The sequence below is a fragment of the Equus quagga genome, chromosome 8 (genome assembly GCF_021613505.1).
Source record: "Equus quagga isolate Etosha38 chromosome 8, UCLA_HA_Equagga_1.0, whole genome shotgun sequence".
In the NCBI taxonomy this organism is placed as follows: domain Eukaryota; kingdom Metazoa; phylum Chordata; class Mammalia; order Perissodactyla; family Equidae; genus Equus; species Equus quagga.
In genome coordinates this window covers 49,181,653-49,470,010 of record NC_060274.1, presented here as the reverse complement: position 1 = coordinate 49,470,010, position 288,358 = coordinate 49,181,653, and positions in this window count along the sequence as shown.

Here is a 288,358-nt window from a genome sequence, read left to right as displayed (position 1 = left end):
CAGGGAGGGATCTGACTTCCAGAGTTGCCATATTATATTACTTAAAGTATCTAATTTTCAACAAAAAATTATGAGACATGCAATGAAACAGGAAAGCATGTCTCCAAACAAAGTCCAGGACAAGACTCCTTCACTGGTGAATTCTACTGAACATTTAAAGAAGAATTAATACCAATCTTTCTCAATCTCCTCCAAAGAATAGAAAAGGGAACGTTTCCAAACTCATTTTGTGAGGCCAACATTACATTGAAAACCAAAACCAGACAAAGACAACACAAGAAAAAAAAAGTTACAGGCCAATATCCCTGATGAACATAGATGCAAAAATCCTCAACAAAATATTAACAAACCAAATTTAACAAAGCATTAAGAGGATCATACACCATGATCAAGTGGGATTTATTCCAAGGGTGCATGGATGGTTCAGCAGACACAAATGAATAAATGTGATTCACCACATTAACAAAATAAAAGATAAAAATCATATGATCATCTCAATAGCTTCAGGAAAATCATTTGACAAAGTTTAACATCCGTTTATGATAAAACCTCTCAACAAATGGGTATAGAGGGGATGTACCTCAACATAACAAATGCCATATACGACAAGCCCACAGCTAACACCATACTCAACTCTAAGATCAGGAACAAGACAAGGGTGCTCATTTTCACCACTTTTATTCAACATAGTATTGGAAGTCCTCTTCAGAGCAATTAGACAAGAAAAAGAAAGAAAAAGCATCCAAATTGGAAAGGAAGAAGTAAAACTGTCACTATTTTGAGATGACATGATACTATATTTAGAAAATCCTAAAGACTCTGCCAAAAATAGTTAGAACTAATGAATAAATTCAGTAAAGTTACAGGATATGAACACAATACACAAAAATCTATTGAATTTCTATACACTAATAATGAACTATCAGAAAGAGAAATTAAGAAAACCATTCCATTTATAGTTGCATCAAAAAGAATAAAATACCTAGGAATACATTTAACCAAGAAGGTGAAAGACCTATACACTGAAAACTGTAAGACATTAGTGAAATAAATTGAGGAAGACACAAACATATGAAAAGATAGTCTATGCTCATGGATGGAAAGAATTAATATTGTTAAAATGTTCATACTACCCAAAGCAATCTACAGATTCAATGCAATCCCTGTCAAAATTTGAAAAGCATATTTCAAAGAAATAGAACAAATAATACTAAAATTTATATGACACCGCAAAAGACCCCAAATAGCCATGACAATCTTGAGACAGAACAAGGATGGAAGCATCATGCTCCTTGATTTCAAACTATATTACAACGGAAAGTATGGCTCATATATAGGAAAAAAAATCAACAGAAACTGTCCCTAAGAAGCCCAGACATTAAATTTATGAGACAAAAAATTCAAATCAATTATCTTAAATATGTTCAAATAACTAAAAGAAATCATACCCAAAGAACTAAAGGAAAATATCTGAACAGTGTCTCACCAAACAGAAAATATTAATACACAGATATAAATTATAAAAATAAACTGAATAGAAATTCTGGAGTTGAGAATTGTAATAAATAAAATAAAATATTTACTACAGTGGTCAGCAGGAGATGTGAACTGGCAGAAGATTTAGTGAACTTGGAGATAGGTTAATTGCGATGATCCAGTCAAAGAACCACAAACAAAAATGAAGAAAAATCAAAAAGCATCAGACGTCTGTGAGATACCATTGAGCATACCCACGTACAAATTTTGAGAGTTCTAGAAGGACAGGATATAGAGAAAGAATACCTGAGGAAATAATGGCCAAAACTTCCCAAATTTGATGTAAAACTGTTAATCTTCACATTCCAAAAGCTAAAAAAACCTCCAAGTAGACAAATTCAAAGAGAGCCACAGCTGGATACATCATATTCAAACTATGGAGAACCAAAATCAAGTAAAGGATCTTGAAAACAGCAAGAGGGACACAACTCCTAACGTGCAAGAGAATCTGCAATAAGATTAATAGCTGATTTGTCATGAGAAACCATGGAGGGCCGAAGACAATGGGATAGCATGTTTAGAGTGCTGCAAGAAAGCGACTGTCAACAAAAATTCAATACACAGAAAAATTATGTTTCAAAAATGAAGCAGAAATTCAGACTTTCCAGATGAACAAAAACTGAAAGACTTTGTCTCTAGCAGATTTGGTTTACAAGAAACACTAAAGGAGTCCTTCAGGCTGATAATGAAGGACACTAGATAGCAATTCAAACTCATAAAAGAAACAACACCAGCAAATGTCATTTTAAATGGCACTTTAAAGATATTTTTCATTTACAACTTTCTCTTTTCCTTCTTATATAAAAAATAACTAAGACAATAAATATGAAACTGTGTTGATGGACTTATACTGTATAAATATGCAATTTTTATGACAATAACACAAGGTAAAAAGAAGGGAATGGAAGTACATAAGAGCAAAGTATGTGGCTAATATTGAAATTAATTTGGTATTAATTTGAACTAGGTATTTATAAATTAAGGTGTTCATTGTAATTCCCAGGTCAATCAGAAAGAAAATAACTAAAATTATATAGTAGAAGAAATGACAAGAAGAAGTGGTACACTATAAAATATTTATCTAACACAAAAAACGACAGCAATGGAGAAATAGAAGAAGAATAAGACATAAAAAGCAAATAGCAAAATGGCAGACATAAATTCTACCTTATCAGTAATTACATTAAATAATGTAAATTAATTTTTCCAATTGAAAGGCAGACAGATAAAATAATAAACATGACCAAACTACATGATCCCTACAAAGAACACATTTTATATTCAAAGACATAAAGAGGTTAAAAAATGAGAAGATTCAAAAGACACATCATGCAAAGATAAAACAAAAGAAAGCTGGTGTAGTTATACTGAAAAAGACAAAATAGACTTTAAGACACTAATTGTTTCTAGGAGCAAGGAAGGATATTTTATCACTATGAAAACATCAATCAATAAGAAAGAGATAACAGTTATAAATGCATATGAAACTAACAACAGAGGCCCAAATTATATGAAGCAAAAACTGACAGAAATGAAGCGAGAAATAAAAAGCTTAACAATAATAGTTGGAGAATTCAATATCCCACTTTCAACAATGGATAGAACAACTAGACAGAGATCAATAAGGAAGACTTGAACAACTCTATAAACCATTTAGACCTAATAAACATCTATAAAACACTCCACCCCAAATAACAGAATACAAATTCTTCTCAATTGTATAGGGAACATTCCTCAGCATAGAGTATATGTTAGGCCACAAAACAAATACTAATGGGTTTAAAATAATTGAAATCATACAAAGCGTATTTTCTTACCATAATCAAGTAAAACTAGAAATGAAAAACAGAATAAATTTGAGAAATTCAAAATTATGTGGAAATTAAAATTACACTCCCAAATAAACACAGAGTTGAAGAATAATCATGTAGGGAATTAAAAAAATATTTGGAGATGAATGAAAATAAAAGTAAAAAGTAAAGCCAACATGATGCAGCTAAAGCAGTGCTAGGAGAAAAATATAGAACTGCAAAAAACCTATATTTTTAAAAATTAAAAATTAGTAACCTAACATTCTACCTTGAGAAATTGGAAAGAATGGAGCAAACTAAACCCAAAGCAAGCACAAAGAATGCAATAATAAGGATTAGAATGGAAATATATGAAATAGAGAATAGAAAAGCAATGGAGTATGTCAATGAAACCAAAAGTTGGTTCTTGAAAAGACCGACAAAATTGACAAACCTTTAGCTATACTGACCAAGAAAGAAAGTGAGAAGACTCAAATTATTAAAATCAGGACTGAAATATACATTATTTTTGGCCTTACAGAAGGAAAAAAACAGATTAAAATGGATTACTATAAACAATTATATTCCAACAAATTACATAACCTAGATAAAATGGACATATTACTAGAAATACATAAACTACTATGACTTAGTCAAGAGAGAATAGAAAGTCTGAATAGACTGAAAACAAGAAAGAGAGTCAATTAGTAAATAATTTTTAAAAATTTACCAAAAAATAAATTACCAGTTCCAGATGGCATTATAAGTAATTCTATCAAATGTTTAAAAAAGAATTAATATCAATTCTCTATAAAATCTTCCGAAAATTAGAAGAGAAAAGAACACTTTCTAACTCATTCTATGCAGCAGTATTTCTCTAGTAGAAAAGCTTGGCAAAGACATACAGGAAAAGACAACTACATATCAATATCTCTTGTGACTATAGATACAAAATCCTCCCCCCTAAAAAATAGCAAACCAAACCCAGCACTATGTAAACATGATCGCAAATCATTACCCAAGAGAGATTTACACCACAATACAAAATTGTTTCAATAGACAAAAATCAGTCAATGTAATATACCATATTAGCAGAATAAAGAAGAGAAAAACATTATCATCTCAATTAATGCAGAAAAAAGCATTTGTTAAAAACCAAGATGCTTGCATGATATAACACTTTACAAACTAGGAAAAGAGGAGAACTTGCTAAACCTGGTAAAAGGCACCTATAAAAACCACAAAGCTAACATCGTACATAATGATGAAATACTGAATGATTTTCTCCTAAATTCAGGATCAAGACAAGGATGACCACTCTCTCCATTTATAGTCAACGTTAAGCTAGAGGTTTTAGCTAAGGAAATTAGGCAACAAAGAAATAAAAAAACATCAAGATTGGAAAGATAGAAGTAAAATAATCCCGCTTCGCGGACGATCTGATCTGATATAAAATGCTAAACACACCACAAAGACTATTGGAAGTCATATGTCCATCAAAGTTGCAAGATACATTATCAATTTACAAAAATTAATTGTCTTTCTATGCCCTAGCAATGAACAATCCAAAAAGGAAATTAAGAAAACAGTTACATTTACAATAGCATCCAAAAGGACATAAAATACTTAGAAATACATTTATCTTATACACTGAAGACTATGAAACACTGTTGAAAGAAATTAAAGTAGATCTGAATAAATGGAAGGTATCTCATTCATTGATAAAAAGACTGAAAATTATTAAGATAGCAATACTTTCTAAATTGATCTACAGATTCAATGCAATCCCTATCAAAATCTAGATGTCATTCTTGCAGAAATTGATAAACTGATCCTAAAATTCATATGTAAATGCAAGGGCCAAGAATAGTAAAAATAATGTTGAAAAAGAACAATAAAGTTGAGGGATTAATGTTTGTTATTTAAAAATTTACTCGAAAGCTATGATAATCAAGACAGTATATGATACCGGTGTAAAGATAGACATATAGATCAATGGAATAAAATTGAGATTCCAGAAGCAAACTTTTACATTCATGATCATTGATTTGTGTATGTGTGTGTTTTCTTGAGGAAGATTGGCCCTGAGCTAACACCTGTGCCCATCTTCTTCTATTTTTTACGTGGGAGGCCTGCCACAGCACAGATTCATAAGCAGTGCATAGGTCTGTGCTGGGGATCCAATTGCCAACTCTGGGCCACCGAAGTGGAGTGCGCAAACTTAACCAGTAGGCAACCGGGCCAGCCCCTATGATCAACTGATTTTTGACAAAGATGTCTAGGCAATTCAGTTCAGGAAAGAACAATATTTTCCAAAATATGATGTTGGGACAACTATATATCCATGAGAAACAATGAAGACAGACACTTTAAATGACATACAAAAATGAACTCAAAATGAATCATTGACTTAAATGTAAGAACTAAAATTATACAACATTTAGAAGAAAATATAGGAGCAAAACTTTTATCCTTGGATTAGGCAATTTTGTCTTAGATATGACACCAACATCACAAGTGATAAAACAAAAAATAGATAGATCTAACTTCATTAAAATTAAGAATTTTGTGCTTTGGAAAACACCACAATAAAGGGCAAAGACAACCCATGGAATAGGAGGAAATATTTGTAAAGGATATATATCAGATAAGGGACTTGTAATAAGAATACATAAATAACTCTTACAACACAACAAGAAAAAGACAAACAGCTCAGTTTAAAAAATGGACCAAATAGCTGAGTAGACATTTCTCCAATGAATATATATAAAAATCCAATAGTGAATGTGTATTTTAATGAACTCTTTTAGTATGCCTAAAATTACCTTATTAATTTCATTCTTAAATATTTATTTTACTGAGTGTAGATTTCTGAATTTACTGTTAATTTATTCTACTATTTCATATATTATTTCAATAACTTTGAGCTTCTATATTCCCTGAAGAGTTGGATGCTCTCATTGTGATACTTTTTCCTATTTAAGTGGCCTATATTATCTATCTCTCTAGACTTTTAATATTTTTCTTGTGTAGTGTCACTAGATGCATACAGGGATTAATTTGGTTTTAGTTATCTTTTTCAGGATACAGAGTGCTTCATTCTATCTTAGAATACATCTTTCCTCAATTCCAAAAAACTCCAAGTTTCTATTTTCAATATTGTCTCTTCAGATGTCTTGGTTTTGTGAAAGAAAAAACTTGAGTTCTAGCTCCATAATATGCATGGATCATGCAGTTTGAATTACTAATCCTCCACATGGTCATGAGAATCCCCACCAACAAGTTACTTTTGTTTTCCATATACTTCTGAGAAAATGGCTCAATTTCCACTTTTTTTTAATTTCCATTTATGATATATTTTCCTCTTTATCTGATACCTGGAAGGTTGCTTCATTTCTTTGATACTCATATGTTTGTATTTGTGTGTGTATATGAATTATTGCATTTATAATAAATATCTATGTATCTATGTGACTGGTTTGTGAGTGCTGTGGAGAGTAGAGGAATTCCACATGATCTCTGTCCACCACATTGATTTTTTATTGTTTACCCCCCAAGTACTTCTACTCATCCTTCAAGTCTCAGTCTTTGATTTCAACATGATAACCATCTCTGAAGAGACAGTCTGTTGCTGAGGCCCTCCTCTGTGTTCCCATAGGTTACTGTGTGCACCTCTAATAGTATATCATATCAACACAACCATAAATTAGTTTAGCTGATCCGCACTGCCAAGATACATTTTGCTAGGCATTAAAAAGTATTCTTTGATATCCTTACAAACATTATGTTCTCTTTACTACACACAGAGAACACCATCTGATTTATATATATTTTAAGTTTCTAAAATAATTAACACTAAACAAATCATTAACAAGTAGTATTATAGAGATTGTATTGTAGAGAAAAATTAATATGTTAAGATTATAATGTCATATCTCCACAATAATCTTTGTTTTCCTGTAAGTTATCAGTCTCTCAGAGGTACAGGTAAAAGGTTGTTCATTAAGGATGGCCTCAACTTCCAAACCAATTTAACTTCAAAGTTTCTGACATTGGTTATTTCTCAGGTGTTGTGACTTTTTTCTCTGTTGCCGCCACACTTGGTGCAAAGGTAATAATTTCCTGGACAGGAATCCAGTTCTGTAACTGTCTCTGTCAGCATGCTGATTTTGCATTGTACCTATAAGACTCAGTAGGATCCATCAACTAAGCTCAGATAGTCCTACCACAATACTTAAATGTGTTCTTTAACTAAAGCATTAGAAACAAACTTAACAACTGGAAATACCCAAAGTAAATTTGTGAGATAAGCATTTTGAAATTACTGACACAGATAATTGTGTATTTCATGCAGGTTTGCCTCTTATTTTACCTGCCAATATCTCTTCACAAAGAATCGTAAATCTGTCTTCTGCTCTGTTGATATTCTTATTAATTTCATTCCGTTCGTTCTCTAGGCAGAGTACTTCCCTTGGCTCCACGGTCATTAGCAAAGATGAACATAGCACAGTAGGTGATTTGAAAAGAGCTTCCAAGTTTAAGGAGGTGATATATTTGAATACCCATATATAATCTAAGGTAGTGAAAAAAAAGATTAAGTGGTAGAAAAAATTAAGGAGAAAGCTCAGAAAGATATTGTCATTGAAGAAACCTGGCTTGGTCACAAAGACCACCTATGATGAGAGCTCACGTAATTACACACACTCATGGGACACAGAAAATATGAATTCAGTAACTGCATCAATGATATTTAGAGATATTCATTTCCAGAGATGTAAATGCTTTAGTTTCTGTTGACTACATTTCAACCTTGTAACAGCAGGCCATTTCCTGGTGTATCAAAACAGAGAGACTTGGGTGATCTTAAGGAAGCATTTCTAGCACAGGATGGAATGAGATTCTACTTTCTCACATACTGAAGATGGACTTACACATCTTTAAAATGCTCAGGAGGAGTAGAATTTTTTATGCTTTTTTTTACCTTGAAATTATGCCCTCTCCCGATTTCCAGGACAAATATCAATACAGAACACTGCACACAAATATTATTTTTAACATGATTTAAAAAAAATCAAATAAAAACTGAATGTTTTATACTCCTTAGAGATTTATAAGCAAAGGTTTGATTTAAGCTTCTTACAAAATTTTGAAATAAATATGACAGTGACATACTAATTTGATTATTCACATGTCCCTTTTTCTTTTCCTTGCAAAAGCCTAGGGGATACACATTGTGGGTGTATCTGTATTTTGTCAGACACAACAATTCAGGACTTTACTTTTTCAAGCTCAGGAAAAATAGGCCTCCTTTGACTTACGTGTACAATGTATACACTAAGTCTTTAGTTGTGGACACTTTTTTATAGTCTCATAAGCCATGTTTAGATGTTGGGACTGATCATGAATCAAAATAAAAAACTTATATTTTAACTAAGCTAATTCCACTTAGTGACCATTAACGATTTATTAAACCTGAAAGTTGGGGTAATTAAAATTTTACTTCTGGCTGTAAGTATTAATTTGAAGATGAAACACATTTGATCCATATGATAATGTAAACATTAAAAAGAAGCAAATTGACAATTCACTTTCATGATCCGGGTGATCTTCTAATGTATAATGATGTTATGATTCATGAGTTCCTCTCAAATGAGGAGGATGTCAAGTCCAAAGACCCCTTCTTATCATTCTGGAGGTAAAAGTTGTTAATAATATAGCAATTCCCACCTCTAGTTATAAAGGTGATATATGCATTTCTCACATCTTAACATTTCTAAAACTTGACTCAGGTAACTTGACTAAACGGAAGCACACCCACACTGAAAGAGAATATATGTGTAACTTTTTCTCCATTAAAATCCCTTTGAATGGGAAACCTGGAGGAGTCTGAAAGACTTCCTCAGTGAAGGAGACAGAGCTGGGAGTCTAGCAAGACCCAGTTGCTAGAGTTCATGAGACAAGGTATTAGAGAGGAGAGAGCTGCATGGAAGGTTCTCTGGAGATCTGTGGAGGGTCATTCTTGAGTATTATTCACTTAAGTACTGATCAATGCATGAGGAAAGCACTTTCAAGCCTGGAGAAAGACTTCCTGAAAACATGAATGGTAAGACTGCCTAAAGTTCACACAGGGCCCAAAATTGTGTGGGCATCACTGGTGAAGAGTAAAAAACTTTATGTCAGTAGCAGGACGTACACTAGAGCTATACTTATCAATCAAGTCTTTCATTTGTGAGTGTGAATACATATCCAAGAATCACAACTATCTGATAAAAACAAATAGTATGAAAACTAAGGAGAAGATTAAACACACATAATGTGCTAAATGAGCAAATATAAAAAAATTAAAACCAGTAGAATTCATGTCTAGAGAGACAGAGTAAAGTAAATAAAGAGGATATCACATCTATAAAACAAGAATAGGCTGTTATATACAAGAAATAATCACCAATCTTGCAAAAAAAATAAATATAATTGCCCCCCAAATCAGTAAAATAGCTGAATAACATGAGATTTATGTTTGAAGACTGGTAACACAGGAGTAGCATGATGTGAGGAGAGAATATAAAGAGAAATTGAAAAAAAATTTATTGATTGATGTGCATCAAATTCACCTGTTAAAAAATAATGAGAGAGGGGTCACCCCTATGGGGTAGTGGCTAAATTTGTTCCCTTCACTTTGGCAGCCCAGGGTTCGTGGGTTTGGATCATCAAGCCATCCTGTGGCAGCATCTCACATACAAAAAATAGAGGAAGACTGGCACAGATGTTAGCTCAGGTACAATCTTCCTCAAGCAAAAAGAGGAAGATTGGCAACGGACGTTAGCTCAGCATGAATCTCCCTCACCAAAAAAAAATAATAATAATGAGAGATTTCCAGTATAATGACAAAAGCTGTTACTTTCCATCCTTTTTCTTGGGAAGTATTTAAAAAGAAGAAACATAATGTGAAACAAAAATACAAATTCAATAGTTGTCAGAACTAGAAAACATTTAAAATTCCAAACACAAAACATGCAAAGCTGCCAAAAACAGTGGAATTGAGAAAGAAGAACTGTAAAAACAATCAGGAAAAGACATTGTGGCTCCTGCTTTCAGAAACAGCCAGTAAAGAATGCTTCTTGGAGGCAAGGTCCACAGAGATGCAGCATCTAAATTACTTGTTTACGATAACAGAGTGGGGTCCAACAGCTGGCAGTAGAAGCTTCCCTGGACCCGCTTTGGTTACAAAGAGCGTAGAAGGTGGAGATAAACGACTCACAGACAAATTATATTTGCAAAAGACTGTCAGCCAAATGGAAGAATCGATTCACACTGTAAACCTCTGCAGTTGCCCCTCTCCACTGGGCAGATCTGAATACATCCCTTTAATGACTGAGTCTTTTGCATTGACTTGATCTGGGCCACATGAAAATCAAACTTATATTTTACTATTACGAACAGCACGGCCACTTCTTCACTACTTATATCAAGAGCTAACCAGTCCACCAAGAGATGGATCCTTTAGGTTTTTAAGGTATGAAGTTAAAACAAGTCCACTGCGTGTGCCTTGTACCCCTTGTCAAGCTGCATGGGATAAGACATAAGACATATAGTCATTTCTCAGAGTAGTCCCCGTGAGGCCCCTCCCCTTGACTTGAGATATTGAGAAGTGTCTTCATTACTTCCAATTTTCGGAGGGAAGGGGAGTAGAATTTGAAGTACTCCAAAAGATCATTACAGAAAAATATTCCATATAGAGCCTCCTGCAATCTCCAATCTCCTCTCATGCTTGATGACAGGGAGGGGCTTATGAGTTATGAGGAGTGTAACTGATTTTTATTTATCTTCTTTAAGCAAATCCCAAAAGGTGGTCTGTCTCACAACGTACTTGGCTTCTTATACCTATTTTATCTTGGCACCTTTAAAATTTAAATTTAACAATAAAATGCCGGCCCAGTGGCGCAGTGGTTAAGTTCACATGTTCCGCTTCTCAGCGGCCCAGGGTTTGCTGGTTTGGATCCCGGGTGCGGACATGGCACCGCTTGGCATGCCATGCTGTGGTAGGCATCCCACGTATAAAGTAGAGGAAGATGGGCACGATGTTAGCTCAGGGACAGGCTTCCTCAGCAAAAAGAGGAGGACTAGCAGTAGTTTAGTTCAGAGCTAATCTTCCTCAAAAAAAGAAAACACAAAAACAAAATAAATTTAATAATAAAGACTTTTGTGAAATATTCCATAGATAGGATGAAGGACTAGCAGCAGAAAAGTAGGTATTAAGCTACCTAAACATGAGAAAGCATTTACCATAAATTGCCTGTCCTGAGGGAAGTATCAATATTGGACTAAGTATCCAGAAACACAATAGGACATTAGGAGAACATAGAAGTCTTGGTGGCAACCCAGGTGTAGGGGGTAGTGTAACTGCCTCCCTGACATCCATTTAGCAGGATGATTTAGATGGCTTAATCCCATCCCTAGATCCCCTTGCACATCCCCAAGGCACAGTGATTGCATTAGGGCTGAGTGCCCAACCACATCTAAGACCATTGGCATGTAGTCTGCACATCCTGAATGTTTCAGGGTTGGTATACACATTCAGTTGATCTGCAGTAAAGCAAGGGCTTTTGTGCAGGTGTTAAATATATGATCCTAGGAATTGTTAACATTCATCTGTCATTCATTCATCAACTGTTTGCAATGTGAGGGCACTAATCTTAAAATGAAACTGATAATTCAGAAGACAAAACAGAAGGACATAAAGGAGGTGGATCCTGACTGATGTCACTGACCTAATGTATCAAACCCCACCTGTCTGAAATTATAAGAGTCAGAATTTAATTTATTTAGCTTTACATTGGTTTCCTGTTAAGATCAAAAGTATCCTGCGAGAGCAGTTTCCTGGGTGCTAAACTAGCCTAGAGGTTGGTAGGTTCTGGGTCTAACTGGCAGTATAAATCCTAAAACGTAACTTAAAATGATGATTCAATCACTGACGTCTGCATTTCTGAGGGCGATGTGACTTTAAATTACCTCCACTTCTGTCTTCATGCTGGAGGTGAATGTAGAAAGAACACATAAACCAATAATATACTAGCGGCAATATCGGTCAATATTGGTTCAGAACTAAGGTAGTGGACAGCTTGAAAAAGAGAGAGAAAACACCACTACATGATCTTTGAAAAATAGTGAGTATGGTCTTTAGCTTGAGATTATCTCCCTATTCCAAAATGAGGGAATTGAACACTACAGATTTTATTTAAATCTCTCAAGGTCATTTACTAGAAAAGTAGATCAAGGATTCAAATTCATGTCTATCAAACCCATAGATATCACTTTACCTTCTGTATAACGAGTTCCCTAAAACTAGGACTATTAAGGGTCTCACCAGCAAACATATATCAGGGCTGCAGAGAAGAGTTCCTCTCATCAATTACCTACTGATTGTTTTCCAACTGTGAGAATCAATGTTTCTATTTTAGTTTCTAGCATGTTATCAGGCAGGTATCATAGACAGTTTCAACATTGTCCTCTGAAATGACCTGTTGTCATATATTTAATGATTCCTGTCATATTGACTTTGCCAGAATAGAAGGAAAAGATCAGAGTAGGATGGTGTGATCTGTTAAGGAATACTGGTCATTTTGGGGTGCTCTGGTTCTCCTTGACGTCATTGAAATTCACATAAACTGCTCTCAATGGTTTTTTTCTTTGCCTTTTCTTGGATCCTCTATACGTGTCTCTATACACATGTCATTAACACCAGATGTTGTCAAATCTGATTTTTTTTTATTGGTATTTGAGTTCCTCGTTTATTAGAACTGCTGCTAACATAGCAAAATTCAGAGTAATCTTTCAGGTCTGAATTGCCCATATGCAGTTTGGACAGCCTGTGGATTATGCTTAGTGTAGACTGTGACATGAATTTAGTTTCTTTGAAGTTAATTGTCAGCTCTTACAGCTATAGAGACTGCAGAATAGTCAGCAAAATACTGCAATCACCATCATTAAAAAATTTTGAATGACTGCCTTTAGATGCAGCATAAAGCTTATTGATGTGGGGAGAAAAAAAAGATCATATCAGAATACTGATCATTTATCATGGTACTATTGCCAAGTTTCTAATTATATCTTAAGGCATGGTTTTGTGAAGGAAACCACACAGAACTGAATCTACTGTCAAATTCTACTGATGTTGGTAACAAGAACTGACAGAACAGCATCAAGGCTAACGTGCATTCCATCCATTGTTGTTACTAATAATTCAGTAAACTTGATTATTAAGTAACTCACAGATAAATGACTACACAGAGATCAGAGAAATTCTGACTTGCAATAGCCAAGTAGGGAGGAAAGTGTCAGTATCAAGATAAGAGTTCTGTCAGTTAAATAGTGACAACACTGTCTACAGTTAAAACAGTGAGTAGATAAGAGGCTGAACTGAAAACAGGGCTCCTGTCAGCTCTATAGTACCTACTCAGAAATTAGAGCAGTAATTGTGAGGCCAAGTACTAGCAAGAGAACGAGATGAAAATACTATAAGCTTTAAGAATAAAAAACTGTTTTATAAAAACTTCAATTCATAGAGAACCAATTGTACTTTCTTAACTTCTAAATTCTGTCTCTCCAAGAAATTTTGTTTGTGTGTTTGTAGTCAAATATATGATTGATTTGTATCCTGTGATTTGGGACATCTCCTGTCACCTCCCTATAAGCAATATATCCTAAAGCTAGTGGTTGATATTTGTCCATAATTTCCATCTCATCTATATGTACATATTTTGATCTTTTTCCCTTATGACTCAGATTGATACGGTAATGAATTGACAATTTTTGTGTCTATACTTAAATGTTATTTTATAATAACAGCGTTCCATTTTCAGTGCTTATTCAGAGCTTGATAGCACTAAATTATCTCATTTAAATCTCTCAACATACTTGTGAATTAAATGTGTTATCCACCTAGTTGTCACATGAAAAAGCTTACAATCAGTTTAACAATTTATGCAAAGATAAATAACTAATAAGTGGAAGATCTGGAGCTTAAGCCTACATCTGTTAATGCAAATTTCATGACCTGTCCTCAACTCTGCATGTAGCCTCCCAGAAAGATGGCCTTCATTTCCTTCAGAGTATGCCTTCCAGATACTAAAAAATTTATCAGTGCACCGAATTTCAAGGAAGGAGATATACAGAATAGTTTACATGTCTATCATTTCATTTTACTTTGTGAATTAGCTAATAAAATTTCAAGTTTAGTTGTAAAAAATAAGAAATACTAATATCTTCACAAACATAAGAGAAAAAAATCTATAAGCCTGTAATAAACAATTATCTTCTTATTATATCTTTTATCTTTTGACAGAAGTTGATATTTCTCCATTTTAGGAAATGGAGGTTATGAAAGGATGCTACAATTTAAGGGAAAGAGGAATCTGGGCTGAGGCAGAAAAGCTTACTTTTGAAATTACATCTCACAAGGAAAGTATGAGTGAAATTGCAATGCAAGACAGGGTAAAAAATGTGAAGAACAAATCTCAACCTGCGGGAATAAAATCAGCAATATAGTGGACAACTTGAGAAATTCTCAGAATGGGAACTAAAACACGTGGAGAAAGAAACAACAGATCCAGGTTCTGGTTTAAGGCCAAGCCTCCAACCTGCAATCCAGACTCCAAAACCTCTGCCTTCTCGGCGAGTAACTGTTCTCGCTCCATTGACTGCTGGATCCCTCCCACCATCAAGTAAACCTGTGTAAGATTCTCTAATTTAAAATTTAACTAAGTTCTATGAATCTCATCATCAATGTGAGCCATTGACAGATACTTGCCAGCATTGTCTCAGTCACTCTTCAACTCATGACTCCTCTCACATCACTGAAAAGCTTTGCTAAAGGCATTTTTTAACTTGATATCTTTAAATAAATGAGACATTTTCTAAAGTCTGATCATGCTTGGCTCCTCTATGGCACTTGCCATTGTGAGCCATTCAGTCTTTAAAGCATGTGCTTTCCTTGGTCTTCCTGGTGTGCCAGCTACAACAAAAGCTGTTCTCTCTCATTCTCCTTTGGAAGATCTCCTTTCACCTCATCCCGAAAGTTGGAGTTCATCGTGCCTCTGTCACAAGCCTTCTCACCTCATGATACACACATGCCCTGAATTTATCCCATCCATGACCTCAAGTACCAACATATGCTAGTGGCTCATTTATATAGTTATTCAACATGTGCATATTGAAAGTGTACAAAGGACCAGCCCAAACATCATTCCTGAGTTTAGAACTATATGTCCTCCTATGTATACAGATGAATTTCAGCTGCTTCAAATCTCAATGATCAAATTTTATTGTGTTCCCCACTAAGCCTGCTCCTGCTGAGTGTATTGTGTTTCAGAAAACACTATGAAAGTTGAACTGATTACTCCAGGGATTGTTAAATATCACCCATATATCTCTCTAGCCCTCTAGTAGATCTCTCTTCATATCTAATATTCACACCCATACAGTCTACTTTACTGCCTTTTAAAGGAATACTCTTTCATAAATAAAAATCTGGTTATGCAACTACAATTTTAAAAGTCTTCAGTGGTTTCCCATCTATCCTAAAATGAAACTTCCCATTTTTAATATGGCACACAGGCACATATTACAGAGTGTTTGGCCTCCATTTTTTCTTTATCCTGATCTGATTATTTCACACTCCCTCTCCCATTCAGCAATACTGGGTTATTTTATCCATTGAAGGAACCAGGCCAGTCTACAGTAGAATTTCAGTATTTTCACTATATCACTTTGCATTTCCTAAGCCTATTCCTATCAATTTATTTGTTGCTGTTACTATCCTAATTGGAACTCTTTTTCTTCTATTATAATTTCTAACTAGTTTTTGTTTTTATGTAAGAAACACGTATTTCAATGCCATTCGTAGTTTCAGGGAAAGAGAAGAATCCAATCAGTTGTGTTGAGACTGTTTGAGTAATAAATGAAATTTGATCTGGGCCTGAAGAGTGTTCAGGGTTTTAACAGAAGTGAATTGGAGGAGAGGGTACAGTACAGAGAGACAAGATGAAAGAGGCAGGGTGGATAATGTAAAGGAAAGAGTGGGAAGTTACCTTTAGTCTGGGTAAAGCTGATATGAGTGGGGTGAGCTTGAAAAGATGAGGGACTTTGTTAAAGAGCTAGAATTACTTGTCAACGTGCAGATTAGAGAAAGGATGAGTTTGAATTGTTGATAGTTGATACAACTTTTCATTTTTCTCTCCATTAGAAATAATTAGACCTTTTTGAAAATACAATGAATTTTAAAGATTAAATAATAGAAAACTAAGTCTACTCTTGCTGCTCTCTAATGAGAAATGGGACTTTTATTTGAAAATGAGATTATGATATGATATATAATGTTAATATACACAAACACAAAACTTAATCTCTTTCTTAGAAAGATTTTGATATATAGAAGTTGTACAAAATATAAAGGTGACACACAGTCAATTAAATTTACCCAATAATATTGACAACAGAGATTCTTCTCACCTCTCCTTAGTCTTGCCTCCTCCCTGTATTGACCTCCAATAGCCATAGGAGATCATTTTCTCTGCTGTAATTCTCTCTCTTTATAACTTCTTCCCTTGCAGTAGAATGTATTTCTTATTTCTTAGGACTTGTTGAACCTACTAGATGTTGATGAGTTTAAGGTCAAAAGACATATATTGTACTTTAGTCACTATTGTGCAGGACATAGGGCACCTCTCTGCCCATTGCTCTATAATTTTCTCCAGTTACGTCAGACTATGTATTCACTGTTCCCAATTCTCCTGTGCACATTCACGTTTCTGCTTTTAAACTTCTTTCTTATTCCTCATGCTGCTACCAATTTATTCTCTCTTAGAATTCTCACTCAATGTGATAAATATTTATCATGTGACTTTAAAAACCTTCCATAGGAAAAGGAACCCTCATACACTGCTGATGGGAATGCAAACTAGTGCAGCCACTATGGAAAACAGTATGGAGATTCCTCAAAAAACTAAAAATAGAACTACCATACGATCCAGCCATCCCACTACTGGGTATTTATCCAAAGAGCCTGAAGTCAGCAATCCCAAAAGTCCTGTGCACCCCAATGTTTATTGCAGCACTGTTTACAATAGCCAAGACGTGGAAGCAACCTAAGTGCCCATCAACAGACGAATGGATAAAGAAGATGTGGTACATATATACAATGGAATACTACTCAGCTGCAAAACACAACAAAATCATTCCATTTGCAATAACATGGATGGACCTTGAGAGAATTATGTTAAGTGAAATAAGCCAGCAAGAGAAAGATAATCTGTGTATGACTCCACTCATATGAGGAATTTAAAACTATGGACCAAGAACAGTTTAGTGGATACCAGGGGAAAGGTGGGGTGGGGGGTGGGCACAAAGGGTGAAGTGGTGCACCTACAACATGACTGACAAACATTAATGTACAATTGAAATTTCACAAGATTGTAACCTATCAATAACTCAATAAAAAAAAAGAGAAGAATCAAAAAAAAAAAAAACCTTCCATAGGCAAGTGTCTCCAAAATTTTTACCTCCAATTGGAATCAAATTCCAGACTTTATTTCCAACGGCTAATTAATAATTCTGTATATGTGATGACAATTTCAGTTACTTATTGCTGCATAGCAAACTCAAACAAAAATATAGAGACTGAAACTTACCTTGATTATCATTGCAGAATTATTTACATTCCTCTCACATACAAGGTACATTCACCTCCCTAAAACCTCCTGAATTCTCATCCTATATGGCACCATGCTCAGGTTTGAGGTGCAAGATTTCATCATCTAAATCAAGTCCCACTGTAAATGAGGTTCTTTGCGTGCACGTTTTTTCAAGTTCAGAGATCGATCTGCCTTGCTGCCCTTCACTCCCAATACAAAATGGGGTGACAAAAAGGGGATAACTGCACGACACTCCTGTTCAAATAGGAGGTGTTATGGGCTGGATTGTGTGCCCCCAAAATCCATATGCTGAGGTACTAATCCCTAGTACCTCAGAATGTGACCGTATTTGGAGAGAAGGCCTTTAATGAGATGATTAAGTTAAATTGAGGCCATTAGGGTGGACATTAATCCACCTCCCAATACAGGAGGGAAATATGGGAGACACATCACAGCCACTGGATTGCAGTAGTCTGAATCCAGGCAACCACATGCTGCCAATTTCCCCTTTTCAGGGGCAGAGAATGGTCCTTGGTTAGGAATAATTCCGTTTAATGAGAACGCTTCTTTGTGGCTCTTGGCTCCACCATCTGGGCCCTTTGTGTTCCTGTTCCATAAAAAAACAGAGTATGTTTGCAACTGAGTAATTTTCTAAGTCTGTTTCCTGACCATAGATGTTTGGGATCTCAAAGGCATCTTTTCATTTTGAATTGTTTCCGTCACTTTCAGTCCAAGTAAAATACCTCATTTAATAGTGTTTAGACTTCTATTTATCAAATTACAATCCACTCTATAATATTAAAGCAATACCCATATATCTACCAGATAGGCTTCTCTCAATCTTTCTGATATGTCTTATAGCCATATCCTTGACTTAACCTTTACACTAGCAGCTTCCTGGAATTGCTCTTTGCTCTGGAACCATTTCTTACTTGATCAAACTCTGGATAGTGGGAGAAACTGGAGGAAGCATTTTATTTTTCAACTCAGCAAGTCCTGTGTTGGAAATTCCCTAAATTCTCCTTAAAAACTGATGGCTCCTTTTAAGTCCTTTTTTTCTTCGTTTTGGGTCATATACTTTTTTTTTTTTTTACTGAGTTCATAATAGTTTACATCAATGTGAGATTTCTGTTATACATTATTTCTTGTCTGTCACCAAATAAGTGCTCCCTTTCCCTCCCTGTACTCCGCCTACTCCCGTTCCGCTGGTAACCACTGAAGTGTTTTCTTTGTCCATGTAATTTTTTATATTCCACATATGAGTGAAATCATCTGGGATTTGCTTTCTCAGACTGGCTTATTTCGCATAGCACAATTCCCTCTAGGTCCTTCCACGTTATTGCAAGTGGGACGAATTTGTCTTTTTTTCTGGTTGAGTAGTATTCCATTGTGTATATATACCATATCTTCTTTATCCAGTCATTGGTTGATGGGCACTCGGGTTGCTTCCATGTCTTGGCTCATGTGAATAGTGCTGCAATGAACATAGGGGTGCATATGTTAATTTTGATTATTGATTTCAAGTTGTTTGGATAAATATCCAGTCATGGATTACCTGGGTCATTATGGTATTTCTGTTTTTAGTTTTTTGAGGAATCTCCATACTGTTTTCCATAGTGGCTGCACCAGTTTGCATTCCCACCAGCAGTGTGTGAGGGTTCCCTTCTCTCCACACCCTCTCCAACATTTGTTATTTCTGGTTTTAATGATTATAGCCATTTTAACAGGTGTAAGGTGGTGTCTTAGTGTAGTTTGTTGGATTTGCATTTCCCTGATGATTAGTGATGTTGAACATCTTTTCCTGTGTTTATCGGCCATCTGTATATCTTCTTTGGAAAAATCCCTGTTCATCTCCTCTGCCCACTTTTTGATCAGGTTGTTTGCTTTCCTATTGTTCATTTGTATGCGTTCCTTATATATTATGGAGATTAACCCCTTGTCAGATATATGATTTGCAAATATTTTCTCCCAATTGGTGGGTTATCTGTTTTGATCCTAGTTTCTTTTGCATTGCAGAAGCTCTTTAGTCTGATGAATTCCCACTTGTTTATTCTTTCTTTTGTTTCCCTTGTCTGAGAGGACATGGTATTTGAAATGATTCTTTTTAGTTCGATGTCAAAGAGTGTACTACCAATATTATCTTCCAGGAGTTTTATAGTTTCAGGATGTATCTTCAAGTCTTCAACCCATTTTGTGTAAGGTGTGAGAAAATAGCCTACCTTCATTTTTTTGTGTGTGGCTGTCCAGTTTTCCCCACACCATTTGTTGAAGAGATTGTCTTTTCTCCATTGTATGTTCTTGGCACCTTTGTCAACATTAGCTGTCCATAGATGTGTGGTTTTATTTCTGGGCTTTCAGTTTTGTTACATTGATCTGACTGCCTGTTTTTGTACAGTACCATGCCGTTTTGACCACTATGGCTTTGTAGTACATTTTGAAGTCAGGGATTATGATACCTCCAGCTTTGTTATTTTTTCTCAGGATTGCCTTAGCAATTCGGGGTCTTTGATTGCTCCATATGAATTTTAATATTCTTTGCTCTATTTCTGTGAAGAATGCCGTTGAGAATGTGATTGGGATTGCCTTGAATCTGTAGATTGCTTTAGGTAATATGGACATTTTAACTATGTTTATCTTCCAATCCATGAACAAGGAGTCTCTTTCCATCTCTTTAAGTCATTATCAATTTCTCTCAGTAATGTCTTGTAGTTTTCATTGTATAAGTCCTTCACCTCCTTGGTTAAATTTATTCCTAGGTACTTTATTTTTTTAGTTGCAATTGCAAATGGAATTATATTTTGAGTTCTCTTTCTGTAAGTTCATTACTGGAGTATAGAAAAGCAACTGATTTTTGTAAGTTGACTTGGTACTCTGTAATTTTACTGTAGTTGTTAATTATTTCTATTAGTTTCCAAAGGATTTTTTTGGGTTTTCTATGTATAAGATCATGTTATCTGCAAACAGCAAGTGTTTCACTTCTTCACTCCCTATTTAGATTCCATTTATTCACTTCTCTTGCCTAATTGCTCTGGCCAAAACCTCCAGTACTATGATGAATAAGAGTGGTGATAGTGGGCATCCTTGTCTCATTCCTGTTCTTAGGGGCATGGCGCTCAGTTTTTGCCAATTGAGTATGATGTTGGCTGTGGGTTTGTCATATATGGCCTTTATTATGTTGAGGTAATTTCCTTCTATCCCCATTTTGTTAAAAATTTTTATCATAAGTAGCTGTTGGATCTTGTCAAATGCTTTTTCTGCATCTATTGAGATGGTCATGTAGTTTTTATTCCTTAATTTGTTGATGTGGTGTGTCACATTGATTGATTTGCGGATGTTGAACCATACCTGTGTCCTTGGTATGAATCCCACTTGGTCATGATGTACAATCCTTTTGATGTATTGCTGAATTCAGGTTGCCAAAATTTTGTTGAGAATTTTTGCATCTATGTTCATCAGTGACATTAGCCTGTAGTTCTCCTTTTTTATGCTGTCCTTGTCAGGCTTTGGTGTCAGGGTGATGTTGGCCCCATAGAATGTGTTAGGAAGTGTTCCATCCTCCCTAATGTTTTGGAATAGCTTGAAAAGGATAGGTATTAAATCCTCTCTGAAAGTTTGGTAGAATTCCCTAGGAAAGCTGTCTGGTCCTGGGATTTTATTCTTTGGGATGCTTTTGATTGCTGTTTCAATGCCTTTCTTTGTGATGGGTCTATTCAGCTTGTCTGTTTCTTCTTGGCTCAGGTTTGGGAGGTTTTAAGAGTCTAAGAATTTATTCATTTCCTCTAGGTTACCCATTTTGTTGACATATAGGTTTTCATAGTATTCTCTTGTAGTCCGTTGTATTTCTGTGGAGTCTGTTGTTATTTACCCTATTTCATTTCTGATTTTGTTTATTTGAGATTTCTCTCTTTTTTCTGTGTAAGTCCGGTTAGGGGTTTGTAAATTTTATTTATCTTGTCAAAGAACCAGCACTTTGTTTCATTGATCCTTTCTACTGCCTTTTTTGTTTCAATAGCATTTATTTCTGCTTTGATTTTTGTTATTTCTCTCCTTTTGCTGACTTTGGTCTTTGTTTGTTCTTTTTCTAATTCAGCTAGGTATACTTTGAGATTGCTTATTTGAGATTTTTCTTGTTTGTTAAGGGGTGCCTGTATTGTGATGAATTTCCCTCTTAATACAGCTTTTGCTGCATCCCAAATGAGTTGGTATGACATTTTATCATTTTAATTTGTCTCCAGATATTTTTTGATTTCTCCTTTAATTTCTTCCATGATGCATTGCTTGTTCAATAGCATATTGTTTAGTATCCACATCTTTGTGCCTTTCTCAGCTTTTTTCTTATAATTAATTTCCAACTTTATAGCATTATGATCAGAGAAGATGCTTGTTATTACAATTCTTTTAAATTTATAGAGGCTTGCCGTTTTTCCCAACATATGGTCTATCCTTGAGAATGTTGCATGCTCACTTGAGAAGAATGTGTATTCTGCTGTTTTTGGATGGAGTGTTCTATAAATGTGTATTAAGTCCAACTGTTTTAGCTTTTCATTTAATTCCACTGTTTCCCTGTTGATGTTCTGTCTGGATGATCTGTCCAATGATGTGAGTGGGGTGTTGAGGTCCCCTACTATTACTGTGTTATTTTTGATATCTTCTTTTAGGTGTGTTAATAGTTGCTTTATGAACTTTGGTGCTCCTGTGTTGGGTGCATAGATATTTATGTGTTGTTTCTTCTTTATGGAGTGTCCCCTTGATCATTACATATTGCCCCCTTTGTCTCTCTTTACGTGAAGAGTCTATTTTGAAGTCTACTTTGTCAGATATAAGTATTACAAGACCTGTTTTCTTTTGTTTGCCATTAGCTTGGAGGATCGTCTTCCACCCTTTCACTCAGAGCCTGTTTTTGTCAATGGAGCTGAGATATGTTTCCTGGAGGCAACAAATTGTTGGATCTTGTTCTTTAATACATCTTGCCACTCTGTGTCTTTTATTTAGAGAGTTCAATCCTTTTTCATTGAGGGTGATTATTGATGTACGAGGGCTTAATTCTGTCATTATATTACTCGTTTTCCAGTTTTCCTGCATTTCCTTTCTTTCCTGTCCTGTGTGTTTTGATCTACCCATTGAATTATGCAGTCTGTTATACTGTGTTTTTTATTTTTTTCCTATTTATTTTTTTGTGTCTCTATTCTGCTTTTTAGTTTAGTGGCTACCCTGAAGTTTGTATTCAGAATCTTGTGCATAACATAGTCCATTTTCTGATGGCCTCTTATTTCCTTAGTCTAAACTGATTCAGTCCCTTTCCTCCTCCCCTCCTAAGTTATTTTTCTCATATCTTATTCCAACTTGTGTTGTGAGTTTGTGGTTAAGGTGACAAGATTGTCTTTGTTTTTGGTGTTTCTTTCTGTTTAGCCTAATGCTATAGTTGAATATTTGCTATCCTATTCTGATGCTGTCTATGTATTTGTCTCCTTACTCTGTGTTTTGTGACCCCTTTCTCCCTTTTATTTTTTTTTCAGGTACGAGGACCTTCTTGAGCATTTCTTGTAGGAGGGTTCTCCTGGCTATGAAGTCCCTTAGCTTTTGTTTGTGTGGGAAAGATTTAATTTCTCCTCCTATCTGAAGGATATTTTTTCTGGATAGAATATTCTTGGCTGAAGATTTTTATCTTTTAAAGTTTTGAATATATCATTGTATTCTCTCCTAGCTTATAAAGTTCCTGCAGAGAAATCTGCTGAAAGTCTGATAGGGGTTCCTTTGTAGGTTATTTTCTTCTGCCTTGCTGCCCTGAGTATTCTTTCTTTGTCACTCATTTTTTGCCAGTTTTACTGCTATATGTCTTGCAGTACGTCTTTTTACATTGATAAATCTAGGAACTGTGAAATCTTCCTCCACACATATTTCCCTCTCATTCCCTAGATTTGGGAAGTTCTCTGCTATTATTTCTTTGAGCATGCTTTCTGCTCCATTCTCCTTCTCTTCACCTTCTTTCATACCTTAATTCTTATGTTGCATTTCCTCATTGAGTCAGATATTTCTCGGAGACTTTTTTCATTTCTTTTTAGTCTCAGTTCTCTCTCCTCCTCTGTCTGGACCATTTGAAAATGTCTATCTTTGGTTATGCTGATTCGCTACTCTATGGTGTCCACACAAGCATTCAGGGAATACTTCTTTTGTTTTATCTTGTTCATTGTGCCTTTCACCTCTAATATTTATGATTGATTTTTCTTTATCATTTCAATCTCTTTTGTGAAGTAGCTCCTGAGCTCATTGAATTGTTTCTCTATATTCTCTTTTACCTCATTGAGTTTTTTTGATGATAGCTATTTTGAATTATTGCCATTTAGTTTGCTTATTTCCATATCCTCAGGACTGAGTTCTGGGTCTTTATCATTTTCTCTCTGGTCTGGAGATTTGATGAACTGCCTGATGTTGGAAGGACAGGGCTTTCCCACTGTGTTATTATTCAGTTGCAGTTACAGCCTATCACCACAGAATGGTAGTTGAGAGCTGTGTAGTCTCTGCCCTCCACCTTCAGCCAAGATGGTGCAGTGTGCAGGTCAGGGGAGGGGCACTTTATCCTGTGTCCAGTCTGGTGTTTCCTGATTGGTTATCACTATCTGGTCTCCTGGGTCTTCGTTTGATGAGGTCACCCTGCACGAAAGCTTTTGCCCCATTAGAGGGCTTCCCTCTAGGCTTCAAGGCCCCTAGGGAGTCCTGGGTGATCCTGTGAATGTGTGACTGCTTCCTACTCCCTTGCAGAGCCTCCCAAAGAGCCTTTTGCAGCAACGACTGCAGTCTTTAGGGGAGGGAATGAAGATCTGTCTTACTCCATTCCAGCTCCTCCTAGGGGTCTCCAGCCTCTCTGCCCTTCATCATGTGGCTGCCATGACTCTCTGAGGATTTTTGTGCTTTTAGGGTATTTTCTGTCAGAATATGGTTGCTCCTTTGGGTGTATGTTGGAGGGGAGAGAGTCCCACGCAAGTTCACTTTGCCATGATGCTGAAGTCACCTCTCCTCGGGTCATGTACTTTTTCATAGTCAGTTAAAGGAAGCCAGTTGGTGCTTTCAACATTCTGCCTGGAAGTCTCCTTTTTCAGATCCACAAGTTCATTTTAAACATTTTCTTGCTTACATTTACTGCAAGTAACATTTAGCCAGCAGTTATACCATATATAAGTTGTGATTGTCCCTTTTCTGAAGACTTAAATTGCAATTTTATGAGTAAACATCTCACTGCCTTTCTAGCTTTCACAAACACCCTGCTTTAGGCCTGAGGCTTCTGTCTGGTCCCAAAGCCAACTTCACAAGTACCAACTTCTATTTCGATTATATGTTGATGACTAACAAAAGACCCCATCGTTAATGGCTTAAAATTCAATATCTCTCACAATTTTGTAGGTTGACTGGCTGTAGATTCACATTATTCTCCTATAAACATACACACAGCTGCTCCCAATATTCCCAGGTTCTCATTCCACTAGAGCATCAGGTGAGGAAATAGGTGGTGACTGGACTGCAACATCTGAGATGCTGACTCACTGCAGGCAGTCGGTGCTGGTCTCCACTGGGAGTTCAGCTAAAGCTATTGCCAGGGCACCTTGATTTCCTTCTACCTGAACAAGCCATGTGGCTCAGGCTTCTCATTTCAAGACTAGGTTTGAAAAGGGAGCATGCCAAGAAAAGAAAAAGGAACTTGCTTATCTCCTGTCTCTGACTTGGAAGCTACACTGCATCACCTTCACTCTGTCAATTGAAAGAGCACTAATATTTTCAAGATGTATTTTACTTATCCATTCTCTTGGAAGCCTTTCTAATTAATCTATTAGATAATGGTTTTCTTTTCATTTTAATTAAATGATAATGTTCTTCATGCCCAGCATAGTACTTAAATAATATATTTACTTCTATTTTCACTGGGATGCAAGCAAGTTGAGAAAAGGGCTGTGTGTTATTCATGTTTTTTTCACTAAGTGCCAATCACTGTCTTTTATATGAGTCCTCAATAAGTGATTATTGAATATTTGAGGTTTTAAATTACTGATATTTAACCATGACTTAAACATAAGCTTACAAAATTTAGTGAAAGAAACCTTCTTCATAGAAATATATGTTTTAAATCAACATTTTATTTTAAAACATTTTCAGATTAACAGAAAAATTATGAAGATGGTACAGAGAATTCCAATAGTATTAACATCTTACATTAGTATGGTACATTTGTTACAATTAAGAACCAATATTGATGTATTATTAATTCAAGCCCATATTTTATTCAGATTATCTTAGTATTTACCTAATGTCCTATTTTTGTTCCAGGATCCCATCCAAGATAAGACATTATATTTAGTAGTCATATTCCTTAGGCTCCTCTCAGTTATGACAGTTTCTCAAACTATCCTTGTTTTCGATAACCTAGACAGTGTTAGAAATAGTGACCAGGTGTTTGTAGAATGCCCTTCTCTTAGGATTTATCTGTTTGCTTCAAGATTAGACTGGGTTTATGTGTTTTGTTACATTGGTTTGTACATTGTATCAAGGGTACATAATAATGACATGCCTTATCTCTGTTGATGTTAATTTTGATCACCTGGCTAATGCAGTGTTTCTCAGTTTTCTCCACTGAAATCTTTTCCCTCTCTTTCCACACTATACTCCATGGAGGGAAGTCACTACATGCAGCCCACACTTACGGAGTAGAGAGTTGTGCTCCACCTCGTTGAGGTAGAGTATTTACATCAATTATTTTCAATTTTTCTTTACAGGAGGTCTATCTATTCTCTCCAATTTATATATCTATTCAATCGTTTGTATATATCAGTATGGACTCATGGATATTATACTATTTTAATTATTTCTTGCATAAATTGTTCCAGATTTGAGCATTGGGAGCTCTTTCAGGTGTCTCCTGTGTTTCTTTAAAATATCTCTATCATTGTGGATTCTTTGAAGAATCACTTCCTTACTTTCTGCACTACAAGATACTTTAGATTCATCGTGTATATTTTCTGCCTAGTCCTAGAATCAGCCATTTCTCCTGGTTCCTTTTAATGAAGAATGATATAGAAACCAAATCTGAGTGCTAGATGTTGTTACTGGGTTTCATTGCTTCTAGACTTTCTAGCTGATACAGCAAAATGTGTGCATAATAACCCATGTGTACTCATATATCAATAAATATTTCTGTATGCAGTCATATGTACCTATATTAGGCTAAACATGAGTTCACACACATATCTCCAATATTAGTCCATTACCATATGGATCATTGTACCATCCTCTACTTACTTACCCATAATTTCCAAGCCTAACCATTACAAATCTGGCTCCCACCATCTGCTGTTCATTTACTTAATTGTTTGATTCCAGTGCATGTATGTAGTAGTTTCAGCATTGTTAATTTGTACCCTATGGGAAACAATTTTATCAACTAGAGTATAGTGTCATGTATAATTTATTTCACCTTTAATCTAACAGACTACGTTAATTTCCAAAAATACTTAGGTTAGCACCTTATCCCCGTCTCCTTCAATGAGGTTATTTTATACGTTTGTAATGCATTTAGATTATTTTGTCACATTTGCATTCCATCCCAGGATCCCTGACCTCCTAAATGACTTTTTAAAAATTTGCATACGTTATAGTTGATCCTTTTCTTTTAAAGTTCTGAGTTTTTGACAAATATTCAATATGTTGCTTTACCACTACAGTATCAACAGAATAGCTGCACCATCCTAAAAATCTTGTCCTTCACCTGTTCAATCCCTCACCCTGCAAATTTAGCAGAGACTGATCTGACAGATAATTGAAATCACACAGTGTGTAGCCTCTCAGACTGTCTTCTTTAACTTAATAATATGCATTTAAGTTTCATCCACATCTTTGTGTAGTTGGATAGCTCATATCTTTTTATCTCTGAATAATATTCCATTGTATGTTGTGTCACAATTGTTTATCTATTTACTTATGAAGGATAGCTTGATTGCTTCTGGATTTTGGAGATCGTGAATAAAGCTGTTATTAACATTAGCATGCAAGTTTCTATGTGGACATACACTTCAAATCTGTGGGATAAACATTTAGGAGTACAATTGCTGGGTCATATGGTAAGACCAAGTTTTGCTTTGTAAAAAACAGCAAAATTGGGAAGAAAATTTTAATATTTATTTTAACAATATACATTTTTATTACAAATTTTAATAGAAATGGATTATATTAGAAATGAAATAGAAATATACACTATCAATGTAATACAAAATTTAAATAAATCAGATAAATACAAAGAAGAAAATAAAAGTCATTCGTAATCCGTCATTCAGAGATAATCACACAAAATTTTATCATATATTTATTTATACACATTTTTAACTTTTTTCTAAAAGTAACACATATGGCATTTTTGTACCTCAAATTTTGTGTTGACTCACATGACTCTAAGACTTTTCACCAATAACACCTGAAGAACCCCAAATCCTACCATAACCAATATTCAAGGGCTGGATTCAACTCTTCAGTTTAATTTGTAGGACTCAGTAAATTGTTAGAAAATGATTAAGTTTTTGTGTCTTCAGCTTCTTGTAAAATGTGTGTTATGGTAACATTTTACAATTTCCACTTATAAAACTATAATCAAGTTGTGTTAAATTATAGATGCAAAATTTGCTCAAATTCCATGCAAACAATTGAATGCTCTTTTTTGACATCATTTTGATGGGATTTATATTTTTCCACTGTAAAGATTTTTATATTAAATTCAATTTTTACAGTTACTCAGTATTAAACTGGATAACTTGTGTATATGTTGAAGATTATTTTGGATAACTTATAATAAGTGGAATGTCTGGGAAAAATAAAGAGAACATTAATAGTACATGAAAAAATTTAAAATAGAATGCTTACTTGTATTTACAAATGGATTCTCCTTGACAGTTTCATTTTAATAGTCAATTTTCTGTAACATATTTTCTAATGTTATTTGCTTCGTGATGCATTTATGTGAATGTGCAGATGTTTCTTTTCATAATTACGTATAATTTTTTTCTTATTTTTAATTTTTATTTTTTTTGGATGTACGTCATATTTCGAATTCTGTATACATTACATCATGTTCACCACCCGAACACTAATTATAGTGCATCCCCTCACATGTGACCCTAATCACTCCTTTTGCCCTCCTCCCTCCCCCTTTCCCCAATGGTAACCACCAGTCCAATCTCCAATGCTATGTGTGTTTTTTTTGTCGTTTTTATCTTCTACTTACGAGTGAGATCATATGGTATTGACTTTCTCCCTCTGACTTATTTCACTCAGCATAAGACCCTCAAGGTCCATCCATGTTGTCACAAATGGCCGGATTTCGTCATTTCTTATGGTTGAGTAGTAGTCCATCATGTATAAATACCACATCTTCTTCATCCATTCCTCCCTTGATGGGCACCTAGGTTGCTTCCAAGTCTTGGCTATTGTGTCTAATGCCACAATGAACATAGAGGTGCAAGTATCTTTATGCCTTTGTGTTTTCAAGTTCTTTGGATAAATACCTAGCAGTGGTATAGCTGGATCATATGGTAGATCTATCCTTAATTTTCTGAGGATACTCCCAACTGCTTTCCATAGTGGCTGCACCAGTTTCCACTCCCACCAGCAGTGAACAAGGGTTCCCTTCTCTCCACACCCTCTCCAACATTTGTTGTTTCCTGTCTTGTTAATTATAGCCATTCTGACCGGAGTGAGGTGATACCTCATTGTAGTTTTGATTTGCATTTTCCCTGATAGCTAATGATGTTGAGCATCTTTTCATATGCCTGTTGGCTATCTGTATATTTTGTTTGGAGAAATCTCTGTTCAGATCTTTTGCCCATTTTCTAATTGGATCGTTGGTTTTTTGTTGTTGAGCTGTATGAGTTCTTTGTGTATTTTTGATATTAACCCCTTATCTGATCGTGTGGTTTGCAAATATCTTCTCCCAATTGTTAGGTTGACTTTTCGTTTTGTTGATGGTTTCCTTTGCTGTGCAGACACTTTTTAGTTTGATGTAGTCCCATTTGTTCATTTTTTCTTTTGTTTCCCTTGCCTGATCAGACATGGGACTTGAAAATAGGCTGCTCAGACCAATGTCATAGAGCGTACTGCTTATGTTTTGTTCTAGAAGTCTCATGGTTTTGGGTCTTACATTCAAGTCTTTAATTCATTTTGACTTGATTTTTGTGCATGGTGTAAGGGAATGGTCTACTTTCATTCTTTTGCATGTGGCTGTCCAGTTTTCCCAACACCATTTATTGAAGAGACTCTCCTTTCTCCATCGTATGCTCTTGGCTCCCTTGTCAAATATTAGCTGTCCATAAACGTGTGGGTTTACTTCTGGGCTCTCGATTTTGTTCCATTGATCTGTGTGTCTGTTTTTGTGCCAGTACCATGCTGTTTTGGTTACTATGGTTTTGTAGGATAGTTTGAAATTGGGGAGTGTGATACCTCCAGCTTTGTTCTTTTTTTTTTCAGGAATCCTTTGGCTATTCGGGTCTTTTGTTCTTCCATATAAATTTTAGGATTCTTTGTTCTATTTCCAGAAAGAATGTCCTTGGGATTCTGATTGGGATTTCATTGAATCTATAGATTGCTTTAGGAAGTATGGACATTTTAACAATGTTAATTCTTCCAATCCAAGAGCACGGAATATCTTTCCATTTCTTTGTGTCTTCTTCGATTTCTTTCAACAATGTTTTATAGTTTTCGGTGTACAGATCTTTCACCACTTTCGTTAAGTTTATTCCTAGTTATTTTATTCTTTTTGTTGCAATTGTAAATGGGATTGTATTCTTAATTTCTCTTTATGCTACTTCATTGTTAGTGTATAGAAACACAACCAGTTTTTGTGCATTGATTTTGTATCCTGCAACTTGACTCTATTCCTTTATTATTTGTAAAAGTTTTTTAGTGAACTCTTAGGGTTTTCTAGATATAAAATCATGTCGTCTGCAAAGAGTGACAGTTTCACTTCTTCTTTTCCAATGTGGATCCCTTTTATTTCTTTTTCTTGCCTGATTGCTCTAGCTAGGACTTCCAATACTATGTTAAATAAGAGTGGTGACAGTGGGCATCCTTGTCTGGTTAGTGTTCTTAGTGGGATAGCTTTCAGTTTTTCTCCATTGAGAATGATATTTGCTGTGGGTGTGTCATATATGGCCTTTATTATGTTGAGGTATTTTGCTTCAAAACTCATTTTATTTAGAGTTTTTATAGTAAATGGATGCTGTATCTTGTCAAATGCTTTCTCTGCATCTATTGAGATGATCATGTGATTTTTATTCTTCATTTTGTTAATGTTGTGTATCACATTGATAGATTTGCAGATGTTGAACCATCCCTGCATCCCTGGAATGAAACCCAATTGATCATGATGTATGATCTTTTTAAAGTGTTGTTGTATTCGATTTGCTAGTATTTTGTTGAGGATTTTTGCATCAATGTTCATCAGTGATATTGGCCTGTAATTTTCTTTTTTTGTGTTGTCCTTGTCTGGTTTTGGTATCAGGATAATGTTTGCTTTATAGAAGGAGTTAGAAAGACTCCTCTCCTCTTCAATTTTTTGGAAGAGTTTGAGAAGGATAGGTATTAGGTCTTCTTTGAATGTTTGGTAGAATTCATCAGGGAAGCCAGCTGGTCCTGGACTTTTATTTTTTGGGAGGTTTTTAATTGCTGTTTCGATCTCCTTACTGGTGATCAGTCTATTCAAATTTTCTATATCTTGTTGGTCCAGTTTTGGAAGGTTGTATGTTTCTTAGAATTTATCCATTTCTTCTAGTTTATCCAATTTGTTGGCATATAGCTTTTCATAGTATTCTCTTATTATCTTTTGTATTTCTGTGGTGTCCATTGTAATCTCTCCTCATTCATTTCTGATTTTATTGATTTGGGCCTTCTCTCTGTTTTTCTTGGTGAGTCTAGCTAACGGTTTGTCAATTTTGTTTATCTTTTCGAAGAACCAGCTTTTGGTTTCATTAATTTTTTCTATTGTTTTTTTAGTCTCTATTTCATTTATTTCTGCTCTGATTTTTATAATTTCCTTCCTTCTGCTGATTTTGGGCTTTGTTTGTTGTTCTTTTTCCAGTACCTTTAGGTGCACCTTTAGATTGTCTATTTGGGATTTTTCTTCTTTGTTGAGGTAGGCCTGAATTGCTATAAACTTCCCTCGTAAACCTGCTTTTGCTGCATCCCACAGATTTTGGCATGTAGTGTTTTCAATTTCATTTGTCTCCAGGAATTTTTTAAGTTCTTCTTTGATTTCTTCATTGACCCAATCATTGTTCAGTGGCATTTTGTTCAATCTCCACATTTTTGTGGCTTTTCTGGTTTTCTATCTGCAGTTGATTCCCAGTTTCATACCTTTGTGGTCAGAAAAGATGCATGATATTATTTCAATCTTCTTAAATTTATTGAGACTTGTTTTGTGGCCTAATATGTGATCAATCCTGGAGAATCTTCATGGGTATTTGAAAAGAATGTATATCCTGTGGTTTTTGGATGGAATATTCTGTATATATCTACTAAGTCCATCTGGTCTAATGTGTCCTTTAAGGTGAGTGTTTCCTTATTGATCTTCTGTTTGGATGATCTATCCATTGGTGTAAGTGGAGTGTTAAAATCCCCTACTATTATTGTGGTACTGTCTATTTCTCCTCTTATGTCTGTTAATAATTGCTTTATATATTTAGGTACTCCTATGTTGGGTGCATAGATATTTACAAGTGTTATATTTTCTTGTTGGATTGTTCCCTTTATCATTATGTAGTGCCCATCTTTGTCTCTTATTACAGTTTTTGATTTAAAGTCTATTTTGTTTGATATAAGTATTGCTACCCTTGCTTTTCTTTTCTTTGCCATTTGCATGGAATATCTTTTTCCATCCTTTCACTTTCAGTTTGTGAGTGTCTTTAGGTCTGAAGTGTGTCTCTTGTATGCAGCATATACATGGATCTTGTATTTTATCCAGTTGGCCACCCTATGGAATTTGATTAGAGCATTTAGTCCATTGACATTTAAAGTAGCTATTGATAAATATGTATTTATTGCCATTTTGTCATTTTTTCTTTTTGGGGGGTGTTTTAGTAGTTCTTCTCAGTTCCTTTCTTTTTCTCTTGCTCTCTTCACTTGTGGTTTGATGGCTATCTTTAGTAATATGTTTGATTTCTTTTGTCTTACTTTTTTTCCTGCTTGTTATAGGTTTCTGGTTTGTGGTTACCATGAGGATCCTATTTAATATACTATGCATATAACAGTCTATATTGAGTAGATAAACTCTTTAGCTTGACCTCTTTCTAAAAGCTCTACTTTTTCACTCCCCTCCTCCGACATTATATGTTTTTCACATCATATATAGTCTTTTGTTTAGTGTCTATCCATTTACCCTCTTATCATTGAAATAGGTAATTTTAGTACATTTGTCTTTTAACCTTCATATTATCTTCACAGGTAGTTGATCTGCTGCCTTCACTATACTTTTACCTTACAAGTGATTTTATTGCCTGTTTTTTCTTGTTGTTGTTTTGGGTTTTTTTGATAATTTTTTTTCTTTTATCTCTATTTGTGGTCATTGCTTTCCCACTTAAATAAGTCCCTTCAGCATTTCTTGTAGAACTGGTTTCTTGGTGGTAAACTCCTTTAATTTTTGCTTGTCTGGGAAGCTCTTTATCTCTCCTTCCATTCTGAATGACAGCCTTGATGGATAGAGTATTCTTGGTTGTAGGTTTTTTCCTTTTAGCACTTCAAATATGTCGTGCCATTCTCTTCTCACCTGTAGGGTCTTGACTGAGAAGTCCGCTGACAGCCTGATGGGCTTCCCTTTATATGTCACTTGTGGCCATTCTCTTGCTGCTTTTAGGATTCTCTCTTTGTCTTTAATTTTAGACATTTTCATTATAATATGTATTCGTGTGGGCCTCTTTGGGCTTCTCTTGTTTGGAGCTCTCTGTCCTTCCTGAACTTGAATGTCTGTTTCCTTCCTCAGGTGAGGAAAATATTCCTCTATTATTTTAACAAATAAATTTTCTGCCCCTTTGTCTCTCTCTTCTCCTTCTGGGACCCCTATAATCTGAGTGTCAGTGTGCTTGATATTGTCCCAGAGTTCCCTTACACTGTTCTCATTCTATCTAATTCTTTTTTCTCTTTTCTGATGTGCTTGGGTGATTTCCTCTAATCTTTCATCTAGCTCACTGATCCGTTCTTCTGTCTCCTCTACTGTGCTATTGTGTCCCTCTAGTGAATTTCTCATTTTGAGTATTGTATTTTTCATTTCTGTTTGGTTCTTTTTTATATCTTCCAGTTCTTTGCTGATGTGCTCACTGTGTTCATCCATTCTTCTCCACATTATCTGTGAGCATGCTCATTATATTTTATTTGAATGCTTTGTCAAGGAGGTCACTAGTTTCTGTTTCACTTAGTTCTTTTTCTGGTGTTTTGTAGTGTTCCCTTGCTTGGAAAGTATTCCTTTGCCTCCTCATTATGGCTCTTTCTCTGTGCTGTTTTCTTTGACTAGGTGAGTCGGTTATGTCCCCTGATCTTGGAGAAGTGGCCTTATGTATGAGATGCCTTATGAGGCCCAGCAGTATGCTTCCTTCTCATCACCAGACCATAAGAACCAGGAGTGACCCCTTTGTGGGCTACTTGTGTTCTTCTGCTGTGGCAGGGTTGCTCCCACTGCAGGTACCCAGGGAGTCTGATCTTTCCTTCCCTGTCCAGCTGTTTGTAAATCCGGTTTGGGGGGGCCCTCAGCACTGTTGGCTACAAAGTCTATCAGCACACTCTTATTGCAATTATCCTCTTAATTGGGTTGGTACCCAGTGTAGCTGGTTGCTAGGCTCAGGGGCATACAGTTGTGATAGGCCTGAGGCCAACAAGGCTGTTGTCAGTTCTCTTAGGAGTGCAGCTGAGTGGGGCTAGGCCTTGGCATGGAGGCACTCAGTTGTTTCAGGCTTTGGAAGGTGGGGCTGATCTTTTTTATGGCTATTTGTGAAGCACAAGTCTTCTGCCGCTGATAAGCCTCACCCCCCCACTGGACCACATACACTGTCAACGCAGTCCTGGTCCATGCACACTTTTCAACCCTCTGGAGCGTACCCCAACGCCACACTGCAGAGGCCCCCACCTCTGCCCCAATGCCCACCACAGTTCACCTGGTCGTCACACAGGCCCTGCCCCACAGAGACACCCTTGCCTGCCTGTAGAGGATCAAGGCACTCAGTAAATGCAGGCTGAAAAGTAGACCGAGGGCTTGCTGCTAGGTGAGGCCAGTCCCTAGGGCGGGTTGCTTGCCCTGGCTGAACTGCATTAAATCTGTGCTCTAGTGGGTGTGGCAGACCCCTGGGCTAACAGCTCAAGGGATGCACCTCAATGGCTCCCACCAGTGTCCCTATCAGCACGCCTGGACCAGCTCAGAACAACGGCCCCCACCAATGTCTCAGTCTCTGGACAGCATCCTCCTCTCACCAAGATGCCCCCAGAGCCCACCAGGTGAGTCTTTTTTCAGTGAAGGACAGTCAGCCTTCTCTCTGGTGATTTTAGGTTGCTGCAATGAATGAGTTTCTGCTCGGGCCCTTTAACACATGGATCTTTTTGGCTTTTGGCCGATAGCTTTTCTGGGGTGTCCTCACTGCAGTTAATAGCCAGCAAAGCCAGACAGTAAGAGCCCCCTCTCAGCTGGGCTGAGTACGAAGGATGGTTATAGCAGTATTGCCCCTGCTCACTCCTCCAGGGAGGCCTTGTACCTTAGGGTGGCTCCCGCCTGGCCAGCCGAGAAGCTCCGCTGCTCCCAAAGGTGGCTTTTTTCCTCTCCTGCCAGAGTTACTGCCTCTTCTGCTCTTGTCAGGACCGTCCCTTGTCTTGGGGGTTCTTTTTATCCAGTTTTCAGTTTTCAATCCATGGTGATTCTTCTCAAAATTGTTGTAACCTGGTTGTGTTTGTGGGAGGAGGTGAGTTCAACATCTGCTCACAGCGTCATCTTGATGAGATCTGTCAATTTGTTTCTAAATTAACAAATAAGATTCACTTTTTTCAAAGAATGAAAGCCTCATAGTAATATAGAAGGCAGCAGTAGTTATGAAAGTTGAAGAAATTAGAAATAATTTGAAGTTAATATCACTAAAGTTATCATGAGAGACATAGAATAGGCAAATGTTGATAATCACATGTTATTTTAGTTCAATTAATTCATAGTTGACTCAGACCATGACACAACATATATTGCATGAGTTTATTTTGTCAGAGAAAAGTGAGATTATAATGAGGGAAAACAATAACTCCAAAGTACTTAACCCTCTTTATCTTAAAATGATTGATTGGTGATATTGCAAAGATCAGAGATTCATTAAAATATTGCTGGCAGGAAAAATCTCATAATACATATAAATAGATGAATAAATTTTGTCCAGAAGAAATATTTTGAATGTACAACAATGAAGTGTATTGAAGAATCTAAGTTGGGAGAGCTGTTACACATTCTGTATTTTAAATATTTGAAATATTCCCAGTGCCAATATGTTGTGAATTATTAATAAATGCAAATACTACTGCTATTTTTCTTATTACTTAGAAGGAATGTTGATGCAAAGAGAGATCTGTTGGTTGTTCACTTTGGAAATGGTGTATTTGATAACTCCATCATCATTATTAAGAACGCATAGTTGGGTGGAAAGAATTTCAAAACAGTGATGAGTTCTGTTGAGTGAAGAAAAAGGTTAAAATTGTAACACGTCTGTATCACTTCTGAACAGACAAAGTACACTTTCTCTTTGAACACCCAGAGAAGTATCATGATTCATTTTCACTTCAAAGCAGTATTTTAAAATCATAGTCCTCAAAGCAAATATCAGAACCACCTATTTTAGTGGCAAAACGTACACTATATGAGCCCAATTACAGCAAATATGCAGTACATACACATGAGCGATATATGAGCCCAGTTTACATTACCAAATCTGAATCACTGGAGCTAAGATATGACTATTAGTGCTTTTAATCAGCCTATCTAAATCTGGTTTTATAAATTCTAACATTTGAGTCTTTTAGTTATCAAAGAAGATATATTAATAGATTCATACCCACATCACTTATTTACTTTGGGAATCTAAAGGTTAATTTCTGCCATGGAAATCTGGATCCCATAAATGTGATGTTCGTCTGGTTGCTGATGCCATTCACATGCTCAACATTCAAAAACAATTAAAAGACTTTCTCTCCAGCAAGACATCCAACACTTTCAATATGCATGTCATAACAGAAGATGATTATGATGTTAGTGATGAAAACATAAAGAAGTTCTTTGAAATATATAATCAGAGAGAGAGTGAAGGATGAAAATAATAATGATACGAAAGAAGTTAATAGAATGAAAAGCAAACGTAATAGAATTAGCAAAGTGAAATGTCAGTTTTCTGAAAATATTTAACTTTTTCAAAGCTCTGGTGAAAAGAAGAGGAAATGTAAATATAGCTGTACAGTTGACTTGGCTGGTAGGCAAAGCAGTAAGAATGTGTGGAGCAATCATCAGATTACATGTAAGGGGAGGAAGTATTAGAGGTGAGTCTGATATTAGAGCTGTTTTTCCCTTTTTAGGTGATTGCAACCCGAGTTTGTATAGCATTTGAGGTGAGGAGGCAGGCAGAACTGTAGGTAGGTTTATAGGGGTAGAGTTCAGCACCAGCCAAGGATGAGAGGGCCCAATAAAACTCTCAGGATTTTACTTGGGAACTCAAAAGGTATTCAAATGGCTAAATTGAACTGCTTACAGAGGAATCATATCAGTCCCTCCCTGGAATCTTGTTAATTCACCCTCAGGGTACCTGCTACTATTAGCAAAAATAAGTCGTATCTGAAGTAGGATATCAAATAGAAAATTATATATCTGAACATCAAAATATCAACTGCCTAGGAATTAGTCCAGCAAAAGTTATGCAAGATCTTATAGAGAAAATAATAAAACATTATTAATGCTTAAATTACTAAATACATGTAAAAATATAACATGTTCATTAATTGTAAAAATCTGTTTTAAATATGTCAGCTATCCTCTTATTGATCTAAAAATCAGTGTAGTCACAATGAAAATGCTTAACAGATTCCTTTGCAGAAATTTACAAGCTGCTTCTAAAAGTTATATAAATAAAAGTATATACAATGGGCCAAAAATAGTGAAGATAATCATGATAGAGAATGAGATGGAAGAACATTCATTACCATAAAATCAACACTCACCATAAAGCTACAGTAACTAAAACAATGTGATATTGTCACCAAAACAGGTAAATAGACCAATGGAACAAACAACAACCTGGAAACAAACCCCAAAGTTGGATGGACAGTATTTTGACAATGACTTCATTTGGTTCATGGTCAAAGTGAGTTTACAAGAAGATCAGAAGCATCTATAATCTGTGCCCCACATCTGAAGCACTTGTGAAAATCCAAAGAACACATATTCTTTTAGCTTCTAGGGGTTCAATCTGATTCACTTTTACAAAGATGCAATCAGAGCAGTGGAGAAATCCATAGTGGAGAATCCATAAGGAAATAAATGAATGCATCTACCTTACACCATACATAAAAAATATCTACACAGCTGATTGTGGATTGAAAGGTGAAAGGCAAAATAAAGCTTAGAAGAGATAACACAGTTGATCTTATTGACTGTGGGGTGGGAAAAGATTTCTTCAAAGCTTAAAAAATGTACCAACTATAATGGACAAGCCTGACAAACTGGATCACATTCAAACAAGGATGACTTCTGCATAAGAATTCATCACTAAGATATTCAAAATTAAGTCCCAAAGTGGGATAAATTATTTTTCATACATATATCTAGCAAAGAGGTCATATCCAGATTATATAAAGAATAACAAATCAAGGAGATAAAAGCAGACAACCAAAGAAATATGGGAAATTACTTGAATAGTCACTCCACAAATTAAGTAACAAAAGGTCATTATTTTTTATCAGAAAAATGAAAATTAAATCCTCAATGAGATGCTCACTGTGAAATGGTTAAAATTATAAACATAGAATGTGAAACAAATGGAATGCTCATAGACTACTGTTGGAATATAAATTTTACAAGCATTTTGGAAAACTGTTTTCCATTCTCTCAAAAAGATGAACATATACTTTGATCTAAAGATTACACTTCTTCCTATGTACCCAACACAAATGTATATATATGCACCAAGAATATTCATAGCAGTATTACATATAGTAATGGAAAAAATGGCAAAAAAGAACTAATGATATTTCCTAAAAGATAAAATTGTTTAGCACATTCACAAGTTGGAATACTACACCACAAAGAGAATGATTAACTACAGATAAATGCAAAACATGGATGAATTTCAAAAAACATAATTCTGAACAAAAACAGCAAAACGCAAAATTACCAAAATTTTTTAAATCACATAATCTTTGCATTATGATCAATTATTTTTGGATAGATAAGGTAAAGCGGTTTAGAGCTGTTCTTTTTCCCTTAATGATTTGACTTTTCATGGTCATATCAATTATGAGTTATTTCATCTAAGATACTGGAAGATCATCAACGTTTTTGCATATTATATGGCTTTTAGGAGGTTAATTTAAAATTATTTAGGCTTTTTATATATTTCATAATTTTTCAGGCTCCTGACTTCTAAGCTATGTCTCCTCATATCTGAAGTAAGAAAGTTAAGGTAAATCTTGATTGTTAATTTAGAAGTAAATCGTTAAACAATTATGAAAAGGGACATATCCACATTTACATAAATCCATCACAAAGCAAAGAACATTAGAAGCTATATCACAGAAAATTGACTATTGGAATGATCCCATAGAGGATCATCTACCTATAAACACAAATTAGAACTCCCTCTTTTTTTCTAATTCACATACTATTAATATAGGCTTTGTCTTTTTCTCAGTCATCCCATTTCACGTAATTTATCAAAAAAACAAAAAGCAAACTTTGCTGAAGAGATTTAATGAAATAATATTAATTTCAACATTATGTAAAATATTTTTATATAATATAAAAATTTTAAAGAAGGGAGCTGTTATATAAGAACATTTAATTAATTGTATAATTTGAGAAAATTACACTTTTAATTTAAGATGAATTTTTAAAAGTTTGTAAATGAAAACATTCTCCATAAGTGCATGGGGAAAAATATAAATTGCTTTTCGGAAAGAGAGAGACATATTAAAACTTAATCATTTTTTAATAACAGAATGAGTACTAGAGATGAAACTAAAAAGTCACTCTGGCCACAAAACATTAGTTATGGTGGCTTTTGGTGTTCTCAGTCGTTATTGGGGAAATGTACTGGAGTCATATTTGTTATTCAAATGTGAGAAGTGAGAACACAGTTTGGAGTGCAGAAACATCGTGTTCTTATAAAAATAATTAGGAGTGTTGATAAAAATAAAGAATATAAGCAATCTATCAAAATTTAGCTATGATTATCTAAATTATGAAATTATGGATGTTTTCTTCTTTTTCTCTGTATTTTCCAAATTTTCTATGAGTGAATAAGAAACACAAAAGAATATATGCTGCTAAAATAAATATTAAACTTAATTCTACCCATCATACATCTTCTTTGGTTAAATTTTTAATCCTATATTTAATTCATGTTGTAATTTAACATCATCAACTATTCAACAATTATTTATTAAGAGCTAATAAAATAGATACAGTTATAGTCACTTGGGACTAATTATGAATAAAATATTCTTCGTTTATCAACTTGTACACCATGTCATGAAGAAAAGAACTGAATGCAAATCTCAAGTATGATGCTGGGCATAAAAAATGTTATAATGAAATTAATATGAAATGGAAGTCTTGATTTCTAATGGAGGAATAAAAAACATGTCTTCCAGAGAATGGGGTAGTAAACCAGACCTTGAAAAATAAGAACTCTTTATACTAGCAGAATGTAGGTAATACAGTACGTAGGCTGAGGTATCAGTATTTACTTTTTCATTAATACATGTATTCCAAAAAAATTTATTCAGGGTTGGCCCTGTGGTGTAGTGATTAAGTTCAGTGTGCTCTGCTTTGGTGGCCTGGGGTTTACTGGTTCAGATCCCAGGCATGGACATACACCACTCATCAGCCACACTGTGGCTGTGACCCACATACAAAATAGAGGAAGATTGACACAGATGTTAGCTAAGGGCAAATCTTCCTCAGCAAAAAAAAAAAAAAAAAAAAAGATTTATTTACTACATACTAATTATGAGCCCAGTTACATGATCTCTGTGATGGAATAAAGGTGATGGGAATTCTTTTTGCTACTATTCCCATTGCTAAAGAAAAGTCTGATTGACCCTGACCTTATTTTCACCAATAGAATACATCTGAGGACAAAGCTGAGCCTTTAAAAGATATGCAGCTCCTGTCTTCACTATTTACAATGTGCCCTTTTGCAACCTCACTATCCGGTGAGGAGTTAAGTCACATAAAAGTCATGGACAGGACAAAAACGAATGCTTACTATATGAGTCCATTCACATACATTTCAAAAACCAGTAAGACTAATCTATCACTTTAAAAATCGAGGATAATGGTTGCATTTGGAAGGAAGAAAGGCTGTGATAATGGAAGGGGTATTGGGGCTTCTGGAAGCTGTTAATCTTTTATTATTTCACCTGAGTCTTGCTTACATGGGTGAGTTTCTTTTGGCAAAATCACTGAGCTATACAGTCATAGTTGTAAACTTTTCTATATGTATCATATTCACTAAATGTTTGCAAACAATTACACTTTTTTCATATCCATGAAATTTTGGAAGCGTAAATCTCTTCAAAATAAATACATTGGTACTATAGTCATCTTCATACATGTAATTTTGAATACCAGGCTGAGTGCAAATTGAATTGGGGAAAAATAATTGCTTATTGCATTTATCTTGGGCAAAAAGAGAAAAGAATTAACATTGAGAGCCTGTGGTATACCAGGCATTTTACCTGAAACAGGAAGTATGTCATTTTATTTATTTTTCATAATGATTTCAGAAGTCCCTTCAAGCTGAAAAGTCATCTTATTGTGACATATTGTGTGCAAAGAACAGTATTTAATACTTTAGTGATTGAATAGTTGTGTGTTATACTAATGTCGAGGCTGAGCCCTAAGTGTGATGCTGAATTAAACTGGAAGCAAATGTCACTGGGTGGAGGAGGTGAAGGAAATGTGAGGCCAGTGTAGACTAGATTGTGCCTATGCGCAGTGAGGTCACGACACAGGTTTCTGGAGCTGACCTGGAGATAAAACTGAACCAACACCAAAATTCACAGTGAGGGTATCATTTGATAGTTAAGTAAGAAGATGCTACTGTATTTTTAAAATAACATAGTTTTCTGCCTTTTTTTTTTTTTAACTTCTGGGGATCCTTTCTTCTCCTGTTACTTTCCCCTTTTGTAACCACTTTTGGTCTTAGCCGTTATCAGAAACTCCACTCCATATTTTACTCTAGTCTTTTTCATAGCATATTATTTTGAATTCTCTTCTCATCCTACAGATTTACTTGTAGGATGCAACTTGATCTAGTCCCCACAAATAAAATATTACTTCAAAGTAATAGTTGTGTTACTACCAAGTAGATAAAGCAACAGTGAATTACTTCTATAGAAGAATAATTAAAATTTTCCAGACATGACTTCTGTTCAAGATAGCAGATTGAGCCAACATGCTAGCCTCTTTTACTTTACACAGAGTTTAGAAAACAGGGAAAATATTTTTCATGACCATTGTACAAAACTATTGGAAGATAAGAACGGATGCAATCACCAAACCAAGCATTTTTAGGGATTTTAATCACAGAGGAAGATGTTATCAAATTGACAGAAAAAACAGAATAGAGCAAATCCAAACCTGAAGATTGAATGTGAGTGGGCTGCTGCACAATGATGATCTTCTACATGAGACTCAGGGAAATTACAAATTTCCAGTCAACAGCCACAGGGATCAGCAGTTTGTGTTGGAAAATCATCATGAAATTAATGAAATGATTATCCTTGAAACATCTGGGTCTGTATGTCCCACAACTCCACTTGTTTGTGGGAATCTATTGCCTATGGTATTGGCCTCAGGAAAGAGATGCGTACACTGATCACTAAGTAAATTAGAGCAATTATTTGCAGCAAGTTTCTATTGTGGGTTTGGAAACTTCAGACAGGAACCGAGCCTGAGGTGAATTCAGACATTGCAATGAAGATTAACAAGACTTAAAAAAACAAAACAAAGTACTGTTTTCAGAACTCCTGCCCATGAAAAAAGAAATTCTGACGAATGGGTGAAGGCTTTCTGCATCTTTCCAATAAAGTATAAGTAAAGATTCCCAGGGTATCTTCGGAGTCCACAGTTCCAGATGCTCACTGAGATGAGGTGTTGCCCCACTACTATAAATAGAAGGTTAGATTAATGAAAATACCAGACACAAGAGTTTTCTCATCTAATGGAGACCAAAGGAAGTCAATATAAATAGGATAAAGGGAGGCTAAAGGCAACATATACAGGTCAGATGGTGGTACAAACTTCCAACCTCAAAATTCTCACCAGAGGATGCTCAGTTACAGATGATATTTTGAATGAAGTTTATGTCTGACCTTCAGGATATTCCACTATTCCTTTCCAGGAGCAGCATCATATATCTGAGACTGGACCCATTTTGTAAGTATGCTGCTCTTTTGATGTGTTGAAGGTCATTTCATGTGGTTCCAGTGCATTACAGAAATCTTGCTGAAGACAAGAGCTGTAATGATGGCAGGTGCGTTAAATTACACAGAGAAGTAAACAGAACATTGATTAGCCTCAGACTCTCTAGGAATCCATAGTTCATTCTATGTGTATTCCTGTTCTCAGTTCTGAGAAGCAGGGCATGATTAGTTCCCTTGATAGATATGGGGATCATGCTAACAGATCCTTAGCCCAGCGGGAGAACTTATCCCGTAGGCCTGCACAGCCAAGGGAAACATGCAAAATTAACCACACGACTGATTCAATCACTGGCTTGGAACATAGGATCAAGAAATAGCAAAAAAAAAAAAATTGAGGACATGAAACAGAAAATACAAATGAATGAACAGAAAAACTGACCTCAGAAGAAACAAATAATTCAGGAAAGAAACAAAGAAACAATTAAAACAATTTTCTACTCAGTGCTCTCAGATAGATTCTAAAGTGTTATATATCCTTATCAAAAGAATATTGATATGATGAAATTGGAATGGAGAGCATGAAAAAATTCTTGTAAATTAAAAGTATTGATGCCAATATATTTTTAAAGTAATGAAATGGGTCAAATAAGATAACTGATTTAAACAATGCTATTGAACACAGAGCAAAATAATCAAGAGCTAAAAATTTGAGCAATAAATCAGGCATAGAAGCTAGAAAATGGAGTATTTTTCCATGAGCTGTCCAGAAGAAGAAAAAGAAAAGAAAGAATGATGGAATGATAATAATAATGATCTCATGACACTGAAGAAAGAGGCATAGTAAGCTTTCAGTGAGAAAGTTCATGGCAGGCAGAGCATAAAAAATGAAAAATGGTCCATATCTGGCAAAATTTCAAATTTACATGACTAAAGATAAAGAAATATAACCAGGACAGGAAAATGAGAATCTATCTTTAAATGAATGAGAATCAAGTAAAAAGCTCAGAAAGACACATATATTATAAATAGGTATTCATTCACATCAGAGGAGGCATTGCAGAAAGACGGACAGTATTGAATTTAAAATACAGTCTACCCATGTAGAAACAAACTCATTGGACCCCTGTGCAAAGTTCTATCATCAGGGCTCTCCAAATCCCCCAGTGTTACTTTCCAAGCCTCTGGTGATTCTTGGTTTTGTTTACTTGTGTGTTTATTATCATGCTTGATTGTTTGATATCGTAGTTAGAAAATCTGTCTTCATTCTCTGGAAGCCAGAGCATAAAGAAAGAATTAACTTAATATCTGAAAGAAAATTAAAAATTATCAGGTAAAGTTACAGAAAGTTGGTAAAGAAACTGGAGTTTTTAAAAAAGACAGAGGATAAAGAGCAATCTCCAAACAGTAAAAGCGAAAATAATTACAAATTTAAAGAATGAGTAAATGATTGTATTTTAAGTTATAAAGCAAGCACTTCAAGGAAAATTGAGATGGAACAGATCGTCTAGTGACAGAGTAAGAAATAAGCTGCTTCTTGTAGAGCAGTGAGAAAGACAAGTCTGCTTCTTTTTCCTAATGATGAATGCTCTTGAGATGCTTCAAATTCTTGAAAAAATGGGCATCCTCTATGTTATGCTGTGAGCTAACCACCATAGCAAATGAGTATTCTCCTAGAGATGGTGCTGACAGTGACGTTTCCTGACCATCTTACATGCCTTCTTGATTAGTGTGTGCTGGACAGTGAATTTGTCAGATATAATAGCTGAAGTCATTGACAGGTGAGATTATCTTGGTGTCCCCATCTATTCAGCTTTTAGTATGCTTACATTTAAACATGTTATATAAGCTGTACTGCATTTAAGAAACGATTCATGTGTTTACTGAATAAGTGTCTGAACTGCCATTTCTAGTAACATTTACCCATGAGTACACAAAATTTCTAAATTAGTAATCAATTTGTTTGGTTAAATAAGGACTTATTCTAGCAGATTTAACTGACGAAGAAATAGGTCCTGTTCAGAGGATGATATATATTTATTTTAGTCAGTATCTCTGATCACAATATTCTTGTATCATGGTTAGATGAAAGCTATTCTAACCATAGGGAATTTTCATTAATAGGTCAGTTCATGCATTTATTTACTTCAGTTGAAAAGTATGGCTGTGGTGTCTGATGAAAATGAACAATATCAAGTAGCAAAGAAAGGCCCCTGGGTTGGAATAAGGGAGTCCTTGGTTTCTAGTTTGGGTTCTTCTCCTATTTAGCTTTTCACAGTTCCTTTAAATTCTGTTCAAATTTCAGCATCCAATAATTCTTTGTATCTGTGGATTTTTAATAAATTTAAATACTGCTATTAAAAGTTGCTAAATATCTTATAACTGTAGATCTTAAATTTGAATAATCAGTATTGAAAACTGAATTTTCCCTATGGAGAATTATCATAAAATCTTTTAAAAATATTTTATATATGTAGTTTTTATATACATGAAAAGTACTCTCTTCTTAATTTGGCAATGCCTTTATAGTCAGAGGTCACTCTAAGGATAATTGTGAAATAAGCATTGATAATAATCAAAAAGCTCTCCCTGACCGTATACCTTACTTTCATACTTTTCACACCTAGTTTCATGATGGTGTGATCTTGTGATACTCTATTATCACTGAATCAAAGTCTGTAGATAAAAAGAAGGAGTTTATGTCAGTCATATGCACCTTAATATGAATGAATTTGCTAATGCATTACTGCTCTAGGATTTATCCATCTAATTTTAGGGATGACATGAGAAGCTTGATTCTGTTAAAGGAATTTTTAAGCAGTTATAATCAAGTCAGAGGTTTTGGTGGGGAGAAAGGTGAGGCTCAGAATCCATATTCTGAACTTGTGAATTTATGCCATTAAGAAATTTTTACTCTTTTTATTCATTCAGTGTTGACTATATGGTGCTTTATTCCACAGAGGGAGAACAAAAAAAAATTCACATAAAGGGGTAGTTGCTAAACTGAGTAGAGTCCTATTCTTAAACTAGTAAAGCAAATGAACTGCTGTTGCAGAAACAAGCAGGTATTGAGGAAACCCCTTCTCTCAGGGGTCATGCACTCTTAGTTAACTGGAGAAAATAATATACGTCATGCAGAATACCTTTCTCTGAGTTAGCAAGGCATTATAGTACCTGGCTGGAAAATAATGCCTTCTTAGAGCACAGAGGATATTCAGAATATAAACAATTTGTATATACTTTTTTAAAAGAGAATATACTGTATAGGGTTAGAATTATGGAATGAAAGCCTTGTTATGGATTTTCTAATCTGTTTGTGATTCTCTCTTCTGTTATATAACCAAAGGTATTCTCACATAATTTTCTTTCCATAAATCCATCTTCTGAAAGGTTTTGAAACATATTTTCTGGAAAAAGTCTGTGCAAGTGAAAATACTCATATTTATAGTTTATTCAGATATTTTGAATTTGAACTGATTTTTGTAAGACAACAAATGTTACAAGAGTTGAAATATTTCCAGCACAAAGAAAAAAATGCGTTTTCCATGAGAATATTTGCATATCCCTAGTAGTCTAGAGCTGGGGTATGATAGGTAACATGAGAGTGGAGGAGTGGAGGAGTGGAGAGCATAGAGAGTTTACAACATGGGACCTCAATGGTTAGGTGTCAGAATGGGAACTCTCTCCATTTCCCCTTAAGACAACTACAGTAGAAATCAAACTCTCCATTTCTTCAACTTTATATGCAATCTATATATAATCCCTTATATGCATGTTACATTCCTAAATTGAGAAAAAATGGTAAAGAATCATGTATATTATACTATAATAATATTGATATTTATGTTATTACTTATATTATTTTTTATACTTTTTTTATTAAGATTATGATAGTTAACAACCTTGTGAAATTTCAGTTGTACATTATTGTTAGTCATGTTGTAGGTACACCACTTCACCCTTTGTGCCCTCCCCCCACCCCCCCTTTCCCCTGGTAACCACCAATCAGTTCTCTTTGTGTATATGTTAACTTCCACCTATGAGTGGGGTCATACAGAATTCGTTTTTCTCTCTCTGGCTTATTTAACTTAACATAATACCCTCAAGGTCCATCTATGTTGTTGTGAATGGGACGATTTTGTCCTTTTTTATGGCTGAGTAGTATTCCATTGTATATATATACGATATCTTCTTTATCCAATCATCAGTTGCTGGGCACTTAGGTTGGTTCCATGTCTTGGCTATTGTAAATAATACTGTGATGAACATAGGGGTGCATGGGACTTTTGGAATCACTTATTTCAGGTTCTTAGGATAGATACCCAGTAGTGGGATGGTTGGGTCATAAAGTATATCTATTTTTAACTTTTTGAGAAATCTCCATACTGTTTTCCATAGTGGCTGCACCAGTTTGCATTCCCACCAACAGTGTATGAGAGTTCCTTTTTCTCCACAATCTCTCCAACATTTGTCACTCTTGGTTTTGGATATTTTTGCCATTCTAACAGGTGTAAGGTGATATCTTAGTGTAGTTTTGATTTTCATTTCCCTGATGATTAGTGATGATGAGCATCTTTTCATGTGTCTATTGGCCATCCTTATATCTTCTTTGGAGAAATGTCTGTTCATGTCCCCAGCCCATTTTTTGATCAGGTTGTTTGATTTTTTGTTGTTGAGCTATGTGAGTTCTTTATATATTATGGAGATTAACCCTTTGTCAGATAAATAACTTGTAAATATGTTTTCCCAATTAGTGGGCTTTTTTGTGTTTCAATTCTGTTTTCCCTTGCCTTGAAGAAGCTCTTTAGTCTGATGAAGTCACATTGTTTATTCTTTCTATTATTTCCCTTATCTGAGGGGTTATGGTCTCCGAAAAGATTATTTTGAAACTGAAGTCAAAGAGTGTACTGCCTATACTCTCTTCTAGGAGACTTATTGTTTCAGTCCTAATCTTTAGGTCTTTGATCCATTTTGAGTTTATTTTTGTGAATGGTGAAAAAGAATGGTCAATTTTCATTCTTTTACATGTGGCTTTCCAGTTTTCCCAGCACCATTTGTTGAAGAGATTTTCTTTTCTCCATTGTAGGCCCTCAGCTCCTTTGTCGAAGATTAGCTGTCCATAGATGTGTGCTTTTATTTCTGGGCTTTCAATTCTGTTCCATTGTTCTGTGCACCTGTTTTTGTACCAGTACCATGCTGTTTTGATAACTGTAGCTTTGTAGTATGCTTTGAAGTCATGGATTGTGATGCCTCAGGCTTTGTTCCTCTTTCTCAGGATTGCTTTAGCAATTTGGGCTCTTTTGTTGCCCCATATGAATTTTAGGATTCCTTGTTCAATTTCTGTAAAGAATGTCCTTGGAATTCTGATTGGGATAGCGTTGAATGTGTAGATTGCTTTAGGTAGTATGGACATTTTAACTATCTTTATTCTTCCAATCCACGTGCATGGAATGTCTTTCCATCTCTTCATGTCATCATCAATTTCTTTCAAGAAAGTCTTGTAGTTTTTGTTGTAAAGATCTTTCACTTCCTTGGTTAAATTTATCCCAAGGTATTTTATTCTTTTTGTTGTGATTGTGAATGGGATTGAGTTCTTAAGTTCTTTTTCTGTTAGTACATTTTTAGCATATAGACATGCTACTGATTTATGTATGTTGATTTTATATCCTGCAACTTTGCTGTAGCTTTTGATTCTTTCTAATAGTTTTCCTATGGATTATTTGGGGTTTTCTATATATAAGTTCATGTTGTCTGCAAACAGCGAGAGTTTTACTTCTTCATTGCCTCTTTGCATTCCTTTTATTTCTTTTGCCTGCTGAATTGCTCTGGCCAACACCTCCAGTACTATGTTGAATAAGAGTGGTGAAAGTGGGCACCCTTGTCTTGTTCCTGTTCTCAGAGGGATGGCTTTCAGTTTGTGTCTGTTGAGTATGATGTTGGCTGCGGGTTTGTCATATATGGCCTTTATTATGTTGAGGTACTTTCCTTCTATACCCATTTTATTCAGGGTTTGGATGTTGGATCTTGTCAAATGCTTTCCCTGCATCTATTGAGATGATCATGTGGTTTTTGTTTCTCATTTTGTTAATGTAGGGTATCACGTTGATTGACTTGTGCATGTTGAACCATCCCTGTGTCCCTGGTATAAATCCCACTTGATCACGGAGTATAATCTTTTTGATGTATTGCTGTATTTGGTTTGCCAGAATTTTGTAGAGGATTTTTGCATCTATGTTCATCAGTGATATTGGCCTGTAGTTTTCCTTCTTTGTGTTGTCCGTGTCAGGTTTGGGGATCAGGGTGATGTTGGCTTCATAGAATGTGTTAGGGAGTATTCCATCTTCCTCAATTTTCTGGAATAGTTTGAGAAGGATAGGTATTAAATCTTCTTTGAATGTTTATTAGAATTCTCGAGAGAAGCCGTCTGGTCCTGGATTTTTATTTTTGGGGAGGTTTTTGATTACTGTTTCTATTTCTTTACTTCTGATTGGTCTATTCAGATTCTCTATTTCTTCCTGATTCAGTTTGGGGAGGTTGCAAGAGTCTAGGAATCTATTCATTTCTTTTAGGTTGTTCAATTTGTTGGCATATAGTTTTTCATAGTATTCTCTTATGATCCCTTGTATTTCTTTGGTATCCATTGTGTCTTCTCCTCTCTCATTTCTAATTTTATTTATTTGAGACTTCTCTCTTTTTTTCTTAGTGAGTCTGGCTAAGGGTTTGTCGATTTTGTTAATTTTTTTGAAGAACCAACTCATTGTTTCATTTATCCTTTCTACTGTCTTTTTTGTTTCAATATTGTTTATTTCTGCTCTAATTTTTATTATTTCCCTCCTTCTACTGACTTTGGGCTTTGTTTGTTCTTCTTTTTCTAATTCTGTTATGTGTCGTTTGAGGTTGCTTATGTGAGATTGCTCTTGTGTTTTGAGGTGAGCCTGTATTGCAATGAATTTGCCTCCTAGGACTGCTTTTGCTGCATCCCAAATGAGTTGGTATGGTGTGTTTTTATTTTCATTTGTCTCCAGATAATATTTGATTTCTTCTTTAATTTCTTCAATAATCCATTGTTTGTTCAGTAGCAAGTTGTTTAGTCTCCACATTTTTGCTCCTTCCCAGCTTCATTCTTGTAGTTGATTTCTAGTTTCATAGCATTATGATCAGAAAAGATGATCAATATTATTTCAACCCTCTTGAATTTATTGGTGCTTGCTTTGTTTCCCAAGATATGGTGTAGCCTTGAGAATGTTCCATGCACACTTGAGAAGAATGTGCAACCTGCTGTTTTTGGATGAAGTGTTCTGTATATATCTATTAAGTCCATCTGGTCTAATTTTTCATTTAATTCTATAATTTCCTTAATGATTTTCTGCCTGGATGATCTATCCATTGGTGTTAATGGGGTGTTGAGGTCCCCTACTATTATTGTACTGTTGTTGATGTCTCCTTTTAGTTTTGTTAAGAGTTGCTTTAGAAATTTTGGTGCTCCTGTGTTGGGTGTGTATACATTTATAATGTTATGTCATCTTGGTGGAGTGTCCCTTTTATCATTATATACTGCCCCTCTTTGTGTTTCTTTATCTGTTTTGCTTTGAAGTCTACTTTGTCTGATATAAGTATGGTGACGCCTGCTTTCTTTTGTTAATTATTAGCTTAGAGTATTGTCTTCCATCCCTTCACTCTGAGTCTGTGTTTGTCTTTGGGGCTGAGGTGTGTTTCCTGGAGGCAGCATATTGTTGGATCTTGTTCTTTTATCCATCCTGCCACTCTGTGTCTTTTGATTGGAGAGTTCAATCCATTTACATTTAAAGTGATTATTGAAATGTGGGGGCCTACTGCTACCATTTTATCACTTGTTTTCCGGTTCTCTTGCATTTCCTTTGTTTCTCATCCCATGATTTTTGAATTAATAATTCAGTTATGTAAATTTCTGTATTGGCTTTCTTCTTATTTGTAATTTGTGTCTTTATTTTTGTTATTTGTTTAGTGGTTACCAGGTGGTTTGTATAAAATATCTCATAGATGAGATAGTCTATTTTCTGATAGCCTCTTATTTCCTTAAATTAAAACGTTCCATCCCTTTTCTCTTCCCCTTCTAGGTTGTTAGTTTCAGATTTTTTTTCTCTTCCTTCTTGTGTTGCGAGTTTCTGGTCAAAATGACAGGATTATATTTATTCTTGGTGTTTCCCTTCCTTTTATCTTTAATATTTTATTTAACTTTTGCTAACCTGTTCTGATGGAGAGCTGCTACTTTCTGTTTTTGTCCTTCTACTTATCACCTTTGCTCTTGGTTTGTAACCCCTTTCCTTTTTTTGATTTTTCAGGTATGATGGTCTTCCTGAGAATTTCTTGAAGAGAAGGTCTTGTGGCATTGAACTCCCTTAACTTTTGTTTATCTGGGAATGTTTTTATTTCTCCAACGTATTTGAAGGATATTTTCACTGGGTAGAGTAATCTTGGCTGCAGGTTTTTGTCCTTCAGAGTTATGAATATATCATTCCACTCTCTTCTAGCCTGTAAGGTATCTGCTGAGGAATCTGCTAATCACCTTATGGGGGTTCCTTTGTAGGTTATTTTCTTCTGCCTGGCTGCTATTAGTATTTTCTCTTTGTCGTTGACTTTTGCTAGCTTCACTACTATATGCCTTGGGGTTGGTCTTCTTGAATTGATAAAGTTTGGAGATCTATTGGCTTCTGTCACATGAAGTTCCATCTCTCTCCCCAGGTTTGGAAAGTTCTCAGCCATTATTTCTTTAAACAGGCTTTCTGCCCCCTTCTCCTTCTCTTCTCCCTCTGGTATACCTATAATCCTTATGTTACATCTCCTAATTGAGTCAGATAATTCTCGGAGTTTCTTCATTTCTTTTTAGTCTTAGTTCTCTCTCCTCCTCTGTCTGCAGCATTTCTATATTCCCATCCTCCAAATTGCTAATTCTCTCCTCCATTTTATCGACCCTACTGTTCAGAGAGTCAAGATTTTTCTTAATCTCCTCCATTGTGTTCTTCATCTCCAGTATTTCTGATTGGTTCTTCTTTATAGTATCAAGCTCTTTTGTGACATAGCTCCTGAACTCGTTGAGTTGTCTATCTGTATTCTCTTTTAATTTGCTGAGTTTTTAAATAATGGCTGTTCTAATTCATCATCATTTATGTTATAGATTTCATTGTCTTTGGGATTGCTTTCTGGGTACTTGTCATTTTCCTTCTGTTCTGGAGATTTAATATGTTTTTTCATACTGCTGGATGGAGTGGATTTGTGCCTCTGCATAGAGATAGAGTTTAGTTATTACTTCCACTTGTTTCAACTTGTGTGTGGGGAGGAGCAGCTGTTTAGACTGCACTGACCAGGAACTCTGTCAGCTATTGCTGACTGGACCTGGGCCCCTCCTGATGTTCACAGTTGTCCTGTGGGGTCCCTCATCAGCTGTGGGGGCAATTGCAAGGGGGCCTCAGGCTGCAGATGCCTACTGTTGCAGACCACTTAGACACGTTCCCTCCTTGGGGTCTGCAGCTGTGTTATGGGCTTTCCCAGTGGCTGGGAGCAGGATCACCTATAATCGTAGCTCAATCACTGTCACAGCCCACAAGATCTCACTTGTCCACTATAGGTCCCAGCAGAGCTATGGGTATCTTCTGCAGTCTGTGGTTAGCTCACCTAGCTGTGCTACTTTTGCCCCAGGTTCTTCCAGCCTTGTGATTGCCAATCGGGGCCTCTCCACTAGTACTGTGCAGAGGCTTTCACTGAGGCTGCTGTGGGACTGTAGAGTTTCCCCCTGGTCCACGGATCCGGGCTGCTGGTGCTCCACCCAGCCCTGGAACACACCCACAGTATCTCTGGGTGCCTCTTTCCCCCTCTGGGGCACAGCCAGAGTCTGTGAGTCCAGCGGTGGCTGGTGGGCTGCTGCCCTGCCCAGGATCCTCCTCTTTGGGAGCTTCCAGGCATTCTGAATGCTGGGTGGGGCCTCTCTGCTAACAGTGAGTAGAGTCTTTCCCTGCCACCAGTGTGGGACACTGAAGTTTCCCCCTGGGCCATGGAGCCAGGCCGCTGGAGCTCCACCCAGCCCCCCAACCACGCCCATGGGATCTCTGCATGCCTCTTGCCCCCTCTGGCTCACAGCTGGAGTCTGTGAGTCCAGCGGCGGCTGGTGGGCTGCTGCCCTGCCCAGGATCCTCCTCTTCAGGAGCCTCCTGGCTTTCTGAATGCTGGGAAGGGCCTCTCTGCTAATGGTGAGTAGAGGTTTTCCCTGCCACTGGTGCAGGACCCTGGAGTTCCCCCCTGGGCTTAGGTGTAATTGCGGGGGGCTTAGGTAGGGCTGTAGTCACCTGTTTCTATCATCACTCTGCCAGTGCTCACACACTCCCGCCCTTGGTGTGTGGCGATGATATGGGGGAGTCCACTGGAAGAAAGCCACTTACAGGTACTAGGCTGTCTGGGGGTCGGGGGTCAGAGAGTTTTCATCTTTCTCCACCTCCTCCTGGGGGGAAGTCCATCCACCTTCCTATGTATAGCAGCACTGGTCTCTCAGGCATCCTGAGATGCTATATGGATATCCTTTGTTAAGCTATGAATGTCCAATTAGTTGTAGATTTGAAGGGGGAGAGACTAAGAAGACTACTTACTCCACCATCTTGGTGACGTCCTATAGATATGCTATTTTAATAACCATTCCTATTAACCTATTTGGGAATTTTTATATTGTCTTGAACTATATTAATAACATCCTAGAGTTTAGAGAACCAAATCAGGAGAACACTGATTAAGTTACAAAAAGATGGAATGCCCAAATGAAAGTTGTATTAGTTATAACAAAAAGAAAAAAAAGCTGCATTAGTGGTCAGGAGAATTACAGAGTTGCACTAGAGCATGCATCCTCATTTGCCAGGTCAGAATCTTTCTTTATACCATGATGCTCCATGAAGACCTGATAGTAGTAATGGAATCCTTTCAGTTTAGTCCAAATAAGTTTTATACATCCTTTGGTCTCCCAACCCCTGAGTTTTTGTTCCACTGTAATACTCTGGAGTAGGTAATGGTTGAGAATTAGGAAGATGGAGACCCTTAACCTGTTCATTCTAGTTGTTTTGAACTTTGTTTTGAGGAAGACTAGTCCTGAGCTAACATCTGCCACCAATCCTCCTCTTTTTTTTGTTTATTTTTGCTGAGGAAGGCTGGCTCTGAGTTAACATCTGTGCCCATTTTCCTCCACTTTATATGTGGGATGCCTGCCACAGCATGGTTTGATAAGCAGTGCATAGGTTGACACTCAGGATCTGAACTGGCAAACCCCGGGCCACCGAAGCAGAACATGAGAATTTAACTGCTGCGCCACCGGGATGGCCCCTAGTTATTTAAAAGTTGAAGTGGATATAGAATTAGATGTTTATGTGTATTTTTTCTCTTCTTTCAACACTAAATATTTCACTTTCTTCTCGCTTTTTTAGTTTCTGATGAGAAGTCCACTATAATTTTCATCTTTTTCCTCTATAGATAAGATGTCTTTTTTTGACTCCGGTTTCTTTTTAAGATTTTTCTCTATCTTTATTTTCCTGCAATTTAAATATGATATGTCTAGGTATGTGTGTATGTGTTGGTTTCTTGGAATTTATTCTGCTTGGTGTTCTCTGGGCTTCCTGGATCTGTGATTTGGTGTCTGCACTAATTCTGGAAAGTTCTTGGACATTATTACTTTCAAATATTTCTTCTGTTCTGTTCTTGCTACTTCTGATATTTCAGTTGCATGTATGATAGACCATTTGAAATTGTCCAAAGGTTATTGAATGTTCTGTGGTTTTTGTTTCCATTCTTTCATTACTTTGCATTTCAGTTTGGGACGTTTCTATTAACATATCAAGTTCAATGATTTTCTTTCCTTCAGCCATTTCCATTCTACTGATAGGTCTATCAAAAGCATCTCGATGTTGTTGATTCTTTTCTTATGTTCCATCTCTCCGCTTATATTATGCATGTTTTTGCAGATTGTCTCCTACCTAAGATCCGAACCAGCAAACCCTGGACCAGGAAGCAGAGTGTATGAACTTAACCGCTATGCCACTGGGCTGACCCCTCTTAATATCAATGTTTAATAATTTCATTAAACTGTAAAATCTTTTGAAAAGACTCATGGTGCACACGGCATAAAGAAGAAAGTCTGTGTTAAGGTATTAGTCTGTGAATAAAGGTGCATATGTACACGTCTGGATGTCAAGCTATCATGCTACAGTGTACCAAGAAGGCAGTGGCAACATACTGCTCAAGCAGGAACCTCCAGGCAGAAGGGCAGTGAGGGCTTGAATATCCAATCTCTAGCATCTCACCGAGAGGCCTGTTTGGGCCAGGATGAAGCTGGATGCTCTTTGCTCTAATAGAGGGCACTGACATTCTGTTATTTTTCTTTTTGATGGTGTGGATGTCATAGTCACCTTGCACAAGCAGAATGCTTTGTGAGGGCCAATCTGAACCATGTACATCAATTGCTGGTAAAGCCAGCAGCCCAACATGTAAAATCCCTAGGGCCCATGGGGAAGCCACAACCCCTTGGGCTCTGGGGAGGAAGTCTACAAGAGGCTCCTTTCAAGCAGACTCCCTCCCAGTGGGGTGAAGGTGATCTCATTTCTAGCTGTCAGACAAACAAACCAGAGCCAGTCATTGATGGACTCAAGGCAGAATTCTGACTGCTTCCTTTTCTCTCATGCCTGCCATGTTTCTCCTCATGAATCTTGGAGGCAAATAAGTTTTCACTCTCCCAGCCTCCCCTGCCGCTGGTTACTCAGCCCTCAGAACCATTTGTCAGGACTTTGCATTGGAGCTAGTGACACCTGGACAGGAAGAGGCCAGAACTGTCTCCCTTATGGTGGTTGGTGGGGGCTTTCAGGGAGAATGAGCCTCCTGGGACATCAGTGGCAGCTGAACTAGGGAAAGAGCACCCTTGGTGTGGTGTCTTGTCCTTATTGGCTATGGCAGTGGTGCTCTCCATGGGTCATTTAGTGACCTAACTTGGGGCACTAATTCTGGTTAAGTAGCCTGCAACCTGGTTCTCATGGTGAATTTTTACAATAGTTGGTAGAATTATAAAATGTTGAAAGCAATTGCACATGGAACCAATAATGAAAAAGATGTTTCTGAGCTAGTACATTTATGGCAAGGATGGAGGAGAATCATGCTCTACAGACTCCTAATCACTTAGATTTCATTTATACCTACATACTCTTTTTTTAATAATAACTACATTTTTTCTCTCCACTTTTTGTCAGCATTTTACTCATCTTTCAGTGTTTGGTTGCTTTCAGCATGAGTCAGAAAGAACTCCTGAAGCACTGCAACACCTTGGAAATAATATAATTAATATAATTATCATTTAACAAATAGAACATTTTGTGCCAAATATATCTCAAGATGGCTATATTTTGTCCCTGATAAACAAAGTAATAGAATGAAATGAAGATGAATAGCATGGCAGATTATATATATATAATCTACTAAAATGTCCCATCTCCTAATTCATCACCAGCAAAACAGAATGTCAACCTTTGAGCCTATTTAAAAATAGGCATTTATCTTACACATTTTTATTTATTTATTTATTTATTTATTTTTCCTTTTTCTCCCCAAAGCCCCCCGGTACATAGTTGTATATTCTTCGTTGTGGGTCCTTCCAGCCGTGGCACGTGGGACGCCGCCCCAGCGTGGTTTGATGAGCAGTGCCATGTCCGTGCCCAGGATCCGAACCAACGAAACACTGGGCCGCCTGCAGCAGAGCGCGCTAACTTAACCACTCGGCCACGGGGCCAGCCCCTATCTTACACATTTTTATAACAGCAAAGATATTGCAGTTAAAAAACGATTCAACTTATTATAAAAAAAGACATTGCACGAATCTTAGATTAAAATTAAGGTTGACCTGATGAAATCAAATTCTTTTACACAAGACTGAGACAAAGCCTAGCTATTCAAATTAATTTACATTTGCAAAAATAGCAAATAGTCTTTAAAAAAGTTATCAGAGAAACTCCTGCTAAAGACAGAAAGTAAGATGACACTATATCCTTCCTACATGTTATTACCTTATTCGAGTTAACCCGCAAACCTCCCTGTGACACAGGCGCTACGTTTTTGAGTGTTTTAGAGGTCGCCTAACCCCTGAGCACTTTTCTCACAGCCATTGTAGGAAACAGAGAGCACAGTTAGGGAGAGGGACATCACTGCATAATACGTGAAGAGAGAGATGCAGGGAGGGGTGTTTGTCAGCAAGAAAATCTTGCACTAGTAGTTGGTGAGAGGAAAGAACAGGTCGCTAATTCCATGCTGACTCCGTATTGTATGTTGTTATGGTTCAGCGTCAGCGTAGGTAAGGGCCAGTTCTGTTTGTGGGATCCAACTACTCTGCAGCGATGTCTGCCAGACCCCTCAGTGGATGAAATCGTGTGTACAAACTAGCTCTTCACCTAAGGAAATGAACAGAGCTGTGAGAAATCCACAGGTCTGGGGAAATCCAATGTCTGGCTGGATATCTATTCCATGTAAATATAATGAGAGAAAAATGACCTTGAGATGTATGAAACCAAATTTACTGCAGAATAGGCAAAGGAAGAATTCTCTCATTATTGAAAAATACATCTGTGAAAATAATTTCATCCTAGGCATCATAAAATAATTTCAGCAAGCTATTTGACTTCCTTAATAGAATAGAAGAAGGCATAACCCCTTGGAATAAGACCAAAAAACTGTAGGGAGAGAATAACTTAAGATGAAAAGAGAGTATAGTGCAATGAATGAAAATCATATGAGAGGCAAAGACTGAAAGCTCATGTTAATGGGGAACAGGTGAGAAAAGAATGGCTACTCAGAAGCAGAAACATCAAAGAACAAGATAAAAATCCTCGATGGAGATGGCATATAGAGAGAATTGATTCAAAAAATGATAACACTGGAATAGGTTAAAAAGTTGAAAATTTCTCTAAGAAAGCAGAGGAAAATTAGAACAATTTAAAATGGTGAGAGAAAAGACGACATACAGACACTGAGGCCAGAGAACAGACATTTAAATTAAAAAATTAGTTTATGGAGATAAAATCTCAATAATTGCAATGAAAACAATTAAAGAAGAATGAAATTGAATATAACCTATAGAATAGTAGGGAAAAAAACATGAGTTATGTTCTAAAACAATCCAAATTATATTTTAATTTTCTATTTTTACTTATAGCATTTTTAAAAGTGTTTTAACGTTTTATTTAAATTTTATTGTATTTTCAAATTTGTATGGCATTAGAGAAAACTCAACTGGAAAAGTTCTTCCTACAAACCTAAATTTTAAAAATTTTATAAAATTTTTTTTTTTTTATTTAACAAGAGATAGATGCTGAGGTGGTGATTTGTGCTAGTCTCACTTCACTCCCAGTGGAACCGTTGATGTTAGGCTTATGTGACTGGCCCTGGCTAATGAGTTGGGAGATGGAACCTGAAAGAGACAGAGTCCGCAACCACATCCCGGATTTCCTGCTTGAGAGATCATGGAAACAAGTGTCTGCGAGGGGAAGGCGTGCTGTGGACCCTCATGCAAGGGAACATGAGAGAGGATAAAGTGTCTTTGTGTTCAGACATTAAGATTCATGCCTGTTTCTCGCCACAACATAACTTAGCCTGGCTAATGTTCACGCTTCGTGCAGAAAACATGAAAAAAAGACAAACGCCCCCAAGGGAAAATCTCTAATCCCATCTCCCAACAGTAAGCTTCATAAATATTTTGGTGTATTTCTTTGCTTATCTTCATTTGCATACTCATATCTATGAATTAAATCCAATAACTGTCTTTTTATTTGTTAACATGATATTATTATCTGTCTAGCATCCCATCACATAGGTGTAAGACTTTGGTTAAACAAACACTTTTTGTTGGCTGTTTTGAATTTTTTCAGTATTTTACCAGGAGGTCAGTACTATTGCCATGTAAAGTTCTCTGAGGGTGCTTAGTGGATTCGGTTCCAGAGAGGGAAAGTGCTGCTACACTTTGCCACCCTTGCTCCATGGTTGCCTTCTTGGGGCTGACAACTGCCTGAATTCTGGTGATGACTTTTCTCTAGGTTTGGCTTTAATGGCTAAGCCTGATGTCTTGTTGTGGAGGTCACTTTTTGCCTACCACTAATGCCCGCCTCGCCATCCCCTAAGGCAAGTCTCAGCCTCCTTTAGTGCAATAAATAATAACTTTTATTTCTTTTCCATCCCACACCAAATACAAGAGTAGCTTATGATTGCTGCTCAGAATCTCTGCCTACATTGCTCCTCCAAATTATTGCAGGGACATGTGACAAAGTGCCAATATCTCTTTCCCTAGAGTCTCAAATGGGCTGCCATCTAAATGCCTCTCTGATTTTGTATTTCTCTTCAAGACAACCCTGAGAGGGAGCTTGTCTTTGACATCGCCTTGCTTGCTTACTCATCCTCCATTCACCTCACTGTTTCTCTTCCTGTCTCTGTCATAGTCTCCTGGGTGCTGTCCAGGACTACCACTTCTCCTTCCCTTTTCCCTAAGACCATTTCAGCAGATGGGATGCACACACAGAGGAAGTGCCTTACTGATAAAATAAGTCAGGAGAATATTTTATTCATTGCACATGAAATGATTATGCAAATAAATAATTACAAGTTTTGAAATATTTCTAAAGTCTCCTATGCTTTTCTTGAACTTTCTCTTCAGTGAATTCCAGGTGCCCATACTAGTTTCTTCATCTCTCTCTCTGTTTATTGTTAGCCCACTCCTGCTTATGTGTAATGCAGATTCCCATCTCTCCTCTTGGGTGGTGCTAGGAAAGACCCATCCCCATTCCCCACGCACAAATTAAGTATTTTATAGCCCAACCCTCTAGAGACAGAATGTGAGTGGATAAACCTGTCAAAAATGTGGCAAGAGTTGTACTCTGATCTTACCTGTTTTTGGTTTATTTCTTTCTATTCTGATCTCCCTGGTAAGAACTAGAAGCTGCTGCTTATCCTAAGAGAGGAATTTCTCAACATCCCTTTTAGGTCTCATCAAGGTCGGAAGGCAAAATCAAAACTGAAAAATAGGTGAATAGAGTCTTCTTGCCCTAAAAGGTAATTAGTGAAGTGACACTAAGTAACACACAATTTAACAGCTTTGAGCTTTACGCTGGATATCTCATCTTTGGAATTTTCTTGGAATACTTCTTATTATTTTTCAAGGAAACATTAGGTCACTGTGTTTGCCCCCTACTTGTAGGAATCAGGTGGCAAAATTACTTAAGTTAATGGCACGATTTAAGCTTAAAAATAGGGATGAGCTAAGAGTGGCCACATAACTTCACAATGACTGCTGCGATTGACTTTTAAAGACACCCCCGCCACCCCATGTCAGCCCCAAGGGATGAACAAGTCCATCCCAGCTCCAAGCTTGTCGGATCCTTGTCCTCTTCCTTGTGGTCTTCAGTAAATGAAGTACTTCAAGTTAGTTTTCTCATAAAATTTTTAAATATAAAGTGACCTCAGTTTTCAACTTACTAATTTCTGGACATTTACCTAGGATATCTGTGCATGAGTGCCTATTTCTATGATTCTTTCTTTTCAAATATTGATAATGAAATCAAGAGATTTGAGTGGGGGTAGTCTGAATGATGATGATTAGCATTATCTTTTTAAATGTGTCTTGAGATTATTTCCAAATATGCTTTAAAAACACTAAACTATAGCCAAAGACTTAAAAAAAGTTATAGTCATTGGAATTTTATTCTTCCTGTGGTTGATGAAATGAGGTTGATGGGAGAAAGAACAATATTGTCTGGAGACCTAAGAATACCTACAGGATAGATTTAGCTATATAAATATATATGGAGAGAGCTATAAATATATATGTAACAATAGTCATATATATATGACTAAACCCTATAATTAACTTGGGTTTTGTTTTCAAACTCTGGGGCAGACCCATAGTAAACTAGGTTCACCACATGGAGACTCATTTTTTGAAGTGATATTGGTTTTGCAGAGGAAGCTAGACAAATATCTCCTTTGACTCTTTCCTCAACAATCAAACTGTATTTTGTGGTTTACCACCCAAATGTTCCAACACACCACCATGGCAATCCCCAGAATTTGTCACCCAGTTCTGGTGTGAAATGGGTCCAAGTGCTTCCCACAGACTTCAGAAAGAGAGAAGAATAGTTGTGGCTCTGAGTCACATTTGCAAGAGGCCCACGGAACGCCCAAGTACACACTGGAAAACAGCCCCATAAAATAGGAGGGTGAAGGAAGATGCCTACATTCCCCCTGGATGCCACCAGTTCTGATGGGAATGTGATATGTCTGTTTCAGAGTAAGGAGAGGGCACATTTCATATATAACTTCCAGCAGTGCAGTATAGAGATAATATAATACATCATTGTTAAAACATCTGCTTCCTTTTAAAAATGGCTTCAGGAAGGTTGGAAGCAGAGATTTAGTGTAGATTTAGTTAAATTGGTATTGTCCTTTAAGTCTTGCCCCTATCTACTTCCTGGGATAAACCAAGATTATGTCCTCCTCGATGTGTAGTTGCCAGATTGGAGTAACGACGATTGGAAACGGCATGTTGTTTCCAAATATACTCACCCTCCTAGCACAGAGAGCTTCTTTTATCAACCCTTTATTTGAAAACTGGTTAAAATCTTTCACACAGCTACTGCTAGTAGGTAAAAAGTTGACTCACTTATCAAACATTTTTATAAAAATGAAAAGAAAGTTTAAAATGACCTTTATCATTGTTGGTGCTGTGGAGTTGATTCTGTCTCCTAGCAACCCTGTGTATAGCATAGCTGAACCCTACTGAGTCTTTTTGCACCATTCCTCTCACATTCTGGCACTATATCAGAGGATGCTCCACTACTATTCATGGAGTTTTCATGGCCAATTTTTTCAGAAGTGGGTGGCTAGGGCCTTCTTCCTAGCTGTCTAGTCTGGAAGCTCCACTGAAACCTGTCCACTATGGGTGACCCTGCTGGTATTTGAAATACTTGTAACACAGATTTCAGCATCACAGCAACACGCAGCCATCACAGTATGACAACCGACAGGCAAGTGGTATGGCTCCCTGACCAGAAACGAACCCAGGCCATGGTGATGGGAGTGCTGAATCCTAACCACTAGACCACCAGTGCTGGCTGAAAAATGACAAAAGAGGCAAAATTTGGACAAAAGAGGCAAAATTTGATCAAAAGAAGCAGATCATGAAAGCCTCAGGTCAAGACTACAGTTGGGTATGTCCAGGTGTGTTTTCCCAGTGGGAGGTTGTCCAGATTTAGAGAATTGTATACATTTGAGGAAAATGATAACAGAAAAAAATAGTGGAGTCACGAGATCAAACTTTACCTATTTCAGCATTTTTTCTTACAGAAAACGCTGATAGAGTCATGAAAGTAATCATTTCTGTATTACCTTTGTTAGCTGCATTAGAAAGAAGTAAATAAAATAAAATAACCTGCTGCTGCCATGTGAGTCTCTGCATTATTTGGCAATAGCACCCCTTTTCCTAAAACTGTCATCTCCATTTTAGAGATGTTAAAGAACATTCAGGTCATTCCTACTGTTTTACTTCCTGGAATCCTAAGATTCAGGGCTCAGATTATATGACATTAGGGGGCAGGACTGGGACCCCCAGCTGGACCCTGCTTTGCTAACCTGGGATCTCTCTACAACCTGGGCCTGGAAGACTCTGCTCATACTTGCCTCTTAGCCTTTAAGACTTTATGCTTTAATTGGTGATATTTTGGTGAAAAAATAACATCTTAATTTAGACATTATGAAAATCAATCTAACAAATTAGAGAATGATATGAAAATATGATACATTCTACATTAAGAAGCTACTGAATAATTTCCAAAAACTATCATGGATAAATTGTATAAATAATTTATTTTAAAATGTGATTAATCCCTAAACTTCAACATCATTAAAATTCCTACATCTTTAAAAGAAATAGCTAATGTTAAGTACATTTAAGAATATTTTTATTAAATTAAAATGTAAGAAAGAAAGAAACATAGTTTACAGGACAAAAGGAAGCAGAAGCCACATAAGGACACACAGAGGAAGTTGAGTCAGTGTGTTATTCTATTCAGTGCCTGGTGCATCCAAGAACATTTTTATCAGTGTGAGTCAGCTCCATTAAGAAGAATGACTCCAACACTAAAACTTCAGCAAATCTTTCTAATATAGCATTTTATTGGTGGAATTTGGGCATCAGTGGGTCTAAATTCACTTCTGTGTAGATCCAGATGACCCCTTTGCATCTCTCTTGAGAACAGCTGTTTCTGCATCACAGATGCTAGGAGAAAGAAGAAAAAGCCAGTGTCCTGCTGTGTGCCTGTCCTAATTCTTAACATCTGCAGACCCAGATGAGAGCACCTGGATTCTTATTAGCTCTAAGACTGGAAGAGGCCTATAAAATAAAAGGCAGAGTGTTGTGAAATTCAAAGGAAAGTACTTTCTTGACAGTCATAGTTCTTGTTGGTTTGTAACAAACATATTCAGGCCCCCGTGATGTTGGGCCAAGTGCTATGATGCGATTTAGGGGCTGCATTACAGGTGCATCTTTACAGTTGTAAGAAATCTAAGGAACTGTGTATTTTCAGTGAAACTTACATATTTTCCTATTCAGAACATGGAAGAAACAAACATTTCAGTGGTAGTGGTGGCCTGCAAATAAAAGGCTAACAAATAAATGGACTAGAACATGCTAAAAACACCTGGTAATGTCTGTACAGCCAGCCCTGGTGGTCTAATGGTTAAGATTTGGTGTTTTCACTGCCATGACTGGGTTTGTATGCTGGTCAGGGAATCACACCACCCACCTGTCGATTGTCACACTGTGGCAGCTGCATGTTGCTGTGAAGCTGAAAGCTGGGCCAGCGGTATTTCAAATCCCACCAGGGTCACCCATGGTGGACAGGTTTCAGTGGAACTTCCAGACTAAGACAGACTGGGAAGAAGGACTTGGCCACACACTTCTGAAAAAATTGGCCACAAAAATCCTATGAATAGCAGTGGAGCATGTCTGGTATAGTGCTGGAGGGTGAGAGCATGGTGCAAAAAGATGGGGCAGGGTTCAACTCTGCTGTACATGGGGTGACTCGAAGCTGAATTCATTCTCTGGTGCTAACAAAAACAAGTGTCCTTATAGCAATGCTTTCAAAAAGCATCTCAGGGGCCGACCCCGTGTCTGAGTGGTTAAGTTCGTGCGCTTCGCTTCGGCGGCTCAGGATTTTGCTGGTTTGTATCCTGGGTGCAGACATGGCACCGCTCATCAGGCCATGCTAAGGTGGTGTCCCACATAGCACAATCAGAAGGACCCACAACTAGAATATACAACTATGTGCTGAGGGGCGTTGGTGAGGAGAAGAAAAAAAAAGAGATTGGCAACAAATGATAGCTTGGGTGCCAATGGTTTAAAAAAAAACCCCTCAGGCTCTGATATGTAAATCTGATACCTTTTCCTACACAAATGTTAGAGAAGGAGAGAATAAAGTTAAAACTATAAATCTCTTTAAGGCACAACTTTTCCTCAAAGCAAAGTTACTGAGACTGACTTAAGGACAAAATGATTCTCTGAACTTTTGTTTTTTAAGTATACACATATGTAAAACTGGGGCAGAATAGATGGAAAACTAATCACACATATACGACAGAGTTGATTACCATATATATTACATCTGGATGCATTACAGGTCAATGAAGAAAAGCTGAAAACTGTCATAAAAATAGTCAACTGATTCAACTGCAAATTCACCAAAGAAGTTACCCATCCTATGAAAAATATCTAATGTTATTAAGAAATTCTAAACTCACCAAAACAATAAGATTTTAAGCTAATCAATCAGCAAAAGTAAAATTAATAGTATCTCGACTTACTTAAACAACTCATCTGCAATTCATGTGAGGAACAGTACACACTAAGATATTATTTTAGCGTAAACTGCCTAAAGAAGGGCTTCCTCAGCTAATAACTCTTGGTAGAGTAAGTACTCCAGGGATCAGATGCTACTGCTGAATAGCTTCAGCTTCAGCTACCACAACAAATAAATCTCAACAACAACAAATAAACAAACACTACATCTTTTGATTTTTGACATCTGAATGCATGTAACTATTTAAATATTATGTATTATAAAAGTATGCTTTCTAGAAACTATATAAATTATACTTGCAACAATTTTTTTTCCCAACAGCAGACGGTTGAGTGCAAACATTGTCAGAATTATTATGTGACTCTAACTCCAGTCACACCATAAAATTTTTAATTATCAATCTGTTAATATATTATTGAATAAACAGGGACTCATTGAAGTACTATTTTTAAATTTGAAAACAAACTACCTTCTAGAAAAACATCTTTCAACATAGAATGCTTCTCTTCGCAGATCATTTTGTACCTCAGTATATACATAATCTTAGAAATAGTTCATCTTGGATTTTAAGGATTGGCTTTGTTTCAATTAAGTAGTTTAACTTTTCATTATTATTATTTTTAAAGAAAAAATTTCACGTTTTCATAAATAATAAAATTGGATGGGATAAATACAACATATTCAAGGGTAGGGTTCCCTATCACACTTCCTAATTTCCAACCCTAACTCTGCCATTTATTAACTATGTTTCCTTTTTTAAAATTAAAGTTAATAGCAATAGCTACTTAATATCATTTTCTTAATGATTGAATACATGCGTATATGTAAAGATCTTATCAGAGTGATTGGCCTGTAATAAAATTTGATAAATGTTAGCTTCTAAAAATGTTCACCAACAAGACAACTTTGAATGTAGCCTAAGGAACAGGTCAAGTTTGAGAATTCAAGTCTTTGTGTAATTACTAAAACTTCTGATATCATTAAAGATGTTTGAGCAATATTATTTCTAAGAATCTGTGATGATGTCGTTTATTGTATGAAGGAAAGCCAGCTCTTTTGGACAGGGTGATTCTTTCTGCTATCTATTTCATCATTGATTTAATATACATCTATTGAGCACATTCTGTGTGCTAGATATTCTGCCAGGTTACAAAGATTAAAATATCTACAATACATCTCTTGCCTTTAAGGAGCTCTCAAGCAAATTGAAAGATTAACATGCAAATCCTCTATAGCACAAAAGAATATGAGATCCATTGGATGTTAGGTATTCTTAATCTGGGGACCCTGAGTTTCAAGCCCTTAATTACTATACAAACTTTTGTATGTAAGTGTTTAGGTGGATTTAGGCATCTCTATAATTTTGATTAGATAGAGGCGTCTATGCCTTTACAATAGGATAATAACTTCTGTGTTAGATTTATGTAGAAGATGCAGTTATGGCATCAATGAGACTTTTCAGTGGAGGCAGTCACATAGCTAAGCATGGAAAGAGGACTAAGATTTCACTTGAGAGACAATAGAAGATAATTTCAGACAAAGAGAGCAGCGTGTTCCCAGTGGTGTAGGTGTAAATCAGCATGGCATCTTAGGGTAACTGCAAGCAAGCAAGAATGGATAGTACAAAATGTGGGTGCAGGAAAATAGGGAGACACAAGGATGAGGAATTAGGTTAAGTGTGACTCATAGAAGGCCTTTATGCCATAAACAAACTGGGGTTATCCTAAGGTAAATGGCAACATGGACCAATTTCTTTAGGGACATAGCCTGGTTTGTTTCTCTCTTAGAAATTTGATTCTGAAAAGAGCATTGAAGATGGCTTAAAGCAAGATAGCATCCCAAATAGGATTTATTTACAAATGTCCGTTTCAGATATAAGAGAGGCCTGAACCAAGGTGGTGGTATTGGCGTGGAAAAGAACTTTATGAAACTGGCAGACATTTTATCCTATAGAATATGAGGAAAAGAAAACATGTATCTAAGATGTCACCGAAGTTTCGGGCTTGGTCACCAAATGGATGATGCGACCATTTGCTGAGAAAGAATCAATGATCAAAATTAGGTTTTAGCTGCAGTGAACTCATGTTGGAGCATGTAGCTAGAGGTTGAGAGAATGTACTAAGACAGAACTCAATTATATTCCATCTCAGCTTCTTCTTCATGTTACTTTAGCCTTTCTGAGTCCAATTTCATAATAGGGCAATGAGATACATGGATTCAGAAATCAGACAAAAAATATAGTGTGTAAAAGGAATTTTTTTTTAACAGAGAAATTCCGAAGAAAATGGTGACCAACCAATAATGTGGTGTTTTCATTCTGTGTCATACCAACATGACTGTGTTGGGGGGCAATTCTCCATGACTCTCTTACATTATAGTGTCACACACTGTCATTATTTTGGACTCTCTTTTAAGGATGTTTGCGCAGCTGATAGAGATAGTATCTTCTCTAGAGCAAAGTTCAGAGACACTTATAAAAGATTTGATTTTCCTAAGCTCAGGATTCCTTTCATCTTGTGCAACGAACTTCATGTACAGTTGTCACCTGGTCCCTCTCATGTCACTCTGTGGGAATTGGAGATCACATTACTGGCATTGAAAATGTTGATAATCTGTCTCTAGTTATTGTCATGAGTAATAAAATCCTTTGTCTAAAACTGAGGGGTCTTCAGTATCTTCTGCCAGAATCCCTGAAACTGAGCCAGGCTACCATTTTATCTTGCAAATTGAGTAAAATCTTGGATTCCTTATAGTTCCTGACACATTTCATTTTTAGACATTAAAACAGATTACTTTACAGAAATCTATGCAGCAATCCACACACAGATATCTCCTTTACAAGATACCAATCTTAGCAAAGTCTTCTGAAAACTGGCACATTGTTCTGAATACAAATACCTACTCCTTGGGAGACACCCTATGGGATTGTCTTTCTGCATTAGATCATTTATGTAATCCTGATTCTCCATTGAATTTCAATGATCACTGGATGAGATTTAGTTTAAAAAGAAGAAAATATATACCTCCTCCATAAAGCAAAAAAGACGTTACTAGATTAGAAATATTTCAATTTGAGTAACTTCATAAAAACCTAATGTTCTCATTTTAAACCATTTTCACAGCAATACTGAAATTTCATCATACACAGAATGCTTTCATCCTGTGAAACCAAAGGACAATTTTGTTTGAAATGATGGAAAACCACAAGGGAAACAAAACATGGAAGATGTGTTAGGATAATGCATCTTTGCAATATTAGCTTAGATACAGGTAGAAAAGCTATTCAATGCAGAATTTAAATAGACAATTTTGAACAATATGTTCTTTGAAATAATTGCCTGCTTTTCACCATCGTTACTTGCAATTCCCAATGATACCTTCACACTCTTGTAACAAACCAGAGTCATCATAGCTTAGCATTTTAGAGATTTCCAATATATTGACAAAATAAAACTGCAATGGATAGGTAAGTCCAGAGAGTTTCATAGAATAAATTAATGACAGCAAGAAAATCAGAACATTAGTTATTTTATTATTTTTTTTATTGAGGTAACATTGGTTTATAACATTATATAAAGTTCAGGTGTACATCATTGTATTTCTATTTCTGTGTAGATTACATCATATTCACCACCCAAAGACTAATTACAATCCATCACCACACACATGTGTCCTGTCACCCCTTTCACCCTTCTTCCTCCCCACTTCTCATCTGGTAACCACCAATCTAATCTCTGTATCAATGTGTTTGTTGTGGTGGTGGTTGTTTTTATCTTCTATTTAAGAATGAGAGCATAAGTTATTTGACTTTCTCTCTCTGACTTATTTCACTTAGCATAATACCCTCACGATACATCCATGTTGTTGCAAATGGTAAGATTTCATTTTTTTATAGCTGAGTAGTATTCCATTGTGTAAATGTACCACATCTTCTTTATCCATTCATCTCTTGATGGGCAGTTAAGTTGCTTCCAAGTCTTGGCTATTGTGAATAATAACTTCCATGAACGTAGGGGTGCGTATATCTTTACACATACATGTTTTCATGTCATCCTCTCCAACACTTTTTATTTCTTGTCTTGTTGATTATAGCCATCCTAACACAAATGAGGTGAAATCTCTTTCCAGTTTTAACTGGCATTTTCCTGATAGTTAGTGATTTTGAACATCTTTTCATGTGCTTGTTGGCCATCTGTATATCTTCTTTGGAGAAATCTCTGTTCAGATCTTTTGCCCATTTTTTCATTGGGCTGATTCTTTCTTTTGTTGAGATGTATGAGTTCTTTATATATTCTGGATATTAACCCATTATCAAGTACCTGGTTTGCAAACATCTTCTCCCAATTGTTAGGTTGCCTTTTCATTTTGTTGATGGTTTCCTTTGCTGCGCAGAAGCTTTTCAGTTTGATGTGGTCTCATTTATTTTTTCTTTTGTTTCCCTTGCATAGTCAGACATGATATTTGAAAATATGCTGGTCAGACTGATGTTGAACAGCATACTGTCTATGTATTCTTCTACGAGTTTTATGGTTTCAGGTGTTAATTCAAGTCTTTAATCCATTTTGAGTTAATTTATGTGCCTGGTGTAAGATAATGGTCTACTTTCATTCTTTTGCATGTGGCTGTCCAGTTTTCCCAAAACCGTTTATTGAAGACACTTTCCTTTCTCCATTGTGTGCTCTTGGCTCCTTTGTTGAAAATTAGCTGTCCTTGTATGTGTGGGTTTATTTCTGGGCTCTAAATCCTCTTCCAATGATCTATGTTTCTACAGTACCATGCTGTTTTGGTTACTAAGTTTTGTAGAATATTTTGAAATCAGGGGGTGTGATGCCTCCAGCTTTGTTCCTTTTTCTCAGGATTTCTTTGGCTGTTCAGGGTTTTTTGTTGTTCCCTATAAATTGTAGGATTCTTTATTCTATTTTTGTGAAAAATTTCATTGAATCTTTGATGGGGATTGAACTGAATCTTCAGATTGCTTTAGGAAGTATGGACATTTTAACTATGTTAATTCTTCCAATCCAAGAGTACAGACTATCTTTCCATTTCTTTGTGTCGTCTTTAATTTCTTTCAACAATGTTTTATAGTTTTAGTGTACAGGTCTTTCACCTCTTTGGTTAAATTTATTCCTAGGTATTTTATTCCTTTTGTTGAAACTGTAAATGGGATTGTGTTCTTAATTTCTCCTTCTGCTATTTCGTTTTTAGTGTATAGAAACACATCTGATTTTTGTGTATTGATTTTTATCCTGTAACTTGACTGTATGCATTTATTATTTCTAAAAGTTTTTTAGTAGGTTCTTTAGGGCTTTCCCTATATAAAATAATTTCATCAGCAAATAGTGACAGTTTGACTTCTTCCTTTCCAACTTGGATCACTTTAATTTTTTTTCTTGCTTGATTTCCCTGGCTAGGACTTCCAATAATATGTTAAATAAGACTGAGGACAGTGGATATCTTTGTCTGATTTCTGTTCTTAGAGGGCTAGCTTTCAATTTTTCTCCATTGAGAATGATATTAGCTGTGGGTTATCATATATAAACTTTGTTATGTTGAGGTATTTTACTTCTATACCCATTTTATTTAGAGTTTTTATCATAAATTGATGCTATATCTCGTTAAAGGTTTTCTCTGCATCTATTGAGACGATCATGTGATTTTTATTCTTCATTTTGTTAATGTGCTGTATCATGTCAATTGATTTGTAGATGTTGAACCATCCCTGCATCTCTGGAACAAATTCCACTTTACCATAGTGTATGAGCTTTTTTTTTTCAAGATTTTATTCTTTTCCTTTTTCTCCCCAAAGCTCCCCAGTTCATAGTTGTAATGTTCTCCGTTGTGGGTCCTTTTAGTTGTGGTATATGGGACACTGCCTCAGCGTGGTTTGATGAGCAGTGCCATGTCCACGCCCAGGATTTGAACCAATGAAACACTGGGCCACCTGCAGCGGAGTGTGCGAACTTAACCACTCAGCCACGGGGCCAGCCCCTATAGTGTATGATCTTTATAACATATTGTTGTATTTGATTTGCTAGTATTTTGTTGAGGACTTTTGCATCTATGTTCGCCAGCGATATTGACCTGTAATTTTGTTTTTCTATGTTGTCCTTCTCTGTTTTGATGTCAGGATAATGTTGGACTTGTAATATGGGTTAGGAAGCTTGCCCTCCTCTTCAGTGTTGTGGAAGAATTTGTATAGAAGGGTAGGCATTAAATCTTCTTTATGTTAGGTAGAATTCACCAGGGAACCCATCGGGTCCTGGACTTTTATTTTTTGGCATGTTGTTGATTACTGTTTCAGTCTCCTTGTGGTCTATTGGTCTATTTAAATTCTCTGTTTCCTCTTGATTCAGTTCTGGAAGGCTATATGATTCTAAGAATTTATCCATTTCTTCTAGATTATCCAATTTGTTGGGGTATATATTTTTGCAGTATTATCCCATAATCTTTTGTATTTCTGAGGTGTCTGTTGTAATTTATCCTCTTTCACTTCTGATTTTATTTATTTGAGCTTTCTCTTTTTTTCGTGGTGAGTCTAGCTAAATATTTGTCAGTCTTGTTCATCTTTCAAACAACCAGCCTTTCATTTCATTGATCTTTCCTTTGTTTTTCAGTCTCTATTTCACTTATTTCCACTCTGATTTGTTATTTCCTTCCTTCTGCTGATTTTGTTCTTTGTTTGTCCTTCTTTTTCTAATTCCTTTAGGTGCACTGTTAGATTGCTTATTTTAGATTTTTCTTGTTTGCTGAAGTTTGTATTGCTATAAACTTCCCTCTTTGTATCATTTTTGCTGTATCCCCCAAATTTTGGCATGTTATATTTTCATTTTCATTTGTCTCCAGGTATTTTATTTCTCCTTTGATTTCTTCACTGACCTAATAGTTGTTCAGTTGAATTTTGTTTAATCTCCCCATGTTTGTGGGTTTTCCAGTTTTCCTCTTATAGTTGATTTCTAGTTTCATGCCATTGTGGTCAGAAAAGATGGTTGGTGTTATATCAGTCTTCTTAAATTTATTGAGACTTGTTTTGTGGCCTAATATGGGATCTATCTTGGAGAATGTTCCATGTGCATTTGAAAAGAATGAGTATTCTGCTTGCTGTTTTTTTTCTTTAGGAGGATTAGCCCTGAGCTAACATCTGCCTCCAATTCTCATCTTATTTTTTTTTGCTGAGGAAGACTGGCCCTGAGCTAATATCCGTGCCTATCTTACTCTACTTTTTATATGTGGGATGCCTACCACAACATGGCTTGCCAAGTGGTGCCATGTCCACACCTGGGATCCAAACTGGCGAACCCTGGGCCGCCGAAGTGGAATGTGCGAACTTAATAACTGTGCCACTATGCCAGTCCATCTGCTTGATTTTGGATGGGATATTCTGTATATGTTTACTAAGTACATCTAGTCTAATGTGTCTTTTAAGGCCAATATTTCCTTATTTATCTTCTGTTTGTATGATCTATCCATTGATGTAATTGGAGTGTTAAAGTCCCCTGCTATTATTGTGTTACTGCCTATTTCTCCTTTTATGTCTGCTAATAATTGCTTTGTATATTTAGGTGCTCCTTTGTTGGGTGCATAGATTTTTACAACTGTTGTATCTTCTTGTTGCTTTGTCCCTTTATCACTGTGTAGTGTGCTTCTTTGCTCTTGTTACAGTTTTTGTTTTAAAGTGCATTTTGTCTGAGATAGGTATTGCTGCACCAGCTTTCTTTTCTTTGCCATTTGCATGGAGTATCTTTTTCCATCACTTCCCTTTCAGTATATCAGTGTCTTTAGGTCTGAAGCGTGTCTCTCATATGCAACATATATTTGGGTCTTGTTTCTTCATCCAATCAGTCACTCTATGGCTTTTGATTGGAGCATTTAGTCCATTGACATTTGAAGTAGCTAGTGATAAGCATGTACTTACTGCCATTTTGTTGCTTTTTTTCTGGATGTTTTAGTAGGTCTCTGGTTTTTTCTTCTTCTCTTGCTCTCTTCCCTTGTGGTTTCATGGCCATCTTTAGTATTATGTTTGGGTTCCACTCTCTTAATTTTTTGTATATTTATTTCAAGTTTCTGGTTTGCAATTACCATGAGATTCATATATAATAACCTATGTAAATTGCAATCTATATTAAGCTGATGGTCTCTTGAGTTTGATCTCTTGCTAAAAGCTCTACACTTTTACCCCCCCACACATTTTATGTTTTTTATATCATATTAATCTCTTTTTTGTGTGTGTATCTATTAACTTTTAATGATGGAAATAGATAATTTTAGTACTTTTGTGTTTTGACCTTCATTTTAGCTTCACAGGTTTTTGATCTGCTACCTTTACTGTATATTTGCTTTTACCAGTGATTTTATTTATTTTTTAGTAATTTTCTTACTCCTATTTGTGGTCTTTTCTTTTCCACTTACATAATTCCCATTAACATTTCCTCTAAGGCTTGTTTATTGATGATAAACTCCTTTAGTTTTGCTTGTCTGGAAAACTCTTCATCTCTCCTTTCATTGTGAATGATAACCTTCCCAGGTAGAGTATTCTTGACTGTAAGTTTTTTCCCTTCAACTCTTTAAATATATTGTGCCACTCCCTCTAGCCTATAGGGTTTCTGTTGAGAAGTCAGCTGACAAACTTATGGGGTTTCCTTTGTATATAACTTGTTGCCTTTCTCTTGTGACTTTTAGAATTCTCTCTTTATCTCTAATTCTTGACACTTTAATTATAATGTATCTTTGTGTGGGCCTCTTTGGGTTCATTTTGTTTGGTGTTCTCTGTGCTTCCTGTGCCTGTCTGTCTGTTTCCTTCCTTAGGTTAGGAAAGTTTTTAGCTATTATTTCTTCAAATAGATTCTCTGTTCCTTTGTCTCTCTTTTCTCCTCCTGTGACATCTATAATATGGATGTTAGTATGCTTGATGTTGTCCCAGAGATCCCTTTGATTGTCCTCATTCTTTTTGCTTCTTTTCTCTTTTTTCTGTTCAGCTTGGGTGAATTCCTCTAGTCTTTTGTCCAGCTTGCTGATTCGTTCTTCTGAATCATCTACTCTGCTATTGATTCCCTCTAACAAATTTTTCATTTCCATTATTGTATTCTTCAGCTCTGATTGATTCTTTTTATATTTTCCAATTCTTTGTTGAAATTCTCACTGTATTCATCCACTCTTCTCCCAAGATCAGTGAGCATGCTTAAGACAATTAGTTTGTACTCTTTATCAGGTAGATTGTTTATCTGTTTCATTTAGTTCTTCTTCTGAGGATTTGTCCTGTTACTTTATTTGGAACATATTTTTTTATCTCTGTATTAGGTAGATCAGCTATGTCTCTGAATCTTGGAGAAGTGGCTTTATGTAAGAGATGCCTTATGAGGCCTGTCAATGTACTTCTCTCTCATCATCAGTTCCAAATGTTCCAGGAATGTTCTCTGAGTGTGCTCTGTGTGTCCTTCTGTTGTCATGGGCCTGCTCTTTTTACAGGTGCAAAGGAAGTCTATGCTATACTCCTGGTCAGCTTGATGCAAGGCCCAGCTGTGTGCAGCTGCTATGGTCCCTTTAGTTACTTTATTGGGTGGAGGGAGACCCAGCAAAGTTAGATTCAAAGCCTAATAGCTCTTTCCTGATGCTGTTTTGCTGTTTAGTGAGTAGACCTCCAGTGTGGCTGGTTTCTAGGCTCAGGGGATCACAATTTCTGTATGCCTCTGCCCTATGAGGCAATTGTCAGCTCTTCCAGGAGGGTGGGTGTGTGAGGCTTGCCCCAGGCATAGCAGCACACAGTTGTTTCAGGTTGGAAGGTGGAGCAGATCCCCTTTTGGCTTATGATAGCTCTTGGCCATGAATAGCTGCAGCTAAAATGTAGCTTTTTCCTCTCCAGAAATGTATTTCTGCCTCTTCCATCTCAGTCAGCACTGTCCTTTGTTGTGGGGGTGCTTTTTATCTAGTTTCCTGTTGTCTCTCAGGGGTAATTTTCCCGAGAGTAGTTGTAATGTTTTTGTGTCCATGAGAGGTGAGTTCAGAGTCCTCCTATGCTGCCATCTTCCCAGCAATCTCAGAACATTAGTTATTATTAGGATTTTATCTAAGAAAGATTCCCAGGTCTTTCTCTCAGACCCTTTATTTTTATGTATTTTTACCTGTATTTTACCCTGTACTTTTATGTATTTCAAATATATCTTTAACTGGATGTTGAATATATATATTTTTTTTACATTGAACTCTTCTCATCTAAGGTTTTGCTTTCCAAAACCTTTCTATTTATTAACATTCTTATTTGAGAAAGAGCTCAAAGACTCAGTGTTATTTTTGCCTCATGTGTTCTCATCATCATCTAAGAAACAGTTCTAGAAAAAGTGAAGGTATTGAGTCTAATACCCTTGTTATAAACAGGGTGACCCAGATCAAAATTTGTAAAAGTTATTTGCTCAGAAATTTCTTATTAAGTATTTGCTGGTGTCTGAGCCTCAACTGATCTTCCCATCCTCTTGCTGGTTGCAGGCATTCTTTGATCAGAGTTACAGACAGTACTCTGTTGACTTTGTTACTGGATCTGTTTTCTGATCTCAAATCTTGCCTACAGTCTCTTTGAGGCAGCAATAAAAATACAAACCTCTCAAAACCACCACAGTATCTACTTCATGTTGAATGAATTAAATGTTTCTTTCATGAAAATGTAACATTGTGCAGATTCAAAAACTAATTAGGTGGATTACATTGATCATGTTTTGACTGACTTATTGGTGATCATGGGAACATTGGGCACCTCAATCACGAAAAAGATAATGAAAAGGAAACTTTTATTTTTGTTTTTTATTTTGATGTGAATTCAGCCTTACTGAACATTTGCAGGAATAGTACAAAGAATTTCCAAATACCCTTCACTCAAATTCCCCAAAAGTCAAAACCTCATTTACCTGATCCCTTTTTCCATATTATATCCTGATATTTTGGTTTTTAGTCATTTGAGAGGAACTTGTAGACATGGTGCCTCTTATAGCGAAATATTTAAGTGTGCATTTCCTAAAAACAATGTTCTAATAAGTACCCACAATTAGATTATCAAAATCAAGAAATTAATATGTATTCAATGTTATTTTCTAATCTGGAGGCCTTAATCATATTTTACCAATTTCTTATTGTGTTCTTTATAGAAAAAGAAATTCCTGGATTTTGTATTCTTTCAGTTATCATATGTCCTTTAATTCAGAACAGTTCCTCAGTCCTGTTTGTTTTTGGTGACATGGGCATTTCTGAAGAGTATAGGTTAGTTATTTGTAGACTCTCTCTCTATTTGAATTTGTCTGATATTTCCTCATGATGTCACCCTGAAAAACCCAGGTTATGCCTTTTTGGCAGAAATTATTTTTCTCTATGTATTATATCAGGAGTCACGTAATGTTGATTTGTCCAATTACTGGTAATATTAAATTTGATCACTTGGTTAACATGGTGTTTTCCCAATATCTCTATTGTAAAGGTAGTATTGTTTTTCCCTTTGTTATTCTTAAAGTCTTTTGGGGAAAATACTTTGAAGTGATAAATACTCTCTCACTCTTCAAACTTTCACTCACTGATCTTTGCATCCATAGGTGACTCTTGATTGGTTTAATTATTATTAATATATTTTACTACTAAATCATAAAATGATATCAAATTACAAAAGCACATTAATTAGGAGGGCATTATGTTGATGCAGGGATAAGCAAATAGAAACAGACCCACACATGTAGGGTCACCTAGTTTATGATCAGCTGACACCGCAGTTCCATGAGGAAGGCACGGTCTTTCATTAGATAATCCTGGATCAACTGCATATCCACATGGGAGAAAATGAATATTTCTTATCTAATACAATACAAAAATATTAATTCCATGGATATAGATCTAAATGTGAAAGTAAAACAGAAACGAATTAATAAAAAAAATAGGAGACAGTTTTCCTGACGTTGAGGTGTGGAACAATTTCTTTTAAAAAGATTCCAAAAATACCAAACCTAAGTGGAAAAATACGCAAATCCAACTCCATAAACTAAGGCCTCCTGTTCACTGTCATTGACAAAGTTGAAAATACTGAAGTACATATTCAAAGGAAGGACTGTTCAAGTTCATATGAAAACTTCTCCAAATCAGAGAATGACAGACAATCCAATAAACAAAAGGGCCAAACAATTTGAGCACTCCCTTGAAAAAGAAGGTAAACAAATGACCAAAACATTTGAAAGGTGTTCTAAGCTCACCAGTCATCAGGGGAACGTTAATGAAAATCACAAGGAGATATTCTCCACACCAATTCGAATGGCTACATGAGAAACACTGGCCATACTATGAATTGGCTAGTGAAGCAGCTGGAACTCTTATCTCTTGCTAGCAGAGCGTAAATTGACACAAACACTTTGGAAAAATACTTGACAGTTTCTACTAAAGCTGAACATATGTATCCTAGGTACATACCTAACAGAACTTTTAGTGTATGCACAAAAAGAACTTCTTGTATATGTACAAAAGTGTTTGTAGCTGCTTTATTCATATTGGCTGAAAACTGGAAGAACATTCAACTGTGCAACCACAGTAGAATGGATAAACTGTGGAATATGCACACAATAGAATATTCTGTATCAACAAGAATATCTAATCTACTGCTGATGAGAGAACATGAATAAATCTCACAAAAGTCATGATAAGCAAAAGACTTCAGTCACACAACTAGAGTTTCGACACTGTGTTCTTCCATTTGTATAAAGTTTAAAAATAGGAAACGTGACTCATGAAAACAAGTCAGGACAGTGGTTACCTTGGAAAAGGGAAGACAGTGAGTAGAAGCGGGTGCAGGAGACTTTCTGGGATGCTGTTAATTTCTATTCCTTTATCTGGTTACATGTGTGTGTTCACCTTGTGAAATTTCATAGAGCAAAACAATTCTCATTGGTGTGCTTTTTGTAATTTATTTCAGACTTTGATAAAATTATACTTTAAAATTTTAGATAATTGCTCAAAATCTTTTTCCTGACCCCTCACAAAGAACAACACATCCTCCTAGGGGCATCATACTCCTTAAAGGATCATTTATTAATCTTTAGGGACTAGGCATTTTTTACGTGTCCTACCTTTTCTCAGCTTATCCTCTCAAGTATTTTGTTGTACACTACATAGTTTTTTGGTAAAGAATTATTATCTTTTTTTTTTTTTTTTACAAGAGTCAGCTAAATTCTATCTCTTGCACCCGCACTCCGATTCAGGGACTAGAAGCTAATTTTCCTAACTTTTTCCAAATTGAGAGATTATTCTCAACAGTTCTGTCTTCTGTTTTCCCTTTTCCCCTTTTCCAAACCCAATATTAATGGATTCCATCAATGGTCCCAGTAGACAGTGGACCATTGTTTCTCTCCAATGATAATCTTTGTGTATCCTTTAGCCTAGCTTTGCAAAAGTCCCGCTCCGACATAGGCTAAGTTGAATTTTCATATCAGTTGTCATATCAACCACCAGATGTGCTACTAATCAATAGTTGCTACTTTGATTCTGAGCAACATGGTGACCATATATGAAATATGCAGCTTCATAGGATAAAGTAGCTCTCTTGAGTGAAAAGTCCCTCATTAAGGACAATGAATTATTTGAAATTATTTTTAATTATTTTGACATACTAGACTTTCTGTAATTCATTCTAAAATTATTAAAAGCCATATTCGGGGACATAGCTTGATGGAGCCCTAGCCATAATAACACTATTGTATTGATTTTCTAGAGTCCTTTGAGGTTGTTAAGGTTTATGATACATGGAATTTAGAATATTTATCTCCTCTCATAGTCGTGATGTTATATTTCTTTCTCCATATTCATACTTCTAGGCCTTTTCTCTCCCTGGCTATCAGAAGGAAGAAAAACATTTTGGAAGGAATAAGGGAAATGTACGTTATAGAACTGTACGGCTCATACAGAACTTTCTTTTTCAGCAAATTTTTACACTAGTTCCTTGGCAAGTCATGTATGATTTTCCTCTACACTTATATTCCCTCGCCAAGTTTTGTGGGAGTATTTGAATGCATTGCTTCATTTCTATTATCTTTTAAAGTATCTTCTGCATCCTCCATTGCAGATCTGAGTAATATTGGGGACCTCAGTGCCACAATCAGTGGTGAGTGAAGGGAGGGCTGCATGGGATACTTTGTAACTTGAGGAGAATAGATTTGCCACATACAATTTAGAAACTATAGATATGAAGAAAGGACAAAATAAAGATAATATATATTTATGCCACTCCTGAAAAATTGTTTGGTATAATTTTTTTTCTATACGTATATTTCTTTTGGTGAAGAGGACTGGCCCTGAGCTAACAGCTGTGCCAGTCTTCCTCTATTTTGTATGTGGGATGCCATCACAGAATGGCTTGATGAGCCATGTGTAGGTCTGTGCCCAGCACTGAACCTGTTAACCCCAGGCTGCTGAAATGAAGTGCATGAACATAACTGCTACACCACAGGGCTGGCCCCAAAATTTTTTATATTTTTACAAAGGATATGCATGCACATTTTGTAAAAATCAGATTTTAAAATGGTGTTTTCATTAGCATTGAATTGTGAAAATTTTTTTATGTCTATAAATATATTTTATCACATAATTTCAGTGTTCAATCCACACTCTGAACCTCAGTCCTACTCCTCAGGCCATTGCAGGACAAAGGAAGAAAGGTAAATAATCACAGATAGAGCCTTTGTCCAGAATTAGATGTTTATGCTCCTTAGCCATGAGCCACTTTCTTCCCTGAGAGGTGTCCCGGATCCTGGTACTGTCTTTCACAGGACCCAGGGTTCAGTGAACAAAAAGTAGGCTTTATGGTGATATGTCCTTTCTTGCTCACAGCATTCATTGACTTTTTTGGGGGTAGTATTTTTGTTTTTAGGGTTTTTTTTAAACGCCTAATATAAAGAACGCTGAATTCATTGAAATAAGCAATCACTGCAGAAGAATTAACTAAAGTAATCCAAATTTATCCTTTTACTATTCTATCACCCGCATTCTATGGATTATGTATAGTAGATTCAAACTCAAAATACTGTTTGCATTCTAGTAGAAACTATCTTTGAACACAAGGTAAAATTAGAGTGCTAAATTTAGAAGAGGAACTGGGAACTGTTCCAGCCTCTAGCCCTAACTCTGAGAATAAAGATCCTAATTTTAAATTGTTTTAAAAAATACAGTATGATTTAAGGGAATAAAATATATTATATATTACATTGATTGGTTTTCCGGGCATCTAATATTTTAAGCTGGCCATTGTGGAAAACATTATTTGGACCTTGGTTTTAATTTTTAAATGTCAAATTTGAGGTAATTTTTGTTTGCTCCTTTAAAATACAGTCCTTCTCCTATTATTTTTATATATACTCCCAAGCCCTACCTATAAATCATTCTAACCTAATCACACACAGTGTGATATATAATATTATATATATATATATATTAATCAAAGACACACAAGAATTTTCTTTGTTGTAAGTCCAGTTTACATTCCTCTGCATTTCTCTCTGTGCATGGAAATCAGAGTAATGGGATGTAAATTACCAATCCTTAAATTATGATGTCCTACTCAATTAATAGTTGTCTTAATCTAGGTCCCATAGAAAACAGAGACCAAGTTAAGGATTAAAAGATATTGCTTTAGCTGGAAGGTACAATCCCAGGGCATAAACATGAGGGAGAAAGAAAATAAAAAAGAGAAGAATGGAAAGAAAAATGCAAAGAGATATGTTAATAAGCTGGCCATTTCTTTGCAATGAGACACAGAGTCCACTGCCCAGTGTTGCATTCCGTCAACCCAAGAAGGACATCTCTAAATGGACTGTGGAGGTCTCACCAAAGCCCTGTGTGGGGAGGAAGTAGAGGAGATTGATCTGCCTGATACTCTCCCTTCCATATTTGGTTTTTCACTGGTTAATATTTGTTCCATTGGATACATATTTTTTGCCTTTACAAATGTTTTTGTAACATTTGACCTGCTCAACAGTTTTTCAAGCCAGATCTTCCTCCTCGACTTCCCACCTAAATCTTGAAGGGATGTGAAAAGTCAGACTCTGACCGTGTGAAGCTGGTCCACCCATCTAGGCAAGTCTGCACAGTGGCAGCCCAGGGGAGGACTTTCTTGGGCAAAAGGCTGGTCCCAACCTTGTGATCCAAGCAGAGCTGGTGGGCTGGGGCAGTGACAGAGAGGGAGCAAGCACCTGGATTTTGAGAGATGGAGGCACCAAGAGAATCTAAAGAGTCGCATTGGGTGTTTCAACGTAAGTAAGGGCAACTTCACTGTTCATTGAATATAAGTGTAATATTTCATATTTACATATTTCTAATAACACTGTATAATATTTTTATTCTCTGTAAGGTTAATAGAGTTAAAAATGGTGGTAAATTGAAATCCTCCATGCATTATACTGGACCATTTTTATTAACTTTCTAACCTGGTTACCACTCTGCTGATCAAAACATATTTTACTTTTGCAAATAAAAGCATGATGTACCCATCATCCTCTAGTGTATATGAGGGATGCCTGCCACAGCATGGCTTGACTAACAATGTGTAGGTCTGCAGCTGGGATCCAAACCAGTGAACCCTGAGTCACCAAAGCGGAACGTGCAAATTTAACTGCTGTGCCACCAGGCTGGCCCCCAATCTCTTCCTTTTTTAAGCATTTTATGAGATCAGATTAGAGGTTGTCAAAGTGGCTAACTCACATTACTTTTCATTTCAACATTTCTTTAACTTTCTCCCAACATATATTATCTGTCAAATGAAATCAACTAGGAATTGTCTTGTCGGAAAGCTTCATGGCTAACATCTTCTCCAGGAGTTTGTAGGTTTCTGTACTTTTTTTGTTGTTGATCTTATTTTGTACTAATTAAAAAGAACTTTGTTGATAAATTTAATAAACTTTGAACATCACATCAATATATATTTGAGTGCACACAAAACACACGCCCTCACCAGCCCCGTTTCCCTCACCTCTCGTGTCCATCCCCTGATGTGTCCTGTTTCCTCCTCCCCTACTCACCCTCTCTACCCTCTACTGATCTTTGCCTTTTCCTACTCTACTTCTTTTCCCTCACTCTCTTTTACTTGGGAGGAACATTCCTTTCCATTATTTCCATAAAAAGCAATGTACTTTCAAAGGTAATTCCATCTGGGCATGATACCCTTTTCCTGCAAAGGAGGAAAATGAAAACAGCAGTGTTTACAAACAATATATCCCAGAATGTGTTTACTAGGGGCTGGACTGTGGCTGAGTGGTTAAATTCGTGTGCTCTGCTTCAGTGGCCCAGGTTTTCCCTGGTTCAGATCCTGGGTGTGGACATGGCACTGCTCATCAGGCCATGCTGAGGTGGTGTCCCACAATGGCATTTGAAAAGAATTTGTATTCTGCCCTTTTTGGATGGAATATTCTATATATATCTACTAAGTCCATTTGGTCTAGTGTGTCGTTTAATGCCAATGTTTACTTATTGATCTTCTGTTTGGATAACCTATCCATTGGTGTAAGTGGAGTGTTAAAGTTCCCTATATTATTGTGGTACTATTTCTCCTTTTATGTCTATGATTAATTGCTTTATATATTTAGGTGCTCCTATATTGGGTGCATAGATATTTACAAATGTTATATTTTCTTGTTGGGTTTTTCCCTTTATCATTATGTAGTGCCCTTCTTTGTCTCTTGTTACAGTTTTTGTTTTAAAGTCTATTTTTTCTGATGTAAGGATTGCTACCCCTGCCTTCTTTTCTTTGTCATTTGCATGGAGCATCTATTTCCAAACTTTCACTTTCAGTTTGTGAGTGTCTTTAGGTCTGATGTGTGTCTCTTGTATGCAGCATATATATGGATCTTATTTTTTTTTATCCAATAGGCCACCCTATGCCTTTTGATTGGAGCACTTAGCCCACTGATATTTAAAGTAGCTATTTATAAATATGCATTTATTGCCATTTTGTTACTTTTTTCTGGGTATTTTAGTAGTTCTTCACTGTTCCTTTCTTCTTCTCTTCATCTCTTCCCTTGTGGTTTGATGGTTTTCTTTAGTAATATGTTTCATTTCCTTCCTCTTGCTTATTTGCTTGCTTATTATAGGTTTCTGGTTTAGGATTACCATGACGTTCCTATATAATATTCTATGTATATAGCAATCTATATTGAGCTGCTAGTCTCTTTAGTTTGATCTCTTTCTAAAAGCTCTATTCTTTTACTCCCCTCCTCTCACATTTTATGTTTTTGAAATCATATCTAATCTCTTATTTTGTGTGTCTATCCATTTTTTATCATTCAAATGCAATTTTAGTACTTTTGTCTTTTAACATTCATATTATCTTCATTGATAGTTGATCTGCTACCTTTACTGCATTTTTGCCTTTACCAGTGATTTTATTGCCTATGGGTTTTTTTTTAATAATATTTTTATTCCTATTTGTGATCGTCTCTTTCCTACTTAAATAAATCCCTTCAACATTTCTTGTAGAACTGGTTTCTTGGTGATAAACTCCTTTAATTTTTTGTGTCTAGCAAAATCTTTATCTCTCCTTCCATTGTGGATGATAACCTTGCTGCATAGAGTATTTGTGGCTGTAGGTGTTTTCATTTCAGCATTTTTAATATGTCATGCCACTCTCTTATAGCCTGTAGGGTTTTGGGTAAGAAGTCCTCTGATAGCCTTAAGGGGATTCCTTAGTATGTTACTTGTTCTCCTTTCTCTTGCAGCTTTTAGAATTCTGTCTTTATCTTTAATTTTGGACATTTTAATTGTAACCTGTCTTGGTGTGGGCCTCTTTGGGTTCCTCTTGTTTGGTGCTCTCTGTGCTTCCTGTACTTGGATGTCTGTTTCCTTCCTTAGGTTAGGAAAGTTTTCAGCTATTATTGTTTCAAATAGATTCTCTGCCCCTTTCTCTCTCTCTCTCTTCTCCTTCTAGGACACATATAATATGGATGTTAATGCACTTGATATTGTCCCAGAGTTCCCTTAGACTCTTATCATTCTTTTTAATTCTTTTTCCTTTTATCTGTTAAGCTTGGTTGATTTCCTCTAGTCTTTCATTCAGCTTACTGCTCTCTTCTTCTATATTATCTACCCTGCTATTGTGTCCCTCCAGTGAATTTTTAGTTTCCAGCATTGTATTCTTCATTTCTGGCTGGTTCTTTTCTATATTTTCGAGTTCTTTTTTGATATTCTCACTATGTTCATCCAGTCTTCTCCCAAGATCATTGAGCATCCTTCTGAATTTTTGTTTGAAGTCTTTGTCAGGTAGATTGCTTATTTCTGTTTCATTTAGCTCTTTTTTGGGGGGTTTGTCCTGTTCCCTTGCTTGAAACATATTCATTGTGCTTCTTCATTGTTCTTCTTCCTCTGTGCTTATATGTACATATTAGGTGAGTCAGCTATGTCTCCTGACCTTGGAGAAGTGGTCTTATGTAAGAGATTCTTTTTGAGACCTGGCAGTTTGCTTCCCTCTCATCACAAGTCCAAATGTTCCAAGAGTGATGCCTGTGTGGGCTACTTGTGTCCTTCTGCTGCAGTAGTGTTGCTCTTACTGCAGGTTCCCATGGAATCTAGGCTTTCCTTCTGTAACTGGCTGTTTGTAAATTGGGTTTGGGGAGCCCCAGCACAATTGGCTGCAAAGTCTCCTAGCACACTCCTGTTGCAGTTTTTCTGTTAAGTGACTAGGCACCCAGTACGGTTGGTTGCTCTGCTCAGTGCCATAGAATTGCTGTAAACTTCAGCAAACTGGCAAGGCTATTGTCATCTCTCTTAAGATTGCAGCTGAGTGGGGCTTGCCCCAGGAACAGGAGGACCCAGTGTTTCAGGATTTGGAAGGCAGAGCTGATCCCCTTTGTGGCTGTTTGTGAAGCACAGGTCTTCTGCCACTGATAAGCCTAATCCCCACAGGTCCATCAATGCTGACAACGCAATCCTGGCCCATACACAGCTTCCAAGCCCCTGATGTGGACCCAGTCACCCCACTGCAGAGTCCCCCAGACTCTTCACCAACGTTCCCCACAGTTCACTTGCTCTTCATGAAGACCATTCCTTACAGAGGCAGACACATTCACCTACCAGTAGAGGATTTTGGCACCCAGTCTATGCAGGGCCTGAGGGCTCATTGTTGGGTGGGACCAGTCCCTAGGGCAGGTTGCCTGTCCTGGCTAACCTGGATTAAATCTGTGCTCTAGTGTATGTGGCAGATCCCTGGGCTAACAGACTAGGGGAAGAACTCCAATGGTGTCTGTCAGCATCTGTCTCAGCATGCCTGTACTAGGTCACAACAATGGCTCCTGCCAATGTCTCAGTCTCCAGAGATATGTCACCTCTCACCAAGATGCACCCAGGGTCTACCAGATGAGTCTCTTTTCACTAAAAGTCTGTGCACCCTCCTTTCTGGTGATTTTAGGCTGCTTCCTGAGACCGATGAATTTTTACAGGGGTCCTTTAAGAGGCAGCTTTTTGTGGGCTTACTTCTGATAGCTTTTCTGGGAGTATTCCTCATTGTAGTTAATAGCCAGTAAAGCCAGATAGTATGACATTCATCTCAGATGTGCTGAGTCTGAAGGATGCTTTTAGCAGTAATGGCCCCTGCTTATACCCCCGCTCCTCCAGGGAAGGCTGTGTACCTCACAATGGCTCCTGCCTGGTCAGCTGTGAAGCTCTGTGGCTCATGAAGATGGCTTCTTTTGTCTTCAGAAGGAATTTCTGCCTTTTCTACCTCTGTCAGGACTGTTCCTTGTGGGGGTTCTTTTTATTCAGTTTTCAGTTGTCTCTCCAGGTTAATTTTTCAAAGAAAAGTTGTAACCTGGTTGTTCGTGGGCCTAGGGGAGTTCAGAGCCCACCTAATATCACCGTCTTGATGAGATCTCCAAAATGTTTCTGTGCTACTATAAAGTTGATATCAAGCTCAAAGATATTATAAGAACAAAACCACAAAAACTACCAAATAATCTTCTTTATAAATATTTATGTAGAAATCCTAAATAAAATATTAGTGAATAAAATGAAGCAGCATATTAAAATAATAATATTCCATGACATTTACTTTCATTTTGTTGCTTTATGTTTGATGTTTTTAGCAACATATTTTATTCATCTATCGATATAATTATATAATATATTTTAGATATATTAATATATCAACATTTATTGATGTGGGAAATTCTTGGCTAGAAGAAACCACAATTCCAAAGTGATAAAAACATAAATACAGGTGCCAGTTAAAATTGGGCTCATATTCCATTCCTGATACTTATTAGTCGGTAACTGTGGATAAATGATAAAATGCTTATTAGCCAATGGCACCTAGTGTTTCCTTTAACACAATAGCTACAATTATAGCTATCATTGTAATAGTGTTATCTAATAATAGCAAATCACTTTACTATAATTTCACATTGCATTTTTTACATTACTTTTATCATCTGAAAAGTTTGAGGAAATTATAAAATGCAAAAGACAACTAACTTCTAGGAAATAGTATAACAAATAGAAGAATAGATTACCATGAAAATTAGTGTATTCCACATGGTTGAATACATTCAACCAGGTACTCAAAAACCTGTTTGTAGAACTGAACTATTAGGTGAGGATTTTAACAAGTCCTAGAGCCCCAAATAATAAGGGAAATATCCAGAACAGCAAAACTGGGAGTGTATGTTTTTTTCTCATTCTTATATTGACTTAGGGTGGAACCTGAGATAAGAGAAGAAAACCTGGGGTCTTTATCCTCCATTTAAATATTGATTAAAAAAAACCATTTATTTATCAACTGACTTTCCCTAATTTGTAGCATAGAGAAATTCAATTGAACAAATAGTTAATGATTTTTTTTATTTTGTATGAAGTATTGTTTAAACTTATTCTCCCTTGAAGAAACTAATATGTAGTCTGATTTACAAGTTAAAAATTCTACCACAGAATTATATATGCAAAGTTATTGTCAAATTTTACTTAATTATTTCTTTTTACTGAACTATTCCCCAACTGGCAGACAATTTTTCCCTCTGTGAATTTTAACTTTAATGAGTAAATGACAAATATCCACAGGTTTAATGTTATTTCATTATTTACTCATCTGGAGTTTGCTCATGACCAAACCAGTTCTAAATTACAGAATATTGAAATAAATTTGAATAAAAATAAAAGCATCCTTCCCTTCATCCCTTAGTTTTGAAACTAACATTAAGATTAGATAGCAGATTCATATACACAGGATATTTATTTATCATGTACATAACACAAATTTTCTCTCAGTCAGAGTTCAGAGTAGGAAAGGACAACCATTCTAAAGCGAGAAAGGGTTTATTCATGGGTTTTGGTTCTTACTGTATCATTAGAAGGACTGAAGGCACTGTTAAGAGGCTGGCAGCAACACAGAGGTGGCCCATCAGAAGAGCTCCTGCCTCTCATGCCACCACAGAGCTGCATTGACCCACAGCAGCCTCAGGACACAAAGGAGCTGGAGACTGGCAACTCAGAGCTATGATCCAGGGGTTGTAGTGTTGGAGCAAGAAAACGGCCATGCCTGCAATTGCTTCTTGATCCTCAGAAACTGGAGAATGAACGCTGGAACCTACTGCAGAAAGACAGGATCCTGCTAGTCAGTTGTGGCAGGCAGGAGCCACTGAAAGAAAACCTGTGCCTCACTTCCAAATAGCTTATGAATCCCCTTAATTGTCAGAACTGAATTCATGCCCACACTCTGTCTATAAGGGATTCTGCAAAATATAGTATTTAGTTTTTCAAACTCTCTAAAGGAAAAGGAAGGGTGAAATGAAGGTTGAGAGAACCAACATAAGAAAGTACTCCAAGTCTGAAGATGTGAAGTCACACTAAGGTAGGGTTCCTCAAGGTTGTCAGGCACCTAGGCTCCTTCAATCTTTCCACTCTGCAATCCCAAAGATCTCTCCCTTGTTCCGCTTGTAAGTCTCAGGCAGTAGAGTTGGAGCCACGCCCCACCTCCCACATAGCTGGTAACAGGTAAAGGAAGAAATCAGAAGAAAAGGGACACAGGGTGCCAGCTGTCTTGGAAGGCGGTTTTGAGGAAGCTGCCACCAACTCATCTACTTCTCACTGCCTACAACTTAGCATATAGACACACTGAGCTGCCAGGGAAGTAGAACATACAGAAAATGTAGTCTTTATTGCAGGCTGCCATGTTCCCTGTTTCAAAGAAGGAACCCGTGATGTTCCATGCAGTGATGGATTTGAGAAGGGAACATTTATTTATCCTCTGTTGAATGCCATGTACTTGACACTTCCCATTTGCTATTTGATTTATCACAATTATATCAAATCAGCGATTTAACACCTCTTTATGAATGGTGAAATTTTGGGTAGGGCAGATTCAAGTTTCAGATTGGTCAAAAATCCTGCTTTGATGCTAAAGCATGTATACATTTTTTAATTAAAAAGTCATCAGACTTGGATATAGTACAGAAAATCACAAGGATACAGTTTTTGATAGAAGAAAAAGAGCAAAGATTTACAGTTTTCTCCCTCTTTATCCTGTCCTGCCTGACATGCAATCACAGTCGCAGGTCTGTCTGGACTTGCTAACATCATGCACAGTTAGTGAAGCCAATGGCTGTGGGGACAACTTGTAGCTTGTGGTAGATTTCTTTAGATCCCCTCCACAGTCTTTACCACCAACACTCTCTTTAGAACTGAAAATTGAGTATTTTTCAAGTTTATGTAAATTGCTTTAAAATTACAGCTCCAAGACAAATACTTTACTTCTATCTTCTAAGTTGATTGCTGAATCAATCTTATTTAGAAACCATGAAGCTATGGCTTATTTTGACATTTAAGCCTAGTTTTATTGAATATAGAAGAGAGTGGACATGGAATAATACAGTATGTACTGTTTTTTACATCTGGTTTCTCTTTTCCAAGTTTATGTTTGTGAATTTTAATATGTTGTTGAGCACAGAAAATATTGTTACTTTTTTCCTTCATTGCTGTATAAACATAGCACTGCATTGTTAAATCTATCATAATTTATTTGTTCATTTTAATATTGATATATGTTGCATAGTTTCACATTTAGAACTATTATAAATGTGATGTTATGGTTATTTGTATAGCTGTTTTTATTTTAAAACACATGTATGCCTTTCCATTGAGTCATACAGTGTACATATATTCAGTGTTAGTAGATACTACCAAACAAATTTGCACTCTGTATATTACATTCTATATTCCAATCAGCAGTGTTTGAGGATGCCAATTTCTTCTCATCCTCACCAATATTGGTATTGTCTGTATTTCTCATTTGAGCCATGTTTTCTATTCATCATTGTTTTCACTATGTAGTTCTTGCCAAGGCAAATGGTCTCTTTCACATAAAAATGACTGGCCAGTTAAAACTGTAAAATGAGAGAAACAAATAAGCTAATTAACACTGTAATTGGAACGAAGGCCCTGACTACTGACATAGACTTTTACTTTTAGATGTTGTCCTGACAACAGGGGTTCTGTTGCATCCATTTTCAGTTAAACAAGGTCATTAGAATTTCATATACCAAAGAAGATTTCAAGCAGGACTAGTTAAACCAAGGGAAACTTCAAGCAATCTGTGATAACAATACTGTTCTTTAACTGACATATTTGATTGTGATCAAATTAGAGCTGGTTGTTTTGAATATTGTAGAAAAATTTTAAGAATACTGTAACTGTTATTATACAGAGCAAGCTTGCTTCTTTGGGGCTAACTTCTGCTCCTTTCCTGCTCAGTAGACCTTGTTCTTTGAGCATGTGTGAATGCTGTGGGTCAGTCGAAGGAACTCATAGCTCGTACCTATCCCATTGGGTTGTTCTCTTGGATGGAGGTAGCCAAACTGGTTGAAAAGATATCCACTGGTAAAATGGTTTTATTCCTTAGTAACTATGTTGCCTACAACCTTTCATTTGGCAGAAGTACCAACATTTGACAAATAGGAAATATAAAACTGAAAATCTGCTATGGCCAATGTGAGGACCAACAAAGGACCTGGTCTTGGTTTAAAATAGATAATCTTAGTCTGACGAGTTTCTGATTCTTTCATTTGCTAACAAGTATTCATCTTTTTTTCTTTTTTAACATATTCAAGCTTTTATTTTTCACTACATTTTTTCATTCTCCTAAGCTTGTATTGTTTTTTAATAATTTTATTTTATTATAGTAATAACACAACATGAAATCTATTAATTTAACTAATTTTTAAGTATACAATACATTATTGTTGATTAGAAGCCCAATGTTGTAGAGCCGATCTCTAGAGTGTACTCTCTTTGCTTGACTGAAACTCTATGCCCATTGACTAGTAACTCCCCATTCCCCCTCCACCCAGCCCTTGGCAACCACCTTTCCACTCTATGAATTTGACTCTTTTAGATAACCCACATAAGTTGAACCATGAAGTATTTGTCATTCTGCAACTGACTTATTGCACTTTGCATAATGTCCTCAAAATGTATCCATATTGTTGCATATTGTAGAACTTCCTTCTATTTTTTTTTGCAGGGGAAGATTCATCCTAAGCTAACATCTATTACCAATCATCTTCCCTTTGCTTCCCCTCCTCCAAAGCCCCAATACATAGTTGTGTATACTTGTAAGTTCTTCTTGTTCTTCTATGTGAGCTGCTGCCACAGCATGGCTACTGACAGATGAGTGGAGTGGTTCTGTGCCTAGGAACTGAACCCAGGCCACTGAAGCAGAGTGAACCAAACTTCAACCACTAGACCATCAGGGCTGGCTACATTCTAAAGCTCAATAGCATTCCATTGTAGGTATATACAACATTTTCTTTATCCATTCTTCTACTGATGGATGTTTAGGTTGTTTCCAGATTTTGGCTGTTGTGAATAGTGGTTCACACAGGAGTGCTAATAAGTGGTGCAACTGCTATGGAAGTCAGTATGGAGGCTCCTCATAAAATTAAAAACAGAACTACCATATGATCTAGCAATCCCACTTCTAGAATTGGAAGCAAGCATTTATATTTCACATTTATGTCTCCGGCAACGAGAGTAGAAAAATGAAGGAATCACTGTGCCTTGTTTTAAAATACTTACAATTTAATGAAAAACATGCACTTTGTTTAAAAAACATGAAAAGTAATATCATTCACATATCTAAATAGGTGAATATTACTTTACACCTCTGGGTTTAAGAAATGTCAAATTCTTTTATTTTTCTAAATCAAATTACACCTGTCTCTGATGGACACTTGGCAAGGTAGTGGGAGGAGCTCAACCCTGTGATACACAGAGTTTACTGGAAAATGAGAAGCTTAGCTAATTCTGAGCCAAAATCAGGCACAAGTGTCTTTGATGAGTTTGAGAGAATTTCCCTCACAAGCGAGCCTCTTTGGGAGCACAGGGAATCATTTTCCCTTGAAGTTCTATCTGCTCCTTGGGGGGCCTGCAGTAGTGCCTGCTTCTCCCTGGATGACTTTCCTAAGTGGTTATCAAGAGGGAAGTGATTAAGTAAGTGATGATATACTCATACATTGACACGCAACACAGCTGTGAAAAGGAAAGAAAAAACAGTTCATGGACTGAGTTTGAATGATTAACAAGGGGAGTTATATTGTTTGTATCATTGTATTATTTGTATTGTTTATTTGTATTTATTTCTTTAAATCATTGAAAAGAAAACTTGAGTGTATGTTTATATCTGTATGCCTTTTAAAATGTCTTCCTAGAATATATCTGGAAGGATCCACAAGGAACCAAGAACATTGGTTGCCTCTGAAGAAGGAAGTCAGTGGCTAGAACAATAGATTTGGAAGGAAGATTTTCACTGTGTACATGTTGAATTTTGCCAATTGACAACGTATTACATACTGAAAAATTTTGGTCTTAGCCTTTTGACTCCTAAAGCTTTTCTTCTTGTGTGTGTGGTTTTGTGTCAACCAAGACACAACTGAAAACTTAACAGGGGTGGCCCTGAGGTGTAGTGGTTAAGTTTGGTGTGCTCTGCTTCAGTGATCTGGGTTCATGTGTTTGGATCCTGGGCATGGACCTACACCACTCATCAGCCATAAAATAGAGGAAAGACTGGCACAAATGTCAGCTCAGGGCTAATCTTCCTGAAGCAAAACAAGAAAAAAAGAGGAAGACTGGCAACAGATGTTAGCTCAGGGCAAATCTTCCTCATTTGATGAGGATTTCTTTCCTCATCAAAGAAAGGACAAATAAAAACTTAACGTAGTTCTTCTAAGTATATTATAAAATATTAAAGTCAATATGGATAGAAATACATATGACTGAAAAAATATAAAGGCAACACTTCTCCTGGTGAAGAAGATTTGAATACTGTAAACATTCCAAACATTTCCTAATCATCATAGAGGACGATAGAAAGTCCCCTACATTTCAACAGGACATTAATTCATTCTTAATAAAATGGCTTTCAGAAATGCATCTGGAAAAACAAAAGAATATAAAAGCAAACATTGAAAGTAAATAAGGAAATTAGTTATACCAAATTAAAATATAAATATTTAAAAGTTTATTATTTAAATTGTTTGTAAAAATTTAGAAAGAGGTGAAGAAGTGAAAGGTACTTCCTTTTACACTATCAAATGTTAGAATTTTAAAATTATGGATGGAAGAGTGGGTACTACAAATCAATAAGAATGTGAAAACTCCCCATTGTAAAATGATATAGCACTTTCACACAAGATATTAAATAATGATCCTAACTACACAACAAAAAGCAAACAAATAAACAATAAAATAAAATGAAGTAAATTCTGTATAAACTACAGAATCATTTATACAAATATTGAACTTTGAAATATCAGAAGGGAAAATAACTGAATATTAATCAAACTTTGAAAAAAAATTTAAAGTTAGAACTGAGAGAGAAAATGATGATGCAAAATAAGATGTTTTAATTTAAAATTATTTATACATGAATTGCATATATAAATTTATATAGAGATTATATAAACAATTACATTTTCATATATTCCTAATTAGATCACATTATATCAAGGACATATTCTTATCCAGCCTTTAATTATAAATGCAAAGTAAGCTAATATATTTTCCTATTAGAATTCTAAAATGCCATTGAAGTTATGACAAAAATTGACAAATAGTAATAAATCCAAACCATCACTGAAAGAAAGAGAGGGTGGCATACTTAAATCAGAGACTTCGAAGATTTCACAGAAATGAAAAGCTGATGGAATTTGAGAGACTGGTTATGGAATATCTAGACCATGACACACAACTTTGACCAACACTACAGTAACCAGCTTGAAAGTCAAACCACAATCTCTGTAGCAATTGACCCGGAACTGGTCAGGACTTGGTCAACAGCTGACAGCTTCCTTATATTTTCTCCCTGCTTCCTTTTCATGGTCATCCAGATAAAGCCAAATATATTCTCAAACTAATCACAAAAGTTGACTCATTTTTTGTTAGCTTACCTTCAGCTTCTTCATGAAACAACTTTTTTTTCCAAAGGTCATCAAAATTTAATTAAAAAAAAAAATTTTGCCCAGATCCAGATTCTACTCTAAAATTGAAATTATCCTAACGATGAATGAGAATACTTTTCCCCAGCACTCTTTCGAAACTGAATATTATCAATTTTTTAAATTTTTATCAATCTGATGAGTGAAAATGGTGTCTTGTTTAAGCCTGACATCCCCTGTCTCTTGGTGAAGATAAGTATTTTTCCATAGTCTTATTAGCAAGTTTTGATTTATTGCTTTTTTTACAGTTTTCCCCACCTATCTATTACATATCTTTTCATTTCTTATTCATGTAAAGGTGCTCTTTTTCTATTTTTTCTTCTTGCAAATTTATTGTTTTCTACATCATTTTTTAAACTTTATTCATAGTAGTTTTAGTAACAGATTTTTATTTTGTGTTCATAGATGTAGGTTTGTTTTTTCCTGTTAAAGAATATATTTCCACTGTTTGCACAGTATATTTTTAATCAGGTGTTGAATTCTATCAAAGGTTGTTTTTTTAAGCATCAAATGAGATAATCATATGATTTTCCTCCTTTAATGAGTTATACAAAAACAGATTTCCTCATGTTGGAGATACTGGCATTCTTGGAATAAATATTTCATTTGGTCAATGAGATTTAGTTGCTGATATTGTATTTAGTAGTCTAAACATTTTGTTCATGGTTGTGATTGTCCTGCAGCTGGTTTTCTTTTGGGGGCTATCCTTTTTTGATTTTGTTTTAAGGTTATGTCAGTCCTATAAAATAAATGGGGAGTCTTTCCATATTTCTATGTGGAAGAGTTTATACAACATGGGGATTGCTTGGTCTTCAAAAGTATGGTAAAACGTCTATAGAAAGTGTTTGTTCCTGACTTTTTTTCAGATATAGATATTTTATTGCTTTTAAGATTTTTTCTATGATAATTTTTATATTCTGGTTTTCTATTTCTTGAGTTAACTTTGTAGATTTAAATTTTCCTAAAAAATAACCCATTCCCTCCAGGTTTTCCGAATTAGTTATCAAATTTTATGCAAATTTTCTCATAAATCATTTCTTATTTGCAGTCATTTTCTTTTCCTTATTTTTTAGTTTTTTTTGAGATACAACAACTTCTGATAAGAGCATAAAGAGCTTATCTTAAGGCTTCTCTCACTCCACTTTTTTTAACTATAAATCTTTCCCACTCTCCATCTGCCTTTAAGTTTCTGCCCAATGAGATGGTGGCTGACTCCCTTGCAATAAAAATCTCTAAATGGCCTCTGTTTGCTCTTAATTGAGCAGTCATCATTTGTTCCACAGATTGTACTTATACATAACAAAGAACAGAGAAATTTGCAGCCTGCCACTTAATTTCTGGAAGGTAGGACGTGGTAGGAGGATTTTTCTTTATTCATTTTGGGGGCCTAGCTCATCTCTAGGTTTCCAATTTTCAGATATGGAAACACAAATGGGCTAATGATAATTATGTAGTTGATTGACAGAAACCTGTTTAATGACTAGTCTATTTGGCTCTTCCACTTCACCCTTTCTGCCCTTTCAGCAGAATTTCTTATCTCTTTCTCTCAGTAAAGAAAGAAAGAAAGAAAAAGAAGAAAGAACAATAAACACAACACTGAAAGAAGGGCTGATACTCTTAGTTTTAGTTTGGATGTTGGTAACTGAGAGAGAAGCAGAGTGATTGTACTTATTATATCTATTGAGAAATCACGAAACATTCCCAAATTAAGTAAAAGAACATTTAAAAAGTAATAAAAGAAAAGAAAAAAATACAGGCTCAGACACAGATCATTCCTAAGAAGACAAACGAATGCACCATTTTGTCTTTGTTTGGGGAGTGGGGAAACCTATTTATCTCCTCACTGCTTATCTTCCTTAAAAGGAAGATAGATGGCTGTGAGGAAAGTATCTACAGGCATCTTTACAATGCAGAGTTTGGTCTCATGAGAAAAGACATACCCATATCCAGAGGAAATCGATGCCACTCACTCTTAATCAAAATAGTTTTTGTTTTTCAATAAGAATGGACAATGAAAAATTAACAAATATTTAAGGAAAACTAAAATGAAAATAAAGGAAAAATGACCCAGGAAATATATGTATGTTAGAGAAGAGAACATTAAAAATTCTTTTGTGTCCTCAAGGCAGATCACGATGATATTGCCTGTAAAACATGGTAATAGCTTGATATGAAGAAGAAACAAGCAGAACATAAACTAAAAATTAAAAATATGATTACCTCAAAAAGCCACATCAAGTTGAAAAAAGAAAGTTTAAACTCTTTTTTAGAAAGATAGAACACAAAGACAAAAGTATAATTTAAAAATTTGGGAAAATGAAACCTTTAGTAATTCTAGAAACAAGGAACAGAGAAATAGAGGGTGATCTTGTAGTAGAAGAATGTGTTTTTGAAATAGAACAACCCACACATTACCAGATGGTTTACATGAAGATATACAACACACAAACATGCATATTTAAAGATAACCTGGCAAAATCTCACAAAATCAAGAATAAAATAGAAATCTGAAAATCTTGCAGGGAATAGGATGTAACAACATCAAGTAATTGCAAGGAAAATTCCTGTCAGAGTAATCATTATCAACCCTAGAGTAATGAAATACTGGAGTAATATATTATGCATTTTGAGAAAAAATGATTCCCAACCTAGATGATTTTATCTAATCAAATTTTAAATCAAGTGAAGAAACCGATACATTTTCAAACATACAAAGATAGAAACTGTAATTTGTATATTTTTTTCTGAAAATACATGGAATCTATTCCAGCAAAAGAAGAAGTAAATCTACAAAAAAGTAAACTTGGAATTTAAGGAACAATGAAATCACTCTAGGAGGAAAATAGAAATAAAGTGCAGGATGATATCAATGTTTACAGCCTAGAAGCAATCTATTCTATTAGGAATAGGAATCTAAAAGTTCCCAAATTATGTTCCAGAAAGCAGTGGATCACACTCAACATCAAATTTGTGAACTTTTAGAGACACATTTAAAAGAAAATAACTCTAGGTTCTCTAAAAGTGGATTATACACACCAAATAATGGAGTTACTAAACCAGAAGACAGTTCAATAAGACATGCAAATGGCCAACAGATATATGAAAAGGTATTTAACTTCACAAATCATAAGGGAAATGAAAATGAAAACCATAATGAACTACTTCACACCTGTTAGTATTGTTATTATCAAAAACACAAAAGATAAGTGTTAATGAGGGTGTGGAGAAAAGGACCATTGTACATTATTGGTGGGAATGTAAACTGGTACAGCCATTATGGAAAGCAGTAAGGAGGTTCCTCAAAAAATTAAATATAGAACTACCTAAGATTTCAGCAATCTCACTTCTGGGTATACCTCTAAAGGAAATGAAATCAGGATATCAGAGATAGCTGCACTCCATGTTCATTCCAGCTATTCATAATAGCCAACAACCTAAATATCCACTGATGAATGACTATATAAAGAAAAATGAGATATATATGTATCTCAAGCTTACTTTTGAAGCAAACTATGTGTATACATGCAGCAATACATTATATATCTATATAAAATGCAATATTATTTTATATATGTAATTGAATATTATGCAGGCTTTAAAAGAAGGAGAGTCTGCCATTTGCAACATGTTGGAACCTAGAAGACATCATGGGAAGTGAAATAAGCCAGATGCAGAAAGACAAATACTGTGTGATCTCACTGATATGTAGAATCTTAAAAAATTAGAACTCATCGAAGCAGAGAGCAGAACAGTGGTATCCAGAGTGTGGGGTATAGAGGAAATTGGGAGATGTTGGTCAAGTGGTACAAACGTTCAGTTATGTAAGATGTATAAGTTCTGGAGGTATAATGTACAACAACGTTATTATAGTTAATAATTTTTATAAACTTGAAATTTGCTAAGAGGGTAGATCTGAAGTGTCTTACCACAGAAAGAAAGAAGGAAGGAAGGAGGGCGGGAAGGAAGGAGGGAAGGAAAGTCAGTAGGAAGGAAGGAAAGAAAGAAAGAAAGAAAGAATGGAAGGAAGGAAGAGAAAGGAAAGAGGGAGGAAAGGGAAAGAGGGAGAAAGGAAGAAGGGAGGAAAGAAGGAAGGAAAGAAAGAAAGAAAGAAGGAAGGAAGGAAGGAAGGAAAGAAGAAAGGAAGGGAGGATGGAAGGAAGGCAGGAAAGAAGAAAGGAAGGGAGGACGGAAGGGAGGAAGAAAAGAAGAAGGAAAGAAGGAAGGAAGGAAAGAAAGAAAGAGAAAGAAGGAAGGAAGGAAGGAAAGAGAAAGAAAAAGAAAGAAAGAAAGAGAAAGAGAAAAAGGAAGAAAGAAAGAAAGAGAAAAAGAAAGAAAGAAAAAGAAAGGAAGGAAGAAAGGAAGGAAAGACAAAAAGAAAGAATGAAAAAGAAAAGAAGAAAGATGGAAAGAAAGGTAACTATGTGAGGTAATGGACAAGTTAAATAGCTTGGTTGTAGTGAATATTTAACAATGCATAAATATTTCAAATCATCAAGTTGTACACATTGAATATGTACACTTTTAAACTGTCAACTATTCCTCAAAAAAGCTGGAAAAAAATATCCAAACTGAAGCACAAAGAAGAAAAATGATAGAAGAAAAAGATTGCAGGAGACAAATGAAACACACTAAAAAATTCTCTCGTAAGTGGAATTGTAGTTTCAAAAAGAGAGGAGAGACAGGATATGTGAAGAAACAACAGCTTAGATTTTGGATTCAAGATGCCCCGTAAGCCCCAAGCTAAATCCAAGATTGAAGGTGGGACTAAAAGAGTTGAAGTGTTTCATTAATAGTAGGTAGAGATGCTATCTCTTGCAATGTGGAATCCACTGTCAAAATAAAAAATATCTTTACTGCTGAGGGCAAATCCCCTACAAATGAAAATCTTAAATCCTTATTGTCCAGATTTAGGCAGATGCAAAATCTAGAGAGAAAGGAATTAAATTCTTTACAGGTTCTATTGGCTTTTGCTTTATAAAAACTCAATAACATGAAGGTGACTTTCCCCAAACTGATTTATAGTTTAATAACATTCTAAGCAGATTATTTTGTGGAAATCAACAAGTTCATATTAAAATCATGTGGAAAGACAAAAACCAAGAATAACCAAGGTAGAGCCAGCCTTGATGGTCTAGTGGTTAAAGTTTGGCGCTCTCCACTTTGGCGACCTAGGTAAGGTTCCCAGTCATGGAACCACACCACTCATCTGTCAGTAGCCATTCTGTGGTGACGGCTCACATAGAACTAGAAGGACTTAGAACTATACTATGCAACTATATACTCAGGCTTTGAGGAGGGGAAAGACAAAGAGGAAGAGTGGCAACAGATGTTAGTTCAGGGTGAATCTTTCCCAGGGGGAAAAAAAAAGAATAATCAATGTAAAAATTAAAAAGAACAATATTTGCATAATTAAGAAATAGAAAAGTGGAACAGTTAGATGAAGCCATAAGACTTGGTTCAAGCCAGTGGAGTAGGGGAAGAGGTAATAGTTACCATCTGCAGGCCTGGTCTCTAAATTCTCTTGCAAGATCCTGTACGTAATTTCTCATTTCTCATTGGCCACCTGAATTCAGAAGAGCAGGGTAATTTAAGACCAAGCGTTTGATTGAGTTACTAGGTAGAAGGAGCCAGGGTTTGCAGATGATTATGTGAAGAAGACATAATCATAAGCATTAGCTCATTGAGATACAATAAAGTATTGAAACTGTGGTTTTCAGGCACTGTGATTTTGAGCACCATGACTTCAAACTTTAACTGTATGTTGCTCTGTTGCATATTAGGTTTACAAATGCACTTGTCTCATTTTTGACTATGTTGTGTTTTTTGAAATAAATATTTTATATAAATGTATGTATCGTTGATATATACTGGTGACTTTCACATGACCTTACTATACTCGAAAGTCTTTAACATTTATAGCTTTATGTCATCTCAAAAGGTATTTTGTAACAGAGTACAAAGTATAAATCTATTCCAATTTAGAATGTTCTTGGTCACTGATAATAGGATAGATTTAGGTCAGTTTAAACAGACAAGCGGTTTAGTAATGGATATGAGGTGGATTATACAATTATAGAGAAAGTGAACTAAAAGGCTTTATTTTAAGCTTTCAGACAAAATGCCCTAACCCAATTCATATACAATATGTTGAAGATGCCACCATCTGCTGTGGCTGGAAATAAAATGCCAGAAAATTGTTCTCATTCCACATATTCTACTAATTCTCCATTAGGAGCCCAACCTCAGAACGAGGGAAAACCCAGAGTACCGGTTGGCACCCCCAAAAGCTGGTTCCACACAGAGCCTTTTTCTTCATGTTGTTCATGTTCAAATAAAATTGTGCCTGGGGGTAACAGATTGGTGTAACATAGGTTGTATCTGTGAACTCCCTGTAAAGAAGGCTAGGAAATGTAGTTGAATTACTGAGCTTCCAAGAGGAAAAGGTCTCGATGCTGAAATCATCGTCCTCTCCTTTAATTTATCTACAAAGTTCTTTTTTTCTTTTTTATTTATTTGCTTGCTTTTTGTTTTTAGTTTGAAAAGCTTAATTAAGCTTCTGAAAGTCTTCTTTTGCTTGTTGCATTTGTACCTGTTGTGTGGTCATTACCTCAGGTGTCCATATGTCTCCTCTAGCAGGAGACAAACTAGTTTGTGTTCTGATTGTTGAAACAAATTCTCTTCATCTGGCTTCTGAAGAGCCTCAGATTATCAATTATCATTTTTGTTATTATTATTATTATTATCATTATTTGATTTCCCTGAGCTCACAACTGAGTAGCTGGAATTTCCCTAACGGTGTGAATCCCAGACAGTGAAAGATAAAAATCAGAAGTCTATGCCTCATAGACTTGTCCTACCCCAGAATAAAGGATAAAGAAACTCAGCCTACAAGTTCACTTCCTGAGGGGAGAATGGGCCAACTCAAACAAGATCAACCTTGACCTGGGCTCAGGTTCTCAGATCATGGTGATTGACAAACTCCCCTGTGAGCAGAGTCAGGCCCTTGCCCTGTGCTCTTGTCATATTCTGCAAGTGACCTAGGAGCCCATAGGGAAGGAGATCCTCACAATTGCATCTGCAGAGACATCTACAGAACCATTTACCCTTTGCCAAGGCTCCTGAAGCCTGGAGTTTTGGTCACCTGATTTAGACAAAGGGGCCTGGGGATGGTGCATGGAGCTAATGGTCCCAGAAGTCTCTTCTAGTACTATTGCTAGTGACCTTGAAAGGATCTATATATTTTTATGAGATAAACTTGACAATATATATCAAAATCCAAATTTTTACCAAAAAATTTCACTTCTAAAACTGTTTTAACAAAAATATTGCATTAGTATGTAAAAATGTAAATTTAAATATATTTATTGAAGTTTGCTTAATTAAAGGTATCAGAAATAATCTGTAAGCAAAGAATGGGCAATTTTTTACAGAAGGTCTGATACAACCCTAATTATCCAATTTAAAATTATGTTTAAGGAAAATATTTTACGGTTTTGGAGAATTGTTATACCATAGCTTTAATTATAAAATCAGAACGAAAAACAGTATTTACACTATATTTGAAGAGATGCATTCATATGTTTTTCTGATTTAAAATGCTTTTACTTTGTCTTTTTGACACCCTGTATCCTAATTTTCCCTCCAAACCAGGTCTCCATTCTTGACTTTCCTTGTGTTTCCTCCTTTATATTATCTTTAAATGCTGGTTGCCTGTGTAATCAGCACTTCCCTCACTACACTTTCTCCCTACAGAAGAAACAATATCTCATACCCTTTGGTTTTAGAAGGGGAAACTTTAAATAAATATATGTTTTTCCTTTTAAAAAGTTAATAGTCTTTAATTAAAGGAAGACCATGAACAGAATCAGTTGGCCCTTGTAGCAGTTAGGGTACACTCAGGGAAGCTGACCACGATGAGTGACAAGGAACAAGAAGTTTATCATAGGATTTACCCATATGCAATGAGGGAGCAGGTAGAGAAGTATGTGGGAAGCTGCTGCCTCTGCATGTGGTGATAGGCCTGAAGTCACAGTAGGACTCTAGGGCCAGCAGTCATGAAAAAGGTAAGTATGGGGACGAGAGAGTGAGCACAACATGGAACTGGTGAGGAGAAAGCTGACTAGTACCTGCCTCTATGACTTCTAATCTCAGTCATATGCATGGCCTGCAGGATTAGCTGTTCAGGGTTGTAGAAAAGCTAAAACAGGAGACATGGGCCAAGTGCAGGGCCTGCAAGGAGAACTAGCAGATCTGCAGAAATGTGCCTGAGCTGCAGGAGTATCTGGCCTACTACGTTGATTTTCAAAGCATAACAGAAATGTCTGTCCCTTTTCTTCTGCCCTCCGGATCTCCTCCACAGTTCTATCATGGCCAGCGCTGACCTAGAACCACAAGGAAAGGAGTTCTGGGAAATGTAGCCCCTGCCTAGTTCAGTTCACATAGTATAGAATCAGCACAGTTTTCAAACGTTACGTAATACTGGGTTATAAACCATATTCTGTGTAAATGAGAAAGTGTATAGAAACAGACTGTTTTCAAACCAAGAAGCTAAGTCATGAAACCGTTTACTGACTGAACAGGAAAAGAGAGAATAAAATTAAATATGACTAGGCTCTGTTCTTTGTCATCAGTAACAGTTTTCTCTGTGGTGTCCCTCAATATAGTGTACAAAGAGATAATGAGCCTTGGCTTGTCAAACTGTGGGGCTCAGTACCTGTCTCTCTTGTATACAATGAAACTCAGATTTCTTTGTAACAATGTCAGAATTATAAAATATGTTTTAGATAATCATAATGAGTCTTAAAACATGGCTAGCGTGGATATAGTGATCATTCATAAATTGTATGTTGGCATCACTTTGTTCTAATGTGAACTCCCAGTGAACTCACTATTATTTCCTTTCTCCTTTCCCTTATTGCATAGTGTTAGGATTTTAGACCCCCCTGTCAGACTATCTGGGTTTGAATACTGGCTTTACCATGTACTTAGGTATATGGCTTTGAGTAATTTTCTGTGACCCAATTTCCTAATATGTAAAATCATAATAAGAATTGCATTTATCTTGTTAAGTTGCTGTGAGGATGGAGTGAGCTAAAGATGTAAATCAAGAGAAGAAGGTGATCCTGATATGGAGGAGACCTCAATGAGTGGTGACTTTTATGTAAACTCCCCACCTTGACTCAGCCCTGTCTGCCACTCACTGTTAGGACTCAGGGGAGCATCTAGTAATTGACATAGCTGTTAAACTCACTGTCTCTGTGTTCTAGGACATTTTTAGCAAGACTGAGATAATAAAAGTGCTTTGGACAGCTCTGAAACAATTTGTGGTTGTGTGTATCTTTAACACTAGGCAACTTTGTCCAATCATATGGTGTAATTACTCTAAACATTCTGAAAATTCACTGATGTGCTTTTCTGTTTTGAACTCTGGACTTTAAATGTTCCCAAATGTCTTCATCTAGAAGTCTCACCAGCACCTAAAATGCAGTATTTCCAAAATAAAAGTCACAATTAGCATCCTCACACTATATTTTTTCTATTTTGGTAAATAACTCTATCCAGTTGCCTATCCAAGATATCTGGGTGAATGCAATAATTTCCTTTGCTGGAGCCATCTTGCCCTGTTCATCTTTTTCTATGAGCACTGCTCTCTTTTGCATTTTCAATAGTCTATCCTTATTGGCTTCTTAACATTATAAATAAAATATTCTCAGTTTTTTCCCAATCTAAATAAAATTTGCTCTAAATCTTTTTCCAACTTTTCCACATCTGTCTACCCCTTGGCAATTTGAGTTGTGGTAATTATTCGCTACAATCAAAGTTTCCTGTTCCTCACTTACTTTCATGATTAATCAAACTTAAGACTGTTTCTTATTTCCTCTAAACTACTAAAACTTCTAGGACTACCAAAATAGTTCTTTCCAGAGTCAACAATAACCTGCTGATATTTAATTCAGAGGATAATTTTTCAGCCCTTGTTAACCAATGTCTTATCACCAGGTGAAACTCCTGACTGTACCCTCCTTCTTGATAAGTACCCATTCTTTGTTTTTTGTGACTCTGCACTCTCCTAGATATCCCTCTTGCTCGGGATTCTTTTTTTTTTTTCAGCTTCAATTTCGGGTTCCTCTTCATCCTACTTAGGGATAAATGTTTCTCAGTGCTCTCTCCTACAACCTGTTCTCAATTTGTAAAAACCCATTGCCAATCTCATTCATCCCCGTGCATTCTGTGTTCATGTATATACTGATGAACGATAAATCCATATCCAAGATACAATTTCCTGAGTTTAGACCCATAGTCCAATTGCATCCTGAACATCTCTATTGGGATTCCTAATTCATGCCTCAAATTTCACAAGTCTGAGATTAGACTCATCATCCCACCTCACCTCTAGATTCACTTCTTGCTCAGTGTTTCCCATCACAATGGAAGGTCCATCATTTGCCTCTCTCTCTCTCCTCTTCCATAGTTTAACAATCACCAAGTTCTGCCATTATACCAATTCAGTATTTATCAAACTTGCTTTTCTTCTTTTTTATATCTGTCTGTACAACTCAAGTCTGGCCCACCATAATCTCCCTCTTATTTATTGCAAAATGTTCATCATCAGAGTTTTCCTCTGGTCTTTCTCCTTCCCACTGACAATCTATAATGTAGTCAAAGCGATTCTTCTAAAATGCACGTTTTAACATTGCAACTCCTTTCCTAAAACCTTTCAGCTCCTTTCCACTTATCTTCAGGTTAAAAAAAGAAAGTCATACTCACGGTATTGATTTGCAAGTTTTTAACTGAGGAGTCCTCTACTCATTTACTACAACCTCAGATTGTGCTATCCCCACCTGATACTCTACCCTAACCTGAAATGTTCTCAGTCCTGTAAGCTCACCGCTGCCATTGCCTCTCCTGGCAAGACTCATCTCCATGTCTTTGTCTGGCTTATGGCTAATGATCTTTCCACCTAACCTCCGTCACTGGGCAGGGTCTTTCCTAGCTCTCTAGGAATAGGTTCTGCCTATGTATTAATTCTTACAATGAACCTTGAACTTTCCCTTATATAGCACAAAGCAAACTTTAATGTTAGTCCTGTTTAACTATTGATCTTTACCAAGAGATTCCAAGAGCAAGGAGGGGACAAATCACATATCTGTTTCTTATCACTAATTCTCCACTGCCTTGCGGCACGGACTGACATTTACTAGTGGCTTAAGTATTGTTAATTAAATTGACAAATGACTACTTTATTTCCCATTTTTTAACTTTCTTATTTCTTTGGCTAAAGAATGCATTAAGAATATCATAAAGTAGCTATAGTTTCATCAAAACTTTTCAAGTCTTTGGGCCCGGCCCTGTGGGTGAGTGGTTAAGTTCACACGCTCCACTTAGGCAGCCCAATGTTTCCTTGGTTTGGAGCCTGGACACAGACATGGCACCACTCGTCAGGCCACCTTGAGGCAGCGTCCCACATAGCACAACCAGAAGGACCTACAACAAGAATATACAAGTATGTACTGGAAGAATTGGGAAGGAGAAGAAAAAAAAAATGAGATTGTCAGCAAATGTTAGCTCAGGTGCCAATCTTTAAAAAGAAAAAAAAAGGAAAACTTTTCAAGTCCTTCATTTTAATGGAACAATTGTGGAATCCTTCAATAAAATATGATTTCAATTATTGTTAGGAGTTATACAATACGTATGAAACTAGTGAGCTATTGTTTACTTTTAGGGTATGAAGAGGTTTTTAAAATCATGAATTGATTTTAAATTTTATCAAATAGCTTTTCTAAAGTAATAAAGCATAATAGTTAAAACCTTCTGCATATGTACTAGTTGCAAAACTTTGGGCAAGTTTCTTAATTGCTTTCTAAATCATTTTTATTATCTGTGAAATCAGCATCATCATAGCAATAAAACTAAATGCCTAATACATGTATTAAACACAGTGGTTGGAGTCAGGGCATTTAAAATTTCAGCAAAGAGATAGTCCCAGTGACAACAAGGTGTAGGAGCATAGTGATGGGAATGAGTGTATGAAATGCAGTGGTATTGAAGGGATTGAAGCTGAGCTGATCTAATTAAATAACACACATCATGGGTTAAAGTGATGAGAATTCAGGACGTTTTCACTTTTCTGGGAATGAGAGCAAATTGTCACGATGTTTTAATAGATAGTTAGACATTATCTGTGACTTTCTAAAATGGTCTAGCCTTAACCCAACGTTTCTGTACATTCACTTCTTAGAAGTAAACATTTTAACACATTTGAAAGATATAGCTTAAAGGATATTACTAGTAACGTTATTTGAAATTTTGAAAAAGAAGTAAAAATATGGATTTGTTGAAAGCATGTGACATTGATATGTGACAATGAATATTGTGGTACTATAAAGAGTCTAGAACAACATGCTCTGATAAGGGAAGGTATCTACAATATTTAATTAAGAACAAAAGCAATTTCCAGTACACAATATTTCGCCATGATTCTGATTTTCAAATAAATTATATATAATCATGAAACTTGTCATCATGTGTTTCATCCGTGTTTTTACCAGTAGATGCTCAAAGTGTAAAAATATCTGATCTTGTCACCCACCTACGGACGATGCTCCAATGACTTCTCCTCTTTCAGATAATGAAGACAATACTTATCAGAATCTACACTTCCCTGTGTGATCTGGCTCCTCTCCAGCCCTTCAGACTCATCTCAAATATAACCCCTTTTTCCATCTGCACTCCAACAACTAGCCTATTCTTCCCATATCCTTCATCCCCACCAGCCCACAACTATCACAACACTTGGTCTAGAATTCACCCTTCGGATCTCAGTCATGTTTCCATCTTAAGAAGTAAGTAAATAAATAAATGCCTTACTCCTCAGATGACGTCTAATTCCCACATCACACACTTTCTTGGATCACTGATTTCGCCATTTTTCACAATTGTCATTTTATATAGTGTACGATTATTTCATACGCATCTGTCAGCTCCATTGGATTATAAACATCCTGACATGAAAATCTCATATCTGTTATTGTCCATCATTTTATCATCATCCCCTAGGATCTGACACTGCATAGTAGGGGCCTTTGGTTGATGAATAAGAGTTGTCTTTATCTGACAATAAGTTTACTGTTGGTGTAAAAGTGTTTTTTCCTTGATGGATCAGTTGGTGGAGATTCTTACTTTTTTCCTCCACCCAGTAGTACACATTTTGACTGTTTTTACAGTGAAGGTACACTTATACTTACTGTTAGAAAAATAAAAATACGACAAAGATTTGTTTCTGTATGACTTGGCTGCCAGACTGCAGGCTCCATGAACATGAGAACTATTTCTGACTCTCTTAGGAATAGCGTCTGTCAGATGTGCAACTGGAATGAATGAATATGACATATTATGTCTTCTCTGTATATCCTCAAATATAATATTTCAGCCAGAGGATCAAGAATTTTCTACTCATGCTCCATTAGCAAATATACCATAAACTATAGCAGCTTCATTGTCTATCTATATCTATATCTTGTCAATATCTATAATTACAGCATCTCTTGTGATAAAAATTAAAATTATAAGACCATAATATAAGCACAGTTCATCTCTTGATTTAATATTTCTCTTTGTAATACTTTGATTCACTGTTGTTCTTTTTGTGTATGTATACGATATTATTTTTTCTATGCCTCTGATAGAGTAACTAAAACGCATTTCTTATTTTTATGAATATGCCTTATAAAGTTTACCTGATAAGGATATAGTGATGTGAACATTAGGAATTTATGGCTTATGGCAATTTAAAGTTATTGGCCTGCTACTGATTTGCAGATTAGTCCTTGTAATTGTTCATCTAGAATCTCCATGGCTCAATGTAGTTCTCCTTAAATTGTCTATTTGTATTAGATAAACATTGGAAACTGAAAGATAGGAGCACTTACGTCTCATAGATATACCCCTGGGAAGTTTGCAATCTCATAGTGATGACTGAACAAAAGAAGGAAGATATCAGAATGCAGAATTTGTAATTACTAAAGCACTAAGGCTAATTTTACAGCTTTTATGTTTGCAGGAAGGTCATCATTGCAGTCATTTTAAAGTATCTACCCTTGAATAAGTTTAAATTACTAAAATCTCATTTACCACTAAGGAAAACTAAAATGTGAGTGAGCCCTGGTTCAAATTATGTTTCAGTTGCTTGAAGATTCCTGACTCATACTGATCCCTGACTTATACTGATATAATGTTAAACTGGGGTGTGTGCCGTGTGTGTGTGTGTAAAATGATTGCTGTACAGTTTACATAATGAACCGTTGCAACTATTACATAAGATCTGTAGGCTCTGAAGAGCATTACTAAATATCACAAGTAGAAGAGGGAAGGGCTATCATTTAGGAAAATACATGGGTTTTAGTGTGAAAGGAGGAAAACAGATCTTAGTTAATATGGGAGACAGAGTGAAGAGGCAATTTCTGAGTGATCTGGACACGCTCAAATGGGAAGTGGACAGGTGCTGTGATGGTCTCCAAGCAGACGACCAGGCAAATCTGAGGCAACATGCAGTGGAAAGGTTCAGGGACAAGGTTAAAGATCTCTAAACAAAGTTTTACTGATTCAGAATAAAACACAAATCAAGGGGCAGAGGGACAGAGAAGATGAAGATTACGGATTAGGATGGAGGCCACCAGGGTAGAAGGGCAAAACTACACAACTCTGATGTCCCTCTGGGGGAAAGCTGAACTGGTTAAATCCTGGTTAAATTATTACTAAATTGTTTATAAAAGTAAGTAATTACAATTTTTGAAGACTCCTCATGTAAACTGATAAAGTTTTTTTGGTGTGTGTGCATAATAACTGATGGCATATATCCTACTTTTCTCTCGGCTGCATCCACCCTCTCCATGGACAGTTGTGGTGGCCCAAGAAATTGCTCATGGATCCAGTACATCCTTGCTCTATTGAAGAGATACAGGAGCAAGAACATCTGGCTGTAGCTGTAACTGGCCAAAACCTTGCAGAACAGCTATCACTTTTATATGCAGGTCTTGGGTAGAGAACACTGGGGACGATCACCAATGGGTTGTCAATTTATGGATGCAACGATTATCAGGAATTGTTGGTGCCTTGGGAATATTTGTTACTTAAATTCGTCCCTTCATCTACCTTCCTATCTGTTTTTAGTACACATATGCACTCCTTAATTTATCTTTGTCTATCATTCTTATAAGCTAGTTGCTCACTCTGAACAGGTCACATATCTAATGGGTTTTATCTATTCCACTTGATTTACTTGTTCATAACTGAAGCAAATATTCTTAAACAACATAGTAAAGCCACATCACAAGTAACATTATAAATTAAGGAAGAAGTATTAAAGTAGAGAATGAACTAGGATAGGTAGGATATTCTGGATATCAATATCCATATGCTCTTGACTGCTTCTGAATAAAGAGCTTGCTGTGCAACCCTATAGCTGTGGCCAGAATTGTATGGTTGTGGAATAATGCTTGAGCTAACAGAAGTATATGCAGACTGGCCAGTGCCATGTGAAATGAGACATGAGACTGACATGAGAATTCTGGTCAGGTGGAGTATTCATCCTCTGGATCAAAAAAGTTTAAATTGATTTTGAATACGATACTTGTAGAGATTCAGATAAGCGACGACACAGTTTAGAGACCAACACACATCACTAAAAAAATATATGAGGTGGATATAACCATGAATATACCAAGAACAAAAATAAAACCAGTTTTCAGTAAGGATGGTAGGGACTCAGAGAAGTAGTAACATTAGAAAGAGAAAATCATTAAGAGTAAAGAGAGCAGAGTCATGAAGATAATGCAGACTGTACAGAAGAAAGAAATCAACAACAAAAGCAAGATGCATTTCACCTGCATGGATATTGTATTTTGAGCAGTGTCCTAGGTCTTTCTCAGTGGATAGTCTCTTGCTGTGTCATCATTCTTAATTTATTGTCTTGTGTTGTATTTGTTTGTCTATTATTTTCAAAACAATATTTTCAAATTCAGGCAGAGGGGCAATATAGAAAAGATAATTCTTTCCATAAAGGAATTGCTTTAAGAGCTGCCCATTCTTCAGCAAAAAATTAAAGCAAAGATATTTCCATTATCCCAGTCTAAAGTGTGATAAGACTATTTTAGGTACTAAGAGTAGCAAAGATGTTTCTTCCTTTGGAAAGCAGTTTGGAGAGCTGAGCATTAAGAGTCCAGAGACTTATGAATTTAGAACTTTAAATGAGTTTTCACCAAGAGGTCAAGAATAGCATGAGTAAGAGACTTGCATTTAACATATGGGTGGTCCAGAATTGTACAGGATGTAACTGATCCTGAAGCAATTGCAGGCACACCAGTGAAGTCAAGATGGTTTTATTTGGGGAAGAGTTATGAACACAGGACTGTCAATCAAAAAGAATGTCCATGTGGAGAGATGGGGCAATGGTGGAGGGTGTAGGATACAATATTGGGCACCAGTGTTGCTTGGGCGGGAACCACCACCAGAAAGAGTATCCCAGTGGTAAATACACTTTCACAATTGAATCGCAGAGGATCAATCTTTAAAAAGCATCTACAAGCAGCAATAGTTTTGAAATTATCAAAACACAGTTCCACCTCTGGGGCTTTGCTGACCATCATGTCCCTTGAGAGTGACTCAGTTCTTGGGATCTTTGAGTAATTCATACCACATAATTCAAGACTAATGTCTTGGGCTTCCTATTAGTGCATCACATACTAAGGCTAAAACAATTAAGTGAAAAAAATAAAAGAAACCAAATCAAATTTGTGCACCAAATTCATGAAGCAAGTCATAATGCTTTCACTCCTAATAAATCCTAATCATCTGTGATAATCTGAGTTTGTTTAAAAGTAATGCTTTGAAACCTGAAGATGTCATCACAGGACATAAATATATAGAAACTATGGATAGAACAAATCTCAAAGAATGAAAAAGGGATGGACTTAGGTGCTAAGGTGGAAGGGTTAGCTCTGAAAGAGGGGATATTTTACAAGATGAGATGGACTGTTAATTGTTTTGAGAGAGGGACAAAGGAAATACTAACACTTCCATGTCCCTTTTGAAGCACTTTGTAGCATTTAGCACTTGGATTCCAGTAAGCTCTTAGGAACCCATATCTGTAAGAGAACTGCTGTGAATCCTTCTACTAAAGGAAAGACTTCAGTGCCTTTCAACCTCCCTTCCCACCGTTTTGGGGATGGGGCATCTATATGGTTCTATGTGTCTCTGTGGAGGGATATTCATTAGAGTGAAAGCCCTTTGTTTTTTCTACCTCCAAATTCATTCTGGGAGGATAAATTTGGTTCTTCCTCACAGTCTCTTCTGCTTTTGGAGGAAGAAATGCAGTTTTTTTTTTTTTTTTTATTAATGTTATGATGGACTACAAGCTTGTGAAATTTCAGTTGTACATTTTTGTTAGTCATGTTGTGGGTACACCACTTCCCCCTCCGTACCCTCCCCCCACCCCCCCTTTTCCCTGGTAACCACCGATCAGATCTCCTTCTCAATATACTAATTTCCACCTATGAGTGGAGTCATATAGAGTTCGTCTTTCTCTGACTGACTTATTTTGCTTAACATAATGCCCTCGAGGTCCATCCACATTGTTGTGAATGGGCCAATTTCGTCTTTTTTATGGCTGAGTAGTATTCCATTGTGTATATATACCACATCTTCTTTATCCAATCATCAGTTTCTGGGCATGTAGGCTGGTTCCACGTCTTGGCTATTGTAAATAATGCTGCGATGAACATAGGGGTGCAACGGACTCTTGAGATTTCTGATATCAGGTTCTTAGGATAGATACCCAGTAATGGGATGGCTGGGTCATAGGGTATTTCTATTTTTAACTTTTTGAGAAATCTCCATACTGTTTTCCATAGTGGCTGTACCAGTTTGCATTCCCACCAACAGTGTATGAGGGTTCCTCTTTCTCCACAACCTCTCCAACATTTGTCGTTCTTGGTTTTGGATGTTTTTGCCAATCTAACGGGGGTAAGGTGATATCTTAGTGTAGTTTTGATTTGCATTTCCCTGATGATTAGTGATGATGAACATCTTTTCATGTGTCTATTGGCCATATTCATATCTTTTTTTGAGAAATGTCTGTTCATGTCCTCTGCCCATTTTTTGATCGGGTTGTTTGTTTTTTTGTTGTTAAGCAGTGTGAGTTCTTTGTATATTATGGAGATTAACCCTTTGTCGGATAAGTGGCTTGTAAATATTTTTTCCCAATTAGTGAGCTGTTTTTTTGTTTCAATTCTGTTTTCCCTTGCCTTGAAGAAGCTCTTTAGTCTGATGAAGTCCCATTTGTTTATTCTTTCTATTGTTTCCCTCAACTGAGGAGTTACAGTGTCCGAAAAGATTCTTTTGAAACTGATGTCAAAGAGTGTACTGCCTATATTCTCTTCCAAAAGACTTATTGTCTCAGGCCTAATCTTTAGGTCTTTGATCCATTTTGAGTTTATTTTGGTGTGTGGTGAAAAAGAATGGTCGATTTTCAATCTTTTGCATGTGGCTGTCCAGTTTTCCCAGCACCATTTGTTGAAGAGACTTTCTTTTCTCCATTGTAGGCCCTCTGCTCCTTTGTCGAAGATTAGCTGTCCATAGATGTGTGGTTTTATCTCTGGGCTTTCAATTCTGTTCCATTGATCTGTGGACCTGTTTTTGTACCAGTACCATGCTGTTTTGATCACTGTAGCTTTGTAGTATGTTTTGAAATCGGGGATTGTGATTCCACCGGCTTTGTTTTTCTTGCTCAAGATTGCTTTAGCAATTCGTGGTCTTTTGTTCCCCCATATGAATTTTAGGATTGTTTGTTCAATTTCTGTGAAGAATGTTCTTGGGATTCTGATTGGGATAGCATTGAATCTGTATATTGCTTTAGGTAGTATGGACATTTTAACTATGTTTATTCTTCCAATCCATGTGCAAGGAATGTCTTTCCATCTCTTTATGTCATCGTCAATTTCTTTCAAGAAAGTCTTGTAGTTTTCATTGTATAGATCCTTCACTTCCTTGGTTAAGTTTATCCCAAGGTATTTTATTCTTTTCGTTGCGATGGTGAATGGGATAGAGTTCTTGAGTTCTTTTTCTGTTAGTTTATTGTTAGTGTATAGAAATGCTACTGATTTATGCACGTTAATTTTATACCCTGCTACTTTGCTGTAGTTGTTGATTATTTCTAATAGTTTTTCTGTGGATTCTTTGGGGTTTTCTATGTATAAGATCATGTCGTCTGCAAACAACGCGAGTTTTACTTCTTCGTTACCTATTTGGGTTCCTTTTATTTTTTTTTCCTGCCGAATTGCTCTGGCCAGCACCTCCAGTACTATGTTGAATAGGAGTGGTGAAAGTGGGCACCCTTGTCTTGTTCCTGTCCTCAGAGGGATGGCTTTCAGCTTTTGTCCATTGAGTATGATGTTGGCTGTGGGTCTATCATATATGGCCTTTATTATGTTGAGGTACTTTCCTTCTATACCCATTTTACTGAGGGTTTTTATCATAAATGGGTGTTGGATCTTGTCGAATGCTTTCTCTGCGTCTATTGAGATGATCATGTGGTTTTTGTTTTTCATTTTGTTGATGTAGTGTATCACGTTGATTGACTTGCGGATGTTGAACCATCCCTGTGTCCCTGGTATAAATCCCACTTGATCATGGTGTATAATCTTTTTGATGTATTGCTGTAATCGGTTTGCCAAAATTTTGTTGAGGATTTTTGCATCTATGTTCATCAGTGATATCGGCCTGTAGTTCTCCTTCTTTGTGTTGTCCTTGTCAGGTTTGGGGATCAGAGTGATGTTGGCTTCATAGAATGTGTTAGGGAGTTCTCCATCTTTCTCAATTTTCTGGAACAGTTTGAGGAGAATAGGTATTAAGTCTTCTTTGAATGTTTGGTAGAATTCTCCAGAGAAGCCGTCTGGTCCTGGACTCTTGTTTTTGGGGAGGTTTTTGATTACCGTTTCTATTTCCTTACTTGTGATTGGTCTATTCAGATTCTCCATTTCTTCCTGATTCAGTTTGGGGAGATTGTAGGAGTCTAGGAATTTGTCCATTTCTTCCAAGTTGTTCAATTTGTTGGCATATAGTTTTTCATAGTATTCTCTTATGATCTCTTGTATTTCATTGGTATCTGTTGTGATTTCTCCTCTGTCATTCCTGATTTTATTAATTTGCGCTTTCTCTCTTCTTTTCTTGGTGAGTCTGGCTAGGGGTTTGTCAATTTTGTTAATTCTTTCGAAGAACCAACTCTTTGTTTCATTGATCCTTTCTATTGTCTTTTTTGTTTCAATATCGTTTATTTCTGCTCTTATTTTTATTATTTCCCTCCTTCTACTGACTCTGGGCTTTGTTTGTTCTTCTTTTTCTAGTTCTGTTAGGTGTCGTTTGAGGTTGCTTACGTAAGCTTTTTCTTGTTTAGTGAGGTGAGCCTGTATTGTGATGAATTTCCCTCTTAGGACTGCTTTTGCTGCATCCAAAATGATTTGGTATGTCGTGTTCTCATTTTCATTTGTCTCCAGATAATATTTGATTTCTTCTTTAATTTCTTCAATGATCCATTGTTTGTTGAGAAGCGTGTTGTTTAGTCTCCACATTTTTGCACCTTTCTCTGCTTTTTTCTTGTAGTTGATTTCTAGTTTAATAGCGTTATGATCAGAAAAGATGCTTGATATTATTTCAACTCTCTTGTATTTATTGATGTTTGCTTTGGTTCCCAAAATATGGTCAATCCTTGAGAATGTTCCATGTGCACTTGAGAAGAATGTGTAACCTGCTGTTTTTGGATGAAGTGTTCTATATATATCTATTAAGTCCATCTGGTCTAATTTTTCATTTAATTCTATTATTTCCTTGTTGATTTTCTGTCTGGATGTTCTGTCCATTGGTGTTAATGGTGTGTTGAGGTCCCCTACTATTATTGTATTGTTGTTGATGTCTTCTTTTAGTTCTATTAAGAGTTGCTTTACAAATTTTGGTGCTCCTGTGTTGGGTGCGTATATATTTATAAGTGTTATGTCTTCTTGGTGGAGAGTCCCTTTTATCATTATATACTGTCCCTCTTTATCTTTCTTTATCTGTTTTGCTTTGAAATCTACCTTGTCTGATATTAGTATAGCGACACCTGCTTTCTTTTGTTCATTATTAGCTTGGAGTATTGTTCTCCATCCCTTGACTCTGAGTCTGTGTTTGTCTTTGGGGCTGAGGTGTGTTTCCTGGAGGCAGCATATTGTTGGATCTTGTTCTTTGATCCATCCTGCCACTCTGTGTCTTTTGATTGGGGAGTTCAATCCATTTACATTTAGAGTGATTATTGAGACGTGGGGGCCTACCACTCCCATTTTGTGTCTTGTTTTCCGGTTTTCTTCAGTTTCCTTTGTTTCTCGTCCCATGGTTTAATCTGTTCTGATGTAGAGCTGCTACTCTCTGTTGTTGTCCTTCTACTTATCTCCTCTGCTCTTGGTTTTGTAGCCCCTTTCCTTTTTTGGATTTTTCAGGAATGAGGGTTTTCCTGAGGATTTCCTGAAGAGGAGGTTTTGTGGCAATGAACTCCCTTAATTTTTGTTTATCTGGGAAAGTTTTTATTTCTCCATCGTATTTGAAGGATATTTTCGCTGGGTAGAGAATTCTCGGCTGTAGATTTTTGTCCTTCAGATTTTTGAATATATCATTCCACTCTCTTCTAGCCTGTAAAGTTTCTGCTGAGAAATCTGCTGATAGCCTGATGGGGGTTCCTTTGTAGGTTAGTTTCTTTTGCCTGGCTGTCCTTAATATTTTCTCCTTGTCGTTGACTTTTGCTAGCTTCACTACTATATGCCGTGGAGTTGGTCTTGCATTGATAAAGTTTGGAGATCTATTGGCTTCTGTCACCTGAAGATCCATCTCCCTCACCAGATTTGGGAAGTTCTCAGCCATTATTTCTTTGAATAGGTTTTCTGCCCCTTTCTCCTTCTCTTCTCCCTCTGGTATACCTATAATCCTTACGTTGCATCTCCTAATTGTGTCTGATAATTCTCAGAGAGTTTCTTCATTTCTTTTAAGTCTTGCTTCTCTCTCCTCCTCTGCCTGCAACAATTCTATATTGCCATCTTCCAAATTGCTAATTCTTTCCTCCATATTATCGGCCCTACTGTTCAGAGCATCTAGATTTTTCTTAATCTCCTCTATTGTGTTCTTCATTTCCAATATTTCTGTTTGGTTCTTCTTTATCGTATCAAACTCTTTTGTGACATAGCTCCTGAACTCGTTGAGTTGTCGGTCAGAATTCTCTCTTAACTCATTGAGAATCTTAATGATGGCTGTTTTGAAGTCATCGTCATTTAGGTTATACATCTCATTTTCTTTGGGATTGTTTTCTGTGTATTTGTTGCTTTCTTTCTGTTCTGGAGATTTAATGTATTTTTTCATATTGCTTGATGTTGTTGATTTGTGCCTCCGCATGGAGATAGAGTTTAGTTGCTCCTTTCACTTGTTTCAGCTGCTGCGGTGGGAAGAGCAGCTGTTTATATTTCACCAACCAGGAACCCTGTCCGTAGTTGCTAACTGGGCCTGGGCCCCTCTTCGTAGCCACAGTGGCCCTTTGGATTCCCTCCTCTGCCGTGGGGGCTGTCACAGGGGGGCTTCAGGCTGCAGGTGCCTACTGTTGCAGCCCACCTAGATGTGCTCTCTCCTTGGGGTCTGCAACGGTGTTATGGGCTTTTCCAGCAGCCAGGGGTGGGATCACTTCTATTTGTCGCTCCGTTGCTGTCGGCACCCACCAAATCTCACTTGTCCTCTATAGGTCGCAGGAGAGCTATTGGCATCTTCTACAGTCTGTGGTTAGTACACCTAGCTATGCTGCTTTTGCCCTGGGGTCTTCCAGCCTTGTGGCTGGCGGCTGGGTGCCTTCTACTGGTGCTGTGCAGAGGCTTTCCCTAAGGCTGCTGTGAGCCTGTAGGGTTTCCCCCTAGGCTACTAAGCTGGGTCTCTGGAACTCTCTCCAGCCCCAGTCCTCTCCGAGATCTCCGGCAATCCCTAGCCTCACGGGGTGGGCAACGGCAGCTGGGGGTCGCCCCGCCCTCTGGGCTTCTCTCCGGGCCTCTCCCAGAGCCGTGAATGCTCAGCGTGGCCCCTCTGCTAACGGCAGACAGAGAGTTTTGTCTGCTGCCCAGGCGGAGCTCCGGCGCTTCCCCTCCGGGTCGCAGAACCGGCCTTTGAAACTTCCCCCAGCCCCGGTCCTCTCCGAGATCTCCGGCAATCCCTAGTCCCACGGGGCGGGCAACGGCAGCTGGGGGTCGCCCCGCCCTCAGGGATTCTCTCCGGGCCTCTCCCGGAGCCATGAATGCTCAGCGTGGCCCCTCTGCTAATGGCAGACAGAGAGTTTTGTCTGCTGCCTGGGCGGAGCTCCGGCGCTTCCCCTCCGGGTCGCAGGACCGGCCTTTGAAAATTCCCCCCGCCCCGGTCCTCTCCGAGATCTCCGGCAATCCCTAGTCCCACGGGGCGGGCAACGGCAGCTGGGAGATCTCCGTGCCCTCCGTGTCTCTCTCTGGGACCCTCCGGGCGCCCCGAGCACCAGGCTGGATCCCCCCGCCAATGGCGGGGAGAGACTCTCCCTGCGGGCTCAGGTGTGCAACTCCAAAGTTTCCCTCTGCGTTTAGGAGTAATTGCAGGGGGTTTAGGTAGGGTTCTGGTCACCTGTTTCCAGCGTCGCTCCTCTGTTGTGTTCTCGCTCCTGCCCTAGACGTGCATGGATCCTCTGGGGGCGTCCGTTGGAAGAAAGCCGCTTGCGGGTACCAGGCTGCCCGTCGGGGTCGGAGAGCCCTCACCTATTTCCACATCCTCCCGGAGGAAAGTCCATCCGCCTTCCGATGTATAGTCGCGTGGGTGTCTCAGACGTCCTGAGATGCTGTCTGGATATCCTTTGTCAAGCGATAAGTGTCCAAATAATTGTAGACTCGAAGGGCGAGAGACAAAGAGGACTACTCACAGCACCATCTTGGCTCTTCTCCCTCCAGTTTTGTTTTTAAAGGTCATCAATTTCACTTGTTTTTTAGTCAATCCAGGGTAATGTTAAGGTTTGGGACACTGGAATGGGAACTTTTAAAAAAGAAGAATCTGCTGGTTATCAATTTATTTCCTCACAGTGCAAAATTTACCTTTCAATCTATACCATGTCCTGCGGTAATGGACATAATTCTTTTAGGCATCTCTCATTTATTTTTTACTTTCTAATTGTTTTTTGATGAGGAAGATTGGCCCTCACCTAACATCTGTGCCAATCTTCCTCTATTTTGTATATGGGATGCCACCACAGCATGGCTTGATGAGCAATGTGTAGGTCCATGCCCGGGATCCAAACCTGTGAACCGTGGACACCAAAATGGAGTGGGTGAAGTTAACCACTATGCCACTGGGATGAGCCCTTAAGCATCTCGTCTTTATGGTGAGCATGATATTAAGCTTTCTCAGTGGAAGGTGCTGAAAAGACATTGTAGGAGAAAAAGGCTTCCCTGTTACTTAAAATCAGAGGGGTGGGGGTGAGGACAGCTGGTAGAACTCTGCCCCAAGCATATGCCGAGAATATGTTATTCTTTGACAACCTCACAGCCTGGGCTTAGCCTGGTGAAAACTTTCCTGCAGCCCTCTACATGAAAACCAGTGCCCTGAAGGCCTCCTGCTGCATGACTGCATCCCATTCATACTGAGCAGCAGGCTCCTTTGCAGCGCCACACCATCCCATGCCCACATCATGAGTGCAAGAAACCTGCAATCTGGAGGGATGCTTCTTCATTGCAGTTACTTTCAGACGAGCTCCAGCCTGGGCAAACTGGTGAACTTCCCCACTGTCCAGTGTGTTGAACAACCTTCCCCAATAAGCCTTGGGGAGTGGCCACTCTTTCAGTTTGGCCAAGCTTGTGCATTCTCCCTCTGCCCAAGGACACCATAGAGTTTCCTTAATATCCTATAATCACTTCTTTATTATTGGCACTTAATAATTCTTTATATTAACCTTGTGTTCTACCCACTGTTTGTTGTCTGTCTCCTCATTGGACCAAGACTGATACAACAACTCTGAGTAGAATTATGGTCAAAGAAAATAACTGATCCAGGCTTTTGGCCAGGCAAGGCCACAAAGACTTTTGATCTCGGTGGAGTACAGTGGCTTATGTACATTTTTAGTACATGTTTAGTAAATGTTTAGTAAAACACTTTTACTGTTTCATTATCAGATTTTAACCACCACATCTCAGCAGGACTTTGAAACTTTAGGACATGTGATTGTGGTCTTGGCAGTCACTGCAGTTTATGGCCGCTTTGTCCAAATGTGAGTGCCTATTTCTGTATAGGCAAAGGTGTGGGACTCAGGGTCCCTCAGCCAAATGACAGTGACCCTACAATACAGACTGCATAGTTGAACCTTCAACCACATTGGTGCAGGCTGGCTTCATATTACAGGCAAGATTGAGGCAGGATTAGAATTTTTTAGACACGGCCTGGAAAAACAACACTACATGCCTTTAAAGATACAATGCCACTTGGCATTACATTCATTCTGGATCACGTTTATGCTGTACCTTTAATTATCATAGCCAAACCCAGGTAAGTATCACCACACCGGCTGCAGTCAGAGTCAGGAAGAAATGAAGAAGGCTCACCCTGGATTTCTTTAGATGCCATTTAGATATGATGATGGTCTGTGGCCACACTAAGGATAGTGTTCAGGGAAAATAAGCTGTCCCGGGATTCCCACTTTAGGAAATGCTCATTGACTTATTTTCTCAATGTCATTGGTGTGGGGCCGATGTTGGGATTATTTTTTTTCTTTTGAGGGAGGAGGAAGATTGGCCCTGGGCCAACATCTGTTGCCAATATTCCTCATTTTGCTTGAGGAAGATTGTTGCTGAGATAACATCTGTGTCAATTTCCCTCTATTTTGTATGCAGGAAGCCACCACAGCATGGCTTGATGAGTGATATGTAGGTCTGCACCTGTCATGTGAACCTTCGAACCCTTGGCTGCCCACGCAGAGCATGCAAACTTAACCACTACGTCACTGGCCAGCTCCTGTTGTAATAATTTTTAACTCTAGGATCTAAGATGCAAATCTCATTAAGAGATGTGGTGTTGAAAAAATATATTTTTTAAAGTAACTTTTCCTTTTTTAGTAGGGTTTATTTTTCTTTCCAAATTGGAACTTGAGGTTTGCTAACATAAGGAATACAGTGCAAACTAGTTCCACAAACAGTTTTGAAAGCAACAATGTTAAAGAGTTTCCCTTTTCTGAAAAATGTTCTTATATTGAGTTTAACTAAACTGTAGACTTTATTTGCATTTCACCAGATTTTCCACTGTTATTTTTTTCTGTTTCAGGCATTCATCCAGGATGGCACAGTACATTTAATGACAATGCCTTCTTAGTCTCTGCCAATCTGTGGCAGTCTCCAGGTTTTCCTTTGTTGTCCGTGATTCTGACACATTTGAAGAGGTTGGCCCAGGCGTTTTGTAGAATGCCCCTCGAGGAATTTTTGGCAATATAGTAAAGTCACCCTAGTAATTAGTGTTTTTAGGGAGATACTTATAGACTATGCAAATATTATGTTTCTCTTTAAAATTTTGCCCACTAATTTTGGCATTCTTCCATAGACCTGGCCTGCAGCAATTATTGCAATGGTATTATAATGGCAATTTTTCTATTTCCCTTATTATTCTACACTACTTGTAACTTTTTGTAAGAATATTTTTCCCTGATCCTCCATTTATTCATTTATTTAATCACTTACTTATGTTAATATGGACTCAAGGATACTTATTTTATTCTTTGGAATAGAATACAATATTATCATTATATCATTTGTTACTCAAATTGTTCCAGCTTTGGTGATTGCGAGCACTTTCAGATGCACTCCTGTGTCCTTTCCACAAGCCCCCATCTTCTAGTTAGTTATTTTTAAGCACTTCATTATCTACTGGCGCTACATGATAATCTACCTTATCTTGTGTTTTTCCTGCTCTGGCAGAAAATCATTTGGTGCTCCAGAATCAATCATTTATGAAGGGAACTATGATTTCTTTGTTGGATAATGGTATTTTGAAAATAAATGTGGGCATTGGTTGTGCTTGCTGCTATTGGAGTGTCACTGTTCCTAGACCTTCTCCAGTGGACAGAGCCAGCAATACTTGTATCTACTAAACCATGTATACACATATGACTCTAATTATCTTATCTATCTGTCTATCTATCCTTCTACCTATCTACTTTCCTATCATCTAGTTAGCTATGTGTCATCTCTCCATCTCCCTACTAAAACAAACATGAGCTTATACTACCTCTAATTCATGAACACAGCATTTATACTACTTTTCCCTCTTGCTTGCTTACAACCTCTTTCTCTGACAGTGAGAAACCTGGATCCCATTATCTACAATTTATTTACTTATTATAATCAATCCTAGTTTACATGCAAAGTAGTTTCAGAATTGCTAGCAAGTACCTGCGAGAGAAAAAAATTTACCAATTAGAGTAACATGTTAATGCACAATTCTTTTCATCTTTAGCCTTCAAGTATTCAGCCAAAGCACTATTCTCCGACATTACTTAGGTCGGCTCCTTTTTTCCTCATTACTTTCAGTGAAGTTACACTGTACATTTGTAATACTGTTAGGTTCATTGGTCACAGTCTGCAATCCTTTCTGGAATTCCCCAAACTTATGGTCAATGTTTTAAATTTGCCTACAGTAAAGTTCTTTCTTTGTGGTGTATAGTTCTATGGGTTTTGATAAATTCATAGAATCTTGTATGGATCAACTCAGCACCATGTGGAGAAGCTCCCTCAACCTAAAAATCCCTAACTAATGTATTTTGGAGAAAGTATACACACAGCCTTGTGAGAAACAGCCCAGGGCACAGCTGTGGAAAGAACCCTTCCTCTACCCAAGCATCAAAGACTTGTTTGGCTGACAATGAGAAGACTAAGAAATTAAGACTTACTATCTTTGGACTTAGAACTCACGCAGACAAATCATTTGGTGCTGAATTTATTTCTCTTGTAATTTTACGTCTTTGGATTTCAACCTAACTTAAAGGACATAAAATTTTCAACCTTTTGTTTTCCTTAAAAAAATAAGAAAAAGAGGTTGTATTTAAATATGGGCTACCCTCATGTTGTTAGCATTCTTGTTGGGCTACCTTTATAAGATCATATATTGCATTACTGAATTGATGATGTCAGACAATATGGCTGCACTTAATTTGGGATGGGGTATAGAAAGCAGTGAATATGCAGGCTTCGATACAAAGTGGCTTCAAGCTTAATTTAGACACTACACTGCTCATGAGCATTACAAAATGATCCCTGACAAAACAATATTTGAATTTCATGTTTTGAGATTGTATAACATCAATTAAAGTTACATTTTTTACTCGCTTTTCTCTCTTGTGATGGTTAACTTTGTGTGTTGAGTTGACTGGGTATGAAGTGCCCAGATTAAATATTATTTCTGGATGTGTCTGTGAGGGTGTTTCTGAATGAGACTAGCATTTGAACTGGTGGATCAGTAAAGTAGATGGTCTTCCCCACTGTGGGTGGGCTCATCCAATCCCTTGAGGGACTTGAATAGAACAAAAGGCAGAAGAAGGTAGAATTTGCCCTTTCATTCCCTCCCTTACTTTTTGAGTTGGGACATCTCATCTCATTTTTTTTCTGGCCCGCAGACTGGCATTTACACAATTAGCTCCTCTTGTTCTAAGGCCTTCAGATTCGGGATAAATTATACCACTGGATTTCCTGGGTCTCCAGCTTCCAGAAGTCAGATTGTGGGACTCCTCAGCCTACATAATCATGTGAGCCAATTCCTCATAATAAATCTCATTTCATATATATATACATATATTCTATATGTATTCTATATATTCTTTGTCTATGCATATAGTAGAATATACATATATTCTACAATTTCTGTTTCTCTTGACAACCCTGACTAACATATCCTCCTTGTTCTTTCATCCTTTTTCTTCCCCTCAAGAGGCATGAAGTTTTTATTGAGGAAGAAAAAGAACTGGGCACACTTACCTTTGTCCCTCTCTTTCTTCTGCATTAGTCTGTACTTGGATTAACTAAACTTGGGCTCCTGAGTTGAAGCCCTCCATTTTTCAATGCTGTCTATAATAAGGTGGGTAAGTGGGCCTACTTCTAGTTTCTGTTTTGAAAACCATTGTGGCTACAGACCTAAACCATGATTACAGTACCTCTAACAGTAACAGGGCTCGCTTTTCAATTTTTATTTTCTTGATTCATTTATCTTTTTCATTTGGTTTTTAACTCTGGAAGGAAAACAAGCATGTCCAACACATAGCATGCATAGAGATGTGGGTAAGGATGAAGGGAAGTAGTATTTATTGAAATCTTATTCTGTATCAAGCTCTGTGCTGCTCATTTTATATCTGTTCTGTTTATTTGGTTCTCATGATCAATACATTTACTTTCTGGTGCTATATTAGTTTTTATTCTGTTACCACATCAAAGCTTCTTGGTGAGTTGAAATCAGAGCCTTCACCAGAAGTAAAATTTATTTGCCACAAATAAGGAGACCACATAGAATCGTTTCCAAAGTCATGGTTCCCTGAGCAAGGGGAAGTAGGTGTCTTTTATTTCAGGTGAGGTATAAATATTCAAAAGGGATGCTTCATCACTGCATGAAGAGGTGGGTGTAAGCTTGTGCAACTGCAGTTTGAAAATATGTTCTCACCTACATCGCATGTTATACTAACAAGGCTTGGGCTCCTCCTGAGGTGGAGATTTTGGTATTAAAATGAAGCAAAAGGCAACTTCAGGTAATCTTCTGACCTATCTGCACAGGCACTGCTTTTGTGATGGGGCTTGGTCTGGTCCAGGTCAGTTGACAATGGTATCTCTTCCTAAAATAGTTCTGAGAAACAACCTTGAGGAAGTGATAAGCATTTTTGAAAGTTCCTTCCATCTACTTAGGGCATACATCAGTGACAATTCTTCCTCTTCCCAGTGCAGGTCTTGAGAAAGGATTTAACTGTAGTAGATGATTTGGGAGGGGATCCCAGGAAGCACTCTGAGGGAATAGGGGACAAAGACAAGGAAGGTTGGAAAGCTGTCAATCATACCAGCATGGAGCATGTTACCTTCCTAGACACAAGGGGCTGAATCCCATTGAAGGCCCAATGACAGATCACATGGAGCATGCCTCAGAGATGTCACCAGCGAGTAAGCTGAGGTAGTCACCCTCCAGTAACCATCGCTGATTTTTGAGATTTGCTTCTGGCACATTAACTCTTGGGCACTTTTAGTCTGCCCTGCCCAAAGGATGAGCAGCTCTGCAGCCAGGGAACATCCTTTGACCAAGAAGCACAGGAAGCCAGAGATGGATAAGTAAACTGTCTTAGATGACTCCTGGGGCCATCCAAGAGAAAATGGATAGAATATTGACAGAGTTTACTATAAGCATTACATTCATGTGGAGCATAAGGACATTTTGGTCAATGATGGATTGCAAAATCAATGGTGGTCCCATAAGATTAGGACCATATAAGTCTAGTTGTGTGGTAGAATATACCATCGAGGTTTGTGTACGTACACTCTATAATGGTCATATGATGACCAAATGGCCTAATGACACATGTCTCAGAACATCTGCATCATTAAGAAATGCATGACTATACTTACATTTCATTGATGGGAAAACTGAGTCCAAAATGTTTAAGAAACTTGTCTGAAATCACTGGGCTAATAAGAAGCTAAGCCTTTAGACCTAGATCTGATCGAAACTCACCCTTACTACTTTCTGTTGTACATGAAGCCTTCCCTTAAATCTTTTTATATCGCTGCTGGTCACTGCAAAGAAAAGGTGTGTTTGTGTCTTCTAGTGAGGGGAAACAGTCAGGAAATATTATATAACAAGATATAAATCAAGAGCCATGGAAAATTCAATGCAGCTTATCCTGAGACTACTACCATACAAAAACTCAGCAGCCTGCACCAGGTAAGTATCTAGGAAAATCTTAATTGAGCTTTGACAATTCCTCCTAACTAAAGGCAACATGGAGGGGTGTTAGTGGAGATAACTGTGAAATCAATGCCCTGACATCTTTAGATGTTTTTTTGTGCTATCTGAGCACACTTCTCTGTCCTCAATCTTTCAGCATCCAGCTGGGAGCTGGCTAATGTGAGAAGCAGACTCCAGCTACAGATGCTTTAGAAAGCCAAAGCAATGAGAAAAACATACGTTTCAGCTGGGCTGTAGTGCTTCACTTGAGACATGAGAAGGTTGCATGAAGTCTCAGTGAAAAGAGCCCATATCTTAAGGAGTTAAGCCTTTGGCACTGCTCTACTCTCACTGATGGATTTTCTAGGGTTGCTTCTAACTGATGGATCGCTTGAAGTAGGAGTAAAAAAAAGTGCCATATTGTAAATACTTTTTGTGTCACATCTAATAAAAGAATATTCCTTCTTAAGATTGATACCTGGAGATCCATATGTGTACAGTGATTGACTTTAATTTATGAAAGCCACATGAGGGCCCAAGGAGTGGAAACGGGATTGACTGGACATCTGGGCAATTGAGCATACTAAGCCTGAACAGGACTCAAACTCAGTAGCAAAAGTCATAAGGAGATATTAGTCTGAATAAGTCAGTGACTCTCACTGGGAATTGTTGCTATATTAAATCCCACCATTTTAACAAGTGTACTTTTTTATTTAACCAAATAGTGGAATGCTTGTAATGAGAAATACAAATAAAAAGAAAGAAAATAAACATCAAGTTAATTTGGCTATGTAGTATTAAAATTTACATATATAATTATATTAATATAATAATATATAAAATATGTAATTATATCTATAGATCATACATATAGCTTCTGCTCCTCTCAGATATTTATACATATAATTGTGTATATGTCTGTATATATCTTCTACATTGGAAAATATGTTTAATTTTTTTATAATCCTGAGACCAGAATGTATATGTTTTATAGTATTATTTTTTCACGCAAGTATGTATGAATGTTTTTTCCTTTTTTTTTTTTTTTTTTAAAGATTTTATTTTTTCCTTTTTCTCCCCAAAGCCCCCCCGGTACATAGTTGTGTATTCTTCGTTGTGGGTTCCTCTAGTTGTGGCATGTGGGACGCTGCCTCAGCGTGGTCTGACAAGCAGTGCCATGTCCGCGCCCAGGATTCGAACCGACGAAACACTGGGCCGCCTGCAGCGGAGCGCGCGAACTTAACCACTTGGCCACGGGGCCAGCCCCTGTTTTTTCCTTAATTTTGAATTAGACACATTTATATGCTCAAACATTACTTGTGGACAAAAATTGAGACTACATCTTTTAGTAGGAGAGGTTCTGTTTTCTGATATTAGCAAAGTTATATATTTTGATGCCAATATATCATGTTATAATTTTCCTGCATTTCACCTTTTTTCTTGTTGTATCTCTTTTTGATAGTCAGATGCAGAATATGCCTTAATTGATTATACCCCGGTGGTCAGACTCACATGTATGTCTTGTGAGTGAACAAAGAACCATTTGTTGATGTTAGGGTTAGTGAGATCACAGCACAGAGGTATTTATTCAGAAGGCAGCAAGGGAATAGGTGGGGAAGTTTCAGAACTAGCATTAACTTCCAGAGGTGCACATCGCAGCTAAGCAACCTTCCTCTGACTTTCTTGGTCATCTTATGTATGCCATCCCGAATGCAAATATTGCAGGTCTAAGATCTTTATCTATTATTGTTAATTTGTGGCATGTCCTTCATGGTCCAAGCTTAAAAATAGCAGGCTAATCTACACACATCATAGACACACATACAAACACACGCTTATAAACTTGTGTAACTCCCTAGATGACACCTGAGGAAAACATGGTCCAGGCATCCTCTTTATTTGAATTCTTCTGCATTTAAACCATAGGCTTGTCACACATCTTCTAGACAAGAACTCCGACCACAATGAACCATTCACCTGTCTTTCTTTTTCTTCTCCAATGATTTGAATCTATTACATTGTGGCTTTATTCTACTAGTTCTTTAAATAGTCATACGTCCAACTATTTCTCCCTAATTATTAGTGTGTAGAAGACAAGAGAGTCTATTAAATTCACATGTGTAAAATAAAATTTTAATTTTAATTTACTTTGTCCTTCCTTCCTTACACAAAATTCATTTAAAAATATAATCTAGTTTTTAAATTTATATTTCAATGCTGCTATTAAAATATTATTTTATTACTATTAGGTTATTTTTGACTTTTATATTGTTATGAAAGAAAATTAAATATTTGCTTAGATTTAATCACCTTCTGTTATCTGATATATTTCAAGACTGATCACATCTTCCCCATTTGTGAGTTGCCATCTGACTCATCTATCAGTCAGCTAGGGTACAAGTTCAGGTATGTAAATATGTGAGCATGTGAGAAGAATCTTTTCTAAAAGCATAGATATGTAGTTTCTCTTTCTTATTTTTCTTTCTCATAGTTGACAATTTGGCTTGATATAGAAATATTTGGTAACAAACTACTTTACACAGAGCTCTGTATATATTTTGTTATATTTAATCATTTAGTGCTTTAAAATAAAAATCTGAAACTCTTCTGATTTAAAAATATATTTGATGGTTTATGCCTGAGTATTTACTTCTTTTTTCAGTAACGTTGAAATTCAATAGGCTTGGGTTTTATTTACTAATTATGGGGTTATTAGGTGAGCTAATTTTCAAATCTAGAGCATCGAGCCCTCAGAGACGGATATGTATGTTTCCGTATTTATATTGCCTGTTCTACTCTTTCTAATTATCTGTTCTTTACTCAGATAATTCTCATTGTACATGAGGAAGAGCTTCGCTATTTATCTTCCAAGAGTCATATTTTTGTCATGGTTTTCATTTTATTATTACAGATTTAATACCTTTTATTTCACTAATTTGGTTCGTACAGAAGTTTATCTGCTTTTCTTTGCCTTATTCTACATTTTAAATTAGTTGCACGTGATATTTTTGATCCCATGAAGGGTACTTTAGTCTCAGAATATTCCTTGTTTTTGAATTCACAGGGGCCTTTTGGTTTTTTAGTTTATTCTTTTGCTTGTTTATTTCTATGCAGAATATAGAATTTTGCCCTGATTTTATTCTTGACATGTTTACCTTTATCCTTGACAAGCTCTGGTTTTGCTCCTGTTTTTCTAAGACGTGACAATCGATGCTGGCATACTGCCACGTCTCTGAGGGAAGGGGATGTGTCTCTGTCAGTCACTTTTGTATCCTCAGCCACTCTAACAATAAGTGACAAAGAATATCATTCTTAATAATTGTTAGTTTATGAAAAGCCAGGCAAAGTCCCACATGAGATCATTGCCCAGTGTGACTTAAAGCGGACACTTGTGGATATGGATTAATAGCTCAAATTGAGTGAATTGAGCACACATTGATCTACGTAAGACAATAGTTCAGTTTTGGAATACATATGTAGGTTGTCTCAAATAGCAAGCCTGGTCCTGACGAATGAAAAAAATCAAGTTGACACCATGATTTGTGAGGAACAACAGCAAAATCATCAACTCTACTATTCATTATTTTTTTCCTCTAGTATTTAATGCTGTCCTACAGACACAATTGTAGTTTTACATTTCAATGTATAAAAGTCATAAGCAAATTCCAGAAAATGCCAAATCTTAATATTTGACATGGATTTTCAGAGGTGCACTAATTAATAAGGAAGCCACGTATAAAAATGAAGTTTTACTACTCAGAACTGTTGATTAAAAAAAATAAACATTAGGGATAAATGAGACTGTGCAACTTTCATTCAAAAGCACATACTATTTACAAATGATATAGCAAAAACTAAGGGTCTATTTCCAGGTTTTTAGGAGATTTATAAATCAGATTTATGAAAATGTTATTACTTCTAGCATATCTTTAATCTTAATATATTTTTCTCCCTGAGTAGTCTGATAAAACCCGAAAAAGTAATATAAGTTCTTGAAAGAGCAAATATTTGAAGGAATTATTAATATTAAATAAAATACATTTCTCAAGTGTGTCAGAATCTAGAGAATAACATTAGATTTAATAGTCCCCATCTCAGTCTTTGCCGGCATTGTTGATCATATCCATATCTCCAGGTGGGATTTTGTATTAGTGAACTTGAATAGATAGCAGGTTATTTCTTTTCATGTTGCATCTGATATTGTAGTGATTTTATTAGAACCTGATGAAATATATTCCATAGTTGATTCAATTGATTAATGCATTTTACCCATGAAGTTACATTTGGGTTCAATTTCTTTGAAACAATTCTCTATTCCACTGTTTACAATGGCCTGCTAATCCCAACATCAGATATAGAGACACCTAATAGCAACTGTCGAAATTTATAGACAGTGATTTAGGTGGGTTACCTGGAGTAATACCACCTGGCTACATGTCTTTGGTCTCTTAAAGTATTATAAGTGAATTCACTGCCTTCCAGTGAATTCATGATTTATAATGTTGAAATTCCATTAAATAAAATGATATAAACTTCTTTGGCAATTTATTAGTTTTTTAATCAAAAATTTAAAAGATTAACAGGTAGCCATCTTTATACTGACCCGGCTAATATACTCTCTTTGTAGTTATAATACACAGACAGACAATCAGTCATCAGCTTGGTGAGTATGAAGTCTAAATAAAAAAGTTATCTTTAAATGATTTAAAGATTTATAACATGTTATGAAAATCTGATGTACCTATATCCTCAATACGGATATTGAAGCAGAGGGAACATTGGTGTCTGATTTTCAAGAGCAACATCTTCTGAAGAAGGTGGTTTCTGGGGTTGCCTCGATGACAACTGTTTTGTATTTTCCAAGCTGAGAATATCCTTATTTCTAACTGGCATATTATTTTTCTACATTTGTCAGTTAGATTATGTGCTAGTTTTGCTCTGTTTTCTAAATTATTCTGTCTTCATAAGCTAAGTGTAAATATTTAGGCTCTAATTACTTGTATGTTCTTTTGTTCAATTATCAGAAGGAAATCTTAGTTTTCTTATTTCCAAATTGTTGAGGATTATGTACAGTAGTGCCCCCTTATCCATGGGGGTTATGTTCCAAGACTCCTAGTGGATGCCTGAAACCATGGATAGCATCAGACCCTATATATACTATTTTTTTTCCCTGTGCTGAGTACTTATCACACACTGTGGTCATAACTTTTGCAGTTTGAGTTGCAATAGCAACACTAGCATGAATTTCTTTTTCCTTCTCCACAATTTCAGGGATAGAAAATGTATTCTTACCGTAGATTTTATCAACCTCAGTATACGATTTTTTCTTACCTTATTAAGGAGAGTACTTTCACCTTTTCATATAAAGGAAGCACTTTATGGCTTCTGTTTGGCATATGTGAATTGCCAGCATCACTATTCTCGCGCTTTGGGGCCATTATTAAGCACAATAAGGGTGACTTGAACACAAGCACTGCAATGCTGTGACAGTTGATCTGATAAACAAGATAGCTACTAAGTGACTAACAGGTGGGTAGTGTGTAGAGCGTGAATCTGATGGACAAAGGGATGATTCACGAGGGAGTGGGAGGGAGAAAGATGGTGTGAGATTTTATCATGCTACTCAGAATGGCAAGCAGTTTAAAACTCATGAATTGTTTACTTTTGAAATTTTCCATTTAATATCTTCAGACTGTGGTTTCTGGCATGGGTGACTGAGACCGCAGAACGTGAAACCTCAGATAAGAAGGAACATGAACTCATGCAAACTGGAGTCAGAAAGCAGAGCGTCATCTCTTCAGTCTGCATTCATTAATATAACTGCAGGAGCTAATACTTTACAACACTCAGTCTGTTCATCATATATTAGTACGTCCTAGTTGAGTTTTCACATGCTTATAGCACGAATAGATTTTATTCATTTATTCACTTGTCAGATAATTTTTTTGTAGCTCATAATTTCTACAAGATAAGTAATAAAAAGTAGTAATGAATCAAATAATTTTGAATGTCTTCCTATAAAGATTTTTGCCTTATGGTCTCACATTTGAATTTCAACATTCACAAATAATTTTACTTGCTGGAAATTTTGGTAAAGGTTAAATGTGAACACATATAAAAACAGGAGGCAAAGTCCAACTCCTGACCATCTTATGATTCCCTCATCCTTAAATTCAAACACTGTTTTCCATAACAAATTCTGTCTGAACACTTTCCAGTGTCCTCTTAATTCATGGACTTGACAGAAAGGATAGTTGGCAACATTCAATTATCATAGTGCAAATCTTCTGAAGCTTTACTTTTTATAAACAACTGTCTTTCCAAATTAAAACTTCAGTTGTTTATTGGATTTATATCAAAGTTTTTATATCTTGCTGGTCTGACATTGGTAAAACCTATTTCTTTAATTTATTACTCTAGGGATCATTCAAAGTTCTCTTTCTTCAATGCAATCTTGCCTTTCAAAAGGACCGTGTTCACTCTGGGTAAACAATCCAGAGGCTTCTCTGATCTTTATTTTAAGTGTTTCTGACATGGTGTCACAGGCCTTGAATGCCCCGACATCTTCCCTTACCTCACTGCATGTCGTATAAGTCTTTTGCCTACTCTGGTTCAACACATACACTTCCGTGTCATTTTAGCTTTCCCTGTGGGTATCCATGCTGCACCACCCCTACATTGCCGCTGGTCCTGGGAGTGGATGGGATGCTCTACTGTTCTATTGTTTGCATCCTAAATTATTTTTTTCTACCACCTGGGACTACCTGGCAATCACAATACGCAAAGCAATTAAAAATAGGAAAATCATGGGCAAGCCCGGTGGTGTAGTGGTTAGGTTCAGGTGCTCTGCTTCATGAGTCCGGGTTCACAGGTTCAGATCCTGGGCACAGACTTACACACTGCTCACCAAACCATGCTGAGCTGATGTCCCACATACAAAATAGAGGAAGATTGGCACAGGTGTTAGCTCAGCGACACCATTCCCCAAGCAAAAGGAGGAAGACTGGCAACAGATGTTAGTTCAGGGCCAGTCTTCCTCAGCAAAAAGAAAAAAAGAAAAAGAAAAAAAGAAAATCATAAGCAATAGTAGCAACATAGCCATAATGTGTTTTTATCAATCTCTCATCTATCCACTTATCTATCCTTCTGTTTGTGTGTGTGTGTGGAGAGGGGGGAATTTTTTTTTTTGCTTTTCAGATATTAATTGAATTGAATGGATCTTAAAAATTTATACAGTTATACATTTTCAGGAAAATTTGGAAATCCAGACAACTGTGTCAAGCATAGAAACAAATGTATTAGATCCTGCTATACATGGAAATTGTAACAGGTAAATAGCTTATGCCATCAAGTGAGTGAGCCCTCTAACAAATGTACATTCCTTGGGAAGTGATTCCAGTGCACCAGGAAAATTGGTGAAGACAATGGAGGACTGTGAAGTTGAAAGAATTGACATGTTAAGCTTGGTAACATTTCTTCAGAAATTGAGCATGGATCATTAATATGCGATGTGATTCTTTACCCTAGAAATAAAGCAATGGAAGCTGAGAATATATGATGATAAGCAGCAAGACGGGGGAATGTAAAGCCCTTTAACCCGAGTAAAACAAAATTAGTCCTGGCCACTTAGCTTTTAGCCATTAGTCAGTGGAGCAGGTAGGAAAACAGCATGGTGGCCTTCCCTCGACTTGCTACAGGGCCTTCAGAAAGTTAACTAATCATGTTATGGCTTGAGTTCTTCATTTTTAATTTTTAAAAAATGTAATAGACTTTTTTAAGAGCAGTTTTAGTTTTAAAGAAAAATTGAGTGGAGAGTTTTCATATACCCCTTCTTTTTCCCACAAAGTTTCCCCTATTTTTACTTTACATTAATGTAGCATATTTGTTACAATTGATGAACTGATATTTATTTATACATTATTTTTTCACTAAAGTCCATAGTTTAAATTAGGTTCCAGTCTTGTGGTGTACACTCTATGGTTTTTGTGTGTGTGTGTGTGTGAGGAAGATTAGCCCTGAGCTAACTACTGCCAATCCTCTTCTTTTTGCTGAGCAAGACTGGCACTGAGCTAACATCCATACCCATCTTCCTCTATTTTATACGTGGCTACCTACCTACCACAGCATGGTTTTTGCCAGCGGTGCCACGTCCGCACCTGGGATCCGAACGTGCAAACCCTGGGCCGCCAAGAAGTGGAACGTGTGAACTTAACCACTGTGCCCTGGGCTGGCCCCTCTATGGGTTTTGACAAATGCATATATCCATCATTACAATATCATACCATTTCCTGTCCTGAAAATTGCCCCTACTTCATCTAATCATCCCTGAATCCCTAACAATCACTGATCTTTTCACTGTCTTCATTGTTTTGCCTTTTCCAGAATGTCATATAGTTAGAGTCAAACAATATGCAACCATTTCAGACTAGCCTTTTTTACTTAGTAATATGCAATTAAGGTTCCTCCATGTCTTTTCGTGGCATGTTAGCTCATTTATTTCTTTTTATAACTGAATAGTATTCCATTGGATGAAGGTACTGCAGTTTGTTTATCCACTTACCTATTGAAGGGCATCCTGGCTGCTTCTAGTTGTTGAGAATGGTGAATAAAGCAACTATAACTATTCATACGCATGTTTTTGTGGTGAGATACATTTTTAAACCATTTGAGTAGATACCTAGGAATGACTTTGTGAGTTATATGGTAAGACCAAGTTTAGATACGCAAGAAATTGCCAAACTGATTTCCAAAATGGCTGAACCACTTTCTATTCACCCCAGCGATGAATCACAGTTCCTGTTGCACTACATCATGTCCAGAACTTGGTGGTGTTGGTATTTTGGCTTCTAGCCATTCTAATAAGCATGTAGTGATGTCTCATTGTTATTTTAGCTTGTAATTTCCTGATGACATATGACTTTGAGCACATTTTCATATGTTTATTTTCCATCAATATATCTTCTTTGGTGAGGAGTAAGTTACAATCCTTGGCCCACTTTTTCATAGGTTTATTTGTTTTCCTATTGTTGAGTTTTAATTATCCTTTGATTATTTTGGATACAAATCCTTTAGATGTGTGTTTTGCAAATATTTTCTCCCATGCTGTGGCTTGTCTTTTAATTCTCTTGACAGTTTCTTTCATAAAGCAGAAATTTTTAATAATAGTGAAGTCCACTGTATCAATTTTTCTGTTTCTTTTTTACAGATCATGCTTTTGGTGTTGTATTAAAAACTCATCATCAAACCTAAGCTCACCTAGATTTTGTTCTACCTTATCTTCTAGAAGTATTGTAGTTTTGTATTTTACATTTGGGTCTATGATTCATTTGCAGTTAATTTTTGTGAAAGGTGTAAGGTTAGTGTCTAGACTTTTTTTTTGCATATGGATATTCAATTTTTCCATCAACGTTTGTTGAAAAACTCTCCTTTCTCCATTCAATTGCCCTCACTCCTTTGTTAAAGATCAATTGGCTACATTTATATGGGTCTATTTTAGGTTCCTTAATATGTATTTGTCTATTCTTTCACCAATAACACACTGTTTGTGTTGTATGTATGCTGTTGCTTCAGAGTAAGTTTTGAAGTTGGGTGTTTTCCATCTTCCAACTTCATTCATCATCAATATTTTTTTCCCTATTCTCTCTCCTTCACTTTTCCGTGTGAACTATACAATCAGTTTGTCAACCACAAAATAACTTGCTGGAATTTTGATTTAGATTGCATTAAATTATAGATCAAAGTGATGAGAACTCACATCTTAACATTATTGTCTCCCTTCCATGGATGTGGAATATCTTTCCGTTTATTTAGGTTTTCTTTGATTTCTTTCATCAGAGTTTTGAAATTTTCATCATATAAACTCATACATATTTTCTTATATTTGTACTTAAAAATTAATTTTTCTTTGTTATGGATATAAGTGGTGTTGTTTTTTTAATTAGAAATTCTGACTAATTGCCAGTATATGGGAAAACAATTGACTTCTGTATACTAACCTTGTATCTCACAACTTTGCTATTATTGCCTATTAGTTCCAAGAGTTTTTTTTCTCGATTCTTTGGTAGTTTCTACATAGACATTCATGTAATCTATGAATGAAGTTTTATTTCTTCTCAATGTATACTTTTTATTTCCTTTTCTTCTCTGTTGCATTATCTAGGACTTCCACAATGATGTTGAAAAGGAGCAGTGAGAAAGGACCTTCTTGGTAAGTTCCTGATCTTATGGGGAAAGCATGTAGCTTCTCAGCATTAAGTATGATGTTTAAATGTAGGTTTTCTGTAGGTGTTCATTATCTATCTATTGATATAATCATATGATTTTTCTTTATAAGTCTATTGATATAATGGAGAACATTAATTGATTTTCAAATATTGATCTAGACTTGAATACCTGAAATGAATCCCAGTTGATTATGCTGTGTAGTTATTTTTATATATTGTTGGATTCAACTTGTTAATATTTTGTTGAGGAGTTTTTAATTTATGTTCATAAGAAATATTGGTCTGTAGTTTTATTTTCTTGTAATATCTTTGCATTTTTTTTGTATTAGGCCACTGTTTGCCTTGTAGAATGAGTTAAGAAGTGTTCCCTCCTGGTTCTATTTTCTGGAACAGATTGTAGAGAATTGGTTTTGCTGAGTTCCTCATTTTTTCATTGAGAATATTTATACATAATCAATGCAGTAATTATAAGGATTATCACACATGATGTGTTTAGAATGTTTATTACATTGTTTGCCATTCAGTTAACAGTCAATAAACTACATCCTTTGTAATAAAAATGTTATTATAGCACTGGCTGCTAATATGGCCTACACTTTGGCATAATTTTTTGTTGTCATTTTCTTCAATTTGGCATAGGAATTCAGAGTGTTTATTTTGGAGGCAGATAGACAAATGGCCTCTCAACTTCAACATTTACTAGTTACTAGTTGTATGACCTGATGAATGGATTTAATCTCTCTCTCTAAACTTCAGTTTCTCATCAGAAGTGGAAATGACAATAGTCACAGTTTCTAAGGGTTTCCATGGGGGTTAAAGGGTTACATGAGATAACCCACGTGATAGACTCAGCACACCAGAGCCTCACAGGAAGTACTCATGACACGTAAGCTATAACCATTTTCTGGGCTCTAAGATGAGCAATCCTGGGGAGAACTTTTCCAAAGTTACCTCAGATTTGAGATTTATGTCTTTTCTCCTTTGACTAAGGACATGTCAGAACTCAGGACTTTATATGGTATTTGGGTTTCATTGAGTACAGGGGCGCCCTTGGGGTAGTAGAGGAGGAAGACAGTATGAGGACTTCATTATAGACTATGCAAAGGCCAGGGATAGGACATTGATGGTTTTATTTCTCTTTTATCTAATCCAGGCAAGAAACTCCTAAGGGTATGGGTCATATGCTTTTCACTCTAATTTCCCACTTCTATACAATCATACCTTTTTTAAATAGAGTGCACCCTGTAGACTACACACAAATGCAAAAGGATTATGATGATGATAGTGGTGGTGACTGAGATTATCACACTCTTCTTTCAAGGGTAGAAGAAAATGAGTTTGTGTTTACTAAAACTACAAAGTAGAACTGTTTTCCTTTGAGAAAAATGGTAAAATTACTCCTGTATATTTTCACATTGTTAAAACTAACAGCTGAAATACTGAACTGCATTAAATGCTAATGTCCCTGTTCTCCTGCCCATCATCCTACGTACATTCTCTTTAATCACTGTCAGATTTAAATTCTTCTTAGGTATATTGATGCATTGTTATATTTTATAGAACATCTTTGCTGTAAACAACACTATATAATATGAATTTTAAAATAAAATAATTTTTGAATTGCATCTAACATGCATAAAATGTGAGGTCTAGCAAATCTAACTTTTCGTAATTTTAGATTTGCCAAAATCGAAACATCTAGACGAATGAAAGCTTCTTTGCTTTTTGGGGGGGTAGGAGAGGGAAATCACAAACATAGCACTGAGGTGATTTTACCCCACAATTCATATTATCATTTTATCATTATTTTATATAGTGTCCCTCCTTTTATTATGTTGTCAATTGTTCTCCGTTGGTACTCAACACAACTGCATTGCTCTTTTTTCATTGAGATCTATTTTTGTGTATTCAATGTGTATAATTCCAATTCACCTCCACACATTTGTTTTCATATGTGTTTATCTATTTAAAACATCTATCAGTGTTTTATGTTTTAAATTTACATTGATTGTCCTGTATTATGAATGTAACTTTTAAATTTTCACTTAGTATTAGGTTTTTAAGATTATCCGTTTACTTATACATGATCTTGGTTCATTCCACTGAATGGTGTTACAATATATGTATATACCACATTTTACTTGTTCATTCACTTAGGTAAAGCCACCAAGTTTTCTAAAAAGTTTTGCCCCTGCAAATAGCATGGCAAACATCCTTCTATGTGACTCTTTTTGCATCTGTGAACAAAAGTTTATCTAGAGTTTACACCCAGGAGTGTGCGCATGTGTGTGTGGATTTATGTAAAGGCAATAAACATGTGAAATTTTTTCCATATGGAAGGGTATACTAAATTCAGGATAAATTTTCCTAGAATGAGAGATGGATGCATATTTAAGTGAGAGGATGAACAAAGGAGGTTAAAACTTGTCTAAAAATGTTTTTAGCTTTAATAAAAATAACTGAAACAGAATCACACAGTAGGAACAATAATAAATTCTTATAAATGCATACATAAACTTTTTGTGTATTATTCTAAGCATTTTTATGTGTTTTTAAAGTTGAAAAACTTATTTCTGCTTTTAAGAAAATCACAATCTATTAGGAGACACAGCAAAAAGTTATAGTATCACATAAGATGATATAGTAGGAATACACTCAACTTACATTGTTTATGTGTATGCAAAATACAAGAAAGTGTCCTAAAAACATGAGTGAAAATATACTTCCAAACATATTATACTAATGTGAATTCTGAATGGTTGAACACTAGTGTGCTAAGCAGATAGAAAAAATTCAAGATAAGTGCAAGTTGTGAAAAGTATGGAGTTTTGGAAATATTAGTAAACTGATGGCAAACATTTTGTGTGTTTGGAACAAAGTTTTATGACATGATAAGGTAAGGTGAAATTGAAAGTTCATCATGGAGAAATCCTGCCAGGTTTGTCAGCCAATACAGAAGCTGGAAGACATATTCTTACTCTGTGGACCAATAAAGAGAGTGTGATGTTAAGAGAAGTGAACTTTAGAAAGATAATTCTCTCGCGTCAGGAGACATTTGGAAATTCCTGAGACTCTGATCAAGATACTTAGAAAATAACCTTTTAACAAAGTTTACTTTAACTGAAAAGTATGTACTTGCTCAATTCTCTTTAATGTGGTATAGAATACCCACAAGTGCTGGCCTTTCCAGTCCCAAAAAGAGCAGTAACACATAGGATGGGAAACAAGAATTCTTCTGCTAAGTAAGATATGTTGGTCTCTGCTTTGAGAAATTATGTCTTCTTGATACTTTCATCTGTGAGAATAAAGAAACCTAACAGTGTTTTAAATAAGGAAGAAAATGTTGTAAGTTGTGTTATCTTATTTGTCCACCATGGTTATAAATGAAAAATAACCAGGTCATATGTTTGGAACTGAAACATGAGTAAAGCCCTCTCTTATCTCCCTTCCTAAGAAGAGTCCTCATTCTTGAGAGCTTTGAGTTCAAATAGAAAGAAAGCTCATCCCTCAAAGATGAGAGGAACCTGGGTGTAATGTCTCCCAATTTTTTTTTTTTATTTTTTAAGATTGGCCCTGAGCTAACATCTATTGCCAATCTTTTTTTTTTCCTTTTTCTCCTCAAAGCTCCCCAGTACATAGTTATATATTCTAGCAATAGGTCTGTCTATTTCTGCTACATGGGGCACCACCTCAGCATGGCTTGATGAGCAGCACTAGGTCCATGTCCAGGATCCAAATCATAGAAAACATGGCAGCCAAAGAGGAGTGTGCAAACTTAGCCACTGGCTACTGGGCCGGCCCCCTCTCCTGATTGTTTTTATCTTGAATAAAACATATGGGGCTTTCTTGGAAGAAAGTCAATATGGAGAATGTTTGTCTCAATGCTGACTGTTTGCTTAAAGTCATGTAAATGAAACAATTCATTATGCTAGCACTTGATAAGGAAAAAGGAGTCTCTTCAGTATTTGGCAGAGCATCCCCCAGAATAGCAGTATCTACACAGTAAACTAAAGGATATATTTCTTTCTTCTTCGAAGGCCACAGAGATTTCTTTGGAAAACAAAATATCAGCCATATACAATTAGTGATACTTGTGGAGAATAGTAACACATCAAAACTAAGTGTAACACTAGCAATATTTCACATTCTGATATGATAGACTCTGAAGGCAGGATAATTAAAGAAAGGATCAGCTGAGGTTCTTTAGTAGGAGAATTCAGGACATTCAAAACTTAGGTAATTCTCCCTTTATTCCTGTTTCTGTTATATATGCCTACATAGCAAACTACACCAGAACTTAAATGGCTATGTTATTATATTTTGTGGATTAAGATTCCAAGCAAAGCTTTAGCTGGGCAATCCCACTCCAGATAGTGTCAACAGGAGTCACTTGATATATGTACTTGGGCTTGGTGGTAGATTCAAGACAGCTGGGTCAGCTAGAGGGCTGGGCTTGGCTGGGCTCCTCTCTTTCTCCATATGGCCTCTCTAGCAGAGTATTTGAGCTTCTTCTCTGGCAGCTCAGGAGGCCATGAAACCAAGACAAAAGCATCCAGTCCACTTAAACTTCACATTTAAAATCAATATAGTATCCACTATACACCCCTAGCCCAGGCAATCCAGCTCTGACTCTAGAAGAGAGGAATCAGACACACTTTGCAATGGAAAGAGTATCAAAGAATGAATGGCCATCCTGAATTTTTCCTAGTCCTGTAAGTCAGAAGTAGAGATGAATTTCCCTGAGTCTGGCAGCCAAGTTTGTACTTGAGATGCAGAACATTTGTCAGGTGGCTAACAACACTTAGAAGGGAAAAGGAGTAGATGAGTATAGAAGGTTAACTCTCTATGGACCTGAATAAAACTCACTTATCCCTGGTGCAGCTACTATGGAAACCAGTATGGAGATTTCTCAAAAAATTGAAAATAGAAATACCAGATGATCCAGCTATTCCACTATTGGATATTCATCCAAAGAACATGAAATCAACAATTCAAAGAGATTCATGCACCCTCATGGTCATCACAGCATTATTCACAATAACCGAGACATGGAAGCAACTCAAATGCCCATCAATGGATAAATGGATAAAGATGTGGTGTATACATGTGGTATATATATATATATATATATACATACAATGGCATACTACTCAGTCATAAAAAAAGACAAAATTGAGCCATTAGCGACAACATGAATGGACCTTGAGGGTATTATGCTAAGTGGAAATCAGTCAGACAGAGAAAGACAAACACTGTATGATTTCACTCATATGTGGAAGATAAACACATAGATAAGGAGAACAAATTGACGATTACTAGAGGGGAAGGGAGTGAGGGGAGGGTGAAAGGTGTAAAGGGGCACATATGTATGGTAACACATAAAAACTAGACTATTGGTGGTGAACATGATGTCTACACAGAAACTGAAATATAATAATGTACACCCAAAATTCACACTATGTTATAAGCCAATATGACCTCAATAAAATAAAATAAAAAGTATGGCTTATCTTATCCCCAACTCACTAAAAAGAGTGGAGAGCAAAGTCCCAGGAGCTGCTTCTACTTTTCCCTTCAAGATAGGAAGGGCTGCAAGGTTAAAGAGAGTAAAGAATTGAAGAATTTGGACTGCAGACGTGCTCACATTTGAGATTATCTACATCATGAAAGATATACAACAATTCAACTAATACAGGGACTTATACTTTATAAACAACTTTAACGTAAAAACTAGAAAAACTTTCAGAAATGTGAATCCACTCCAAGACTCCAAGGGAAGTTATTTCATCCACATATCTCCAATAGGACAGTATGATCAAGAATATGGAGTAGGCAAGAGAAATAAAGATAAAGGTAATACAACAGTAAAATAAAATGTTTATTGAAAAACAGTAAATTTTGTGAATGGGAGATGGGACACAGCTGAACGGCAAATTATTAAGCTCAAAAATGAACCTGAATAATTGCCTCAGAATGCAGAACAAAATTTGAGAGCTGTAAAATATGGAAGAAAGATTCATAAGAGTTGGAAGGGAAGAATAGACTGGATAATGGGGAAATAGAAAGGTAAGAAAGAATGTCCAATAATTTCAAAGAACAATTTGAAAGGGGATTAGCAGTTGCTGTTCAGAATAAATCAGAAGAAGCTCATATGTACACAAATTGTAGATAAACTTCAGAATACCAATTATAAAGAAATATTCTTAAGTTCCAACAGTAATGGAATAAATATGCTAAGGAACAGGAATCACATTGACATGGAGAAGCTGCAGAGCATGTGGTCGAGAGCCTGGGTGCTGAAGGCAGCCCAGGTTACTACCTATGCACCATTGGGCCACTTACTTAACTTTATGGGCTCCTGACTTCCTATCTGTAAAAAGAAGATAATAATTACTTGCCTTATTAAACAGCATAATTAAATTAGGTAATATTTATAAAATTATTAGAACAATGTCTAGTACACAATGCTAGTTTTTTTGTGATTATTTTCTGATATTATTAGTGACACTGCTTGTAATAGGACTATAAATCAATATTTGAGAAATATTTAAGAATATCAATGTTTAACCCGGAACAACCAATCTTTTAAACCTAAAGATGCTATAGAAATCTTTCAGATGTTTAAGGACTCAAGTAGTTTGCAACTTACAGATTCTCTTTGATTGAACTAATAAAGATGTACTTCATCAGAGAAAAATAATAAATCTTCTATGTAGAGTGAGGGAAAGGCACAGGTCAATGATGACCTAAGAAATGAGTAAAACATATTGTTGCCTAAATAAGATAGGGTTTTTAAGATGAATATTTTACAAGAATACGCTAAAATTCCTTATGTTGTCATTAAGAAAAGTAGGAGGATTATGGGAAGATGGTGGTGTAGCAGGACTCAACTTACTTCCTCCCATAGACATAACAAATCTACAACTACCTGTGGAACAAGTTCCTCTGAAAGACATCTGGGTAAAAAGAACCCCCATAATAAGGGACAACATTGATATGGGTGGAGGAGGCAGAAATACAGTTCTGCTGAGGAAAAAACCATACCCTAGCCACAGTGCTTTACAGCCAGGAGCAATGTCAAAAGTATGAAGCTTTCTCTGGAGGAGTTGGGGATCTGAGTGGGAGATCTATGCCACAATAGGCATCCCAGCCTTTAGATTCAGCACAATTGAGATGAGATCCTGTAATACCTGGCTTTTCTGACCTTGAAAACCAATGAGAAATGCCCTTAGAAAAACTATCAAACTTCAGAGAAAGAAAAATCATCTCTTGAAGGGCCCACATACAGATTCGTATATTCCAGAAATCAACACAAAAACACTAGAAGGGAAAGAGTGTAGTCTATTAGTAAAAGAGACTCACTTATTAAGCTTGAAGTGCATCTCAGAGATGCAGGAGGTGGCAAAGCCCAACCACCCAGGGACTGATACACTGGTGGCAGCCAATATTGTGACCTAAAGTCATGCTGACAGAGATGCTGTCAGCCACTATTGGATTATTTCCTCTAACGTGTTAGCACAAGGGTTTTCCCCACCCACTAGAATGCAGCCAGAGCAGCAGCCTACCCCATGAACTGGCCCTGCCCACCAATAAGCCTCTGACTAACTTGTGGGTCAGCATAGCTGGAGTGTGTGGGACCTCTGCAGCAGACGAGAATGAGTCTGCCTTACCTTGGTGGGGCATGAGTGTGGGCAGGCCTGCATTGGTTGGGCCCAAAGGCAGTGAGGTATGTTGACCACAGTAGACTTATACTAGTGGCTATCAGAAACAGTCACACAGGGGATCTGCCTTGCCTTCCAATGCCTAAAATGATTTTGTGCTGCTGCACTTGGGGACAGCCACACCCATCCTCACTCCTGAGAGAGCCAACAACAACTGTGCACTTCAGAGAGCCACACCAGAGTCCTGCAGCAATTGTGAGCCTCTGAGCCTGGGAACCAGCTACACTGGGGCCCTGGAACACTTAATAACAAAACAGCAGTAGTTGTGTGATATTAGACCTTGCAGTGAGCTATGCTGAGGCTTGCCCTCCCCAATGGGGTGACCTTAGTAGTCATTCATGGCTGAGCCTTACAACCAGCTGGCCCAGGGGCAAACCTAGACTACTTACACACCTGCATCAAGACCAGCCCCACCACAACAGAAGGGTACACATAGCCCACACAAGGAAAACTCCTGGAACATTTGGCATGGGTGATGAGGGGGGAACACATTGTGGGCTCCATAGGCATCTATTGCATACGGCCACATTTCCAAAACTGGGAGACATAGGTGATCTATCTAATACATTGATATAAGCACAGAGAAATAGGTAAAATAAGGAGACAAAGGACTATGTTCCAAATAAGCAAACAGCATAAATCCTTAGAAAAAGAACTAAACAAAACAGAGATAAACAATCTACCTAATATTAGAGTACAAACTAATAGTCATAAGGATGCTCACTGATCTTAGAAGAAGAATAGGTGAACACAGTGAAAACTTAAACAAAGAACTGGAGAATAGAAAAAAGAACCAATCAGACCTGAAGAATACAATGATGGAAATGAAAAATTCACTAGAGGGGGTCAATAGCAGAGGGGATGACACAAAGGAATGGATCAGCAATCTGTATGAAGGAGTAAAGGAAATCACCAAAGCTGAACAGAAAAAAGAAAAAGGAATTAAAATGAATGAGGATAGTCTATGGGATCTCTGGTGCAGCATCAAGCATAGTACATCCATATTACAGGTATCCCACAAGGAGAAGAGAGAAACAAAAGGGCAGGGAACATATTTGAAGGAATTATAGCTGAAAACTTCCCTAGTGTGAGGAAGGAAACAGGCATCCACATACAGCAAGCACAGAGATAACAAAAAGATGACCCCAACAAAACTCACACCAAGACACGTTATAATTAAAATGTCAAGAATTAAAGGTACAAGAGAGAATCCTAAAATCTGCAAGAGAAAGACAATATGTTGCATACAAAGGAAACCTCATAAGGCTATCAGATGACTTCTCAGCAGAAACCTTACAGGTTAGAAGGAAGTGGCAAGATATATTCAAAGTACTGAAAGGCAAAAAACCTACAGTCAAGAATATTCTACCTGGTAAAGTTATCACACACAATGGAAAGAGAGATAAAGAGTTTTCGAGACAAGTAAAAACTAAGGATTTCATCATCACTAAACTGGTATTACAGGAAATGTTAAAAGGGCTTTTCTAATTGGAAAATGAAGGCAACAAATAAGACTAAGAATATTATTTTAAAAAATCACTGATAAAGGCAAATATAGCGTAAAGGTAGTAGATCAACCACCTATAAAGCTAGTATGAATCTCAAAAGACAAAAGTACTAAAAATATCTATTTCCATGATAAAAGGTGAAGGGATAAATACAAAAAAGAGGTAAAATATGATATCAAAGGCACAAAACTTGGGGGTGGATTAAAAGTGTAGGGTTTTTAGTGAGAGGTCAAACTTAAGAGACCATTAACTTAATATAGATTTCTACTTACATATGTTATTATATATGAACCTCCTGATAGTCACAAACCAGAAATCTATCATAAATCCTCAAAAAATAAAGAGAAAGGAGCCCAAATATAATACTAAAGAAAGTCTTTAAATCATAAGGGAAGAGGGCAAGAGAAGAATAAAAGGACAGAGAAGAACTAAAAAAAACACCCAGAAAAAAATGCAAGAAATTGGTAATAAGTGCATGTTTATTAATAGCTACTTTAAATGTCAACAGACTACTCCAATCAAAATACATAAGATGTATTAATGAGTAAGAAAGCAAGACCCATATATATATGCTGCATACAGGAGATACACTTCACACCTAAAAATACACACAAACTGAAAGTGAAGGGATGGAAAAAGATACTCCATGCAAATGGCAAATTAAAGAAAGCTGAGGTAGCAATACTTACATCAGACAAAATAGACTTTAAAACAAAACTGTAACAAGAGACAAAGAAAGGCAGTACATAGGGATAAAGGGAACAATGCAACAAGAGGATACAACACTTGTAAATATCTATGCATCCAATATAGGAACAAATACATACACAAAGCAATTATTAGCAGATATGAAAGGAGAAATTGACAGTAACACAATAATAGTAGAGGACATTAACACTCCACATACATCAATGAATAGATCATCGAAACAGAAGATCAACAAGGAAACACTGGCCTTAAATGACACCTTGGACAAGATGGACTTAGTAGCTATATACAGAACATTCCATGCAAAAGCCACAGAATACACATTTTTTCAAATACACATGGAACATTCTCCATGATTGATCACATATTTGGCCACAAAACAAGTCTCAAGAAATTTAAGAAGTTTGAAATAATACCATGCAGCTTTTCTGACCACAGGGTATGAAACTACAAAATCAACTACAGGAAGAAAATCAGAAAAGCCACAAAAATGCGGAAATTAAACAAAATGCTACTGAACAATGATAGAGTCAATGAAGAAATCAAAGGAAAATCAAAGAACACCTGGAGACAAATGGAAATGAAAATATGACATGTCAAAAGCTGTGGGATACAGCAAAAGTGGTTCTAAGAGGGAAGTTTATAGCTATTCTGGTCTATCTCAACAAACAAGAAAAATCCCAAACAAACAATCTAAAAGCACATCTAAACGTACTGGAAAAAGAAGAACAAACAAAGCCCCAAATCAGTAGAAGGAAGGAAATAATAAAAATCAGAGCAGAAATAAATGAAGTCGAGACTGAAAAAACAACAGAGAAAATTAATGAAACCAAGAGCCTGTTCTTTGAAAATAAACAAAATTGACAAACCCTTAGCTAGACTCACCAAGAAAAAGAGAGAGAAGGCTCAAATAAATAAAATCAGAAATGAAAGAGGAGAGATTACAACGGACACCTCAGAAATACAAAAGATAATAAGAGAATACTATGAAAAGCTATACACCAACAAATTGGATAATCTAGAAGAGAGGGATAAATTCCTAGAAACATACAACCTTCCAAAAATGGACCAAGAAGAAGTAGAGAATTTGAATAGATCAATCACCAGTAAGGAGATGGAAACAGGAATCAAAAACCTCCCCAAAAATAAAAGTTCAGGACTAGATGGCTTCCCTGGTGAATTCTACCAAACATTCAGAGAAGACTTGAGACCTATCCTTCTCCAAATCTTCCAACAAATTGGAGAGGAGGGGAATCTTCCTAATTTATTCTGTGAAGCCACCATTATCCTGATACCAAAACCAGACAAGGACAACACAAAAAAAGAAAATTACAGGCCAATATCACTCATGAACATTGATGCAAAAATCCCCAAGAAAATACTAGCAAATTGAATACAACAATATATTAAAAAGACCATACACCATGATCAAGTGGGTTTCATTCCAGGCATGCAGGGATGGTCCAACATCTGCAAATCTATCAATGTGATACACCACATTAACAAAATGAAGAATAAAAATCACATGATAATCTCAACAGATGCAGAGAAAGCATGTGACAAGATACAGCATCCATTTACGATAAAAACTCTAAATACAATGGGTATAAAAGGAAAATACCTCAACATAATAAAAGTCACATATGACAAACACACAGCTAATATCATTCTCAATGGAGAAAAACTAAAAACTATCCCTCTAAAAACAGGAACCCGACAAGGATGCCCAATGTCCCTGCTCTTATTGACTATAGTATTGGAAGTCCTAGCCAGAGGCATAAGGCAAGAAAAAGAAATACCAGGGATTCAAATTGGAAAAGAAGAAGCGAAACTGTCACTCTTTGAAGACATGATTTTATATCTAGAAAACACATAAGAATCCACTAAAAATCTTTTAGAAACCATAAAGGTATACAGTCAAGTCGCAGGATACATAATCAATGTACGAAAATCACTTGTGTTTCTACACTCCAGCAATGAAGTATCAGAAAGAGAAATTAAGAATACAATTCTATTTACAATTGCAACAAAAAGAATAAAATACCTTGGAGTAAACTTAACCAAAGAGGAGAAAGATGTTTACACTGAAAACTATAAAACATTGTTGAAAGAAATTAAAGACAACACAAAGAAATGGAAAGATATTCTGTACTCTTGGATTGGAAGAATTAACATCATGAAAATGTCCATACTTCCTCAAGAAATCTATAGATTCAATGCAATCCCTATCAAATTTCCAACATTTTTCACAGAAATAGAACAAAGAATCCTAAAATCTATGTAGAAGAACAAAAGACCACGAATAGCCAAAAGATTCCTGAGGAAAAAGAACAAAGCTGGAGGTATCACACTCCCTGATTTCAAAATATACTACAAAGCCATAGTAACCAAAACAGCATGGTACTAGCACAAAAACAGACACACAGATCAATGGAACAGAATCAAGATCCCAAAAATAAACCCACATATTTATGGACAGCTAATTTTCGACAAGGGAACCAAGAACGTACAATAGAGAAAGGAGAGTCTCTTCAATAAACAGTGTTGGGGAAATTGGATAGCCACATGCAAAAGAATGAAAGTAGACCATTCCCTTACATCATGCACAAAAATGAACTCATGATGGATTAAAGACTTGAATGTAAGACCCGAAAGAATGAAACTTCTAGAAGAAAAGATAAGCAGTACGCTCTTTGACATTGGTCTTAGCAGCATATTTTCAAGTAACATGTCTGAGCAGGCAAGGAAAACAAAAGAAAAAATGAACAAGTGGGACTACATCAAACTAATAAACTTCTGCACAGCAAAGGAAACCGTCAACAAAATGAAAAGACAACTTAACAATTGGGAGAAGATATTTGCAAACCGTATATCTGATAAAGGGTTAATATCCAAAATATACAAAGAACTCATACAGCTCAACAACAAATAAACCAACAACCCAATTAAAAAATGGGCAAAATATCTGGACAGAGATTTCTCCAAAGAAGATATACGGATGGCCAACAGGTGTATGATAAGATGCTCAACATCATTAGCTATCAGGGAAATGCAAATCAAAACTACAATGAGGTATCACCTCACTCCGGTCAGAATGGCTATAATTAACAAGACAGTAAACCACAAATGTTGGAGAGGATGTGGAGAGAAGGGAACCCTTGTACACTTCTGGTGGGAGTTGAAACTGGTGCAGCCACTATGGAAAGCAGTATGAAGTATCCTCAGAAAATTAAGAATAGATCTACCATACAATCCAGCTATCCCACTGCTGGGCATTTATCCAAAGAACTTGAAAACACAAAGGAATAAAGATATATGCACTCCTATGTTCATTGCAGCATTATACACAATAGCCAAGACTTGGAAGCAACTTAGGTGTCCATCAAGGGAAGAATGGACAAAGAAGATATGGTATATATACACAATGGAATACTACTCAGCCATAGGAAATGATGAAATCCGGCCATTTGTGGCAACATGGTTGGTCCTTGAGGGTATAATGCTGAGTGAAATTAGTCAGAGGGATAAAGTCAAATACCGTATGACCTCACTCATAAGTAGAATATAAAAACAACGAGAAACAAACACATAGCAATGGAGACTGGATTAGTGGTTATCATAGGGGAAGGGGGGGAAAGCAAAAGGGGTGATTAGGCTGACATGTTAGGGGATGGTCTATAATTAGTTTTTGAGTAGTGCACGTGATGTAATCTACATAGAATTCAAAATATCTTACGATGTACATCTGAAAGCTATATAATGTTATAATCCAATATTACTGCAATTAAAAAAATTAAAAAAAGAAAGTGAATTTCCTTGAAATCTTAAAAGCATTTATGAGTAATACAGAAAATATGAGTTAATTATGAAATATTATATAATCCCATTATTGTCAGAAAAGAAAAAATCAAGAACCGACATTATTAATGGTGTTGGTGGTCATTGATAATGTAATTGGTGAAGATAAGGCTAAGATTCAAGGAGATATTACTTGTGCAGCTCCTGGATATAAAAGGCAATTATAATTCCCCTTCTCTTGGAAGTTAAATGTGGCCAGGTTGCTTGCTTGTTGACCACTTAAATGTTAGTAGAAGTGATTTGTCTCATTTCTGTGACTGAAAAAATTAAAAGCCAGTGTGCAATCTGTCATGTTTCCTTATCCTGCCATACCAAATACGAACTCAAATATTGAGATTACAATAACCCCAGACTTAAAAATCCTGGATTTAACAATCACACATGGAAGACACTTGCCCTGGCTGGTCATCCAGACTCATGCAGAAGTTTCTATTAATGAAAAATAAGCTTTGCTTGTTAACTGCAGAGACCTTGGGGTCATTTTTACTACAGAAAAATCTCATTTAACTTGACTAATGTAAAATGCATGAAAATAGAAAGGAAAGAGCCAAGTTGAACTATTTGGAGGAATTATGATTCTAAGAAAGAAAAAATGAATTTACCTTTCTTGATTTATAAGAGTTTAGCAAGGTGGATAGAGCTATAATCAAAGTTTAACACTCTACAGGCAAAACTCAACGGTCTTCTCTGTAAAAGTAAAAAGCATTCACAGAATTTATTAAATTAAAATATTTCATTCATACTAAAGAAACAACAAAAATACTATGATACTCACAGACATAGAGGACAGAGATAAACTTTGCAAAGATCAAGCACACTTTTATGTAGGTAAATATTATGCTTTACTAAAGAACTCAAAAGAAAATCTGACTAAATAAAGAAAATATTCAATATCATAAAGAAGTCAATTTCCTCAAATTAATCTCTAAATTCAGTGCACTTTGAACCAAAATTCCTATAGATTTTTTCAATGAAATCATCATGGAAATGTATGAAACTCATTATGAATACAGCAAATTTCCCATGAAAACATAAACATGCCAATTCTGCCAAAGAAAATTTGAAAAAATAATTACAAAGAGAGATACATGCCCTAGCATATATTAATATATATTATAAATTGTTTTTATTTAAAAAAAATCTTGGCTTGTAAACATTTTCTCAAGTGAGAAATGAAAAACAAATCTTTAAAGAAAAAATAAATTGATATACTTTATTACAACACACTTAGAACCTCTGGAAAACTAAACAGACCATATATGAAGTTAAAAGATAATAGAGTAAGAAAAAATATTTGCAATTTAAAAAGACAAATCTGAAAAAAAATTATTTAACAAGAAAATAACCAAAATATAATAGGAATGGCAATCATCATATCAGAAGAAATATAACTGGAAAATAGACCCATACATTAGGAAAATATTACAAAGTTCATAATATCACATTACTGAATTTGTGAGAAAATGTGCTCATTTATGTCTAAATAGTGGCAGTATGAATTATCACAACTCTTTCAGAATATGCTTCCATAGCATCACAATATATATTTGCTATTGACACAAAGTTGTATTTTAGAAATTGAAAAATGCAAAATTATATATATGTAATAATAATAATTATATATAGCTCTTATTTATATAAAACCCATAAAATCTATTTTCTATGAATACACGTGTATAAAGAAATAATTTGTTTTCAGTCTGAAAAAATACATGTCTAACTTATAACCTTTGGATACTGGGAAGGGATTAGCTAGCATTCCTTTACAAATAGGAGGTTTACTCAATAGATAAAGGGGTAATTATTTAACAGGAGTTAGATGGATACATTATGTGTTCAATTAAAATTTAATTGAACAAAATAAATACAAAAATATTAGCAAAATATATAATATGAAGAAAGATCATCATGGCACCAGTGTACAGATGTTTGATTATCAGAGACACAAATTATTGGGCTAATGCAGAAGTTTAAGACACCATGTGATTTCATAATAGAACCACGACGCTGAGAACAGAGAAAAAGTTCCATGTTAGAGAAAGTTAGAATGGACACAGCAAAGACACTTTTTTAGATATGGGTGGAGGAGAAAGACAATGGCAGGATGCCCTTAGGTTCTATAATAATGTTGAATAGTTGAATGTGCCATTTTCCAGTAATATTTTTAAGAGAAAGATGAGTTTTGTGGAGTAAAACGATGAGATTAGCTTTGAGGTTAATTTGTCTATGGGAAAAAGATATTTTCAAAAATATTTTGTCAGACATATCTGTAACTATGGATCTGTCCCTCAAGAGAGTGATATGAGGATTGCTCTATGTTTGGCAGTCATCAGACCTTAGATGAACTGATTGTTCTTATAATAGATGATCTAAGTATTGATGTATGTGATGGCTCATTTTGTGTGTCAACTTGACTGGTCACAGGGCACCCAGATTAAACATTGTTTCTCAGTGTGTCGGAAAGGCTGAGGGTGTTTCTAGATGGGATTAGCATTTGAATCAGTGCATTCAATAAGGTAGATCACCCTCCCCAGTGTGGGTGGTCATCATCCCATCTACTGAGAGCCTGAATAGAATAAGGGGTAAAGGAAGGAGAAATTCACCTCTCTTTTTTTTCCTGCCTCACTGCTTGAGCTGGGACATCTCATCTCATCTGAGAATTACCTTATCATCTTCTCTGATTCTCAGGCCTTCAGACTCAAATTGAAATGCACCACTGGCTTTCCTGGGTCCCCAGTTTGCAGATAGAAAATCATGGAACTTCCTAATCTCCATACACACACACACATACATACATATATTGGTTAAACCCTGACCAGTACAATGTGCAAATGAGCAAATGGCCTCATGTACTTAACCTCTCAGTGATTAAGCTTTGTCATGGAAAAAATGAAGATATAGGGTTAAAATACATGAAACTCTTAAAATAATGTCTGACACATATTAAGTACTATACAGGGGTCAAAAATTAGGAGGAGAAAGAGAAAGGGTGTGAAGAATGAGAAGGAGAGAGTGAAAAAAAATTAAAAATGGAGTCCCAAAAGAAAAACACAGGAAGCATCAAGATTTTGATGTAGGAAGATGAAGAGCATGTGGGAAAATAGATTTTGAAGGAATAATTTAGTGTGATAAAAGGAACAAAAGAAAGAAGTCAATCCACATCATATTTCTAAAAATTTAGTGACTTCTACTTTCAGCTCTGACATCTATAGAGATTAGAAGTTGTCACTCACTTCCTTACAACAAAATAAAAAGTGAACAAACTGAAAATCAATACCTTTTAGATTCATCAGAGGATTGAGATCACAGGGCAAATTGCAACCATGTAGGAAAGGAAAGACATTTCCTCTACCCTCATATGTTCTGTGATTGAGGTTGAGAATTAAACCACAAAAGACAGATTACCAGGAGAAAATCATACAAATTTTATTGGATGTTAATCTTTTTACATGTACAAAGAGGCCTTCATATAAAAGAAATAAAAATTCAAAGAAGTAGATAGGCCTGAGAGCTTATATACTATTCAACAAAGAGCGATAAATCGTGGAGACAACATAATTCCAACAGAAACAGCTTTTGGGCTAGAGGTGGTAAATTGTGGGAAAGTAACAGGAAATAAATGGGGAAAACTAATGGAAGACAAGGGCTATTTTAGCAGGCTGGTTTGTACAGATTCATCTGCTCTTCCTTGCAGAGGGAGAGCACCTTTCTCATGGGAAATTTACATCCTACTTTTACGTAGAAAGGGGAAGTCAGAGAGCCCCTTCTGCATCTGCTGTTTCTCAAATGGCTTCAGCTCAAAATAATCAATACATCAAAGTTGCATGTTTTGGAGTGGTATGTTCTGATTACTTCAACCTCAAAACTGGGAGAGACAGGTGCATAAATACATTCATACCTAAGATCAGCTTACCTGGAGCAGATGCTACTGGATGGACTCATAAACTGGTAGAAATACTTAAATGGTAATTTTGATGAGTCCCTTAAGGTTGAGTGTAGATTAGCTTGAGAGTCCTAGGAGGGTTCACACATTTTGGGGAACTTTATCTTCAGGAATCCCACTGGGTTCTCAAGGTAAAGATCTGATAGAAATCCCTATGTTTCAGGTATAGGAGGAGAAAGGCATCCAGTCTGAAATATGCCCTGAGCGTTCTCCATAAGAACGACCTGCTTTGTGTGGGAAACTACATCACTAGAATTTCACCCTAACCTTGGGGAAGAGCAATTAGCCAATTCACGATCTTTCTAGTCTTCTTGTTTCACCCAAAGGGAGGAAAAAGAAAGCTAAGAAAGACTTTAGAAGGACACAGCTTATGGACTCAGGCCAACTAAGAGACTGAGATGTGATCATAATATTATAGAATATTCTATTTGAGCACACCTCACCTCCATACTGACAGGGTTTCAGCATGACAATGGAGAGTTACAGCAGAGAAAACTGCAAGACATGGGCTCAATTTAAGAAGGAGTTTTTAGAGAAAATCAAAAACAATAGGAAAGGAAAAAAAGGAGGACACTGGAGAAAACTGAATTCTCTGCACCTACAACTCTAGCAAACATTAAACACAGCCTAATTCCTAGTAGGGTCAACATAAACCCTCAAATTCATAGCCTATTTACTTCTGTTCCTATGACTATATGCATCACGTCTAGCTCTCAATAGAGAAACCACAAGTCTTACTAAAGGCAAAAAACAAACAATAAAACACAGTCTGAAGACACAAAGCAAGCATCACAAGCAGACTCAGATATGACAGATGATGGGATTATCACATAGAGAATTTAAAATAACTATAATTAATATATTAAGAGCTCTATTAGAAAAAGTAGATGTCTTGTAAGAATACACAAATAATGCAAGCAAAGAGATGGAAAATCTAAGAAATGAAAGGGAAGAAACAGAGAAAGGATTAAAAGAAATATTTGAAGTAACAATGGTCAAGAATTTTCCAAATTTAATGACAGAGTCCAAACTAGAGATCAAAGAAGTTCAGAAAACACAGAGTAGAAGAAATACCAGAAATCTATTCCTAGGCATACATATTCAAACTGAAGAAAACCCATCGAAAAGAGAACATCTTGAAAGAAGCCAGAGAAATAAATGCTTATAGAAGAACAAAGATAAGAAATACATCAGATTTTTCACCATAAGCCATGTGAGCAAGAAGAGTGGAGTGAAGTATTTAAGTTTTGAAAAAAAAAAATAGCAACCTAGAATTTTATAGCCATTGAAATTGTCCTTAAAATGTGAAGAAGGAATATTTTTTACATAAATAAAAACTGAGGCATTCATCACCAGTAAAACTGCCTTGCAAGACTTGTTAAAAGAAGTTTTTCAAAAGTAAGAAAATGATACAGATCAGAAACTCAAATATACCTACGAAAAGCAGAGTGTTAAGGAACGAATATATGAAGGTAAAATGATCTTTTAATTTTCTCGGTCTTAATTAATCTAGTACAGAGCTGTTTGTTCAAATCACTAGTAGTAACACTGTATTGGGTGTTTATAGAGTATGGATAAATGAAATGAATGACAGAAATATTCCAAGGGATGAAATTGGGAGTGATCTTTTGTAAGGTACCTGCACTACCCATTAAGTAGCTTAATGTTGTTTGAAAGTGGACTTAGATTAGTTGTAAATGTATATGGCAAACTCAAGGGTATCTGTCAAATTTTTAAAAGCATATGTATACAACTCACATATTAAGAGAAGAGAGAACATGGAATCACATAAAATATTCAATTAAAACTTGAGAAGGCAGAAAAATGGGTAGGTTAAAAAAAGACACAAAGAACAAGTGTAAGACAACTGAAAGATCAATGATTTGCAGGAAACCAGGGGGAGGACAGGAGAGATGAATAGGGAATTTTTTAGGGCAGTGAAAATATTCTATATGATATTGTAATGGTGACTATATTAAATATTTTTCAAAATCCATAAAACTTTGAGGGACAAATAGTAATCTTAATTTGCACAAATTGAAAAATAAATCATTCAGGAGATCAAGGGTCCCAGGAAGGAACACAGACTGTGACCAGAGAATCCAACCGTAGTACAAACAAACAACCTCACTGAAGGGCTGGAGCAGCAGTGTGCTGACCTAAGACCTGTAAGACTAAAAGTGAAAGGAACTTCACAGAAGTACTGTACTCTGGTGGGTAAAGCTGTTTCCTATAGGTTTATGGGTTAACAATTTTACTGCTATGCATGTATATCAGCATTCAACTATTTAGTCAGTGATGGCTGAGGATAAGAACCAGGTTTCTCACAGGTAGAGTGGGAATTTACAGATAAGTAAGGAAAGAGGCTAGAATGATCCATGTAGAAATAAATTAGAGTTGGAGACATCAGTGGGAACACATATTTACCTTAATATAGATACAGATGACTACATGTAGAAATACTGACAGATAAGTGTGCATACATAGGTTAGGATACATACATACATTTCTTTGCTCTGTTAGCTGAGTATGTCTAAAAGAAATGGCACTCTAGTAGAAATGAGCACCACTAGTGTCTAGATTTTGCTTTCTAATACCATTCTCCAACAAAAAGGAATCAAGGCTACCTGGAGAAATGTCTTCATCTAAGACAGGAAATACACAAAATGAGTTTGGAGTATCTTGTAGTGTCAGAATGTAAGGCAATGCTCAAATAATACACACATACATTTTGATGGGAGTGTATCAAAAGAGGTATAGAAGCCAACTAAAAGAACTTCCAATGTACAGATCGGGACAAATTTGAACAACAAAAATATTGAAGTAGTATTGGATTATAACCGAAAGTATAAAATAAATATTCATGAGTTCATGCTGATAGAAACAAATTGTAGAATAAATTAATAAATAAGGGAGAAAAATCTCCCATGCAAAACAATTCTAGATAAATTATATAGATATTCAACCCTAAAGAAGAGTGAGCATAACTCACCACTCCTCACGTGCAGCCTGCACATAGCTGGCTTCCTTCCACAGAGTACACTATGGAAAGTGGGGAAAGGTAACAACAGCGGAGAAACCAGACAAATACTACCTCTGCCCGGCGATCAAAATCAACACTAGTGTCATAAATCTGGTTAATAGTATGTAAACTCTGTATGATGTAATGAAAATGACAAGTTACCTCTGTGATCTTCCTCTCAGAAACTCATAATTCACTTTAGTCATGAAAAAAATATTAGACAAATTCCAACAGGGAGCATCCTATCAAATACTGACTAGTACTCCTCAAAACTGCCAAAGTCATCCAAAACAAGGAAAGCCTGATGAAATGTCACAGACCAAAGGAGCCTAAGGAGACATGACGACTAAATGTAATGTGGTATCCTGGATGAGGTTCTAGAACAGAAAATGAATATTAGTTAAAACATAAGAATCTGAATAAATTATGAGCTTTAGTTACTATGTCAGTATTGACATTAATTGTGACAAATGTACCATTCTAATATAACAGGTGAAACTGTGTGTGTGCTTATAGAGGGGTATATTAAAACTCTCTCTACTATCTGCTCCTTTTTTCTGTAAATCTAATACTGGTCTATGAAAATTAAGTCTATTAATTGAAAAAAATAAATAATGGTCAAATTGGTGGTCTAGAGTTAAAATCTGGTGTTCTCACCACTGTGGCCAGGGTCCGTTTCCCAGTCAGGGAACCAAACCACCGTCTGTTATTTGTCATACTGTGGCAGCTGCTTGCTACTGTGATGCTGAAAGCTATGCCACCAATATTTCAAATATCAGCAGGGTCACCCATGGTGGACAGGTTTTAGGAGAGATTCCAGACTTGACAGACTAGGAAGAAGGACCTTGCAACACTCACTTCTGAAAAAATTGGTCATGAAAACCCTATAAATAACAGTGGAGCATTATCTGATATAGTGCCGGAAAGTGAGAGGATGGAGCAAAAAGACTGAGTAGGGTTCTACTCTGCTGTCCACAGGGTTGACTCTACCACACTAACAACGACATGTAGTCAAATGCCCAATGAGGCTTATAGTGTGAGAATTATAAGTAATTAGAAAGTTTCCTGAATTATGCCATTAGGAGCTCACCAGTAATATTTGCAAGTAGATTTTAGTTGAAATGCTGGTGTGGAAGTCGAAAGAGTAAATGAGCAGTGAGTGGAGGCAGGGCTAGGGGACTGCAGAATTCACTCTCAAGGTTGACATATACTCTTACTTGCAGTTTCCTGTTTTCAAGTTTATTTACCCAAGTAGACTGTAAACTACCTGAATGTAAGTGTTAATTGTAATTTTCTGTGGAAGAATGCGGCAGAGTGATTTGCCCATATCAGACATCTAATACATATTTTGAAACATCTAAAAATCATGAAAAAAAAGGGGTAATCATTACTTACCATGGAATTTGAAGGAATAAAGATGGCTGACTGCTTGGGGAGGTGTTTTGAACTTTCCTTAAAGTAATCTAATACATATATCCATTTCATATTTTAGATTTTGGTAAATATGTCAGTGAAATTTTTTCGCTATTGCTAAAACTGTTACTTTACATATTTCTTTTTTAGGTAGAAATTGTTCAGAGAAAATGTGTAGATTAATCTTTCTATCTGGATAAGTTCAATTATATTTTGCTTAAATAATTTGTTTCAGTTTTTTCTTCTAAATAAGATTTAAACTGTAAAAATAAAATGATACAAACAAAAATCTCTTGAAGGAAAGGCCTTGCATTCAGTGGGGCATGCATTCAGTAAAGGATTGAAATATTTCAGCTCAGTGCTTTACTAACATTGTATAAATACATATGTTTATAATATATTATGTAATATATTATGCATACATATGTGTATATATTCCCATGTGTATAAAATGTATAATATATAGAGATTGCACAAAATGGTAATCAATATCATCATTACTAGTACTATCAGCAGTAAATAGGCTCATTGAAAGTGGTGATGGGGGCTGGCCCCGTGGCCGAGTGGTTAAGTTCGCGCGCTCTGCTGCAGGCGGCCCAGTGTTTCGTTGGTTCAGATCTTGGGCACAGACATGGCACTGCTCATCAAACCACACTGAGGCAGCGTCCCACATGCCACTGCTAGAAGGATCCACAACGAAGAATATACAGCTATGTACTGGGGGGCTTTGGGGAGAAAAAGGAAAGAAAACAAAATCTTTAAAAAAAAAAAAAAGAAAGTGGTAATGATTAGAGAAATGATAGGAGAGTACACAAAATCAAAGATTCCTGAGTCATATAAAACAATATTTGAGGCATGACAGGACATGGATTTTCTGTGTGAATTCCTGGATAAATTTAATCTACCCAGGATCAACAGCTGTATCTGTCAAGTGGGGAAAATTATTTTACCTATTTATATGCCTGATGTGAGTATTAAGTCGACTGAGTAGGAAGAGCTGAACATGTTGCCTTGCATAACAAGATTTCAGTAACACAGATTATTATCATTATTATTATCGTATTCTGATTGTTTTTTTGCTTTCCCAACACACTCAGAATACACTAATAGATTTGATAAGGTAAAATTCCAGAGAGAATAGACTGCAAGACTAAAACACTTTAAAAAAATCAGCATAAAAAGGAACTCCTCAGAGATAATCTGGATTTCATAAAATATTTCCTTTTCCCCAAGTATTATGAATAGAAAAAGCAAACCCCAAATACCATGAGGCCGAGGTGTGCAATGTCAGTTCTTGCCAAACTAGCCATGTTAGGGGAGAAACAGCGACAAAGGAGAATCAGAAAAGTCTCTAATAGATTCCAATTCGGGGGAGCATTTATGATCGCTAGGCAATGAGTCTATGATCTTGATAGTTCTTTGTCAAAGAATAATTAAAAGCATTCAAATATGAAAGCATAACTATTTCACAACTTCAGTTATTTGATTTTTTTCTCTTCTCTATGTAGCATTTTCAAACTAGAGTTAATAACGGTGCAAGCCAGCTGACGCTAACTATGCTTTTTAAATCATGAACAGTCTTCTAAATTACTTCAGTGTCAGTCAGGAACCCAGCTTAAGAATTAGTTTATATTACGTATTCATAATGATGGTTGCACCCCCATAAAGAGACATTTTACTTTGGCATGCATATCCATGTCATATAAGGTTATTACAAGAAAATAGGGCAGATATTTTTAGTAGAATTTTTACACTCCTAAGTAAAATCAGTACAGGATAGTTGTCTGACAAGAACATATTATCCATGGTGATTACCCAGCTTTTCTAGAGCACTTGAATATTCTGGTGAGTTCAATAAATATGAGAAAAGAGATTGACATACCTTATACTGGATTTCAGAATTTATATAAATCTTTCATTTTAAAAATTATTTCTGTATTATAATCAGATTCAAATGAAAATATCCCAATATGTTGTGGGCAATAATGAAATCTCTCCAGTCATAACATTTAAAATAATTTGTTTAAAGTTGACAAATTTTAATATTTTGTGTAACAAGTTATCTGATTTTAGAATTGACTAAAAACATTTAGATAAATAATTCCATGCCAGGAGATATATAAATAGAGAGAAGTCGGTAATACATATCAAAAGAAATTTGGATGTTGGAAAACAGATCGACAACGGGTAACTACTTAGTACAAAGGCAATTGAAACCTGAGTTTTTTGGGGGAACCAAAAGAAGCATTTCTCAGTACCACAGAAAGCCTGAGAGCTATGAGGTACCATATACTTTGGAGCCAGGGCTGTGGGAATAGATCAAGGGGAAATAGTTTCAAATGATTCCCTGGAAGTATCAAAATTCCACCCCCTCCCCCATTCCCATCTGTCACTCCCTACAGCCAGCAACTACCATTTATTTTCTGGCATAAAACTGGAGGTTTAAATTCTGGAGAGATTTACCCTTTTACTTTTAATTCTTTAAACATTTTGAAGAAAAAATTAACAGCAAGTAAGAGATAATCTAATTTTATTTTTCCTGATTTTCTCAACACTTTTCCTAATATATCTGCCCCCTACTGATTTATAATATCATCTTTAAAGTGTATTTTTTTCATGTACACCTGGACTTGTCTCTGAGATATCTCTTTTTGTTTTTCTCTGAAATATCTGTTCTGTTCCATATATCTCTTTGTTCCAATAATCATATGGACTTTAGTGCTATAGCTTTAAATATATTTTAAATCTGATGTCATCTCTCCTTCTTTTCATTAATCTCTTCCAAGTTGCTTAGCTATTTGTGGACCTACTGTATATATATATGCTGTAAATACTATACATACACTATACATACAAACACGCATATATGAAGCTTATTGAGATAGTCAAAATAGCCAACCATATATTTAATTGAGGTTCTATTTGTAAATTAATTTTCTGAGAATTTATATTTCAAAATGATTAGTGGAATAGCCCATGTACTCATGTCAACTACCATTTCCATTACTGCAGTTGTAAAGTTTTCTCTGTGATGTTCATGCCTCTTCTTGGTTAATAACTTCCTAGATACTTTATAATTCTATTGCTTCACTGAATAGTATCTTATGTTTTCTGAATTAAAATTACTAGTATATAGGGGCCAGCCCTGTGATGTAGTGGTTAAGTTTAGAGCACTCCATTTCAGCAGCTCAGGTTCACTGGTTCGGATCCTGGGTGCAGACCTATACCACTCGTCAGCCATACTGTGGTGGTGATCCATATACAAAATAGAGGAAGGCTGGCACAGATGTTAGCTCAGAGTGAGTCTTCCTCTTCGAAAAAAAAAAAAAGGCAAAATTACGAGTATATAAAATTTTGTATATAGTTAAAGCAGTAGAAACATTTCTCACCTTACTAATTAGTTCCAACAGATTGTCTGTTGTTTGGGTTGGTTTTTCCAACTAAGCAAACATACTATCTTGAATTAACAGAGGTCCAATCTCTTCCTCCAGGCTGCACAGCCCTTATTTTTCTTTATAACATTGGCCAGGAATTGCAGTACTCTACCAAATAGCAGAAAAGATAAGAGACATCCTAATAATCTTCCTGATTTTGAAAAGACTGCCTCTAACGGTTCCCTGCTAAGCACCTAATTATGCTTTGTTTTATCTATCATCTATCTATCTAATGTAAAATAAGCTAAGGGAGTTAGTTTTCCATTCCTAGTTTATTGATATAGTTTTTAATAAGGTATTGAACACTATTAGATAATCAGATGGTTATTTTTTCTGCTGAGATGGAAATAATCATTTTTTTAAGTTAACTAATGTAGTGAATTACATTTCTGATGTTAAAACTTCTTGGAATTACTGAGATAAACCTCAGTTGATTATAATGCATTACATTTAATTTGCTACCATATTCAGTTAGGTAATATGTTATCTATGATTTTTTAAATCTAAATTCATAATTGGAATGATGTTGCATTCTATTATCATTGCCTCTTTTGGGGTTATACTAGATCCAAAAAATTAAATTAGCAGATATAGTTCTTTTCTACTTTATATCTTACATAAGAGAGGAATACTTTTTTAATTTAGTAAGATTTACTTATTAAATCATCAGGGTCTAGGGATTTTAGGGGAGTAGAGAGGTTTTCAATAACATTTCAATTTCTTTAATTGGTATATTCAAGTTCTATAGGTAGTTTTGTGCCAATATTGGCTTTCTTACATTTCCAAAACCTACTCATTTTATCTAGGTTTTAAAATTTATTAACATTTAACTGTTGATAATATTGTCTTGTTGTTGATGCTCTTCTCTGTCTGTGGTTATTTCCTCTTTTTTCATTTAGCCGTTCGTTTGTGTGCGTCTCCTTCCTCCCTTCCCTCCCTTGCCTCCTTCCTTCCTTTTCCTTTATTTTTTCTTTCCATGATCAATCTTGCTATTATCAAAAATAATGTCCTAATACAAGCAACAGCATGGATGTATCTCAAAATCTATATTGAGTAATAGAATCCAGACACACAAATGTGTTTTTTTAATGATCTCATTTAAATAGAATTTTAGAAAATGCCAACAAATGTATACTGACAAAAAGCAGATGAGTGGATGTCTGGGGCCAGTTCAGTGGGAGTGATGGGCAGCAAAGGGGTAAGAAATATCTTTTGAGGTGTTGGAAATATTCTGTATCTTCCTAGGTTAATGAGTGTATACACTTGTTAAAACTCGTTAAGTGGTATGCTCTAAATGGATGTGGTTTGAAGTATGTAAATCATAACCTATTAAAACTGATTTTAAGAATAACTTATCTTCTAATCTCTATGCTGTATTGAGAAGACCAATATTATAATCACCTTGGCTTTGTTGATTATCCATTCTTTCTCTACAATGATTCTATATTTTTCTTTTTTTTGGTAATTGTTGTATTTTTATCATACAGTATCTAGTTTGGGGTTCTTTTCTTCTCTCTCACATTTTAGCACTCCATCCAGCTTTTCAATTTGAGCTTTTTAATTTTTCTTTAATTCAGAAAAGTTTAACTTCATAATTTATCCAAATATTTTCTATTCTTATATTTTCTCTTCTTTTATTATGGGTGTCTTATTATCTGGAGTTTGGCTACACTACTTCTATCATTTATATTTTCTATTTCTTTATCCCTTTCTGCTGCCATTTAGGAGAATTCTGCAAAGTGATTCTCCAACACTAATCCATTTTTTGATTGCATTCATTCTGCTGGTTTTCAAATCCCTATGTTATTTCCCCACTTAATATATTTTATTCTATTTGAGACATATATATATATTATTTTCTTAATACCTTAAACATGTTCAATATTGTTTTAGACAAGTCAGTATCCGTTTTAATAACCTTGTCTCACTGGTTTGCTGTATTTCTTTCAAGGCAGTTTTATTGTTCAGATACCTAATAATTTTGGCCTGTGAATGCATGTTTCCCTGTGGGCATTGCGTACAGGCCCTGGGACAGGCCTTTCCACATTCTGGGCATGGTTAGGGGGAAGGAAGAGGCTGACCTCAGGGGAAGAGTTCCAGGCAGCACAATCACCTTGGATCACTATCATTTGCTGCCAGTTCCATGCTGAATATTCTGTTTAGTTTCTTACTTTTAATTTCCCATGGAAAAAAATATTTGTTGAGTAAATGCTCTCCCTAGTTTTTATTTCGCCTTCTGGGGTTTTGGAAGAGGTTGGGTAGAGTTATAAATGATGAGGTTGCTTACCCTCCTGGATGAGTTGATCTTCCTCCTCCTCTAAGTGAAATTCTGTGCCCTCTTCCACACCAGCCCAAGGGGCAGGTGATGTTGTCTAAGTGTACAGATTCTAGTGAAGAATTTAGAAGACTTCCTGCAGACTATCAATCATTACTGCTAGTAGTCAGTAATTATTTAATTTATTTATTCTGTGCTTTATGGATGAATGTTTGCCATGTGGGTAAAGATGTGTTTAATGTACTCAGCATAGAAACTCCAACCCTGACACTAGTAGGCATTAAATCATAAGGTGTTCAATGAATTATCAAAAAATATAAACCTGCTCTTTTCTTTACACTTTTGTGTAGCTTGCTTACTCTGAGACTACTATAGCCCTAGGAATAAGACACAATGATATATCACTTATTCTCACAAAAATTTGCCTACTTTTCTCTGAGGTTTTGGTGAAATAAAGGCATGAGGTAGCATGGAACTGTGACATAGCACAATTAAAAAATGATATAATCTAAATTAAAATTATCAGAAAACATTGAACCTGGAGGAAAATTACTCACCACTCACATAGTCTGTTGCTGTATGACATTCTAGTCATTTTTCTCTGCACACAAAGCAGGAATAAAAATATTGCATTCTATTATAGTCTCAAATGTACTGAAATATTCCATATAATTGTGGTAGATATCTGTTAATAACATGGTTAGATCAACTCATTGATGAATTTCATGGATAATCAAGGTTATATATTAGGTTTAGTCTTGTTACAGGTTAATGACCAGATTTATGTACATTTTACAGGTTACAGAAATTTGGAGTTTTGACCCCTCAGCCTAAGAGTAATTATCTGTATTGGGAAGAGACAACCCCACATAGGACCTAAATATGGCAAATGGTAAGTTTCCTGTTATGGTATATACTAAGGAAATTTGAGATGCCTAATATACAAATAGAGAATATTCCTCATTTTACTTATCCTATAATCCAGTTCTCTTATGCCCAAACAATCAGAACAAGTCAGTTCATGTGGGAGCCCTGTTAGAAACACCTTCATGAATGAAAGAGAGAAGAACTGATCTGCACGCAGACCATGTGACATTGGGACATCCAGCATCACTGGGAGTCACTCCAGGAACCAGAGACATAGGATGGAGGTGGCACCTCCATCTGAAATGATTCAGAAATATCAGCGAGGAGACTGGCTTTCTAAAGTATATGGATTTAAGATTAAGTAATTGTGAAAGTTATTAAAATGGGTAAAAATGAAAGGCCAGAAAAAATTGTTGAAATATTTATTATCTATGCAATATTTTAACATTAAAAAATTAACAATAGCTCAGGAACATACACAAACATATATATAAATATGTTTATATAACGTGATTTTATCTTTTTTAAAATGCACTTTGATAAATTTTCATAATCATTTAAATAACCTGTCACTTTTTCTGTAAGAAACAAACTGTATTGCCTTTCCTTGACTATATGTCCTTCATTGTAAAATAAATTCCTGTAAGTAGAATTATGGAGTAAGTCATTTTAAAATATTTAAGGCTCACTGCACCTTTCCAAATGTCTCTTTAGATTGTGTATGTCAGTTTATATTTCCCAATGTCATGTATCATATACAGCAGCCTCGTTAGTATAGTGTGACTGGAAAGTTCTGATAAAAATACTGAGCACTGCCAGGTTAATTTCAAACAGATATAACTCTTTAGAATTCAACTTCCCTTTTAACTTTTTATGCTTTAATGCAGTATCCATTTTGGAAATTATTATTTGTCAATCGTTAAAAAAAGCAAAGTGTATCTATTGATTTAAGATATCTATAAAGGTGCATATGTCTAACTCATTGTATTACCAAGAAGTCTATATTTTTGTTTTCCTTGTCAGGCTGCCAATTATTCCATTACATTTTTTAAGTTGTTTTTGTTTGTGTTCTTGCCTTTAGCATCATGCTGCTTTTAGAAGAGTGGCAGGAGGAGTAACCATCTCAGGCCTGGAGCTTTAAGCTGGAAGTCCAGGACTTCAGGGCGTGGCCCCACCGAACCTCCTAATGCCCTCCTAGATGTCCTCCTGGGATCCAGGACTCAGAACTCCCTTCAAATTAGTCCTATCCCTCATCAGGTCCCAGTGTGGCCCTGAACCCCTGAAGGCAGATTTCAGGGCTATTGAGCTCACCCTGGGCCTGAGGGTTGGCTAATACATGGACAAAGGCAGCAAAGGGGGCATTCTCACATCTGTGCTGGGCTGCCCACGGTTGTGGAAGGAGCCAGAGTAACAAGAGCACAGGGCTGTGCTGAGCGCCTAGTTGGCAAAACGGAAAGCCCTTCATCCTAGAAACTTATTGAACTTATTCTACATAAACAAACATCTGAAAGTCAAAAATAAGTAATACTGTCACTTCTTTTCAGAATTTATACCATTTTCCCCACAGCTTAGAAGTTTACGTATAAAAATTTAAGGATCCATATCCAATACTAAGAATATGAGATTTTCTTTTCCTTCTTTTTAAAAATTAGACTTAGAAATGCACATAGTATGATATAAAAATTGCTCTTTAAGAAAGTGAGATGGACCAAAATTTGCTTGGAACTGAGAAAAGGAATAAAGCACAGGTGTCAATATTAATATCTGACAGAAAAAGATTCAAGGCAAAGGAAAAGCAAAGTAGAAGACAAGGTTATTTTATATTGATAAGTTAGAGTCCACAGTGAAAATTTGACTATATTCAAGGAGAATATCAAAACTTATAGTACAACATCTCTTTCTATTGCATGGAAATATTGACTCAAATGCCAATAATAATATCAGTTAACATTCTTATATGTCACCAATGGCTCATAAAAACAAACACCAGCTAATTAATTCTATTGGTTTACTAGCTATTTATCAAAAAATATATACTCTAAACTGAGTTATTAAGTTTTATTTGAATGCTTGGAGATTACAAAAGCAATCATTTACCAAGCATAACAATAGATTTAGAACATTCCAAACACAGAAATTATGCAGTTCAATTTATCTAACCACAATAAATAAAAGTGGATGTTATTACTCTAAAGATAAGAAAATTCATCTGAAAATTGAAAAAATAAGAATACGGTGAAAAGATATACTCTCCTAAGTAGACTTTAGGTTACTTTTGAGAGGGAATAGTTGGAATTAGTGTGAAAACTATTAAGCATAGGAGGATGAGATTACTAATATGTACATAAGTGGACTTATGTACATATTAGTAATAAATTAAATTTGAGCAAGTATTTTATTAATTCAAACTTTTCTTCACCTTGTGTTTTTAGGGGTTGATAAACATCCCTACGTGTGATTCATAATCTTGGAATCTGGGTCTTATATTAAGAGCTGCAGCATGAACATAAAGAAAGCTGCTCCAGGCTTCTTTGAATACCCAGATTTTTATGCTCCTCAGGCTGATACTAATGACACTATGGTGGAGTCTGTCTTTCTCAGGCCATGGCTCTACAACTCTGTTTCATGTAATTAAGGTCAAGTAGAACCATTTGGTTATACTAAAATGTTGTGATGTTAATCATTTTTATGGAACCCAAAGATTTGGACTGGCACATATCAATCACACTAGACAAGAGAGCAAAATCTGATAGAGATGGTCCCATTCCTTCATACCCTTCACCTTCCTGCTTTCCTACAATCTTCCCTCCTCTACTTTTCTTCCTTCCTTCCTTCATTTCTTTGTTTCTTCCTGATAAAATTCAATGTCTTTTCTCCAGACACTTGACATCTGGTTTCATTTGCATGCTTGTGTCTAACGGGAATAACTTGCAGTCCCATGAATTTCATAAATTCGTCTTATTCCAACCCACAGTACCAACAGAGTAGAACTCTCTATCTGTTAGTTATCAAACCTTAAATGAAAAGAAAAATAAAAGTTTTATCTCAAGTTCAACTTTGTGACTTTCTAAAGTAAGTCTTCTGTTCTCTAATTGTTGTTCCTCATTTTAAATTCTGTCACTTAGTAATGTACCTGTTTAATAAAATTTTCTCAAAAATATTTATAATAACGTACAAAAAGAGTTTAAAAAATTCATATTGAAATGTTCTTAGATATGAATTAAACACAAGCTAAATAAATGACCTATCCTTTATGATCTCCAGTAAACTCTAGTCTTTAACATCACAGTCTCTTCTTTCTTCCTTTAGAATTCCAAATTAAAAAAAAGAACAATCACCTCCTAATTTAAGATATCTTGTGCTCTATAAATATTGCCTTTGGAAGGAAATCATGTTAATAATAAATGATAATATAAATATTGGATATTTGTATATACTATAAAACACAATAAATAAAATATCATCTATATTTTGAGATATACATGCATATTTATGCACAGAAATGACTAAGCATTTGCAAACCAATTTGATAATCAAGATAAGGGGTTGGCTTCATGGGTTATTTTCTTCTTTATGTTTTCTGCCTTTGTATCTCAAAGTGGTCTTTCCTGATAATGCATTGCTATACAATAAGTGCTATTTTAAAATATAAACTTGATGATCCACTCAGCATTTTGATTTCCAAAGGAAATCAATATGGTAAATAAAGCTGTTTCTGATATTTAAAATTTGTGCACATTTTGAACCCAAATAACCAAATTAGTTTTTGTTCAAAGTTAGCATTCAGATGACACATTGTAGATATAGGAATAGGCATTTTCTCTTTGTGCCTTAGCCATTGTCAGGAAAGGAGCCAATGTGGAAAGTGTGGGCAGGAGGAGAGTCTATTTACGTGCACAGGTGCTTGAGCACATTGGCACTGAAGACAGTACTCTTGGACTATATTCTGTGGTATAGCAGGCATGTGATTAAATACATGTGGCTAAAAATAATCAGAATCAATAACATAAAAAGTATAGCAGAATAAAAGATTCATTCAGTTACACATTTATAATATAAACATATTAAAAGATAAAACTCTAGTTTTATCTAGAGTATATTGTTATTAATTTTATGGATATAGGGCTGTATTATTAATGTTTCAGAAATACTTATCTAAATCCCAAAGCCTTTGGAAATATTTTCAATGTAGCCATAAAAATCTGAATTAGAAATTAAAAACACAAATTGATAGCCAGCCAATATTTGAAATAAGATTGTTTTGATAAATAGGAAAATTACATAAAATTTATGGAAACGCTTGCTGGGGTATAGTAGGACCATTCTTTTCAGAATGAAAATCCTCTTAGCTGGTACATTTGAAGAAGAATTTATAGAAACTGTGAAAAGAAACAGAATAGCAAAAGGATCACTGAAGGAAAGCTGAAAACTGGCAAATGGTCTAATGCTCCCAAGAGACTGCATAATAAAATTAACGTGGAATCTCACTGGGTCCTCATCCTTTCCCCACATTAGAGTCCCACCCGAGTATTAGACACCCTCAAACTGTAGGAATGATCCACAAACAAAGTCTGCCCCAGCAGTATGGGCTTTGTTCTCGATTTATCTCAATGAATGTCCCTTTTGAACTTCTGCAACAATTCCTGACTTATTTGGAAACAAAAAACAAAATCCATAGATTTAATCCATTTCTGGACATTGGTCCTCTTTTTTATTCTCTAAGCCTGAGTTGTCGTCTCAAGTTCTTGCCACACACTGCATTCCTCATCTCCTGCTGTTGGCAGAACATTATTTCTACACTTCTGTCTAGCACGTGAGGTCCAGTCGACGGGGCAGTGCCATTCCTCATAGCCACTGCCTGCCCCTCTGGTTAGATTTTTTAATGCTACTGGTTCTTGGAGTTAGAACCACAAATATTGGAATCCTATTTCCACTCTAAGTCTCTGAGGACAAGCACTCGCCTAACCTTCACATGTGTTTTTTTAAGGTGGCATTTTGAACTGAAAGTGGTGTTCGGGGACTCTGCTCCTCTGTGTTTAACTATATTTTTGTAGCCGCCCCTGATGCAGGAAGGGTTAATAATCACTGGAAAAAGCTTGCCAACAAACTGTGACCCAGAGGTGAGAAGGCCAGTTAGCCAATGACAGGTGAGACCTCCAGGGGGAGGCAACCTAAGACAGGCTTCGGTCGCCCGGGGGCACAGATGGAGACACGATATCTGGAGCAGGAGGGGCCGTTGCCTAGGGGGCCTTGCATGCTCCGAGATAAAATATACGAGCACAGCAATAACATGAAAAAACAGAGGCCAAGGGAGGGCTTCTTGAGAAATCACTAAGAATTCTTGGCATTCGCTAATTACTTTATCCAGAACACCTGTGTATGTTTAACAGCTGTAAGCTATGCATATATTGAAACGCTGGTTATAATAAACTCAGAGTGGCCATCAGCCCTCTCCGCATCTATCCTTATGTGTACATTGGATTGTGACACCAACAATCCTATTACAGAGCTACTTCAAAGAAACAGACCCTCCCACCTGCTCTGGTGCTTGACTCTTCATGGATTATTATCAGCCCTTTCCCATTTCATGACATACATCACAGTAAGTGACACATCCAAAAGAAGCACTGAAAAAAAATGTGACTTACCTTGTATTTGGCTAATACACCTGTTAGATAATGGTGTATGACATAATTAAATGGCAAGGAAAAACACAACACAAATGAAGTTCAAGAAGGAAGAATAATCTAAAAGGTATTACTACTAAAGGTACAACTTATTGGTTATAAAGAGAAGTAATTAATTGCTTTTTATATTCTCTTGAGTCTTTTTCTACACTTTCTTTTTATCAGGTATGAACCAGCAACTTATCCTTTATTTTTAGCTTTGGCATTCATTATGTGAATTAATATATACAGAATTAAATTGTATTTTAAATAATTAGTTTAATTTATTATAAATATATTATAAAATTTTAAAGTACTACTATGCTGAACAAAACCCAGATATATACAAAGCTACAGAAAGAAGAGATGAGATTGAATCCAGACAGCATCAAGAGTAATAAATTCTTCCTAAATAATGAAGCATAACGCAACGGTATCCTGTGTGAGTCAGTAATTTAGCAATGGTAAACAAAGCATAAATAAATAGCAGAACTCTCAGATTGAAAAGGGTGAAGCTTAGTTATGCACATCACATAGCTCTGGATGATATTTCTTTGGTTTAGTTATCAGAAAAGAACTCAATTTTCAAACTGACATTAAAATTTGTTTAAAACATATGGTTCCACTTTGTAACTTCTGAAAGTATTAAAAAAAAAGTCCTTTTTATTCTTAAGTACATAGAAGTTGTCAAGTTTTTAGGGGCAAGTATAAAATATAAAACATTTCATTCTCTGGCTACATTTTCAAATAACCAGCTCTCAATGGTTTAATTTAGAAAATTTGATGACAACTATACAAATCAGCTGGTTGGGTGAAGGTAACTAAATAGTCAATCAACATAATTGGTCTAGTACTTTCACATTTATTACTGTTTTTATTAATATTAAATCCACCCAAATAAACACTCGTAATCAATAATAACCCAATTAATCCTGGGCAAACAAGTGAGTGCAGGGATTCACAGTGATAAATTTCAGGCAGGGTATAATGATGATGATGATGGTGGTGACAGTGGTGATGGGGTAATCCAACATTTTTGAATGCCTATTAAGAACAAGGCATTGTTCTATGCAGGGACTAAATAATTTAAATCTGACAATAACCTTATGAGATAGGAATTATTTTTCTCACTTTTCAGAGGCAAAATGGAAGTTGTTACATGGTGGTTAGATAACTTGCCCAAGATTAAACTGCTGGATGGCACACCCAACTGGATTTCAGAAATGAAGGATCTAAAGAGGTGTATGATTTCAGGAGCCGGATGAGTATACAGTTTCACAAGGTCAAAGCAGAGAATGTGGGAGAAATAAAGGTGTGAAATTACACTGTAGTCCACATGAAGGCAAAGGGAAATAGACTGGATCCTGTTCTTAGGAAAAGGGGCTTACGGGAGGTGAATAATGGGTAAGAGACAGGGCTTCAGAGGGCTAGCAAGGGCCCCCACAAACATACTTCTGTGGGAATTAGAAAAGATGAACTTAGCTCACTGCAGACATAGACCCCATAGCAGGCACACAGAGAGTGGGGATGGAGCTCTGGCTGGATATCAGCCTCTATACCCCACCTCCTCTCCCGAAACTGGGTGCCTAGCCAGGGGCCCGGCCCTGAGTAGAATGACTTAAATCAGACCTTGGGCACCAGAAGAGGAGGCAGAGAAGCATCAGGGAGATGGTCCTTACTCCAGGGAGGCAGTGCTGCCCCCTTGGGGGTTGGTGCAGAACACAGATAACCTCAGCTTTGAAGCAGACACAGCTATTTCTAGGACCTGATTTGACTGAGCTGTGATATCATTCACTGAGGGAGGATAGAGAAGGGCAGCTTGAAAGACTTAGAATAGGAAAACAGGAGAGCATTATGATCAGAAGGTGTACCCTCAACAGTGGCTCTTGTTATTTTTCCATATTTCTATCTCCTCTCCTAGCCAGTGCTGGTGGTCTAGTGGTTAACATTCAGTTCTTTCACAGCCATGGCTTGGGTTTGTTTCCTGGTCAGGGAACCACATCACCCATCTGTTGGCGGCTACATGTTGTGGTGATGCTGAAAGCTCTGACACTGGCATTTCAAATATGAACAGTTTTGGAAACAGTTGTGTGTGCTCGAAAGCTGAAGGTAACTATGTTCAGCACCGCCCCCACAGGAGCATCACCACCTCTCTGGAGTAAGGACCATCTCCCTTATGCTTCTCTGCCTCCTCTTCCAGTGACCAAGGTATGATTCAAGTGACTTTACTTAGGGCCCTCCCCCTGGCTGGGGACCCAGTTGGGGCAGGGAGGTGGACAGGTTTCAGTAGAGCTTCCAGACTAAGACAGACTAGGAAGAAGAACCTGGCCTCTCACTTCTGAAAAAATTGGCTATGAAAACCTTGAATAGCATCAGAGCACTGTCTGATAGATGCCTGAAGATGAGAGGATGGAGCAAAAAGACTGGGAAGTGTTCTGCTCTGCTGTACACAGGGTCACTAGGAGTCAGAATCCACTCAATGGCACTAACAACAAATGTCTCCCACCTAAATGTCAGTCTCCTTACTAGCGTGTTTCCAGCTATTGTTAATGTCTCTTCAGTTCTTTCCAACTGTATCCTAAAAATTTATCTAAGGTGAATTATTATTATGACTTTTTTGGGCATCCAAATTCAGAAAACTGACTATCCCTCAAATATGTAAATTAAAATACATATTTAAACAACATTTGCCATTATTGAAAGTAAAAATCCTATTTTGAATGACTTTAGAAGACATGTAAGGAAATTCTGATTTCCTCTGATGCTAAGATTAGTCTGAATACTATTCATGAAATATTTAATGTGTCCTTGATGTCACTTAAAAGAGTTAGCATTTTATTTCTAATTATAACATTAAAGAATTCATAGAACAATACAATTATAAAAACTTTTACAAATTCCTTTAAAATATGTATAATGCAAAAACCTAATAAATTAATAAAATACTTATTAAATGAATAAGCCAAATACAATATTTCATAATGTCTTGATTTTTAGATTTGAAAAACAAACCAGTTGTGTGCAGTTTTGTTCTGAGGTAGGGAAAGCTGTAATAAAATAACTAAATTACTGCTGGAATGAGCTCAATTCAATATCTTGTTGATCTCAAAGAATAATCTGTTGCTTTAATTAAATTCATGAATTATAAATTAAAAGTTATACAAACACCATCAAAGGAGTTGACAATGCAAAAGAGAGTAGAGAAATTAGAAATATGAAGAAAGACAGAGCTTGTCAAGATGGTGGCATAGGTAGACTCTGAACTCCCCTCCTCCCACAAACACAATCAGGTTACAACAATTTTTGGAAGAACTACCCTAGAGAGATAACTGAAAACTGGATAAAGAGAGAACCCAACAACAAGGGACAGTCCTAACTGAGGTGTAAGAGGCAGAAATAGCTTCCGGAGAGAAAAAGCTACCTTTGTGAGCCACAGACCTTTAAAGCTGGCCAGGTGGGAGCCATCCTAAGGTATGCAGCCCTCCCTAGAAAAGTAGGGACCTTAGTGAGGCCTGTTACTGCTATAAGCACCCTTCAGCCTTGGCACAACTGAGACAAGTGTCCTATTATTTGGATTCACTGGCTATTAACTGCAATGTAGGATACCCCCATAAAAGCTATTAGATGAAAGCTGATAAGACCCCGGTCTTAAAGGGGCCATGCATAAATTCACCCATCTCAAAGAGCAACCTGGAATCTTCAAAAAGAGAGCTGCACAGTCCTGTGGTGAAAAGATACTCACCTGGTAGGCTCTGGGTGCATTTTGGTGAGAGTTGAAACCTCTCCAGAGACTGAGACGTTGGTGGTAGACATTGTTGTGACCTACTACTGGCTCATAAAACAGACTCTGGCAGACTCCACTAAAGTTCTTCCCTTGGCCTGATAGCTGAGGAGTCTGCCACACCTACTAGAGAGCAGATTTAATCCAGTTCAGCTAGGGCAGGAAGCTTGCCCTAAGGACTGGTCCCACCCAACAGCAAGCCTTCGGGCTACTTGCCAACCTGCCAAGACTAGGTGCCTTGATCCTCTACAGGCAGGTGAATGTGTTGGCCTCTGTGGGGCAGGGCTTACGTGAGGATCAGATGAACTGTGGAGGGCCTTGGTGGAGAGGGGGGGCGCCTCTGCAGTGGGGTGACTGAGTACAATCCTGGGGGTCAGAAAGTGTACACAGACCAGGGCTGTGTTGACAGTGTGTGTGGGCATGTGAGGGTGGGGCTTATCAGTGGCAGAAGACCAGTGCTTCACAAAAAGCCACAAAGAGGATTGGCCCCAGCAGCCAAAGCCTGAAACAACTGAGTGCTCGTGTGCCTAGAGCCAGCCCCACTCAGCTGAAATCCTAAGAGAGGTGACCACAGCTTTGCTAGCCTGAGGACTACAGCGACTGTAATCACCTGAGCCTAGTAACAAGATACACTTGGTACCTACACAATTATCAGGAAAACCGCAACAGTAGTGTGCTATTAGAACTTGTGGCCAATGGCACTGGGGCTCCCCAACGCAATTTACAAACAGCCTGCCAATGAGGGAAAGACTAGACTCCCTGAGTACCTGCAGAAGAGCAACCCTGTCTCAGCAGAAGGACACAAATCATCCACACAGGAGTCACTTTTGGATTATTTGGACTTGTGACGAGAGGGAAGCACACTGCTGGGCCTCATAAGGCATCTCTTACCTAAGGCCACTTCTCCAAGATCAGGAGACATAGCTGACTCGTCTAATACATAGATATAAGCACAGAGAAAGAGGAATAATGAGGAGCCAAAATAATACATTCCCAGCAAGGGAATAGGACAAAACCTTAGAAAAAGAACTAAATGAAACAGACATAAGCAATCTACCTAACAAAGAGTTCAAACAAAACTCATAAGGATGCTCACTGATATTGGGAGAAGACTGAATGCACACAGTGAGAACATCAACAAATAATTTGAAAACGTAAAAAAGAACCAATCAGAAATGATGAATACAAAACTGGAAATGAAAAATTCACTAGAAGGACACAATAGCAGAGTAGATGATATAGAAGAATGGATCAGCGAGCTGGAAGAAATACTAGAGAAAGTCACCCAAGCTTAACAGATAAAAGGAAAAAGAATTAGACAGTATGAAAACAGTCTAAGGGAACTCTGGGACAACATCAAGCACACTAGCATTCGTATTATAGGTGTCCCAGAAGGAGCAGAGAGAGACACAGGGGCAGAGGCTGTGTTTGAAGAAATAATAGCTGAAAACTTTCTTAACCTAAGGAAGGAAATAGACATCCAAGTACAGGAGTCACAGGGAGCACCAAACAAGATGAACACCAAGAGGCCCACACCAAGACACATTATAATTAAAATGTCTAATATTAAAAATAAAGAGAGAATCCTAAAAGCAGCAAGAGAAAGGCAACAAGGGACATACAAAGGAAAGCACATAAGGCTATCGGCAGACTTCTAAACTGAGACCATACAGGCTAGAAGAGAGTGGGATGACTGACTTAAAGTGCTGAAAGGAAAACACCTACAGACAAGAATACTCTATCCAGAAAGGCTATCATTCAAAATGAAAGGAGAGATAAAGATCTTGCCAGACAAGCAAACATTAAAGGAATTTATCACCAAGAAACCAGTTCTACAAGAAATGATGAAGGGACATATTTAAATCCCTATAACAAATAGGGACAAGAAAATTATCAAAAAAACAGGCAATAAAATCACTGGTAAAGGCAAAAATACAGTAAATGTAGCAGCTTAACCACCTATGAAGATAATATATAGGTTAAAAAACAAAAGTACTAAAATTACCTATTTCCATGATAAGAGGGTAATGGATAGACACACACAAAACAAGAGATTAGATATGATGTCAAAAACATAAATTGTGGGAGCAGGGGAGTAAAAGAGTAGAGCTTTTAGAAAGAAGTCAAGCTAAAGAGAGAATCAATTCAATATAGATTGCAATAGATGTAGAATATTATATAGGAACCTCATGGTAATCACAAATCAGAAACCTATAGTAAGTAAACAAATAAGAAAGAGGAAATAAATCAAACATATTACTAAGAAAGCTATCCAACTGCAAGGGAAGAAAGCAAGAGAAGAAGAAATTACAGAGAAGAACTACTAACACACCCATAAAAAAAATAACAAAATGACAATAAATGCATTTTTATCACTAGATACTTTAAATGTCAATGGACTAAATGCTCCAATCAAGAGATATAAGGTGGCAATGGTGTTTAAAAAAAAGACCCATTTATATGCTGCATACAAGAAACACACTTCAAACCTAAAGAGACCCACAAACTGAAACTGATAGGATGGTACAAGATACTCCATGCAAATGGCAAAGAAAAGAAAGTGGGGGTAGCAATACTTTGACAAATTAGACTTTAAAACAAAAACTCTAAAAAGAGACAAAGAAGGGGTCTAAATAATGATAAAAAGAGTAATCCAACAAGAGGATATGACACTTGTATATATCTATGAACTCATCATAGGAGCACCAATATATAAAGCAATTATTAACAGACATAAAAAGGAGAAATAGACAGTAACACAATATTAGTAGGGGACTTTTACACTCTGTTTATACCAATGGATAAATCATCCAAATAGAAGATCAATAAGGAAACATTGGCATTAAAAGTCACATAAGATCAGATGAGCTTAGTAGATATACACAGAACATTCCATACAAAAACCACAGAATACACCTTCTTTTCAAATGCACATGGAGCATTCTCCAAGATTCATCACATATTAGGCCGCAAAACAAGTCTCAAGAAATTTAAGATCGAAATAATACTGAACATCTTTTCTGATCACAAAGGTATGAAACCAGAAATCACCTACAGGAAGAAAATCAGAAAAACCACAAAAACGTGGAGATCAAACAAAATGCTACTGAACAATGATTGGGTCAATGAAGAAATCAAGGAGAAATCAAAAGACACCTGGAGACAAATGAAAATGAAAATACAACATGCCAAAATCTATGGGATACAGCAAAAGTGGTTCTAAGAGGGAATTTTATAGCTATCCAGGCATATTTCAACAACCAATAAAAATCCCAAATAAACAGTCTAACAGTGCATCTAAAGGAAATGGAAAAAGAAGAACAAGCAAAGCCCAAAAGCAAGAGAAGGAAGGAGATAATAAAAATCAGAGCAGAAATAAACGGAAGAGAGATTAAACAAAATAGAAAAAAGTAATGAAACCAAGAGCTGGTTCTTTGAAAAGATAAACAAAATTGCCAAACCTTTAGCTAGACTCACCAAGAAAAAGAGAGAAGGCTCAAATAAATAAAATCAGAAATGAAAGAGGAGAAATTACAACAGACATATCAGAAATACAAAAGATAATAAGAGAATACTATGAAAAGCTATAGTCCAACAAATTTGAAAATGGAAAAAATCTTAGAATCATACAACCTTCAAAAACTGGACAAAGAAGAAATAGAGAATTTGAATAGAGCAATCACCAGCAAGGAGATCAAAGCAGTTATCAAATACCACTCAAAAAATAAAACTCCAGGACCAGATGGCTTCCCTGGTGAATTCTACCAAACATTCAAAGAAGAGTTAATACCTATCCTTCTCAAACTCGCCCAAAAAATTGAAGTGGAGAGGAGGCTTCCTAACTCGTTCTATAAAGCCAACATTATCCTGATACCAAACCTAGACAAGGACAACACAAAAAAATAAAATTACAGGCCAATATCACTGATAAACATCAACACAGAAAGACCAAACAAAATACTCGCAAATAGAACACAACAATGCATTAAAAAGATCATACATCATGATCAAGTGGGTTTTATTCCAGGGATACAGGGATGGTTCATTATCAACAAATCAATCAACTTGATATACCACATTAACAAAATGAAGCATAAAAATCACTTGATCATCTCATTAGATGCAGGGAAAGCATTTGACAAGATACAGCATTGATTTCTGATTAAAAATATAAATAAAATGAGTAAAAAAGGAAAATACTTCAACATAACAAAGGCCATATACAGCAAACACACAGTTAATATCATTCTCATGGAGAAAAACTGAAAGCTATCCCTCCAAGGACAGGAACTAGAGAAGGATGCTCACTTTCACCACTCTTATTTAACATAGCATTGGAAGTCCTAGCCAGAGCAATCAGGCAAGAAAAATAAATAAAAGGGATCCACATTGGAAAAGAAGAAGTGAAACTGTCACTCTTTGCAGATGACATGATTTTATATATAGAAAACCCTAAAAAACTTTTAGAAATGATAAGTGCATATAGTCAAGTCACAGGATACAAAATCAACATGCAAAAATTGGTTGCATTTCTATACATTAACAATAAAGTAGAACAAAGAGAAATTAAGAATACAATCCAATTTACAATTGCAACAAAGAGAATAAAATACCTAGGTGTAAACTTAACTGAAGAGGTGAATGATATGTACACCGAAAACTTTAAAACATAGTTTCAAGAAAGTGAAGAAGATGCAAAGAAATGAAAAGATATCCCATGCTCTTGGATTGGAAGAATTAACATCGTTAGAATGTCCATCCTTCCTAAAGTGATCTATAGATTCAATGCAATCTTGATCAAAGTTCCAAAAACATTTTTCACAGAAATAGAACAAAGAATCCTAAAATTTATATGGAACAACAAAAGACCCCAAATAGCCAGGGGAATCCCGAGAAAAAAAGAACAAACCCGGAGGTATCACAATCCCTGACTTCAAAATATAGACCAAAGCTATAGTAACCAAACAGCATGGTACTGGCACAAAAACAGACACACAGATCAATGGAACAAAATTTAGAGCCCAGAAAGAAACCCACACATTTATGGACAGCTAATTTTCAACAAGGGAGGCAAGAGCATACAATGGAGAAAGGAGAGCCTCTTCAATAAATGGTGTTGGGAGAACTGAACAGCCACATGTAAAAGAATGAAAGTAGACCATTCACTTACACCATGCACAAAAATCAACTCAAAATGGATTAAAGACTTGAATTCAAGACCTGAAACCAAGATACTTGTAGAAGAAAACAGGCAGTATGCTCTTTGACATAGGTCTTAGCAGCATATTTTTGAGTACCATGTCAGATTGGGCAAGGGAAATAAAAGAAAAGATGAACAAATGGGACTACATCAAACTAAAAAGCTTCTGCACAGCAAAGGAAACCATCAACAAAACGAAGAGGCAATCTAATAATTGGTAGAAGATATTTGTAAACTACGTATCAGATAAGTGGTTAATATTCAAAATATACAAAGAACTCATATGTCTCAACAACAAAAAAACCAACAACTCAATTGAAAAATGGGCAAAAGATATGAATAGAGATTTCTCCAAAGAAGATATACAGATGGCCAACAGTACATGAAAACATGTTCAACATCATTAACTATCAGGGAAATGGAAATAGAAACTACAATGAGATACCATCTCACTCCAGTCAGAATTGCCTATAATTAACAAGACAGAAAACAACAAGTGTTGGAGAGGATGTAGAGAGAAGTGAACACTTTTACACTGCTGATGGGAGTGTAAACTGGTGCAGCCACTACGGAAAACAGTACAGAGTTTTCTCAGAAGGTTAAGAATAGATCTACCATATGATCCAGCTATTCCTCTGCTGGGTATTTATCCAAAGAACTTGAAAACACTAATGCATAAAGATACATGCACCCCTATGTTCATCACAGCCAAGACTTGGAAGCAACCTATGTGCCCATCAAGGGACAAATGGATAAAGAAGATGTGGGATATATACACAATGGAATACTACTCAGCCATAAGAAATGCTGAAATCTGACCATTTGTGACAACATCGATGGACCTTGAGGGTATTATGCTAAGTTAAATAAGTCAGAGGGAAAAAGTCAAATATCATATGATCTCACTCATAAGTAGAAGATTAAAACTACAACAAACAAACATATAAAGACAGAGATTGGATTGGTGGTTACCAGAGGGGAAGGGGGGAGTGTGGAGGGTGAAAGGGATGATTAGGCATGTGTGTGGTGATGGCTTGTAATTAGTCTTTGGGTGTGAACATGATGTAATCTACACAGAATTCGAAATATATTACAATGTACATCTGAAAGTTATATAATGATATAATCCAATTTTACTTCAATAAAAAAATGAAAAAAGAAATACGAGGAAAATTATGAATCTTGCTACAGAAAATAGAATGACAATGAGGAAGGTGATAGCTTTGTAATTTATTACCACAGATGTTAATTTAGTTCAAGGAAGGAAAATATCGAAGAATTGGATATATAGACACAAATATTCAGGTGACTTGAAGTGTTTGAGAGATTATCTTTATTATTAAAACAACAAACTGTAAATTACATAAAGAGTATTTAAAGAAAGTTATCCTGGTGCAGCTAAAACTGATTTCTGTGGTAAAGAATATTTTGAAAAAATAACTAAAACCTTTGAAAACCAGTGCACTTGTCCTCTTTGAAAAGGATCTTTGCCCATGAATGCTCAGCAAAAGCAAATAAAACAATTGCACAAATTTTTCTCTCAATCAAATACTAGGACTTAGATCATAGTTTTCCAACCTTCAGATTTACTTAAAATAAGATGAGAAATTTTCCAAAGAAAGTTCTAGGAAACCATGTTGAGCAGCTGCAACAGAGTGAATGTTTGTGTCTCCCCAGCAAAATTCATGTTAAGTCTTAACCTCTAATATGATGGTATTTAGAGGTGGGGCCTTCAGGAAGTGATTGGATCATGAGGGAGTCACTAATCCCCTTGTGGATGGGATTAATGTGTATAAAGGAGATCCCACAAAGCTCTCTTAGCCCCTTCGGTCATGTGTGGACACAGTGAGAAGACAGACATCCATGAACAAGGAAGTTGGCTCTCATCAGGAACCAAAGCTGCCAAAGCTTTAATCTTGGACTTCCCAGCCTTCAGAACTGTGAAAAATAAGTTTCTGTTGTTTAAAGTACCCAATCTATGTTATTTTGTTTTGAAAGTCTGAATGGACTAAGGCAGTAGCCATATAAGTCAGCATTAGATGCTCCTGGTGTGACCAAAAAGCAAAACAACTGTGAAAGCTAATTTTCCTCGCACGTACAATTTGAGGAGGCAATTGAGGGCTAGCGCTGGGTGATTTTGCTCCATGAAATACTCAGTGAGGCAGGATCCTGAATGTTTTCCTGCTTGTCTCTCCACCCTACCTTGAGTTTTGGCCACATTTTACCAGTTCCTTGTGGAGCTTCAGCCTTCATATCCACATTCCAAGCAGCATCAAGAACACTTCCTGGAAACTGCACATGGAACTTCTTCCATTTGCCATAACTTAGTTATGGGCCCACACCTAGACATAGAAAAAGAATAGAAAATTTTAGCATTTGCTGTGGTGGCCATCTGCCCTCTTAACTTTTGTTTCAATATGCAATGAGAAGCACCCAGGGAAATAAGAGGTCAATGAAAAAATATTTGGCTATTTTATTCTGTCCCTCTTCTTTTCTGTAGATAAGAATATTCAGCTTGAAGAGTAAGCTCTTAGTTTTAAAAGTCAAAAGAGAAAGTCTCCAAAATCCTCATTTAACTGGTAATTCTATTATACAGCATTTACAAATAAAAATGCTTCTTTTTAGATTCTGTTTCTCTATAAATCTATTTCTCTTACCCTAGGGATGAATATATTATGAATAAATAAAATTTGCTTCATAATACTGTTTTTGAAATGAAATTACAACTTTCCAATTTTTATGGAAATGAATAAAGGGAAATAGCATTAGAATTTAATTGATAAAATTGGACTAAATTATGGCTATCTATGCCAAATTATGTGTAATAATTTGGCAATTGAAAAGTTATCCATGAGAAAGAGAAAGTAAGCTAGGGTTACTTTTCCCAGAAATCCCTTCCTTCCGTGGTTCGAGTTCTGGTTTGACCAGTGGGGAAATTTTCAAAGACCCAGGAGACAGGAGCAGCAATGAGTATGTTCTGAAGGTTGTAATTGGGGAGGCCTTAAGGACAGATGTGGAGGGGCTGGTGGGTCCCAGTTTGTCCTCATTTCTCTAGCACTCCCTCCCGTTCTTCTTGACTTTGATCTTGACCCTAACAAGTCCAGACCAACACCAGATTCTTTGAACTCAGGGAGGGAAGAGTCACACCAGCCACTGGACCATGCCACTCCCACAGCAGGGAGTACCTACTTTCCAGCAAGTTCCAACTAATTCTTCCTCATCAGAGTTGGTGCTGTCTTATCTCTGATCTTTTGTAGGTTTTTTATTTCCTCAAATTCCTCCACAGCTATATAAATCTAATTCCTATAATAAGTTTTTATTCCATAATATTCCATCATATTCTCAACTTTCTTCTACTAATGTTTTATATCTTAACTATGTTCACGTAAAACATATTTTACAAATATTCACTTTATGCAGTATAGAGATTTACACATCATAAAGGTGAAAGTAGACTTTTAAGTGAATTAATTTTACAACCAGTGATTCTTATTACTTTAATTTGCATGTTAAAATTCAGTGGATATCTATTTTTTATAATAGGCAGCATACCATAATCTTGAGAATATTGTTTCTACCTGCCATAAATCAGCAAATAGGTTCTTTTACTTTATTTTTTTTTTACTTTTCAAACTAGATAAATATCCAGCTGCCTTATTTGCTTACAGTAATGCACTTTATAGCACAGCCTCTGAATATACACATATTACAGGGCTAGATGATCTGCTGCACAGTTTCTGTTCAATTGAAACTAACTGGCCTCTTAACAGAAGACTCTCCTTTCTCCGAGGCTGTAACGGTCAAGATAGCCAATGCTATACGGTGGTAACAAACAATCAAAAATCTGTGTGGCTTTCAACAAAACATGTTTCTTACTCACACTAGGTATCTATAATAGATCGGCTGCAGCTCTCTTCCACATCCTTTTTACATCTGCCCTGGTTGATGAAGTAGCCTCAGACTATAGCAGAAGGAAAATAGTACTTATCAAGTTTCTCCTGGGAAGAAAACATGTTACTTTCACTTCTTTTCATTGGCCTGACAAATCAGAAGGCTAGAATTGATGTCAGTGAGATGAGGAAGTATATTTCTTCCTTACTAAGGGGTAAGGAGTTTTTTTGATGTCATAGTACACCAGATTCTATCTTTCTAGACATTAATTTTGCTTTCCTCCTCTCCCTACAGGGCATACACACTGCCTCATCAAGGACATAAAGCCAAAATCCTAATAGCGTTTTTCATCACATGCTAGTTTCCACATTTGGCCTGGAGCTGTGTCTTCTTGATAAGGAGACTTGTGAACTAAAACCAAGGTAAATGCCTCCCTTACTCTCTATTTTCAGTGGAGCAACAGAAACAATACAAGTGTAATAAATGTTCTCATTTGGAAAAGGGAACAATCAGGACAGCCAGCCATTACTGGCCTGTAGTGATCCCCCAAACCTCTGGGCAGATATTTTGAGAACTTCCTACTTTTAGGGTGGGGGATGCTGTTTGAACCCTGACTGAATACCTTGAGAACAGACGCTCACTCTCCCAGTATGTCTTGCTTCCTGCATGGCGCTTGGCTCCATTTTTGGAGATGGACTTTCTTTTCACCATCTTACATTGTCCGGTCTGAGAATATGCCCTCCCTGGGGACAAGATAGATTTCTCAGTCATAGACTTTTCAGTCTGTTTCTTGTCCTTTGAAGTTTGGAGAACCAATGCTTATTTTGCTTTCTGAGTAGTCAAACTCTTTTGTGACTTCTACTGATGACTATTGGAAATAAAACTCTCTCAAAAACGTACTTTTCTTCCCAATCTTTCCTGGAAGAGGAAGCAAATATTTTTGAATAATAATATAGTCTATAAGCTCCAGAGATGGAGCTTATATACATTTTCTTTGTATAAAATCTTTAGTGAACTCAACTTAATAGTTGTTTCTATCCGTCTTTTATATTTCATGTTTATATGTGACTTGGATTTGCTGCTAGAAATAATATCTGAAAAACACTTAGAAATTACATCTAATGGCTGATAATCTCTGTAGACATCATTCCTGACCAATGGTCATTTGGCATAGATATGAACATGCACAACGTAAGGAGTCTCACAGCCTACTGGATCTGCCCACAAGTTTTTGTACTTATCAGCTTCTAGAATATAAATCTGTATTCTAATACTCTCCAGGTAACATTCTTTATTCTGTCTACACATCAACACACAATAAGTATAAGCCATCTTTCATCACCAACCAGTCAACATACCTCCTCACTGAAAGCTAATAATATTGTCTGAAAAATATCTTTACGTTACTAAAACTATATTTTCATATACCATATTTTCCCTCTTTTCTCTCTTTTCAATGTGTTCTATCTAATTTGTTGTTTTCTTTTGAAGTGTCCGTCACAAACTAAATGCAGGTTTCTAGGTACCCTTGTCTCAGTATAGAATTGAACAGGGCTAATATTCCCATCATTTTAAAAAACTATTCTTTCATGTTTTGAAGACTATGTTGTCACTTTTTTTTCCAAATGCAATCCTGAATTTATTTTTTAAAGGAATAACTAAATCTCCTATTATTTAGTCATTTAACATAATTACTATGTATCCTTGCTACTGGTCGTGCCTTTTATATTTTTATCCAAGTGATTGGTAAATTTTTGAAAAGGACATGGCCAAGGATAAAGCCAGCAGCACCCTATTAGAAACTGCCTTTATACATTGACATGTATCCATTAATCACCTCTCTGGGTTGAGTTTTCAATCAGCTACTAATCCATCATCTTGATCTTGCACTTTTCTAAATCTTGTCCACAAATGCCTAGTCTGACATGATTTGTTCTTTGTGGGTCTATATTCACCTCCTTCTCTAAGGAACCATCTTTCAACTTTAATGATCTGTTCCTTAGAAAGGAAGGCAATATTATGCTACACAGCAGCGGTAAGTAGAATCTTTGTCCAACTTTTCAAAGTGTAATAATTATTTGTCAAACTTCAAACTTGTAGTATTTTTAAGTTTCACCAAGTTTTGCCAAATCTTTTCAATAATATGCCCATGGACTTATTTGCAAGCTATCTGAGTAACTTGGATGTTTACCCACCTGCTTTAGTAGACATTCAAAATAGCTATGTTTGTTACTAGAATTCTCTTCACCTATCTCAGGTCTTAAAGCCTTTTTCACTAGTGCTCATGCTATTTGCTGCTTAAGAATAATTAATTTTAGACTGTATCCTCATTTTCTCACTGTCAGTCATCAATGTAACAAATCCCAAGCCACGTGTTTTCCAGTCATTGTTGAGATTATATGTAAAGCAGCCATTATTTCACCTTGTCATTCTTACTAGTCAATTTATTTGCTGAATTTAGGTTAAACTGGGAAAGCAGGCTTTAAGGTTTAGATGTTACAATGTTCCATTAGATTTAAGATGGGAAAACAGGTCTTGTTACGGAAAGAATACTGAATGTGGGTTCAGATATGTAAGGGCATAAGGACTAAACTCAAACTTTCTAGTTCTGTATTTGGTAGGTCATAAGATTCTTTGACCCATACTTTGTTCTGTAAAGTTAGGAATCTTTTTCTCATATAGAATCCTGTACCAATGATAACACTATGTACACTACCTTATAGTACTGTGTAAGTGGAGAATAATAAAGCAGCTCATTTATTATGTGATAATATAAAGTTGATATTGGAATCAAGAATACGAAAAGGAAAAAGCAAGTAGCATATTGAGAATTGAGAGAAGAAATAGGCTATATAAACTGAGACCATGTGCCATTGATTTAGCCCAGATCTGTACTTAACAGCTGGGAAATAGTCTACCAATCCTTCTTGAGTAATTAACATATGTCAGTGATAAAAAAGCCAAGAATCAACAGTGGCATAAATTGAGTATGAAAGTTAGAACTCTTGTAGTGTTAATATTGGCATTTTGAGAAAATTTCAGTAGGGTTTTTCTTAGCTTCATAGGTCACATTTTAAATATTTTTGTAGTTTTTCAAATGTAAAAAGTTTAATTTGATTCCACATTAAAATATTTGCGACTTCAAACTGAGAATATGCTTCATTTAATCATTGGTTTTTGAATAATTGACATTGAATTGACTTCACATTGAAAATTATGAATTATTGAACTGGTTGAAGGCACATTCTTATTAATTTCTTTATATTGATACTTAATTACAGGTATGACTATTTGCTATTTATAATTTAAAATCTTAAAGTGTGAAGTCACAGAAATTTTATCCATGAAGTGGTTTATTAAGACATTAATTGGGGGCCCAAAATATATGAATTTATTTTCTAGAGAGAGGTTCACCTATGAAATCTTTTTCTTACCTATTTACATATTTTTATAGTCCTTTTGTAGTTTATATGCTTTAAAGAATGTGGGAAAGCATTGTTAACAGTATTTCAATGCATTTGAGACATAAGATATAACAATAACAATGTAGTATCTTTAACATATTGTTCATTTTAAATTAATGGCTATGTTATAATTAATAATATTTAAAGTGAAAAATGTATTTTAATTTCAAAGGCGTTTAAATAATTTAAAAAGAAGAGATTTTTCATTGTGTATTCATTACAAGTTAATCACTTTCTAAAATATTGCAGCATATTGGAGTTTTAATTCTGAAGCCTTTATACTTCCATTTAAATCAGCATTATTGTACTGTGCTACAATGGTACTTAGTCACCTCACCATGATTATTTGTTAGCCAAATTAAAGTCTGTGTCATGGGTTTAAGGTAGTAATATGTATTAAAGCATTACTGTGTAGTCAGCACAACTCTTCACTTGGTATTAGCTACTCGTGTCAGTTTCAAACATTTCCCCGAGAACAGCCACTCAAAGGGATAGGCAATAGTGAATGCCCAACATTTTTCTGTGTGAGTACAGAAAGAACGAAAGACATGGTGACAGTTGTGTGTGTGTGTGTGTGTGTGTGTGTGTTTGCATCCATGCCTGTGTGTCCCTTAGCTTAGGTCTACTTTTATATAAATGTGCTTACAGCCAGATGCCACATAACATTTCGATCAACATATGCCACAGAGGTACCATAAGATTAGTACCACATAGCCTAGGTATGTAGTAGGCTATATCACCTAGGTTTGTGTAAGTACACTCTGTGATGTTCACACAACGATGAAATCACCTACTGATCCATTTCTCAGAACTTATCTGTGTCCTTAGGTGACGCATGGCTGTATTTCCCTCTGTTCTGCATACAATTGCGCAACCTACCAAACCCCTTCACCTTTCCTCCCTCCTCAGAAGATAAAGGTACAGAGACATTATTTTGGGTTTTCTTTGTTCCCTCTCTCACTTCTCCCCAAAGATGGACCAGGGTTGGTGGGAAAAGGATTGGTGGAGATGGAGGAGGGTCATCTGAGAGCTCTTTTTTTCAGAGCAGTTGACATCCTTTACCATGTAAATGACTTTCTCATTCAGTTGTCACTTGTCCTAGACAGTAAAATGAAGGGCACTTGACCACAGAACTAAGCCCCACTCTCCAATTAGCTATAATTTTAATTAAGCCAATATTTTGTTTCTATTTTTATGATTTCTGTACTTTACTTGTCAATTGATTCCAAGCTATTAGTAGAGAGAGGAATGTAATTAATTGGTACTTCTAAATCTCACCAGTTGACAAAGATATGTTTTCTTGCTTGTTAGTATCCTCCTTTTAAAAATTTCTGATTGAGAAGTGGGTATGTAACCATATAGAGCCCTATTAGGAACCTATTTACCAGAACATTTGGGTAGACAACAGTCTTTCCACTATTTTGTCCTGCTAGAAGATCTGGAGTTGTGATCAGTGGAGCAGAGCTTACCTGAGAGAAAGTGAAAGAAGCAGAAACCCAATTAACACAAGTCGAAGCCACATATATCTCTGTGGTTGTTTCGACTTACATAAGCAGAAAAATTTCCACATTTCTTTAGACTAGCTTGAATTGAATTTCTACTTTTTGCAGCAAGAAAGGCTGTCTAATGGAGACAACTGTGAGTTAAGAATGTAAACACCAGAACATTAAATCGGCTGTGTTGAAGAGAATCCCTAACAACGAGGATGTTTATATTTCCAGCTAAAAAATTGCAAATTCATGTTATGCAGTGGTAAAACAACTACATAAATTGTTACCTACTTTGTTCAGTACTGTGCAACTATTGAGTAGAGTGCCAGTGTGAAATAGCCTCTTTAACAGCTTTATTTAGTAATAATTCATGTAACATAAAATTCATCCATTTAAAGTATACAATTTACTGTGTAACAAGTATATTTCAATATATTTACAGTTGTGAAACCATAACAATAATCAAATTCTGGAAATTTTCCATCATTCTCACAAAAATCTTCATACTTATTAGCAGTAAAGTCCCTTTTTTCCCCAATGCATCCCACAGAGTAGACCTAGGCAGCCACTAATTTACTTTCCATCCCTAAAGACTTGCTTGTTCTGGTCATTTCATATAAATGGAATCATATTTCAAGTCATCTGTAATGCCTTGGGTATCAGTGCTTTATTTCTTTTTGTTGCCTAATCGTATCCTATTATATGAATATACTACATTTTATGGTCCATTCATCAATTTATGGACATTTGGGTTGTTTCACTATTTGCTTATTACAAATAATGTTGCTTTGAACATTCAGGTACTAGTCTTTGTGTGGACATTTTTTTTCATTAGCCTTTCGATATATAACTAGGAGTAGAATTGCTATGTCACGTTGTAATCTATGTTAGCATTTTGAAGAACTGCGAAACTGTTTTTCAAAGAAGCTGCAACATTTTACATCCTCACCAGCAACATTTGTGTTCTAATTTCTTCACATGTTCTCCAACATTTGCTGTTATCTGTCTTTTTTGTTACAGCCGTTCTAGTATGTGTGAAGTGGTATCTCATGGTTTTGCCTTTCATTTCGCAACAGCTAGTGATGTTGAGGATCTTTTCATGAGCTTATTGGCTATTTGTATATACCTTCCTTGGAAAAATATCTATTTGGATCCTTTGACCAATTTCTATTTTTCTATATCTTTAAATTGCTAAATTATGAGAGAATATATATATATTCAGAATGCAAGACCCTTTTCAGACATATGATTTGCGAAATGAAGGTAAGTTTAAGAGAAATTTTTAATTTTTTCATCATTTTAAAGGATAATTGACTATCTAAAAAAACTGTAACATATGTAGAAATAAAATATAACAAGGATGGAAACAGATTAAATAAAAATATAATGTTGTTTGTTTTTCACACTATAGGTGAAGTGGTATGTTTTTTGAAGGCATACTGTCATAAGTTAAGATGTATAATGTAAATCTTGGAAAATCTTCGTAAAACCTTTGAAATTAGTAACATAATAGTGGACAAAATGGAGTTATAAAAACCATCAATTTAATCCAAAAAAAAAGGCAAGAAGAGAGAAAAAAATTGGTGAAAGCATAGATGGAACAAATAGAAAACAATTAGCAAAATGATACATGCAAATCCAACACAGTCATATTCCATTTATTGTAAGTGATATAAACATTTTATTTCATATATTTTTTATAGAGAGATTGTTAGATTAGATTTTTAAAAAAACTAAGATATGCATTTTCAGTATATACTTGAGAAAGTTCGCATTTTTCTTTTGGCTTTTGAAATGCATACTGATGTGTGTGGAGATGAAATGATGTGATGTCTCTAATTGCTTTAATATGCTTCAGCCAAGAAGGAAAAAAGAAGAAAAGAGAGAAAAGGAAATGAAAAAGGAGGGAAGATGAGACAAGTATGGTCGTATATTGAGTTCCGGAGTCTGGCTGATAATTATATGGGTGAGGAGTTTAAGGCTCTCTCTATTTTGGCGCATGTTCAAGTTTTTTTTTGTAATCAAACACAATATATAATTATATGGTTTGCTTTTATTTTTGTCATTTGCAGTGTCACAAATTACAAAATATTTCTCAAAAGCTAAAGTAAATGCCAGCAAAGGTGGGGGAGATCATAAAGCCAGGCTGGGATTCAAGTGGGATTTTGGTGGAACCGTCCCTCATTGACAATAATAAGAATCACCTCCAACTTAGAGCAGAGTTCACTGAGATACAGGCGGAGCAGGGGACACAGGCCATTTTCCATGAAGACGGAAGAAAAAGAAAGCCTGTTCCTCTGGCCCTGTGGTCTTAGAATGAATGTCTCCTCAGATTAGGAAGGGGCAGACTGAGCATAAAGCTTGCTCTCAGGAAGGCTGAACTGAGCTAGTGATGAAATAATTCCTGTCAACATCTCATATTTGTATTTCTCTAATAATTCAGCGTAAAGAAAAAAAGGATATTTTCACTAGTCTGAGTAAAATTGTTTTCTATAAACAAAATCATCCAGATGATAAATTTCCAGGGATCAGTTCTAGAGGAAACCAGGTTGGTAGACCAAGGCAGCCCTTGCAATCTTTGTTATGTAAATTCTGGGTGTTTGTGGAAGTATGAATGCTGCGTGTTGATTCCTCTTTCTGCAATTTACAAATATCAGTTTTTTGTTTTATTATTTTGTTTTGCTTTTAGTTGCAGCTCTCCTGTTTTCTTTTTATGCTGCATGTTGGATGTGTTTGAGGCAGTAGTTAAATTTATTGTTAGCTCTAATTGCTGGACTGCAATGAATGACATGCAAAACTAAATGATGCCTAGAACCCGGAAGGAAAATACACACACACGTGCACGCGTGCGCAATAAAAGTTTCTTCTTATGAGCAGGATATATGTTTGAAATGTAATGTATGGGAAAAGGAATGTGAATTATACAGGCATTTTCTGGAAAGATTTGAGAAAGAGACTCTGGAATAAGGCACATCAGGCATACCTGAGTGTAGAAGGGAGTCTTTTTATTTTTGGTAACATTTGTCTATAACATTGCATAAACTTCAGGTGTACATCATTATATTTTGATTCCAGTGTAGAATACATCATGTTCACCACTCAAGGAATAATTATTATCCATCACCAAACACATGTGCCTAATCACCCCTTTTGCCCTCCTCCTCCCTACTTCCCCTCTGGTAATCACCAATCCAATCTCTGTCTCTATGTGACTGTTTGTCGTTGTTTTTATCTTCTACTAATGAGTGAGGTCATAGGTATTTGACTTTCTCCCTCTGGTTTATTTCACTTAGCATAATACCCTCAAGGTCCATCCATGTTGTCACAAATGGCCAGGTTTCATCGTTTCTTTTGCCTGTGTAGTATGCCATTATGTATATATACCACATCTTCTTTATCCGTCCTTCTTTTGTTGGGTACTTAGGTTACTTCCAAGTCTTGGCTATTGTGAATAATGTTGCAATGAACGTAAGGGTGCATATATCTTTACACATTTGTGTTTTCATTTCTTTTGATAAATACCCAGCAGTGGAACAGCTGGATTGTATGGTATTTGTATTCTTAATTTTTTGAAGAGTCTTCATAATGTTTTCCATAGTGGCTGCACCAGTTTGCACCCCACCAGCAGTGTATGAGAGTTCCCTTTTCTCCACATAATATCCAACACTTGTTGTTTCCTGTCTTGTGAATTATAGCTATTCTGATGGGAGTGAGGTGATATCTCATTGTAGTTGATTTGCATTTCCCTGATAGCGATGTTGAGCTTCCTTTCAAGTGCCTGTTGGCCAATTGACTATTCAGGGTCTTTCGTTGTTTCATGTGAATTTTAGGATTTTTTGTTCTATTTCTGTGAAAAATGTTGCTGGAACATTGATGGGGATTGCATTGAATCTATAGATTGCTTTAGGAAGTACAGATATTTTAACTATGTTAGTTCTCCCAATCCAGGGGCACAGAACATCTTTCCATTTTTGTGTCTTCTTCAATTTCTTTCAACAAGTTTTTTTCATTTTTAGCGTACAGATCTTTCACCTCTTTGGTTAAGTTTTTTCCTAGGTATTTTATTCTTTTTGTTGCAATTGTAAATGGGATTGTATTCTTAGTTTCCCTTTCTGCTATTTCATTGTGAGCATATAGAAACGCAACTGAATTTTGCAAGTTGATTTTGTATCCTGCAACTTGACTATAGTCATTTATGATTTCTAAAAGTTCTTTGGTGGATTTTACAGGGTTTTTGATATATAAAATCATGTCATCTGCAAATAGTGCCAGTTTCACATTTTCTTTTCCAATTTGGATCCCTTTTATTTCTTTTTCTTGTCTGATTGCTAACTTGTAATACTATGTTAAACAAGAGTGGTGAAAGTGGGCATCCTTCTCTGGCTCCTGCTTTTAGAGAGATAACTTGCAGTTTTTCTCCATTGAGAATGATATTAGCTGTGAGTTTGTCATATATAGCCTTCATTATCTTGACGTATTTTCCTTCCATGCACATTTTCTTCAGATTTTTTATCATAAATGCATGCTTTATCTTTTCAAATGCTTTCTCTGCATCTATTGAGATGATCATGTAATTCTTGCTCTTCATTTTGTTAATGAGGTATATCAAGTTGATTGATTTGTGGATTTTGAACAACCCCTGCATCCCTGGAACAAATCCTGCTTGATCATGGTGTAAGATCTTTTTAATGTACTGTTGCATTTGATTTGCTAGTATTTTGTTCAGTATTTTTGCATAGATATTCATCAGTGATATTGATCTGTAATTTTCTTTTTGGGGGTTGTCCTTGTCTGGTTGGGTATCAGGGTAATGTTGGCTTCATAGAATGAGTTAGGAAGCTTCTTGTCATCTTCAATTTTTGGAAGAGTTTGAGAAGGATAGGTATTAAGTCTAGAAGTGAGACTGTAATGCTGGAATGTCTAGAGGCTGAAAGTGGAAAATCTTCCTTTTTTGTTTCCCTTTCAGTTTCCAGAATGCCAACAGCTAGCATTATGATCCCAGGTGGAAAACTAGGGAATTCTTTTCTGAGGACACTGGCTAGGTAAAAATAAATAGCCATTGATACTCACATGTAGGGTTCCCATAACGACTAGATCTATTCTATCTTACAATTCTGTCAACCCTATGGAAACAGAGCTTCAAATCAGCTTTAAAAATACCTCACGCTTTAACTACTTATGAAAAATAAAGATCCACAGATATTTAAAGCAGCATGTTAATGTCAAAGACAGATACAGTCCTTTAAAAGAAAGAGAAAAAATGAGAGACAAAGAGAGAAATAGAACTCAGAAGAAATAGAAAGAATTCAAGAAGAAACTTTCAAAACTACTCTTTTAAAAATAAAGAGTAGGATTAAGGATTAGCAGACATTATCCAAAATGTCCACGAGTCTGTTTGGTCCATGCCAAATGGTTTTGGACAGGACCAAATATCAAGGACCTTTGGCATGGACCAAATATCTTATGGAATAAATGTCTTATGGACATTTTGGACAAGACCTAATGTACTGCAAGGGGTTTGAGATATACTAACAAAAGTTTTTTGCAAGAAGTACAACTGAAAAGTAAAGAGGTGAACAATACATGAAAAAGATCACAGTGTTAGAAGGAAAATTTTGAAGTTCAAACCCTTGATGCAAAATAAAAATGAAAAATGCAGTAACAGGAAAATTTCCCAACTCTGAAGGAAATGAGTTATCAGATAAGAAGAAGACATAATGAATGCAAGTGATTCACACCAAAGGCTCATACATATCAGGAATTTTCAGAGAAAATTCTATCAACTCTACAGAGATAAAATATATCACTAGAATGAACTAGGGATTGGATTGATACCAAGTGGTGTGACAGAAGCACTGGAAGCTGAAAAACAATCAATCTTTTAAAATTTTAATGAAAAATTATTTCCAAATTATCAATCAGGAGTAAGGTTAGAATTTTCAGACATGTTAGGGCTTGTAAATTTACATCCTACACATCCTTCCTCCCTAAGCTTTTGGAATATGTGAGTAGACTAACATGATGATGGGCCTGGACCTGGGAGACAAATATCCAACAAAGGTAATCCAACACAGGAAGTAATCACGAAGAGAAGTCCCTGGAAACCATGCATCAGACCAGGCAAAAACAGGAACTTCTAAAGCAGTAGAAGAGGGATCTAGAAGAAATATTCCCAAGAAAGTAAAAATAGAATACAGACATGTGCACAACCATTTTATGAGGAGGTTTTGGCACTTACTATATTTGGAAGTGAATGAGTTATAGCTATGGGGACTACAAGGCAAATTTTAAAACATAAGACTATTATATCCATGAGAAATCAATGTACAAAAAAGTAAATATAATAATATCACTGAAAATAATAAAGCAGCCATTGAAAAGCTAAAATTGTGACAACAGGAGAGAAGAATAATGTATATAGTATGGGATATGATAGAATCACCTAATTTTCCATAGAAAAATATTAGTTAATAGTATTTACAATCTGTTACTTTAGTAATAGCAGTAGATGAATTTTTTTTATAGATAAAGTCAGATTATTTAAGAAAAGTTGAAACTAGTTGCCACTTCCATTTCCAGTCATAACAGAGTATCTGGAATCAGACTTTTCCTCCTGCCATAGTTAACTATAGAAACTGTACAAATATATAAAACAATTACTTTAGTCATTAAATAGTAACAAGCACAAAGCCATGATGACTTGAGTGAGACGCTAGCTCTCCGACTTCCTCTTCAAAGGCAAGAACATAGAGCCAAAGCAGGGAGGAGAGGACACAGGAATTCAAGTTCAGGGGTGTGCAGGCAGCTGGAATTTGAGGGGAGGATCCTAAAGAGGAACTGCCATGAAGAAGGGGTCCTGCATATGAATAAGAGTTTTCCACATGTCCTTGGCGGACTCCTGAGCTGGGCTAAGGGAGATCTAGGAGCGGACAGCTGCTGGGGATCTGGGAGCCTGGGTTGTAGCACAGGGGTGAGACTGCCAGGGAAACCACAGACATTCAGAGAACCTCCAAGGAGGGTGAGAAGGTGGGCCATTGACTCCATTAGGATGATGAGGGAAAATGTGGCAGTGAATGTTACTAAGCTTCCAATGTGAGCAACTGGAATTTGGCAGAATAATTAACGAAGACAGGAAATCAAGGAGAAGAAGCTAAGAAGGAGTTAATTTAGGAAACATTTAAAATATTTTTGAAAGATGGTGGAATTCTGAAGTTAATGAGTAGAGAGATGGAAAATTTCTGTCAGTAGATCAAGGAGACAACTTGCCCCAGTGACATGAAGGTGAAAGTCATTGGTGACTAGCTTATAACTGAAATGAGTGAATGAATATCACTGAATGAATGAAATCTTCAGAGAGAATCTATAGACAAAAGAAAGAGGTGAAAGAAGTATCTAAAATAACACCAACATTTTATGGGTGGGCACAGGAAGAAGAGGGAGACAGGAATCTGAGAAAGAGTGATCACAATAAAGAAAAATAAGAGGATAGTGTCACAGAAGTTAAGAGGAACAAAAATGACAATTTTCATCTCTCTTTTCTGGAAAAGCAACAGGCACCTGTTGGGTGCCAAGTAAATATTTGTGGAAGGAATGGATCAATGAATGTTTAATGAAGTCAATAGTAGCAGATGACACAGAAAGGCTGTGTCGGACAATTATGAAATCACTTGATAGTCATGGTATCAGTGCAGTGTTGTATGCATAAGACGAACTGCAGAGAAGACAGAAGCTAAGAATGTAAAGAGGAGTGGATTCTCATGAAAAGGGGCCTGATTAGCCAAATTCAACAAAACTAAACAAAGATACAAGGAAAATAGGAGAGAGGCGTTCAGTTCTCACTCCACGGAAAATATCTTAGTTAAATCTGGTTATCACCTTATAAATTACGAGAAGCTCACACACTTAAAGTATATTTTAAAATCCTGTTTCAGAAAATCAGTAAAGCTTATATGTTTTCTAACAAAAAGGGAAAATGTAACCATGTAAATAGGACAGTTTCCTGTATGGTGTTACTGGGATGGACAAGTATCTAACTTCTGGCTTTTCCTTTTGCAGGAGGCAGGAAGCTTTGAGGAGGAATCAAAACTAGAGACAACTTGGTCGTAGAGTGTACCAAAGAAGTGCGTGCAAAATAACTCAGAAAATCAGTGTGCAATCTGTAGGGACCTCAGAAAGTCTGGTTTAATTATATCCATTAACTGGCACTTGAATTGCTTAAAAATTGATAGAAATTAATATGATGAATGAATCAAGCAGAACTCTAAACCTCGTTGTTATATATTTGATGTGCTAATTATATAATTTAAAATGTTTTGGCAGGTATTCAAAATATAACCATATAGTATAAGCATATTTTTCAAGACAAAAAATTTATTATTCGCAAGCCAACTCAAAATACCACAATTGATGACTTTTGAAGTTCATGGATCAAGAACGTAATAGGCCCCTTTAGCATGAAGATTCTGGTTCATCCCCAGCACCCAAGTTCAATTGTGAAAACTGAACTAGTTGTCAAGTTCTCTGTTCTCTCTGACAACAAAAGGACATGATTTTCCTCAATGAAATCAATCATTCAGAGGAAAGACCAGTATAACAAAGTGATGAAATGAACAAATCAGTGAAATTTTTAAAGAGGAAAAACACTTTGAACAAGATTTTAACCCTATTCTGCTAGGAAAGATGTAGCTAAATGAACATAATCCCCACAGCTGTAGAATAGGAATAATACTTACATAAATATTATGACAAGAGGAGCTATTGCTGTGAGATTTGGTTTAATAATCACCTATGAACTGCAAGGGATGTTACTGTGAAGTTTAATTTTATATTTAATTAAGTTATCTAAGAGTATTCCTTTGGGATATATCAAGTCCCTCTTCTAATAGCATCCTTCAATTCCTTCATACCATTTATTACAAACTGAAATTGTGTATTTGTATATTTATTTGATAAAGGCCTGGCGTTGGGATATAATTTCCCATGGGTCTTCACATTTCTGTACAACATTTTTTTTTAAAGATTGCCACCTGAGGTCACATCTGTTACCAATCTTCTTTCCTTTTTTTCTTCTCCCCAAAGCCTCCCAGTACATAGTTGTATATTCTAGTTGTGAGTGCCTCTGGTTGTGCTGTGTGGGATGCCACCTCAGCATGGCCTGCTGTGCGGTGCCATGTCAGCACCCAGGATCTGAACCAGCGAAATCCAGGTGGCAAAGCTGAGCACGAGAACTTAACCACCTGGCTGTGGGGCCAGCCCCTCTGCACAATTTTTGAGCAGAGGCATTTACTTTCTTTGCTCCTGCCTATCTTCACAGGACATGTGTAGAGAATGAACAGCCTTGGAAGATAGAGATAGTGCCCTCCCACAAGGGCAGAAGTCAGACAGGCCAAGAGTTACCAGTTTCACTAAATAAAAATACAGGTTCCCAGTTAAATTTGAATTTCAGATAAAAATATATTTCTTGGAATAAGTATGTCCTAGGCAGTATTGGCAACATATTTATACTAAAAAGTTATCCATTATTTATCAATAATTCAAATTTAACCGGGCACCTTGTATTTTATCTGACAACCTTACTGGATGCCCGTTATAAATGATTTGTTCTCACCAAGTTTGGGTTCCTACCCCGCAATACAAGCCTCTGTTTTGCAGGCATAATCTGGCCCTCTTATTCTTTCCTTGTGGCAACTGGGCCTCAGGAAAGCAGGGCAAATGCTGCTACTGCTATGAGAAATAGTCTTTCATCTCTCCTACAAGGCTCAAGTCTTCTGCCAGCATCCATGGAACTGCGGAAGGTTGTTTTAGCTTACAGAGTAAAATCTGAGACACATCATGGTTCTTGACATTCATCTTCCTCACTGAAATGTAAGAGCTTTTGACAGCAGAAACCAGTTTTGTTTTGTTTAACATGGTATGTCTGGCATAATGCCCAGTACTTCTCACTGGATAAATAATGTGGAAAAGGTGAGTACAAGAATAACTTAATGAGCTGTCAATTGAGTTTCAGCTGCTAAAGTCTGGGAAGCTTTGTAATGTAAATTAGACTGTATTCCTTTGTCCCTTTCTTTATCACCATCTTTCCTCAGTCTTTCTCCCCATGTTTATTTCCATCATCACATCTTTCTTAAGCCTCAGCTCCAAAGCTCCCTGTGGCCCAAGCTCTAGTTCTATCCTGTAGCCATTCTTGCTTCTAAAAGCTAGCAGTGCATAAATGGGCCCACGGGAATAACAGCATTGGTGGGAACTGCTAAGAAACCTCAGTCCACAGCATGTCCTCAAGTTGTGCTTCAATTCCACCGTCTCCATCTGAACTATCGTGTATGATGCTTCATTAAGGTATTTTAGGAACATCTGTAACTAATAATTGATAACTATTAATTGACAGATTAATATGACAATGAGTGATTAATTGTGTAATCCCTCAATCCAGAATTGAGAGATACATTTCCTTTGTAATAATCTGGTCTTAATCCCTCACTGTACAAAAGAAGAAATGAGCCTCAGAATTTGGGATGTACCTATGTTTACAAATCTAAAGGCCAATAACCCTAACTTAAGGCTAAGTTAATTCTCTAAGAGTTTTTGAGATATACTCAGATGTGGTATTAAAAAAACACAGTATAAACATGGCTTATCTACTTGATTATTTAAGAATCTATCTCTATCTACATTTCTATATCCCTTTATCTCTAGGTCTATTATCTATCCATCTCTCTATTATTAGGGTAACTAAAATGCATGATTATTTTTCAGATGAACATGAAACCCAAAGAAATTGTTGGCTAGTTGTATTCCACTTCAGGCTAAACTCCTTGACCCTCAGGAGGTCTCCATCTCTCTCTTTTATCTTGAAGTCTACTCCAGGAACAACAACAACAAAAAGGAAGTTTGGTAAAGAGTGACGTATTCTTGTGATTTCTCATTTTTCCTATCTTTTTCTCCCCTCACACTGAATCTGCCTCCCACATGGGAATGTGAGCTCTGGGGACAGGGTGTCCAATGTATTTCCACCGCAAACCAAGGTCTAGTGGTCAGACGTTTAGGTTTAGGATAAGCAACGCTTGAATCTTTGCTATGCCACCCATTAGTTTGTCATCTCAGGCTGCTAGCTACTTAGGCCCTCAAGCCTGAGTATTCTTGACTTTAAGTAAGAGTAATAACATAACGATAACAATTATGAAGATTTAACAAGATAGTACATATAAACAGTTTTCCAGCAAGTGGCACAAAAGAGAAGTAAAATAAATAAGAGAACATATTGCTATGGAAGTTCAGACCAAATTGGCGTGTGTTACAGCAAGGGGACTAGGTATCACCTTGAGCTTCCATGGACCTGGCAATTTATTTCCTGAGAGTTTTCACTTTGAAAGGAGACACACAGATTTCACAGAAGAAGGGACCCCAAATCAACACTAGAAGGGTGATATCAGGGATCAGATGGCTGGGATAAATACAAACCCAGAGACAAGAGACAAGATGAGGGGCCAAGAATTAGCATGATGTGGGAGTGTCACCAAACAAGGTTCAGTGTGAGATCGTTCTTAAAGCCAAAAGCTGTGAACAAGACATGGATGCTGAGGGCTGGCTTTTCCAGGGTGTTGGCTGGGCATCCTGTTTGGTGATGAGTAAACACGTGTAAGACCAAGCTAGCTAGAGATATAACACCATTGACTCTTCTGTACTGCAGGAAACAAATGGTAAGAAAATATTCTTAACAGACTGGCAGCAAAGCCCAACAGCACTGAGGTATTTTAACCTTTAAAATCCAAGGCAATTTTCAATGTAGTTTGTTGTTTTTCAAACTGCGTTCTTTAGCAGCTCAGGATTCAATAGAGACACATAAAGGACAAATGTGAGAGCAAGACATGACCTTTACATATTTAGATTAGCACAGACATGGGACATCTGGATGAGCACATGCAAACATAAAGCAACGTCTTCTCATGTTGGCTTTTGAAGGCATCAATCTTCCTAACTAAGGGTTATCTAAGTTATCACATTTCTCATTGGTTTATTTATGTAAAAGAAAATGGTATAGTGCCTCTACCAACAAATTTGGTGGCCTTAGGACAGGCATTCTACAACTCCTTTCCTCCAGATTCCTGAGGACTGAATCATGCTTATGTCATAGCTCAACATCTATTGTGAGTACATTTTTGTAATATAAACTTTGAAAATAAAAATATATGACGATTTTTTAAAAATCACTAGTCCAAAATGAGCCTTTAAATTTGAAATATCATGCTATGTTCTGTTTTGGAATTTTTTTCTAAGCTTATTCTAAAATTTCCAATATTTCTTTTAAAAAGATATCTAATTGGGTATTTTGACTTTGATGATAATAGTTTTTGTTGAGATTGTTATTTGGCAAACATTGTGACATGTTTCTTTAATCCTTTCCTTTATCACTCTGATTTTATTATTTGTTTAATGTACTTAACATACTTAAAACTGTTAATTGAAAAATAATAATTATTCAGAAAACAATATTAATAAAATTAAAGCATTTACTAGAATTATCTTAGAATCATCATGAAATAATGTTTTCAAAAGACTTACAATTTAGGGAGAATTGCATTCTTTTTCAAATCTCAAAAATGGTAGACAAGAGGAAAAGAAAACCTATTACTGAAATGTGTGAGTTCCAAATTAAAACACATTTTCAGTAAAAACATGTAGAAAGAATGACAACAGGTCTCCCTCCAAATGTACTTTCCCATCTTTGGCAATTTTACTAGAAACCCAAGTGCATTTTTGAATAATTAAATATATATATTTATATAAAAATATATTTTAAATATATATATTTCATTCTTTGGAATAACTGAAAAAATATTTTAAAGATAAAAGTAGCAAAAACAATACCACCCTCTAGGTTCATCTACATATAGCCTTTCACACTATGTTATTTTAAATTTCCTCCTTAAATGAATTTTCTTCTTTCCCAGCAGAATCTGAAAGGTTTATTTACCAACGAAATTAATGTCCAAAGTCTGTCACCTCTCAGCATTTCCACTAATCTAACTTACAAATACCAGGCAAGCATAGAACATTAAAAGTCAGAGCATGTCCTTGGGGACAGAAAGCAATGGTCACACTGTACCATTTATACAATATTTTCCCCCTAGGGATTTTGTGGTTGGTTTATCACGAGCACTTAAAAAAGTGTTTGAATCTTTATTTGTTATATAATAGCTGTGACATGGAGCCACGTTAAATACTTTTCTTGACTGATCTTGAATGACTCTGTCTTGGAATTTTAAATTTTAAACAGGACACTGGTCTCAGATGGGATTTGGGTTTCAGCTGATCATGAGCAATGTTATTTGAATTTCAGGACTTTGAATAGATAGTAAAACACATTTTGCCTCCTATAATTATTTTTTAATTTATGCTTTAATAATAATGTTGGTAATTATATTAATTCCAAAATGATATTTTCTGAAAAGAAATACGAGCATTCTTATCATTTTAATTTTAATTCTTGATATATATTTTGGACTAATCATTTTGAGTAGTGAAAAATTTATTATGTAATATTTAGTAAAACTAATTTTTGAGAATAAAAATAAAAATAAATCATACTGAAATAGTTTATAAGAAATGACAGCCATCAAGCATGATCTCTGCAAGATTTATAATTATGTTTTTATTGCTGAATTATTTTTTATAAAAGTAAAGCTTGTTTTCAAAATGGTCCATTTATCTTATCCATTTCTGATTTTGTTTGAACATAAATGATCCAATCAGGATTTGTGAAAGAGAATCTGATTTTTTACAAGGAAGGAAGTAATATTAGAAGACATTGGTTCCCTAAATTATCTGGCCCTTTGTTACCTCTTATAATACAGCAGAGGCCCATTCAGGAGAAAAAAGGTAAGTGGCAATACATTTTTCATAACAAAGTGGATAGAGCTGGCTACGTGATTACCCACAGAGGAGATTTTAGGTTCCTCCACACTCAGAGATTCCCACTTGTCAAAACTTCCTGTGGAGCATCATTCCTGGTGAACTGGACAATTGTTTCAGATTAGAGACCACTCTTAGACATCACAACGTTAGATTTCATGATTCTAAGATTTTTAAGTTTGGCTTTCATCTAACTTTGTGGTATCTCTCACTTTAAAGAAGTATGAAACATTTGTTTTCCACATTTTTATGACTTAATTTCAATACCCATGTTACACGACCTACTAACGTTGTTGTATTGTTTATTCTAGTTCACAAGTTGTAACAGTTTATTCTGAAAAGTTTAGGAGGGGTTCTTTTTATGTATGATATTTGGCTATCTCATATTATTATTCTGTTGTCAGATTTGGTAATAACCACATTCTAACAGAAAAAAAAAGATGCAAATCAAAGTATAAAGCATAGTTGGCTCATCTTAGTCTTAAATAAGGAGGAAAGACTATTTACTCTGTTAAAAGTAGGTGTTAAATCATTGAGGCACTACAGATCTTAGTAATTATTACCAAGAATATCAAGAATTTCATAGGTTTTTGAGGTTTCCTGGGAACCTGGAGTAGAAAAGACTCACAAGGAAGTAAAATATGTGTGTTCACTCTAACTTCACTGCCAAGTGAAGTGCAGCCTAATCCTGCTTTGTACTTGCCCCACTGCTCTGCATCAAAGAGAATGAGCAAAGTTGCTGCATGGACATATTGGTTCCACTCATTGAAATTAATAGCTGTAAGATACATGAAAACATATTTTCATTATAATCATATTTTCAAATTACTTAGCACACCAATAAAGGCAGCTTTGATTATTTACTGTTTATTAATACTTCCTTCTAGAAAACTGAATTTCTTCATCTAACAAAGTTAGATGAAAGCCAAACTTAAAAATCTTAGAACCCTGAAGTCTAATGTTGTGATGTCCAAGAGTGATATCTAATCTGAGACAACTGTCCATTTCACCAGGAATGATGTTCCACATGAAGTTCTGACAAATGGAAGTGCTGAGGAACCTAAAGTCTCATATGTGGGTAATCATATAGCCCTCAAATTAGGATTGCTAGATAAAATGCAGGATGCCCTGTATCAACCTACAAAAGCAGAAACCAGTTTAAGAATCAAGGTATTTATCTGGGATCAAAGAATTGCAATTCAGGGAGCATAGATTCAGGCTGAAGCCCAAATAGTGTCTCAATTACAGGGTAAAAGATGGGGGTTTTATGAGTAAAGGAAAGAGGTAATTAAATGAAAAGAAGAGGAAAAGAAAACAACTCTATTGGTGTTAATAAACTAAGTTGTCCCTGGATGTACGTAACTGGTTATTGATTCTGTCATCAAATAGAGAGTCCACAATCTGTAGTCTTATGATCAGTATGTCCATTTCTCTGTTAACTTCTCAGACAATTAGTTGTAAAATAACAGTAGTTTTAGACCATTCCAAAGGTTTGGCCCAGTCTAAGGTTCAAGATAGCAAAGCAGTTTCCCTGGAAAGGCAGCTCTGACTCCATTTAAAAATGGCCCCACCAAAGTAAATTTTGACATTTCCTCTTCTGATCAAGATTTTTTTTAAAGCATTGCTGATCAACCATTAGAAACCATCGCTTGCCCATTTAAACCATTATTGATCTCTCATTGCCAGGAAGGCTCATTCCTGGTATGTCATGTCCCACATAGGAGAGAAAGTGATTTTCTTAGGAGCCTTAAGCCCTATTTGAACAACAAGAGTGCCAGAGCAGACAAAAGCCTTATTGCGATGTTCCTTTTAGGGCAAACATTGTCTATAGTTCCTTGAAGTTTCTCAGGTAAAGGCTCATAAGCCTTAGTAATCATTTCAAAATCCTGAGTGACCATCATTGGAGTGGTATTTTATAACATTCAGCTATGCAGAAGAGACAAAATTTTACAACAGTTAGAATTCCTATAATAAATGCAAAATACTAAGTTAAAATTAGAGAATATACCTGAACCAGGAGGCAATTCTTGATAGTAGCCAGATAAAAAATTTAAAAACATGAGATGTCAGTAGACACAGTGTTTAGCCATTTGGCCTGTGCTTGGATTTTGTCTAGTTCAGTTTTTACTTCATCAGAGGAGTTTACTCAAGTACGACAAAAGGTGTTTATCACAGAACAAACCCCATCTTGCTCAGCTTGGAGGTAATCAAGAGTAAATCTATTATCTAATAGAACTTGTGTGAAGGAATACAGAGAGTTTTCTTGAGTGGCTATTGCTTTAGCCACAGATTTAGCAGTATTCCCCAGGGTTTTATATAAATTCCTGATCATATATTCATTCAGGGCAGTTCCTACCCACGGAAAAAGTATTATGTCAAATCTGGCAGCTTTACTGGGCTTGACGTTGTCAGGCATTGAACATCTTGAGTATGGATGCAGCCAGTTTCACATTTTAGACTGTGAAGTAGATTCAAGGTAATGCCTACAATAAAAATAAAATAAAATAATAAAATAAATGAAAGTTAATGCCCGACACTGAGTTTCTGATTGATCATATAATGAAATAGGTGTAACCAATAATCCAACTGCACAATGACCTCTAGTTTAATAGGGACTTAAACAGTGTATTTCCCATAGGTCTTTCCATCAAGTACAAGTGAAAATATACCCTAAGGGAGCACAAATCATGGAGTCACTATAATGAAATTAACTAAACCAAGAATTTGAAGAGTGGGAAAATTAATAAGTTTATCTGCAGTTAGAGTATGATTAAATTGGCAAAAATCAGGTAATGTTGATTTTTCATTTTTACAAATATGCCTTTTAAAGTCTTTGGAGATTTGATTGGTTAGGCAAGTAGTTCTAGGAGGAGTCCAAGTAAGCTTCATCTGACATGAAGATTCAACAGTAGAATTAATACAAGAAGTTAGTGGGGAATCACAAAAATCTTGGTAATTAAATGCACTAAAGGATCTTCAGATCATGTAGAGAGCGAGGCCTCTGATGACAAATACAACAGTTTGTCAAATTTCCTCCATATGCGAGGGATTGCGATATGCGAACAATGGAATTTTCCTTCCAACCAGAAAATAAGAAGAAAAAGGAAACAATAATCATTATCACCAATGTTTTGTCCTTTATATTATTCATGAGGTAGGAAGGGACTGGTAGAAATATGTAAGAAGAAAGAAAATAAGTCCAGTAACTAACACTGCACTTACAATATATGTCACAAATGGAGTTAATATTGTATCAAATATAAAGTTTATAATGATAAAATTAAAAGATGAAATAAAGGTATAGGCCATATAGACCTGTTCCAGAATGTTGGGTTAGCTGTCCACATCAGATGTCATCTGCTTTACTTCCTAGTAATTTTTAATTCTAAATTTCCTGCTGATTTGACAGTCTAGTCGAGTGCAGGATCTTTCCTTACACGAGAAATATGAATCCAATTAAGTTTGGCAACAAAGGAGTTGGCTAAGAGTACCTGAAATGGTCCTTTCCACCTTGGTTGTGAAGAGTCCTTTTGGAGATATCATTTCCAAGAAACATAATCACCAAGCTGTAGTTTTTGGTGTTTAATTTCTTCATCTTCCAGGAACACTCTATGAAAAGGTTGTTCTACCAGGCTGTGATTCTTGTCAACAGCTTTAATTATTCTTTTGCAATAGGAAAGCATATCTCTTTTAGTTAGTTTGCTATCAAAGCTAAATGTATATGTCAACAAGTAATTATCTCAAAGGGTGAAAGCTTATGTTTGCCAAAGGGAGAAAATATTAAATTTAGGAGGACCAGAGGAAATGCTTTCAGCTAGGTCAACATCAAGTTTTCCATAAATTTTTCTGATTGTTTTTTAATTATGGCCTTTTTGCTTTCCACCAATGTGGAGGATTGGGGATTATAAGCATGCTGAAAGTACTACAATATGGGCCATACTTCACATACTTGCTTCATAGTGTGGCTGGTGAAATGCATTCCTCAGTCACCGTGTAATTCAGAAAGGAAGCCTCAAGTAGGTATTATTTTTCAAACAGTTTCTTTGCCACTCTGTGGGCATAAGTTTTGCTGCAGGAGAAGGCTTCAAACCATCCAGAAAACATCCATACAATAACAAGAACATATTGATAATCTACACTAAGTAGCAATTGAATGAAGTTCAGCTGCATGTGCTCAAAGGATCCAGAGGGAGGAGATCTGAGGCCTCTGGGGACAAAAATAGTTTTTCTTGTGGGTGGTAAAGGAATGCAAAAACCAAAAAATTGGGTTTTCCAGGCATTTGGGAAGATACAAATAGGTGCCTTGGTTTCCCACAGCGCCGTTTAATTTACAGTCATTGTTTACTCATCTTAATTTTTCTGATTCAGAAGCAGACTGTTGCCATGTTACAAGGATATCAGGGCAGGAAAAGCCTGGTAATGGGTGTCATTTTTTGCAAAACAGAATAGATTTCTGTTGTTGCTGCCTTTGAATGAAGATCAGCTAGGGTATTTCCGTGATTCTCAGGATTAGTCCTTTTATTATTTATTTATTTATTTATTTAAGATTTTATTTCTTTCCTTTTTCTCGCCAAAGCCCCCCAGTACATAGTAGTATATTTTTCGTTGTGGGTCCTTCTAGTTGTGGCATGCGGGATGCTGCCTCAGCGTGGTTTGATGAACAGTGCCATGTCCGCGCCCAGGATTCGAACCAACGAAACACTGGGCCGCCTGCAGCGGAGCACGCGAACTTAATCACTCAGCCCCGGGGCCAGCCCCTAGTCCTTTTATTGTGAGCCTCAATCTTGATGAGAGACATACAACATTTTATATCAGGATGTATCAGACTTCCAAGAATTTCACATAATTTCTGGACCCACTTGCAACACATAAGAATAATACAAATAGAATCTATAAATTTAACATTGCTTCTCAATTGACAGTGTTTCCTATGTCATTTAACATACCCAATAAGCCTAATTAGTATAACATCTCTCTTTAAAATGATTATTTAGAATTTGATTTTGGAAAGTGTGTCAAAAATATTAAAAATGTTTTAAAACACTTGGTCAATAAGGTCTTAGGTCACTGTAAATAATCTTCAGTTATCCATTTAACCATTGTGACAGACTTTCAGGCAAATACAGAAAGTTAAACAATTGCAGGAAAATCCTTAGCTCTTGTAATTAAAGATCTGATAAAAACAGCACAAGAAATTATTTTGATAAAACATAAAATCCCTGCCTTTTAGACAGAATATTCAAAAGTAAAGAAGAACCTTTCATAATCTCTTTATCAAGATCAGACTGAAAGCTCAAGAAAACCTTGTCCTTTTAACGCAGAGAAAACCAAGTTCTAATTTTGCACAAGCTTACTTTTGATATTAAAACTCATCTCCTTAATTAAATTCATTCTAATATTAGCTTGACTTATGCATAAAACTGTTTTATCAGGGTTCCTTTTTGATAAACTTTTTATGACTTTCATTTTTTTTTACATTCAAAATTTGTCCTTTCCTTTTTCCCATAACCATTTTTACTTTAGGACAAATTTGCTTTCTTAACATAAATGTCTCCAATCCCTATATGTTATTTTACTGGAAACATTTTCTCATAGCAATAATTTTTTCCATGTTGCACAAGAAATGTTTCTTAATAGACTCAAACATCTTTAGTTTTTCTGTAATAAAAACCCAAAAGTAGATAACCCCATGTTTAGTAAGTAATGTCAAATATTTTATCTGAATTGGAAATGATCTAGATACTCAATAAAATTATTATTAACTCAATTTATCAAAATTCTCAGGTTTAAAGTTACCAAAAGGTTTTGAAGTTATTTTTAAGTACATATAGCATAACACACCATTATTGTTAAAACCTTTTATCTTACTTACATCTATTCAGTTTATTCATTCCTAATAATTATGTTTACATTACCTGTGGAAACTTCATGAGACATTAGACAAAATCAGCAATCATTCTAAGTTATTTTTTTGTGAACACATTTTACAACAGAGATAACATGAATTTGACTAGCAAACCCAGGTAAAATAAAAGTTGTTTATTCTCATGATACTGACTGTTGATAACTTTAAAGATATGTATGTTTTAATTAAATCAATGAACTTAAACTAGTTTGTATTTACTAAGCATTAATCCTAGATCATGTGAACTTGAAAAACACTTGGGTTAGTTTTTATATTTCTGAGAATTTAGAATACGCAATCCTTACAAGCACTTGACCTTTAAATCAACTAAATAGAACTCATTTACAAATCAATTATAGTAATACCATCTATAGGTAGAAAAAATGCCACACATCAACAACACGTGTATAGAGAGACACAAACATAGAGACCCCTCGGCTATTATTTTACAATTATTGCCGTGAATCATGTACAGTAATGAAAAAACTCACTAGTTATGAAAGAATAGTTGGATCCAAATTTAATTTTGGTGGTTGGAATAGATTAAGTTTATCTGCTCAGGTGGGCTAAAGGTTTTTACTACTATTTGTGGAGAAGATTTTTAAGATTTGTATTTGTCCTTGATGAACAATTTTATGGAGACTGTGGCAAGGGAGCCTTTATAGCAGTTTGTATTTTAAACAGCTTTCTTTTCCCTTTTTCTTTCCTTCAGTCTTAGGAATCAAGGATATTCTAGATAAGAGTTCCTGGGAAGAGACCTGGTAAAACTTTTACATCTCAAAGTCACAGAGAAAGAACGCACACTCTTCCAAGAAGGACTGGTTTCTTAAGGCCAGAATACTTATAAGCCTTTTGAGACAAGTTGGAGAGGCTTTGGAATTGATGAAGAGGAATGAGTGGACTTTGGAATACCTCTAGAGCTGCGTTTCCAGGTTGCAAAGTTTTCTAAGATGTAACTTAAATGACATCATAGGTTGATCCACTCAATCAACTACATTATCATCAATGTGCTTCTTTTCCGCTGGTTACATAGTTTTATTTTAACTTAGGGGAGAAGGTCTAAAAAAAAAACATCTATCAGTCTCTGAATATCAGCTTCCAATTTGGCCAAATTTCTGATAATAAAGTTATTAAATTCCTTCAAATATCTTGTCAGGTTTCAGCCAGATGAACAATAAATATTTCTGGCAGTATTAAACAACTCTATAGATTTTTAGTCTTAAGTTCACCTTGGCTGTTTAAGGGAATAACATAGCAGTTTAGCAGGAAAATCCTCAGAGTCTTGTGAACTTTGGTGGGGGGGGTGGGGGTGGCATATGGGGGCCCTGCTTTGAGAGTAGACATAGAGTGTCTGTAAGGCCATTAACTTGGCAAGCTTTTGTTTATGATCATGTACTCTTTTCTTTTAGGTACCTCTTATATCTTTAATTTTTCATCAGCTTTTTGCAACAAAACTTTCAATGAAGCTATTTTCAAATTTTGAAGCCTTTGCTTTTAAGTACATTTTTAAAAATGATCTTATTTAATTAAATGTTCCTCATAATGATCATTATAATTCTAGGTTTTAATTCCCCTGATGGCTGGAAGCCATTTGGTAGGACCCTAGCCACAAATGAAGTTCAATCCTCAATTCTACTCAGGCGTATCTGGCTGCAAATAAAGTGCAACCAACATTTCTGTCCAGTCGTATTTTTGGGTCCTTCACCAGATGATTATCAAGCCAAGTTCTCAGAACATCAAAGAAGGTTAGTAAGATTTTGCTGGTTTTGTAAATATTTACAGCTTCTGGGATCATGGTTCTTAAGCAGATGTGCCAGAAGCTGGCATGTTAACCCTTTAGAAATTAAAAATCTCACTTAATTTGTCCAATCTTAAATCCATGGTTCCCAAATTTAGTGTGCAAAAAGACAAGTTTTGGAAGATTAAAAGAGCGCTAAAGTGGACACTGTAATTTTAAATCATCTTTAGCCCATTGATACAAATATTTCTAGGAAGAAGGACCTTAGTAAACGCAGTTGGAGCTCAATAAGGGAGGAACTCTTCAGAAATTTTTAAGAAATTGTGAGTCTCATGTTAAAGAAAAGTGCACCACAGGGCTAACAATAGAGGAACCCCTACCAAGTGGAGCCCATTAATTTAGTTGGAATCCTTACCAAATTGGATAATCCTCCCAAACAGCAACAGGCACGAACTGCTGTGAGCTGGCAGAAATAGCGAAACCCTTCCAAATGGGAACAGCCACAAGCCAGTTTTGAGACAATTGTCCCTGCTGAGCAATTGCCCCCAAATCCTAAAGAAAGGCAATGACCTCAATCAAAAAGAAGGAGATCAGAGCTCGAGAGGACTCATGGTCAGAGGAGATGGAGGTGTGTGGAAACGGTAAACACAAGGGGCTCATATAGGTGCTGTACCTGGTTCCAGGGGATGCCAGACTGTGAAAGTGAGATCACTTCAACTTGCACTTTATGACACCATATGTCGAACTACAAAAACAGAAACAAGTTTAAGAGACAGAGTGTAAATTTGGGATCAAAATAAGTATCTGGGGAGCATGGATACAGGCTGAAGCCCAAATAACATCCCAGTTACAGGGTGAAAGAAGGGCCATTTTATGAGGAAAGGAAAGAGGTAATTATGAGAAAGGAACCAGCCTAACAAGACAAAGCCATCTGCAAGACCCCTGGCCTAACAAGATAAGGCCCTTAACCAGTCAGCAAGCTAGGAGAATCAGATAGAGGCCACCAAGATCCATATTCTGAAGCCTCTGGACTTTCCTGGGTTTATGCATGTGCTTTAGCACCTAGGAGTCCACTGAACATGACCCTAGCCCCTCTACCATACTAAAATCACACAAAGGGGTGGAGCGCTAGCATGCTAATGTTACACATGTCTCATGTAGTAACATGCTGTTACTGAACCCGAAGTGAGTTCGCTCACTCGTTGCACAGCAAGCCAATCTCTGACACTGGGTGTGGTGGAAGAAAGTAGGAATTTTATTTTTGGACAGTGCTGAGGAAGGAGAGAGGGCAGCTAACGCTGAAATCCCAAACTCCCTGAAAAGCTAAAAGTAAGGGTTTTTATTTGGGGTTTTAGGTAGGGGAGGGGAGCATATGGCCTTGCTGGTCGGAGCTTTCCCACCAGCCTGTCTTTGGCCTTGAGACACTTGCAGAGAGGAGGAAGCCTATGACCTTGCTGGTCAGCAGCTTTCCCACCAGCCAGTATCTCTTTGTGGGGAGGAGATAATCCAGGTGCTTGTCCTTGACAGTGTCTGTCTCCATGGAGGATAGTGGATTCTGGAGCCAGGAAGCCAGAGAGTTAGCAGGGAATGAGTGTTTGGCCATATATGCTGGGTTTAAAGTGGGGAAACTGATATCAGGGTCGATATCAACGCTAGGTGAGTGTGCAGGCACAAGCATAACCCACCTCCACATGCCATGACAAGATACTCTTCCTCAACCTTTGCCCAATAAAAGCCCCACAATTCTGTTCCCTTATGAGCCAATCACTTGCCCCTTTCCTTTTTGCATCAGCTCCCTGTGCCTCTTCTGTTCACAAGCTAGTAAACTTTTACTTTTCTGCCTGGGTTGGTTGTCCCTCTTGATTTCCATCCTGGGGGACAAGAACCCAATGTGCTGGTAATAATTATATAAAAAGAAGAGGAAAAGAAAAAAATTCTATGAGTGTTAATAAGCTAAGTTGTCCCTGGATATACATAATTGGTTACTGATTCTATCTTCAAATAGAAAGTCCATAATCTTCAGTTTTGTGATCAGGATGTCCATTTCTCTTTTAACTTCTCGAACAATTAGTTGTAAAACAATGATGGTTCTAGTTCATTCCAAAGGTTTGGCCCAGTCCAACTTTCAAGACAGCAAACAGTTTCTGTAGAAAGGCAGCTCCAGCTCCATTTAAAAATGGCTCTACTAGGGGGCAGCCATGGTGGTGTAGTGGTTAAGTTCTCACACTCTCCTTTGGCGGCCTGGGGTTTGCAGGTTTAGATCCTGGGACTGGATCTACACACTGCTCATCAAGCCATGCTGTGACAGTGTTCTACATACAAAATAGAGGAAGATTGGCACAGATCTTAGCTCAGTGGCAATCTTCCTCAAGCAAAAAGGGGAAGATTGACAACAGATTAGATCAGGGCCAATCTTCCTCACCAAAAAAAAAAAAAAAAGTCCTACTGAAGTCAATTTTTATATCAGTTAAATTTGAATTTCATATAAATAAAGAAGCTTTTTTTGTATAAATATGTTTAAAATATTGTATGGGTCATACTTATCCTCAAAAAAAATTGTTTATCTGCCCATATTTTTTTGCTAAGTCTGGAAACCTTACCTCAAGTACATATGTTGGGAGGAAAATCTTTCCCTCTACAAATTTAGGTCTGAGTGGTCTGAAAATAGACAGATTAACACAAAACAGAGAATTATGCATGCAGGTGCGTTCAGATGGAAAGTCTCTCTGAATAGGCAGGATAAGGGTTTATATATCAATTAATAGAGTAAGAGAGGTGGAGTAGGACTTCTATGGGATACAAATATGTTTTTAGGGGAGACAAATGAGCTTTTAGGGTAACAAATCGAAGGCAGAATGGTTGTTGAAAATGTTTGTTCATGTAATTTCTCATCCCTGTCCTAATAGTCATTCTCTTTCCTGGTTGGAATCTCCTCCAGAGGGGATTTGTGGCAGCTTCACTCTTAGAAGCCTCTGCTTTTAGTCAGAAAAGAGAATCCCCAGAAAGGTTTCTTTCTGCAACTGCTGGATCTCAAATGTCTGCAGTTTAAATATCCATTATACTGCTGTGAATTCCTTCCCATACATACATTGTGGCTAGTGCATGTTAGTACAATATTGGTGGAAGGTAATTTGGCATTATCTAGATCGTTATCTATTGGCTAAAGAATTAAGCTTCATGATATTCATTCTACAATGTACAGACAGGCTTTTACAAAGGTACATTTTGTTCTGGAATGCATATAACATTGAATTTTGTTTTAGAGTAGTGAATAAAAAAGCAAACAAATAACATCTTAATTGTTCATCAAAAGAGGACTGGTGATATAAATTTGATGAATGTATATAATGAAATACTAAGTAGCCCTTACAAAGGGTAAGCTAGATTTATTTACACTAATGTAAAAACTAAGCAATATTATGATATAAATTCTTCCTGCATTCCGTTGTTCCTAATAACCATATATGATAGTAATTTTAAGTGAATCTTATGTGAGGCTACAAATACTAAATTCTTACTATGTGCCAAGCCCTGTTGTTAGAGCTTTATGTATATTAATGACCTTACTCCTCACAATGGATTTATAAATTGTGTATAATTCTTAATTATTTTTTATGAAATAGAAGCACAGAGAGAAGAAGTCACTTGTTTGAGGTCACATAGCTAGGAACCAGAACTTAAAGATTTGGAATTTTGGAACTTAAAGATTTTACCTGTCCCTATTCAGACGCCCAAACGGAATCAAAGTCAGTATAAGCTGAAGGGATCAGAGACAGAATATGATGAAGGAAGGCTCTCAGACTTCTTAGATCCCACAGGACCTGACCATAGAGCTATCTGCCAGCAAATCTGTGCTATTCTTCAAGACAAACAAAGAACGAGCCCAAAGTTGATTTAGAAATCATCAAGGATGCCTCCTCAATTTCAAATAGGGGTGACTGTGTCAGTTTTTGAACTCCAGATAACAGCTACCCGGAGCCTTGGGTGTGCAATCCTCATCCTGCAGAGCCTTAGTAGTGTGACCCATCCCTGAAGAAGGTAGAGCTATTGCTCTAAGGGTTCCCTAAGATAGGAACATCACTCAAGAAGGCTGAACCATGAAACCAAAGGGGATTATTCCCATGCCTTAAGATCTAATGCTATTTGCCTTGCTAGGTTTTGGACTTGCTTGAGACTCATCATCCCTTTATTCTTTCTGATTTCTCCCTTTTAAAGTGGGAACATCTATCCTATGCCTATCTCATTGTGTTTTGGAAGCACATAACTTATCTGGTTTCACAAGGTCATGGTTGGAGGGGAATTTTGCCTCAGTATAAGTCATACACCAAGTCTCACCCATTTCTGATATAGATAATAATTAGGTGAGACTTTGGACTCTAGACTGTTGAGTTGATACTCAAAAAGGTTAATATTTGGGGGACTGTTGGGATGGACTGAATATATTTTGCACATGAGGAGAACGTGACTTTTGGAGGACCAACTGTGGAAAGTTATAGACTGAAAATTTGTCCTCCCCAAATTCATATGTTGAAGTCTTAACCTTCAATGTTATGGTATTTAGAGGTGGGGCCTATGGGAGATAATTACTTTTACATGAAGTCATGGGAGTGGGGCCCCCATAATGAGATTACTGCCCTTAAAAGAAGAGAAAGAGAGATCAGAATTCTCTCTCTCCTCTGTGTTAGGATACAGTGAGAAGAAGGCAAGCTAGGAAGAGGGCTTTTATCAGGGTCCAAATCTGTCAGTGCATTGATCTTATACTTCCCAGCCTCCAGAATTGTGAAAAATAAATGTGTGTTGTTTAGGCCATTCAATTTATGATATTTTGTTATAGAAGCCCGAGCTGACTAAGACACTATGCTTTAGTATTTGGGCAGTATTTGAGATATCTTTGTCTGGGACAAGGCAGAAGGAAAGGATTCTGGAAAGAGATGACGTGTTCACTACATGACTTTTGAGAGGACAAAAAGCACTGGACACCGGGAAGCTTCTAGCCACGCTAAGGAAGAATAGAGAAGACAAATTACTAATATCAGAAATCAAAGATGGGCCATCGCTATAGATTCTATGGACATTAAAAGAAAAATAAAGAAATACTATGAACAACTCTATGCCTACCAATTTGATAACTTAAATAAAATGGGCCAATTCCTTGTAGATGCAAGCTGCCAAAACTCACACAAGAAATAGACAATCTATGTCTATGTCCATATGGAAATTGAATCAATAATTAATAACTTCAGAAAGCACCAGGTCCAGATGGGTTCACTGGTGAATTCTACCAAATGCTTGAGGAAGAATTTACACCAATTTTCTACAATCTTTTCCAGAGGATAGAAGCAGAGGGAATACTTCCTAACTCATTCTATGAAATTGTCATTACCCAGATACCAAAACCAAACAAGGGCACGACAAGAAAATAAAACTACAGACCAGTATCTCTCATTAACATAGATGCAAAAGTACTTATATTAGCAAATCAAATCCAACACCGTGTCAAAAAATATATGCACCACGATGAAGTGGGATTTATTCTAACTATGCAAGGCTGGTTCAGCAGTTGAAGATCAATTAACACAATCCATCACATCAACAGGCCAAAAAGGAAAGAATGCATGATCATATCAATAAATGAAGAAAAAATATTTGACAAAATACAACATCTATTCATCATAAAAACAGTATACTAGGAGTTGTCATTTGTTTCTGTTTATTTAATTTTTGAAGAAATGTAATAAAATAGTTCAAAATTTTTAAAATATTTCTTATGGTCCTCTCAGAGGTGGCTCCTACTCACCACTACAGCCTCATGTCTTGCTTCTCTTCCTTCAAACACAGTATCATTCTATGATAAACTATTCACAATTCTGCTAAATCAAAGCTCTCTCTCTTCTACATATATTTTGTTCCTGTCACTTTAAACATTCTTTCTCCACTTTTTCCATTATGTTTCAGCTTAGCTATCACCTAATCAAGAAGAATATTTCTGAATTCCTCAGACTCTATTAGTCTCCCCTCCTGTGTACATCAAGGCTATCAAATTCTTACCCTTTACTTACAATTCTCTCACTAGATAATCTTTTGTCCTTCTGTATGTATACCCTTTCAATTTCCATTAGATTGTGCATATCTTGGAGGCATTTACTGTATTGTTTGTTCACCATGAGATGCAATCAGATCTGTGCTCAAAAAGCATTAACTTGGTAGTGTCAGCTGATTCCAATTCACATGGTCTCATGGCATGAGGAGGGGATGGTCTTGAAAGGTATATTTAAAATTTTTAGGAATTCGAAAAGATTTAAAACATATGTAGTGAAGGTCATAATAGAGCCCAGGTTCTCAATTTTGGCTCTATGTTGGAATCATCTGGCAGTTTTAAAAAATACTTGGGCTCAATGATTTCTTTCCATAAATATTTAGATGTAATTGGTGTGGGTACAGTATGAGCACTGGAATATTTACACTTTCCTAGTTGATTGTAGTTGCAGAAAATTTTTAGAACCATTGCAATAGGTCATGAGCAGAATGGTGAGTGAACCCAGGATTGCAGATTTACAGACACGACACAATTTATAAGCAATTAGTGAAATGTTTTACCCATACAGCTCTAATTCAATGAGTTCAATGTTTATAGTAAGTCAACGTATCTTTCAAGTCAAAGACATTTCAACAACAACAAAAATGAGGAGTGATCACTATTTCTTGGCCAATACCTAACGTGTTAAATGTATAGATTCATCAAATGCTGGGACTTTTAAACTAATTAGAACATTTGAAAAATTTTCTCCTAATTCAAACAGTTTCAAGTCACCAGACACTAGTTTGAAGTTTTTCTTTAGTTTATTTTTCTTGAGTTTAAACAACTCAAACTTGATAAATAGGCCTCTTCCAACTTAAGGGTTATAAATGTGTTATTCCCATGGATTTATACACAATGGAAACAGATTAATACTCACCTCATTTATTAAATTTTACTTAGAGAAGCCACACTCCCAAGAGTGAAAGAATAGATACAAGCAATAAAATAAATTTCCTATATAATGTTAATTAACTATAATAATTCACTTGTTTATTTAGTAAATATAAAATTTGTCATGTTTTATTATAACTGTACCATAACTCTATTCTAGATGCCAGGAATACAATTAAATAAAATTTGGTACCTGCCTGATGTAGGAAAAAATGAATAATTCATGGATTAGAACCTGATGCAAAAGAGGATAATGAAAGATTGTACATGGTGTTCAGCATAGTGAGAACTTGGTACTTAGTCACAAATGAATTATTAACAGCAGCAATGAAGAAAGTAACACTGGGAATAAAGCTAGTGGACAGTAAGGAAGAAGACAATTGGGTGAAAAGTGGGAGAAAGGAATACGGATTTGTCCTGTGTACATAATTTGGGTAACAGGATAGAAGTTGGTATTCTTTATATAGATAACATGGGGTCATTGCTTTGGAGTGAAAAGTAAATTTGGTTTAGGCTTTGTGGAGTTGAGTTTGATTTATCAACCAGGCAGTTATTGATAAAAAGTCAAAAACTCGACACAGATACTTGAGCTGGACATGTAGGTTTGACCATCATAAACTTGGCTGAAACCACAGCTTTGTAGGTGGTTACCCATTAAAGTGCATAGAGTCATAAGAGCAGAGAGACAAGGATCTATCTGAGAGTAAAACGCATTTCAGGTGTTAACCATGATGATTAACCTACAGCAGAAACTCATACAGAAGAAGAGAATGTAAAGAGGAAACCTCATATATCTGGAGTGCATTGTGTCTGACTATATAGTCTTCTTAGCATAGGCAAGTGGTTCCTTGCCTTCTAGTCTACAGTTTGTTTGAAGTTTGAAGTGAATTAACAGTCTCCTTTGAAAAAAAAGCTCATTTGGCCTGTAATGGTCATAACATTTTTACATTAGCCATATCTCTGTGCTAGGAATAGCATTTGTGGGCAAATAAAATTTTGAGCAAGAATTATGTATCTGATATTATTCTGGCTACTTTATGGATGTTATTCATTGTAATAAAATTAAAGGTCTTTTTTTTTTCTTCCACATACTCTGTGTGTGGAACTATGTGAGATCTTTAGTGGTGCATACATGAATGACAACCAATTCTTAGTTTCAAGTAGGGACATATTTTGTTCTCAAGTTGCTAAATGGAGACATATTTGAGGTACTAAATTAGAGATAACTCAATAAGAAAACGATTAGTACAAATTTACAAATGAGGAAAACACTGAGATAGGATTTGAAGAATAATTTTTAGCTAATAAAAGAAAAAAGATACACTTCAGATAAAAGCACACAAGTATGTAGAAACACGCTGAGAACTGAAGGTATTTGGGTTTGGGGTGGTGGTAAACAGTATGAGGAGAATTTGTGATTCATAAAAGCAATACATGTGGTTGGATTGATGGTGCTAACATTAAATTATAACATAGATTTTAAGAAAGATATTTGGGGAGTAGAAATAGATTGAAATTGAACTAAAACATTATACTGTATTAAGTTACTTGAGGTAGTGTCACATTATTTCCCCAATTGGCATGGCTTAGGATTCATTATGTCTCAACAAATTAGACCTTGAACAATGCAGAAAGTGAAGGGGTTGAAGCTCATGCACTATTCAGCCTTAATGTGCACATGGAAAATTCTGAGTGATGACTGTGAGTTTTAGGAGTAGTTTTTGAGTGAATCTTCTTAGTATTAATGGCAAACAGTGAAGAAAAGACCTGGAAAGCAAGTTAGGTTGAACCAGGAATAAATCATAAAATCAACAAAGGCAAGTATTAAAACAGAATGGGAAAATTGTCAATAATTAGATTATAACAAATGAGGTTAAATGGGTTGTCTGGCAATGGGAACAGTAAGTCATCTTTGATCACCAGAAGAGAAAAAAAATGAAACAAAACAATAACAGGTTGCTGTGCACATGAGTGGAAAGGAGAAGATATGAAAAAGACGAGTTAGTGGCACCAAAATATATGTTATTTCCCAAAGTAAACCTTGAATATGATTGATAGTGTATTTTGTACAAAAATAAACACTTCAGAATACTATATGGTATATGTGGAGATAATATGCAAACTGATATATTACTAAATGGCAATAATTCAAACCACATGGTTCTAGTCAAGGAATGGACAGAAAGATCAGAGGAACAGTTTGCATAGTGCAACAACAGGCTCTAGTTTGCATAATTATAGTACTTAGATTGAATTGACAACCTCAGATGTCAAAAGGTTATTGCCTCCTGATCCCTGGATCTCAGCTATGATAATGTTTTCTTGAACTCAATCAATCAATCCTGAGTAGTTTCATCATTCTTCACTTTCATGTTCTTAGAAGAGATGGTAGTATTCCTGGTGGACTAGTTAGGGATCTCATTATAACTCATTTTTGAAGTCCCAGTCTAAGGCCTTCTCTTTTTAGAACTTCGGAGGATTTTTAAAGCCTCTGTTTCCCTGTATTAAATTCCTCTCTGCTTATGTTTAGAGTAAGGAAGAAAGAAAAGGAGAAGGGAAAAGAAAAGGAGTAATATGAGAAGAAATGTGAGTTATGGCTCTAAGCTTGTAGAAAGGGGAGAACCAGCATGATATATTAAAATGAAGCTGATAGATCATAAAGTATGATATTTTCAGAAAATAAGAACATATCAGGATATCTGATTACATGAAAATGTAAATTTCTATGTAAAATAACAAAGGTGTTATTCAATGTACTTGGAAATACATTCTGCAAATGTAAAAAACAAAAAAACAGAAAATAGCCAGAAACATGGTAAGGAAAAAATAATCTTCTAAGTCAGTCTTTGGTAAAAGGGAAAATCAAAACTATATACGGTTTTGTAAAAATTATAATGAGATAACTATATGAACAATCTATAAACTCTGTAGAGGAAGATTTCAAATCCAGGCAATCATAAAATAATGAAAACAAATGAACTTCACATTCAAAGATAAGACATGAATAACCAAAACAAAATAAAAAAATTAGTAGGTTTAAATGACTAGTGATGAACAGGGTAAATAATATATTACATAAAACTAAAATTAATGTAATTAAAACCTCAATGTTATAATTTATATTATATGTATGACAGGTAGGAAGAAAAATATTTATAAGTGAAGAGCCATTACAAATCAAAAGCAAAAAACTTAAAACCTAGAAGACAATTGGGCAGGTTATATGATAAAAATTTCTTTCAAGTGGAAAATGGGTAGTGAACAAGGAAAATAGAGTACACGTCAATAACAATAAAATACAAATTGAAATAATGGGATAACGTTTTAATTCTCAGATAAGAATATATTAAGACTTAAGTCGTTGTTTCTAAATCACCAAGATAAAAAATATCAACTAGAATTCAACATTAAACACCTTTTAGCATGCAATTATTAAAATAAATTATACAACCTATTATTTCCTGACACAAAAATATTTTCAAAATCTGTTGGTTTTTTTTTAAATCCTGCTTAAAATGCCACAATGTAACTATAGTTTTCATTTTCTATGGTTCAAAGCTTGTGTGTGTGTGTATGTTTCTGTGTGTCTATGTAAGAGTACACTTATCTGAGGAATACATTGGAAGCATTGCCAGCAAGCTTTTTATCAGTAGCTGTCTCTAGCTTTCAGATTTCGAGGTGATATATTTTTTCATCAATACTTTACATATTTCTAATTGTTTTACATTTTTTAATTTTTTATAATTTTTAAATAAAATTTCATATCTCTGAAAAATTATAATCAATATTGAAAAATTGAAAATTAAGCTTAGAAAAATACCAATAATATTATAAAAGAATATTTTGCAGTATAGCAATGATTCATAAAAACAAATAAAATGATTTTTAAAAAATTGTGCCAAATATATAAGCATATAATTTCTAGAATAGATACGTCTAGTGGCTAAAATTTAAAGTCTGGCTTTATTAGCGGCTAAATAAATGTTAATCCTAGTAACCATGTAGGGTATTTTATTTTTGCCCATCAAAATAACATGACCTAAAAATTCTCGGTGCCAAGAATACACAATGGGGATAGGATAGTCACTTCAACAAATAGTGTTGGGAAAACAGAATATCCACATGTAAAAGAATGAACATGGACCCTTATTTTACACCAAACACAAAAATCAACTCAAACTGAATCAAAGACTTAAACAAAAGATCCAAAACTGTAAAACTAGTAGGAGAAAGCATAGGAGAAAATCTTCATGACGTGTTTCGACAATGATTTCATGGTGATAACACCAAAAACATAGGCAACAAGAACAAAACCAAATAAATAGGACTACATTAAACTGAAAAGTTTCTGCACAGCAAAGGAAACAATCAACAGAATGAAAAGGCAATCTGTGGAACGGGAGAAAATATTCACAAACCATATATTTTGCAAAGAATTTGTTATGGATGGACTGTTTGTGCCCTATCAAAATTCATATGTTGAAATGCTAATCTCCGATAAGATGGTATTAGGAAGTGAGGCTTTTGGAGGCTATTTAGGTCATGAGAGTGGAGGCCTCATGAATGAGATTAGGCCCTTCTAAGAAGAAAGCTTTTTCCTCTCTCTGTTCTCCTCCACGTGAGGATACAATGAGAAGACAACCAAGTCAGTACGTGGGCTGTCACCAAACACTGGATATGCCAGCAACTCTAACTTGGACTTTTCAGTCTCCAAAACTGTCAAAAATAAATGTTTGCTTTTTAAACCACCAAGTTTATGATAATTTTTGTTATAGTAGCCTGAACTAAGACAGAAAATTGAAAGTGAAAAATGGAAGTGCAGCTGTAACAAATACCTGAAGATGTACAAGTGGCTTTGGAACTGGGTAATGGGTAGAGAACAAAAGAGTTCTGAAGTGCTTGCTGAAGGCAAGGCACTACAGAATGGGTCATGAGCGAAGTAGTTATAAATATCAGCCATGACCATGTGACCAGTTATGAATACAATGTGCATATATGTGTATGTATGCATGTATATCTTTTTTCTTTGTTCTCCCTTCGTCCCTTATTGTGTAACATAAGATATTTAAGTTATGGGATATCAAGGAGAAGAATAGCAATACTCACAGACTATACTTCCTTTTCTCTGGAAGGGGTTAGCGTGTGTTTGGTTGTAAATACATGTTAGGCAGAATTATGACCCTGTTATTGTCTATATTTAGAGATTCAATATGACTAAGGAGATGCATACGAGTGCCAAGTTGACAACAGGTGGAATTGTAATGGTTAATTTTGTGTCAACTTGACTGGGCCAACGAGTGCCCAAATTAAACGTTATTTCTGGTTGTGTCTGTGAGGGTGTTTCTGGATGAGATTAGCATTTGAATCATTGGACTCAGTAAAGTAGATTGTCCTCCATAATATGAGAAATTATCCAATCCATTGAAAGCCTGAATAGAACCAAAAAGTGCAGGAAGGGGGAATTCACAATTTTGCTTCCTGCCTGCCTGTTGAGCTGGGACATTGATCTTGTCCTTGGACTGGGATTCACACCATTGGCTTCCCTGGCGCTCAGACCTTCAGACTTGGACCAGAATTAACACCCTTGGCTTTCCTGAATCTCCAAATTGCAGAGGCAGGTCATGGGACTTCTCAATCAATTCCTCATAATAAATATTTTTCTATACAAATATTTCCTTGGCTCTGTTTTTCTGGAGAACCCTGATTAATGTGGAGTTAATCTCCAAAATATATTAGTAGCATCTACAAGTCAATACTGAAAAGAAAAACTAATACTTTGGTTAAAAAATGGACTGAGAACTTGAATAGAAATTTCTCCAAAGAAGACTTACAAATGTTTAACAAGCACGTGAAAAAATGCTCCCTATCACTAATCAAATGTAGAATGTTATATCCACTATGGAAAACAATATGGAGATTCCTCAAAAAATTAAAAATAGAACTACTATATTATCCAAGAATTCAACTTATAAGTATTTAGCCAAAAGAATTGAACTCAGGATCTCAAAGAGATATTAGCACTCCTATGTTCATTGCTGCACTATTTACAATAGCCAAGATGTGGAAACAACTTAAATATCCATGGCAGATGAATAAAGAAAAAATGATATATGTGTACAATGGGATTCTGCAATATGCAACATGGATGAACCTTTAGGATGTTATGCTAAATGAAACAAACCAGTTACAGAGACAAACATTGTATGATTCCATTTACATGAAGTATCTAAATAGTCAAATTTATAGACAATAGCAGAATGCTGGTTAGCAGCATCTGAGGTGGAGGAAATGGGAGTTACTAATCAATGGGCATAAAGTTTCAGACAAGCAAGATGCATAAGCTCTAGTGATGTGCTGTACAACATTGTACCTATTGTCAACAATAATGTATTATACAAGAAAAATTTTTTGAGAGGGTAGATCTTGTGTTACATGCTCTTACCACAATAAAAATAAAAAAAAATCTTTGCATCTACTTTTGTATGGAGTTCAGTTATATTTAGTAAACAACAATAAGTAATAAATTAATCATACATTGTGAATCCATGCTTACAAGCTTAAACATATTTTTAAAAGTAATTCTAACTCTTTTATTACAGGTAAATTTAAGGTATGGAAAAACCATCATTTCACCATTATTTATAATGTAGATGCTTCTATCAATCATGATATCCATCAAAGAGGAATTTACATAGCCTGAAACATGTGATCAACATATCCCAAAGGCTGAGGCACTTTCTTTCCTCTTCTACTCTGAATGCACACGAGTTGTAAATAAAATCGAAAAAAAAATGGGAAACCAAAAATATATAGGTGGGCTCCGTAACAGGATTAATATTTTTATGAGCTATGAACTAGGCTCAGAAGAGAAGTGCAAAAGTTAACAAGGTCTACTAGATTACAGTCTAAAAACTGGTAGCGGCCTCCTGGAGGTATATCCCTGGGAAGTAAAGCATAAGCACAGTAAAAAATAAACGTGCTATCACTCCAGGCATGGGGGTTGGGGGGGGGGGGCATGGAAAGAGAGAGAAAGATGCTCACCAGAGCATGAGGCTTTTAATTTTTAGTAGGTGTCAAATGCTTATTGTCCCAATACCAACTCAAAAAGTTATAGGAGTTGGAGAACTGACCTACCTGATTTCAAGACTTGATATAGAGCTTCAATAATGAAGACGCTGTGATTCTGGTGAACAAATAGATATATAGCTCAACGGAACAGGACAGAGAGTCCAAAATAGACCCACACAAAAGTGGTTAATTGATTTGTAAGAAAGAAACAAAGATGATTCAATGGAGAAAGGTAGTCTTTGCAACAAATGGTTCTGAAGCAATAGATATCCATACTCAGGAAAATGAACTTCAACCTATATCTTACACCCTATATAAAATTAACTCAAAAGGGATCATTGACCTAAATATAACATGTAAACTATAAAACTGTTATTAGAAAACAGGAGAAAAACCTCTGTGTCCCTAGGTTCAGCTACAGTTGTAAGCTGCTACACCAGAGTATGATTTATGAAGGAAAAAAAGGTAAATTAGATTTCAACAAAAATTTTTTAAGAAGTTTGCTCTGTAAAAGACATTCTTAAGAGAATGAAATAAAAAGTCACAGACTGAAAGAAAAAATGGGAAAATCACATTGGATAAAGGGCTTATAACCAAAACATGTAAAGAACTTCTAAAATTTAACAACAAGGAGATAAACAACTTTAAAAAAATGGGAAATAGATTTGAATAGACATTTCACCAAAGAAGATATACAGTTGGCAAATAAGTACATGCAATGATGCTTGACATCATTGGTCATTATAAAACTGCAAATTATACCCACAATGAGATACCTCTAAATACTTTTAGGATTACTAAAATTTAAAAAATATATGATATCGACAATACCAAGTGCAAACAAAGAGTCTGAGACATAGAAATCTCATTCATTGATGGTTAAAATGAAAAATGCCACAGACACTTTGGAAAACATTTCATTAATTTTTTTTATAAAGTTAAAACATAAATTTGCCATATGACCCAGGAGTCCCACGTATTTCCCCAAGAGAAATGAAAACTTATATTCACACAAAACCTTGTATTGGACATTCGTAATCTTTTTACCCATAATTGCCAAAAACAACATAAATGTTCTTCAATGGGTAAATGGATAAACAAAGTATGTTACATTCAACCCATGGAATACTATTCAGCAATAACAAGAAAAAAACTATTGATGCATATAACAAATGGTTTAATCTCAAATGCACTATACTAAATGAAAGAATCCTAGAGTCAAAATGCCAAATACTGTGTGATTCCACTGAATGACATTCCAAAAAAAGGCAAAAGTATAGGGACAGAAGTTGGCAGGGGTTGAGGGGGTGGGTATTATTTAAAAGGATTAGCATGAGTGAGTTTTTTGGAGAGTGATGGAAGTATTATGTCTTGACATGGTAGGGATTCCATGACTGTATTTTTGAGGACCCAAAGAAGTTAATTTTGCTCTATGTTCATTAAAATAAAATAATAATTTAATAAATGGTTATACGAAAGTTAAAGTTTATATTATTTAAAAACTCCTGCCAGTTTCAAGACCATGAAAAGAAGTGGGGGCTTTATGAGGAAACATAAGCCACCAAACTGTACACATATGACCAGCACTGCAAGTTTTTCAAATGTTCTCAGATTTTCTTCCCCTTGCTGTCAAGATTGAGTTCTCCCCAATACTCAGGATAAATGATCAGATATCCTCAAATAATTTAAACCTTTCACTTCATAAAAAGGAGACTAAAGACAAACCTTTTAAAAATGAAAGAAGGGAGAAAAGGTCTTCTAATGGTGAGTCCTTTTCTAAAATTAGGTAGTGAAGGAGAACAAAGGATACAACTCTTTGTAATGATATTTTTCACTACCATTTGCTTATTCCAAATTTTCTGTAATGTGCATCAGTTGCTGGTAAAAACTGAAACAAATGCACCTTTATTTTCGTAAAATAACTCTATAAAATATGGCAGTCACTGTTTTTTTTCAAGCTTTATTATTAATTAGGCACATGAAAATGAACTTTCTGATTCCTTAGGCACAACTCCCCCTAAAGCTTGACTCTGAATCCCACATATATTTATACTATAAAGTGTTTTGTCTTAAAATCTGTTATATCAACCCCCAAATTCAACAAATTATTTTACTTTAGAAAAATATATAATGATATATCTCTCAGAGTATAGCTTTTACTCTTCTACTATGTAGAAATACTCACTTGCTTTTGAGCTTTAAAAAGTTTTAGCGTTCCTATCTATAGCTGCATGGTAAAAATTCATCAAAATTAAAATTTATAAAGCACTATATATTTAATAAGAATGAATAATAAGTTGAAAACTTGATTTCAATGGGAAAAGTAAAATGTGAATTTTTGCTGTAAGATATAACAGTGTCGAACTAATATTGAAAAAGACATCTGTTCTGTTCTCTCTTCATGGACCAAGCACTGTGCTATGCTGTCCTCAGAGCACAGTGGATATTCTCTTTTTAAAAATTTAGTATGATCCATAACTTCTCTCTTTTTTTATCTCATTGCAATCCAGAAATTTTAGAAAATATAAATTAAATAATAATTCATGATCTTCAACAGTAGAAATAAGTATTTTCCACTAATTAATGTGTAAAATTGAGTTTCACAAGTCATATGGGTTTTTATGATAAACCACACTACATTACAGGGAATTACCATTTATTTAATAAGAAATAAAATATTTGAGTGCATTAAGCATTCTGGTTAACATTGAGTTACTCTATATAAAATAATTGCTGATTTTTCAGTCATGTATAGTCAACATAATTTAACCATTTTGCTGATAAAAAAGGCACCTGATGGGCTGGCCCCGTGGCCGAGTGGTTAAGTTCGCGCACTCTGCTGCAGGCGGCCCAGTGTTTCGTTAGTTCGAATCCTGGGCGCGGACATGGCACTGCTCATCAGACCACGCTGAGGCAGCATCCCACATGCCACAACTAGAAGAACCCACAAGGAAGAATACACAACTATGTACCGGGGGGCTTTGGGGAGAAAAAGGAAAAAATAACAAAAATCTTTAAAAAAAAAAAAGAAGGCACCTGAAACTATCAATGATGAAAAGAGTAGAGCCACCTTCTCCTATTTTAGCATCCTCTTCCCAGTCAAGAGGTTATTGTTCTTGCAGGAGATCATGTTCTTTTAAAGAGTGGAACTATTTGTGGCTTGAAAGCCAAGTTAAAATAATCTAAGGGATCACAAATGCATGTATTCAAAAACTCTGGTCCATATAAATTTTCAAAAATCTTAATATTACCATTGAAGTGTTATAAGCAATTTTTGGAGAATAATATAGAATGGGAAAGGGAGCTGGAAGACGAAAAACTGAGAACAATGTTTCAATTATCAGACACGAAAAGATTATTGTAAAAATAAAGCTTGACATTGAGACTGGAAAAATAGTCTAATACGCTGTTAAAGAAGTGTTATGTCTATCCTAAAATGGGTTCTGGTTCACTAAGAATAAATTATGTCACACTAATTTTGCTTTCTGGCAATCTGTTTTCCTGCTAAACAACAGAAATGTATATTCGTATGTTGGGTATACAGAATGAAATTAAATGATATTTTTGTGGATATGATGAAAAATTATGGACTTGCTGCTGGTTCACTTAGGAGAGTTGGTAACCATTTGAAATGCTTACATTAAATCTACTCATCAATTTTGTCATAGGAGAGAACTTTGTCTTCAACCTTGCCTTCTTAAGCATTTTTTTTTCAATGAACTACATGCTTAAAAAATATTTTCATTATTTGAAGGTATCTAGAAGAGTCTAAGTTTGGGGTGACCGAATGAGAAATTCATAAAAATCTCAGGAAGCTACATTAGAAAAAATATAACAAAATATGTAAATGATATTGCAGATGAACATCAAACTAAGGGTACAAGAACAGGATGGGGAGGTCACATAGTTTAACAATAGAACTTATAGAAAGAAATTGTGAAAGAGGTAATTGACAGTAAGGAAAATATGAATCAACAGCATAGGCTGCTAAAGATAACAACAGCCACTGGCAAGAGTGTAAAACAATTCAAATTTAGTATTATGTAGGTAATTGCGATTTGCTATGCTTGGAGTTTGGTTTTCTGTTTTCAATATTATTCTTTAAAGAGAAAATTAATCCTGTAATATGTTTAGAGACACACAGCCAGGATAATAAAGGATCTGTGTTTATTTAGTTTGGAAAAAGAGAAGAATGTAACCAGAAAATTAGAAAAGTAGGTTACTAAAAGGGCCATCAGGTGGAAAAGGCTGTTTGGCCCCAAGGGGAAGCACCAGATCAATGAGCAGCCTCTACACAAAAGAGGACTCAAGAATTAATCAAGCCAGATCTAATCCAATATTGAAGGGACTCCAGAAACAATGATTTGCTTGTAATTGGAATTGTACAAATGTAATCAGAAGAGTTCAGGAGTAGAGAGGGAAGGGACTTAGAAATGATTGTTGTAAAAGCAGATTGCAAATATCTCCCATCACCTTTAAGGTCTTTACAACCCTGATATAATTGAACAATATGTGTGTATGTGCATTTGTATGGGTTGGATTTTGGATTCATAGGAATTCCTCATCTCCCCCCAAATAGGATTTTTTCTGATACATCTACATGAGATACAAATGCATTTTACTCAGAGTGAAAGTCTTCTGGAAAGTTGCCTATGCCTCTGGCCATGGCTCTTATAATCAAGTAATAAGGTTCTATAATATCTCCTTAAATTTTAATACTTTTGATTCTAGGATTTATTGTGAAATATAAGTTATATTATGAATTTGAGGGACATCTATATAGATATGTAAATAGTATATTTATATTTGACAGAAAAATCATTAAAATATCCGAGAATGATGTATAGTGGTTATTTCTTTTTGTTTCCCTATTTTCTACCTTTTGAAAAGTTTTTACTGTTGAAGATTTGACATGATAAGATGTGGTAGAAGGAGAAAAGTTGGTTTACACTTTCCAAGCACAATCTTTTTTCTTTTCTTTTCACCAAACTTGTATGGTTGATAATCTCATACCCAAATTTTGTGCAATTTTGTCTGAACTAAATACAATTTCATAGTGAAACAGTGTTTGTTTTGTTTCAAAATGAGAAAAACAACATTGATTATTGTTTCACCATGCATACTCTTTTTCTCTACCTCCCTCTGTAACTCTACTACAGCATATAACGTATGCAAGACTTTGTGCAGACATATTTTTTTTTAATGTAAGGTTTTCTTTATTCTTAGCAATCATAATGGGTTGAATGGTGGCTCCCAAAAGATATGTCAATCCAGATTCTGTGAATGTGAGCTTATTTGTAAAAAAGGTCTTTGTAGAAATAATCAATTTAAGAATATCAAGATGAGATCATCCTAGATTACTAGGACCAGCCATAAATCCAGTGATATGTGTACTTATAGTAAAAGCAGAAGATGTGGACACAGAGAAGGAGGCCATGTGAAGATGGAGGCAGAGATTAGAGTTAGGCTGCTACAAGTCTTCGAAGATCTGGAGCCACCACAAGCTGGAAGAGGTAAGAAAAGCTTCTCTCATAGAGATCTCAGAAGGGAGGATGGCCTGCAGACCTCTTGTTTTTGAATGTCTGGGCCACAGAACTGTAAGAAAATAAATTTCTGTTGTTTTAAACTGTCAAGTATGTGGTAATTTATTACAGTAGTTCTAGAAAACAAATACAGCTATCATTTGCATTTGACAAGAATTGTACTTTTTTCTTTTTTTTGGTGAGGAAGATTCTCCCTGAGCTAACGTCTGTGCCAGTCTTCCTCTATTTTGCATGTGGGATGCCTCCACGGCATGGCTAGTGAGTGAAGTAGGTCTGACCCAGGATCTGAACCTGCGAACCAGACCTGCTGAAGCAGAGCATGAAGAAATTTAACCACTTGGCCATGGCCGCAGCCCCAGAATCGTACTTTTAAAATATGAAGATTTCACATGCATGGCTGAAAGAGAAATAAATATAATAGAAAAATAAGCCAAAAACCTAGGTTGCCTGACATAGTAACTAATGTACTAGAAAGTTAGGAAAGCAGCAATTAGTGAGAAATTATGGAAAAGCTCTGGTCTCTTTGCAGAGATTGGGAGCTATCTGGTAGTCTTTGTAAATTTTTGACCTGGTGAGATTTTTTTATGATGGATGATTTTAACTTCTTGCTTCTAAGTCAAATGATGGACCATATGATCAAATTATACAAAAGAAATTAAAAAGTAAGCTCAATTTCCTGGAAGAGCAAACAAGCAGTCTTGACTGGTAGTTTACTTAGTATGCAAGCTATGTGTCAACTATTTTAAATCCAATTTTTAAGTAAAGCAAGTGAAATTCAGAGTGGTTAGAAGAAGCCACTGTAAGTATGTTGTCACTAAAAAAATATACACCAGGCAGGCCTAAGTGTTCCCATCCCATGGCCAGTAATCTACCACACAGTTGCCCCATCTTTTTAAATATTAAAATGATGAAATATGGAGTAGACGTACTGTGGAAATAAAATTGGCGATAATGATGGGAAAGGAATGGGAATTGGTCTTGTGACATCTATAGATTTTGCCATGCATGCTGACTGCTCAAATGAAATTGAAGGCCATTAATTTATGAGAACATCCAGCTACAACGTGGGTGGTGTAGATTGATCCTAGCTTGGAATTTGAAAAAATATATATAGTAAATTTGAAGTTAAACTATTACTAATACACATATGGACCCTTAAGAATAACAACATGGAAATTTTATATTCGAGACTTATAACTAGATCAAAACTGCTACCTCAAAGATTTAAATGCTTAAATAATTTCTTACTAAAAAGAAAAAGTAAATCATAAGTTCTTAGACAATAATTTAGATAAAATATAATATAGTGTAAAATATATATATTATCTAAAAACATGATTTAGGTGAAAATATAACATAGGGTACAGATATTCTTATGCATTTTTTTACAAATAAACTTTAGAATGAGTTTCTCAAGTTTCATCAAAAATAAGATAGATTTTTGATTGACGGCATTGCATTTATAGATTAATACTTCTTCACTTCTTAAGAATATTTGCTTAAAATCATAAGCAGATATTGAATTTTATTAAGCATCTTTTTTACAACCATCAATATGTTCATTTTAACCTTTTCTCCATTAGTCTAATGGCTTGATAAAATGATGGAGAACATCTGCCTTGCTGATATATTGTTGGAATTGGACAGTTAATGTAAAAGAAAAAGCTGCACACATGGCCACATGTGAAATGAATCTTTGCTTTTGTTTGTTCTACATTGTTTTAATTTAATATCAGAGCTTTTCTGGATTTATAGAATGACATTTTCTATATTCAACAACCTTTACTGTTTCTTAGAAACTTAGTTGTACATATGTTAGAAAGAAATTATAAGTAACATCATTTAAGACTAGAGCTTCTAGGAAGGCAACTTGGAGCAATTGCAATTTCTTTCAGTGTCATATTGGTCAATTTGGCTTTTAAAAATTATTTTCAGGCAATTTTGATCATTTAAAAAATTTTAGGACAATTCACTTTCATTGATAGTTTCAAAATGATTAATATGTATACCTATTAGCATATCCCATGCTCATTAAAAAAGTAAAAGGAAACAATTCCATCCTGTGCAGCAACATCTCTTTTTCTAAAATAGGTTTTGTTTTATGTCTTATTTTAATGAGATATTTTTCTAGAAAGTTGTCTATATTTTAAACAAAGGTGTCCTAAATTCTGTTTTCCTCATATCTTCATTTTGGTTCTTTTACTAAAATTTAGTATTATTCATTTATTTCTAATTTTTCCTTTTCTTTTTGAAACAAAGAAATTATTTAGCTCAGGTATCTTTTGCATGTGATTACACCCTTGCTCATGTTTCATAAATACTAATCAGTAATATTCTTGTTGTTATATTTTAAATATTCTGTAGCTGAAATTTAAAGCTTTTCAAACAAATTTATTTAGAGGTTCACTTGTTAATTTCCAATTTGTTGAAATAATTTTGTTCAAACTTTTTAAATGCATTATTATTCCAGTGACAAATATGGACTTTGAATGACTGACCTCCATTTAGGTTCTGATGGCTGGTTAATGAACTCTGTCCACATTTCTTGTTTTACACAATGTTGACACTTATTTAAGGCTCAATAAATGGTGGTGCCATTAACAGTTCTTATCTATATTATTATTGTCTTATTCCCAAAGAATATGATCTGCATTTTATGAGCTCTCAAACTTATTGATATTTGATTTGAGGCCCATGATATAAATATATCATAAATATTCCAGGGCCACTTGTGGAAAAGTATATCATATTATTACCCTACAGATTGATTTCTTTCTTTCTTTCTTTCTTTTTTTTTTTGGTGAGGAAGATTGGCTCTGAGCTAACATCTGTGGCTAATCTTCCTTTTTCCTTGAGGGAGATTGTTGCTGAGCTAACATCTGTGACAATCTTTCTCTATTTTTTGTATGTGGGATGCTGTCACAGCATGACTTGATGAGCTGTGTGGAAGTCCGCACCCAGGATCTGAACCCACAGACCTCGGGCCACCAAAGCAGGGCATGCTAACTTAGCTACTATGCCACTGGGCTGGCCTCTCCTACAGATTGATTTTAAAAATAGTCATACTAACCCTATTCCTATAACTAGTCTTTACTTTCCCTTTTCAAAAGAATCTCATTGTGAAAGCCCAAGAGATTTAAGAGATTCTCCCACCATAATTATTTTTAAGTTGTCCAGTTATATGATCTTCACGTGAATTAATCATTTTCTAATCATTTTTCCACCCTTATTTATTTCATTTTCTATTGCATGGCTCAAAACTTCCATAATAATATTATATAATATGAAAAAGATACCTAATATTTAGTATGAAATGTGTTGTTACAGAATAGCTTGTACCTTGCTTCATGTCATTTTCTCCTACCACAAACATATTTACAACTGATGTGAAGTGTTGTTCTAACAAATTTAACAACCTTTTAAAAGAAGAAATGTTTTAGTTAAGTGAGGAAGTTTTAAAAAACTATTTTAAAACCACTTGCCTTAAAGAAAGATGATTGACTGGAGAAAGTCAAATACTGTATGATCTCACTCATAAGTAGAAGATAAAAATAACCATGACAACAACAAACAATCACATAGAGACAGAGATTAGATTGGTGGTTACCAGAAGGGAAAGGGAAACGGAGGAGAACGAAAGGTGTGTCAAGGCACATGTGTGTGGTGATGGATGGTGATTAGTTTTTGGGTGGTGAACATGATGCAGTCTATACATTCATCGAAATATAATGATGTACACCTGAAATTTATATAATGTCATAAATCAGCGTTACCTCAATAAAAAAAAGAAATGTCTTTAAAAATAAAAGAAACATGGTTGATATATTTGTTTCATTACTGATGCTATATGAATAAGGTAAAGTAGCATCCAATTTCAGTATGAAATATATATTATGAAACAGGAAACTCATTTTAATTGAATTAATTGAAAACATCGCTTGGAATAAATATGCACTAATATAATGCTAACGCTTGTAGTGCTAAATGTTTCAAATAATATTTCCTCAATTAGACATCTGGTTTTTCTTAAATGTACTGAAAGCGTCTTCTTCAAATAATAGAAAGACCCAAATTTCCTACTAAACTCTTATAGAAAGTACATCCTATTTGACAGATTCTATTGTGTGATTGAATAACATTTCTGTCTAATGAACCTTACTGATTTGAAGAAAGTCTTCATATTATGTATTTTCATTAACATGAGAGGATGATATAAACATAACACTATCAAAGATTGTTTATCACTTGAAAAGAAGATTCAATATTTGTTTCATTACAAAGTGGTTTAATCTGACTGAAGGAAAGATGAAATAAGCTTCCTTGGTCTTAGTGTAGGAGCAGTGTAGGCGATGGCCTTTAGAATTACATGATAAGAGATGATCGGTGTACAAACTGCACAATGACTTTCTTTAAGTATCCTTTGAAAATTATTTCTAATTACTTGCTGAGACAAATGTGGAAATGAACTGCACAATAACATTGTTATTATAGCTAGATGAGTTGGAATACATATTGCTGATAATTTGCAAATTGATACTTATATATGAAGAGTGTAGCAAAGTGGCCTGTACTGGATGGGCTCCATTCAGGGATCACAGATTATAATAACTTCTAATATTTAGTCTTACTTTTAAGCTTAAATATCAAAATTGTTTGAATTATCAACGGGCAAAATCTGAGCCTTTTGCCATCCAAGGCAGTTAACTGTGCACTAGTTGAGCTTCCTTTTGTCATGTGACATAAGTTTATATATTCTCAACTATGTGCTTTTGTATTTTATTTATGAAATTCCTGAGGAAGAAAAATTATCTCTAAGTATTGAGGGACCTGGGAAAGGTAGACTCAGTTGAGATTCCCTGCCAATATTTGAGTGCGCAGACTTGACATAGCAGACAATCGAAACTCCTTCCAGAAAACTGCCTGTTTGGGGACACAATGTCAGGGGGTCTTCGAACAGTATCAGGGTGCCCTTGGGACTGTGATTTGCTTGATTGCAAAACGAACCAACATAGAACAAAACTTCTCTCAAGTTTTGAATCTCTTACCCCTTCCACTGATTTAGCACACTCAATAAATGCCCTCCAAGTCTGTAGAGAAAAAGTAAGAGCAAAAACGCCAAGTGTGTGCCTAATAGGGCTGAGCATTCTCTTCCTAGGGCCCTCCAAGGACTCTACAACCTTGGAGCTGCCTGGAGGCAGTCACATCAGGAAATAGGTAGAAAGGGAAGATTATTGTCACATTCTACCCAGCGCACCCACCTCTTAGAGAGCTGGTAAGACTGCTGTATTAAAACAAGCTGAAAGAGCTCAGCCGCAGAGTCTTGGAATCTCATCCTCTATTGTGCTTGATTCTGGACTCCATAGACATAATAAAAGATTACTTAAAGTGTATAACGACTGAGTGAGATAGAAACATTCCCCTAAAACAGTTAAAATACTTCCATAAACATTTGCAGAAAACAAGAAACAGTTAAGTTTGTACAGATTGGCTTAGTTATCTTGAGAGATAATACCAGACATGCGTTTTGATTTTATCAAATATATATTGTGCACCATTTGGAGGAGTGAGGTGAAAATAATTTATTAAATTCATTTATTTTGAGCTATGCACATTGCTATATAGTGCAGAAAAAGTTTGCAATAACAAGGGCACTTTTTATAATTAGAATGATGTTTTGTAATCATGAAAGTGTTGTGGAAAGCACTTTGTTTTAAAGAAAAAATATTCTTGAGAGGGATAACGCATCATTGAAACTGCAGTGCCTTGAGGTCAATTGGTTGTTTCACTTGGATAGTCATTCAATCAATCAGAGAACATGCTCATGATCTTAATGATGTGGTATAAGGGTTTAAACCATGGGTGCATTTCTCTTGTGGGGCTGCTTTCCATTCCCTAGGAAACAATCAGTAACTATCTATCATCTGAGATTGAAATGCAGCAGTAAAGAAAGACACGCCTCCGAGGAAAGCATATGCAGTGCTAAACTGAAGGAACCCATGGGAGTAAAGTTTAAGTCTAAAAGGCAAGGTAAGTGTAATTTCAGAAATATTCAGTACTAAATCCAAAAAAAAAAAAAATGCATTGACTAGTACTGTCGGTTTTAAGTTTATGGCTTGTCCTTCACTTTTATTGAGGTGATAAGAAAGGAAAATGATTTAGTCTTAAAAGTCCAGCGCCTAGATTGCATATGAATTTCTGCACTTTGATATGGCACACTTACCAGGCACACAAAAATCACATCAGCATTTCTGTTGCTTTGTTGCTGGTTTGATTTATTTGTTTTCAGGCCAATTGAATTCAAAGCAATAGCATCAAATAGAACACAGGACTGTTTCTATTGTAAAACACAGCCCATTGCGGGGTTATATTTTGGAAAGTACAACAAAATATTTGAAATAAAATATTCATGGATTTGACATTTGCTTTGATGAGGCCATAAAAGCCATGGAGTCCTTCCTGACAAATGTATAGAAACATTTACAGTTCACATAAACACATACAAATACGATGCTTCACATAATTTTTAGGAGTATGTACACAATAAATAGTTATAAAGGAAACAAGGAAAATCTTTTTGAAAAAACTAACAAAGAATATATGGAAAGTACATGATAAAAACTAGTAAATGTTAAAACAAGAAAGATTGTTTAAAAGAAACTATAATTTGCGTCTGTTTCTGTCTTTGCCTGAATATTATAACCGTAAAAAATTTTACAAACTAATTTATCACAAGAAAAATTTTAGGAAAATATATTCAAATTTTATAAGAAAAAGAAGATAAGACTGTTAACCAGAAGAAGAAATGTGGAAAATACTGAAATCCAATTTAGAAAGAAAAATAAATTGATGAGATTAAAATACACTAGAATAAGAAAATTAACTTGTACCTGTTTTTGAAACTGTATTATGTGCCAGGATCTACTTAAGTACTCAACACATATTAAAGCATTTATTCTTCACAAAAACTTTGAAGCAGATAAAGAAGTTGAGGTATGGAGAAGTCTCACACTAGAAATAGACTTATCTGTGATATAAACACAGATAACTTGCACCAGAAGCCAATTTATTATTCAGTATATTATATTCTCTTTCTGTATATAACTATAGTAATAAAAGTGGAAACTGCACAACTAATAGCAGGTTGATGGGTAGAAAAAGTATTCCTGAAACAGAACCACTTATGTAAAATCCTACTTTCTATATAAAAAGGAATTCTCACAAATAAACCAGTTATTTGAGCACCATAAAGAGAAAATGATCAATCAGAGTAATCCTGTTAAATAGAAGTCAGATGCTATTACTCCTTTGCTCAAATCTTCTAATGGTTTCTGATCTCACTCCGTGTTTAAGAGAAAATTTTTACAAGGACCCACAAAGATCTAAATTAGCTGGCTCTCTGTCAGACTCCATTAGTTTTCTGCTCAGGATCCACTTTCCTTTGCTTCCTTTTAGCAATGGAACCCCTGAGGGCTTTGCTGAGCACATGGCATCCCCTCTGGGATTATGCTGCCCACCCTCCCATGCAACTAGGGATCAATTGCTATGTGGTTAAGTTTTAGCTGTGCTGTACAGAGGAATATAATGTGTGAAATATCAGCTTCTGGATTTTGTAAAGGAAATTCCTTGTCCTTCACTTCTTCTCCTTCTCACTCTGTAGACTGCAGACCGAAACCTTGGAATATGTACTTGGTGCTAGTGACTCTGTTTTGATCAAGCAATGAGAGCAAGACTTTAAAAAATAATGAAGCAACAAGATAGAAGGAACCTGAATCCTGGATGAACCTGTGATTAAATGCTGCTTGCTCACCTGAAACACCTGCTTGTATTTGGACTGTTACGTGCAAGAAAAATAAACTGCTATTTGTGGGCCACTTTGTTTTTTGTTCTCTTTGTTACAACATATCTTAATTTATAGTTTATTTGCTACCTCTGCATTCTTGTCTCTTCACACTTCCCTCTTCATCCGTTCCAATGGCTGTAATAGCCTCTCTGCTGTCTCTCAAAATAGAACACTCCCACTTCAAGAACTTTGGACATTCCCTGCCTATGCCTGGGAGGCTGTCCTCACAAATATCCCCATGGCTTTCTCTCACACTTCTTCAAGCCTCTGCTTAAATATTAAGCAAACAGAGGGGCTGGCCCCGTGGCCGAGTGGTTAAGTTCGCGCACTCCGCTGCAGGCGGCCCAGTGTTTCGTTGGTTCGAATCCTGGGCGCGGACATGGCACTGCTCATCAAACCACGGTGAGGCGGCGTCCCACATGCCACAACTAGAAGGACCCACAACGAAGAATATACAACTATGTACTGGGGGGGCTTTGGGGAGAAAAAGGAAAAAAATAAAATCTTTAAAAAAAAATATTAAGCAAACAGAGAGATTTCCTGACTAGCTTATATGTACCACTCCCATCTCCCTAACCTCTCCTCAACTTTCTATGGATTCTCTTCCCCTATTGTCTATGTTATCCTAATAAAAATAAGTTCCATGAGTAAATGAACTGAATTTATTTAGTTTTCTTTTGTATCCTAGAGTATAAAATGGAGATTGGTAGGAAGTTGAGGCCCAATAAATATTTTAGAATAGATTAATGGTATAAAAAATAGTTTTTAAGGTGAAACTGTCACAAAATCAATCATATGTTAGATCACTAAGAAACATCAATGTTACACCAAATAAAATATTATAATCAATATTCTCTGATTAAAACTTAATGAAATGAGGAATTGAAAAAGTTCTTCCACTTGGAAGCAAACAAAAAAAACCTGTTACCACACAACTCTGGGATGAAAGTAGACACAAATGGAAAGAAGAAATTTCTGAAATATAGCAATATTAAAAATGCTGTATATCAGGTTAGGACATTGCTTTATATTTTAATTTTTTCCAGCTTTATTGAGGTATGGTGGACAAATAAAAATTGCATGTGTTTAGGTTGTATAGTGTGATTTTTAAGGTGTACAACATGATTTGGTAAACATATACATTGTGAAATGATTACTATGATCAAGTTAATTAACAATTCCATCACCTCACATCCTTACACTTAGCAAATTACAAGTACATTATTTTTTTTTTTAAAGATTTTATTTTTTCATTTTTCTCCCCAAAGCCCCCCCGGTACATAGTTGTGTATTCTTCTTTGTGGGTCCTTCTAGTTGTGGCATGTGGGACGCTGCCTCAGCGTGGTCTGATGAGCAGTGCCATGTCCGCGCCCAGGATTCGAACTAACGAAACACTGGGCCGCCTGCAGCGGAGCGCGCGAACTTAACCACTCAGCCACGGGGCCAGTCCAACAAGTACATTATTTTAATACAATATTTTTAACAATAATCACCATGTTATTAGAGCCTATGCTGTGTTAGATCCCAGAACTTAGTCATCGTATAACTGAAAGTCTGTACTCTGATCAACATGTCTTCATTTTCCCTACCCTCAAGCTCCTGACAAACACCATTCTGCTTTCTGGTTCTGGGAGTTCAACATTTTTAGATTCACATATAAGTGAGTTCATACAGTATTTGTCTCTCTGTGTCTGGCTACTTCACTTAGCATAATGTTCTCCAGCTTTATCCCGTCACTGCAAATGGCAGAATTTTTTTCTTTTAATGGCTGAATAATATTCCATTGTATATATGTACCACATTTTCCTCATTCATTGATGGACATTTAGGTTGTTTATATATCTTGGTTATTGTGAATAATGCTGCAAGAACATACAAGCATGGACATCTCTTCAGACACTATTTCATTTCTTTGGATATATACCTAGAAATGGTTCTGCTGGATCATGTGGTAGCTGAATTTTTCATTTTTTGGGAAAACTGCATACTCTTTTCCATAATGAGTATACAATTTACATTCCCACCAGCAATGCGCAAGAGTTCCCTTTTCTCCACATCTTCACTAGCATTTATCTTGTATTTTTGATAATAACCATTTTGCAGGTGTGAGGTGATATTCCATGGTGGTTTTGATTTGCATTTCCCTGGTGATTAGTGATGTCGAGCACCTTTTCATGTACCTCTTGGCCATTTGTATTTCTTCTTTAGAAAAATGTCTATTTAATCAGGTTATTTGGGTGTTTTGCTATTTTATTGTGTGAGTTCTTTACATATTTTGGTTATTAACCCTTATCAGATATAATTTGCAAGTAATTTCTCCCATTCCATAGGGTGTCTTTTCATTTTGTTCATAGTTTCCTTCTCTGTGCAGAGGCTTTTTAGTTTGAGGCACTTTTGCTTGTTTGTTTGTTTCCCTGTGCCTGCGTCATATCCAAAAATTATTGCAAGACCAACATCAAGGAGCTTTTACTCTGTTTTATTCTAGGAGTTTTACAGTTTCAGGTCTCACAGTTAAGTCTTCAATCCATTCTGAGTTACATTTGTGAGTGGTATAAGATAGTGGTCTAGCATTCTAGTTTCATTCTTTTGCATGTGGCTATCCAGCTTTCCCAACACCATTTACTGAAGAAACTATCCCTCCCCATCGTTTGTTCTTGGCACCTTTATCAAAGATTACTTGACTCTATGTGTGCGTGTATTTCAGGGCTCTTTAGTCTGTTCCACTGATTTATTTATCTGTTTTTATGCCAATATCATTCTGTTTTAATTGCTATAGCTTTGTAATATAGTTTGAAATCAGAAACTATGATACTTCCAGCTTTGTTCTTCTTTCTCAATGTTACTTTTGCTATTTGGAATCTTTTATGATTACAAATGAATTTTAGGGTTTTTTTTTATGTCTGTGAAAAATACCTCTGGAATTCTGATAAAGATTGCATTGAATCTGCAGATAGTTTTGAGTAATATGGACATTTTAACAATATTAATTCTTCCAATCCATAAACACGAGATATTTTTCCACTTACTGATGTTTTCTTCAATTTCTTTCATCAATGTCTTATAGTTTTCACTGTGCATGTCATTCATCTCATTGGTTAAATTTATTCCTATTTTTTTATTCTTTTTGATGCTACTGTAAATGGGATTGTTTTCTTAATTTCTGCTTCAAGTAGTTTGTCGTAAGACACAACTGATTTTTGCATGCTACTTTTGTTTCCTGTAATTTTACTGAATTCATTTATTAGTACTAGCAGTTATTGGTGGAGTTTTTAGAATTTTCTATATATAAGATCATGTCATCTTCAAACAGAAATTTTAATTTTTTCTTTTCTGATTTAGATGCTTTTTATTTCTTTTTCCTTCCCAATTGCTCTGGTTAGGAATTCCAGTTCTACATTGAATAGAATTGATGAAAGTGGGTATCCTTGTCTTGTTCTCTGTCATAGAGGGAAAACTTTTAGTTTTTCAGCATTAGTATGGTATTAGCTGTGAGTTTTCATAGATGACCTTTGTTATGTTGAGGTACACTCTTTCTATTCCTGATTTGTTGAAAGTTTTTATTTTGAAAGGATGTTGAATTTTCTCAGGCTTTTTCTGCATCTATTAAGATGATCATATGACTTTCATCCTGCATTCTATCAATGTGATGCATTCTGCTTATTGATATACATATGTTAAATCATTCTTGCATTCAAGGATAAATCTCACTTGATCATGCTGGATGATCCTTTTTATGTATTGTTAAGTTCAGTTTGCTAGTATTTGCTTGAGGAGTTTTGCATCTCTTTTAGTTAGGGATATTGGCCTATAATTTTATTTTCTTGTAGTGTCCTTGTCTGCCTTTAGTATGAGGACAATGCTGGCCTCATAAAGTAATTTTGGAAGTGTTTCTTCCTCTTCAACTTTTTGGAAGAGTTTGAGAAGGATTTGTGTTAATTCTTTTTTAAAAGCTTTGTAGAATTCACCTGTGAATCCATCTGGTACTAAGCTTTCATGGTTGGGAGGGTTTTGATTGCTGCATTAATCTCCTTACTTGTTATTGATCTATTCATATTTTCTTGATCATCTCCTTAATGAGTCCATCTTCATATTGTATGTTTCTGGAAATATGTACAGTTTGTTGGTGTTTCATTCTTAATAGTAGTCTCATATGATTCTTTGTATTTATGTGATATCAGTTGCAAAATCTCTTCTTTCATTTACAATTTTACTTACTTAGTTCTGGTTTTTCTTCTTTGTTAGTCTAGCTAAGGGTTTGTCAGTTTTGTTTATCTTTTCTAAAAATCAGCTATTAGTTTTGTTGATTGCTTTTGTTGTCTTTCTAGCTTCTATTTCATTTATTTCTACTCTAATCTTTATTATTTCCTTTCTTATGCTAATTTTGGGCTTAGTTTTTTTGTTTTCATAGTTCCTTGAGATGTAAATTTAGGTTGTTTATGTGAGATCTCTTTTTTTTCTTATTGTAGGTATTTTCTCAATAAAGTTACCTCTTAGAACTGCTTTTGAAAGATATCATAAGTTTTGGTATGTTGTTTTTCCATTTTTGTTTGTCTCAAGATTTTTTTATTTCATTTTTGATTTCTTTTTTGATCTATTGTTTTTTTAGGAGCATAATGTTTAATTTCCACATATTTGAATTTTGAAAGTTTCCTCCTATTATTCATTTCTAGTTTCATATTGCTATTGTGAGAAAACATACTTGACAGAATTTCAGTCTTCTTAAATTTGTTAAGGTTTGCTTTGTGGCCCGAGATGTAATCTATCCTGGAGAATGTTCCCTGTGCACATAAAAAAGATGTGTTTTCTGCTGCTATTGGATGGAATGTTCTATATATGTTTATTAGGTCCTTTTGGTTTATAGCATTAATCAAGTTTGCTGTTTCCTTATTGATTTTCTTTCTGGATGATCTATCCATTGATGAAAGTGGGGTATTGAAGTCACTTACTATTTTTGTATTGCTCTCTAGTTCTCCATTCAGTTCTGTTAATGTTTACATTATATGTAAAGGTGCTCCAGTGTTGGGTGCATATACATTTAGTATTGTTATATCCTCTGATGAATTGACCTTTTTATCATTCTATAGTGTCCTTCTTTTTCTTGTGTGACTAATTTTAACTGAAAGTCTATATTGTCTGATATAAATATAGATACCCTTGATTTCTTTTAGTTGTCATTTGCATGGAATATCTTTTTCTATCCCTTCACTTTCAGTCTATATATGTCTTTAAAATTAAGATGAGTCTCCTGTAAACATTTCATTGTTCAATCCTGTTTTCTTTAATCCATTCAGCCACTCTCTCTTTTGATAGGAGAATTTAATCTATTTTTGTTTAAAATAATTATTTACAGGTAAAGACTAAGACTTTAGCCTTAAGAACTTTTGTTAATAAACATAAAATAATAAAATAAATGAACTAAATTTCTAATATAAAGAGCCAGAAAATGAACAAAAAAGAGTAAATCAAAATAATGCTTAAGAAAGGAAATAATAAGAGGAAAAACAGAAGCCAATTAGGTAAAGAATGAAAAACAGTATATTAAAATATTAAAAATAATAAATAAGATAATGAATAATGATAAAAATAATAAATTAAATACATTAAAAACAATCACAAAATAAATCATTTAACTTAATCAAGGAGAGATAAGATAAAACACAAGCAACAAAGTAGAAGATATAACTATTAACAAAAATATTTAGCTAAAAATTTTGAAACTGTTTTGCACATCTCTGTACAAATTAATTTGACAACATGCCTAATATGAGTAATGCTAATATGACTCAGCAAAATTGATCTCTGTAGAGGTAGAAAGCCTAAAGAAAGCACATTTCACATAAGAAATAAAGAAAATAATCAAGGAAGTGGCTTCAGTTAATTTCACAGGGGTATTTGTACAAATATATGTAATTGCAAAACAGTAACAGCTACCTAAAGGCTCCAAACATAAAACATTGATTGAATAAGCTGTGATACACATGTGCAATGGACTACTGTGCTGCAATAAAGAGAACATGGAACATATCTAGAATGTATATGGGGAGATTTTCAGAAATTTGTAAATTGCAAAAGAGCATACAGAATGCTACATATTATATATTATCTATGAAAAAAAGGGATAAGAACAGATACACGAATCTGCTTACTACTTTAGAGAAACACATGAAGGATAAAGCATGGCTTACCCACAAGATAACTAATGGATTATAAGTCATTGATTAAAATAGCAATCCATGTGTCAATATTTATAATTAATGGATAATAGTACACAAATAAATAAATAATAAATAAGTAAGCACACAAATAAATAAATGTTGCAGAGAGGGGTCTTTCTTACTATAGAATTTCAAATACTGACTGACAAATGGGACTAGATGCTACAGTTGGAAAATCACTATTTTGCAATCATTATAGTAAAAATTAGCTCATTCAAGGATCATCAAGATGCTAAATCTGTGGCGAGGAGGTTGAGTGTGATTTGACTACAAGAGAGATATTTGGATAGTCTCAAAGTGTCAATACAAATTTCATGCTATTTGTAATAGATAAAATAGTTTTAAAAAAGGTTAAAAAATACAACATAAAAGCTTGACCAAAGCATCAAATGTAACATCACCAGTAAATAGCAGAAGTACATCAGATGCCTCGGGATACTGGGAGGACATAATATCGCTCCTGTAGTAAATCGATAGAGGCCCATGACCTGAATCTAATCACGAGGAAAACCTCAGACAAACCTAAATCGGGAGATGTTCCACAAAATAAATAGCCTGTGCTCTTTAAAAACATCAATATTATGAAAGACAAAGAAAGGTTGAAAAACTGTCTCAGGTTAAAGGAGCTTGAAGAAGCACACAAAAGGGAAAAGCAATACATAATCCTGAACTGGATCCTCTATTACAGAAAAAGATACTACAAAAGAGAGTATTGGGACAATTTCAGGAAACTGAAATATATTCAATAGATTAGATGAAAAAGTATTATATCAATGTAAATTTGTCTGAATTTGATAACTGTACTGTGGTTATAAAAGAAAACATATCAGGAAAAACACATGATGTATTAAGGGCATGATGTATGCATCCTACTCATTAAAAATAAAAACACATAATAAGTATATTTTAGTATTTAATATGTAATATATATGCATCCATCAATCTATCTAGAGAAGAAGATAAAGCAAATCTGGCAAAATTTAAAATTTGGTGAATCTGAGTAAATGGTTTCTATACTCTTCTGCAGATTTTCTGCAGATTTAAAATTATTTCAAAATAATGTATTTAATATAAAGCATCAAAATAAGCAGTAGAACAAATTTCTAAAGGTAGTTTGGCAGAAACATGTAAACATGTAAATATTATTAATAAATGATAAGCTTTTGCAATTCAAAGAGTTTGGATACACTGATAGGGAAATAAATGACATGAGTGAAAAATTTATGAAATAAAACAATCCAAATACATATAAAAGTCATGATTTTTCTCTATGGAAGTTAAGCAATAATAAAATAGAAATGTATTTTCATCAATAAAACTAGTTAATTTATTCTTCTTTTCTGTTTTTGTTAATGCTGAAATAACTGGAAAGACCCATCTATATAAGGCTGTGGGAGCCTAACTTGCTATAAACTTTGAGGAAAACAATTTGACAATATTTATCTATATCATTAAAGATGTTTATATACTCTAGTCCATTAATCCTGCTTCTGTAATTATTCCTTAAATAAAATGATCTAGAAGGCAATCAAAAGCTGGTATGTAAACATGCTCATTGCACCACTTTAGTAATATGGAAGAAATGAAAATATATTTCTTATTTTTTGATTGGTCATATTACTACTCCGTTCTAAAATAATGGAATATTATAAAGATTCCAAAATAACTTTTGGATATAATTCAGTTATTATTCCTAATATCAATTTATTTTCCTACATCAGACAAATGGCATAGTATAAGTAAATTATCTAATTAGCACACATTTGGTCCAGACCAAATATCAAGGACTTTTTGGCATGGAACAATTGTGTTATGGAAGGACCAAATATTCTTCAAGGAACTATGTATATTTGTTCTTCCATATATGGAGGTATTGATTGGAAGGAAAATTTGTTTCAGTCAAGATAGAATTATCAGGAAAACTTAAGTAAAAAATATCTATGTGAGATTGGGAATAGTATGTATATTCTGTAGGTAAAAATGTAAGTCAAATGGTTCCAGCAAACATACATTGCTATCTGCAAGAAACCAGATAAGGAAGGGGATGCTGCGTTGTATTAACATTCTTGCAATTGCAAGTGTGAGTATAGCCAAGAACACAAGTGATATTCAATCAAGTGGAGTAGAATGTCCCTCTAAAATGAAATTATAAAGAAAATACTTCCAGTGCCCATGATTCACGTCCTCATCCTCATATCATTAACCATGTAATATGCAACAGCATGTAAAACAAAGTAAATGATTTAGTAGTAGACAACCCCTGGTAAAGTCAGTCTCTCCTTGCAGAACGGTCAGATAAAGAGTGTTAGAACAGTTGGTGCAGCAGACAAGAATGGGATATAAAACAACGGATTTTCATTTGAAGTGGTTGCATTAGGTAGGGAGTGCAGGTGCATCTTGGGTTCTATAGACTTTCCTCATTCTGTGATCAAAGACTGTATAAATCAACTAGGTGTCCTTTAATCCACACTGCACAGGGTAGAGTGCTGGAGAGAAGAGGGCTGCACAGAGATAAGACTGTAGAGATCTATAGAGGACTGTCCACAAGCATTCAGCAAAATACCAATCAGCACATACATGTGAATAAACTATGCAAGGTCAATTTGCATAATTACACATTTTGAGGGAACCATACTTAGAAATCATACAGAACCAGGAATGGTGTCAATCTGGGAAATCTCAAAATTCAGAGTGCATTTGGCAGAGTACCTGGAAAGTTCGTGTCACAGTAGTGGGGAAGAACACTACTTTAGTCCCACTTAATAAATACTAATAGCAAAAATACAGAGGGGCTGATCTGTTGCCGTAGTGGTTAGGTTCACACGTTCTGCTTTGGTGGCCCAGGGTTCACTGGTTCAGATGCCGGGTGTGGACCTACGCACAGCTTGTCAAGCCATGCTGTGGCAGGCATCCCACATATAAAGTAGAGGAAGATGGGCACAGATCAGAGCTCAGAGCCAGTCTTCCTTAGGAAAAAGAGGAGGGTTGGTGGCAGATGTTTGCTCAGGGCTAATCTTCCTCAAGGAAGAAATTAAAATAAATATATAGAAGATCCAACTGTCCCCAATTAACTTACCTGTGTCTCAGAACAAAGCTCAAGTATAGGTATAGGACTAAAGAAATATATAGCACCCACCAAATTAAAATTCACATCTGACGTCAGGTTAAAGATTACCAGACATGAAGAGAAGCAAGGAAATACAGTCCCTAACAAGGCGAAAAATAAAGCAATCTAACTGTCTAATACCTGACAAAGAGATTAGAATTAGCAGATTCGGACAATAGAGCAGTTCTTATAATTGTATCCTGTTTCTTATAAATGTGTTTTGAGGATATGAAAGGTATTAAAAAGACCCAAATTGGACATGTAGAGATGGAGACTACAATGTCTGCAATGAAAAATGCACTGGATGAGATAAAAACAGATTTGACATTACAAAAGCAAATATTAGTGAATTTGCCATTATAGCAATAGAATATATCCACAATAAAACACAGGGAGACAAAAACAATTTAAAAAATTAAAGGATCATCACTGAGCTATGGCACCTTAGGCAACCTAATATAAGTGTAATTAGACTTCTTGAGGGAGATGGGTGGGCAGAAAAATAATGGGTGAAAAATTTCCAAATTTGGTGAAAACTGTAAATGGACATATCCAAGAATCTCAAAAAACCCCAAGGACAAGAAATATGAAGAAAACTGTAACAAGGCATATCCCAGTAAAATTGCTTAAAGATAACGATAAGGAGAAGATGTTAAAAGCTGCCAGAGAAACAAAGACATAATGCATAGAGATTAATGAAGATGCAAAGGTACAAATGACAGCATATTTCTCCTCAGAATCAATGCAAATGAGAAGATATCCTACTGAAAGTAAAAACAAAAGGCAAAGAAAAAAAATTACTGAGTCATGAATTTTGTAAGTAAAAATATATTTCATTAAAAAATAAAAATAAAGATTTTTTCAGACACACAAAAGCTGAAAGAAATTATCACTAGCAGAACTTCACTAGAAGAAAACAAGCACAAACAAACAAACAACTACTAAAGGGAGTCTTTTAGGCAGAACAGAAGTCACACCAGATGGAAATCTGGATCTATCCAAAGAATAAAAGATCATCAAAAACGGTAACTACATTGATAAATATGTACAAAATTTTTCAAGTAAACTGTGTTACAACAATAACACAGAGGCTTAATTATTGTCATGTTGTACTCTATATGAAGTGGCCCATTATCACTTGAATACAGACTGTGGTAAGTTAAACATGCATATTCTAAACTCTAAAGCAGCAACCAAAATAACACTGGAAAACCATACCTAATGTGCAGTCAAATCTTGACCTTTCACAAAAAGTGTCCTGGGCTGCAATCATTGTTGCCTCAGGGTCTTGGGCTAGTCAGACAGTAACACGTGATTTAGGACGAGGGAAAGCCACATCAAAAAGATCATTAATGTGGGGAGTGATTTAAGGTGGGGAATTTGGGTCACATTCTATGAGACAATCTGGAGTTGAGATCAACCATGTGGGCAATCAATTATTTACGCCTATATAAAGGAACCCCCCAAAACTCTGAATACTGAGGTTCAAGTGAGCTTCCCTGTGAGCAACACTTCATGTGCAGTGCCCCAAGTGATACCAGGAAAGCAATGCATCCTGACTTCATGGGGTGAAGATAGTGGAAGCTCCACATTCAATACTTCTCCAGACTCCATCTCATGTGCTTCTTCCCTTGACTGACTTTAATCTATATCTTTTCCCCACAATAAACTGTAACTATGACTGTCACAGCTTTCAGTGAATTCTTTGAGTCCTTGTAGTGAATTATCAAAATTGAAGAGGGTTTGGGAAACCTCTCACGATGGTTAATTTTTAATTTTATGTGTCAACATGCCTAGGCTACAGAATCTAGTTATTTAATCAAACACTAAGTTAAGTTTTCGTGTGGAGGTATTTCATAGTTGTGGTTAGCATCCATAATAAATTGACTTTAAGTAAGGAGTTTACCTTGGATCACATGGGGGGACCTCATAAATAAGTTGAAGTCCTTAAAAGGCAAAAACTGTTTCCTGGAGAAGAAATTCTGCCTCCAGAATGCAGATTCAACCGTGCCTTAATTTTTACCCTGCCAGCCTGCACTACAGATGTTAGATGTGACAGTCTCCATAATTATGTGAGCCAATTCTTTAAAATAAATCTCTTTATATCCTATTTCCAGTAGTAAAGAAAGCACTAAAAGGCTATGGCATGATGTGGCAATAGAGATAAAATATCACCATTAGTTGGTCCTAATCAAGTACTTATTAAAAGATGGTTTCTGGGTGAACACACATTTCATACCTTAGAATATTTTTTTTCAAAATAATGAGTATTATGAAATCGGCTGGTTACTTCTAACTGCACTAGAGCAAGTGGAGAAAGGAAAGGATGAGATGAGGGTTTCAAATTCTGAACTTAAACCTAAGTCATAATTTAGTCTGCAGAGACTTGATCACCTTTTTCTTCCATACAACATCACCCTGGTCCATCACACTGATGACATTATATTGATCAGACCCTGTGAGCAAGAATTAGCAACTGTTCTAGACTTATTGGTAATATATTTGCATATCAGAGGATGGAAAATAAATTTGACAAAAATTTAGAGGCCTTCCACCACAATCAAATTTCTAGGGGTCCTATGGTGTGAGGCATGTTGAAAGGTGAAGGTGAAGGATAAGTTGTTGCATTTGGCCCCTCCCACAACCAATAAAGAGGCACAATTTCTAATGGTGTGTGCTACTCCAGTCCATTTCCTGAGTGACGTAAAAACTTGCTAGATTTGAATGGTGTCCAGAACAAGTGAAGGTTCTGTAATACTTCCAGGCTGCTGTGCAACCTTCTCTTCTAATTGGGCCTTGTGATCCAGACTATCTGACGGTCAGTGGTAGACAGATTCTGCTGGAGGCTTTGGCAGGCCTCTATAAGTCAATCGTAGTGTAGGCTCTTAGGATTTTGAAGCAATTACCTGTCTTCCTCTCAGAAAACTACTTTACTCTTGAGAAAAAGTTCTTAGCTTATTCTTACACCTGAATCCAGACTAAATGCTTAACCTTGGGCCACCAATCTACCATGTAACCTGAGCTGCCCATCATAAACTATTACTGTCTGACTCACTAAGCCATAAAGTTGGGTGTGCACAGCTTCCATCACAAAAGGGGCAGCACTTTGTTCTGATCGAAGTAGATACTTTCTATGGATACAATTTAGCCTCCTCTGCATGTGATACTTCTGCCAAAACTACCATCCATGGACGTACAGAATGCTTTATCTATGGTCATGATATTCCACACAGCATTGGTTCTGATCAAGGAACTCACTTCACAGCAAGCGAAGTGCAGCAAAAGGCTCATCCTCATGGAACTCACTAGCTGCGTGTTCCCCATCATCCTGGAGCAGCTGCATTAATAGGATGGTGAAATGGCTTGTAAAGATTCAGTTATAGTGCAACCAGGTGGCAATATGTTGCAAGGCTGTCAAGGCACTCTAGAAGGCTCTTTATGCTCTGAATCTGTGTCAGATAGATGGTGCTTTCTCTAGATCTCCAGGATTCATGGGTCCAGGAATCAAGGGGAGGAAACAAGAGGGGTGCTGCTCACTATTTTCCATAGTGACCCACTATCAAAACTTTTTACTTCCTGTCTCTATGACCTTATTTGGTGTTAGTACAGAGATCATACTTTCAAAGAGAGGAATGCTTTCACCAGGAGAGACAGGAATAATTCTATTGAACTGGAAGTTCAAACCAAAATTACTTTGAGAATTAGTGTTATTATTTCCAACAAAATATTTATTCATAATATACATCTCTCATAAACTGTATCTCCTAAAGGATATTTAGTCTAAGTTACAAAGCCCTAATGAAGACATCTGATCTAACACTGCTCATGAGTTCTGTGAGTCCTAGCAAATTATCAAACCTGACGCAATGTTAGGAAGCCCTCTGTGACAGTTAATTTTCTGTTGCTTGTGTCAGATCACCTTACCCAGTATTTGATCAAACACTAATCTAGGTTTTGCTGTGAAGATATTTTCTAGATAAGGTTGACATCTATAATCAATCAGCTCCACTAGAACATGAAATCATAACTGCTTAATCTGCACTTCCTCTGGTTCTTTTCTTTACTTATTTCTTGGGGATCAGAATTGGAGGAGCTAGCTATTTATGTACAAAAAGCAACTAGCAAAATGTATTTCATTTCTGTATGTACAGGACTTAAATCCTTGTACATTATTTGCTCCTATCAATGAATTTCACTCTACAAGCAAGTGACATCTATTTAAAATTAGACTCTAGAAGGCCTTTTTGGGGTCAGATTAATTAGAAAAAAAGAGGTTTTGTAAGTGATTCTCTCAACAATAGCCCTGAGTATACAGAGTTTATCCCTTTCTTTGTAGCGACCCCACTAAGAATGACATTTGGCATCCACCCTGCACCAGGAGAATCATTACTATAATCACATTGCCCCAAGCTCCCTTGCATATTTAGAATTCATGAGATTTGTGTTTCCTGGAACTCATTCATGATTGTTGTACAGCAGTCTACAAACTAGTTCACAAATGTGGTGGATTGCTTTGTCACTTGCAGAAATAAATGCAAGTCTCTACGGAGATATGCCATTCATGTATCTGTCCTGCTTTGGTCTCCTATTTCAAGATTCTTTTTACAATCTAGGCTCTAACGACTTTTGCCACCAAATTCTTATATTCACACCATGTTAGCAACAGTTTTAGATGTTTGGGCAACTGGTCAAATGCTTGCTCTGGCGTTTTATCTTCATAAATGGGTTCTTTCTTCACTGATAAGGAAGCTGAAGTCGCAAAGTGAAAGAAGAGAGTTTCTTTACCCTTAATAGCCTTGCAAAATGACAACACGCAGACATGCACACACAAACAGACACATGTATAAATTGAAATTTGCAGCAGCTCTGAATTACCAAACTGTTTGACTTTTATTATCAATGTGATATTTTTAGTGATCTCCATAGAAATTGAACAGATGGCTTCATGTTATAATGGAAGAACAATTATCATTAAATGAGGAATGATCTACAACGTGAGAAAGAGGACAAAAATAAAATTCTCCTTATAGGTTTCAAGGATACGTTTCTTTCACGTATGGGTAATAACTTTGTGCATTGCTCTACAATTCTTTGGAAAAAGAAAAAAGGCAAAAGTACTGATTAAAAATACATGCCTCATTTTACTCACACTCGTGTGCTTGTTCCTAGACATGGGCACTCTCTCAGCAGTCTCCACACCCTCTGTGACACTGTCCCTCCCGCTTATATTACAGAGAATCACATAAGCAAACACTCACTAGGCAGTGTGGTAAAGGCTGAAAATTCCTGTACAAGATATAGGAGCAGTACAGAAGAAGGAGTGAGCTCTCTTAGGGGCTGCTGGCTGGGGGCAAATCAAAGAATAAAGTTTTGAAAGAATGTGGAGGCAGCAGGGTGAAGAAATCAGCGTGTGAACTTTTAACAAAATCGTGCTTAGCAGCTACTATAGTCAGGCATTTCTCTTAGAGCATAAAAATCAGTGCTTTTAGCAGAAGAGAGGATTTCGGGAGCAATACAGAGATAATGCTAGAGAAGCAGCTCCCTTCCCCATAATTCCCTGGGCTTAGAGACACCCTTCACTCTTTACATCTCAGCACACATGTGTCTCTTGTCTGGTCTCTCAACTCTGCCTAGTTGTAGCCTTGACACCACCTCTAGGCAACAGAAACCTTGCTCTGGGAACCCCTGTAATACTAGTGTTGTCTAGGCCATGCTACAGGCCAAGAAAAGCATTTGGAAAGATGCCTAAGGATTAGCATTCAGGTAGAAGAAAAGATAATTCATGGAGCCTAGAAAAAGTATTAGACTTCCTCAAGCGGGATTTTTAAGGTCAAGCCTCTTATGTCTGTAATTTTGGGGCACTTCCTAAGAATTACGTGCTCTCCAGGGACTAGTCATTTTGTCCTCATACTGTTCTGAATATCTAACCCTCATTCTTATTTCCCACCCATAGACATAACTCTTAATTTCCATTATGTTCTTTGGAATGGCCACTCCACTGTAAACAAACTTCCCTCACCCTTCGCCCCTTTAGCAAGCACTGGATATATCTCATCACCTTAACTGAAATGCTATTTTGACTAAGATACTTTAGAAAGGAGTCTGCTTTCTCTCTCCCTTCACATACCACCTGGTTAGAAAGTGGCAGTTGCATTGACTAACCTATACCCACTCATAATCATCACTTTAAAAAATGACTGAATCCAATCAATATTGTTTTCCTCCTATCTTGTATCAGAAGAGTAATAGCTTACCCTGCTGTTTTAACCTGGGAGCTGGATCACAAGAGGCTGTTGTGCTGAGCTGGAAAATGTGGACAACCATCAAAACATTCTATGTGGCAGAGTGGTTGATCAGAATTATGCCCATGGTTTAGAAAATTTATATTTTAAAGAGATCAGAAGGGAGTATTGTTGAAATGAGCTTGGTAATAGTAGTGAAAGGCCACTATGAAAAGATCATCGTAATTCAGATAATAGCTAAATACAACCAAAGAGGAAATGTTGGGAATGAGAGGCAGGATTGTATTAACATAATTTTAAGAGGTGGGGATAGAGTCATTAAAATTTAGTAAGTCATCCTGAGATTAAGTGGAGGGAGCACCAGGTAACCACCTTCTGCTGGAATCACAGGCTCAGCAGCACTTCTAGGGGAATATTTTGAGTTCTTGTGGATGTATTAAATTAAAGGCACCTAAAGTGTTCTCATGTAGATGTGCAGTAGTCAATCAGATGTGCTCAACAGATAATTCTGGGTTGTGTATAGAGAATTGAGATCTAGCACAGTGAATTGAGGCTTCGTCTCTTGGGTGAGGGGAAGTTCATCCAAGAATTGTACATAGAGTGAGAGAAACAGATGGCTTAAGATAGATCCCTGGAGATAATATAAATGATTGAAACAAGGAAAAGGACCCTTCACAGGAGAGAGAAAAACAGTAGAATTAAAACCAAGAAAAAGCAGTTTGCAAAACTGTGAGATGAGTGAGTTCAAGAAACTGGTTTATCTGCAGAGTGTCTAATTCTGGAGGAAAGGAAAGAGTTTTGCTCAGGGCCATGCTTACTTTTAGGTAACTGTGAGACATCTAGTAGGATACGGCAAATAAAAAGATGATAATTCAGTTCTAGAAGTATCAGCTTTAAATAGACATTTAAAAATTTTTATTTTGAAATAATTTTGGATTTATGGAAGAACTATAAACACTTCACCCAGATTTCCCTAATGTTAACATTTTACAAAACCAAGATATATTTATGAAAACTAAGAAACTAACATTAGTACAATACTACTGCAATGCTAGAGCATTTCAGTTTTTCCACAAATTCCCTTTCCAATAATGTCCCTTTTATGTTTCAGGATACAATCAGGATAAAGCATGGCATTTACTTGTCGTTTTCCCTTAGCCTTTCCTGATCTAGCAGAGTTTCTGGTCTTTTCTTTTGTTTTATTACTGTAATACTTTTGAAGAGTAGTGATCAGAAATTTTGTAGAATGTCCCTCAATTTTGACTTTTCTGACATTTGGCCATCACTAAACTGAGGCTGGGGATTTTGAGGAAGAACATCACACAAGTTAAATGCTCTTCTCATTGCATCATATCAGGGGATACACGATAGCAACATGTCTTTTCACTGGTGATATTAACCTTGGTCATTTGGTTAAGGTGGTGCCTTCCAGCTTCACACACTGTAAAGTTACTATTTTTCACTTTTCGTGCTCTACTCTTTGGAAGAAATTCACTAAGGAAGAGAACATTATTCAACAAGATCACTACAGAATTATGGAATATGAGGACAAGAACCAGGAGTCTTTCTAAATGTGAAAATGTAGGCAGATCACAGGCAAAAAAAAAAAAAAAAAAAAAAAAAAAAGAACAAGAAGAAGAAAGAGAAATCTAGAGTTAAGCATTCAACTCTGATCATGGAGATACAATCTTGAATGACAAGGAAATCTTTAAAAAATACAGCTTTCTTCAGACACATAAAGACTTGCTCTAGATGAGAAAGGAGAAATTTGTCTTCTCTTGAGATGCTTTAAGATGTAACCCAGGGGCACCAATTAAATGAATGCCACTCAAGCCTTCAGAAAACTTTAACCAAATTCTTCTTGGAAGAACCACAAGGAAACAAAGATTCAGGCTATGTTGCCTAATAGATATGTTAGCTCTGCTAGCACACAACTCTTGCACTCTTTTTTCCATTGTTTCATTCTTAGCTTTCATCATTCATTTAACAGAGAGAGATTTTTCAATGTTCTTTATTTAGGTTACAAATGACAAAAATAAAAAAAAGTATTTTTTTAAAGCATTTGGTTGGTTTTGTCTATTCTTTGATGAAGACAATGCTCTTGAAAGCTATGGCTTTCAATTGAAAGATCCTGAGAGAAAAAGTTTGTTGCTTTGTATCAATTCTAAAAGCTTGATTTTAAATAGCAAGAGCTTAATAATGAAGAAATCAAGTATACTGGGGGCAATAATATCAATTTGCTAACCAAATGTAAATAAGTTTTATGACAAAGTTGAAATAAGGCAATCAAAGATGATGCGACTAGGGTTTAGACGCTTATGGGTTTCTAGGAAGGGAATTGATGCCAATACTACCATTGGAGGAACTTCAGACAGAGATAAAAATGCCCAACTTCCTGGAGTTTGCACAACAATTGATCCAGGTATGTGAATTTACATTGTGTCTGAGCAGTAATGAAGCATGTGGTTCTGAGGACCACTGCATGGGGTCCTGTAAATCCCAATATGGTGTGTCTTCCCACCATAGTAGATTGTTTCTAGGTTTCCTGATACTGCTAAGTGGGATTAAGCAGGTTTCCATGGGTGGGAAGGGAAGGAGGGACCCAGAACCTGTTGCCTTGACAAATGGAGGTAATGGTGAGGCCGTAGATACCAGGCTAAAGCAACCAGCATGGATGTTTATACTAGTACCTTGGTCATAACCAAACAGAGGAATCGGGGAAAGAAAAAACTTTTCTTTTTCTTCAGACAAGAATCTCGATCCCAATTGTTAAGCATCCCTCTCTCGAAATAAGAAGTAAACAGGAGAAAAGAAGAAGAAAAAGAGAGGAAAAGAGAATGCTGAACTGACTAGCGAGTAATTTAAAAAAAAATAATGGAAAAAGTATAAAAAGAAACAGTACCAGATGCTCGTGAAAGGTGGCAAGATGGATTTTATTCAGACACTGCAGTAAGGAAAAGACTACAGTATAAACTGATCTCAATTCCAGCTAACAAAGTTGACTGAGGTTTTTAAAGGGAAAACTGAGAGGGAAGAAAAAAGATCTATGGGGAAGTGAAAAGTGGGAATGGATAGGGATCAGAGGGACTCTGGGGAAATGGAAAATTACAGATGATGACTGGAACATTACTGGAAATGGTTTGGCTGTGTAGGTTGGGACAACGTATGTCTCGTGGTTTGGCAGCACTGCATTTTTTTGAGCAAAGATTCAGGGTCTTGAGCAAAGACAGGGTCTGGGGCTGCTTTTAGGGACAAGGCCAGGCAAATCTGGCCAGTTGTCTTAGCACAGTGTTTGGACAAGTTGTGCTCTGAGGGAATTCACAGTCCCCAAAGAACGGTGTTTTCTTTAATTTTCAAGATTCAATCTTCAGTTACCAAGTAAGAATGGAGGCTCCTAGTTTTGTTCAGTTATAAAATAATAATCTACTACTCATATCTGAGTAGTAGAGAAAAGTTTTACACTATTACAAACTAGTTTCATTTAAAGCTCTCTACTACATCAGTAAGAGCACAGGTGAGGGCTTTGGAAGCACTGGGGAGTGGCAAGGTTCATTACAACTCATCTGACACCACTCAGCCTCCATAAAACAAACAGCAAGAAAAGCTGTAGACACCAGGCCACACTCTATGGAGGGATGGTAGCATCAACTCTATAAGCAAGAAATATTTAATTTGGGAGCCTACTTGAACCTCATCAGGCAAATGAAATACAGTTCTTATAATGTAAAATTCCATCTGATGCTTAAATATTAGACACACTGGGACTTGTGGGCTATGCTTCTTTCACAAAGTAGATGAGAGTCACCCTGGAAAACACTAACTATAAATGCAAGAAGACTTAACTGGACCTGAGCTTTAGTTCTGGAAGGTTTAGGAATAGCCCGCATTTCCCATCCTCCTGCCATGTATGCACAACCAAAGCTAGTCAGCTGGCACTCGGCAGCCATTTCTCTACCAACCACTCCCTAAGGCTTGGTCCTATTTTCTGCTCTTACTTACACCACTCATTCCTATCAGAGTGACACCTCATAATTTGGTGTATTAGCTAATATCTGCCATGTACTCACAATCTGCCACTCCTGTCACCTCTGTTTCTCAGATCTTAACAATTCCTTACAGATTAGAACAAACAGAAACAGAGAGAAGAAAAACATATATGAATGTGGGTTATATGGTATAAAACTTATTTAATCAACAACCTCCAATGTTTTGTCATTTTGGTAAATAAAACAATGTAGTTAAAAATTATTTGATTGTAAAATTCCTTCAGAGAAAATATAGAGATAAATTTAATTCTAAATTTGAATGATATTCCTAGTTTCTGAATAAGCAGGCAGTTAGTAAGGTATTAGGGCAGTTACAGAAGATATCCTAACTATTTAGGAACTTTTATTTGAATAATGGTAATAATCACTAATTCTCAATAAAATACACAGTAGCAAAATATTTTAAATCTTTGGAATTATTTTCAGGAGAGATTTAAACTTACCTTTGTCAGAAAGATTTTGTAATTTAAAATGTGGCAATATTTCTCAAATGAGGAAATTGAACAAAAAGCAAAGTAGTTTAAAATAAAAAAATCAGAAAGATCAGATATATTTAACATTAATAGGAAGTAATTTTTAATATGTCAATGTAACAAGTTAAGGAGTTGATCTAGGACTGGTTGAGATATATGTATTTGATAAGTAAGGAAATAGCCAATAAAATTAATGAACTAACTCTTTAAGTTACTTGGTATCATTTAGTTAAGGAACATTTCTAATTGAGGACTCAGTCACTGCCCCTGTCTCTCCACTCACACACTCCATTAAAGTTGGGATGAAAAATCTAGAGATGACATCAGCAAGATGGAAGATACCATAGGAAAATAAAATTAAAGGCCGATATTCCTGATGAACAGATGAAGAAATCCTCAACAAAATGCTAGCAAATTAAATTCAACAGCACATTAAGAAGATCATGCACTATGATCAAGTGGGATTTATCACTGGCATACAAGTATGGCACAGTATATGCAAATCAATAAATAGGATACACCACATTAACAAAATGAGAATAAAAATCATGTGATCTCTCAACAGATGCAGAAAAAACATTTGACAGAATTCAACATGCAACTCTGAACAAACTAAGAATACAAGTACTGTATCTCAACATAATAAAGGCCGTACATGACAAATCCACAGCTAATGTAATACTCAATGGTGAAAAGCTAAAATGTTTTTCTCTAAGATCAGGTAAAAGACAAGGATGCCCACTTTCACCACTTATACTCAACATAGTACTTGAGGTCCTAGCCAGAGAAATTAGGCAGGAATAATAAATAAAAAATATCCAAATAGGAAAGGAGGAAGTAAAATCGTCTATTTTTGAAGGTGACATGATGTTACATATAAAAAACCCTAAAGACTACACCAAAAAACTGTTAGAACTATTTAATGAATTTGGTAAAATTACAGGATACAAAATCAACATACAAAAATTAGTTTTGTCTCTATACACTAACAACAAACTACCCAAAAAAGAAATTATGAAAACAATCTGATTTACAATAGCATCAAAAGAATAAAATATTTAGCAATAAATTTAACCAAGAAGAAAATGACCTGTACACTGAAAACTATAAAGACATTGATGAATGAAATTAGAGAATGCACATAAAATGGAAAGATATCCCATTTTCAAAGAGCAGAAGAATTAATATTGTTAAAATGTCCACATCAACAGCAATCTACAGATTCAATGCAATCCTATCAAAATTCTAATGGGATTTTTCATAGAAACAGAAAAAAATTATCCTAAAATTTATTTGAAACCACAAAAGATCTCAAGTAACCAGCGTAATGGTTCTTGAGCAAGAAAAAAGAAAAGCTGGAGACATCACACATCCTGATTTCAAACTATATTACAAAGCTGTAGTAATCAAAACAGTATGACATTGGCATAAAAACAGACACATAGATCAATAGATCAACGGAGGAGAATGGAGAGCCCAGAAATAAACCCATGCGTATACAATCAGCTAATCTTTGACAAGACTGCCAAGAAAACACTAGGATAAGAATAGTTTTTTCAATAAATGATTTTGGGAAAACCGGATATCCATTTGCAAAAGAATGAAACTGGAACCCTAACTTACACCACTCAGCAAATTAACTAAAAAAGGAATGAAACTTAAATGGCCGGAAACCATAGGACTCCTAGAGGAAAACATAGGAAAAAAGCCTCTTGATATTGGTCTTGGCAATAATTTTCTGCCTGTGTCACCAAAAGCACAAGCAAAAAAAGAACAAACAAATTTCTGCACAGTAAAGGAAATCATCAAAAAAATGAAAAGGAAACCTATGGAATGGGAGAGAATATTTGGAAACCATATATATGATAAAGAGTTAATATCCAAAATATATAAGAAACTCATAAGCAAAATAATAATAATCAAATTAAAAAATGGACAAAGAAGCTGAATAGATATTATTCTAAAGAAGATATACAAATGGCCAACAGGTACACGAAAAAGTGCTCAGTATCAATGCTAAGCATCAAGGAAATGTAGATCAAAACCACAATGTGATATCACCTCACATCTGTCAGAATGCCTATCATCAAAACTGCAAGAGGTAACAAGTATTGACAAGGGTGTGGAGAAAAGGGAAGCCTTGTGCACTCCTGGTGGGTATGTAAATTGGTGCAACCACTATGGAAAAGAGCATGGAGGTTCTTTAGGAAATTAAAAATGCAAGTACTATTTGATCTAGTAATCCCATTCCTGGGTATATAATAAAAGGAAATGAAATCACTACCTCTAGGAGGTACCTGCATTTTGATGTTCAGTGAAGTATTATTCACAATAGCCCAAGTAAGGAAACAACCTAAGTGTGGCCAACAGGGGAATGGGTAAAGAAAATGTGATATATATATATGAATAACATATGTAAGAATAGTGTTCATATATATGAATACTGTTCATATGTATATGAATTAGTCATTTGTATATATTCGGCCATTATTCAGCCTTAAAAATGAAGGAGATCTTACTATTTGCAGCAACATGGATGAAACGAGGTCATTATGCTAAATGAGGTAAGCCAGACAAAGAAAGACAAATAATGTATGGTATCAGTTATATGAGGGATCTAGAAGAAAAAAGTTGAACAAAGCGGCCGGCCTGGTGGTGCAGCGGTTAGGTTCGTACCTTCTGCTTCTTGGCGGCCCGGGGTTCGCCGGGTCAGATCCTGGGTGTGGACATGGCACCGCTTGCCACACCATGCTGTGGTAGGCGTCCCACATATAAAATAGAGGAAGATGGGCACAGATGTTAGCTCAGGGTCAGGCTTCCTCAGCAAAAAGAGGAGGACTGGAAGTACTTAGCTCGGGGCTAATCTTCCTCCAAAAAAAAAAAAAAGAAGAAGACTCAGAAGCTGAGACTTTTCAGGGGCTTGAGGGTGAGGGAAATAAGGAGATGTTGGTTAAAGGGTACAAATTTTCAGTTATAGGGTGAATAAATTCAGAAGATCTAATGTACAGCCTAGTGACTATAGTTAACAATTCATTGTTAGTGCCGTTGAGTGGACTTTTGACTTCTAGCAACTCCGTGTACAGCAGAGCAGAACCTTGCCCAGTTCTTTTTTTTTTTTTTTTTGCAGCATCCTCTCATCTTCTGGCACTGGGTCAGACAATGCTCCACTGCTATTCATAGAGTTTTTGTGGCCAATTTTTTCAGAAGTGGAAGGCCAGTTTCTCCTTCCTGGTCTGTCAGTCTGGAAGCTCCGCTGAAACCTGTCCACCATGGGCGACCTTTTTGGTATTTGAAATACCTGTGACTTATAGCTTTCAGCATGACAGCACACACAGCCACCACAGTACAACAATCAACAGATGGGTAGTGTGGCTCTCTGACTGGGAAACAAACTCCGTCACAGCGGTGAGAATCTTAACCGCTTAATCTTAACCACTAGACCACCAGGGCTGGCCATAGTTATGATACTGTATTGTATATTTGAAATTTGCTAAGAGAGTGAATCTTAAGCATTCTCACCAGAAAAAATGTAAAAGATAACTCCATGAAGTGATGGAGGTGTTAATTAATTGTGATAATCATTTCACAATGTACATCAAACCATATCCTTTAAATATATACAATTTTATTTTTCAATTATACCTCAAGAAATAAAATAAAATAAAACAAAATAAAATAAAAAGATGTGTGTATGAGTGATGTAGTTGAAATTAATACAGCACTTTTTAGTGCAGGGATATGAGCCACATGATCTGCAGTTATTATTCAACTTTCTTGCTATGATTTACTTCATCTAATTTTCAGTGAAATTGCCAATTCAGTTTAGAGACAATTGTAACTTGATGGACCATGTAACTGGCAGAATTAATACACAATTTAAACTATTTTGTTCTTGATCAGCACATAATTGATAATGTCTTCTTCTGGATGCGTGTAGTCTTTTTTATTTCTGAAAAGTTCCTTATTAACATGAATTAACTTCATCATTTCTCCATAATTAGACTGAAGAAAAAATACAAGTCTTCTGACCATTAGGCAATGATTCTCAAGTCCCCGATATAAACCATCATTCAGTCCAATCCTCTTTAAATTCTGGCCTGTCTGCAAATCTCAGGATGAAAGTAATATCAGTATTTTGGCAAAAGTGATAATTTCAATATTGCTGCTATTCAGAATTAGTGTTTAATACACTTTGTTCAAAATGAAATATTGCATTTATAAGTTACAGAACCAAATTTATATATTTTCCTATCACCACTCTCTGGATTCACTATTCTTTGTTTGGTATTATGATGTTAGCTTTCCTTTTTCTATCCCAGTTTTTCTGGGATATCTTGTTTACCTCAGCTTATATTTGGAAAAATCACAAATCTATTTTTGATACAAGATGAGTTATAAAATTAAATGAATAATATGATATGGTTAGATATTAACATCATTGAATCCATTTAAATCAGAACATATTCTAATAAGATTATGTTAATTAACTTTCCTTCTGAGGAAATTACAAGTCCAATTTATCATCAAGGAGAGGTGAATTTAGTTCTCTCTGTCTGTGTTTAATGACCCAATGGCATTTGCTTTAACATTTTGTACTTAGATATTCAAGGTTTGTTTCCCAGAAGTTGTTTTATTTTTTTATCATTGTCTACATTTTGAATGTAAGACGTAAGAAATGATTCTGTACTCTAAATGAACAGGTGAAAATCATTTATAATGTTCTATGCAAATAGAATTTCTAGAAAAATAAAATTAAAAAGTGTAGTGACAAAATTATTCATATAACTAAAACATTTGGGTTATTTTTTGGTTCTGTTAAACATACTTCTCATTAGTCTAGTACTGAGTTCTGATGTTAGACATACATGAGTTCAGATTCCAGGGCTCTGGTTTAATTTATTGGCACTTCTCTATATTTCCACTTACAGGCGGCCTGGTTATTATGCGTAATATATGAGATGCAATCCATAACTCACTGTGCAGTACTTAACACACATGAGCAGTTCATTACTCATCTCGCATCAATACCACTCAGTATCTCACTGGCCTCCTACATACCTGAGGAGACAGGGTCTTTAGTTTATCTTGAACAAGGTTTTCCTAGGTCATAGTTCAAATAGTAACAGGAAGTTTTAATAACTTTTAAAATCTCTTAGCCTACAGTCAACAACATGCTTACCAGTGTAGTACTTTTTGGTATTACTGTTTAGTCAAAACAAAGAAAAGAAGGGCACTATCAATGTTGTAACTTAATACCATTCCAAAGAGTCTAGCAATAAGGTAGGAGAAAGAAATAAAACAATAAAAAATAAGAATTTAGGAAAGAAACAAGTTATTATTTCCTCTGACAGAGTGTTTTGTTTTCTATTGCTGCATAAAAATTGTTCCAAAAAATTGCCTGGAGGCGGCTGTGCAAACTATTACTAACCCGGCATCTCTTTCTCTCTCTCTCTTCATATAGTCTCAGATCTTACCTGTGTGGTTACAGCATGTAGCCTCAGAGCAATTAGATTGCTCACAGGTTGACTCAGGACCCTGGAGAACGAAATTAAAGCTGCATCATTCTTTATGCCCTAGCCCCAGGGATCACTCTGCCATGTACATCAGTTACCGGAGAGTCACTAGCCTGCCCAGGTTCTTGTTGGGAGAAATACTAAGATCATATTGTACTAAAAGCTTGCAGGTGGGAGAAATTGTTACAGCCCTCTCTAGGAAATGCAATTTGCATATATAAAATTCTACCTGAAAACAAATAAGATAAAATGATTGAAATCGTATTAGCTATTACAGGGACTCAGCCATGTCATCTATATAAAACAAATATCAAAATCAGGATCAGAAATCATTAATTAGTCCACAATAGGGAGAAAGATATCCAGTTTATATAGCAACTACAATTGAATACATGTGTGTGTGTTTTAATCATGAATAATATGATGTATTTATATTCATATATATCGTAATCTACATGATGAAAACAAAAAACACTTTATTGAAAGAGTTGATTTGTTTTGAAGAATTTGAACACATGCAGAAACATACCAAGTTTCTGAAAGAATCTACTTTTCTACAGAAGTACATGTATTTTATATATTTCAATGAAATTTCAACAGAATTTAATTTTTCAAGGTGTCAAAATTATTCTGAAGTACATCCATGAAAAGAGATATGTGAAACTAGCAAGGTCTCCTTTGGAAAAAACTATGAATAGGGAAAATTTTATTACCAGAAAATAAATGTAGAATAAAATTAAAATTATTTAAATTATTATACAATATCAGTTAAAGGATTAATCAGCTACTCAGTGAAATGAAATGAAATTTGCATACACATAGATGGAAGTGACCACACAAGAATTTGATATATGATGGAAATGATATTTGAAATCAATGGTGGAAAAGGACAGATTATCTAGTAATTTACTTATGAAATAAATAAGAAAATGTACTATTTAGAGTAAAAAATTATAGATACATAGCTCACATTTGAAATACAGGGAATCGAATTCCTAGTGTACTAAATAGCAAACTGTAAAAATTAAATCACAAAGATAAAAATATATGTAATATAATAGAAATAAAATAAAACACAGCACTATATTTATACAATTGTTGTAGAGACAATCATAAACTTATGGTCTCTTTAAAGGAAATGATAATTAAAAAAACAGGTATCAGGAAAATAGCTTAGTAAAATTAAAACAGATGAAAAAGAGAGTGAAAATGAAAGATTAAGATTTAAAGTTATAAGAAGCCTGAAAAATAGGATAAAAGAGCCTAGATACCATCATAATTATGAACAGGAAATTTACAAAAGAAATACAAATATTGCAAATCAAAACAATATACATTAGCATTATATATATAGTCACCGCTCTTAACTTACACTAAAGGAAATTATAAAACAGAATGATCAGATGCAAGAAAGCAGGTTCTTTCATCCTCTGCCTGTGGAAAATATAAACCAGTATATCCTTTCAAGAAGGCATAACAATGCATTAAAGTAAATGTGCTTTTGCACAACCAATATATGTCCTAAGAATTTATCCAAGTAAGATAAAAGTAGTTGTTCCAAAATCATTTTTCAATATTTGCTGTTAACCATGAAAGCACTTTGGAATCACCTGGGAAGCTTTAAAAATTGTGGATGCCTGGGTCACACCCAGAGTTTCTGATTGAATTGAGTTCGTCCCTACCTCAATACCTTGCAAAAACCCTCATGCAATTCTAATTCACAGACAAGGTGGAGAAAAATTAATCTAAAAATTCATTCAAAAAGTCTTGTTGATATTAATGGGTGAGTTTGAAGTAAACTAAATTCCAGGAGAATGACTAAATATGATAAAGTATTAATATGATGACAATTTTGAATCAATAATACATAACATGGCTGAGAATTAATATAAATTATTTCAAATCCATACATTATTTAGAAATTATGCCATATTTACAGTATTCAATATTTCTACCCATTAATATGGTTTGCCATTCATTTACTTACTCATTTCATACACTCAATAAAATTGTATATTTTTCTTCTTAAATCCATTTATTTTTTTACTATTTTAAGATTAATTTTATGTTGATTATTTGCTTAATTTATAGTTTTGTTATTCTTACATATTCCATTTATTTTCATAATTTTTAAATCATATTTTTACTCTCCATAGACACTCTTTCCCCACAACAGCTCTCAGTTGATTATTGCTGATATAAAGAAACACTATTGCACCTGACAAATAATTTGTACATTATTAAACTTCAATAATTCTTTCAATGGATCTTTTTGTGTGCGTATGTTCTTTATTTATGTTTCTGTTCTCTTTCTTTTTTTCTGTTTTTTGAGGAAGATTAGCCCTGAGCTAACATCCATGCCTATCTTCTTCTACTTTATATGTGGGACTCCTGCCACAGCATGGCTTGATAAGTGGTGTGTAGGTCTGCACCCAGGATCCGAACCAGTACACCCCTGGCTGTAGAAGTGGAGTGCGAGAACTAAACTGCTCCGCCACCGGGATGGCCCCTCTGTTCCTTATTTCTTGACCAGAAAATGTTAAATGACTTTAGTTTGGATGGTTAAATATAGCTTGTTGACATGGTTTTCAAACAAATGTATTTTAAGGAAATATCTATTTCAGATTTTGGAAGTCATTTTACCATAAATTTTTAAAGAATTTTATCAAATTGTAGACGTCTATTTAGATGGTAGTCTATGTGTTGATCATCTGATATAATACCTATTATGTTAAAATATCCTATTATCAAACTTGGATTATTATGACTAAGAAATAGTTGGTATGGTGGATAATTATTTTAACATCTTTTCAATTTAACTTACTGGTAGGATTTTTTAAGAATTTTAATGTCTATGTTCATAAGTGCAGTCATCTAAAGAATTAATTTATGATCCTGGCTATGTCAACATTTATTTTTTATTCAGTGTAATAATTTTATTATTGATGTATTTTTAATATTCAGCTTGTGAAAATTTGAAAATGCTTGCTATTTCACCATTTTCTCAAAATTTTCTGTAATGACCTCTAAGTGTCTGTACCCTTATTTCAGGACTAGATGGCTCCCGTAGGACTCACGGCAGCACCTCATGGCAGTTCTGGGGCTTGGGAAAGTGTCACTAAATGCAACACGGATCTGGTCCCTTCTGAATATTTGGTCATATATTCAATCTTCTACAGCTCTTAGTTTTCTGACTCTGTAGGCCAGACCTCTTCAACTCTCTGGTCCGCATTTGACAGTAAGATGGATGCCTCCAATATATCCTCCGCTCCAGATGCCTCTATCATCCTGGAATGTTTCTTTAAATTGCCTCTTCCTTACACATGAGAAAGAACTGGTGAATTTGTCCACCTACAAATCATGCTTCTAAGGTAAAAATTGTTGCATAAGCAATTATGAGGGTTTTTGCACAATTAACATATTCAAAACTCAAATCAGTTGTATAAAAAAACTGAAAATATATCTTCTTTCAATGATGACATTGAAGTGAGTATCTGTGTGACTGTGATCAAATTATAAGAAATTTTCCTCCGGAATTGGGATGCAGTTGATTAATTTTGGGGAATATGCAGAAATTGTCTGAATTTTGAGGAATGCAGAAGTTATTTAAAATTGTTGGGTTTTTCTTCCTTTTGTTAGTTTGTTTCAATATCTTTATTGCATCATCCCTGTTGTTTTGGTTGAAAGACTGGGGTGACCATGGATCCATTTTAAGTCTCTCCCATTCACTTCTTTCATTTCTTTACTTTTCCAAAGGTAACACCAACTTTTGTTTTTAATATTTATTGTCCCGCATATATTTTAATGTGAACTTGAGACAATATTTATCTAACACAACATTTTAAGCCAGTTAACTTGAGGCCTGACTTCAGATTCTGATTTCTTCCTGAGTCTGTTCTATGTCCACTATGGAAGCTTTGTGGTCCAATCAAAAAGGCTGCCTCAGGAATCAAAGGTGCATTCTGACAACCAGCGGAGGGGACCATCAGTCCATCAGTGGACTTATGTGACACGTTCTTGAAATCGGAATTTATTTAGCTATTATTAAACGCTTTGTATAATTTAAAATAATTTGGGAGGGATTTTTATTTACCATGTATGCTGAAATAAACCATTGCTCCTCAGATTCTTTGGATTCTGGACATTAAAGTGAAAGTTGAAGACTATTAAGAAACTTCAGGTAGCGCATACTTCATTCAATATCAATTTTAACTTTTCCAGTAAAGTAAAATTGCTATCTGATATTATAGTAAATGATCCCTTACAGGGTAGGCAAGCTGAATGGAAATAGCTACACTTATAGAGTGAATTTTAGGGTTTCAAAGGTATTTTTAGCAAAATCGAAAAATGCAATCACACTTGGTGGAAAGATTAGGTCGAGCTTATTTGTTTAAACTGAGTTTGGAGTACAAAGGGATCACAGCGAATGTTTTGATCCGTTTCAGTGCTGTTTACTCTTGTCAAGTCCCCTTGGGCCTTTTGTCATTCCACACTAAGAATCACTTCCCAGTCTTAGGAATCTTGATTTTGCTGTATAAGCTGATAAGTCCTGATGTTTCTCCAACTACATATTTTCTTCCATTCTTTCAAATATTCTCTCCAAAGATCATTTGTGTTTTATGCTGAGATAATGAAAATTATTCACAGAAAACAGTGTTAAAAAATAAGTGGAATGAATGTTTCATTCACAGCAAACCTATGATAACCATCACGATTTACATAAGCAAAGGCAGAGGAGAATATATGGGCAATTTAAAATTATTTGAAAGCTGTATACCAGGGCTTTAATAAATAGTAAATTAGGGTAATAACAGTTACAATGCAGAGGGATTATAAATATGCAGAATGGAATATAAATTTTAATAAGTAGTATATATTTCCTATTTCTGCTGTAACAAATTACCACAAATTTAATGGCTGAACACAACACTAATTTATTACTTTACAGTTCTGAAAGTCATAAGTCTGAAAATCAATGTGTTGGCAGAGCTGTGTTCATCTGAAGACACTAGGTGGGGCCTCTTGCCTTTTCTAGCTCCTACTGCCTGCCCACATTCCTTGGCATGTTGTCCCTTCCTTGCATCACTTCAACCTCTGCTTCCACCATCAACTCTTCTACTGCAAAAGTGACCTTCCACCTTACTCTCATAAGGACCCTGTGATTACATCGGACTCACTCGTAAAGTCCAGGAAAATCTTCCCATTTCAAAATCCTTAGAATAATCACATCTGCAAAGTCCCTTTTGCCATGCAAGGTAATGCATTCACAGGTTCCATGGATTAGAACACGGACATCTCGGGGCGTCACTATTCAGCCTATCACAATTAGCCTGTATTTCTCATCAATTATCAAATGATGTCCTAAGAAAAACAACTGGTTTATATGGGTCATATCATAGGTGTTAATTGGGTAAAAGTCAGGAAAAAATATACATATTTACATACCTTTATTTCCAAATCTCTACTATTATTGTTATTTCATATACTTTTACTTTTTTTGATGTGGTTTTAGACTTTGAGTTTATATTATATCTGGTGTGTATGTCCTAAGAAAAAAATAACTGCTTTATGTTGGTCAGATTGTAGATGAAAAAAGGGTGAAAGTGAGCATAAATTAATCATTTATAAAATACTTAATATCAGTGATCTATTATTCTTGTTTTTATCTTTAATTTATAATTAATCAGGTTTGTATGTGTTAATGCCACTTTTACCTTAAAAGTGAATAGAATCTAAATTACAATGCATGAACATTAATAAAAACAAATGGGAAAGTGGAGATTTTACCTTTTCTCATGATAATAACTGATTTACTGATTTGCTAGTATTGTAATTTATATTTCTTAAATTTTGTTATTTTAGAAACAATTATAGTATTCAAATGATCTATACTATTATAGATTTACTTCTTATTCATACGTCCTTCAGGATCTAGTATCATGCCTTGTACAACCTGAATAGTCAGACATCTTTTGGGGCAATGAATGTCAGTTCTCCAAGGCAGAGTTGTTGCATTCCCTCTGCCCTGACCCTTCACTGCTGTATCTTTGACACTTAGAATAATGCCTGGAACTTAGTTGGTGTTCAAAGATATTTGTTAAATAAAAAATACTAAGTATGGTAATTCTGCCCAAAGATTTATTTTCCTCAGTTATTATTTATTATTCAATTGCTATAAAACTTTTAAAGCATGTTGCATTAATGCATGCATAACTATCTGCTTGAGAGGAGTGTTTTACTAGACAAAACAATGACATATTAGAAGTTTCAATATACATGTTATGTTTTGTTTAAATGGGTTAAACTAATATCTATTATTGATCATACTGCTGATCAAAGATTTGATATATCATTAAAGCATTAACAATAAAACACACTTTTCTAAAGATTACTGTTGAGATTTCGAGATATAACCAAAGTTTTATGTCAGTTTACTGAACGCCATTTTAAATCCTAAATACCAAATTTGAATACAAGTCCAGAAGTGACATTAGTGTTTGCAGTGCATCCTGGTTTTTAATAGAGATGTTATCAAATTTAGCAGGACCCATTGAGCTATAATCAATTGTGAACTATTCAGCAAAATATTTTACTGCTGCTAAGATAATTGCCAAATAAAATAAAACTGTGCCGATGCATGTTGTTACCATGCATAGAACCTTCTAATCAGTAAAGAGAAATGATATTTTCAGAAGTATTAGGTGAATATCTGTTTACTCTCATAACTTATGATTGATCTATTTTGAAATTTTTACCTCATAAGGACTTTCTCATTTTGTCTGTCTTGTCTCTCAAAATTTTGTTACATTATTATACATTGTTAAGCATATCCTTGAAGAGAGAAATATAGAATGCATATAAATGCATTTGATATTAACTTAATATGCAGCAAATTAGCGTGGCATATTTTCCTTAGCTTAGTAGAAGAGAAAGGTCACATATCAGATTATTAGCTGAATAACGTAAAGTGATGCATCTCTTAGTAAATTTAGTAACTCTTAATATATGAATTTAGAACCCACAATATTCAACTCTGCAGCAGTAAACTGGATATGACAACTTCTCCTTAAAATAATTTATTGCAGGAAATCAGATTCAAGTTTCTTGATTCCTATTTTTAAGTTACTGCTACGTCTTCTAGAAAGTGTAAGTACATAAGAATGAAAAAAATATATAAGTATTTTTAGAAGTGAATAACTATGGACTTCATCTGTTTATAGACATTTTTAGTTCATTTATTTATGTTTTTCCACATGGCAGACTTTGAATTTATCTGCAGTTTCAGTTCACCAATTATCCAATACACTTGAAAATTAGCTAGAATTTCTAACAGGAATTTTTATAGAGAAATAATTTTATGGAACACTTTGACATTAATTCATAGCTATTTTTGTATATCTTCAGTGTGTGAAAAATAATTATACATGAAATGAACAATTGCTAGGAACAAATTCATGGTATTTTTCACCTGAACAGTGGTATTGTAATTCTTTCTATTTATAAAGCAATAATAGCATGTTGGGAGATGGACAATTCTGTCCTCAAACATTTACTTTTCCAACACAATAAACATTTGGTTTTTAATCTTGTTAATAAAGTCAAATCTATTAAATATTACAATACCTTATATACCTAATGCTTGATGAATATAGCAAACAAGGATCTAGGGTTAATAATGAGAGATCCAGAAAGTTGGAGTGTCCTTGGATAAATTATTTAATACTACTACACAGGTATACAGTGTGATTCTGGTGGTGGTACTAGTGGGGGTATATACTGAGTGTTTTGGGGGTAAATACTTTCAAAAGCATTTTCTACATATTTGTCTCATTATTTAATCTTTAAAAAAGAAAGAAATGTAGGTATTATTAACCTCATTTAGCAAATGAGGAAACAACATCCTGAGATGCAAAAAAACTTGGACAAGAGGCTAATCCAGGTTTTCAGAGCACACCCAGAGTTTTATTAGAATTTTGAAGCTATTCATTACTCTTAGGTTGCCAGAGGCTTACATCCATATTGAATTTGCTTCTAAAAAATAATTCATTGGTTTAAATAAGTAAAACTCAGACATGTGGGTTAGAGATAAAACTAGATTGCTAGGACTCCCTTTCTCATGACTGTCTCTTGCCTGTACTTCTCTCAGCATGTGTGATTCATACTCTCTAGTCCTGTAGATACTAAAACAGGGATGTGGGAGAAGCAGGGTATTGGGGAAAATCCAGTTAGGTCACATGACGTTCTCTAGATTAACCACTGCTCTCTGTCAATATGATCACCTCTCTCTGTGTCAGTACCATTTTCCCACCTGGGGACCAGGGGGTGTGCTGTCATAGTTTGAATGAATGTGAAATGATTTTCTAAAAAAAGAGGATGTTCTGTTCTAGACACAAGAAACAATAAACACCAAACGCAGTCAATTCCTGGCTGCCTGGTACGTGCACACACATGCACAGGTATATCAATACCTTTCTTCATATAATATCTAAATTTATTCATTGTTATTATAATACAAAACTGTTACATACAATCAAAGACACACCTACTCCAAAACCACAACCAGTCATTAGTCTAAATTCTAAGATCAAAATCCCTCCATCTTTTCTATTACTCTCAATTTGAACCTCATTTGGCTTCTTATACATAACTGAAATCTATGAAACAACAGAAAAACTCAATTATTCCTAACATACTCAATTAAATAGTGGATGAGATATAAGATGTCTTAAGCAAAACCTCCCATTTAGAATAGTGGAAATGGTAAGGAACTTGTGTGCACCCAGTCCAAATCTTATGCTAACTCAATCATTCATTTATTCGTAGAAAAAATAGTTATTGAGCCTACTATGTGCCAGATACTATTCTAAGCACTAGGTAAAGGGTAGGGAGGAAATAGCAAAGGTCTCTTCTCATGGAGTTTGCCCTCTAGGAGGGGAAGAGGAAATTAAAGACTAACTAACTAAATAAATATGGAAATAAATCAAATGTTATGAGGACAATAAAGCAGGAGAGTTATGTAGAAGGTGTGTTGGGATGATGTTAACCTTAGACATCACTGGTGATCAAGAAAAGTTTGAGAAAGGGGACTTGATTGATGAGGAGGAGTCATCTACATGCAGATTGATGAGAAGAACATCCCAGAAAGAAGAAAGAAAATCTTCAAATCCTCAAGTTTTATGGATCCAGGAAACAGAAAGAAGGCCAGTGGGAGTGAGAACATGCTTGTGCTGAAACAGAGTAGTACTTAAGGTCAGAGAAGTAGGCAGAGTCCTCACATTTTTAGGTTTTGTGAACCATATATTAAAATTCAGATTTTACTCTAAGTGTAATTTAAAAAGCCAATGGGAGAATGTAAGCAGAAAAATAATTTATTTTTTTCGTATTTTTAAAATAATAATAGATTATTGTGTCAAAGTAGGTAGGCAACCAGTAAGCAAATAGACTAGGCTAAAATATGTAGTTTCTAAGGTGAGAACAATGACAGATGGAGAAGAAGAAAATATTTGCTATAGGAACAATAAGACTTACTTAAGGATTGAGCCTGGTGACTGAATTTTTTAGAGATGAATCCTAGGTTTGAGACCTAAAGTATTTAGTGAATGATGTCATATAAAGAGGGATACTTTTTGGGAACATTCATTTCTTTATGCACAAGTAGGGCAAACAAGAACTCTATTGCATACACAAGTAAAGGTTTCTCAAAAGAGATATAAATGTTAGAGGTATGAATTTTGGAACTATTAGCAAATACATTTGAATTTACCTAGAGAGAGAATATAGTCAAAAAAGCAGTCATCCGAAGGCTGTAAAAATTCACTTCACTGGTACAGGTTATATTCTTCGGTCAGCCAATTTAGCTGCTCCTGGTTCAACACAATGAAGAGAACCAGTAAGTCTGTTTTCTTTCATGGCCACATAAGAGAAAGTACTTTGAAGTTACTTCTTTAGAATTCCATAAATACAGCAGCCAACTTCCAATGGTTTCTGATACCAATCATAAGATGACACTCAGGAGATGAATTGGCTCAAGAAAGAAAGGCAAGGCCCACATGTTCAAGTACAAGAAGCTGAGAGCAGAGCAGTGGAGACATTAGGCCATGAAGTGGAGGTGTTAAAAGTTGAAATTGGTCATGCCTGGTTGAAGGTTTTATGTTCCAACTACAAAGTCTGTTTATGCTTTCGCATATATTGCATGTGTCTCCAATATATGCTCAAAGTACCTAGTAAATACATATTAATTTTATTTTACAGCAGGAGAACATTAATATTGTCCTATTATCACTGTAAACATAGATGATCTAGGCATTAAAACCTAATGCTAAAAATCAAGGACATTACAACACATTATTAACAGTCAAGGCCATTAGTGAAATGGGATGATATAAATTAATACAGAATTATTTGGCTTTGTAGAGACTTAAGAGTTGTCTTGACGTTGGGTTGCTTATCTCCAGCAAACACATCCAAGGTTCCATGATCATGTTCCAAAATGAACTGGACTCTCCAAGTGAGTTTCTCAAAGTCTACAGGTTTCAGAATAAATATTAGTCTTACTCCAAAATCATTTCTATCTTCTCAGTTCACTACAGTAACCACGAAAATTATATGCTTGAGGAGTGTATGAGGAATGGAGAGCTTTCCTTACCAGGAAAGCCAGCTTGTGGCTTCTGCAATTTCCATTTTTTCCTTAGAGGACATTGATCTTTTCTTGTTAGGTTGAGATTTCTTGTTTTATGATCTTCATCATCTACACATAAATGTTAAAGACTGTGGCCTTTACTTGACATTTTGAAGGTACAGGTTAAACCATGATATTTCTAAATTTACAGAGAATAAACATTTTTGCTTTTTACATGTACAAGCTTCTTTACAAAGTATTGTAATTGGGCCAAGTTCAAGTCAAAGAAAGATGAGCTGTTTTGTAGATGAATTACTTTTCAAACCTATCCCATCTTCAGATTTGCTGGCACTGAATTGGTGGAAGGTGCAAAGTCTGAATATTTAGTGCCCTCTCCAAGATTTCATATCTGACCCCTCTGTGACCATTAAAATGATGACTCAAAAAAAGGCCAATTACAGTTTTGAGAAAATTGCTAATAGATTAGTCACTTAGCAATCATTCTTCGGGTCTGCTAAAGGTCTTTGGCTGAGGACAAAATGGTAGCCAATGTGGTATAAATCTCTGACCTTCACATGCCTAAATCAAATAGGAGCAATAAACCATGCTAAAAATAACTGAAATATATTACTCAGATTTTATCACGTAATTTGAAATGTGCTAATGGAATCAAATATGCCTGCTCTGCAAAAGGAAAGAGTTCTAGAATATCATGGTAAAATGCTCAAAGACCAGGAATTTGGGCCAATGAAAGAAGCTGTTAGGAAAACAGAGATCACTGGAGAAATAGTATTTTTAAGGATCCAGGCAGAAATCATCTGCCTAGAGTATTCGTTTAAAGAAAAGTGTCACCCGAGAAATATGGGGATGGGCTAGTTAGTATCCTACTCTCTAGACTAAAGACCAGAAGCAAGTATTTAGTTAGTTACTCAACTAAATTGTGTGCACCATGAGAGGAAGTATATGGGTATAAAGAATGATCACCACTGCAGCACTGGAAAAGACAAAAGATCCTGGGTTATTACTAGACTCAACTGAGAGTTACGCTTAAATTAAAGAAAATTCAAACACCTTACACTGGATATACTTTGATTTGTAGTGTTCACTTTTAAGAAGACATTATTTTAAATTCTAATCTCCCTTAAAATAAAGTCCCAATTAAATATCACTTTTTTGTGGAATAAACAATTTTTTTAAATGACGTATATACAGATGAGAATAACTTGAAAATATATCTGAGAAAGAGATTAAATGAAGGGAAACTAGCCTTACAACTTATTAAAATATACTCTAAAGCACTGGTAATCAAAAAAATATGACCATTTCAAAGAAACAAAATGAAATCAAAGAAACAGAAATAAATTCATGGATGCATAATGATTTAAGATGTGATAAAGTAAAATTTAAAATATTCCTGGGCAGGGGTCGGCCTAGTGGCGTAGTGGTTAAGTTCACGCTCTCCACTTCAGCGGCCCAGGGTTCACTGGTTTGGATCCTGGGCACAGATCTCTGCACCACTTATCAAGCCATGCTGTGGCAGGCATCCCACATATAAAGTAGAGGAAGATGGGCACGGATGTTAGCTCAGGGCCAATCTTCCTCAGGAAAAATAGGAGGATTGGTGGCAGATGTTAGCGCAGGGCTAGTCTTCCTCAAAATGAATAAATAAATAAATAAATGAATAAAAATAGTTGTAGGCAAATGGATTATTTTATGAATTATGTTGAGGAAAAGTTGTTGGAAAATTATTTTAAACACATGACATACATTGGATCAATTTCCTTAAAGTTAAGATGTTTTACAATGGAAAATGCTTTATGGAATAATGGGCAAAGGATATAAGCAAGGAGTCTACAGATTAAAAAGGAAATATAACAAGCTAATAAGCCTGTAAAAAATAATATGCAACATGAAAAACAAATATAAGAATTAAAATGTCTGCATCATTGAATGTTTTACCTGTTAGTTTGGGAAAGATTAAAAATTATAATAATACAGCAGAAAAGAAAACCCACTTCTTACTAGTTTAAACGTTCTAAAATTTGCCATAATTATTTATATTCATTGTGTTTTTGCTGTATTTCCTTTTATTCCTTTATTGTTTAATTCAGTATTTTGTTTTACCTGATACCTGGAATTTGGGCTACTAGACATGGGGAAATATGTCAAGGATAGCAAAGCAACCAGTGCTGACAATCCACGACCTGTGGTGTTTAACATGAGTGGAGGCAATTTACAGTCACAGATTGCTCAAAATTTCCTACAGGGTTTGAGTGGTCTCATTCCATAGGAGCCTTTTATTTAAATTCTCAGCATTGCTGCTACAGATGGGCATAGGAGAGAATGTAGGCTGTTCACATACATTTAGAAAGCCCACCTCAGAAAAGGAGAGAATTTGTAAATGTAAAGTGTCCTTGACTAGAAAGTTAGGTGCCAATCACCGCATAGGTAAGTCACTCACCATAGATGTAAATCCTAGCAATGAGAGGAAATAATTTTAAATTAATTTTGAATCGATTACTTTGATTTATTTCTTTACTTGTTCAAGTGGACTGACATTAAAGATACGGCTTATAAAGAACAATTTACTAGTTTCACATCTCTGTTTTGGAAGGCCTACATAAATACTATTACTGATCCTTTCCCTTAATTATTATTTCAACTAGAAAATGCAGGGAGATGATCTTCCATGGATCTGTCATGTTTCTTCATATATTATGAGCAGAGGCACTGGCTGCCAGTGTTCTAGTTTATCTCTTCAAGGATGTTTGCAGAGTGACCAGTCTTAGAAAAGAGAGAAGGGAGCAAAGGACACTTTTGTTGGTCCTTCTATACGATAAATATAAACATACTGTCCCCCTCTAGGACAAAGGCCAGGACGTATCCCTCTCCACTATGAGGAATTCAGGTTCCCAGGCTTGGGTTTCCTTTCCTGTGTAACTCACTGCAGGTACAGACTCTACCTGACCTTCTTTATGTCACCAGAGGGAGGCTTGTGTCTTCCACTTGCATTCACTCACTGAAGGCAAATTAATTTGTTAGCTTGCTATAAAAGTAAAATATCAAGGTTTAAGCAGTTTTTGATTGTTTAGGTGATGAGAATGGGATGGTGACAGAGATGTGTCTTAAAGCAAGAGGAAAGATGAGGGACCTCATGAGCTGACTAAAGAAATTTGACAGAAGTCTGTGGAAAGCAATGATGAAAATGTTCATCAAATTGTATTATCAAATGAGCAATAAATGATCCTCTACTATATGGCCTGTTGAAGAAGAAGAACTGGGGAAGTGAATGAACCCTTAGGATTAGCAGCTCTATGGGAGACCATGTCATAGACATCATTAATTGGAACCCCTGACTGATTTAGGTCCCAGTTAAAGGGTCTCAACAATTGTAAAGAGTACCATGTGTGTTCCAGGGCACCAGGTGTACCATTGTACTATTTTTACTGAAACCAGGCATTACTTTGCCTCTGCCTATGCGCCCCCCCCCCCCCCCCACCAAAACTGATGAAATGCACCTTAGGGCTGGTGGTAAGTAACTTTCAAGTGTTAGAGAAACAGCATCAGTAGGTTACGTAACCCTCAGACAACTGCAGACATCTCTCCAAAATAATAATAATCTTGGTTATCCAGGGGATCTTCCAATAACTAGAGGATAACTGATTAGCTAAGCACAGAGGGATAACTAATTCGTTATTGAGGCACACACTGTTGGCAGTTTTCTCTATGAAGGGAATCATCCAATTAGAAAAGATAATCCAAGGTTTGTGCCTAACTTTACCTGAAGTGATCAATAATACCACAGTAGCCCTAGAAGGCTTTCAGGTCTGCCTTAATTCCGTGGCCAGGGTAGTTACAGATGATAGAATTACTCTAAACTTCTTCCAGATGGGTGAAGGTGGAGACTAAGTAATCAAGAGTACCTCCTTCTCTACCTGGATTGTTTCTTGAGGTCAAATCTTTGGGTCCAGAGCTCTGGGAACAGAGATGAAGTCAATATTTGAAATTGGACTCATCCTTCAGAAGGGAGTCCTATTGAAAATAAACTTAATTAAATGATGTACGAGATTCATTGAACGGATTTGTTACCAGCCTATGCCAGTCAGATTAATTAGAGTGACTGGAGAAATGGTGCACTCATGGGAAGTTTTCCAGAAGCCAGGATAGTGTAGAAACAAGGGGTAGGTATTATTGGGGGAAACTTTTCTGTGGATCTCTCACATTTCTGCAGATCTTGGGATTGGGATTGATTTTTGTTCTAGACTCTCTCTCCAAGAATGTTGTGTAATGAATGACCCTGAAGATAGTGTCTTCCTCACAATCCCACGCCCCCACACCCTAGAGTAAAGGCTGGGTTTGCTCACTGTCCAGTATCATAAAAATAATGCCTTCCCCAAGGCAAAGTTCAGGTAGACTGTGATGCTTAATTTTACAAGTCAATTTGACTGGGCTAAAGGATAACCAGATGGCTGATAAAACATTGTTTCTGGGTGTATCTGTGAGAGTGTTTCCTGAAAATATTACCACTTGAATCAGTAGACTGAGTAAAGACGTTCCCCTTTGATGCCCTCACCAATGTGGGCTGGCAATATCCAGTCCTTTGAGAGCCTGAATAAAACAAAAGATAGAGGAAGGATGAATTCTGTCTGTCTTCTTGAGCTGGGACATCCATCTTATTCTGCGCTCAAACTTCAGAGATCCTGGTTCTCAGGCCTTCAGACTCAGACTGAATTATACCACTGGCTTTCCTGGTTCTCCAGCTTGCAGACAACATATTGTGGCATATCTCAGCTTCCATAATTATGTAAACCAATTCCCATATTAAATATCCTCTTATATATCTATGTAGATTGTATTGAATCTGTTTGTCTTGAGAACTCTGACTAATACATAGGCTTACTGCCCCTTATAAAAGATTTAGTTTACTAATATGAGAGTCCTTTTCTTTCAGCACAACCTGCTGTAGATGTGGGCATTGCCTGACCCTCTTTGTGTCCGCCTGTGTGACTTTGGGCTTGAGGAACTGGCACAAATGCTGATACTCTAGCTACTGCCATTGCTCTGAGTACTAAACTGTCCTTTGTCTCTGGCACTGAAGCCTTGTGTCTTCTACCAGCATCCATGAAGCTGTGGCAAGTTAGACTATTAGGTTGCAAATAGGGAAAATTCTCAGATCCTTTATAATTTTTGATAGAGGATATTGTCAATAAATCATAAAGTGATTTATTAAATTTTAATCAAATATATAGTTAATATTTATTACCAAAGGACCAATCCTTAACATGGAGAAATTCATTTTAATTTAATTTTAGGTAGTACAAAGATAGCTCGGATGAAATTTATTGAAATACATATGGTAAGAAATGTCCACAACCAGGTCTTATATTGGGCCTAAAATATGGAACATGTAGGAATTAATTATCTAAAAGAATAGGTCCCTCTCTTTTGAACTCTTTCCTTTTTCCTCCCTGCCCTCTCCATTTGAACCCAACTAGCTTCACCAAGTAGTTGAAGTTATGACTCTTGACACCACAAACAGTCTGCTCTTAGAAGTGATAGTAAATTCATGGAAGTAGAAATGACCCCTAAGAGAGGAATACAAAGTAAAATGCTGCTCATTGAAGGAATCTTGGGAATGACTTATTTAAGAACAAGGCAGGGGAAATATAGTCATCAGAAGAGACTGAGAATGAACATTTTTAGAAAAGGACTGAACTAGGAGAGTTTAGTATCAAGCAGCGAGAAAAGATTGCAAAAAGAATGTGGTGTTTAGCAGGGTCAAATACTGCAGAAATGATGATTAGCATAAGAACTCTAAGGAGGCCAGTGGATTTGGCAATTAGGAGGTCATTGATGACATTTAATCTTGCAAGTCGTCACATAAGTCAGCTAATGAAGACAAAGCTGTCTAGTGCCCCCAGTGTATCATAATATCAGCCTTGCAGTGGATGATACTATCCACAGGGTAACATTTAATGATGAATAGTATCATGATTAAATTGCTATAGAATACCAATGGGAATTTTCATTGCAACCATTTAAATACCAACAGCACGATTAATACTCTAGAATAGACATGCAAAAAATAGATGGTGCTTTGCGACTTAAATCAGTGTCAAATTTTATGTCACCCTTGGGGGTTTACTGATGTGAAATGAAGTGCATTTATTGAAATAGAGTTAGTTCTGCTTTATAAGGAATAAAAAAACTATTAAAGTGGGCTTCTTCATAAGGAAAAAACAGAAGTGTTTTCTAATATGCATATGTTGTTGTTCTTGCATATTTGCTAAGGGTATTGTTTCTATAACTTGGATTTTTTTTAAAAAAAGAACTAAAATGACAATTGTCAGGTGGCAAACACACCTTTAGGAAAGGTTACCTTTTTGGATTCCTCAAACAGGTATATTCTATTACAGATATTTCCTGTAGTAAGAAATTCAATTCTATGTAATTAAGTGTGTTATTCTCCAATTGTACTGTGAAAGTATTTTTTTTTTCAAAATGACATGATTTCTAGATTTCCCAGATGGACTTAAATTTATTCTTACAATTTTAAAGAATAACTTTTAGGTGCTAGACCCATAGTATTTAACAGTATATCATCAATACTTTATCTTGTTGGTTAAAATTTACTTTAAATGTCAAAGAGGAATGTGTGTATGTATTCATGTGTGCATGTGTGTGTGTGTGTGTGTGTGTGCATTAAGATCAGTGGTTGACAAATATTTTATGCAATGTGATAATAAATATTGTCAACTCTTCCAGCCATAAGATCTTTGTCATAATTATTCTTCTCTGCCATTAGAGTGAGAAAACAGTCATTGATATGTACGTAAGTGAGTGTAGCTGTATTCTAACAACACTTCATTTACAAAAACAAGTAGGGGGCAAATTTGGAACAAGGCGCTATAGTTTGCCAAACTCTGCTATAGATAAATACATAGTGGTTCATTCTTGGCAGTCATTGTTACTTAAAGTAAGATTGAATCAAGTATATGTAAAGATCACTGAAACTTTTAAGTTAAGTAATAGTAAAAGATGTATAATTTTTAAATTACAAAATGACTCAGGAAATAACAAATTAAGTGATCTATATAGCATATTACAACAAAGTAAATATACAACACAGAAAACATTCAGATGATAGAAGGGAAACCAGTGTCTTCACTTAGGAGAATAAATGTAAACCTGGACATTTTTCCTAGGAAAGAGAAATACACTGGTTAATTTTTGCTTTCAGATCAAATTATTTCCAAGAATATCATATATGGAAAATAGACATATTAATTGTAAAAGTATAAAGATAGATCAATTAAAAACAGCCAGACAAAAGATTAAATGAAAAATTAAGTAAAATAATTATAGATGTCAGGGCAAAGAAAAAAGAAGAAAGGAATAAATTTACTACAGAAATAAATGAATAATTTTCCAACAACAATATTTGTGTGCCAAGTGTTATGAAAGCTAATTATATTTAAATGTGAAAAATAAAAGAAGAAATGCATACATGTAAAATGGACATGTAAGAGATAAAATAATAAAAAAATAATGGAAAAAGACTGATAATTTCGTATCATACATTATCTTCTGGGGAGAACTCTTAAAAATTCACATTGTATATTTGCAAAAATGGATATTTGCATACACTGGATATTTGTAAAAACTAGACTCCTATAAAATTTCTCAATAATTCCATAAAAACCTATTTTTTTTTGCTTTCTCCATATAGATGATATATCTGTGTCCTCATCTGGTTCTTCTTCTTGCCTAAATGGGATCCTTCGCTGGAGGTGGAGCCCCACCTTGAAAGGATGCTGTGATCATAGAATGAAAAGTGAAGCAGGGTAAGAGAAATTTAGACCTTTTAGAAAGGTGCTTCACCAACCCTTCTCTGTCCACCTTAGTCTTTCAGTTATGCAATGAAACAAATAAATAAGCAAATGACAATAAATATTTTTGATTGACCTACACCAGTGTTATGTTTGTTGCATGCTACAAATTACCATTCATAATTAAAACAATGTTGGAGATTTTTGCTTAAGTTACATTTCAAAGCTGGAAATGAAATATTCCATTACCACCACACATTTACATTCTGTCACTGCAGAAGACTCATGGCAAGAAGAAAATTAAATCTGAGTCTTCCTGTCTCTGAGTCTGCTCTCATAGGTCTATTTGAATGGTTTTGTCCTCCCTCCAAGAACACAATCCACCAGGGCCTGGCATCATCACCCTCCTTTTTCATGGGTGTTTTCTGTTTTACATTACAGTCTCTGAATGGGTGCATCTTGAGGAGAGTGGTGCACAAGCTGAAAAGCTGCACATTTTTAGGCAATGGTAACATGTCAGGTGCTTGGGTTACAAATGTCTTGCATTTTTGAATCAGGGAGAAAATAGTAGGGGAGTAAGTAGGGATTGAACCATTTAATTCAAAGCAATAGTTTTTTTTCTTTTTCTAGGCATGTGTCTCCTGTACATGAAACCTACATTATGTATTCCAATTCTCTTAGGCAGTTAGTGAAAACTTCCCCAGACATGGGCAACGAGTTGAATTATTGTTGTTTTTTGAATTTTTGTATGATTATTTGAATTTCCATTCAAACTCTAGGGGACATTAATAGAAATCCTCACTTTTGCCTAGTCAGACTTTGTTTCTAAATATATCATATGACACAGCAATTCCATTCTTAGGTATTTGTCCAAAAGTAAAGGAAACATATGTTCCTGCTAAACTTTGTTTCCAAATGTTTACAGCAGCACTATGTATAATAGCCAAAATGCAGAGACAATATAAATTTTGCTCAGCTGGTGAATGAATAAACAAAATGTGTTTACCCATACAATGGAACACACCCATACAATGGAACAATATTAAAAAAAATATTGACTCATGCTATAGCGTGAACAACCTCAAAAACATTATGCTAAGTGAAAGGAACCGAATGGAAAAGATCACAGATTATATTTCACTTATACAAAACATCATGAAAGGAAAAAATGTAGACACAGAAAATAGATTTGTGCCTGCTGAGGGCTGAGGGTGAGAACAGAGAATGACTGCAAATGGGCATGACAAATCTGAGACGACAGAAATCTCAATGTAAAACTGGTTGCACAATACTGTATATTTACTAATAGCCATTGAATTGTACAATTAAAACTTATGAATTTTATGGTATATGAATTATACTTCAATAAAGCTGTTAAAATAAACATAACTACTGAACTATTTAAAAAGCTACCATGAGAAAAAATTAAATTATAACAATAATGTGGAGTTTTTTCTACACAATACCAAAGACTCTATTACTTTGCATGCTATTTTATATTATGGAGTAAATATTTCCCTGTGAGTAAATCTCATCACCAAGCAGGATATGATCTCTTTGAGACACATAAACCTCAGATATGACCTAAGAGACATGTACGGATACTTCATTTTTGGCCTCCCCTGCGGCAGTTTCTTACATGTAATAGTTTCAATGGTTGTCCCCTTGCTATTTGTGGAACCATGGGGTGAATAATGGCAGCCTAATAGCACTCTAACATAGGCTCAGGAAAGTGGCAAATTAGGTCACAATGGTAAAACCCAAACTGAAATTCAAACCAGAATTGTAAAGATAAAGATGTGGTGCATGAATTTGGCATAAATACAAATGTTCATTATGCTAAAGGTGTGCTCATAGGGTGGGAGTCAAAATTTAGCTCTCAATGGTAAGATAAACCCAGGGATGGAGTCCTGTGAGAGGAAGAGCCTGCAGGATTCAACAGCAATAGCTAAATTCTCACATTCTTCAAATTTCTCTCTATCTAGGGCTAAGAAAGGCAGGCAGTCATCAGGGTTCTAGGTATTGAGTCATGGCAATTTGATGAAGGGGCTGCAAGTACTCAAGGACAGCAATTCTGATCCTTGAGACTAGAGAGAACCCCACTACTAAGGATATGGTTTAAATACCTTGGAATTTTGGTCAGAAAGACTCAAATCCCACGTCCATTCTTACTGGCTCTGTGATCTTGGACAGGATACATTTAGTTTAGAAAGACTCAGTTTCCTCATGTGTAAAATGGATTTAATAAATCCTCACAATCAGACTTACTTCTACAATCTAAATCACTTACAGAGGGTCTGATATATAATGAGTGAACATTTATTATTACTAAAGTTTTGGCCTGATGGAAACAAGATTGGAATCTAGTTATTGGGATAATCTGATAAATAATTAAGTCAATCTCTGAAGAGGAAGCAGAAATTTAGTTACCTGGAAGCTGGATAAAATGTTAACATGACTCCAGCGGCAGGACTGAGCAAGCGTTTCTCATAAACGTGCATGACTTCAGTCTTGGGTCCTACAATATGAAAGATACAGTGATGCTAAATGATTGTATATTTCACAGTAGCATTAAAGGGTATCATTTGCCTGTATGGGGCAATGATGTGTATTAAATCTTAATTTTATAAAACTTGCACACAGATGTTTATAGAGGCTTTATTCATAATTGCCAAAATTTGGAAGCAATCAAGATGCCATTTAATAGATGAATGGATAAATAAACTGTGGTCCATCCAGGCAATGGAATATTATTCAACTCTAAAAAGAAATGAGCTATCAAGCCATGAAATTATGTGGAGGAAACTCAAATGTGTATTACTAAGTGAAAATAGACAAACTGAAAAGACTACATGCTATATGATTCTAACATGATATTCTGGAATAGGCAAAACTATAAAGGTGGTAAAACAATCAGTGGTTGCTAGGGGTTAGCGAAGAGGTGGGAGATGAAAAGGCAGAGCACTGAGGATTTTTAGGGCAGTGAAACTATTCCGTAGGTTACCATAATGGTGGATATATGTCATTATACATTTGTCAAAACCCGTAGAATATACAACATAGGCAAAACCTGATATAAAATATGGACTTTGGCTGAAACTGCTTGTCAATGTAGGTTCATCAATTTTAGCACGGACCACTGTAGTGTTGGATGTTGATAATGGGGGAAGCTGTGCCTGTGTGGAGGCAGGGCTTGGGAACTCTCCATATCTTCTGCTCATTTTTGCCATGAACCTAAAGCTTCTCTAAAAAATAAAGTCTACATCATGTACTGCTTAACGATGGGGAAATGTTCTGCGAAATGGATCATTAGGTTATTCGTCATTGTTCGAACGTCATAGAGTGTACTTACACAAACCTAGATGGCATAGCCTGCTAAATACTTAGGCCATATGGTACTCATCTTATGGGACCACCATTGCATATGCAGTTTGCAATTGACTAAAACATCATTACGTGGCTTATGATTGCATTTAAAAATGAACAAACAAAACCCTAATTTTGTCAATATCGAGTTTCCTCTGGGAAAAGTTTTATGTTCATCTCCAAATCACTGTAGTTTCACTTCTATAAGAAAAGCTATGGAGGCCTGTAGAAAACTGAATTATGTCTCTTTGCATCATTTAATTATAGGGACCATTGCCACTTATTGTACTCTAGTCTCTTAGTATGTATCTTGACCTACATGATAAATGGTGAGTGGTGAGTTGTTGTTTACCTTAAACTTTATTTATGATACAAGTAGTCTGTCTAGGTTCATGTGGTGGGTTGAAAAATAGCCCCCCAAAAGATTCTCACGTCCTAATCCTTGGAATTTGTGAGTGTTACCTTATATGGAAAAAAAAGGAAGAGATATTTTCCAATATGAATAAATTACGGAATTTGGAATGGAGAGATTATCCGAGATTGTCTGGGTGGGTCTGAAATGCAATCACACACGTTCTTCTAAGAGGAAAGCAAAGGGAGATTTTATACACAGAGAAGGTGGTATGAAGATGGAACAGAGAGAAATTTGAAGCTATTGATTTTGAAGGTGGTAGTGATGGAGTCACATGCCAAGGAATGCAGCAACCATCAGGAGCTGTAAGTGGCAAGGCCTCCAGAGAGATGGAGGTCTTGAGCATACCTTGAGTGTAGCCCAGTGATACAGATTTTGGACTACTGGACTCCAGGACTATGAAAGAATACATTTATGTTGTTTTCTGCCACCAACTTTATGGTAATTTGTTACAGCAGCCACAGGAAACTAATACAGCTCACGAAATTATTTTGGAACAAAATGCTATAACACTATTGAAGCTAAAGTGAGGTCACTGAGCTAAGCCCTCCCATCCATTCTCAAATTCCTTTTCTGAAGGATCACACATAGAGACTGTATTTTTTTAGGCAAAGGATTTCAAAAATTATGGATCAGTCATAAGTCAATTCATCTCAGTGCTCTACCAGCTTGGTCTTAAGCCATGCCTCAATCTTTGTTTCCTGAGGTTAATGATGTGTGTTTGTGTGTGTGTGTGTGTGTGTGTGTGTGTGTATGTGTGTGTTTATGTGTGTGTGCCTGTGTGTAATCCTTCTCCAATTTACACTACTGGGTCAACATAGGGCTGTAGTGCATGTAGAAAATGAAATGCATACGTAGTACAAAAATGCTTTTGCCAAAGAAGTCATTTCTGTGTACACATGCTCTATAATGAGCATTTCCTCTCATTTATTTGAGAAGAGTAATAGAGACATCCCTTTATCTCTTGGGCACTTTTCTTTCAGCCAGCTAAATCAAATCCTACTCACATTTCTTAGTCTTTCAATTATTTTTATTGCTTGTTTTACACTTCTCTCCAATTTATTTTTCGTCTGTTTAAAATTTGGAAATTAACCATTGAATTTAGCCTGCATTCACGTTTTCCTGCACAATACAGAAGAGGTATATAGCTTGCCTAATATCATTGGAGAATTCTTTATTTTTCTTTGTTTGATCAGTAATAAGATTCAATTTTTAAATAATCATAATGGCACATATACAACCAGCTAAATGTTATCCTTTGAAATAGTTACAGAAGGTGAAAAACTTGTCTTTATACTTGCACTGCCCTAAGCAATGCCACATTGCCTTTACATAATTGCCTTTAGAGCTAGTTTTAAGGTTAAACAACAAAATAAGCATCCCATCATTTGAAAGTCACAATTCGTTTCCTGTTGGACAAGAACAATATCCAAATTTATCCACTATCCATCCCTTTATAAAATTCTAATGTATATTTTAGAGATTTTTATTTACCAGACTTGAGGATATTTTAAATGATGATTTATGTTAAAAGTAATCTAATCTTTCTTCTTGTAGTGGTTAAATAGAAATTACTTTGTCTCCTAGTGGAGTCCTTAGACCCTGGGCCCAGAGCCTCAAGGGAGCTCCAAGTTTTGGAGACCCTTCATGGAATTTTCGAAGTCTCCCTTGGGTCCCTAGGGCCAGTCAGCTTGCACTTTAGTCTGGAGAAGGCACTCTGAGCATTTAGGTGCTCCTTTAGGGGAGCACTTGTTTCTATCCTGAGGGGCACTCTCTGACTCTCCTCCCTTGCATGCTCCCCTTGCTCTTGGGGACATTCAGATACTTAGGAAATGGGAGGTTGGCACCCATGGTCTGGCACCCCACCAGAGTGATGCTGACACTCCTGGGATCTTGGGGTGACATTTGGTTATTTCGGAGTCAGAGTCATGTCAGGGTGGTGAGCTGAAGCCATGTGTGCAGCCAGGCCTGTAGGTTCTTGCCCATCTTCTGTCTTTGCTTTCTGTTGTGGCAGAGCCTGAGATGAGCTACTCCCTCCTCAGGCTTGGCTCACAGTCAGGCAGGCCAGCCTGGGTCCCTTGCTCAGCAACGCCAACAAGCCCTTCAGATACACAGTGATTGGAGACATGGGGTCCTCCAAGGGTGGTCTTAAGCCACACCTGACTGATGGAGGAAGGACTTGGTTCTGCTCACTCTGTCCATGGTTCTGCCCATCTTCCCCACTCTGGGGGTATGTGGAAGTCCTGTGTCCTCTACTTTGAAAGAGATCCCTTTTGCAGCTTAAAGAGTTCAAGAGAACACATGGTTGAAACACACATTTTCCCATGTTTAAACTATGAAATTCTGAATGAAAAAAAATTAACATGACAAGGAAACAAATTATCATTCACATTTTTCTGAATATTTTTGGCATGAGTTGCACTTGGTATCATTGTCGATGAAGAGCAGTGACAACCTTTGAGAGAGTCATTGCTGCACAATAGACACAATACATAAGGCATCATGAGTAATAATGTAATTAGCATTAAACAAACAATGTTAGGAAACCAGAAAGGCAAGAAGATTTATCCTGTTCCAAGACAAACAGGGCCAAATAAGCCATGGGATGAGTAATAGGAGTGCTGCCTCCATTTTTGTTGGAAGGAGACATGAAATTATAAATAAATGATGCATTTGACAATACAGAACATGAAGAGATGGTCTCTGTATCTTAGAAGGAGGACACGCAGCTTGGGTACTATGAAGAATTTATCTGCACTGACTGGACATTAAACGAATATGTAGGAAATCACCTTTACTGTATACATTATTCTAATCTTCACCAATAAATTGCTGTACTTTTCATGAGCCCATGATTTTTGTAAATCTATTATTCAAAAAAAAATGTTTATTTAGATAAGGGCCCCATCCACACAAAAATGCAAACCTTTTGGGCAGCCATGTACTCTAGATAAGTAACTATACTGACCCTAGATTCATGTGATAGTACATGTGATTTGTACTCTAATTCATTTTTCTAATAAATAATTATTGATCTCTTAGTAAGTTCCAGACACTCTTTGTTGGGGACAGTGAAGAGGAATGTATTTTACAAGAACATCTTCTCTGAAGAGGTGACATCTAAATTGAGGGTTTGGTGAAGTAAAGAGTAAGCTATGCAAAGATCTGGAGAGAAAGCATTTCAGCCAGAGGGAACAGAAAGTGAAAAGCCCCCAAAGTTGGAGTGATATGGCCAATGTGGCTAGATCTGAATTATTTTGTGATCTGAGCATCAGCACATCACCTTGGGCTGCCACATCACAGTGAAAAGCATAATTTATCTTTTTAGTAAGATGGGAAACCACCAGAATATTTTGAATAGTATATTTTCATGATCTGATTTATATTTTCAAATGATAACTCTAATTCTTGAGCAAAAATATTGTGTAGAGGGGCAAGAATGGGAGCAGAGAGACCCATTAGGGATAGCCAAGGCGAGATTTGATGGTGACTTTCAATAGAATGGTAAATCCTAAATCATTGATCAAAAGCAGATCTGAAAAAAACTTATTGATAAGTTGGATATTGGATATGAGAGAAAAAGAAGGAAAAAGGAATGTTTTCTAGGATTTTCTCCATAGCAATTGCATAAACCGAGTGCCATATTCTGAGAATTGTAAAACTGCGGGGAGGAAGGAGGTAGGTTATGTGTTTGTTTATTTATTTGGAGGGAGAGGAGACTCAACAGTATTGTCTTTGAAATGCTAAATTTGGCCAGCTTATTAAACACTGAACTAGGATGAGAAGTAAGCACTTAAATTTTCAAGTCTAGAGTTCAACTTAAGATCAATGTTGTGGGTACAAGTTTGAGAATCACTAGCAAAGATACAGGATTCAAAGGAAGGAGACGGTACAAGATCTTCTAGGGAATGGTTGGTAAGGAGAAAAATCAATGAGCCAGAGGGCACTCCAATATTTAGAAATAAGAAAGTGCAGGAGGAGGATTTAGCCATGAAGACAGAGAAGGATTGGTTAGTTAAGTAAAAGGATAACAAGGAAGGGTCTTGGGAATCAAGCA